General features: G+C 41.0%; 6 protein-coding genes across 7 annotated transcripts; 3 read left to right on the top strand and 3 right to left on the bottom strand.

Moving 5' to 3' along the window:
- Positions 1-66,995: 66,995 nt before the first annotated feature.
- APCDD1L (APC down-regulated 1 like) lies at positions 66,996-282,934 on the bottom strand. The gene is made up of 5 exons (XM_065754441.1): positions 282,868-282,934; positions 272,933-273,062; positions 272,187-272,745; positions 269,523-270,423; positions 66,996-67,005 (listed from the first exon to the last, which is right to left on the bottom strand). Exons 1-4 carry the CDS (start codon positions 282,902-282,904, stop codon positions 269,659-269,661), a joined length of 1,491 nt encoding a protein of 496 aa, XP_065610513.1. The 5' UTR covers positions 282,905-282,934; the 3' UTR covers positions 66,996-67,005; positions 269,523-269,658.
- On the top strand, positions 176,248-180,241 carry CIMIP1 (ciliary microtubule inner protein 1). Its single transcript, XM_065754068.1, has 4 exons — positions 176,248-176,324; positions 176,621-176,702; positions 177,677-177,775; positions 179,956-180,241. The coding sequence occupies exons 1-4, from the start codon at positions 176,284-176,286 to the stop codon at positions 180,109-180,111; spliced, it is 378 nt and encodes a 125-aa protein (XP_065610140.1). The 5' UTR covers positions 176,248-176,283; the 3' UTR covers positions 180,112-180,241.
- On the bottom strand, positions 194,635-196,051 carry ANKRD60 (ankyrin repeat domain 60). Its single transcript, XM_065754457.1, is given in 6 exon segments — positions 194,635-194,895; positions 194,897-194,977; positions 195,538-195,563; positions 195,566-195,637; positions 195,640-195,666; positions 195,804-196,051. Coding segments are annotated over 6 exon segments (489 nt in total). The 5' UTR covers positions 195,985-196,051; the 3' UTR covers positions 194,635-194,793.
- Positions 198,162-215,107, bottom strand: LOC136060128 (serine/threonine-protein phosphatase 4 regulatory subunit 1-like). Its single transcript, XM_065754439.1, has 19 exons — positions 214,999-215,107; positions 210,154-210,286; positions 209,687-209,793; positions 209,304-209,446; positions 208,687-208,833; positions 208,476-208,583; positions 207,403-207,468; positions 206,876-207,034; positions 206,200-206,393; positions 205,428-205,858; positions 204,523-204,752; positions 203,928-204,017; positions 203,272-203,457; positions 202,777-202,938; positions 202,244-202,344; positions 201,383-201,503; positions 201,036-201,170; positions 200,471-200,612; positions 198,162-199,503 (listed from the first exon to the last, which is right to left on the bottom strand). Exons 1-19 carry the CDS (start codon positions 215,066-215,068, stop codon positions 199,349-199,351), a joined length of 2,880 nt encoding a protein of 959 aa, XP_065610511.1. The 5' UTR covers positions 215,069-215,107; the 3' UTR covers positions 198,162-199,348.
- On the top strand, positions 215,230-228,134 carry RAB22A (RAB22A, member RAS oncogene family). Of its 2 annotated transcripts, none has more exons than XM_065754455.1 (7): positions 215,230-215,526; positions 217,134-217,213; positions 220,799-220,880; positions 224,528-224,599; positions 224,696-224,802; positions 226,664-226,789; positions 228,004-228,134. In XM_065754455.1, exons 1-7 carry the CDS (start codon positions 215,491-215,493, stop codon positions 228,008-228,010), a joined length of 510 nt encoding a protein of 169 aa, XP_065610527.1. In that variant the 5' UTR covers positions 215,230-215,490; the 3' UTR covers positions 228,011-228,134. The 2 variants fall into 2 exon arrangements, with proteins under 2 accessions (XP_065610527.1, XP_065610525.1); XM_065754453.1 differs by having other exon boundaries at positions 215,233-215,526; positions 226,664-226,773.
- Positions 237,319-262,225, top strand: VAPB (VAMP associated protein B and C). The gene is made up of 6 exons (XM_065754451.1): positions 237,319-237,483; positions 251,265-251,417; positions 257,431-257,534; positions 259,126-259,206; positions 260,201-260,377; positions 261,731-262,225. Exons 1-6 carry the CDS (start codon positions 237,426-237,428, stop codon positions 261,887-261,889), a joined length of 732 nt encoding a protein of 243 aa, XP_065610523.1. The 5' UTR covers positions 237,319-237,425; the 3' UTR covers positions 261,890-262,225.
- Positions 282,935-288,358: the final 5,424 nt, after the last annotated feature.

Raw genomic sequence — 288,358 nt, 5'->3', positions numbered from 1 at the left:
TAGTTAATTGGGGTGTGATTGTGTTGCTGAAAGAGAGAACAGACAAAGTGATTTTTAAAAGCTGTCACTTTAAGCTATCTCTACTGAAATGGACTTACTAAAAAAGCTAAGGGAAGATATAATTTTTTCTCCTTTAGGTCTTTGAACTTGGGGAGATCTTCATTTTCATGAGACCATTCTCTTTTGTATGACAGGTTTTCCAGCTTTATAACCCAGCTTAGAAAGAGATGATGTAATCCTTGGAAAGTTACTATTGATTTGAGCCTCATGAAGTTGGTGACAAAGCTTCATCAGGTCAGATGAGATCAGGTCTTCCCTGAAAACCCGTATGTCTGTAGACACAGCTCCATCACTTATTTCAACTTGGAAATTTTTTTTATGGTGGCCATGGTAAAGATGCACAGTTTCACAGAGATATTAGGGCTGTGCCTCAGAGCTGATTTCCTGCCCGCATCATGAATATCTTCAGGATAGGTTAATAGGAAGTATCTAGAAAAATCTAGATTTTTCTTGTGGGTTCATTCCTACTGTATATGACTGAGTTAGTTAGCTGAATGGCACCAAGACTGAGCAGGTTCATCGCAGCCCTCAGCCTGCCCTCAAGAGCCCAGCAGCCAGGACTGCTTTATTCTCAGGGAAATAAGACCAGATTCCCACTGCAAGAGAGAGAAGAAATTTCCCTTGGAGACCAGGTGGCAGAATGGATGCTTCTGTGGTTGTCCTAAAGAATTTCTCATGAAGGGGAAGGAGTTGTTTGCAAAACTGTACTAGAAAATGGTGGTTAAACCTCTCAGGGTAGATTCAGAGAGAGAGAGAGATTTTTTTTCTTTTTTTTTTTTCTTTCTTCTGTTTGTGTAATGAAAAATTAAATGAAAAATAAAGTTAGAACTGAATCATTTAGAGTGAGTAGAATATGTCACTTAGTTTGAAATAGAAAGCATCCTTTCACTTGTCAGCATTAAAAAAATAAATCCGGGTACATTTCAGAGTGGTGCACTGCTTAGTGTAAAAATGTTGAAAGAGAACATTTCGATTTGCTTGAATTTTAAGAATGAAACAACTTGTTAAGTTGGACATGAACTCATAAAACGTTCCAGGTGACCCAGATCAGCTTTCTTCAGAGCGTAACGTTTTATCCACATCTCCCCCAGCTCTAGCAGTTCATCTCAGAACTGTTCTGTACCGCAACAGTGTGGCCCCAGAATGTGTGCTTTGCTTAAGCACTGTGAGCCCTGCTCAGAGGCTTTGCTTTCTGTCACATGTCACATGTATGATACTGCGCAGTCAGTGGTGGACTTCTCATGGATTCACAAGTTTCAGATCAGCTTTTCTTTCACCACTCACAACGTGTGCAGCTTCACCAGCCTGTGATTCCCTACTAGCCTTGTTGGACGCTGAAAGGAAAGCCTGCAGACATTTTGGTGCTGCTAAAAGCCCTCAGGCCAGGCTGGCAGATAGCAGCCCTCATATTTATTTGTCTAAATAAGCACAGATCATGATGGGTGAGCTGTCAGGGGAAAATCAAATCAATGGGAACATAGCTTCCAGGGAATTACCACTTCTGATGCATGTCTTTTAAAAACATATAGAAATTAACATAGTTGGTGGCTAAGGCCAGAAACTGCATTCGGGACTAACAGTGGTATTTCCAATAGAACATTTCAACTGCAAAAGATCCTAAATTATAGCATACAAAGAGTATGTGGGTCATTCTAGAATGGTATTCAGCCCAGAAGTGAAAGCAGAGTGAAAGTGCAAGTGACTCCAGGTACGTGATTCAAAGGAACTGAAAGCAATGCAGTGGTTCTACCTTTTGAAAACTGAAATATATATACCTATTTTTGTGTGCTGTGCGTGCTTGAGAATACAGAGAACCTGAAAGCTTTTAGCAAACTCGTAAAACCAGACACTGTAGGAAATGAACTTGTTCCAAAAAAGAAAAGCTACTTTTAGAAATACAGCTCCATGTCTGGCCACAAAGTAATTAAGGTTCTTAAAGCTTTCCTGTCCAGATGAGTGACTGGCACAAAAATAACTGTACAGTAATAACAGCAGTGACTTGTCACTGTAGGGAACAGGTAGCAGTAAACAACTTCCAGTGGGAGGGTAAGAGCACAGGGGTAGGAGTGCGTATGGTGAAGGGTCGTGGTGTGCGTGCCTTGGTGAGGTATGGGAGAGGAGAACTGAGACAGCTTGCCAAAGCAATGCGAAACATCTCATCTTAGAGTTTGATTCATAAAAAGAATATAACTGAGTCATATTCTTTCCACTATTCAGTGTGTGTGACACAAGATGCAAATTCCACGTGTGATTCATAGAGAAAGATGTCAGTTTTTCAGAAGCATACTTGAGTTTGAGTGCTGCTTCAGGTCCAGACTCAGCTGCTGCAGGAAACTGGCTTTTCTTCTCTCTTGTCTCTCAGCATCCAAAGGCAGAACCCAGAGCCCGGGCTCAGGCAGCACTCACCCACCTCCTGCACTGTGATTACCACTTTCCATTCTTTCTAGCATGAGTGGAAGAAACTCATCATGTTACAGAACCGGGCCTGCGAAACTCATCCAGTTCAAGTGGAGTTTTCCATGAACGCCAATGGGCATTGAACCAAACCACAGAGGACAAAAAAAAAAAAAAAGGTTCAAATATGAGCAAAGCCCAGCAAATCACAGAGCATCTTTCCCCAGACATCTGCTGAATTTTGATACCTCCATTCAGTATGTACTTGTGCCATCTTAAAGTACAATACTAGAGAATATCAAGTCCCAGTGAGATGGCATCACCTGAAAGTCTGCAATGTGGAACTGGCAGTCCCTGGGATGGCTTTTTCCTGTGCTGATGCTGAGCTCAGGCTGATGTGCAGTACAGTTGCACTGCTTCCTTTTTGCGTTGGAGGTAAGTGAAAACCCAGAAACACTGACTGCTGTCCTTGGAAAATAACGTGGAGCATTCTGCTTGGCATTTCTGTCAGCATGTCCAGCTGAGCAGTCTGCCACACCACCATGCAATTCCGTGATTTAATACTTTCTTGGGCTGCCTTAGTGCAGAATGTCATAGTCCCACATGAACACCCATTTGTTTTGAAAACTAAGCAAGATCTCACACTTTTTTTTTTGTAATTTTAGGAAAATTCCACTGGTAGGAAGAGAGAAAACAGTGTTTTGTTTTGTTTTGTTTTGTTTTCCTCAGCAAAATACACTGTAGGGTATTCCTAACTTATAAAGCTGATCAGAAAATACATTTTCTCCTGAAAACTTCAATGGAAATATAAATCATTTTCCTTCCATTCATATTTTCCATGCAAATACTAGTCTTCAAAGTTAAGTAAGCACAAGTACTCATACACATGCTTGTTGATTTGAACATGTATTCTGTCATTCTCTCTTCTTTATAACCCAAACTTGGCGTGATATTCTGCAGCAGCCCTACTCTGCTGGCATGGGAAACGAGTTTCTCAAAATATTCAGTAAACAGCTACACTCTGTTACAGAGGAAATGGTAATGTCCCACAAAACCCATTGCTCTGGCAGTTTTATCCTTCTGAAAGATGCTTTTTAGGGAAGGTACTAATGAGGCCATATAGATTCATTCTGTGTAGAAACTGATTCAGAATAGAGAGATTCAGGAAACCCACACTGAGCACTCACAGTTCTAGCTCAGAGCCTTGAGTGGTGCTGCATATCTGAACATCCCTCCAAATATTCAGAGGCCGTGGATGTGGGCTTGGAAAGGCCTCTGAAGTCATCAAGCTCATCCGCTGCTGCTGTAAATGAGTACAAAAGGGTATGTTCAAGAAGCAGGGAGGGCACTGCTCTGAGGCTGTTCTCTTTGGAAAGCTTGAGTTCATCTGACTGGAATCACCAAGCAAATCTTCAGGAGTCCCTTTACTTCCCCCCTCTGCAAAGGAAACTATTTCAGGCTCATGGACTGCATTTATAAATGGCACCCTGCAGACTTCACACATCCTGGAGAAGCTGATCCAATGCATTACTTCTCTCCTTTTGTTTTTCAGTCTTACAGCCCTTGCCTGGTTATGATTCACTCTCTCAGGAGGAAATGAAAGTCAGCAGCTGTTGACTTTTTAGCCAGATAAAAATACAGTTTATGGAGCAAAAAATCCAACAGGAACAGAAGTGGGCTGAACAATAAACCAATTTCAGATGGAATAAACAAAGGAACAAAACCATCAGCAGCTGAGAGCAACAGGAACCCTGAGCTTCAGTTTGTTGTTTGTCCATTGCAGCGTTACAAGCCAAATGAGAGTTTATATGAGACTAAGAACATGGATTGTGATAAGAAAACAGCTCGGAAAATACTGCTGGTAAAAAATACATGTAATTGTGCTTCAGTTCAGTCTGTGTCTGGGCGCAAAAAGATCGTGTCCAAAAGTGAGAAAGAACTAAATAAAAATTACAGAATGGGCTCATGTACAGTCTGTGAATGAGCAGTAGGAATACAGCAAACTTCAGATAGGTGTGGGACTTCTACCAGTGCCCCAAAACACCTGTATATCTGTACAGACTTTTTTTTGCCCTATCAACTTCAACTGGAAGATAGAGAATCAAAGATTTCTTACTCTGTATTTCCCCTTTCTTAAGCCTTCAAGTCCTGGAATTGTTAACTCACTATATCCCCTCAGGTGTAAATGCCACCAAGGCACCACTACTGCTCTGAGATGCAAGAACAGCAGGCCACCTTCCTTCATGTAAGGGTTACCAGTTCAAAATAAGGTGAACAGAGATTAAAGGTGCTTTCTCCATATTGACTGTTTGGCATCAAGACTACCTATCCTCCAATGGGTAAGCTGCCTGTGTGTTCTAGTTAGACAGCAAGCTATAGGGAACCTGAGCAGACAAAACTGTGAAAGATGAATCAAAGAAAATTACCTACTGGTTTCGGATCAGTAGACTTTACAGCTCTAAAAACTACTGCTTCTGAGTGCTGAGATAAGGGAAGAGGAACTTCTTGGATGCCATCAATAAGATATTTTATTGTTAAAAAACAACATAATGTAGCTATCAAACTGAAAACTACCACACAGACCTACTGGAAATAAACTGCACACGTTTAAAGGCATCCAAAGCAAGAAGTGATGATTCCATGTCTAACCCTGTCCAATTTTAACACTGGTATCCAAGTGACAGCTGCCTTGTGGGCTTATTGAATGAGGAAATGTCACCTGTCCACAGTCTTGAATTGTCCAAGGCATCACAGACGGGCACTTGCTCTTAGCCTGTGAAAGCACAACCTCATATGTTATTGTTTGTAACCCAGTAACAGTGGCACTCTCCCAGTTTCCATCATCTCTAGGGATCAGGCTGAGCTCAGGGGTCAGCCTCCAGGTTAGTGCAACCAGCAGTGAGCGGGGCTCAACCTTCACACCTCTATACCAACACTGCAGGCAAGCTCTGCCTCACCTAAGGCTTCTGCTTTCTCATCACCCATTGGAGAAGCAAAACAGATTCCTTTGCCTTAGCACCTGATTTATAGAGAGAAAAGTCATTGAAATCATGACTGCAGTAGATCAGCCTTGAGAGCAGCAAGATGTATCTGACATGCAAGTCAGCCAGCCGCGGCCGCCCAGGCGGCTGCCACAGTAATGCTGAGCTGTGGCACTCTGCACAGTGTCAGGCAACACCAGATGCATATTTCAGCCTGGGTGGGGAAGGGAAAGAAAGACAGGATTTGGGAATAGGGCTGGGGGAGATGCCTGTAGCAGGAGACTTGTAAGTGATACAGCAGAAGGTTAGCGGTTTGTGTGGGCTGAAAACATACTAGGATTCTTAATTTTTCTTAGCATCCTTCCCACTTCCCACAGGTTCCTTTCCTTAGATCTCACTTCGTTCCCTGCCTCAGTGGGAGACACCACTCAGTCACTGTCTGCAGCTCCAGAGCTTTATGAGAAGCTCAGATGGTTTTCTTGAACCAACTCATTCAGAGTAGAAAGGATAGTGGCAAATCCTGTGGATCCACAAGCAGATCAGGCATAGTACCTCTATTCAGTTTGTAGTTTGGAAAGTGCTCTCAGTAGAATTACTGCATTGACTGTGGCTATTTCAGAAAACCTATGCAAATTTTATGAAAAAATATAGAATTAGTAATGGAAAAATACTAATAAAGGAACTCTTTCAGATCTAACTTGGCCTAAAATTCAGGCTTTGTAATAGCCAGCTCTAACAAAACATGTATTTCCATGACATTTTGTTTTAAATTCCAGTGCGGAGGAGGGAGAAAAGTTTGAACAAAGATTCTCTGTAGTCCTTGCTTTGTGAGGGAAGACGTAAAGCCTGAGAATCCCATAGAGTGACTTGAAGCTTATCTGGGTGAATGCTGTCAGGAATTTCTGTTCATCAGAACGTACACTGCTGCCACGCTCTCTTCAGCAGCACTGTGAGGACACTGCTTTAAGGCACTGATCGCTGCTGGCCCAGCAGAGCCTGGAGCCCAGCAGAGTTCCTCAGGGCTTGCTCTCACACTTCCTGGCCGCTGTCTGGGTGCACTTGCCTGAACCCCAGTCATCCGACAGCCTGCTTCTTGGGAGCACTCCAGGTGGCCAAGGGCCAGGGGTCAGGCAGAGCCTCACTGAAGTCAGTGGAGCCTGTATGAGTTCCACCTCGTACAGTGCCTGGGTTAGGGTCACGAGCTGCTTTCCCATAAGAGGACGGCCAGCAAAGAATCGCTTACTACTCAGTAAATAACCAGGTGTAGTGAGCAGATGTAAGAAAACTGGGGCCCATCTGCAAGATCTCAGCTGAAAGTTCTGGTGTAGGGAGCCTGCTTTGGCAGGGGAGTTGGACTCGATGATCTCTAGAGGTCCCTTCCAACCCCTCTGATTCTGTGATTCTGTGAATTCATCTTCAGACAGGACATCCCTTTCCTTTTGTGACAGAATTTTGCCAGCTCAGATCTGGTCTGCAGCCCCTCTGCAGAAAGCAGGCACTGCCCACAGGTAAACCAGAAGGAAGGGCTGGGAGGACTCTTTTTTTTTCCAGTGAGGTTGAGTGGATTTACTTTTCTTGAACTTTTCAAGTATTAAAAATATTTATGCATAAATGTGTATTTAAGATTAAAAAGAAAAAAGAAAAATGGAAAAGCTGTAGGTGTTCCTGCAGAACACACAGCAGTGCACATAAGAATCATCCCCTGTATCCCCTAGGTGCTCAAGCCAGGTTGCTCCCTGGGATGGGATACCTCTCCTAAGCTCTGGATTAAGGCATGAAGAAGTGGAGTGTTACATGGGGCACCAGGCTTTTATAAACCTTGAAAGATGAAGTCAGGCTGCTTGATACAATGAAATAGGAAGATGAAACATAAGAAGTGTGGCTTCCACCATGCAGTGCATGTAGCGTGCCTCAGACTGAGAGACTTGCTTTGTCATAAGACATACAAATGTTCTCCATAGTTATTGGAGTCCTTGATAGGTATTTCAGTTAACCCAAACCCCAATTTCCTGTCCCAAAAAGAGGGAGGGGAGAGGGAAGAGAAATTTTGGCAAGTTCCAGATAGGACATTATTCCTACAGTCTAGTATCATAGCAGGTACATTAGGAAATCAACACTGCTGTCAAAGATATAATGCAATACAACCTTATTTCATCATGGAAAGGAGTTTGGCTTTTCTGGAGCTTCTGGTTATCTCCTGCTGAGAACCTCATGGCAACAATTTGTATGAGGCAGTTGGATGATCTTTTCACATAGAAAACATCTCCACAGCTGAGTCCTCCAAATGGCAACAGCTTTACAAGTACTGCCATGAAATGTGTGGTCAGGGCTCCTGTTAGCACCATTTAAAAAGTATTCTCTATCATTTATTTGGCATCAACACAAAGGGCTTCCAATAAATGCCCACGTCTCTCTGTACTGGCACAGCACCTCACAGTGGAAGGCACCGGGGGGGCCCCCAGTCAGCACTTGGTTTAGTCTGAGGTTGGACCATCCAAAACATCCTTGAACCTCACAAGAGAACGTTTCAAGGACACTTTTAGCAGACTTGTAATCACAAGGGAAAAAAAAAAAAACCACCAAAAAAACAACCCACCAAAGTATTTGAATTATTTATCCCTGACAGTATTTTTAGAGAGAAGAGGTTGAAATAAACTTTATCTGTAGGAAGCCTCAGCCTGATTGAAAACCTCTCCGTATATTGGGAGTCCTGTTTAATAAGCCATCCGGACAGAGGGAGCATTCTTCTGTAAAGCCCGTTTGGCATAGAAGCCTGCAGCAAGAGCTGAGCAGGCAAATCCCACGGCAGGGGAGAGACAGCACTTTTTGACCCAAACAATGTCTAGACAGCCTGAAAACAGATAAATTAACAGGCAAGCAGCAGCAGCATCACACAGCAGCAAAGCGGTGGATATTTGTCACCTCAGTGATGGGTTAAATGAAGATTCAAGGCCCCGGTATAGTCTTTATGAAACACAATGTACTCCAGCTGTCTCCCTCCCTCCTCCTGAGCTATTTACTGTGTTAACAGCTCCATGCAGAAAGTTCACATTCACTGACATGGTAAACATTTCCCATCTTTTACAGGCTGCCCTAATGAGGCAGCGGGATCAGAACAAATTAGTGGCAGAATTCCCCCATCTCCGTGCACACGGTGTCGGAGCGAACGTCCTTTACATCTTGTGCACCCTGTAGAAGCTGCTCTTGGCTCCTAAGTCCGTGGCAGATGAGAAAGTGGCTGTTCGGCCTAATGCTGTAACAGTGTTTTTTAATGTGATCCCTGCTTGAGGATGCTGCGTTCGCTTTACAGTCTGGCTCCCCTGACTGGGAAAACATGGCTTGTATACATACTGTATATGGTGGGGTCTGAAAAATACATTTCGTTACTAAAAGAAGCACAGATCGTTTCAGATGACACTTCTGGTAGCAAAGAGATGTGATTTCATCCACTGTGTTTACTGAAAATTATACACACACAAATTACCTTAATGAGATGCAAACCTTGTCGTTTGCATTTAGTGCACCAGTAACAAAATTCTGGTAGCTGCAATGATAGTATATTTAGCATACAGAAAATAAATAACTTGTTACATCAATGCTGTCAAAATGAAACAAGCCAAACTGTGATTAAAGCAGTTATCATTAAACCAGAGGCTGACTTCCAGAGCTGTTGTGAAAACAGCAAAAGAAGCAATTTTCCTAAGTGCATTTCAAGTGATTGAGTAAAAATTGAACTTATGGTAGACTATGTTATAGAATACTACTTAAAGTGTTTGGATGATGATGCTTCATAACACAGAAGCCTTCGTGCAGTACAATTTAAGTCCTTTTTTTTGTAGCAGAGCTTGAAAGCATATTAAAGATTGAGAGACTTTCTGTCTGTGTGAATCAGCACTCCCATTCTCAAGTATGACAGCGAGGAAGTTTTGTCTGTGTGAGATTCCCTCTGTATGCAGAAGGATGTATGGGAGAGAGGCAGGACTTCCTATACCACGCCAGATGCATGTCCTCTCTCTTGCCAAGCAATATTCTGCACATCTTCAGTATGGCAGGAGTTGTAAACATGTTGTGTAATCACCTAACTGGGCTGTGACCCATTTGTAAGCAGCACAGGAAAAATACATCAAAGTCACAGATAGGCAGACAGGCCTCGACAGATACCCATCTGGTAATAACCTCGGACTGTGAAGGATGGGTGATTTATAAAGGTGTTAAGAAATAAAGGTCTGCTTTTTATACATACAAAAACCCTGGTGCAAGCTCCCTGCTGATTAACTATGAAGTACCAGAAGAAAAGGAAAAATCATGCATTGTTTTAGAAACAGCAGAGAACTGAATGATGGGCAGTGAGAGACTGCAACCACATTAGAGGCACTGGTATCCCAGAGATGTGCTGTCTGTTAAGCATACGTGAGGCTAAAGTGTAGCAGCCTCAGACAACAACCACCCTTAACTGCCATTTGCTCTCCTGTATTTAACTGTGGCTGTCATCACAAGTGCCAAGAAGGCAGTGACAAGCTGTGCTAGCAAGTCTGGGTACCCTCCTCCTTGCTAAAGTCCACCGGTGCAGATCTTGCCCTTTGAATTCATAGTGCTTGAAGAGCTTTGGTTCCTTACTGCTCTGGAGCTCTGCTTGCCACTGAAGGAGTTTGGGACTGAATGCACTAGTGTCCCTACAGCTAGGCAGAGACTGGAATAAGTGCATCACTTTCCAAATGTTTACACATTACAGAATGTATTATTAAAAGCAGAGGCAGTCCCATTCATAAAAGCCTGCAGTCTCAGTATCTTCTTAATAACAGGCAGGTCTGATCACTGAGTGCTGAGTGCATGCAAACACGCTTTCCTGTCATGGTCTTCTTCATGACAGTATTCTGTTTATATTCATCATTCTCCTTGGGGCCCTTTCCTTTCCCAGAGGTCTACTGGATTTGGGGAGGATGCATCATCGCTGGTAGACATCTTCTGTGGTCTAGACTTATAAGATCTCACTCTGTTGTTATATTGCTCCACCAGAAGGTTTATAAGTCACACTACTTGTCAAAGTTATGAGGATGCTGAATCACTTTTATTAGGCATCAAAGTCTCCCCCTCACCCTTTCATTTCTTTAACTGAAAGCTTCATTAGATTGCAAAATGGCACCTCTGTGCTCAGACAGGCCTGTGGGCAAATCAGTTTTTTTCCTTTGTTAAATCTGATTGATTTATTTCACATATAAAATGAGCAGTAAATGTTCAAGTTCTAAAAAGTTATTTAACAAGTGTCTGAGTAGAATGAAAATAGCTTTCTAAAATAGTGCAAATACTTATCATAAGCATATTAAAGAGACTCTTCATTTTTGGATGTTACCAATTGCTCATAAATTCTTAGATGTTCAAGTAGTCAGGCACCTGAGGGAGCTTGGGATAACAATTAATTATAAGACACGCTGCTTGACCCGAGTTCTGCAGCACTGAAGAGGAATGAGGTACCATTCTGCTTACTTAGTGGCAGAGAAACAAGAGGCAGATGTGGAGGACTGCAGTGAGGCAGGCTGTGATCTCAGGTCTCCTCTGCTCCAACCCAGTTGGCAAGCCATGCACCCCAGGCATCATTGTTCCTCCAGAGGACTCAGACAGGAATATATAGAACTGGAGTCTGGTAGTAAACCCTCAATCAGGCAATTTGTCAGAGGTATCACTCAGACAGTATTGTGTTCCTCTTATTTGGCCACTTGGCACTTAGTGACTCATAGAAGCTTAATGAGAGGAGACAGATGCTTCCCAAGGGCATCTCATCCCACCTGGAGAAACGTGTCTTCTGCAGGATGCTGTCTCTCTCTGCCTCCATTTGGAACAAGCTCTAGAAGTTCAGGCATATCTGTGCCTGACCTGGACAAAAGGTGAGACAGATCCTGGAGTACAGGAATGCCTCTTAAAAGGGAAGAAGATAGATGTGAACTTTGGGCTCAGCAGCAACCTAGAGGGGAGAACAAAACAGTGGTGGAGATGTAAGTCACAGCTTGTAGGCTGGCAGACTGCATCAGAGGCTTAGAGAAAAAACAACAAACCAGCATGAAGTTGCAGGTGAGCAAAGGCCAGTTCCCATTTCATGCTAATTTTGCTGCAGACAGTTTGTCCTGCTGCCCGGCTCCAGGGTTACTGCACTCAGAAGCTGTTAATTTTCTGATTTTCTTTGACCGTGTAATAAGAAGAAAGCAAAACCAAAAGGAGAGAGGTGTCTCAGAGGGGAGAACGGACTGAAGGAAAGAGAAAAAATCAGTTGAGGGAAAGTGACAGAGGAGATCTAGGGATTACACACTGTAAAAAAAGCTATGAGCATAGACTTTCATAGCAACTGAAGGGGAAAATATAAAAAGCACAACAAAAAGCCCTGTCTCCTGTGGTGAAACTTCAGTGAAATGCTATTAAGGATAAATCTTTTATTGTATTGTCCTGCAGGCAGTCTGGTAAAAACTGTATTCTCAGCATAAATGAACTCTCCCATTATAAAATAGGAAAAAAATGTCTGCTTTCAGGACTGGCTCTGTGTAATGGCTGCTGAGATATCCACTGGGGATATTTAGGAGCAGTAGCGAGTAGGAGTAGGCCCAGATATTTCCTGCTGAAATAAGAAGGTCTTCTGAATGAGCAGACACATCAGATGTGTTTGCAACCAGCTTCCCATGGGCTAGGAAAAGGCTGCAGTTCACATAAAGGATTTAGCCCAGGGAGAGCATTTAGTGAGGAAATAACTCCCTCTGCTCCGTGATTTGTCAGGATCTCTTTTAATTGGTTCTCTGGCTGAGAGATAGGGAAAAGCATGGGCCAGATTAGCCTTGGGGGAGTTACAGCAAGGATAGTTTTAACCCCAGAGTGAGAAAGGGTTTTCAAAAGGAAAGGGAAAAGTTTTTAAAAACACTGGTCTAGAGTAGGAAGTTTCTATTTCAGAGACAGCAACATAGTGTGCTTCTGATTGAGCAGCCCTTCTCCAACAGCCCTTACCTGGAACAGCCGGAGACCATCGAGTCACCGTCACTACTGGCAGGTATCGTAAGTGGGACATGGACGTGTGAATGAAGACTCAGACAGACAGCACATCCCGACATGCAGAGCCACTTCAGCCACAGAAGCTCGTTTTTTTTCCTTGTCTGAAGAGTCCTTACTGGTTTGTTCAATTTCTGATGTAGTGCTGCCCTCAGATTTAACACACGTCTTCTATCCTCAGCAAAGCTTTCACTGGTCAACTGGCTCGTCATTTTCACAGAGATTTGGAAGCCAGATCTTAAAGCAGTTTAGAGGTGCCATTATGTGCATAAGGTCTGTGTGTGGTGAAAAAGCTGACCATCAACTTGATAATGATACTGTTTGTACTCTGATAAGTAGCACCTATGGAGTATGGGGGTTGCGATGCTTTGCAAGTACAAAAATGCCACTTCTGCAGAGCCAGCTGCTGCTCTCTAGCCTTTCACAAACACCTGCCTGAACAGCAGCAGGCAAAATCCCTGCTAAGAACCCTTAAGAGCCAACAGAAAGAAAACAGTATCAAGAAATAACGCATTTTAGGTTGGGGGCAGGTATGTGCTTTTAAAGCAAATGTAAAAGAAGGATGCGAAACCTCATCTCAAAAGCATGCCCCACTCTTTGTGAGCATCCTGAAGTGGAGGAAGGCGCATCCTGGCGCCACGTTAATCATGCCAGACAGCCTCTACTTGGTATCTAACCAGTGTGGCATTGGTTAAAATTCCCCCCAGGGCAGTGTAATGCACTGGGAGTTATTTGTGCTCATGGACAGAACAGGGCTCGTGATGCAGTCCCCATGCGGTGGCACACAGATTGGAGAGAGTTTGTTAAGAGATCTCCTCTGCAGAGTGAGAAGGTCTGATTCTTTCCCATTTAAGCCCAAACAGCTTCAATTATTGAATGAAGCTGTTCATCCCTTGGATTTTTGAAACACTGGAAGGTCTGCTTTATGCCAAAGAAGCCTTTTACTAGAGCAAGGAAATAACAGTTTCTGAACATTTGTAGGCACAAAACTGGAGACAGCTCATTCTGTTCGTTGAAGACCCTTATCTTAGGCCATGGTCCTATATAAGGGGCCCTTAGACCCTTGTAAGCAGCATGTACATTTTTGTATGAGGCTCTGATAGCAGCCTAGCCTTGATAGCATCTAAGTATAGAGGTATAAAACTCTTCAGGTGTTTTCAAAACCCTGAGGATTTTAGACTAGTGCACACGTGCATTTCTGAATTTCTGACTGCTTTCTGAACTGTGGAGGGCTCAAAAGTGGGCCCGAGGAGGGAACTCATGTGGCTTAGAATAGAATGAAAGAGAACTGAATGCACAAGGCCAATGTGAGTGAGTCCCATGAAGAAGGCAGAGCTTGCATCCAGCCCTCCCATGGCAGATGGGTTACACTCCCAAGGCCACACTCACCCCAGCTGCGGTCAGGTGGCTGTGATTTCCAGCCTTTTCTTTCTCTCTCCTCACTGTGCCTCAGCTGAGCTTAGTATTAGCACTGATGGCTGTGATTCACCATGTGTCAGACACCCTGGGGAAAAGAGGGAGGGAAAAGAAAGCACCGCTAGTCAGAGTAGGAAGAAAACATCGCCTTCCCTTTGATTTTGAATTTTCATTCCCATCAATTCTTTGCAATTTTATCTCAATTCTGAAGTGGTAAAACACAATATTGCCCCAAAACTCAGAGTATATAATCTGTAGCGAGTTGTCAGTGGCAAGCAGAAGAAAGGATCACTAAGTTCCAGCAGCTGATGGTGTCAGAGAGGTGCAGTGGTCGGGTGACAATGGTGAGCTCGTAGGTCTTCCTAAGAGTCTGCATCTTCTGTGGATGTGACATGGGAGCTTCCGAGGGCATATAACCAAAAGACCTGGCTCACTCTCTCCATCTAGTTACAATACTGAGTCTTCCTTTCCCTGCTGGGCAACCTTTATGGAAAGCCTTTCCCAGATGACACAATTGAGCATCAGCAGCACTGCAGAGTACTTAGAGCGTGAACATGTTTTGCCCACTTTACTGTAACCATCCAGTAGAGAATTTTTTCTCAAATGACTTTTAGGAAGCAAAGACAGCCTTGCTATTGTGAGACAAACACAAACTTAGATCTGAGATCTCCAGGAAACTTAGATGGCTTTGAGTTCTCCCAAAATGTAGGGCTGAGCCGTAATTGTAAAATGTACAGGCTTTTGCTGGCTCAATTTCAAGCAGGGTTATTAGCAGCAGTTATAAAATACTGCTGCAGTTGTGTCTTTATGCCCAATAAAAATTATACAAAAATTCCATCCTTCTTTTCTGGTATGTTTTGAGATGCCATCTTCTCCTTGTTTGCTTCCATGTTTATTACAGAAGAGCTGTCTGAAGCACCAGCAATATCTGAGGCTTCAGTGTGGTCTGATAAAACTGCAGATTGCTGGGCTGAATTCATTATCAGTATATGGTTCACATATACCAGAGGTGCAGGCAGCACCAAGCATTATGGGATCATTTATTCCAGGCTACAGATAGGATTCAGCTAGTGAAATTACTGAGAATTTTTCTAGTGATACGGGTGGGAGAAGTTAAGTCCCAGGGTGCTGGAGGTATGATAGATTGGGAAATTATAGTAAAGCAAACTTCACGTCTGTAAGAACTTAAAGCACAGAAACTGAATTGGCAGCTTTCCTCTGACTTGGTCTGTTCTCAGGAAAACTTTCAGATACTTTGAGAGACACATTTGGTCCCTTTATGCTAAAGCAGTGCCAGAGCACACATTAGAATCTTGGATTTGCCCTGATGAAATCACTATTATGAAAAGATTCTTTTCAATTCCGTCAGAATGAATTCATTGGAAAAAAAACCTTGAGTTTAACTAGAGAAAACAGGCTTGGATAGGTGGAATATTCTTTGAAAGTTAAGCAAGGGTATTTTTTTTCCCCTCTACTTACATCTAAGATGGATTAACAGAGGCATATGGAGGAGATCAAATATACCTTGAAATAATGGATGTATAAATCTGCGGACTAAACCTCTTTTGAGTACTGGATAGGAGAGGAGGAGAGAATGTAAAAATGTGGAGATCATTTACTGAGGGGATATAATGCGGAGAAGCCACAGTGGTTCTGGGACCTTCAATATTTTATAAGAGGAAGCTTAAAGTTATTTTCATAAACCACTGAGGCCAGTTTTTCAAAAATGTAAATGTACAACTGTGCACAAAATCTGCATATGCAAATCACCACAATTGGGCAAGCAAATCAGATAATTGCATGCAAATATGCCTACTCACTCTGTGCCTGTGTCTACAATGGTAGTAACTGTGCATGCAAATTAGATACACATTTTGTACACATAAAGGTGCAGCTTAAGTGGCATATGGCATGCAAATATGGCATATAATGTAACAAAAGAGGGAGAAGGAAATAGCAAAGGACACAAAGTTAGCAGTAAATAATAATACGGAGCGTACACAAACACACACACATGGATCTATAAACATGGGATTAGAAAAAAGAAAATACATGGGTCTTTTGAGAGCTTAAGGAACTGGAATGGCACATGATGTGTAGAGTGGGCATCCATCCAAAGCTCATACAGCTTCCCAGGAGACCGAGCACCCATTCAAAGCACAGGCTGAGTAGGGCTTCACCAAGCCACTCCACATTCTTGCTTATTTGACCCAATGTCCTCTCCTTGAAGAGAAGGTGGAGCTCCATCTCTCAGGCTCACGCAGGCAGAAGCTTCAGCCACAGTGTCAGCAATAGTGCCAAGTGACCGTCAGATGTGGTGGTTGTTTCTTGTGACACACAGACAGATGTCGTCAAGGAAGAAGGCTTTGTAACTCTTTTGTCTTTCAAAAACATTGATTTTGCTTCAACTATCTTTCCTTCTGCTTTGGAACTAACCAATGTAACCTCATTGCCTTTTTTCATTGGGCTTATTTGGATTCAGACTGTGTTATAACAAGATTGCTGGCAGAAAGGATGGATGGATAGATGGATGGATGGATAGGATTCTAACCTCAACTGTATCCTTGAACTTAAAATCTGTGTTATATTTTTAAAGCACTTAGACCTTTAACTCAGTTGTTAGCAGATTAATGAGATGCACAGACTGACATTTTATTTGAAATTTTCCAGGCAGAGAAACATAAAGTGCTCAGCGTGAAGAGCAGACTGAGTAGCGATGACAGCATGCCCCCTCAATCACTCCAGGCTTCAGCATGCTCACAGATATGAAACAATGAGCAGAAGTTGGAGAACAGAATAAAAAATGTTGATTAAATTTTGATTCAGACCCTTTTATGCATGCAATTCCAAATTTGTGCCACACTCAGACACAACGTTGGAGATTACTGACCACTTGGAGCCTTTGGGATTGGGCTCGTGGTACTCATAGAGTACTCAAGGATCTGGATGAAGAAGGCACACAACACTAAAACATTTTAGTGATCCAGAGATGGCCACAAAAGTCAGACTTACGGATAACATCCTGATGGTTTACTGTTTTATTCAGATCAACACAACAAAGTTTTAAAGTTTTAAATTCAGCTTTGGACTAGATGCAAAGCATGTATTTTCCCTTACAGATCTGTATGACATGCTAGGACAACAAAAATTTGGAGCTAGTTCTCTCACTGAGTCTGGGTGCCCACACACACATTGAGGGCATTCATTTTTCAGTAAGTACCTAGGCTAAACTGTTTTGAGAAAGGAGGAAACTTAGCACTTAATGGATTTTGACCCAACTTCAAGGTAGTTTGGAAGTACATTCTGACATGCAGCATTAAAAACACTACTGGAGCTTCGTTGAGCTGCACTCAGAGGACTGGAAAATACATGCAAGCTCCAGTGCACAGACCAGGGCTTTTACTTCCCTTTTGACTGCAGCCTGAGCCTTTTGAGGCTTACTCTCATGCCCAGTAGAGTAGATGAGAGAATCTCCATTGGATTTAGGAGGAACTGGATGAATCAATACTTTAAATTTGCTCTTAGGAGCAGTTATATTGGTTAAAACAGATATTTCCAAACTAGAACAGGTCTATTTTAAACCTTCTCCTTCCCCTAACAAAAATATTTCTCAGCAGAACTGGTGAGGTGTGTCTCTTAGTGAAATCACACTCTGAAGCAGGGGAGGGACGGGTGGCTGCCTGGACAGAACCAGGATGTGACTCGGAAATAATTACTAAGAAACCTGATGAGCATCTTTGCCAGAGTGTGGGAGCTTTGTCCTCTAAGCTAAACAAGCTAAACTTATTCATTTCTGTCAAAAATAACACTCAGAGTTCAACTCATCTGAGCAAATATATGTGATGAAATTTCTGTTTTTACGAAAATTAAAGTAACATCAGGTAAACGGTGGACTGTATCCAGCTTGTTCCTTTCTCCCTGTCCTGGAGGAGGATCTGGGGACTTACTGGTTGACAAATGGATTTCAGCTTCTGGAAAGATGCTGAAATGAAAGAATGAAAGCATTTGTAAGCACACAGAAGATAACAAGAAAATGAGCATGAACAAATGTACACTTGCGGGGAACAGACCAAGTCAAACCAAGCTCATTTCTTTCCATGACAGGAAAACAGGCCCAGGCATAGAGGAGAAATGGATGTCATGGCTTGATTTAAGCAAGTCTTTTGACTCTGACTCACAAGACGTTTTTATAGGCAAGCAAAGAATCTCAGCCTTAATGAAGCAGCTCAGCAGTGGGTGCAGTCGGAGTTAGTGAGACACAGCTGCAGCTATGACAGCACCAACAATCTGGGATGGCAGCAAAGGCAACTGCTATCATAGGGGATAGATAAACAGTGAATCCCCTCAGCACACAATGGAAGTCTTCCACAGAAGTACAGTTTCCATGCACAAAGAGCAGTTTCTAGAAAGTAGAACTTTACAGATCTCTGTTAACTGTTCGGAGTTGGGCAACCACAGGAACTCTGAAAAACATTGCTGGATAAACTTTCCTATGGTCTTTGTAAACTGAAGAGATGATAACAATGATAATAATCATGATGATGATAATGATAATAATAATTAGTAGTAATAGAGTGCTGCAGTTAAGGTGCCAAAGTAGGGTTAAGCATTTGCACAGCACTGCTGCTGCCCAGGGGCCAGAAGAAGTTGGGGTCGACTAACATTCATCATGCACCAGCATCTCTTCGTTTGGATCTAAGCACGTGACAGACATCTGCAATGAAAAATGCATGTGCACAAGCTCCAGAAGTAGCTGGTGTACTCAGTGTCACCCAGTTATCATGGATTTAATGAAATCTAGGTTAAATCCCCTAAGAGATCAGGGAACAATGCCTTTTCTCTTCATCACAAATCTCAAGCTTGCTTGCACTGAGTGAAAGATGAAGAGTTGTGGGCTTTACAACCCATTCCAAGTCCTTGTGGGATTAGTTAATTATTCTTTGCAATAATTAAGGCACAAACAATTGATATAAGAATCTCCACTTGTTTATAGCATGAGGATTCCCTTCCCCCAAGGCTGGAGAAAAGCTACAAATATATTTATACTCCAAAGCTGCTGTTCTCCAAAGGGAGATTGTTCTGCTTGGCTGAGAATGAAAGCCATCTCGTCGCTGTGGCAGGTATAGCTATATTAAGGCAGCAGTTGGGGGCCCTCAGGAGTTACTTGATTACACGTTGGAACAGCTTCATTCTTCAAGGACTGGCATCAAGCCAATTAGTCCTATAGGAAGACTGATGTTTTAACTAGACACATCCATCTATGCTGCAGCTTTCTAAATACACTGTTTTCTGGGTATGCACTGCACGCACATTTCTATTTCCCATTTTCAACAGAGGTCAAGGGACACCTGCAATTTTTGTTCAAGGCTCTAGGAACCCGGAAAGCATGCGAGTGAAAATCAGACATTGTCTTTCCTGTATTAATTACCTACAGCATTCACTGAGGGACAAGTGAGATCTAAAATTATTCATTTAGCCTTTCACCCGATAATCTATCACAGATTTAAGGGACTAGAAGCAAAGTAACCCACATTTCGTAAGCATCCTGTGAGATCCTGCTCAGAAAGTCAGAGTAGCTCAAGAACCTGCAGGCACTGAGAGCAAAAAATGTACAGTGGCCAAAGTAATAAAAGCAGCCACCTACATAAAAGCCACATCCCTGAAGGCATGGCCCTGCACGTGTTTGTTCTGATGTGCTGGGGAAGGAAAGTCACCCAGCCGGACCTGCTTGCAGCCCACCTCCCTCCTTCCCCGTGCTGTGCCACTGTCACAGTGCACACAACCCAAGACAGGGTAAGAAAGCTGCCTCTGTTAGTCTGCACCGTAGTGAACAAATGGGAAGGAACAGCCCCAAGATCCTAAGTCCTTCCTGACATGCATTAGCTGTAAATGTGAGCCTCTGTATGTTCAAACACCAGGCAAAGTTACATTACAACGAACAAAGATGTTTAACAATCAGAGCATCACGCAGAGTTTTGGATCTACAGTATTAGGAAGAAGCTTTTAAAGGAGCCTAATTATATTATAAAAAATAGTCCCAGACTTAGTACTGAGCGCATAGAAGCTGTCTGCAGATTGTAACCAGGTTTCTGTAATACAAGTATGACAATAATTTTGTAAGCATTACGATAATTAAAGCAGCTACTCCCTAAGTGAAGTTCTCCATCTTCTCTTTGGTAATTAATTTCTCCACTAAACTGCAGCCTCTGATCCTTCAGAGAAGCACAAAGGTGATGGGGACACAGTTCTTGCTCCTGAAATACACCAAAGCCACTCTGCCAAAGCCAGGAGGAGGTTTCTGCCAACTGCATGTGCAGCCTCAGCACATGAAGCAGGGGTCAGGCAGGGCAGTGTGCCTGCCAGGCTCTGCAGGGTGAGAATGAAGGCAGCGCTGCGATTCCTCCCTCTAGGAGTAGTCTGAACCCTCTGAAATCCTAAAAGGCCAAATAACCCTGACTTTCACAGCTCTCTTTTGGAGGTACCAAACTCCAGACTGTCACGGTATATAACATCTAGTCCATCACATCTACACATCTCATCTGGTTTGATATTGAATGTTGAAAAAGAAAGGTCTTGTATGCACAGGCACCTAAGGAGGGTTAAATAGTACTGAACTTCAGATGTCTTCATCTGATCTGCTTGGCTGGACTTCCTTTATAGTCAGTGGGCAGTCACACATGCGGTGTGATTCATTCAACCTCTTTCAGTAGCCAGCTGCCAGTCAAGGTGACTATCACCTTTTAAATGTCTCTTTCTCTCACTGAGTACAAAAGAAGTTGAAAGGACCGTTTCACACAGAGATGCCTGCATTGTGGACATCTCCAAACAGGTGAGATGAATCCCAGCCAGAGTTTATATGAGCAAGGTGAAAATCACAAAGCTGAGAAATTGCCGCAAAGCATTTAGCAGCACCCTATGAATTTCTTATTGTTACGTGTCTGCCGTGGAACAATCAAACTGCAGTTCTGATGTAATCCTAACGTACTGCCTGTCCTCTGCTTTAAGTGCAGTTTTACATTCTCACAAAGCACTTTCTTCACACGATTACTCTTTACTGGATAAAATATTAAGGTAAAAAAAGAGGAGAGGGTATTATCAAACAAACTACTTTTTCGCAGTGTATGCAGTTAGATGGGAAAGCTAATTTGTATCATAATAGCATGTCTTGGAAGAAGAGATGGGAACGTTTATTCTAGTTTTGCACGAATGCAAAGTCCTCAGTCATCCTGCAGCAATGTCTGATTTTTAAATCATTTAAATGTTCTCCCTTTGTGTGTGGCACTCAGTTATAGGAATTGCAGAACCAGTGCTTATCCTCCGGATGTGCCATATGTTAGTTGGCTGCAAAAAATTAAAACAGCTACTTCTTGAGTGGCATTCTTTATCATCTCTTCGGTAATTAATTTCCCCATCAAATGTTGACCATGAGTTTACAATAAAAAAAGCAATTTGGAGAAGAGACAACCTGCAATGGTTGGATGAGCTTTTGAGCACTTTGTAATTGAAGGCCTTGCCACTTGCCAAAAGGTAGTCTGAGTGCCTTTCCAGACATGGTGTCAACAGAGCCTTCACTGAGGTGGCTGCTGTCAAGAAGAACAACCTCGTTAACCTTTAGTCCATCCCAGGGCTGTCTGCACTACTTGGCACAAAAAGCGATCAGAATTGTGCCAACCCATTTCCTACCCATCACATTTCAAATGACTCAAGCCCCACGAGGGCCATCTCTTTTAATTAGTCACTAGTTCCACTGTCAGATATTTCATTCACACAACTGTGTGGAGGAATGAGGATTAACTCGTTTCCCCCCAAATTACTGGCTAATGTCGGTTCTGCTCCTCCTCTTCTGTGTTGGCACAGTCTGCTCTCCTGGAGAAGTCCCTGTTTCCAGCAGCTTGAAGAAGCTCCTTTCTGGAATGGTGCCCACTACTAACCTTACTGCACACTTCTGGTGAAGATGTTCTCCTTTATAGGGGAATACGTCTGAGCTCAAGACTGTTCACACACGTTCCCAGTTGTCTTCCCCTGCTTTAAAGCACTTGCCTCTTGTTTACTCAGTGTTGTATCTCAACACAGGAAACTCCTAGGTTCAGAGCTTACCTTCTCTTATTTGTTTGCTGATATAAATACTTCTGATGTTTACTCAGCTTATGTAAGCTCTTATAATTATCTCAGCATTGCCTCACAAAGTACAAAAAAGACTTCTTGTCTGCTCACTTTTGGCTATACAAGTTCACGTGTGCTGGGCTGTGCTGCTGGCATCCATTCATCAGGGTGCACCCTGAGGAAGGTGGAAATTTGGACGCTGATAGAAAGATGTTTTCTTAGTGTTCTTAGTTCTTTAAAGTCGGTGCAGCTTACTCCAGGGATATTTTAATAACATGAGTTTCTTCAGCCTTCTAATCACTCTCCGATTTTACAGCACTCCGCATTCAATTGCAAGTCTCACAATATTTCACAGGTTTTCTTTTTTAAAGCCCCAGCTGCTGAATTCATGCATTGCAAAACACTCTCCTCTTTCATTTAAAAAAATTATTCTAGCTCTTATGGTTGTGCAAAGAAGCCTGCAAACGTGAAGACCCTGTACAGCTCCAAAGAGAGAAGGCCAATAAAAGGAATTCAAAGAATATTAATTTAAGCCGATCTCATGATTTCTTTTTCCCCAAGGCCTGGCTCATGATTTTTGAGAACTGGCATTTGGAAATGCTGGAAACATCAAACTCTTACTAAGGAACAGGGGGAGTTACTAAGAGGCATGAAAAGAGAGAGATTTATTCACTAAAATGTGAGCATTAAAGAATTGAAGAGGGAGCCTTGTTAAAGGCTAGCAAAATTCTATTACTCTCATACTCAGTAGTTCTCCTACACAGTCCCTGATGTCTTAAAGGTGCATCATTTTATTACCTTTAACTTCACCATTTTTTATTTCTTATTTATTTTTTAATTTCACCAAAATTTTTTAATTTGAAGATGATAAAGTCATTTGGCTCACTGGAGAAAGAAGAGGGCATTTGGGGGCTATACACGGCTTGATATCTTTTAACAAAAACAATCAGGTCAGAGGACATCGAGTAGAACATTGCTGGTCTGCTTTATTTCACCCGTACCACGAATCCCTGTGGCTTACCTTGCTGTCCAAAAGCATTTTTTCTCCAACATCAGGGGAAGTACATTTTTATGATTTAAACACAGTTATGAAATTCGTTTGTATACCAAATCTTCACCACAGTTAGACCCCAAGAAAAGGAGCAACTTTCTCTGTCCGTGTTGATGGATATGTTTTATGTATATGTCTTGAGATTGGTAGACCAAATGTTACATGTATAACAGAATCAGACTGTTCCCTGAGATTCAGTGAGATGTTTTCCATTCTTTGGAAACTGAAAACTCGCAGTGTATCTTACAATCTCCCACTAAGAAAAAATATTTCTATATTATCTCTTGCCCATTCATCAGCTGAAGTGGGGAAAATGTTTGCACTTACCTCAATGCAAACTCTAGACTCTAGGTAGTATATCCTGAGCAGGTGACACAGGAAAGCTAGTAGCTGCAAAGGAGCTGATGTTGAGTCAGAAACACAGAAAGCCTGGCTCACTTGCCCATGTCGGACTAAGGCAGAGACTCAAGTGCTTTCAAACTCAAGAATGAAAAATTACCAAGGCAATTGCTTGGGCCTCAATACAGCTACCAGAGGACTCAGAAAATGAAAAACGAATCCAAGATTTCTCTGCCCAAGATCTTTCAATAAAGTGGCAGGCATATGTATGCCTCAAATTGCCTACCTAGTCTTTTCAATTAAGCTATGAACAGAAAAGGACACATACGGAATAAAGCAGCTGGAAATACGAGAGATTGCTCGTATAGCTCTTGTGATCATACTGTGTTTTGTATGCACAGCTGCCCCAGCAGTTTCCCCATCAGATGTGCTGCTGCATTTGTGCATTTGTGCCAAAGACAACAAGCTGCAGAAGATTCAAAGGAAGATGCTTAAGAGGATTTAAGGGAAGTGCTGCAACACAAGTTGTGTTTGACTGCTTGAATTACATTTAATCTGGCTCCCCCAGCGATAATAATAATAACATAATAGGCTGTAAAAGGGAGTCTAAAAATCTTAAATTGAATCGGTATGTTTACTATCAAAGTGGCTGTGTGGAGCGCACGGTACGAAGTTTTAATACTTTCAGCAGGCAAGTCATACATCTTGTCTAGACACCGGGGAAATTTTCAGACACAAAATTATTTTAAATGCTAAAACAAATAATGCAGACTTTACCTCACATCCCTAGCAGATTGTGGAATGTCATTTACTTTAAATTTGCAGCCAGACATCACATAGCCAGAGAAATTGCCTGTATGAAAAATAGGCTGACACTTATCACTGCATTCCAGTGGGACCAGGCAGTGATGTCAGCTCTCTCTGTTTCTCCCAGACAATTGAGCTTCCTCCAAATCAATAAAAACAAGGTTTATTGGTATGTTTGCTTTATCACACTTGAGCCACTTTCATTGTCCCGGTGACAAAGTCTTCACAAATTGAATCATTAAAAGCAGTAATTGTGTTTCAAATACATTTTAGAGAGGAGGAAGGGAAGAGAGTATAAGAGATTATTCGCTACGGTATTTATGGCTGCAGAATGTAGATTTGTAACAGTTTGCCATACCTATATTCTATTTTTTTCAGTATGGAAAAGGAGCAGGGGTGGGGGCGGAGGAGGGACTCCAGTAAGTGGAACAAACAGTTGCACTCAGATTCAGACCAGCAACGCTTTTAATACTTCGCTGAGGGAACGTTATATAAGGAAGTTCTCAACAGATCCTTGCACAAAATGTCAAACTTATTTTAAAATTATTTCTTAAAAATAGATGGGCTTAGAAGAAAAAAAAAAAAAGAGAAGGCACCCTGGAGTCAGGATCTAAGGACTGTTACCATCCTTGTGGTTAAAATAATTCCTTCCTCGGTGTTGCTCAGTCCCTTACGCAAGCCTGTAAACTCATTTCGCCCCAGCACTCTTTAAATCTTCGTCGCTCTTTGCATATGTGGTTGCAATTTACATGCCACCCACATTTAAAGAGGTATTGACATTTTCAAGTCGGCTATTTTAGCCCCTGGATTTAAAATGGTATCAATCACACTTTATTTCCTCACTGCGGAGCTCAGGCCCGTGCTTGCCGTGCTCCCAGCTCTCCCTGCAGCCCGAGAGGCAGCTACAAGCCGTCTGCATCTGAGCATCCCTGCAGCTGGCTCATTGAACCCCGGTGGGGATGGGGCCGGGTGCCCCCAGCCATGGAGATTTTGGCCTCTGTGTTCTCATAGTTGCTATGCAAACTGTGTTCGTGGCTGTTTGGCGGACGGCCGAGCGAAGCGGGCACCGTTCACAAAACTATCCAGCATTATTCAGCAAAATCGGGTGTGACTGGCGGTCCGGGCACTGAAGAGGCCTTTGACGAAGCTGGCATGCAAATGGCATTGTTTAGTGCTGAATGGCGGTGACCTGTGCCGGGCAGGGTTAGGTCAGCGGCAGGCCAGGCCGAGAGCTCATAAAAGTCCCACATGCTCCAAGCCCGACTTGGGAATAAATCGGGGATTCCTCCAGACAATGGCATGTGTGCTTTTGTCTTAGGCAGCAGCCCACGAGAGCGGGAGGGGCGGGGAGCAGCCGTAGACATGGGCTTGTCTCCAGAGATGTGCGCAGGTCGGGCTGCGAACACCGGCATTCCCTTTTTATTAGGTTCCCTGGGTGAATCAGAGAGCATTTCTCCCTTCCCTCATCTTATCTTCTGCACTTTTCGTACTCAATTAGCCTGAAATGGAACATGATCAAGCTTCTAGCTGGAGTTTCCTCCCAGCACACTGGTATCAGACCTCTCCACACATTATACAAATTGTATTTTATCATCGAAAATTAAATCTAGAAGGCAATGATGTTCAAGTACAGAACACTTAAGAATGTACGAGCGCTTCTTCCGCTGCGCAGGACCTTCAGATGAATGGAGGAATGTCAGTGAGGAGCTGCTGCTCTTTGGCAGCTCTAAATCACTGCGAGCCTTCAGCACGCCGTGCTGAGGTGGCCGTGGAGCCAGCAGCAGGAGGCCCGCGGTGCTGGCAGTCCCTGAGCTCTTACACACCCTTCATTCCCTTGCACAGGAACACAGGAAGGCTGTTTGCTTTAATGCGTGGATAAGAACAAAACTCTAGTGCCTTTCAATGGCATTGTTTCTTGCACAGAAACCATCTTGTGTGTGTTCTGATGGAGATTTATTTCTCTAAAGGCATAAAATGATTAGAGATCCACTTTGATCCTGCAAATGAGGTGAGGACAGGATTGATGGCCTTCCCTGTTGACCCTTTCCCTTTCTGAGGTTGGTGTTGAGGCAGCAAAAAGTTCACAGCGTGTGCACGGCAGATATTCTACAGGGGCTCCTTAGCACTATTTCAAGAATCACGTGTGCCAGGAGGGTGTCCACCAGCCCTCTATGCTTTCATCAAAAGCAGCTGATGCAGCCAGCAAGTGCAGACCACCTCTGTACCTCTGTTCCTGAAGCTGGAGGAACAGCAATAGAGCTATTTTGTTGTCCGTCTGCTAATTCAAAACAAATGCTACCTATTCACACTAAGATGAAATCTTTGAACTGGGAGGAGAAGGATATTCATATATTGTTCGTGTGAGTGAAAAAGATATGAATATATAAAATAACCTCCATCTGGGTCATTTCCTTTCATCATATCGTGTAAAACAAATGTAGCAAGCATACAATCCAGACCCATGAGCCCGCTGACAATTAAACCTTGCATTTTAAAATGATCATGTTGCAAATTAATTCAGTCGGCTGTAGGGCTGCCCCAAAATAAGAGTCTGGGTTTGGTGAGTCTGTCAGTGACGGCTCGATTTCCCAGTATATATTTACACTCACATGAAACTTGGTGAGTGGGTTTGCTGTCGAACTTGCAAAGCACAAACTTGACAGTTTGGTTTGAAGTTCCCCACACGAGGGTCATACAGGAACACTGAATAGATGCATTTGCTATAGGTTATAGCAATCATGACAGTAGTGAATGAAAGACTGCTCCTAAAAAGTACATCTTGTTCTGACATTATCGCTTCGTTGCATTCTAAAAGTGGCTCAAACAGAGACAGTCTTCCTCGTCTTTCCCCAAACCTGCTGCCATTCAGTGTCTCTTCTGGTTCAGCAGTCTGTACTTTGAGACTGTTTCTAAAGGGGCTACGTATTTACATCAGTGGGACATGATGCACAGTCGTAGCATTTAAAGCATAATGATGGTCCATTTTTCCAGAGAAGTGCTTAGATTACTGAAGCAGCAAAGTATTTTCCCCTCCTGTGTGTCTAACTAATCAATCAATACTCTTATTTAAATAAATAAAGTTCCCATAATCTGTTCCACTGGAGTCTATTTCTATTATAATCATAGGCTGGAAACGTTGCTGCTGACTTCCGTGGGAGCAGCCTCAGGAGTAACAATAGGTTAAACACAATGTGCCAACCCCTGACTGAAACAAAACTCAAAGAGACATGCCCACCTAGGAAGCCACACTGCCTGTACTGAGGGACAGCTTGGCCAGAACAGCAGTAGTGACAAAAATAAAACAGTCTAAAACAGATATGAAAAATGATGAATTGACTTTGCATGACTATTTTTGCTTAGAATTAGGGCAGGCACTTGAGAACTTTGCTGAATCAGGGCCTTGATGATCGGTATCAGTAACGAATGCAGACATTTGGGAAGGTGAGTTTCATTGCTGCCATCATATTTTATTTTTGGAGATGTTAAAGAAAGATATAAAGAAGACATAAAACAAGTAATTAAATTCCTGCTTTGTGTAATGCAGAGCAAATATTTGCTTTGAGTTTTATGGCATCTCGCAAATCAAAATCATAAATGCAGGCGAGCTTTTGTTTAAAAAAGGCAATATGATGGATCAGCAGAAAAGAATAAGAGACTTTGTTTTTTGGAAGTGGTTTTGGAAGGCAAAAAGAGAACCCTGACATGAACATGAACATATTGGCTTTGGTGATACTAAAGGGAATTTGTTGAAGAGGGTAGGGGTTTTCAAGTGCCTTTGCAGCAGCAAACATCTCACTTCTCAAGCTGGTATGGAAGTCAAGAACACAGACTTACTTCAGATAAGATATTTTAAGGTATTTGTTTTATATTTGCTTGGGAAAGTGCTCTGACAGCTTAGCTAAGAGGAATTTGTATTGGAGTGAAACTTGGATTAGATAACAGTCAAGAGAATACCAGCGCTGGAATGGAACCAATATTAGACAATGGAAATGAATTGGTGAACAAGTTACTGGGGCATACTTGCTGAAGCACATTCTTTCTAGCATGAACCTTGCAGAAAATGTAATTTGAAATGCCAAAATGCCTGTTTTGGACACAGGAAAAGTTTGGTTTCCAAGGAGTCTAAATCCATTATTTTCTTTCTTCTTCCTTTTTTTCCTCTTATTTTTATTAACACTTTTACTCCTGTATATATTGCCCTGACCTTGACCTAGTCAGAAACCAAGGGAATACAAAATACTTGTTACAGTTTTCAACAGAATTCTGACGTTTAGAGGAGAAGGAAAAACTTGGGTCCAGAAAAGCCAGTGCAGTGATGAGATGCAGTGTTTGCAGGTTTCATAATTTCATCCTCCTCTCTCTGCTGAGCTCTCCGTGCTGTACCTTACAGTCACACCTTTCTAGGAGAAAAGGGGAGGGCAGACTGTGATAGAGCTGCACAGTTTTGAGGCATGCAGTAGTCCAGCCAGAGAACCGGGCCCACAGGGGATTCTGGAGGCTCAAATCAAGAGCATATAGTTTCACATCAGGCATTGTACAAAATAAGAGACTTATTGCAAAAAAAAAAAAAAAAAAAAAAAAAAGAAGGAAAGAAGGAAAGAAAGAAAGAAAAGAAAATGGTTTGAGATGGAAACTTTTTTACCTGCCCTGTTTTGAGTAATGTGCATATTAGTTTTTCATCCCTCTGCTGATATTCCTGAAGCAGAAACCCCAGCTGGTATCATTCTGTATTTAACATACAGGTAAGTGCACAAGAAGGATATGTTGAGCATCATATTCTTCCAGTTCTCAGACAAATTAACCCCTTTGTTTTTGCCTCTTAGTTTAGTATTGCATTTGACCCAGAGAAAAGGTAAGCTGTGTGAGAAGAAACAAATCTGTATTAATCAGAGCAGCTAATACAATGAAAAGTGGGCAAACAGACCAGATTAGCTCGGGTGTACATAAGCCCTTCCAATAGCAGAAAAAGGAGTTAAAAGTCCAAGTAACAAATCCTTCACTATCTTATCAGAAAGAAGAGGCAGATGATTGCTGCTTTGCTAACCAGAAAAGATCAGTCTTCCCTATGTTTACAGCAACTAACAGCAAAAATGCTAATGTATTTTCTGCTGTTTCATGAACAGCCAGGGTTTAAAAGATGAACTAGCATAAGTAATGTACAGAGCAGAGCGTATATTTATAGCTTAAGCACCATCTTTTACCTTGCTGCATGAACTGCACTGACATCATTGTCTTATGAACCTTCTCAGCTGCAGATCTCCTTCAATATATCAAGTCACAAACCTGGCCCATTAAGCATTCCTCTACTAGCACATGAAATACTCTTTTGACCCCACACTGTGCATAGGTAAGATTCTCCACTGTAATGTCTTTTAGCATATGGTCAATGGACAGAATCTGGGCGGATTCCAAAGAAATTTGTACTTCCCTGGCTTTTGTCATTTGTAATGCTGTACTACTGTGCCCGGGGGGTAAATAATCAGCCCCATTTTCCTAATGAGGAAATTCATTCAAGGTCACACGGTGAGTTAATGGAGCTGCAAGGAATGAAAAACAGGTCATGGGTGCGAGTCACCTACTCTTTGCTCTGTAATTTAATCACATTCCAGAAACAACATTTATTTAGTACAATAATAAGCCATCACCTGTTGTAACAAAATGATAACAGCCGAAAAGAGGCAGAAATATGTTGAAGAAATGTGGTAAGCAACAGTAACTAATAGAAACTATAGTAAGGCTAGGGAATTAGGCAGGAGCTAAGCATATTTCTGGAAAAGAGTATTATGGTAAAGTATTACTGATCAAAGCCTGTAGGCCCTAATCCTGCTAGTGCTTCCTTATATGTAGAATCATATTAGCTGAGTCCCATGAAATTCAGTTTGGTCACAAATTATAAGGTTTATATATAGTCCTTCTAAACTGCCATAGTTACAAACACAAAGTTACCTGAGGTCTCCAGGAGAGACAAGAATCATTTCTGTGGCCTCTAATTGGGTTCAATATTTTCTATATATACGATCAAGTTAAATGCAATCTGAAAACTAATCATGTCTAATTAGGTTGTCCTGTTGCAGAAGAACTAAGGAAGTTACAAAAAACTCACAGAAGTGGTCTACTTGAGTGCAGAAGTTTTGTGGTCAAGTCTAAATAAGTAAACTTTCTGAACCATGAATGATGCAGAAAACAATAGTTTCATATAGCAACCCTTCCTCCTGCTCCCAACCTTCCTATGCCCACCTGAAATAAACTCTTAATAGTCCCTTTTCCATGCAAATCTGTTTATTTCTTCTTTTTTTCCCTTCCCACTAATTTCTATACACTAGGTAATCTTCCTTAATATTTCCTTACAGTTTCAAGTGCTGCAGCACTGAAGACATTATTATGCAAGACAGTAGAAACAAACGAGGGACATTCATTTCCAGAGCAATGAGAAACTTTCTAGAGTATGAGTTAGATTTTTTATATATGTCATCGAGCCTAGTTTACTTAATATCCACTCCAATATTTTTCAGTAACTTGCTTAGGCATCATTAATCTAGTACAAATTTAGTTAACTTTCTGACACAGCTCTAAAGACGTTAAATCCACTCATATGAAAGAAAATCACAGCTCCCCAGCTACCTCCTTTAAAAACCTTCCCACTTTTAAGTGCACTAGATTTGCTGCTGTTTGTATTGACGTTCCTCAGCCCAATGTCTTTGAATTTACTCCTGGATTTATAATACGTTCTATTCTTGGTCTTAGATGTGTTGGCAATGAACACTGTGGAAAACAGAACTTGATTGTTGAAAAGCAAATGGAAAAGCACAATATAATAAGAATAAATGTAGGCATCCTTTGGAACTTCTGTTAGTATTTGTTCACAGGCAATCAACAGTTTTTGCAACTATTGATGGAGCCAACAGGATAGCCATCCACAATAGTTTCAGATGTATAGAAAAACAAGTCCTGGATGTTCTTTATTCTCCCAGATCAAAGGATATGAAACATTAGAGATGCTCTGACCATTTTGTTTTGCTCTCACAGAATCTAGTTACCTACTAATATGTCATTCTGTAGTCTCATTTGAAAGTCTGTGTGTCACCTATATTTTCTGGAATTAGTATTTCTATAACCTAACAGAGAAGCACACCTCCTCCATCCCCAAAAATGTAGCCAGTAATCCATATTCCTTGTGTCTAGCCATAAGTAGGTCATATTTATAAGCTTCCCATCACGTACTGGCTCTGGTGCCTGGGATGATCTTTCAGGCTGCAGGTAAAGCTACATTTAGCTCATGACCCCACTGTACTCAGAGCCTTAGTTTATTAATATAGCTATTATTCTCTTTCCCTCTGGCTTTATTGATTTCCCCTTACTGTGAAATACTGAGGTTATTTTCAAATCTGTCTCACACCAAAAAGCTTGATTTTTCCCACGTGAACTTTATGTTGACGGGATCAAAACAGTGATAGAATGAATGGAAAAGTGCAGGAAATACTGCTGATGTCAGCTGAGATGGTTCACACATGGGCATTTACACACTCGTCTGCATTAAGGCCTTCCTGACCTGAGACCACTCCGAGGGTTTCCTACAAACCCAGGGATATAAATACAGCCATGTACTTGAATGTGGATGAGGTGGCAGCCACACTGCAGAAGGTTTATGAACTGGCTGCTGAATGCTTACACTTTGTGGATAGGAAGCTTTGATCATCTCCAATGGAAAGATCATGACAGAAAAAGACAAAAGTCACGTCGACATTAGGGTGGCAGAAACGAGCAGTTCAGGATTTAAGGGTCGTCCTTGCGCTGGCATTAGAGGTCACATTCAAAATCCCTGTCTCAGGGAAGAGCGGTTGTCAGGCATTCAGGGACAACGTGCAGTTGGAAAACTATATGAAAGTTGCAGAATCTCACTGCCATCAAAGCAACTGATATATTCCTGGGGCCTTTGCCTTGGTAATATGGATCACTCCTGCAGGAGGCCTCTGAGATGAAATGCCATTGCAAGTTTTTATTGCCTGTTTTAAGCTTGGATTTCACAGAATTCTTTCTGTTCCGGTTGTATCCCACCTGCTGGTATATTTTTGTTCCTAATCATAAGAAAACTTGCAGCACATTAACCTTCCAGACAAAGAGTACTTCATCTTTCAGTATTGCATCAGCAATAAAACTTGTGACTTACATAACTTCTCTATCAAAAAGAACTATAAGCAGCAGTATGGATTTTAAAAGGTGGAATAATTGCAGTAGAGCCATTATTGTTACCGCCATGAGACATTTGTAGCAATAAAAGTCACTTGAATGGGGAGAGTTAATTGATTAATTATAATTAAATAAAAATTGTGCCATTCCCTGCAATACTCATGCTATTGCACGGGCTGCTCATCCGCCTCTGTCCTCAAAACCTATGGGCTCACAGCATGCTGCAGTGCTGAGCAACGATCAGATTTAGCCACGGATATCGGGGTATCCTCACTCTGATCTGTTCCCTGTGGCCCTTTGTGATCCAATGGCAGAGCCCTCTGTGCCCAGCAGCAGCATGGGCAGCCCTGGCAGAGCTCAGCACGGCCGCCCTGGGCACTGACTGCATCCCGCAGCAAGCGAAGGTTACTGCGGCACTTTTACAGCCGAAGCCCATTAAGCTGCTGAGGCGATTCAGCACTTTTATTCAATGCAGCATTTATTTGACTTTTTTTTTTTTTCCCCTTCATTTTCAGGGTTTCATTGTTTGGTGTTTTTTTTCCCCCGGTTGTTTTTGTGCCTGCAGTACTTCCCTGTGGTTCGGGAGGAGATGGGAAGCGCAGAGCCCGGGGTTCCCCCGCTGCGCTGTCTGCCCGGCTGCCTATTTATAGCCCTTCTCTCACTGATCTGCAGAAATGTCGAGTTTTGCAGCTACATTTTGGGGACTGAACGTTGAAGTGTTTACTGCCAGACAAAATTAAAGTGAGTTAGTGAGATTTTTGTCTCCTTAGGTCTATAGATGAAAATAAATCAAGCCTAAAATTCTTTTCATTAAGTTCTAAGGCACTTTTGCTTCGTTCCTGTCGGAAGCGTATTTTCAGAAGCAAACACTCGCTGTTCTCCTGCTGTGTAAGAGCAGTCACTAATCCTGTGTCTATGAGTTTAGGGGGACATGAGCCACAGGGTTTGCAACTGAAGATGGTAACTACATGCCCCTTTCCATATTGCTAAACAAGGAGAAGGTTCACAACAGAGGAGAAGCTGAAGGCAGCTGGCATTTAAAACTGTAATTCTGTATTATCCACACCTCCCATTGTAAATATTATATCCGTAACTGGAGAGTTTATTTTCCTTAGTTTCACTTTGATATTATTCAAATCCAAAGAAATATGCAGTTTTAAATAACTGGGAGGACAAGTTGTGCTTTCTGAGGAAGGGAGTTGGTACTCCTGCTTGAACAGATGTTAAGAATGTTTCTGAGTGTGCTAGACTCATTTACGAGTCTCTTTCACACATTTGAATCTTGGGGACATCAGCAGTTTGTTCAATATTTTCAGCCTCCTTCCTAAATGCCACATTGGGAAAATGAGAGGAGAGAAAAAAAAAAAAAAGAGAGAGAGAAAAAAAAGAAAAAAGGAAAAAATCCCACAGAGCTCAACTTCCATCAGTGTGACAGCATAAGCAAGAATCACAGCCAGACAATGAAGGCAAGGAAGGCCTGGCCAGATTGTTGGGAAGATAGGATCGGGCTGGAAAAATAGTGCAAGATGACAATTTTAACACACAATTGAACCTAGTTAGCTTCTGGACTCCTGAGACCTGGGGTGAGTCTGCAAACCATGGGGTTCTCCTAAGGAAGGGCTGAGCTGGCTGGCCCAGTGACAGTGGGTCTGTGTCTGGAGAAGACATGACACAAAAAAGCAGCCTAAGAAAGCAGCACCTTGAAGCTCTGATTTCTCCTAGCATGGTTTGGTGGTCTTTGGAGATGCTCTGAGCTTATCAGGGCTGGAAGGGAAAGCATCCTTTCCTACCGGGTTTGAACAATGCCCAGAAGCACAGGGCTCAGCTGTGTCTGCCACACTGACTGCTTCAAGAAAATGACCAATGCATCAGTTCTGAAAGAAACGGACGATTGCTCCTGGCAGATAATGAAGCTCAGCCACTTCAGCCTCACCAAAGCACGGTGATAGGCATATCTCTTGGATGAGCTAGAAAAGCATAAGATTTTCCTCTTGTTAAAAATACCAAAAGGAAGTTAAAGAGACTCTGGTTTTGCTGGACATACTGTCCTTCCTGTTCTGCCTTTTTTGTCTTTTGCTGATGCAAGTAGATAGACTCATAAAGAAGGTTTAATATTAGCAGTTGTTATGGAATTCCTCATCAGATTACTATAGATCCCTAAAGACTAGCTGCACTTTGTTATTTCAGTTTGCATTATCAGCTGAGTAGACCACAAGGCATCAGCACTATCAAAGCTCTGTGCTTGCTTTGAACAGTTCTCTGGAATCAGAAAAGCTTCTTACTCCTCCTGGGTAGCTACTGGCCTGCCACACGGTTTTGGAAAAGTCACTTCACTTTTCCTTGCTTTCTTTTCTCATTTTTGCTGCCTCTTCTTTCTATATGATAAGTTCTGTGGGGCAATTATCATTTCTCCACTCATGTCCTTATAGAACTGACGAAATACAAACCCAGTTTTATTTGTGTGTAATTTCCTATTTTCAGATGGAAGCATTTCATACACCAAAAAACTTTTCAGCAAATGTTTTAGTCTAGGTAGGAGCTTTCTTGTTCCTGGTGATTTTCCATCAAACTTGGAAGGCCATCCCCTGAGTGCTGTGTTATCAGTGACAATGCAGACAGAGCTGTTGTGGATAATGGGGCCAATTTTGCTCTCAGGCAACCCCAGTGACTTCATTGTCTGGTTTATCTGATGATAGGGTATAAGCTGGTAGGATGACTCATCAAGAAAGAAAAAGAAATAGGAAAAAAAAAAAAAGAAAAAAAAAGCAAAGGCAGCCAAGCAAAGACACAAGGCTGTCTCCTAGGGATAATTTTAATGGCGAAGGCAGAGAGCAAGCTTCAAAATGCAGAAAGTGAACCAGAAGCCTCTGCAGTGTGGGGTCAGCTCGGAGCTGTGACACAGAGGGGCTTGGGGGCTTTTTGGTTGTTAGCTGGTGGGGAGTGGGCTTGTGGGTTGTTTTTTTTTTTTTATTTCCTTTCTTTCTACCCTCCCCACCCCCCAACAGCCTCTTAATCCTCTTTCCTCTGAGTTTACAGACCAGGAAAAGATTGCTAAAGTTAGCATACACAAAGGGAAAAGAGGGCTAACTTGGAGCAGTGGTCGCTCTTCATAATCACTGAGTATGTCAGATACAAGGTTTTTAAAATGTTGCCGCAATGTATAAGGAGTCTGTTATATTATTACTTCACTCTCAGGAGCACAGAAAGCCCCATGCAAGGTCAGGATCCCTCCTACAATGCCCTGGAGAACCCCCTGCTGAGAAAGAGCCCCGCTTCTTGCGGCATTTAAATAGATACATCAATCAAAGGGAGGAATAAAATGGCTGACAGCCAAATTAGATGAGCAGGAGATTTAAATTCCCAGGGCTCCTAATCTCCTGCCCAAAGCACTCGGTTCCAGTCCCTCTCCTTCCACAGAGGTACAGGGCAACCAGGAGAAGCCCTCTGGGCATTTCTCTGCCAGTCTCTGAAAAACAGATGTCTTGGAGCAAAGCGGGCTGGAAGACTTCGGGTGACTAAAATCAGCAGAAAACTTTGGGAGAAAAGTTGCATCATTTGTCCCTGTGACCGGGAGAAGTTTTGCAAGTCTTAGGTTTTCTCGGCAGATCCCACTGCATCTGTTCACTCAGTTCATGAAAAATTTGAGGGAATTTGCGTAAAGGACAGGAAAATTACACCGAGGAAAAAAAGAAAGGATTCAGACCAATTAAGGGCCAGGGAGCCAACACCACAAGAAAACAAAACAAAACAAAGACTTGTGGGATCTCCGAATGGTACTAATTAATTTTTCATTTTATGAAAAATGTTCCTAAGCTAAAACATCATCAAGACACCTCAAGCCCACTTAGAGTGTTGATGGTACCTTTATAAAACTCTCCATCTGAAGAATTTTAATGGGGTTAGAGGTCAGAACACAGACAAAAGTGCTCAGAAATCGACAACATAGTCGGGTAGTGGGTAAAGCCTTGTCTCAAAGTATTTGAGGAGTCGTGCTCTAATGTACTAGATGCTTGAGAACATACTGAGGAAATTCTGGAGTTATTTAGATGATGTCCTGATTGTCATTTGAAGTCAGTAATAACAAGCCATATGTTGCCTTTTTCTGAAGAAACATTATTTATTAATTCTGTTGCAGTTATGAATTCTCAGGCAAAAAAGCACATAAAATGTCCCTGTGCTATTTGGGTAAATTCTGTTTTACTTTAGAGGTCAGGTAATACTTTTTATTATGAAACTATCTGATACATCTCCAAACTTTGTTCCCTTTATGCACCAATAGCAGATACGTAAATCCTCCTTGATTTAACTTGAATAGAGATTTGCCTCCACAGAATCCTGCTCAAAAAGGAGACAAAAATATCTGAAATCCTCATCTCCTGCCAAACCAAATCCCTACTGGTAGGTGTTAATGGTGTATCTCAGCTGCTGGAACCAGGACTAAGCTGTCCACTGAATATAAACAGGAATCATTCTGTAGGAAGAGAATTTGTTATCATAACATCTGAGAACACGAGCACCTGAGTTTGGTTCAGTAGCACTGCCATCTTTAACTGTAAGGCTGCATACATTTCTGGCCATAGAAGAATGGTAGCCCACCTATGCAGATCTTCCTGTCTCTATTTGAGCCAGCAATTCACACCAAGAAAGGACCGTGTTAAATGGTTTTATATATTTAATCTCACCTCAAGAAAATAGAAATCTAGTACACTTTACTAAATTCAATTTGAAGATCTTTTGCTTCATAAATAGAAAAACAGCAGAAAAAAATAAAAAATAAAAATTAAAATTAAAAAAAGGAGCACTTTGCTATAATCCCTCTCTAATTAGCAAGGACACCTACTATTTGAGAAATCTTGCATGCCCAAATTAATGATCTGTGTGGGACAGAGACCCAGTGTTCTCAGTGCTGTGTAAGACAATGCTGAACAAATAATAATAGTTATTAGTAAGTCTTATGCACCATTGCACTTTGTAATACTGCCTTGAAATGAAAGCCACAAGAGGGTATGATAAGCAAAGCTGTTCCCAGGCTATCACCCTCTTCAGTAGGATCCCCAAAATCCAGAAATCTCAAACTAAAGCTCCTTTGGGGGATGTTCCATATTTGCTCCTCACTAAATTAATTTCAAATTGGTTTCAGCTATGTAACCCCAACATAAATATTGTTCACAAAGTACACAGTGCACGAAGCAGGATTGGATCAGCTTCCACATCTCAGATCCTGCTTTATTCTGAGTGTTCAGAGGCAAGGATGGTGAGAGTAAACAAGGGAACTGCAGCTTTGTTCACTGGCTGTTCTCTGATCACATTATAGCCCTTAAGCTATTTTAACATATATAAGTTGCTTTTGCTAAGATTGTATGAAATGTATGGTATGGTAAAACCAACACTGAGTTTGTGAACAGTCAAAACATACATAATGAAAAACGAGGATGAGGAGTTAGAACTGAGAATTCGTGGACTCAACTTGCTTTCCTATCTGGAGATGTCTGCAAGTGGTTGATTCCTCACAGGAAAATATGGATACCGTCACTTAGGCCAGAGCCTTCTGGAAGAAGATATAGAAGAATTCAGGAGGGAATAACTCCTTCCTCTTTTCCAGATGGAAAACAATGGCTGTCAGTAACACAACTACACTGTGGATGAAGGAACTGGGACAAGTGTCAGGAAGACTGCTCTACTAGTCAGCTGTATAAAGATTTGTGATGTGTGGACACTGAAATACAAGCCACCACTGTAAAATCAGTTTGAAAGTCCATATGAGCTCAGTATTTCCAAACAATTCTTCTCCCCTTCATTTGTAGTAGAAAAATAATTGCAGAAGTGCCCCTTAATTAGACGCCTTGAAGCTCCTGAAAGTGAAATATGGAATGTAGTAAAATATGCAATGCAAGAAGGCAAAGCTTTACCACTGCCCCTCCAAAAGAAAGGTAAGAAATTGATGTGCTTAACACCATTTTGCCAGTGGAAAATCAAGACACAGATTAATGATCTGGTAAACTAAAGACTGAGCTTTAAAACGATGACCTTCTCAGTCCTTCCTGAGTATCTGAGGCAGTTCTACGCCAAGATTTCTCCCAGAATGCCAGTTTAATTAGACTTGCTTCTCTCTAGCAAAAGGAAAATCCATCTTGGAAATTAATTTGAAATTTTATCCCACACAATCCGTAGTAAAATGACAGGCTACACACAGAACAGCACACGCTAGTATTACATTAAGAATCATTACGGCAGCCAGGTACCAACACGCACAACTGTTTGTTATTTACAGGACAGCAGAGATATTTTACTTTTTCCTTTTGAGAAAATGAAAATCCTCTCAGAGCACTCAGGATGCACCAAAACCAAACACATCTATTCTATCAGCTCAGGTTTATGGAACTATCTGGTGCCTTTCGTGGAAGGCAGATTGTGGGTGTATGGTTGTGAAATTTGTATCGACCACGTGTAAAACCATCGGACCCACACAGCGATTTAGCTTCTAGCAGCGAGTGTGTTATCTGGTTCCAAGGAACAGGATGCCTTTCGGTGTGTGCATCCTGCAGTCAGCTGTTTGACACCGTGTGTGCAGACGGAGATGGACAGGCAGCAGAGGGGCAGCAATTGGGTGCAAGCTCACCGCGGTGCGAGGGATCGGAGCGACACGGCGGCAGCCACGGAGAGATGGTGTGGGACACATCGTGCTGCAGAGTGACAATGATGGTAACGAGCGGTGAGTGCCAGTGGTGGAGATGGAAATCCAAACAGCCAGGCACTTGGCAGCTCACAGTAGCAGGGTGCAGATTAGCGTCAAGGTCAAATAAACATCATAAAACATTGCTTAAGCTGTCAATTAAAGAACAAACGAGCTCATCATAATTATACAAGATAATTGTTATCTGCTGGGTGTTAATTAGATACATTTTATCAGATCTGCTGTCACTGAATGGAGAGGAAAACTGGTCAAAAATGTTTTTATTGTAATGATTTCATAACTAGATTTATTCCCCCTTCAGACGAGAAGAGCAATGTCTTATTTTCCCTGGTTAGGTTTTCTTGACTTTATTCCTTCTGTTAATAGGTTTGAAGTCTTCAGAATGAAATTATCTTACTGTGTAACTAACCCTACCAAAGATAAGCATGTATGGAAAACGATCTAAAAATAAAATTTCTAAGAGGTATTTTCACTTTAAAGTGGAAATGAAAAAAAAAAAAAGACTTTTCCTTGTACAGGTTCAAAAAAATGAAGTGTTCAATTTTATTAATTCTGAATGAATTAAATGGAAATTTCAACCTCCTCTGAATCATAAATCAGTACTAAAATGCCTCAAAGAATGAAATTAGAGTGCATCTTTGGTAATGCAGAGCTGGTCAATTCCGTAAGGCAAGTACTTTTCTGAAAGGTTTCTCCCTCCATCTGGGAGGCTTTGAGTAGTGCCCCAGTGCGAGGGAGGAAGACAGGATGGTCTCAGTCCTGCAGGCAAAGGCTGCAGACACCACAACCAGTCCTGACCGTGAGAACAAGGACGCAGAACCATCTCAGAGGAGCACAAGGATGGAGTAAGTGCTAAAAAATGTAGTAATACCAATGTGATAGTCCTGGTCAGAATCTGGTGAATCAAGTAGCGTGCAGAAATGAAAACAAAAGGAATGGGAGAGAGTTACAGTCGCAGTCTTGCCTCCCCCTATTGGCCTTCCATTACTGCAGTCCAAGCTGGATTCCTTTCCACCCTCACAGCTCACTGTTTATCTGCCCAGGTAACAGTTTTCTTAATGTATTGCTTTCCAGCAAGAAAAGACAAATGTCTAGCATTTCTTCAATTGCTAGAAACATCTACACTTTCATCCTTTGGGGCAGGGACCTTTTGTTCTCTACTTGTTCATCACCAAAAATGTAACAGGAACTTCCTGACACAACAGCAATGAAAAGGAGAGGCTTGGAGGCCAGGAGAACTACCAGACTTCAAGCTTTATTTAAATTCAGGATTTTCTCATTAAAAAGATACCTAAGATTTGTTTCATGAGCTACAGAGCTTGTATAATTTCTACTGGTTTTAGCACAGAAAGAAAATATCTTTTTTTTTCTTAAATTATTATTTTGTGCGTGTGTGTGTGTGGAGAACAGTGGCACAAAGGTTTACCACACAGGGCCAAAAATAGTGTGAGAAAGGAACTGACTTCAGCTTGAATGACAGTCATTAAATCAAAACACTGGAAAATGCATTCCTTGTAAGAACATAGCCACTGGAGGTTTGCCCAGTCCTAAACAAAGAGTAGCAGTTCACAGCTGTAGGGGACACACTGTGGGCATGCACTAATCTAAGGTTTAAATATACTTGTGGTCTGCAGCAAACTTGGGGATTCCAGTGACTGTGCAAAAAGGTATCTCAGGTTTCTTTCATTTCTGTATTTGATAATAGCATTTGTCTTCCAAAATCCATTTATCTTCCCTTTCTACATTACTGGAAAAGTTACCTATATAGGATTTACCCTAAATATATAAATATATATATATCTCCAAAGTTATATGTACATAAACTGTAAATCCACTCTGAGATTATTTCAAGCAATAGGAGGTGTTTTCATGGCAAAAATGTTGTGGACATATTCCAAGAAGTACTCTTCAAATATAGAGACAAAGTTCAATGTGACTCATGTGTGCAGGTAATTGATATTATTAACACAAACAGAAAATTTGAGGTCACTACTGGCAAGCAATATAAAAATCGTGTTTGTTTTCTAAGAACATTGAAAAGGGATTACAAGAAAGGCAAACTGAACAAAGATCAAGTTAAATATTTAATACGTACATGTATATTTAATATTCATCTAACAATACCTCATTCATACCTCATGCAACCTAAATGGTTCACAGGTTGAAGATATTTCCTCTTGTTTCACAAGTTAAACATTATAATACAGTGTCCTTTTTTCCTTCCTTCCTGTAGTACATCTGTGTTACTGGTTGGTAGTAGATACAGTTGATACTCAGGTGAAGATCTGAGACCTTCCATATCTATCTATAGGCTATGGAGAACTGAGAAGAGCTGGATGAGGACTTGGAGGAGAGACTGTAAACCCTTGCAATGGTGCAGTTCAATCTTCATTTACCAAAGCTTAAATGAAGCTGAAGAAATAATCCAAAGACTATTGAAAACAGTAAGGACCCCTCTCTTGATGGATGTTAAGAGGTTTTACAGCAGCAAAATGAGAAGCAAACAGACACTCAGAATAAAAACCAATGATCTAGAGAGCAGAGGAAGAAATGAAGTGACAGTCAACAAAGCCTGTTAGCTTTTCATATGCTTTAGAAGTTTGGCCTAAGTTGGAAGAACTGTTCCCTTGCACTTGGGCTTCTTGCCAAAGTAGCTTTTCAGAGAGAAATCTGAGATAAGAGAAGGCAGGCATCTATCACAAGTCACCTTTATCAGTTCTAGGAGGCATGCTGGCTAACAAGGCCGAACACATTCATTTTCACAAAATGCCACCAAGAATGGAGCAGTCAAAGTGATGGGACTTGAGGGAGTGGCTTCATGTTGTGCCACGGGAGGCTCGGGTTGGATATAAAAAAAAGTTTATTCTCTGAAAGAGTGGTCGGGTGCTGGAATGGGCTGCCCAGGGAGGAGGCTGAGTCACTGTCCCTGGTGGTGTACAAGAACCGTACAGATGTTGTACTGAGGGACATGGTTTAGTGGGGTAATATTGCTGGGAGGTGGGTGGTTCAACTGGATGATCTGGAGGTCTTTTCCAACCTTGGTGATTCTATGATTCTATGTGATGCTACTTCTTGCTTGCTCTAGTAAAGGAATCTGTCACATGCGACCTAAAGGAGCAAAATGACTGCTTGTATTTCTACAAATCTCACATCTCTGGGAAAGAAACAAAACAGAAGTTAGCTAATATTAAAACATACAGAAACCTTGGAATCAACAGCATTTTAACCATCAAAGGCAGTCAGGCACAAACTTCTGTCCCACAGGTATCAGCACGGGGAGGGAGCGTCAAATTTCCAGACTCATCCCAAAATAGAGTCCAGAGGATACAAATATTAGAATAGCCAAGGGGCATAACCCAGCATCCTCAACAGCAGCATTTCTCACCCTGCCTGATAAGATCGTGTCAATATTGTCTGCACGTGCTGCAATCACTTAATTCTACGTTGATTATTTAACAGCAATAAACAGCTCATCCCCATCCAAATCCCATGTAAGAGCAAGAATCCAAGTCCCTCAAAATTAGCAGCTTGAGGGGCACGCACTACGGGCTCTGACCACACCTGCGGCCGTGCCCTGACAGACAGGAGCTGACAGGCAGAGCACTTTGCCTCCGAGCACTGCTCAGCACTGCGGTTACATCCCGGCTCCCAAAGCCGAGCTCGCGTGCGTGTTCCTCGCACCCACAGCAGACCTTAACAATCATCTATCTGACCCAGTTTTAGTGTCATATGTAGGGCAAGCAAGGGAATTTGTTTTCATATCTGGAACAATTCAGATTTTGTTTTCTTTTGTCTCCAGAGGAGATATGTACCGAAGGGCATATTTCTCAGAACTGTTTCTGTGCATGTCAAGCAATGCACGTACCTCACTACTGCTTTCCATGATGGCAACTGTGTTCCTATTAATTCCTGTGACAGTTTTCCTCTTCTTGTGCATAAGAAAAGAGAAGAAAATCAAGCAAATTAAATTGATTTGATTACAAATCTCCGTTTTGATATTATGATTTCCTTATATTGGATATTACACCGCAGGAGTCTGCGAGGGTGCAACTTTTCATCTTAAACTGACTGGAGTTCACAAGAGCAGGCTGAAGACGACTAGAATTGGAAAGCAGATTTGCAAAACAAACGGCTGATTCAACTTTCTACTTTCCTCCTAAACAATGAGGTTAGGCAAAGCAATTCCCACCCCTGCCATGAGGAAAAGCCAGCTGTGGTTCTGGAATATCTCAGGTAGATCTCCCAGTGTCAGGCAATGCTCTTCCACGGAGACTCATCATGATATGCAGAAGGCAGCTAACAAGTTTGCTTGTCTTCTTTACAAAGTAGTGTGGTCTGGGGAGATGAATACATTCTCTCAGGAGAATACTTTGTATGAAAAAGAAAAAATAACTTAGGGCCAATGTGAAAGATATATTACATATTTTGTATTTTTGTATTAGTTCAGATAGTCCAGGCAACAGAATTAATTTCTTCATTGTAGGGTACATTCACCTTTTTTTTCGGTGACAATTTATTCACTCTTCTTCCACTGTAAAATTCCTGATTGCCATTAAATGCCTTCTTTTTGATGCACTCAAGAAAAAGTCAGCTGTCCTGCTGTCATGAAAATGCATGTGTGGTAGATTTCAACAAATTCTGCAGTGCTGCAGTAATGGAAAAGAGTCACGAGGAAGAAGAAGGTGCAGACAGAGAGAAACAATCCTATGTGTTCCAGAACTCACCACGGGACACTGCGGTTTATAAAATGGAGGGAAGATACAGCTGTAATCACTGGTTTCATAAAAGGTATCAGGGGAATCAATAGCAGGCGTAAGATGTCATCTTAGCACTGCATACACTCCAACAATGAAAAATTATCTATTCAGAAATGATTGAAGTCTTTGCAACCCCTGAATAGTATAAATATTGATGTGGTTTTCATACCTGGTATAATAATATCTAATTTTTCAGATATGTGCAATACATACTACTGGAAAATGGCACAGAATATCAAAGCTTTCCTGGACATGCCGAAGAGTGGAAATCCAAGTCTGATTTATCATCTGCTTGAGTAGCTCCACTGGGCCTGGAGCACCTCCTCCAGCCTGCTGCTCCCTTTGGATTTCTCCTTATTTCTCAGTGACCAATGAACTCTCTCAAAGCAACTGCAGTGCTACACTTTGTGAAGATAAATATAGAGGGATCATTGTAGAACACAACCATGCTGTTACAAATTATAGAGCGCCTCAAAGACAGCACAGAGCACAGATCCTGGTGCATCATATGCAGCACACACAGGAGGATATACCTTGTTTTCCTAGTTGGTGAGTAAACTCATAACTGGCTTAACTTCTTAAAACAGGTGAACTAAAGTAAGGCTAATTCTTGTTGCGTATTAAGTTATACATATGCCACTTTATTCAACCTGCACATTAATATTTCTGTTCATTTGATGTTTGACATAACACCTGCTTCACAGTGTACTGATCATGATTTGATTCATACTACCGCCTTCATATTAAATCATCATTTGTGCCTATTAATGTAACCTTTAACATGATCAAAACAGTAATTAGGTAATTGCTATTATTCTTGAATGCTACTAAAAGATTTTCCCAAAAAGGTGGTGATGATGACAGTGATCCACAGAAAGACTGGCTGATGAGAAGCTGAATAAACCAGTCTCTTGGTACCCCCAGAATTCTACCCATGTTATTAACATCATGATGTAATGTTATTTGTATGAATACATTCTCACAGAATCTCTGACCACACAATTTATATTGTTGCACTCTGATGAAAACCATGTGCCTTACATCCTAGAAAGAACACACTGCCCGTTTTCTACTAAGACACCTATTGAGTCATTTACATATTTGGGGTTTTGTTTGTTTGGCTTTTTAACTGTAGCTTTGTCAAGCGTACAGACTTAATTGAACATTTATACAAACCAGAAGAATTCAGGGCCCTTTACAATAGGTATTGTTTAGTCTAGTACACTGAGTTATGCTCAAGTGGGATAAAAACCTACGTTTTGTCTTTCCTCTTACAGCCTACTGAATACTGCCAAGAACTACTTCTTGGAATAAAAAGCAACATTTCTTCTCATGGTTGCAATTGTTTTGATTCCTTTGACTAACAAATCATCTAAAAACTTCCATTTATTTTTATTTTTTTTCTATTTTTAGGAACACTGACAGAAAATCCAAATAATGTAAATGTTTTTCCAATGTATCTCTGCATTTCCCTCATTATGTTTGCTTTGGGAATGATTTGTCTTATTGTCACTATGACTTTCCACATTTCTGCATAAAAGCTGCAGTTCACCAGGCACAGAATAATAATTCTGAAAAAGGAAAAAGAAAAAAAACACCAAAAACTCATCAGCAACAAAAAGGAAAAAAAAAATTAAAAAACGTACCCAACTATATGGCCAGGATAGTTAACTAAACATCATAAAACATTCAAATGTGGAAGGGCTCCTGACCCAGTACTTAAGCATATATGCCAAGTGTATGCCAAACAATACAAAAGAGAGAAACTAGGAACATTTGGTCGTGGGAAATCCAAAAGAAGCAGAAAAAGGATAAAGCATTTGAATAAAGTATTTAATATATCCAGTTCATCCAGTTCTGCTCCTTCTGCCTTATCCAGAAGGAAAGCTTATTAATATATTCTGAATATGAAATGTTCTTTGTGTAACATTCAACATATTACATTATTTTTATGTTATTATTATTTTTAAAATATTTACATTGAGAAGAAGATGGCTTTCCTCCTCCATATTAGCGCATGCACTGTGGAATGCAGGTTTTAATTGGAGACAGTTGTAGAAAGGCTAGGTCATTTTAAGTCTCCAGAGGAGATGTGGCTCAATCTGGAGGCAAAACAATACATGAGAGGTTAAAATAGACTCAGATTTGGCCCTTTCATTCTCTCACACCTCTGGCTGTTATTTGCATAGGAAGCTGAATTAACAGATTTGTATGCTGCTCCAGAATTGAGAGATTTTTATATTGTTCTTACAGATTTATCTGTAGATTCAAGATCAACAGATCTTACAGATTAATCAGTGAATTTTCTGAATCCAATCCCTGAGACAGTATCTAAATACGCCAGCAGCAACTTTTGGATGATCCACTGTTATAGAGATGGACTCTTATTGTATTTGGATCTACACTTCTAAAAAGTACCTCTTGGACACTCAAAGCTTTGGGATGATGTAGGGTATCCCAGTTGTGAACAAACCCAAATTTAAATCTGAGCTACTGCACCAGTAGATCAGTACTTTTATTCTAGTAAGGTGCATGCATGGATCTTCCTTGTCACAACCCATAATTATGAGAGGAAAGCCAGTTTCATCTATCAGTTTTGTACAGATTCAAGAGATTGTCCTTGTCCTTATTCAGTCTTGTTTGGTCCAAAATGAAGGGGGTGTTCTTGAAATTATAGCCAAATATCCTTCCCACGGGAGAGGAAAACAGAGGGGTTTCTCATCACTTCCTGGGGTGAATTACAAGAACTTCGTGAATAGATGGGGAATTTCTTTTTGAAGAAGACCCACTTTCTCCATTCCTCCTGAAGGAACAAAGACATGCAAGGGCATATTTCTTTGTGCTGTTGCCAAATAGTGGATATTTATCATCATAATTAAAGAAACAAATTGCCAAAAACAAATATTATTTGCAGATGGACTCCTCTGTCTTCTGTGAAAATTCTCTGTTTACATTTCAAATAAGTGGAAAAATAAGATTATACACTTGAAAAAGCCCCAGGCCAGCCATTAGGAGAGATAGAGGAGCTCTGAACTTTCTCCTGCAAAACACACCTGAAAGACTTTCTAATTTCTCAGCATGTTGACATTATTTAAATTCCTGTCTTCCTGAAATATAGCCAAAGCTGAAGCTCTAGCCTCCAGAAAATAAACTCTTGTTTAATAATGTGATGGGTAAACGTATCCAGGAAATGTCACAAAATAAATCTGAGATAAATTAAACAAAACTGACTTCCTTTCTTATGTCAGATGCCTCTAATTTTGGCAGCTTGGAGTAACAAAGGAAAGCAAGCAAGCACTTAGAAATGAAAATGTCTGTTTAGCATCAGTGCTGTAAAGAAAAAGGAGCACATTTCCAAATCTGTAACAGAATATATGACATATGACCTGGGTCCTCTACGCTGTACATAAACTTCTCACTGGTTTCAGTAGGAAGAACATTTCTCTTTCTTTGCAACGTTGGCTAATCTTTAGGAATTTGGGCTCAGCAGGGCTATGCTTCAGGGGATGCTGATAGTTCTCCTCCTGTATAATGCTAGATAAGCTCCCACTCCTTGACCTTTGAGGTGAGAATTTCCTACAAACCATCTGCTAAAATAACAAAGTGTTAGGATAGAAGTCAAACTGCCACCACCAACAGATCTGTGGAATTACAGATCATGGAAGTCATTTATTGACAGTAACCACTGTTTCTTCATTGATGGTGGACATGGAGATTTGGCAGTCAAGGTTTACATGGGTTGTTGATAAAGAACCTCATAAAAAAATAATATATGAAGAAAACTGCATGCATTTGGTATGAAGGAAGGGTATTTAGGGTAAAAGCAAAACATGAAAAACAAACACCGCAGTCTTCCTCTGTGATAATGAAACTTCATCTTCTTAGTTCATTAAGCACCTGGCACAGCTTTCCACTTCCTTCTCAGCAGAACTTCATTCTCTTTTGCTCCCTCCAATACAGGGCGATGCACAGACTTCTGTGAGGGCTGAATGCCATGAAGCACAAGAGGAAGGATTTGCGGGCTGCTACCTGAGCTTGTCACCCTTTGCAGATGAGCTACCCAGCTGGCTGAGCAGATGCTGGTTGAAATAAGGAAACAATTATCTTTGCACCTGGCTGAGTCGTTTAGATCTTGCTAAAATGTAGATGACCAACCATGAAAATATGCCAAATAGTGGCCAAGAATATTTAAGAGATTAAAAATGATATTTGCCTAAGACTTGTGAGTAGAGGTGATTTATTTTTTTATTATTATTTTTTGTTGTTGTTGTTAAACTTAGCCAGATTCTCCCTGAATACCGTAAGGATGCCTACTCATGTGCCATTCTAACCTTACTCATTGCTCTGGGTTAAGGTTTCATTTCTCTAAAGCACCAGATGCTTCTCAGATTACAAAGTCACATGCCCTTGTGAGTAAGCCACCCTTACCAATATATTTTGAACAGAAGTGGAAAAAAATCTGTCAAAAGTAAAGATAAGCAGGAATTAAAGAACAGAGCTTCCCTTGAAACAAACCAGGGTAAAAAGAAAAAGGTTTGTTGGCCAAGTTTTGCCCCTCTAGAGACATTAAGAATACATTTCATACATCCAAAAGCAGCCAGCTGACAGGCACTCCATCTGGCACGAGGGTGATTCTAGTTGTTCAACCATTGGTGATTCAGTGGGCAGTCTAGAGGTAGACCACTTAGAGGTAGGCTGTGTGTAAGCAGCCATATCTAATGGAGATAATGATACAAGCAGTAGAACAGCAATGGCAAATGAAAGAAAGGCCTTTGCAGCAGATAATTCAGAGGGGAAAAAGTTCTCTAATACAGCATCAGCTTTCCTCCAAAAGAAATGAGTTATATCAAACAATTTGTTCTCCCACAGAGCCCTCCATCTGGCTGGGGACTCACAGAAACTAAACATTTCCACAGCAGCCGTTGAGAAAGGAAATATCCTTCTCTTCACATGGATGTTGAAAACAAGGGGCAAAGAACGATATCCTCAGGATTATACAGAATGGAACAAAGACCAAAGAAAAACACCCAGAACGTGCTTGTTCAGCTCTGGAAGAGTTCTTGGAAGCATGAGACAGTTCCATATATTATGATCACAGAGCATCACATGGTATAAAAGAGGGGATGGGAAAGTCTCACTGCTTCCCACAGGAAACCCCACAGTAATAAGCCTGGGGAAGGAGTATTCCCAGAAGACTTCTTCCCACATCACTTATTTGAGGGGGTGGGACTTCAAACCTCAAAATATGCAGCTTGACCTGACATTCTTGTTTTTGCACAGTAAGTTTCAGGCAGACAAAGCAGCTACCCACTGAAAGCATCCTATTACTGCTGTGCAGTTCCAGAAGTTTATTTGGAGTGTATTCTGAGGCAGCTATCTCCATACCAATCTTCCCGTGTCTTGTTACAGGAGAACTAAGGCAAGCGAGCTTTCCAAGGGAGAAAGAACCCTGAAGGTCTGATTAGTGGGAGACACTGCATGGTTCCTTCCTCTGTGGGAAGAGAGGAATGCAGCCTGCATTACACTCCAAAAGTAGAGTCCCGAGGGCCAGGTATTCTTGAGTGTTTATCCTACACTTGACACTACCTGACATCCTATTGTGGTACACAGATCATGATCCACTGTGCCTCACTTTCCTCCTTGTCACCTCAGTGATATTGCTTCATAGCAGTGAAGCAGCTAAGAATGAAAATGGTAGAACTGATTTACAATAATAAAAAAACCACAACACTGTTCATTTTTCTGCAGTTTCTGTACAGCTTTGCAGTTACCCTAGGTAGGTCACTTAATGCCTGCTTTTCAAAGCAACTGAAATAAGGAAATTCCTCATTTCTTTCCTGAGTAATGATACCAATAAATGTTACACCACTTTGTACTAAATCAGCATAAAACTTCATGGCTCATATGTCTTGAAAGTGTTTATTCAACTTGTTTTTAACTGAAAGGACTGCAGCACGCTAGTGAAAAAAGGGGGAGAAAAGGAGACAGACACTGAACAAGCTGGACTTATTGTTTCAAATGACTACTGTAATCTCATAACGATGGGAAATTTCTGAAGATACTTATTTTCTTGCACATTACTGAGAATCGTAGAGACTCCCAATAAGAGCCAGAAACTTTGAAAGGAAGGGGTGTTTATATGAATGCATGAATTTAAAAGTCCAGCCAAGCACGGAACGAAAGCAAGGCGACTTCAGCCTCCAGAGAAATAACCTTCAAATCACAATTTGACAAACAATATCAACAACTATCAGAAAAGCAAGCGATCCAGCTGACTGCGGTGTTTTCATTCCCTTCTCAGCAGTGTGACCTCATCACATTCGCACTCGCACAGAATCCTATTACTGCTGCCTCAGCTGCAGAGCTGCAAGACAAAGGAAGGTTACAGACATCACTCCCCTCTGTGCCTTGCTAATCAATAGTTTTTATCTAATTTCTTTGCTTCAAGATACAGGAAAACAAGGTGCTGCATCTGAAATGAAAGGCTGGGAATAACCGAGCTTTGAGAGAATCAATAGAAAATAGAATAGCTGACAATGTCAGTCACTGAAACACTATGAAGAAATAGCTGAAGCTCCTTTAATTATCTACATGTTTGTATTTTTAACACTGACTTAGTGTCTGCAGAAATAATGGCATTATGTAAAAGCCATTCTGGTTTCAGCATTTTTTGAGCTACTGGTTAGTCTGCACTGTTTCCTTGTATTTCTATTCTGGGTGGACATTTCCCTTTTGGTGTTAGTTTAGAGCTCAGAATGAAGCATCTGATAGCTTGCTACACTCAGGTGGATAACTTACACATGACAATGCAGTGTCTGAACCCTGGCTAGCAGGATCACTGTAACTCTGCTGTTGGACAGTTAATGCAATGGACATACTCAGTGAACATACTTTTTTTCCCTAAAGTCCTAGATAATTTTTAGGAGCACCAAGTTATGTGATTTCCTTAAACGCACTAATAAAAAACATAGGAGTCCAGCATTACTTAAACAAGAACCAAGAGACTTCTTTCCCTTTCTTAAGGGAAAGAAGTAGTCCACAGTTCTCTGACTCAGAAGAGAACAATACATCAGAATTAAGAGATGTAAAATGGAAGTGCCAACTTTAAGCGTACTCTGTCTCCTCCGGAGCACTGAAGGGCTTCTCTCAACTAAAGCATGCAGAGAAAAGCTGATAAGAAGGCTACACAGCCCACTCCAATTGCCTCAGTGGCTCTCCAGAGAGTCTTCCACATGGACTATCAACAGCAGCACAAACCCACTCCTTTCCCCCATCTCAAACTCTAATAGTGTTCCTGTGGGAAGTCATTAATTCCTTACAGCTGGTGGATCTCTGCACTCCTGACAGGCAGCTGTGTTACTGCGTCCTCCCCTGCTCCCCCAAGGGTGAATTAATACTTTCCCAACAGCCCCTTCGCCAAACCAGCGTGCACTGCTACACATGCTCTTGCTTTGCTCTGGCATTTTGTGTCCTAGGCAGCAGGAGGGACTTTGGAATGGAACACACCCATCCAGACCACGCTCACCAGAACCCCTCTTTGAATGCTTTACACCTAAGGGACTTCAAGGTCACAAAGATAGAACTTACCAAGCATTTACAATGTTCCTGGGGTATGTGTGCATCAGTCTATGCAAGACTGAGAAACAGGGCACCTATCATACATCCATGCTGTTCAGGGATCCTGAACTGAGCCATTCTCGTACCTGCTTCCCCTAGGTTTTCTCAGTCAGTTCCTGCCATGTTGCAAGGTGCAGCAGCAGCCAGTTCTTTCTGCTAAAAACAAGGGCAGAGAAATCCCCTTTATCCAACTGGTTAAGGTTTAGCTTGGTCAGGGTGCAGACAGACTTTTCTTTTTTGTTTGGAGGGATTCAAACTCACTTTTCCACGTTCCTGGCCGCCATCCTGAGGCTCCTTGCTCAGGGCTGGGCATCCCACGAAGGGGGCAGGCAATGAGGGCTCACTGTTTTGGCATCCACAGAAGACTTTGGGCCTGGGTCTGAGGAGGGCTTGTTGCCCCATTGTCAGCTCATGCTGCTTTTAGAACAGCATCTTAATGCTTATGCTGGAGAAATTGTGAAATCAAGGGAATGCCGAATTTCTTCTGTCACTAAAAGCAGCTCTTGCATATAAACTGTAACTGCTTCACAGCTGAGACTTCTCAGCCAGAGTAAAACATTGTTTTTCAGTAAACCATGAGATTTAATTTTTGTATAATTATGTATAATTAATATGGTTAGCATATAGCATCTACAACCTCCCAAAAATGCAGTGCAAGCGCCAGCTACTTCAAGACTCTTACTTCACAGCAGCTTGCAATCCTATTTTGGATTGCTGTGAGTTTGCTCTAGAAGGGATTGCTTTAATTTAAGATTTTAACTGTAACAGTCTATAAAACTCATTTAGAATGATGGACGTTTAATGGATAAACCATTTTTTCCTGGATTGACCTTTCATAAATCTGTCACTAGCCAGGATTTTAAATAAAAATACCCCTTTAATATAACAGAAAACTATTCATGTTAAACAGTAATCAGTTTTCTTATTCTTTCTTTCTTTGCGGGCCATAGAACTGCTTGCAGTATTGGTAACTGGACACAGTAAAGTGCAAGAGTGAAGACAGATGGATAACCACTAACAACTCCAAAGCTGAGGTGCAGTAAAGGCAAGAACTGCTCTACAGCATACATTTGTACAGTTGCTTGGCTGATGCTTTAATGCTAACCTGGCACAAAGATCAGCTGCTTACCCAGGGAAAACTACCAACACAAGCAATTCTTGATTTCCAGACTTATAGTAAATTCAATTTAATTTTGGTAAAGTTTCAGGGTTTTTTTTAAGAAAAAAGGAGACATTTTTCAAAATGTCAAAACATTTCATGTTGACATTTTTAATGTGAAATGTTTGTCTCAGAAATGCCAAAAAGAATCATTTTGACATTTTCCTAATTGAAAGATTTTTTAAATTGGCATTTTTTATTCAAAAGTTCAGGTAATATTTTTTAAAAATCACCTTCTTAATTGAAAGCTAAATAGCTCAAAAATGAAATACTTCATTTCAGATCAAATAAAATATTTCCCATTGATCAAATACTACTTTAGTATTTCTCCAAAAAGCTCAGTTTTGTTGGAACTCACAACAGTTTTTGTATTGGTTTTTATTAATTAAAAGAAAGAGAGGGAGAGAGAGAAGTATTTTCTAAATTAAGAATTGGTGCTTAGTAGATTTCTTGTTCTGTTTTCTCTTAGTCGGGTTCATAAATGTGTTCTTGCATCTTAATAAATGATTGTCCATCATCTGAATGACATTAGATAACGAGTAGTTTTTACTCCACCTCAAATGTGAGATCAAATATTTAACTTAAGCTTCTTTAGCTGATGGATTTTATTTTGCATTCGCGACAGTGTGTTTTTTGTTAAAGTTTATTCACCACCAGAGGGTTCAGTTCACACATACATCTGTGGCTTGGTTTCAGTTGGGGAATGGCCACAGTTTTATATTTATAAAGCTATATTAGAACTTGGGAGAGAAGCCTAAATATTTTTCCTGAAATAACATCAGCCAACGAAGTTATGAACTTGAAATCTGGAGATAAATTAAATTAATTAGTGGATGAGCTGGGCCAATGCATTGTTTTATTCCTTAATGGTGAAATCTCAGGCTACAGAAAGTTAGAAATCCATTGAAATTTCATGCCCACTGTCTGATTTATTTTTTGCTAGGTTTCATTCAGAGGTGTCTAAAGCTATCTGAAAGCTGTGAGTTGGTTTCATGGAGATATTGCCCTCTATGGAGAGTGGATTGAGTTGCAGATGTTTGAAAATGATCAGTTCTAAAATCTGGACTTCAAAGAGGGCTAGGGTAGGGGACCAGGGTAAGAGGAAGAAAATAAGAAAGAAGCCACACATCTTGAATTGCCAGAGAAGTATCACAGTAATCTAGCAATCTGTAAGTTTCTAAGTGGATAAAGAAGTGTAAAATTTAACCTGACCCAGAGATTTGTTAGCATCAAAGGAGGAGATCCTAACTTTTCCTCCCTCTGTTGCATTTCTACTGGTTATTTTATACGTGGTCAATCTCTAACTGATGTAGGAAGTCTGCTCCAGATAAGAAAAAAGGAGTAGATTCCACACTGACATTAGTAACATAAATGTTTCATATGGTTCTCAAAACTAGATGGGGAAAACATAGTCAAGGTCTATAAAGGGGATGAAATACTGGTTGTAATATCTTCTGCGGGTAGTAATGATCCGCAGTTCACTGGAAGGATATAGGATGTAGGGTAAAATCCTTCATCTTTTACCAGACAATATTTTCACTGTATATTTTGGTGGTAGAATACAGTATATACATACTCAATTTACTGATGAGACCACTGTAGAAGAATATCAAGTGTATTGGATAAAGGTGTGAAAGAATGAATGAAAAAATAAGCTCAGTAAGGAGACATACAAGACTTTAGAGTTAAGCAAGAACAGCAAGTTACCCACAGAACACTCAAGAGATCAAAGAAGAATCTAGATGTTACCACAGATCACAGGCTGAGAAAAATCAAATAACTTCCTATGAATTTTTGGAAAGTGGCATCACTTCCAGGGCATGGGAAGCCATCTTTAAGGTCAACTGATCACTCCCAAGGCCTTGCCTTGAGCCCTGTGTTCAGTATGGTACTTCCAGAAGGCTGCAGACCACTGGGAGTGAATCCAAAGGAGTGCTATAAAAGAAATTCAAGTAAGGAAGTCTTAGTGGAACATACGTTGCTTAGGGTAGAGAGGAAGAGATGGGAGGAAGATAGGAGAACACTCCGCACAAAAGTAAATCTGTAGGCAATAAACTGTTCTTCATGTCCACTTTTATCTGGACAAGAAATAAGGAAGTTAAATGGCATCAAGGAATGTGTCACATGAATGAAAACTATTATTAATTAATTATCATTATTAATTTATTCATACTATACAGTAGGCCTGCCAACATGGTGCATAACATTGCCAGGTTGTGGGCACTTACGGTTAGTTACCACTAATAAAGTTCACCCCAGGGACCAATTCTGAACATCAGCCAGCTGCTGTAGTCTTTCTTTTATTTTAAAAAGTTGCCTTACTTGCTCAGACCTATGAATGAAAGCATTCTACATGTCCAGTGTTGAACCAGTAGTCTTATGTCCTTTTAGTTATTTGCTGATGGAAGTGAGTAGACATGACAGCTGTTTTGTTCCATTGTTTGGGTACAACTTGGCTGAGAGAAGCAGCACAACAGGGCTGGTGATTTGGGCTCTGCTGAAGCACTAGAGCACTGACTACTCTTTTCGATTGCAATTTGATTAAAGCTAGCAGATATTCATTATGATTAATAGGGAATCTCAATAGTTACATTTGATTTTACCAAAGCCCACTACTTACATAAATTTGTTTATAAATTTTTATCTCAGTGTCACCTCCAAAAGATTTTCAAAGGAGAGAGAGAAAGGAGGAATACATGTTTGAGTCCCGTTCAGTACTAGAGTCTGGGAACATAGAGCATCAGAAGTCTACTTAAGACTCGGTACAATTTCATTTGTATTTCCAAATCTCGGGGAAAATAAAATAAAAAAATTAAAAAAAAAGGAAAATTCAGGAGTTGAATTGATGCTTTGTCAGACAATTAACTTGAGGCATAGTTGGACTTGAGAAGACAAGGGGTTAAGATCCTAGGCAGAGTAACAGTGAATTACAGAGTTAAATGGATGGCACAAACATCAGCCAGGATCAACATCTATAATGAATATCTATTCTCTACACTGATTCCTTGTACCCTTTTCCTAAGCACCATTCCATCTAGAAACATGCAGAGTAGGAAAGATCTGCATGTCTGGTCTTTTTTTCTGTTAAAAGGAAGAATTTAGCAGCAATTAAACTCTGAATTTTAACAATTATTTCATTTTAAACAAAACTTAGAAATTCAAAAAGATTCATTATAAATTTCTAAATTAAACATCCCTCTTTTCTGTTTGAGGTCAGTTTTTGTTTCAGAGTTTTTAAACATTTGTTTAAAATGCACATTTTACAGCGCTAAGCAGAATAACAGTGCTCTCCAAAGAACTGAAAGCTTAAGAAATTTCATGTCAGTGAAAATTTGAAAAAAAAATAAAATAAAATATCACAGAATTTCATTTCATTCATTTCCCATCCAAGTTCTGCCAGGAAACTAGCAGTGCTGGATTTCCACCATCTCTAAAAATACTGGAGAAAACTCCATGGTTGTGATTCATTAAGGCAATACCCACATAGCTGTGGGTAGGTCTTGTCTCACCTAGTCTGAGACAACTACAGTGTTGAAATCCCTGTCTGAGCTCGTCATCACAGCTTCCTTTAATGTCAGCATGCTTGTGTGATGCATTATTTTATGGCAGGCATCTTAAATAGGTCACATGCATCCTATTTTTCTCTACTGGCAATGAAGGGAATCTAGTTCAGGTGGTGACTTTGCCTTGCTGATGTCTTATGCTAAGCATTCAAGCATTCATATTTCTATATAAATGAAACTGTGATAACATTAGGAGTCAGACTCAAAAGGTAACACTCAGCATATGGTAAGACAAGCACAATGAAAGCAATGTCTACAGGAGGTGTAATTCACTGAAGACTGGACTCTCTTCACCACCTACTAAATGGGACCTGGAGAATCTTCTCCAGGGCACATTCCTGTCCATCTGCTTTCTTTAATGTTGTGTCAGCTTTTCATTTGTTGCTAAAGGCAGGGATATGTAGGTTCTTTGATAGTTTTGCTTTCTGTAGCCCCGAGGGTTTCAGCACAAAAATGAGATTTCATTTGGACACTGAAAAGACAGAAAATGTGTAAAAAATTGTAGGGAAGTCCTCAAGGTTGCTGGATTAACTTCCTGTTGCTACAACTGACAATGATTTATCCTGGTTGTTAAAATTCTGCTGGTAACTGTTACACAGTGAAGGCAACTATGCTCTCACTGCCATGACAGAATTTTCCAAAGCCAAGCATGAATCTCTTTCTCTTGGCATTCTTCAGATTATGTTTCTAGTAACATGCACGAGGGAAATAAAATCTTTAGCCTTGCTATCTTGACATCTTCATGTAGGTCATTTACTCTTTCACCTGGTGAAATTCTGTGAGCTCCTTAAAAATCACAATTGACAGAAATCACTCAGTGCCTATGAAGTAGTATCTCCACTCAATAGATGGAAACAAATGACACGGCATTGCTTGCATTCTTTCACCTCAACCTCATTTACCCAACGGAATGTCAGTGTTCTGGCTTTCCAAGCAATTCCTCTGAATTTAGAAGCTAGTAACATAAAATATGTGAAGCCACTACTTAGAATGTACGAACAAACCCTTTAGACTAAATGAGGAGTATTTCTTTTTCTCTCATGTGGTGGATGGTGTTGGATAAAGCAAAAGGCACAGTGAACTGATCTATAAAAATATACCATAGGGATGTATTGGAGGAAAGAATATGGTCAGTGACGGAGTGCTGAAAGCCATGAGTTAGCAGTGGAGCAGACAGTGGTTCCACACAGTGGGATTCCATACAAATGTGGTTATTTTGCTGCAGATGTGCACTGGCTCAGATGGAGCCAGACTGACCACAACTCCTCCTGAAATACAGTCAACCCACCCCCATAATGAAGATTGATTAACCTGAGGCCTAAACTCTATACTCATCATTATTATCATCAACAACAATAAGTTAAAAATCCTTCTGAAGCCTTTTGATGGTGATTGTCCACAGTCTCAGAGGAGTTATCGACAGAAAAACTCACTGTTAAATTACTGATGTGATAAGGGGCAAGTGATTAAAATTTCATCAAAATAATTCAAAACAGGATACCTTTTTTTTAAAAGAAGTGTATGAACTGAAGTTTTTTTAACATCTTCCTATCTTTGTACCACTTCTCACACAGACTACAGTCAGTGGCAAATGACAATTGCCCTCTTCAGAAAAACAGAGCCCTTTCTCCAATGACTAGTACTTAATTAACTCTGGCACATGGGTAGTGACAAAGAATCTGAGGGACAGGTCAGAGCGTGTGCACTATAAAGGCACAGACCAAAATGACAAACATGCTCCAGAAGATAGGAAAGTTCTGAAAGGCTTCTCTGCTGAAGTATTCATCTTCTGTTCAAGTCAAATGGTTTATCTAGGTCTCAAAGACTATTTATTTGATATGCATTATTCCACTTCAGGTTCACTGTAGGAGCTATTGGTGCCTTAGAAAATGAGCTCCTAACTACAGAACAGTTCTGGGACTCTCCTTCCTGATCCCTGAAAAGATAACAGAATCCTGTCTTTCTTTGACTGTGGTTCTTGTTTGCTGCATGGAGCACCTGCGCAGTCCCTGTAAGCACAGAGACAGAGACTGGCTCACCTCCAGTTGTGCCCTTTCCTGTAAGATATTACAGTGAGGAATTCATCTGTGAAGAAGACACGCTGTATTTGCTCCTTCTCCCACCTTGCTGCTCAGCTCATGGATCAGCTCAGGAGTTGTTTCAATGAAGACAACCAAGAGTGATGAAACAAGGAGGAAATCTTCGCCACAAAAAAGGGGAAAGTGTGGCAAACCAGCCAACTTATAAAGATGTGAATTAGACTTCCAAGGCTTGGGAAGACAAAAGAAAGAGAAAAGCTGCCTCAGAATCCAGGAAGGATCTTTACCTCTTTGTTTGGTGAATTATAAAGGATGTCTGAACATCACTCAGAGCAGTAACAAGTCTAATACATACATAACTTCAGCCAAATCTGCCAGCCATCACGTCCCATGAATTTGCATTGAAGCTTAGTTGCCTGGGATTTTTTTTTAATGGTGAGCATATTCAGTTCACTATATATTCTCATTGTGTAACCATCTATCCATCATCTAGTATATGCACAGCTATAAAAGCACAAACCAGATCGTCATTGTTATTTTTTGAGAAAACATTCCTTTGTTCAAGTGCAAAGCTTTGTCTCCTTCAGTTGTACTGGGTTTTAGTTATTCTAAAATCTGACTTTATAAAAACCTTCTGCAAAAGCAGATAAAATGAAGGCTCTCTCTGTGTAGGAGTGATTAGTATTCCATAGTGTTGCAGTACATTTTCATACAGATTTTTTGTGTGTTTTTCCCCCTTCAGAATAGTACATTTGTGGGCTCTATGTATCTTAAAATAGATTGACGATAACATTTTTTTAAATCTACACTTGGGCCCCTTAATTATGCACATTTTCTGCAACTTTTGAAGGAGGATTATTCACACTGGGGAGACAAAATGTCGGCAACTAAATTTCTGGGGCCAAAATAAAGTAACATTCTTTGGAAAGAAAGCTGAAAATATTCAGCTCCTATGTGCTTTTTCTTCCTAGGAATGTAAACACAGCAAATATTAGCAGTTTAATTATTTCTGCAATATGTTTGTGGAAAATAGATATTTCCAGATGACATAATTGTCATAATGACAAGGACATGGCTTTGCAGCAAGCTCAGTATCTCCTGAGAAGCGCTGAGCACTCAGTGCGATTCTCATTGCAGTTGGTGGCAGTTGCAGTTGCTCAGCACACTGGAGAATCAGGCTTTGATTACCTTGCAGTTCATAAAAAATTTCAAAAAAATATATGAGACTGTTGCAAAGCCTGGGCCTCATATGCGTCACTGGAGCACTCAAGTGAGATATGGCATTGAGACCTGAGCAAATATTTAAAACAGAAGCAACTCAAGGTGCGCAAGCCAACCAAGGTGATGCTGGAGTTGATCCAGTGCCTAACATCAGGTTAAAAAATGTAAAAAGAAAACAAGGCCAAAAAGCCAAAAACTATTGTATTGACCCTTGCTTTTGGATAGAGCCCCTCTAAAAAAAAAATCAATTTTTTCTCTTCTGTTCACATATGTTTTATTTATAATTTAAAATATATATATTTTAAATTCTTGTTGGCCATGAGCAGCATTTTCCTTTCCTTTTTCTTCATGGACATTATATACATAAGCAATTGCCTTTAACCCCAGGATCATTTCATTGACTTCAACAGTATTTACTAATATGTTTAGAGTTAGGCACATGCTTAATTATCCAGTAAAAAAAAGGGACCTTAAATAGTTCTCCGATACGGGAAGGCTGTTTTAGGTTAACTATAAATATGATTTGCCTTGTGGGAACCTTTGTCTCACTTCCATGATTGAGGGCAAACCATAATGGAGTAATGGACAGATAATGCACTTAACTCCACTTTTTACAACAATATTTTATTGATTTAACTGAAAATCTCAAGTCTGTGGATTTGCTCTCTATAATGCCAGCCAATAACTGTGCTAAAGGAAAATGAAGGAAGGGAGAGTGGCAGGGAATACCAACATTTCACTCTAAAATTTTAACCCTTTCAGGTCTTTATTCTTTTTCAAACTCTTTTGTTTCAAAAGATGGAATGAAACAAAGCCTGAAGCATTTCTTTGGCAGACCAATTGGAAACACAGATAGAGAAGAAAGGCAAACAGAGACAGCCCAATTTATGTCACAGCTCACTACATTAGAGAATGTCTAAGCCCTGAATTTTTTCTCTGTTCGTGCCAGCACTCCTTTGATGATTACTTTATCTGAAAAAGATAAGACATTATGAATTTGATTATGGCATCACTCCATGTGGTTTGACAGAGCCTCAAGCACATTGGCAAATTGCTGTCTGAGCAGTTCCATTATTATTGCATAGCATGGCTCAGAGTTAAGGACTAAGCTGTAATAAATATAGAATTAAAAAAAAAACACACAAAAACAACCACCACAACAGTCACTCTTTGCCTTTAAAGAAATTACTCTTTTAAAGTTACAGTGTCTTCCCATTACTTGCAATGTCATTCAGTAAAACATTAATAATTGCTGTCCTGAGTATTACCTGTAAACTCAAAGCAATCCCAGAGCCCAGCTCTGCAATGCTGAAATGTCATTTCTGACCACCTTTGAAGAGTTTAATCAGTACTTAAATTGCATGGGACTGACAAGGAGAACTGTTGACAGCAGTTGCTTTGAGGCTGATCATACAATTTTCAAGCTGAATGTTAGGACTGTGAAGTATTTTAAGTAGAACAGTACAGTAACTGTAATTTTAACAAGAAGAACATTTTATGTGTTTGGGTTTTTTTCTGTGCATTAGTCTGGAATTTAGGCACTTAATAGTCTCTTAGTTTAAGGACTTCAGCCTCAGTACAAAGAAAACCAACATACATTACGATTCAGGGTAGGTCATTGGAAGAGCAAACGCATACATCACTGCCACTAGAAGTTCAGAAAACTGATTATGTATCATTATTATGCCTTGAAAACACAGGGCTATAGTCAGAGAGAAGTTGAAGGAATTCTGAACCAGGACCATTTAAATTTACTTCTGATCCTTCCTTCTGTAGAGACCTAAAAGCAAAGAGCAACAAAGTTTGTGGAAGACCTTACATGTAAGTCAAAGACATCCCACCCAAAGCAGGAAGCTCTGTGTACACAGTTAATTTGACTTGTCAGTATGCAGTAATCTGTTTGGAAAACAGTGGTTTGTAGCCCTTCAGCTAGGATATGGCCATAACAGAAGCTTTGTTTTCAGCCACATCTGGGAGAGCACAAACTTCCAGGATGGAGTAGGAGCTGAGAGGAGTGGAGGAGGACGATTTTAAATAAGAGGGAAATGACTTCTTCTTCTTTTTTTTTTTTTTTAAGTTTCTTTCAGAAAAGCAGTCACTGCCTTCAGCTACCATGTTCAGTGCAAGTGCTGGTAGAAATCCAAGACTGGACACGGCCAAAGCAAGGGGGCACATCGGGGAGAGCAGCTTCATCAGTGGGAAGCAGAAAATTTAACTCATGAGTACAGGAACAACATGAAGTGAGACAGGGAAAGAGTAACTGCTCACTTCTGTTCCATGTGTGTGTAACCCAAAGGTGAAATCCTTTGTTAACTGGCAAGTAACCTTCTTATTTTGCTTCATTAAAGGCAAAGCAGAAATCTCCCACGGTATCTTGAAAGATGCCAAAATATGGTCATATATCTCAAATGGACTGGTACTCATAGACTCAGCTGATCTGAGAAGCAGTTAACAAGTAAAGCAAGAGAAGTAAGGCCAAACAAAGGAGGGAAAGAACTTATCTACTGATGGAGTGGAGATAAGCACTGCAGATGGCAGTTGCAGAGCAACCAGAAGCACATGCCTGTGTATCTATGTGTGAGACATGTGGTTACACGTATGTCCTTCACTTCTCAGGACTTAGACATGCTACTATTTCCTAAGAAGGTTCCTCCTGATTGATCCAGGTGCAAAAATGTTACAAGTGATAACAGGTCTTGGTCTGATTGTTTCCCAAAGCTTAGAGCTCATTGCATGAGACACAGGTACTGCAGCAGCCTGCGTGCAGGGTTCTGTTCCTGTTCAGTGAAGGCCTCCTCCTAGAAATCCCTTGTACCTGTGCAGCTTTCCTGGGCCTGCTTTGGCATTTCAGGGTTGCATGCCCCAAGCTCGGGCTGTCTGCAGAGCTCGCTTCCTTCTCAGCTGACATGGTGTGCATGAAGCCAAGGCAAAGAGGCCCCTCAGCTTTGATGTGCCTCACTAGGAGCCAAGAAAAGTGTATAGAGAGTATTTTAATAATTAAGAATTATGGATATGAAAGCAAAGCTATTAGCATTGCCAAGTTTGGCGATGGTCTTTGAAACAAACTCTGTCAAAATGCGTTTCTAAGAAGAAATTATGTTATAAATTATTTTTATGGAATGTTCCAAAGTTAAATGAATATTTAGGTTGCAGTTCATGAAAACCTCCCTCTTTTGAAAAAAAAAAATGTTTTCATTTTTTAGATTTCTCTTTGTCAGCATTTCTAACAGTAAAAATGACAAACTTTCATGGGTAGGTGCCAATGGAGACAGCTGTATTTTATTATTGAATACTTCTGGTGCTTAGTTTGGCACCAGTCCTGTTTATATTGCTAGTAAGATTTCATGCAAGCCTTTGCAAGGTCTTGTGTTTAAACTTAAATGTCTGATATGGTTTGTAATTGATTCCACCCAGTTCCTTCCCTCCTCCTTCTCAGTCCATTTTGTAGAAGAGAATTTATCACTGTGTGGGGAACACAGACCTTCCAGTTCTGCAAATTCAAAGAGAAAAATTCCATAGCAAGATCCTAGAAACCTCCGTTATGATTCTCTTTAGCTGCTAAGGGAATGTAACCATCCCCACTGTTCCTGCCCTTGGATTCTTATTTTTGATGTGTTTTGAATAACTAACTTTTCTCAAAAGTTAAATCAAACAAATCTATCTGCTTCCCAACTTAAAGCAAAAATCTAGCTATTGGTCTATCCCCTGTTCCCTGATTTTTTTTTCTCTTCTGCCATAAACTCTATGCTCACTATGGCTAAACCATGCTTGCATGGGTGGCAGTGAAAATGAAAAAACAACTTCATAAATATGCCTTACATAGGAAGATGGTTTGCTTTGGTGCCTTTCTGCAAAACACCGTAGGGGTGAACTTCACTTCTCTCAGGGCTCATGCAGCACAAGTCATTAAGGTCAGAGGATTTGTTTTATGGAGTGAACTTCGGAAGGGAGAAGAGGAAAGAGGGTTTGTTAAAACCCATCCACTAAAGCTCCAGCATGGTAAACAAGACATATTTGTTTGTCTTGGTCTGGTCTAAACATAACCAAATATAAACCAGAAATAAAATACTCACTGGCCGATTTAGCATGTAGCGAGCTACTCCTGATGAGTAGTTAGTCAGTGAACTGCATTTGGCCTTGCTTGCCTGTGACACAACCTCTGTGACTGCCAGCCTGATCACACCCCTTCTACCATGGCCGTGTTGTGTCGCAGAACTGCTGGCCTGAAATGCTCTTATTGGCATTTGCCAGTACAGTAAGTATTGCAACATTCATGTTTCTGGCTGGGATTTTTAGCATTTCTGCACTACAAGAGCTGACAGTGTGCCATATTTTGCAGTGTTCTGATCTTGTTCCTATCAGATCAAGCACAGAATTTCATAATATTTAAAATTAGGTATTGCTTTTGCCTTGTTTTATATCAAAACAGCTTCCATGCCTCTCAAAAACTCCTTAAAATGGGTTATTCAGCTCAGATCCCCATGTTACACTGCATTCTGTGGTGGGCCCACGTTAAAACTAAAAACTTCCTTACTTTAAATCTTGTTAGATTGAGCTGCAAGTATAGCTTAACAAATGTCTGTATAGCCATAGCTGGGATGACAATGTGTTTCTGCAGAGGAAGAAAAACTATACGGGGCTTTAAAAGTCAGTGTTTCTCTCCCACCCACCATAAAATCTGTCTAGAAACTTCTTGTAGCCATAAAACTATGAAGATAATTGCACATGGTATGTTTGTCCTTCAAGGGAAATGGAAGAATATTATATAGATCTCAATACAGAAAGGAGGTTATAATTGCATGCTACGCAGATATCATTCGTGACAGAATTACAACAAATATCATATGCCAGTAACTCAGACTAAGAGCTGCAGTGTTTAGCTAATCTCTCTCTCACGGGGTGAACAGAAGATGGTGCATCAGTAAATTGGCACCAGAGTCTAATTAGTGTTCTCATTCAGCCTACTAAGTAGGAAGAGATGGCAGAAGAAGTAGATAATATTCGACAAGCAGATCTGGATTAATATAAATTGCAGACCCAAGGATCTCTGGAGTGCAAAACAGAAGCTAAAATTTTATCCAGCTTCATCACACTAGAAGGCAAAACAGAAGTCTTAGTCTTAAAACATCTTTTGCCATCATGGGTATGTAGCTAAACGAGCCCATGTTTCCTCTAAGTGTTTATTTCACCTTCTGCTATGCAGGAAGGGGGGAAGTAAGGCTAGGGCTGGGATAATAACTTGCCCAGAAACATTTTTTTGAGCTAAAGGTCAGGTAAAGATCCAGGAGAAGCAGTTTTCAGAGGAATGCAGCTCTGAGTAAGAATTCCCACATCCAGCTCCCACTCCCATCTTGAAGGGGATGATTAGCTGAAGATTCCTGATGAGTGTAGGTGTTTGTAACAAGTCAGAGAGAGAGAGAGAAGTGATTTATTAGGTCATTTAGCCCAGTCTAGCACCACTGCGTGGATAGGTCAATACTTCAGATTTCACACAGGTCTCTTAGGCAGTGTGAAGAATACAACAGAAGCATAATGAAGTTCTCTTCCCTTGGAAGGTGGACAGCTTTGCTGTGATTCAGCATTTGTCCAACTTGCTGGACAGCATTCAAGATTCCTGCCTGTTATAAAAGCTTCTCTACAGGCCTGCCTCAAAGCAGATAAGCCTTTTGATTTTAACATTTAAGGAAAGGAATAACATGCCAATTCCTGACTGGGGGAAGATAAAACAACCATTTTGTTGGACCAAGGTATCATTTCAGACTCCTAGACTGAAGGTGCATCCAGTAGGGCCTTGACATGATACACAATTTGACAAGAAGCAGGTTTATTGATTGAACATCTGCCAGGTAAGTAGGCTTTGCTGAGAAATAACTCTGGTAAAGAGAGCTTACTTCAGTGCTAGGCAAGTCCATGCTATAATCAATTTGATTTTATGATGATCATCATTTGCATTGGATTTAGCATTCACTTAAATTGGACTTCAACTGTGATTTCGAATTTCTTCTTTAAGGGAAAAGCTGTGAGAACTGTAAAATCAGAATGTACTGAGATAAAATCTCCAGTTGGAGAAACTATAGCAAAAATCACAATTTTTCTCGCTCACAGAAAGCAGAGACCTTTTCATCATCACTCTATTGGCTGAATCCTACTGACAGTACCTCAAAGTAGAAGAAATTAGATACCACTTAATAAGAGCCTTCAAGAAAGGCTGGAAACATGTATTTGGGGCTGCTACCATATCAAGGCTATTTCTATTACTTAAAGTGAGCTGACTGGCTGCTGGTGGCAGGTGGGCACAATATGATATTTTAGTTTTTCAACAACAGAGTTTTCATAAGCCGTCAGACATACCACTTCAGTTAATAAGTCTGGCAGAGTTTTCATTAGCTTTCATCTGAATATACAAAAGGAAAAGCATTAAACTTTGATAATAAAGTCAATATCAGAAGATTGGATTGGACTAATGACTGGAAACTGGAGTACAAAAACAGAAAATAAGTATCAGCATTAAAGGCCAGATCTAAATTTCATTGATATGTGAGCACGTGGATCTACGTCTTTAAAAAAAGGAAACAGAAGTTATTTGTTTCAGCTCAGAAGCTGAACTATTACTGAAGAGGTTCAAATCACCTCCACTTGTTTCGTCTCTCACTTTCTCACTTATCTTTTTTTTCCCAGGTATTTATTTTTTAATTTGTAGGGAAAAAAAAAATGAATTAAAAGAAAAGAAAAAATACATCCACTGCAAAACTGACCTTCTGGATCAGTCTAGGTCCAGCTATTGGTAGGATTACAGAACCTTGGAAAAATAAGTCTTCTAATTATAAGACTTGTGCAATGCTGCATTTCAACGAGCCTCTGGAAGAAAATCCTGAGTTGCACATTTCAGCAGAAATGCATCTGTTGTCAGACTACCAAATGTAAGGGGTGCCATCCTTCATTCTGCATATTTAAGAAAGAGATTGCAAGAGAGAAAGACATAACAACTTTAATATCTCCCACAGAGAATACTCAGTGTCAACAAATGCTATCAGTCCAGTTCTTATTTACCCCAATGGGAAATGAAAGCAGAAGCCTTTCCCTTGGTCTTTTGGCCTTAAGATAAGGATACAGCTTTTAACAATCACTGGAGTAGCACAGCTTCAGAAGCACAAGGAAAAATAATATCTGATTTGCTTTGGGGCTTTAGCAGTTCAAAAGATTCCCAAACTGATTGTTGGGTTGTTTTTTGCTCTTTTTTATTATTATTATCCAACTTTCTTATCTCTGATTCATACAGTTCCCCACCAAAATGGCTTCTGGTAATTTTCACTTGGGTAAATGTGACAGGCGTTTCACCTTTTGTGTTATTTTCCTCACCACCTCCCCTTGTTTTCAAGAGATTTACTGCTCTACTGACATAAGTTTTCAAAATCCATGGCACACAGCACAAAAGCTATAAGGGCCCTTCATTCATTTGGCAAAACCCATTAAGATTTTGTGAGTGTTGTAGAAGTTTAACAACCCTCCCAAGGGAGGCGTTCCGCAGCAGTGATGACTCAGAAGACAACAGACGCGTTGGTTTGTTGGTAAAGATGAACGCTGTTCTTTGCTGCACAGAGGAGAAGCTCTGAAAATGCATGCTAGACTGGTTTGTTTCTTGATTTTCCCACAGACTTTCTGTGTGTCCATGAGCAAGACATGCAGCTCATTTCTGCCATTTAGTGAGACTGAGGGCAGGTAGTGCCCAGTAGATCAGAGCTGTGGCTGACAACGGCCTCATCATTCACAGCTGTGTATAGGATGTTCTACATACCTAAAAACACCAAAAGCTGATACAACTCTGACAGATGCAGCTCTGCTATGAGTGAACATCTTCAATCTGTATGCAAACTCTAGGCTAAGTTCAGCATCAACTCTGCATAGAGGAAAAATTGCTATGGAATCTAGGCCAACGAAACAGCCAGAAAAGATCCCAGCTGGAGAGCAATCCCAGCCCAGCTAACAGGGCACTGCCATTTACATCACGAGTTGAGATGTTTGGCTCAGCTCAGGTTTTCCTGTCCACAAACACAGTGGTCACATCAGCTGTGCAGGTTCAAATGAGATGTCCTGTGCTGTCAGTGTTCACCCTAGGACTTCAAACAACTTCTATTTAATAGACATTTGCAAGACAGAAAAGGCCTTGCTCAGTTTTTTCATAAAGAGCAAGAAACTAACAGCACAAAGGTAACTTTAACTTTCCTGAAGCCAGGCATTTCTGCAAAGCTGTGTTCAGCTATGTTCAGTGCCTGTATAGCTACATACTGGATTGCATGCAGAGACATTTAAACATTCCAAAGCCTCAGTGCAAGAGGCAAAATTCACTACCACCCCTAATCTTACATTTTTCTAAGACATAAGGAATACTCTCACCCTGATTTAGATGTATGGTATTTTTTTTTTAGATATCTGTCTTCTAAGTGTTTATAGAAGAATTGGTAATCTATTGGAAAGTTCCCCCAGCTATGTCCTTAGTTAAACATATAATAGGTGTTCCACCTATTAGACAGAAGACCACGTCACATTCTACTTTGAATAATCCTGCCATTAAAATGGCAAATCATGTTTTCATAGTAGTGATGGAGACTGTTTACCAGTGAGACACCCTCACCAGGTGGCCTCCCAAAGTCACCCACAGGACACAGCAGATGAGTGTGCTTTGAGGCTTTGCATCAGAGAAAGACACCACCCATGAGTGCTGAAAAGGAAAGCCCACAAGTAAACAGAACATTCAGTCCCTCACTATTGCCAGTTCTTTGGACTCTGCAAGCACAAAGATCCACTGCGAGAGAGAAGTGTGTGAAAGAGGTTCTGTGGGCTGCTGGGAGTTATTGCTTCCATGCCACCCACTGTACTAACTCATAAAAACAGAAAAGATGCATTTCCTATATGTAATGGTGGTTGTTCTCTATGCATTTCCTTTATGTAATGGTGGTTGAATACTGGTACCCAAATGTCCATCCCTCTTCCATGGCGTTCTGTCTTAAATTATAGCCATTTGATGTAAATTTCCAGCCCCAGCAATTGCTGGATAATTTCTGTGTTTAATAGAAAGTGTGGTAGGAATATTCCTCTTGGGGTGAATCAATATCAACTTATGCCAAGAAAGAGGGGATTTTACAGTACACAGTTACTCTGGGTTTTGTATTTTTGTTTGCCTAATAGAGAGTCATTAATTCTGTGGGCGATACAAATATTAAGTGCAGATGCATGTGGTAGGTGGGTGGCAGAGACAGTCACTGATTATAACGTGGACATTATGATGAAATTTGAAATCCATTGCAGTGAACACTGGACTGTGCACATAGCTTAATAACAGTCTTTGGAATAGTTTCTTATAATGAGTGTAGCAGAACAGGTAAGTGTGGGGAATGAAGATCTCCACTCAGACAAGGTTGGTGTGTAGGACAACCAGAGGCTGACCAATCCAGTGCATTATTCCACGCAGGTATGAAATGCACAAATTCTGCTTATTTGTTTACAGAGAACTGCTAAAAACTTTGCAGGGCAGTAGAAGACTGCCACCCAACATATGCTTCTGGAGTAATGGCCTACAAAGATTAGGGGGTGAATAAAAATTGTGACAGTTTCTCTCCACTTGACTGCTCTCAAGATATTTATCTTTTTGTGATGGCCACTTGAACTAAAGTGCACTGAAACTCTGCTGAACTCAGAAGAAAGATCTTCAGTATGATGGACATTAACATCTGATCCAGAGATAATTTGATGACATCACATCTTGAGACCACTTGTGGTTCTGAAGTCCCCATTTTGCTGTTTTGTTACAAGTTTCTAAGCTTGCCTGTCTTCTATTTATTTATTTTTTTACTGTCGGGTCATTCAGGGCTTTGTTGCTGCAATAGTAGAATCAGGGAAGCATCATTAAAAAAAAAAAAAAAAAAGCTCAAGAAAGAACTGTTTTGCCATTCCTGGAATTCAGCAGTACGTTTTCTGACCTGAACTCCAGATCTATACCATCTTCGAATGGTAAGGTGAAGACAAGCATGAAGTGCATGCACTGAGTCGTGTGAACGATTGAAGTCACTTGGACAGCAGCATGGAGAATGGCAATTTTAAGAATTTCTCCTTTGGAAACCAAAAATGAGACGAAGCCATCTGTTCCAGAGAGAACATTTCTGTGGAATGTGGAACGCTCCTATGGAAGTTTCTGTTGCACGGAAAACCCAAATGTTGCTAACCCTTCTGAGAACCACTAATTAACTCCAATTTCTACTACTTTTGGCAGATGTTCAGGGTGCTCAGCAACTCTCGAGGATTTTACCGTGAATCTCACCAGAACGGAGCATCTAATTTAACCCAAACAAAATTAATTTGCTGTGTTGAATCTGTGGCAGCAACCGTCTCACGAGAGAGAATCAAACCCATAGAAGAATAGCTACAGTGCAGAACTTGGGTATCCTCAGGACACAACGACCAAATGAGGATACAGAGTGCAGGATCTGCAGATTAAAATGTTTAATTTTTCAGTAAGTACTCAGGTACGTGCAGTACCTGTGAACCTCATATTGGAAGTTTTAATTCATTCTGAATCGGAATTTGAGTGACTGCTTCAATACAGTTGTTGAAGATACTGACAAAAGGCTAAAGCTGGCACCAGTGGCATTTGCAATGGATCACAGTTATTGATTTCTGTAACTCAAACGCTGGATTATTTTGTAAATCCAGATGACTTTCTGTAGGAAAAATTTTGAAGTGGGACACCTGCTCTGCTATATCTTCTTCCTAAACCTGTAGCATTTGTGTCTGAGAACAGTAAATTCTATTTGTCTCTGCCACCTGCAAAGGAGGCTCTGTTACCCAACACACAGCATTGATGTGAGGCTCCAAGAGCACATAAAAGCACAACTTGATGTGTGCTAGAGAAATCTTCAGAAATCCATAGAGACAGAACCATATCCTGATACTCTTTTCCTTGTTCTGTGTACAGAGGGCCTTGAGTGTGAGCAGGACCAGGATTGTCTAGCAGAAAGTTACAAATGGCTGCATGAGCACTTGTAATTAATGAACTGGTGGCCTGACAATGGAAATACCAGCTGCTAAAACTCTGTACAACAAAATGAAGCTAAGCAACTGGAAAATCACTACCAGCACAGTGCCTTTATGTGGCATCCCAGCTAAAGAAATGCATACAATTTAAGAAGAAACACAAAATGAAATATGTAAATAAAAAGTGTGTTATATACATTTTTGCTATCAGTATTTCTCGTGTAGTAAATGTTGTTTAATTACTACGCTAAGTTTAATTGTGTTAGTAACAGTGTAAGAAATGGCTTCAAAGCAGTGAAGAACAATAATGTGTTAAGGCTGATCAAACTCTTTCCAGAGAAGAAAGTCCAAAGACTGAACTCTATGCCAATGTTAATATCAGAACTCCATATTTCCCAGTCTTCCATTTCTGTTATTTCTGAATAGATCAATTTGAAATGTGAGTTTAATATTTTAGCTAAATTAAAGTTAGAAGTTTTAGTTATTAAAATTACTTCTATTAGCTTTATGCACTATGGTTCCAGTTTAAGCAAATGAATTAAGTGTGTGCTTAAGCCCATTTCTGTTGCACTGAGCTGTTAAGCACTTTCCCTGAAGGCCTTGAGAAGCCGTAAGAATGTCAGCATATGCAAAATCTGGGGATACACTTAACTGCATAGTGGTACAACACCAAATTTGAGAATAATTTTGGACCCAGACTCCACTTTGTAGGAACAAACAAGCGACTTCATGGCTTGTTGTGATTTTTCTCTCTATCACATAGAAAAAAATATAGTTGGTAAAGAAAAGAATAATTACAAGTCCTTTCCAAGTATTTATGGAAAGGTAAATTCTAGGGATGATTAATGAGGTGGTAGCAGAAGCAAACAGACTCCAGAGCAAGGCAGAGAAAAACCCCCACAAGCACTAGATCAATCCATCCTCTGTCAGTGCATAATAAACACTGTGGTCTTCCAGCCTATAATTCACCAGATTCAATATTAGGTCATTTAAGAATCCCTGTGTGACACAAATAGAAAAGCAAGTTAGCAGCAGAAATATAATGATTAATTTTACATGTAGCAGAGAGATGTGCATGCCTGTTCAGCTCCTCAGACGCCCCCTGACAGATGATTTTTTCTTTTTGTTTTGGTTTTTTTTTCTTTTTAGTCTACAATTGACACAGTGTTCCTGATTACTTGAAATGAGGTTGTCAGGGTGAATGAATATCACTTATGAGGAGGCTTGACTGCCAGTGGACATTAAAGCAGCAGCAATGCTGTCCTGCAAAAATGAATGAAATTAGCAGCTCCCTTTGTATTGGTGCAGGGCAATATATATATAAACAAATGGGAAAACATGAAGCTAAATGATCACTGATAGCAGCACAAAGACTGCTACCATCCCAGCATCTACATATTTATTAGTTGCTGTGATATAGCCAAATACTAGAACCTAAATTAAAATGAGATTTGAGACACAATTGAGAATAGGTAGGCTGAATTAAATGCATGTGCTGCTGGTTGCTCCCCTTCAGCTGGAAGAATGATAATTGAGTACACACGTTTCGATAAATACGTAGTGATGGTACAATTAGGAATTGAAATAGCTGTCGAGTCATAGGACTAATTAGCAGCTTTATGACTGATAAGTGAAAGAAAATGTTATATAACTTATGGAACTGCTTTATCTAATCACATAATCTCCATGAGCATCTTCAGAAACAACTTGGGAATAGCAGCAGTAGACCCAGTCCTGCACCTAGTCACAGAGAACAGGGAACATTTTAACAATTGGTAATATAAGATCCTCACATTTTTTAAACAAGCCAATATTCAAATGTCCTCTTTGTCCTAAGAATTATTTGTAACAACTGTGGTGTAAGCTGACCACAACCAAATGAGGAAATACTTCCATCAGACTGTTTGAATAATGTAAATGTTCATGTGAATGACATCTTTGCAGTGATTCCTGCGAGGTTCCTAATTAGTTCTTTCCAGACTGGTATTTATGAGAAATGATTTGGAGCAGTGAACGTTTAAGTTCACAAAAGAAAATGGAATTTTGTAATCTTAACTTTATGGGGAGCATCCAGCACATCCAATATCCTTATTTCACTGCTCAGGATGGGGGGACTGGATAGCTTAAAAGGAGACCCCATGTCTGATGGGGTGCCTTATAGCACTGGGTCGGTTAGGGGTGTTGGAGCCTGGCAAAAAGAGGAACCTTCCTCTGGAACTTGTGGTGCTGCGCAAACTGCTTACAGCTTTCTGCCCCTTCCTGCAGAGATTTCTGCAGACTCGTTGGCCTCAGGGAGCTTTTCCCAGTGATGGAGCAGGGCTCTGGGCTGTGAGTTCACTCGGCACCTGCTCTCTGGCAGAGAAAATGGTTTCTGGGCAGAAGTTCAGACAGGTTCCTATGTGACTGAACTGCATTCAATTCTTGAAAAGGCTTGAAAGACAGAAAAGCACACGTCCTAATCTATCAAAGCTACTGATTAGCCAGATGAAAATATGTGGCAAAAGGACATTTTCTTTTAAGGAAGTAATTGCATAGCTTTGGAGAAATGGCTGCCATTCACTGTGGAAGACAATGAGCAAAGGGTCACCAAGACACAGCATCAGAGAGCACACCATGTGGACTTTCAGGCAAGCTACTCACTAGCAACTGCTCCACATAGTCTTAAACCAAGCTATCATGACTAATAATGCAATAATTTGAACTGCAGTAACTGCAGCATCATTGTCAATAGTGGAGCAGCCTCTAATAATGTTCTGTAATTCCAGGGGGAGAACTGTCTGGTTCTTGCCTGCAGTTTTGTTCTGCAGGGAAAAGACATGGAGCAGCAGAAAGCTACCCACAGAATCACATCACCAGGGTGAACAATTCTCTGTGGTGCTGAGCAGGTTCACCTCATGTTAAACATGGCTGTTATTTTGCTTGTTGTCATCTCATCCTGTGACAGGTTATTCATTATTGAGCTGGGTGTGCTGGCAACTCTTTAAAATGCCATTGTGTTCCCTTTGCTTTGGACTTAAATTAGAGGAAGTTTAAAGCAGACTGCTATCTCTGAAAGTTATATCTTCTGTAAGTGCAGCATCTCAATGCCTTCCAAAAGAGCTGAGATCTATGGGAAAACAGAAAGAGCTGAAGAGACTGGAAGGTGTGAGACCATGGGGGGCATGGGGAAACAACAGCAGCAAATGGAAAGAAGGATGGGCTGGGCATCCCTGAACCCTAAATAGGAACGCCTCTACAGACTCTCACTAGTAAAAAAGGTCTCAAAGATTTCTAAGTACTGCTGTGAAGGAGAGAATGGTAAAACAAGCTCTCACACATCCTCCCTGTGGGGTCAGTGGAAGCCACGACCTTCTTTGTGAACAGATAACTGGTGAACTGCTTCAGCTTCCCAGCTGACAGGATTCTGTCTTCTTTGGGTCACATTCTTGCGTTTTAAATGGACAACAAAATCTTTGCCTGATGAAGCAATACAGTATATGCAATTAATACTGTAATTACTACTACTGTGTACTAAGGGTAGATAATTTATCTCAGAAAACATAAAGGAAGCATAAGGAGCCTGAATAGTCTTTCTCTTTTGACTCAATGTTATTCCTCTCTCTGATCAGAAAACCTTTCACTGAGGTTGTGTCAGATAGGTATCCATCTGGTTTTAAGACTTTTATGAAGGTGGAGAACCTGATTCCAATTTAAATCTGAGCTTATCATTTCCAGAGGAGCCCTACATTCCCCCAAAGCATGCTTGCTTTAATTTATAATCTTTACCTTGCATTATAAAATAAATGCCAGAATGATGGAGAGTGGCCTTTCTAGGTCAAACAATTGTAGAGAAGTCAGGGAGAGGCTGGAGGGGAAATGCCTTTTCAATCAGGCAAGTTCACTAATGATTTATAAAATGTCTTAATTTCTTCAGCACAGTCTACAAGCATCCTTTCATGAATCAGACAGGGCAAATAACTCAGTATAATACTTCAGAATTAGCAACTTGCTGAAATAACCAGACTATAATCTTCCTAGTCATGGGTTAGAATTTTTGAGGTCTCATCAGCACACCACAGCTTCTTTCTTTAAGTGTTTTGTGTAACTGCAGGCTTATCTTCAAAGAGCAGATGTATGAACTATCATTTTTGATTAAAGCTATCCAGTTGGAATAAAAAAAAAAATTCATCTGTTCACTGCAGTTAGAATCATCTATTTTAAATGCATTTACATATTCCCTTAGCTGTCCAACTATTTTTTCCCCACTTTCTCTTCTTTTTGCAGCTTGGATTCTTGCCACATTTATATTTTGCACTAACTACTCAGGGTCCTAATTAGCAGAAATGGGATGTCAGCAGGGTACCAGCCAGCAAGGGAGGCTTTTTTGTTTCATTGGGAAGAAGATGTGCAGCATGCGGCGTGGATCAAAATCTTTGCATCCCATGCAGAGAACAGCATGACACGAATTGAAGAGCAAGGTAAATGGGAGAATTTGGGCATCTCGGAAATTTGTGAATTGGCAAAAGCTGCTGATTCACACGCTTCAGCTATAGGCAAAACGAAGGAGCAATACTGTAAATTAATCCAACATTTAGTATTTGAGTATGTGATGATACTCAAAAAGAATCTGCAGTTCTGGTTTCTGAGCCCATGGCTGTTTCAATGTAAGGCTTGAGATGTACAAGTGACAGCAGGTATTGTGAAGTCTCACATCAGGTACCTGGCCCCCAAGAGAACTCCAGAGCCCTTCAAAACATATAGGCTGTCTACAGAGCACAAGGAGAACTAAATGCCTCAGATAAAGGCCAAAATGAGAGAAGAGAGCTGAGCTAGCACAAGCATTAGCAAGTGGCAACAAGAGATGTGTCTCATACCACTCCCCTTTCAAAGACTGTCCCCTTCTCAGAGTCGCCATACACCTCCACCACCCAGAAACCACAGCTCATGCAAAGATGGAGGCAAGCTCAATCTCCCCTACTGTGGATGTCTCTAGAAGATAACTGGGAGCCAATGGTTTAATGGAAAGAAATAGACATAGACAGCAGAATAGAAATAGACAATTGAACTCACAGTGCTTATTCCAATGTCTATTTCTTGGCTTTTTTCTGCAAGTGTTTCTGTCATCCAGCCAACCTGGGGCTTTCCTGCTTCTTGTTTATGACATTCTATTTTTTAAGACAGTTGAAGAATTAACAAGTAGGTCATGCAGAATTCTGAAATATCAGACTACAGATCCTTGGTCATGGGAGTAGAAGTTGCTTTTTCAGTGGTATAAGTGGAAGGTATTTGTCAAAATCATCCATACTCAGTGGATAATTTCTTTAGCAGAGACTGTTGTCACAGGACAAGAAGAAATGGTTTCAAACTAAAAGAGAGGAGATTTAGACTGGATAGAAGGAAAGAGCTTTCTACAGTACGGGCAGTGAAGCTCTGGCACAGGCTGCCCAGAGAGGTGGTGGTGCCCCATCCCAGAGATGCTCGAGGTCAGGGGATGTGGCTCTGCGCACTGCTGGAGCTGTGGGTGTCCTTGTGCACTGCAGGGGACTGAGAGCAGATGGCCTTAAAAGTCCCTTCCAACACAAACCACTCTGTGATCCTATGAAAACAGAATGGCTTTAACCATTGGTGGTTTTAGTGGAATTTGCTCACATACTGTCAAAGGGAAATCTGATCCCTAGAATTACAAAACGGTCCTTTGAAGTCACAAATGTGGTACAGTCAATGATTTTCCAAAGGAATGTTCAGTGCTGTTCACTAATGAAACATGAGTTATGATAATGGCTGATAATGATAATTATTAATATGCTAACTATACATCCAGTATTAAAATCTTATCTAAGCACTGTAAGGCACTAAAAGGTGTCAGACTGTGTGGATGAGGCTTTAATCTGTGGTGAACGATTTTTACCATAGATCCAAGAGTAAAGGAAGAGAAGGCAGGGCTCTGCTGACAATAAATACAGTGAAAATGGAGAACATTATTTCTTCGCTTTTAAATAGTTTCACTTGTGCTTCAAATTCTCTCGTATTCACTTTTTTTATTGTTTAACTTCAGAGCTTATGAAGTTACACGTTTCCTCTGTCTTTTGCTGTTAGACAAACTGCATCTGTTTGGAAGGTGACATAGAAAGTCTAAAGGAATGGCAACACACTTTGCACTCACTCTTCATGTATGTGCAGAGATAAATATGTGAAAAGAATGAAAAATGAAAAAAAAAGTTAAAAAGATACTCAAACCCCGAGGTTTCTGAGTCTGAAAGAAAACCTGGAAATTAAAAAAATGAAAAAGGAGATGCCCTAGTTTTGAAAATGTGGCCTTTTTCCAGTTCCATGGGTAGAACTGCCACAAGTGCTGTTCCACCTTTGTAAGCTGGTCTGCCCTTTGAGTCAGGACAACGCAACACAGGAGGCAGCTCTGCCTGTACCCTGTGCAAGGGTAACAGTTACACAGAGCACAGAAGAGTGGAGAATCAGCAGTGTGGGTCAAAACTACAAAACAATTTAATATGGAAGCCACAAAGATTTAACTAAGTACTGTAAAGGACTTTAAAGCCAAGGTTTACCTGGAAGGTGCTACTAGGCCCAGATTCTGCGCTCTCTTTATGACTTTCCTCACTGTGACTCTGGTTGAGAATTTTTCTTCTAATTAATAAGCATTAATATTCTGATCAACTCAGAACTCTTAGGCAGTTGTCTTTATCTGCCTGTGGAATGTGGTGATTTGTTCACAGCACTGAATAATCTCAGCCAACCTCCCTGTTTTCTGAGTGCTTGGTAGGAGGTTAGATACTATTATGCTGTCATTACTCTGCATTACAGCAAAGCTGAAATCTCTTGTGACTTTCTTCATGGAAAAGTTAGTGTTTGGCAGGGGAAGCATCTTTGGCAGTGTGAGATAATCCTATGAATGAGTGACGAGCTAGGCAGAGTGAAGACAAAGCCAAACAGAGACTGCAGACTCTACTCACCTCTAAGCTAGAGAATAAATATTAAAATCAACACTTAGAAAAATGAAATGATGAAATAATTCATTATTTTGTGACTTGAAATGATGGCAGCTTCTGAAAGGCCACCTATGGAAAGGTACAGTGGAACCCGTGGAGGTGAAATATGGGCTGCAATGCTGTAGGGGTAGCTTTGACCAGAAAGAGAGCAAGAAGAAGTTGCTATGGATAAACAACTGCTATTTTCCTTGGTCATGATAGTTTCTTCCAGGAAGAAGAAATCACTGGACACAATGAATCAAGAGCACTGACACTTCATTCTGCCTACTGCTATTCCTGAGCAAAGAGTTATTTCAGTTAGTGTCCCCCTGTAGGCAAACTGCATAGCTCGAGAAAGAGAAGACAGTCCTGTGTCCCATTTTTTTAATTTATTTTTGGTAGAAGTAAAGCCCATCCACCACAATTCTGCAAGGTGCTTTGTACTCCCCACCCTGACTTGTACCAGAACAACTTAAATCAATATTTTAAAAGTATTTCTGGTCTCTGCAGTGCTGTTCTCCCCCAAAGGCCTTTGTCTCCTGCTCCAGGGTATGCATAACTTCTATCAGCATCACTGTACTTTTATCTTGCAGCAGGAAGACGGGGCCCTGCAGCATCACAAGCACTGGGCCTATGGAATGACGTGACCAAAGCAAAGACTGAGTCTGGAAGCTGCTGTTCCCCTTATCCATTGCACAAATCTTGGGTGCCAAGAGGTTGTATACAGAATTATCTGTACGTTTTAACTTTCTACCTCAAGAATTCATCTAATTAGCCCGACACGATGTTAGCACATTAACCACACTCCAGCAGACTGAGAGTATTTATTACCGAGAGAACTCCTACTAGAAACCTTGGAATTTTTACAATACATTTTTGTCTTTACTTTTTGGAGCAACAATAATGTAATACCACACTCCCTCCCCAGATAGCTGCAGGGTCCCTTTTAATGAATAGGAACAAACAAACTATCCAGCTAAGCCCAGAAAAATGACCCCTATCAAAAACAGAATCAAACAATACCCTGAAAAGATCTACATATACAAAGAACAAACTTTTCTTGTTCTTCCAAAGATTAGCACAGTAGGTATTTGGCATTCAACAACTTCTGCACAACATAAATTATTTTGTGTTTGAAGAGGTTTTCTTTAGCATTATTGTTGCAGTTATTTTACAAAAATGAAAGAGAAAAGAAAGTTTTAGAAAACAACTCGGAAATATTATTCTAGGTACATTCTCTACAGCCAGGACTCCTCTACTCTGCTCCAATGACAATTTGGGAAGTCTGCTGTGTTTTAAACATAGAACATTTTTTTCAAATCTCCTGACCAGCAACTACCAGCTCCTGTTCAGCATTCACAGCTCAAGCAACAACAGTGGTATTTTCCAGCTCTCCACAGAACAGTATCTGTGACTGCAGTGCTGCACTGGGCATGGAAGATACTTATCCTGAGCTCACAGAGAATGGACACAGATGTACAAAAATGATGGGTCCAAGTGGAGACACAAAAGTGCTTATCTCACACTGAATGCCATAACTTTGGGATCTTCTATTAAGCCTAGAGAGGGGAATGACTCAGAAAACGGCTCCATCTCCCTCGTGGTCCAGTGGGACCTTTCTACTGGTCCACTTCTTTCACAGGAGGGAAGACTGTAAAGGAAACTGAGCATCTGGCAACAAGGCATTCCAGCGGTGCCCTCCAACTCCTACCTCTCCTGCTGGCAGGGTCCACCTTGCACTGACCCACCCCACTCCAGCAGTCAGGCTGCCCAAATCAAAGCAGCCTGAGATGAAGTGATTCTCTGTGCTTTGCATCCATAAAACACTTCCAGCAAAAGCCATGAAAGCAGGCAGAGCCACTGGGCTGCACTTCTTTCTCAGTTAAATTGGAATTACTTATTAAGATTATCTGTTTCCTATGGCAGGTATTGCCTGATACTGGGGCACAGCACTGACCTTCTTTAGGGTATCAGTGTACTGCAACAAGTCAAGACCAGCCATGCATGCATGACTGAGTGTATAGATCCCAGTGCTGCTGTCACTGATTATAACCTTTAGGTCTAGTAGCACATTGATTTCTGAGTACTGGCTACCTCTCAGGGAAAATGTCAGGTCTTCTAGGCACCTGTGCTTTTAAGCACACATTTAAAAGCATAAAAAGCAGTGGGCCTTCGCAGTTGTGCGTCAGAAACTAGAAGAGTATGAAGACGCCAGCACTGCCTGTGCAGGCTGTCCATGATGGTGCTTCTTCTGCAAAGTGTAACGTTCCTTCAGTCAGAATGATGGGATGTGAAGTGAAAATGCTGCTCATCCTCTTCGAGGATGGAGCTTCAAAGCAACTATCAGGAGTTATCCAAGTACTTGTTAATGGGAAGTGCAGTCTCCCCATCAGCCGCTTCCAACAGAAGGGTTTGATTTTGCTTTGTTTTACTTATTATTATTTTCAATAGGAAATGTGAAATGACACTACTCTCAGCTTGGATCCAAACGATCCCAGCACTTCCTGTGAGGGCACCTTCCTCTGTACATGGGTCGTATCACAGCAGTCCGTCTTGAAGCAGCTGCTCCCATTCCGGTCACCACTTTGATCCATCAGAGCCTGGGATTTTTAATCACGTCGTGAAGATTACATTGCTCATGGGTGTTCCAAAAATGAAAATGAGTAATGGGATGAGTGTGTCTCGGGACTGAGGTGGGGGGTTATTCTGTAGAGGGTTTATTGATTTGAAGCAAGTCCAAATATGAGTCATTATGTAGAAAAGTTACGTGCAGATTCTTATTTGCAATCTTGCAACGTGCCAAGGTCCCCAGAGTGCTGCAAATAAAATTGTAGCGAGTTCATTCTGCACAGCTCTGATAAGAAATCACCATGGGGTTGTACAGATGTTGAGGGCACGGCCCCTGGCTGAGCAGTTGGGAAGCTACGGCAGTGACCCAAGGAGCCTGCGGGCAGCATGGGCAGGGATCAGAGAGCAGGGGCAGAGTGTGGGGGACAATGGGCTGGGAGCAGGGAGCTGGGGGCAATGGGCAGAGGCAGTTCGGGGTGAGTTAAGGGGCAGCGGGCAGAGAAGCAGTGCCGCCTCCTGACAGCTCGGGTCACTGCAGGGAGAGCCTGGGAAGGAGTGCTGGCTGCGTCGGGAGAGATGAGAGAGACGGGTGGGAGGAAGGCCTAACCTGAGGTCATCCTTAGACAGTCTACGGAGATAACTGAAGAGTGGTAATAAGAGCCAGTTAATTATCCTAAGTGTTTTTATTGTTTACTCCCTGCCTCTGTGCTAAGAGTAACTCAATGGTTTTTTATTCTCTGTCAGCATTTTTCCCTCTTTACTCCCTCCAAGACATGAGGCAAACTAAGTCGTGGCAACCCCTCCCTGGTCAGTGCAAACAAATTGCCAAAGCAAGTTAGTTTAGAGGAACCGTTAAGCACTTTCCCATGTCCATCCTGCCACGACTAATGGTACTGCGGCATAGAATCTAACTTCCTACTTTTGAGGTTCAACCCATGCCCATGGGTTCGAAGCTTCTCCTCTTGGGATTTCCTTAGCACAGAACATATGCCTACACACACACACACACACACACACACACACACACACACACACACACAGCTCACTCTGTGACTCGACATTCTGTCCAAACCCTCTGTCTGAACACGGCTGAAGCAAGGAGGGAAGGAGCTCCATGCCTTTGTCTGGCTTGAATCTGGTTGCCGATACACAAAGGCCTACAGTTCCTGAAGACTGAAAGCCAAAAGTGAGAGAGTAAAAATTTGTTCCTGGCTTATTTTTATTCACTTTCCAGCCTATTAATTATTTCTCTGCCTCAGCTACTGTCAGGCTCCAAGTCATAAGGTTGTTGGAAAGAGAAATTATGAGAAAGAGATGCGTGTGAGGCGGCATCTTGCTTTGAAATCTGCAGATGCCGCATTTTCTTCTTAATGCTGCAGTGGTGCATAGACTGCTGTTGCTTTGCAGTCAGCTGCAAAGACCCTTTTGGATGTTGAAAATACTCTGCATCTGTTTCAGTAATGCTTCAGCTTTTTTTTTTTTTTTTTTGCTTAGTTACCAGAGCACATTTCTCAACGTATGTCTTTTTCTTATTAACACGAGGAACTTTCATGTGAGTTTTAGTGCCCAATTGTCCAATGCAATTAGAACTGCCAAAAACAATAACCCAGGAAATGTCATTCTCCACAACGTTTTAGTACTGGCTGACTTGGTGGAATCCCAGCAGTGAGCTGTGAGCAATGATATATGAAGTGAAAAATGATTGCCCTCCCTCGCAAGCCTCTCCACACACTGCACTGACTTCCTGCTTGCAATCCGTACTGAGGTCATGGGTTTTGCTGTCAGACCGAGCTTGGAAATAGATGATGGCTGCATGTCTGCCAGGTGTTTTTGCTACCACTGTGGTCAGATAGATAGCAGTTTACCATCTCAGAAGTTCTCCTCATTGCAGTTTTACTTTCAACTCAAAACTTCCATTGACTACTACAAAAAGACTGGCTGGAGGCCCACGTTCCAGGATAACTTGCCCTGCATTTGTGTTTCCTACGCTCATGCTGTAAGGAAATAGTTATGTACCTAGTCACAGCATATCATGTAGAGCAACCCTGAAAACAGTCTCAAAGGCCATATTCCAGGGGAGGTAGATGGACTATAACAAAGTTTTTCTGACGGTTGGAAAGTTTGTGAGTAACATGAAAGTGTGCTTGGAACAGAAAATAATGCATTTTGCTGTAGTATGGATATGTAGTAAGTGGTCCTCATGAAAGTTATTCATGTGGAAAAAATAAAGAATGATTGCAAGGTAGGCAAGTAGAGTTCATAACAAGCCATAGCAGGCTTTCAGCAATGGCTTTTACAGCTTTTCACTACTTTGATGCCATTTTTGCATTCAGAGGTTAGAATATAATGGGATGTGCAGATGCATAGATATTTTCCCTTCTTTTGACTGACTGATTTGAAGAATAGGAACCACAGGCTCTGTGCCACAATTGGGAAAGGCAATTCTAGCTTTCATGAGAAGTTGCTTAAATTATTAGTTTCAGCAGTAAAATGTTGGCTATATTTATGTTTATAGAAGAGAAAGTTGGGTATAAACTTTCCAGCAACTGCACAGACTCTCCAAAGTTTTTTTCTTTCCTCTAACACGGCTATAATATTTGCTAGATGTGCAGAGGGTTTATTTTTCACTCTTAAAATTGCACAAGAAGGTCACCAGTTGAGCTAGTCTTTCCATATGGAATTAAGCAGAAGCAGATTAGTAGTTAGAGAAAGAAATTCTCATGGGAGTCTTCTCTGGATCTCTATGTTTTGTTATTTTAATATTTGAAGCTCACTCTGAGTATCCAGTTTAGCTGGAAAGAAGTCACATACATGATGGCATTTTCAAGTTTGTGCCTTTTATTTCACTTGTTTTTGGATACCATAATCATGTTTTTTCAAAGGTCACTGTGATGAAAGCTGTATCTGTAGGTCACAAGAAATACTGAAGACACAGTCACACAGGGTAGAAAAATATGACTTGCATAACCCTTCACCTCTATTTCTTTTTGGTGTTTCTATTGGTTTTGCAGAAGAAAACAAAGGAAATTCTATTGTCTTGAGTTTGCCTGTGCAAAATAAATCAACTTTAAGTCATGGTTCCCTCCCTCTCTAATAAGAACCAACTAGGTCCTGCAGCAGCAAGAAGGCTTTGGTGCTGTTAACCCTTCTGTGGCTCATGCATGCTCAGTCCTCTAAGTCTCCATTTCCTAGTCACATAAATATTTCCAATATTGACACATCAGAAATGGAAGCTGGTTAGCATTGCATGGTAGGAAGAAATGTCATCTAAGGGTATAATAAAGAAGTAAATTTATACCCTCTCAAATGCTGTGATTAGATTAAAATTCAAGGTAAGATTTGAGTCTACGAAAACCACTGATATATTAAAAAAATATATTCTAAACTATGTTCTATGGCAAACATTTTCGGGCATGGCTGAAGCAGGAAACCTAAGACACCACAGCCACAGACTCTGCTCAAGATGATTCCAGGTAACACCTAATGCCACAATGATATTGTTATACAGGACCACATGAATTTGACAACTTGTTCGCTGTAGACATCACAACTTTCTCAGAGAAGTATCACCCATAGTACAATGGCACAGCTGATAATGTAGAATTCAGTACTCTTGGTAACCTGCAAATTTCCAATGGAAGCCAAAATCTCATATATGGAACTTCAGCAGAACACCAGGCATTCTACTGACAGGAAACATATGCACAGACCATAACCTGCACCCACCATATGAGATAGCCTTTTTTCTTTTTGGTGTAGCATATTTATTGACAGTAAATCCAACTGCAAAAGTGAGACCAGTGGAAATTTGAGCCCATTTGTATTTGGGGCAGGAGATCTGGAGGCAGATGACATGGAAAACATCAAGGTATTCAATGCCTTAATTTCCTCTGTCTTTAGTGGTAAAGTTTGCATCAGGCCTCTGTGGCCAGTGGAAAAATCCTGAGCAGAGAAGATTTACCCTGGTTAGAGGAGGATCGAGTTAGGCTACATTTATTCATGCACTTGTGCATACACAAGTCCAGGGAACCTAATGGCACACAGCAATAAGAGCCAGGGAAGCTGGTTGATGTCATTGCCAGGTCACACTTAATTATGGCTGAAAGGTAATAGCAATCAGGGGGTATTCCTCAGGACAGGGAAAAATAAAAATCAGATTTCAATTCAGCCTCCAAAGAAAGGCAAGAAGGAGAATCCTGAGAACTACAGGCCTCACCTTGGTCTTGGGAAAGTGATGGAGCAAATAATCCTGGAAACAATTTCCAATGCTATGAGGGACATGAAAGTGATTAGATACAGTCAGTGTAGATTTATGAAGGGGAAATCATGCCTGACCAACATAATAGCCTTCTATGATGAGAAGACTGGCCAGGTGGATGAGAGGAGAGCAGTGGATGTTATTTATCTCAACAATAGTAAGGCTTTCAGTGCTGTTTCCCATGACAACCTCATAGAGAAAGAGATGAAATACAGGCTATATTCACCATACTTATAGAAGAATGCCATGAAGAAAAGGTATTAGTACTATCTGCACCTTCTTTTTAGTAGCTGGGAGAAGATACGAAAATTTTGTAAAATTCTTGCATAGGGCAAGTAACTTGTTGACATGGCTGAATGAAAATATAACTTGTTATTATTACTTCATCATTATTAACATAATAGCAAAATGCAGTGAATTAGAGTGGGTGTCTAAGATGATGGTTTTGGAAGAGTTCAGTATGGGTAGTCACATAATTTACCCAGCATTTCAGATGATGTAGGCACGCACTTATTGTCAGTACTGACATTAGTCTGCAAGCTCATCTCCATCTCTTGCCTCTCTGGCTTCCCAGTCCAGTTTGCACAGGGAAGGGGAAGATACTTGAGAATGAGCCTGACTTCAGAAGCGGCTGATGTCTGTCTACCTGAGAGCAGGAGCAGCAGGCTGAAAATAGCAGATAGCTTAGGAGTGACTGGGCCTGAATCCTGTAAGGAGAAAAGCCAAGATCTTGCCAGGACTGAATACTGACAGTGATAGCTACATAAGAAGATAGGGCTGAGTCCCTCAGAAAGACATTATATTGCCTTCCAAACTCTAGGATGAGTTTGCCCTGGGGCTGTGAAGTGAGTGTAATACTTATATGGGCTGCATCCGCTAAAGGCATTGTGCATAATATGCTGCTGCCTATTATTCCTGGGGAGGTAATCATTCTTCATGTAGACATCTAGAGAATTTTGAAAAAAAGGGTGAGAGCAGTTCTCCCCATGCCTTGGCAGCACAGGCAGGTTTCTTACTGGCACTTCATCAACCACAACAAAACGAAACTTCCTATTATGCCCCTCAGAGAAAGACAAATGACCAAATATATATTCTCTCTGGTCCAAATTGTGAGACCATTTAACATGGATTGCATGCAGGCTGAGCAGAGAGCTGCAAAGCAAACCAGATACTTCCACCACCTCTCCCATAAGCAATCAGACCTGCAGTTCCCAGATGCCCCCTCCTATTCTGCCCTTTGAAAGGGAGGCTTGCAGCAGAAGAGTAACATTTTTAATCAGAGACTTTCAAGAATCCTTCTGGTATCTCTGCCAAAGCCCTGTCTGTTTTTTTTTCTTTTGCTTGCTGTCTCCTTCCCTCTTTCTTCCTTTTCCCACTCACATATTGTTTACTCAGAATATGACCTGATTACAGTTTGTGTTTATCTGAAGGACCACCAGTCCACCAGTTCAGTTGGAATTAGGATGGACAAAACACCTCGTTAGAGAGAAAGAGATTGCCAGTGCTGTTACAGATATCAGCAGAATCCACTGGGGAAGGTAACAGAGAAAAGGCAGCACCTCCTTGAGCCTTGAATCTAAATGGTGTCATTGCAGGCCTGGAGTATGGGTAATGTTTTAGCCAAAGTTAGTCTCTCCTTTAACTATTAAACTCAGGGCTGTTTTATTTTCCTGGTCTGATCTTGCTCACACTGAAGGAAGTGGTGATTTTGCTGGAAGCGATGCTGTGCCCTTTGCTGCTAACCATAATGATGGTGTTTGCTGTGCTTCTAGCCAAGATCCTGATGAGGCTCCAGAGAAATACTTTCTTCTCCCCGAAGCCTCACAGGAATAGTTTTACTTATTATTTTTTTTTAAAGACAGTGTGAAACTGGATGAAGAAAAACAAGCTTTGCCTTTGAAAGAAGTACTTTGCTTGTGAATCTCTGGATCTCTGGCACGCATGAACAAAAGAGAGGAAATGGGAGGTCAAGGTCAGAGCATCTGCTCACGCTGTGATTGCTGTCTCCTTGCAAACATCAAGCTTTAAAAGGCCAGTCCTTAAAAAATCTAGTCCTGACTACAGATATCTTGGCTTGCACCAGGTGCTCTTCCTGCACCCATTGATTTCAGCTGGAGTTTTGCCACTGACTTCCTTGGAACTAGTAACCTGTCATCTAATCACCATCATGTACCAAAATCTGCACTGGTTTAGTCTTCATATTTAAGGATGAATACAAATGATGTAGGGATCTGTTGGAGCAATAGATCTGAGTAGAACTTGAGCACGATGTGCTGGCTAGCATCTTTTCCAGCAGCTAGCCTACAGCAAGCAGCTACAGGTCTTATCCCCTCCTTGAGAGTATTCAGGGCTTCTGCTGCAGTGAGAAGTCTTGGCCATCATTGAATCCTGCAGCAGGTTGGTTGACAGTCATCTGGTATCCCTGCCAGATGGGAAATACCTACATTTGCCCAAGGGCTGATCTGTATCAATCAGATACACACACAAATAACCAGGTAAGCAATGTCTGTACTGCATTCCTCTTGTTGATTACTCCCCTCATACAGACCTCTGCACATCTGGGATTGAGTTATCACCACATTTGAAATATTCCTCAATTCAAGAATCCCCAGTGCTTTTTACCCTATGGAAATGGAAGGAAATGTGAACTGCCCAGAGGAATTCAATGTGGAGTTCTATGGTGCACCAGAAAGCTGACTGCACAGAGCTGGAAAATGTTAAATAATTGGAGAGGATACAACTGAAATCCATACCAACAGGAAAAATGGCAAGAGAGGCCAATGGGAATAAGTGGGGATAGGAAGATTAGCATCAGCAAAATGTGGAAGTCTTTCAAACACAAACAGTCTGGGAAGGAAGCAGATTGGGGAGAGCTAGTGTTAAAAAAAACACAACCCAAAGCTGGAGCAAGTTAAAAGAAAAGCTGAAGAAGGAAAAGAAAACCAGAACAGCTAATAACAGTTATACATTGTTCAAAGGCTTTTTTTTTTTTTTTTTGCTAAAAAATGCAAAATGGTTTCTCTGAAAAATAAAAGGTCAGAAAGGAAAATTTGGAAAAAAATTGTTAAATATTTCCTTCAGGAGCACAGGAGACCCCTGATTGCATAAGCAGGAGTCACCTAGGGAGGCCTCCAATGAAAGACAGCAGATTAATTTTGTTTCTGTCTTTACAAATGGGGAGGTTAGAGATCACTAATGTATTTCCCCTTGGAACAGCAGAAATACAGTGACAAAATGCATAAAATATTTGCAGAAGGAAAGGCTGCACCATGAGCCCAACAGTATGTTCCAAAGAGGGAAAGGGCAAGTGAGCCTCTTGCCTGAGCACCCAACTTATTCCTAAAGACTCGGGAAACATCTGCATTGTGGATGGCTGTTTATAGGGATACACGTGCAGCAGTAATCTGAGATTTATTTAACGTTGTTTGCAAGATTTAGTCTGAAAAGTCTAATCTATTACATGAGTCAGTATAGTTTTATTGTTGAAGGATTATTTAGATGCAGAGATCTTCAGAGTTTCCCTACACAGCTGCCATGAAAAAATGAAAGAAATGTTATAGACAGGAAATAATAAGGACTCAGTTCTGCCTTCACTTACATTTACGCACTGAGCTCAGATCAGCAGGCTCACTTGACTCATAAAATGATTCCTTCCCAGCAGATTTTCACTAGCCTTAAGTGGAGTTACCTCCCCTTTACCAATGGAGGTGAAAGGAGAATTTTTTCGCTGATCTGTTATGAACCTATAAACAAAGGAAGAATTTAGCTGCTGGCCTTTTTGATAGCACTTTATTAGAAGGAGTCATGAGTTGAAGTGAATAATTCTGCCTGAGGGAGATAAATCTTTCAGCACACAGCTGTTGTCCAAGAAAGTGAAATTAGCTGCACCCCAACGCCTTTCTGGTCAAAAGGAGTAATTCCTGGGTATCCTCCATTAATCAGTTACAGAACTGACACTGGTGCTTTATGTACTTTTAAAGTCTGTCAGAAGGTCCCCGTTAACATCACTGTGCTTTGGTTCACTTCCAGCAGGCTTCTTGCATTTTACCATTCCAGCTAGGTAACATCTTGAAAGGTTTTCATTCCATACATTCCCACAGATTTCATAAAGGAACATCATAAAGCCATAGACAACCTCATCTATTATCAAAGACTATTGAGAGGGTTGCAAAGATACCCATTCTCGATGGTTTAAACAGGAATTTCAAATGCAAGGAGTTTGTAAGGAAACTACAAACATGCAGGGAACAATGCCAAAACTGCAGGTGTAGAGACAGAAGACTGAGAAGGAAGAGTGCATTAGAAAGCTTCTAGAATGAGGCAGAAAACAGAAAGCAGTGCCTGCAACAGGTCTTGGAGCAATGAATGAATTAAAAAAAGGCTTATTGTATTTATCAGCTACGCAATATAACGGTCAAGAAAGGAAGATTTAGAGGGCTATAATATAAAAATCTTTGAAGCTGTCTGTCAGGTGTATGGCTGTTATAAAATCAAGGAATAAGAAGGATCTGGTAAGAATGAGACAGAAAAGAAGTCAAGGAAACGATATATACAAATGCCATATACAAAGCTCTGATTCACTCTTCTGGAGAATACTGAACAAAACTCAGTTCCAAGTCACACTGGCACCACTTCTGTGCTTTCAGTACTGTTAACAACTAGAGAATTTGTTATATTTATTAGTTTGGGCAATTTTATTTTATTTTATTTTATTTTTCAGAAAGGTTATTCTATTTGTGCAGAAGATGCCATATAAAACAAATAGGACAAACCCATGAATTGTGAGAAAATTTACGAATATGCAGATAGGAATTTTTCTAATAGATGTGAGGCAGAACTAATTGCAAAGAGATTATGTTGATTTCTTGAGACAAAACAACCGCTAGGGAAACATAAATAATGCACCAATCTGCAAATGCTCACAAAGCACTTGCTTCCATTGGCTTCTCTGCTAATACAAACCTGGAAAAGTGAAGAGGTCTGCAGTAAAATTGAAATGTGAAACTCACAGCAAGGTTTGTTGAAGTTTCCAGTCAGTCTGTTAGTTCATAGCACAGTGGGAATAAACGTAACAGCACTATCAGGAAAGCCTGCAGTGCCAGGTGGCACACAGCAGTGTAAATCTCAGGCAGTGATGCTCTGCACAGTTCACTCCTGACCGTGTCAGTTCCTTAATGCAAAGCCTTCATCATTTCTGCCTGGCTTCTAGAAGGGAGTAACAAGTCAATGCATATCATTTTCCACTCTATAACAAGTAATCTGTATTACCTACTTGATGCTGAATTGCAACAAATGGTTCTAATGACAATTACAGTGTTTTTTTCGTTCACAGAATATTTGGGTACATATAGTATGTAGACATCAGCCTAGTTCTGCATTGGTAGATGCACATAAATCTAGCGACCTGAATTTGCTGAAAATTCACAAACTGATCAGGACCAATGGCACCATCTTATTTATTAAATGAAAAGAAGAGCACAACTCCATAATCTTGCTGTGCTGGATCCATTCAGATTCTCTACTGCATGGCATGTAAAGCCATGCTTTGAGGAGGGAAGGCAAAGTAAACCACAGAGCTTCAGAGAAACCAGATATACATGTAAAGCAAGAAGTGGAGGACATGAGAAAAAGCCAAAATTTTGTGAAGGAAGAAGAAAGAATGTTGTGCCAGCCATGGCCAACCACAGGAAAAAAAAATGGAAGGGAGAAAAAAGGAATGGGATTAAATACAAACCCTTGCTAAGACTACTGGAATATGGACTTCAGTAACAAGAGTTTCATTTAGAACAGAGATGGCTCATAAAACAACAGCATCTACTGAGTAATCCGCCAGTGTGTAGAGTCATCCCTCTGTTCACCTTCAGGCACTCCTCAAGGCAAGCTGTCTTCTGACAGCGAAAGCCACCTCCCTGTCTTTGCACCTCTTAAGCCCTCAAATCAGCACTGGAGTGCCTCAGAAGTTTCATGCAGGCTTCCTGCAGCCTGGTGCTAGTCAGTCCAGGCTACAAGGCAAATGCTCTTTTCAGCAATACCAGTTCTCCACAGCAGGACCGTTCAGGCAGGAACAAACTGGATGAGAGCATGAGTCACTTTGAGTTGGGATTGTCATGTTCTTTCAAAGAAGGAGGGTCTGTTCTCTATGCGAAAACATTCAGTGGCTGGATATATAACCTCTCTGCACAGGGACACAGTCCAACTAGATACTCCCTCTGTGCTGTCATGTGCCCTTAATAGAGTAGAGATGATGATGGTTAAATGCTAGCACATGGAATCGCTTTTCATAACCTGAATAAATAATTTTTAAAGCAAGCTTGCTCTTCCACTTTTCGACACTTTGGCTGGCAGTGGAGAGGTGTTTTAAATATAAAAGAAAGTACAGGGAACAGTATGACTTTATGACTTTCCTCAGTGTCAGGAAGGAAGCAGAAGGTGCCGCATTAAACAAACATCTGCCCTGGCAAATAGCAAACAATGTGTTTGTCTAGTAAACTGAACAAACAGGACTTGGAAGTCTGAGAGTGGGGAGGATGAGACAGAGGAAGCCAAGATGACCATTTTGCCAAATGACATTTTTTCATGTGCCAGCAGTCACTGTTGTAATTATGAGAAACTCTGAGGAACTAAGGAGTCTGAATCTTCATTGCTTTAGAGCATTGCCAGTAAGATATAAAAATTGCTAACGTAGTGATAGCATTCATCTGCAGTGGAGTTTGGTATGCCTTTAACCAGAAGAATGTCTATTATGCAAAAGAAAAATTCATTATGGAGTCTTTCATCACACCAATTTCATGCTCATCAAAAGGCCTGGATTAACAATGGCAGGAATTGACGTCTGGTGTTTGTGTACAGACAAGGCAGAGGCATTCATAGAGCATGCTTTCCTGCTAACACGTCTCGACCTGCCATGAAAAGGCAGCCTGAAGGTCAGAAGGTTAGTCACTGTTCATGGGCTTGTAGAAGATTGTAGCCAGGGTGACAATAAGAGGAAGGATTAGACAAAGGAAGCAAATTAGACATGAGGCTGTGAGGAGCACTGAGAACGCCTCATTATAGTTGCATAGATAACTTCTACATTTGCTGCAAGGAGCCTCCAGATGTGGGACACGTAGCTGCATATCTTATGCTCATATGGGGCACATGGTCTATGACACTCTACAGACCACAAAAACTGCATGGTCTCCCATGAGCAACGTGACCTCTATGCACTTCCCTGTGTGTGGATGTGACTGGCAGTGAGAGCAGGCTGGAAAGAGGGCTCCTTACCCTCCGCACTGACTCCTTTGACTCTTAATGGATTCAGAGTGAGCACAGCTCAGTACCAACCTTCACACCCACATACTCTGGTTAGATCTTTACGCTGCAGCTGGCAGTAAGGGACCCTGCACTTGGCAGGGCAGGCCTTTCACTATTGTTGAACCTAATCACCCCAAGACTTTTTGTTTTTCCTTTTCAAAACTGCATCTATGCTGCTTGATGATTTTTTTTCCCTTATATCTTCAACTTCGGTGAGAATTTGTACCTTACTTTGTACTTAGGAGCTCCAAATGTGAATGTTAGAATAATTTTTCAGCCCGGACCCTCAGCTGTCAATAAATGATGGTGAGTGCTAACCATACTGCTCCCATATGCAATGTTTTCTGGTCCCTGAAGAGATTCATATAAGGTGCAGCTTGAGACAGTGCATTCATTTGGTGGTGGTTGGAAGCAGCCACCAGCCCCACAGATCCTGAATGGAAGAGACTAAGCTTGTAATTTCCTGCATTGATTAAATTTTCTCTCCCATTTTTCCCTAACAACCATTTTTCCACCAGTTTTATATTAGAACATCCTTTTTCTTTATGTTAAAAGCAAAGCAGGAGCATCAGCCACTGATCTTGCTCTTGTCTGTCAGCAGACAGGAAAGTGTGGATTTTATTGACACAATGAAATCAATTATCTGTCGAAGCGTGCACATTTTCCAAATACTGTAAATGCTAATCACTGTAGTAACCTTTACTAGCAATTGGCAATAACTCAACGGTTATTTCCTTTACCTTGATGACTACAATAGCTTTTGTGATCTTTTTGTTGGTATGCTTCACTGATCTATGCTTATGATATGGAGTATTTCACGGCTCCCCTCTTTCAGGAAACTTCTGCAAGCACAGAGAAGAGAACAGAGTTTGAGAACTGGAGAAAGGAGAGACAGCAGAAGAAACTGGTGGCTGATGCAAGAGGTGCTAGTCACACAGCCTTTGGTGGAGCACACCCAATCATACTAAAGGAACTAAAGGAGAATTTCATTTGGTTTTTGAAATGCTGTTATTACATTCAGGAAATTCGCAAAGGCACCTTGACAGAAAATGATCAAATATCTGAACTTCTAGTGCAACAACATTTACTTAGTAAATGACATTTTAATGCAGAAAGTCAAATTTGCATACTAATTAAAATTTTTATTTAAAACATTTAGACTTTTTGGCCTTCCCATCTATGCACAGTGACAGAGATTAAGAGATTTTTTTCATTAAGTCCTGTCAAACAAAACACTCTTTTGTAAAGTGCTACAGTACAAAGTAGCACTTTTAACCTATTTCCTCATCATTCAGAATTCAGGCAGTTCACGTTTCCATGTGCTTCTTGATCTCAGAAAGGCAGCTGATGGCAGAGCGACAGGGAAGACTGCTTCCTCCCTCCCTCTCTACATTCACACATTGTGGGAAAACCGTTTCATGTACTGGATGCCGGGTAATAAAATAAAAACACATCACACTTGTAAAACTACACCAGCTCCTTATGAAGAGAATGAGATTTATAGAGGTGCTGCAAGTTATAGTAACACTTCAGCTGTCTTCACCTTTCTCGACTTCCAGGCAGAGATAGAGGGTGATATGGGTAAAGTAGGCAATAAATAGTCTGAGGTGGCAGAATGAGGATATTAGCATCCCAGGGGAGAAGGAGGGTCATAGCCAGCAGCTCCTCGGGCTCTGCTGTTCCTGAGCAGCAAAGGACTTCCAGCCCAAGGCTCCTCAGCCTGGCATCACGAGCACCCAGCACTGGGGCACACAGCAGGGCACGAGGGGGTGGGGGGGAGGAGGGGAGGAATGCAGCCAGCCTGCAGCTTTGCTTTGAGGTTGTTTTTTCTTTTAAATCAGCCATTGAAGCAAAATTCCTCCTATAATAATTTCCTGGCCAGGCACAGTTTCTTACTGTGAAATGACCATTTTTGTATATTTTAATGGAAACAAAAATATTTCAGGAGGATCAAGACAAACTCGTTACACCATTTTTTCCAGTCTTCTCTTTGTATGTGCTTGTTACCAGCAGTAACTTCCTAAGATGTGGCCTTCCCACAAACCACAAGGATCACTACAAACAGGCAAGCAACGCTGTTAAGCTTCGGTTGTTTTTTGCTCTTTTGTTAGGCCAAGAACTGAAAGCTTTGCCTCTGTTTTGCTTGTCAGGGAAAACTTCAGCACTCTTCAAAGGTTGTTTTCGCCAAGTGAAATTTATATTCGTTTTTGTGTGTGATCAGATTTGCCTAGTCCCCACTATGTACTGTGTGTGTGAAAGCACGTTCACACTGAGCTGCTGTGGGGAACAGCTGCAGTGCTGCAGGAGCAGTGCTAGCACTGAGCCCGGGGTGCTCCACAACAGCTTTCTTTTTGTCCCTTCATTGGACATCTTGAAAACTGCACTGGAACCCTGATAGGACCATCTCAAAGATACCTGAGAGTTTGATCCTACAAACACTGGCAGGCTGCAAACCCTAATACTTCCTAATGTGAAGTATTACCCTAACCTCACCTGGGACCAACTCAGATCAGTGTGGATATTAGAAGTGCTAGAACACTCACATCCCTTTACCTTAAGGACAGAATTCCATTCCTGCTCTTCTTTACATGGACATTTAAATCATGTTTTACTGCTCTGCCAGATGGCCTTAAGTGAAGATGAATTGCTTTAAGGTTAAATGCCAGCTTAGGGTTTCCCTATACAATACTATTTTGTGGTGGAACAAGCAGGGTAGCTCCCATCGCTTGGAGTTAATTATATCATTTTGAAGAGCACAGCTACCTAGACATTTATCATCCGTCCAGTGAACACTTAAAGTTCTCTTTGTCCATTGTCTCATACCTGGGTTATCCACAGGAACCTGAGTTATCCACAGAAACTGCTCTGGACTAGAATAAGAGCAGGTTCCAACGCCCATCCCTACCAAAGCATCCTGGCCTCTACATCACTCTCCCTAAATGTCATAAACAGCTGTTGTCAGAGAAAGAAAAAATTTCTGCATGCCATAAGGCACTTTAGAACACGTATATGGACTCAACAAACAATAAACAATAATCTCTTTTTTATCTATAATGATAAGTACTCAGTGGCTTTCATTAACTTCAGTTTTTCACAAAGATCTGAGTATTCAAGTTAAAGGCACTAATAATCTTCAAATCCTGAAAAGTATTCGAGTAGTTTGGTCTGAAAGCCCTACCCTGCCCCAGCTCTGTTCTTAATGATGATGATGGTAATTCAGGGCTCTGAAAGGACACTACAAACACAAACACCTCTTCTGTTTTTCGCTTTATGGGCGGTTCAGAAGCCCACAGTATAGTTACCGCCCCCCTTCCCCCCTCCTCTCTCCCCTCATTTACCTGCTTACAAATTTAACAAAGCCATATTGTCTGCTCTTTGGGAACAGCTACACTGTCTGCAGGGTATTGTAATGACTAATTTAATTTAACCCTTGGAAAAATATGTCCACGCGATGCTCTTATACATCTTCAGCTGCAAGGAGAGCATGCACACCAATGGAAGCACACAGGGGGTTTCTGTCTTTTAAAAAGAGCCCTCTTTGTCTTTCAGACAGAGTCAGAGAAACTTTGCAAACACTCTTAATATACAGACATTGTATTTCCATGTAGGGTAATGTTTGTAACTTTGCTGTCTCTATAGGGGTGTCCAACATCTAGATCAGTGTCTGATGTCAGTTGCAGCTAGGCATTTACAACCCTTGGGCCTCAAATCTTAATTATATCTGCTACTGTTTACGGCTTATAATTATTGATGTTAATTTACTGAGTGATGCTATACTTCTAGCCCCAAGTTATGTTTTTGGCATGTTAATCCATTTGCGCACAGACAATTGCATCTGATTGTACAGGCTGCAATTAAGGGCGATTTTTCATTTTAATTTTCATTGGATTTTGTCACGTTCTACATGATTTTATAAAAATGCAAGATGACTTTTTCAAGCATATTATAAAAAACGTTTAAATTATGCATGATGCTTGGACTCGACGGCAAGAAAATGAAGTGCTGCCCACCTGCGCAGCAGCAAGCCATACCTGTCTGCTTTTAGCAGGCGGCTGCAGCCGCCAGAGGGCGGAGTGGAAAGCCCAGCGGGTCTCCGTGCAGCTCTGTCCCGTCTATGGCACGCCGCTGAGCGAGTGGCATAACGCTGGAGGCGAAGTGCAAACAGCACAGGAGTGTGCACCCGGCTGGCTGGGTTTCATTTCAAGTGACTGGGCAACAAGCCCCAGTAGTGTGTCACCCATCGCCGTGTATAGGCTGGATGGCAATGTCTGCAGCAAACGTGCACGTGACATCCTAATGTCATGCGTGTGACTGGGCTGGACAGACACGTGCTTCAGGGTAAGAGCTTGCTTAAAAACAATTCAAGACTTAGTTGCGTGGGGCTTTCTAAGGACTGCAGACAAGCATTTCAAGGTTTTGTTTTGTTTTGTTTTGTTACACTGGGCTTTTAAGAAATTGGTTTTGAATTAAAGGATTATTGCTGTTGCTGACTTACTCCTTCCTAATTGTTCTGATTTCTATGAAGACTAGACATGATGTCCTCTTAAGGAAGAGAAACTTGTTTCAGTGTTGGAAGGCTCTGGTTCCACTGCACCTTCGGGCATGGGAGTAAGTATAAACTTCAGTGTCCTCTCAGCTTCCCATGAGCTTCATGCTGCCCAAGAGCAGCAGGATGACAGAGGCACTTTCCATGGGAATTAGGTGAATATCTGCCATTTACACCTTTCAAAATCTCTCCCCAAGTGCCAAGAAAGAAGAGTGATCATGAAATTACATCCCTTTAAAAAGCACAATAAAAAGGTGCAGACTTTTGACAGAAGCTGACCCTGGAAAAAGAAAGTTACTGTATAATACAGTATAGAGACTAACACCTTGATTTACCATTTCTTTTCCTCTCAAGGTGCCATCCAGGAGTGGTTGGAAAAATGAGAGTCGAGTCATCTGTCCTCTCACTTTGTTTACTACCAAATTGATGGTCTCGACAGAGAAATAAGAAAACACAAATAATAAATAAAGAATCTAAAGAGACAAACAAAATAAAAATTATGGCCCACTAACATACAAATTAAATGCATTATCTAAGACATGGTAAAACACTCAGCTCACTTCTGTGGACGTTAGCTTTTCCAGCTGGCTGAAGGGCCATTGTGCTTACAGCCTCCCAGATTAGAAAGCATCTCCAGCTTGCTGAAGTCTCAGTGCTGCAGGCCCTCAGACAATAATTCCTATTTATTCTCATTATTACTAATTATTATGGATGCAACTAACCTTCCTTAATTTCATTAGGACACAAATTTATTCAATGAATAATTTTAGAATTGGTGTGTTCCATTTAAATGTGTTCTTAACTCTCATTCTAAAAACAGTTTACAACTGCATGGAGAGCACATACTTCCCTCTGTCAGAGAATATTTTCCTCTCCTCATCTTGAGACTTTGAACAAGCAGTTCCCTTCTTCCACAAACATATATCACAATTTGGGATGCATCAACTGAACAACTGCTCTCACTAAACTCTGGTCTTTTGGGACCAGAATTTTATGATCATCCAGGGGCCATGCTTTTCTCCATTCCCTGCTTCCAGCTAGCATGGCAGAGGAATCTGTGACAAGGAGGAAGAAATAGCCTTCCTGTAAGGCATTCTAATTTATCGGGATCTCTGGAAGACCACGAGGTGATTGGATTGCTTTCAGCTGGTATCGCATCTCCATACAGGCTGAAGAATAATATTACTGATGGCAATGTGGCTACCAAATATCATAACAAAACCTACATACAGATCATACTCCTATATCACAGCAATGCTTCTTTGTGGTAAAACAGGCTACTAGGAACAACTGTAGCATTCATAAACCAAGTCAAAGGAAATGTTCTTGCTTCACAGAAGTAGAGGACACACATTTATTGTACTTTTATCAGCTTATTCTAAGCTGACACCACAGTAACACAAGGTACAGGAGAGGACAGATAATGATAGGGGGACTGAAGATTTTTTTGTCTTCTCCAGGGGATTAGAGAACCTGAGAGCAATCTCTTTTGGCCTGGGCATACTTACAACTGAAGACATATGCCTACAGTAGGCAAAAAAAAAAGTGCTTCTTAAAAATATGGTACTGAGCATTTTCATTCTACAGCAGCAGACAGGACTAGATGTGTTTCATTAATGTGGTGACTGGGAGAGGATTGTGAAAAACAACAACAAAAACAACTTTGAATCAAAGTTGTTAGAGCAGCAGATTAGTTTATTCTATGCTCCTTCTTTTTTGTCTTCATTGTGACAAATTCAGTAGCAAAGCCACTTTGAAAGGGAAAATCAACAATAGATTGTCATTAAATTCTTTGTGATTTTGCTTGCTAGGGAAGTTCTTGGTCGTTACAAACAGTGTCATCCAGAACAGTTCACTAACATGGTGCCCAGGTGAAGAGATGTCTAGACTGCATCAGCTGCATCTATATTACTCCTCACAACACTATAGGGACCATTCGTTCATGACATATACTTGGCACTTGTTTCAGCAGCACTTTTGCCATTCCCAGGGGTTGGTGAACTGTAAAGCCCTCTGAGATAGAGATTTTACACTTCACTTAGATGTAAACTGAGGCATAAAATAGTTTTGTGATTTAACCTGTATTCATTAGAAAGCATAGGAAGTTAATCCAGGACTCATATCTGTCATGCTTTTATCTTCCTTACTAGAAACCTTGCCACATAAGAATAGGACTATGGGAGGGAAGGAGAATGCAGAGAAATGGAGCCTGGCTGCAAAACCAGCAGTGAAGGTGGATTCTGTACCATTCAGCACTGGGATTGCTACGACTGATTCCAACAAGAAAAGCATTTGGCCCAGTGCTGAGTGCTTTTGAAAATGCTGCTTTGACATTTTAGGCCTGAAACCAGACATTTTCCCTGACATTATGAAACACAGCGAGGTAATATTACAAATAAGTATAAAAAATAAATCCAGCTTGAAAAACATACATGACCTTTCAAAGCCTGAAATCATGTAATAATAACTGGCCTGATCCATTGCTGAGGTTTTATTGTTTGGGCTTCACTCATGCTTTTGCCTTTCTCCCTTGGACAAAGCAAACAGTTAGGGACTAAAATCCCAGAACAAGTGCATGATTATTTACAAACAAAATGAAAAACGTCTTGAAGTAGTTCAAAATGCTTAATCTGCTGGTGGGGAAATCATATAAAGGATAAAACAACACCTTCTCTCTCTGTTTTCTCCAGGGTATGCTTATATTGTTTCCTTCAGACAGCCCATTTTTAATGAATCCAATAATCAGTTGGAACTTGAACCTGCACTGCCATCTCTCACTGTTCTTTCAGTTCCAGGAAAATTGAAGTAAAAAATATTTTTCTTTCTCAGCATTGAAGAAGCCATAATAATACTCATGTTTACATCTGATTCCAAAGCCAGTTTTGAGCTTCAGTCAAAACAAAGATGAAATTTAATGCACAAAGTTCAACTTTTTGGGAACACATAATGTTTTCTTAGTTGGCTTTCAAATCTTTTTATTTTTTATTTTTTAAAGAGTGCTTCTTTTCCCAGATTTGGAGCTAGCTTATCTAGATTGGGATCAGTAAAACAGTGTGGTTCTCTGGGTGTTGAGTCAACACTGCATTTTTATAGCTCTCTAAATGCACCAGTGCTAGATGTAAGTCCACTGCTAAAAAGGTTCATAGAGAAATATTTTGTTACACTTCTGATAAAAGCGCAAGGATCAGGGTTCAGCTCTTTTCAAAGAGGCAATGGCAAAGTTCCCTGGATGCAACAAGTACCATACTTTCTTTCTTTCTATGTACCTAACACCTTGTCCTCTGCAGGCAGTTCTCCAGTCTACTCCCACATCCCCCACTGATGTGACTTCCAATCTGGGAATGGCAAGAGATTGCTCTACCTGTGTTTTCCTCCACAGTGGCACTCTGGGCTGTATTCTCTCCCAGTTGCCATATTCAGTTAATGTTGCTGGAATTCTGTATTTTTGAAAACCCTCTCCCCTTCAGTCATTTTTTCTTCATAACGACACACAGATTCGTAAATCAGTGGGAGAGGATAGTCACTGACAGACAGAAAGAAAGACAGGAAACGAGCCTAAAAAATGAACAAAATCCCTAGAGATTTTGGCTGCAGTGACTTTGGTGTAATTGCACAGAACTACCTTTAAATGGATACTGTTGGATTATGTACCATTTTTCCTCTTGTCCTGACCTGCTCATTGAGTAAATAGAGCCATCTGCCAAAGCAATGGCTCCTGAATTAGAGAAACGTACCTTTCCCCTGGGAGAGCAAAGTAGGCCAGCAACTCACCAGGGCTTTCTGCAGCTGAAATTATTATTCAGGTTTCCACCCCGGTGGAGCAAGGGATCTGTATCTAAATGAATAATCTGGAAGCAAATGTAGCTAAGTCACAAAAACATATTGTCTGCGAAACGTAACTTCTATAGAGAATTTAAAGTGGCATTTTCAGATAAAAGTTTGTCATTCTTCCCAGTCCTGACCGGTTTTCTATTCACTACATGTACTTCTCACCTTATATAGCAACAAATTGTTTGTATTGGGTCCATAGCCAAAGTCAGGATGCTAAAAGCCCTTAGCCATAGACACCAAAGTGCTGCCATAGACGCCAAAGACTGTTATTTGAGCTCTAGATGATCAGGAAAACAATTTCTACCATGGAAAACTTGGGGCTTTTTTTTTCTTTTGTCAGTAAGATTTCTTCAACCACTGTCTCTAACAAAAAAAGCTTCTATTTCTAATGATGTGGCTTTTTCATGGGTTTTGTTTGTTTGTTTGTTTGTTTGTTTTGCAAAATATAACAAAATGTTGGAGGAATGAAGTCCCTTCATGTCCTCCAGTCTTTTCTCTGACAGTCTAGAGGGCTCATAGGAAGGCAAGAACAGCCTTAATCCCAGAAACTGGGACAGAACAGGGTGTTGCATCCAAGTGGACAAGTCTCATGCAGGTCATTGACAGGGGCAGGGACAAGGCCAATGTCCTGTTCAATTAGTCCATACCTCCTAGAAAGGACAATAGCCAGAGTGAGAGAACCAATTCCTTAACTCCATTTTATCTCTGAGGTGAACCAATAGAAAATAACGGATTATATCAAGACAGTCTGAACTTTTCTGTCTACCCATCTCACCCTCTTTTTATTTCATTTCAATTAGTTATTCTTCAGTAAAAAATAAAGCAAGTAATTTTATTTACCCCGAGGAAATATTCCCTTGACATAACGAGGAGCCTCCTCACTCTGTGTTCTCCTACAATTGCATAAGTTTGTGGCAGGCACTGGCAAAGATCTGGTAGAGGAGTGCAGAGAAAAACCATCTTTTAAAGAGCCTTTGCAAAATCCCTTGGATGATGCATAACCCACACAGACTGGCCCATGCATGCTCAAATCTGCCTTTTTAGAATTACTGTGCCCTCAATGACTGTTACCAATGCTACCACGGGGACTGTCTGGGCATCTTCTCTCTTCACAATGACCTTTCAGTATCATTACAGGATGCAGTGGGAGCATCTGGGAAATTATCCCAGCTTTCTTCTTGGATGGACTCTCTGCCCACATGTATGGGAGGTTCATATCCAGAACATTCATCCAGAGGAGGTGCTCGTATTATTTGTTGTCTGTGACTTTCACAGCGTACTTTGGGCAGCTGGTAAATCCACCAGCGTGGAGACCTGCAGGCAGTTCAGCCCAATGGCAACACTACCAGAAGCATAGTTGCTGTTTTTGTAACCCAGGATTCTTAAAGGCTTAAATGAAGGTTCTGCTACATATCAGTTCTGCTAAACCAGCACAAAGGGCTGTAGGAACACCATTAAACAGATCTAAAATGAGAGTATATCTATTTCAGTTGAATTTATTGGAACAAACCAATGGTAGCCTAAAATAAGCCTTTGTTAAACCACTCTATGACATCAAACTAATTTAACATATGGTTGTGGCACATGTAAAAAATGAATCTGTAAATATCTCTGACATCTGAGGAGCACTTACTATGGGACTGTAAAGGCAGATACTTTTGAAAATTAGGTGTGTTCATATAGGCTTTACATTCTGAATTTTGGTTTTAACCCAAATGCAAAAGGACCACTTTAATATTGCTCTGAACAAATCTATCACTTTTTACATTATTTCTACAAGTTTTCTGGAAATTTTATTCAGTAAGTTGTTCCAAGACAAAAACAAAATAATTTTACTTGAATAGTAAAATTGTACTATGCAGATCGGGATCAAAGCAAGGACAAGTAGGTCATAAAGAAAAGAGTTTAAAGCAGAATGAGATATCAGTCACCAAGGCTACAGGCTCAAATGTGAGGGACTGCCCAGCTCCAGGCTTCAGTCTGCCCTCAAGAATCTCAGAGAGGGGATGGAAAACTATAGCAAGAATATCAGAAAGCAAATCATTTAGGCAGTGAAATCTGAAACTGTAACGAACATGAATATTAAAAGTCTTGAACGTGAGGAGCTGTTGTCTTCCTTGTCTGAGGCAGCTAAGCACCTAACGGTGCGCGATAAAAGCGAACTTAGGCAATTATTTTCCCCTGTTCTGCAATCTGTGTAAAAGTGTGTGGGTAAACGTCATGTCTGGTTGCAAGTATCATGCTTTAAGGTCTGGAGATTTGCATTCTTAGAGCCCAGACAGACATGAATTGACAAGCACTAGCCATTCCTGGAGCAAATGTCAGATTCAGAGAACCCTTCTCTTCAGATAAGTGCCCCAGTTTTCCATGCACATGCGCAATCCAAATCTTGATGCTTAACAAGACAAAAATCAAAGCATCTAAGGAATCTTGAAAGATTATTCTTTCCTCTTTCTGGCTGCTAGTCTGGAAAGCCAGCTAAGGCAAGTTTTTAAAAAAATTCAGAATTGAATCGCGTATCAGTATCTTAGGTTTCACGACAAGCAAACCAAAAACCCGACCTATCATAAAATCAGCCTACAGTAATATCACTCAGTCTTACAAGAACAACATACTAAAACACAGGAGTGATTTATGTGAGAGTGTCATTATTTTCTCCAGATAATATTTACTTGCTGAATTTGGTTGTAGCATGAGTTAACTTGCCCTTTTTCACCTCTCATCAATCCAGAATTATGGTCCAGTCCTCAAAGGCAGAAGACAAAAAATGAAAAATAAAACAAAACATACAATTAAGGGCAGAAAAAACGGAATCTTTTTTTTAATTATTATTATTGCTGTAAATCCTTTTAACCAAGTGGATAAGAAAATCTAAAATATTAATTATAATCAGAATTACTTCCAGTATTTTGAAATATTTTGAAAGTTAAATTTAAATACTGAGGGTTTTTGGTTATGAAATCTCAAATTAGTTTAACTTTCTTCTCAGGATCTGTTTGCATTGTACCCAGGACAATCTTATCTCTCTAACCGTATTCAGTGTATCTTTTTTTTTACCTCTACTAACCAGGTAATTATCTTCCACAGTCTTGTTTCTGAGAACTAATAAAATAAAAGGTTTGCTTCCTACTAACCCACCCACTCAGAAGCAATGTCTTCTCATGTTTTGCTTGAGAAAGCAATGTGGTCCTTTCAAACAGTCTGATTTGACAGTTCAAGTAGATTAAAAGTCGTATCAGAAAGATATCTGTTGAGTGACAACATAAGTACTTATTTAATAAGTGTATTAAATACATATGCATGGCTATATACTGTACATGCAGGGTTTTAAATATATACCCTAGTTAACTGCCATATGGATATGTTGTTGTGGAAAAAAATATTTATAAAATGTTTTTTCCAAATGTTTAATCTACAGCAGATGCGCCTTGCGTTCATCTGTTTGGCTTGGCATTCACTACAGGGAGATCTTATTAATCATACAGACCTCCTGTAGCAGAGGAAACAGAGGCTATTATAGGATTCATCTGTTTATGACTAAACAGAAAAAAGGATCTTCATCAAATGAGAGATCCCTCCCTGAAAGGGGGTATGTAGAAGGCTGTGAGTAAGCCACATGCTGTTTTTCATCTCCCAGCATTGTACCCTTACTCCTCCTCTTTATATTGAAATAACACAGTGAAACAGGCTGTGTGTATCTGGGGGAGGAGAGGGAAACAGAAAAGTTGCAACTATGAGGATGGATCTGGAGCAATCCAGATTTCATTTGCCCCCTTTCCACACTAAGGGGTTGTGGAAGCTTTGCTCCTGAGCCATTTGTTCTTCCATTATGCTGTAATGTTTGGAAAAACATACAGAAGGATTTATGGAAAGTGCTTCTAAGTCATTTGAAGCACGGTTCGTTTTCCTCTCAAAATCTCTAGCAGATATCTCTCTGAACTCTACTTCACATGGTGAGTCAGTGCCAATGTTAACAAAAAATCTCTTTTGATTTTATTGTCTCCCATAATTGTATTATTCATCAGTCTCAATAATTGTCTGTCCTGACAGAGGAGTAGCTGCAGATGACCTCCTGAACTAGGCAAGGAAGAAACAGAGAAAGCCAGTAAGGAAAAAGAATTAGGTCTATAGAGTAGAGAAGCTCATCTACCCTGAGTACATCAGCTGAGTGGAAAAAAAAACAGGAGACAGCAGAACTCAGGGACTGCTTTGAAACAAAGCAAAACATCTTATGGCCCCTCTCTACCTGACGTACTTCATAAATTGTGAGTCCTAACGATGAAAAACATGTTCACGTTTCCTTTTCCTTTTTGTTTCTTTTAACCTTCACTGTTTTGCAGACATGCTATTGGAATTATGCATCTGATCTGATCATGTGTAGAACAAATTGCCTCTTGTCCTGTTTCCAAAACGGGCACCAACAGATCACCGTTTAGCAGTTGTGATTGCTGGGCCATCTAAAGACCAAGTTAATCAGGCTCACAAGCTTGTGCACATCTGGGACTGACATCTTCATTGCAAAGATGGAACTAAAATGAATTCAGAGGAAAAAAGACTTAGATATTTAATTTCCAATGATAGTGTCCATATCAGTAGATGTACTGTGGTGGTCCTTCTTTTGTGAGTGTGATGAGCATTATCCGCTCTTAAAATAACGCTGGCTCAAGATCTTTGTCACAGTTTGTAACAGCTGGATTTCTAACTGCAGCAATGGATCATCCCATCATTAACTGACCTGATGTCTCCACCTCACAGGATAATGATTTTATAGAAGAGTTATTTTGCAGACTCTATTCACTCTTTAAATTTAGTGCAAGTTATCTTGCCCTGTTTTGCCAATTGACCATGAAAGCCACATGTTATGAATTTCATTTCCTGACTGGATAAAAATATGACAGATTGAGGATGACATGTGCTCACATCAGCTCTTCAGAGTGGAAAATAAAATGTCTGCTTACAAACTTTTTGAACAGGAAAAGGGTTAGACTTGATTTGGAAGCTAAGCAAACCCTTATCTGTTCTTTTGTTTCACAAGTAGAGAGATCAGGTTTGCCAGGGCTGTGGGAGCTCTCTGTGTTCCAACAGGTTATTACAGTTGAACTGCCTTATTTTTCCACTTAAAAAGGAGAGGGTTGTGAACATGACTGACTCTTAAGGACATCTGTTCAGCACCTTCTTCATTTTACAAAGCCCCATGTCCTCAATGCACTTACCCTGTCCCCGTTATAGAATCCCTCTCTGTTGTGCCTGGGCCTTGGAATCACTCAAGGCAACTACTGCAAAATGTTACGTATCCTGAGGAGCTCCCCCAGTCTTTTTGCACAGGTGACATAAAAGCAATGCTAAGTGCAACTTTGGGTTGGTGATGCTATGCAGGCCAACCCAAAGGCAACAGTATCTGACTCATTTTCTTTACGTTACCCTATTGACCCTTTAAAGATCAGTCTTTATAACCAATAAAATTGATTGTGTGTGCCTTCAGTGCTCAGACTTGCTGTGTATTGACCAGCTGTTTTCTAACTTACAGTATCTCTTGAGTTTTGACCCTGAATTCCATGCAGTCTGTGAATCCCATATGGACAAACCTGTCTGTCCTTGATATGATTTGATGGTTTGCAAGATTACATGACAGCATGCTTTAAAATGGATAACCAGAAGCTGCAACCAACCAGAATATTCTGCATCACTTTCCACTACTGTAGTCACTTTGACACTAATAGCAGAGAGTTTTTAATAACTCTCTGTATTTGCCTGCATGTTTTTGAGGTGTGAGCTGCCTCATGGTGATAGTATCCACCGAGGACTAGAAAGCCATAAACAGTACTGTAAACTCAAAGATGTGTATACAGCACCAGAGGTAAAGCATTTCCATACTGAGTGGGAATCTAATTCCAGCCAAGGATTTGCAGCATTCATGAACCTAACCTGGAAGAAGTCAGGAAAGCAGTCGTGTGAAGGAAATGAGCTTTGTCTCCCCGGAGCCTTCTCTCCCAAAACGATTTCCTTATTAATGCACTCTTGCCTGAATTCTACTTTAGCTGTCATTTGCATGTTTCAGTTATTAAGGTTGTTTTCAAATGTATTAGATACATGCCAAATACCCTGTAAATGCAGGCTCTACATGGAGCTCAGTGAACTTCAGCCAATTTATTTTAGCTGAGTAATTGTCCAGGTGAATCCAGATTTCTTTACTCATTTTTTCAGTGATACAAACTGTAATCAGCCTCTCTGTAAATATGCGTCCTATATTCCCAATATTAACTAGATCTAATCAGCTTAATTATGTGGTTAGTATTAATTCAAGTTCATGCAGCATCATCTATTTAAAGAGGGTACAATATTTTAGAGTATCTGAAAAATGGCTCAGCTTAATAAACTGATGGATGAAAAATATATTTAAAAAGAGAATTCAAGGACAGTTCTTGAATGCAGATTGCAGCATTGCCCGAAGAGCATCCACAGGCAAATCCTTCTTCAAGTGAAGTGCTGCACAACAGGCGCTGACCAACAAAAGAATTCCAGTAGTATTTGAAATCCTGTTCTGGCTTCTACCATGCAAATCTGCCTTCTCATCTCCAGGAGAGCTCAAAAACAGCACAGTTGTGTTCCACTGTGCAAGTGCCAACCCTGTGGCAGTGCCAGTTCTGTACTGTGTAAACCATTTGGCATCTCTGTTTCTACCTGCTATCTCTTTTGCCTCACCGGTACAAACAAATGTTCTTTTGGTGCAAGGCACATCAAAATGAGTCTGGATGCATGTGGCATACTTTTGAGTCTCATAATTAATAGCTTTTTTCAGATACTTAATATATGCATTTCACTAAACGAGGTTATATCCTACACCCATGTTTTGCCCACTTTTGCTTTATAATTATCCTTTTCTAATTCTTCCATATTTACCTGTTATAACTCTATATATCATATACAGCATTTCATGCTATATTTTAAACTGCAGACAGCAAATCAGAATGGTTCAGCTCTGTTTTTCATGGTTCAGACATGTCTGAAATATAATGAGAGCAGGGATTTGTCTGCCCTGATTTAATTACTACAATTCAGATAACTCTGTCAATCAATTTTTCTCCTTGTGACTCCTGGCAGGGTGAAAAATGCCTTCATTATAAGGACTGATCATTAGTGGATGTGAAGTTGAGAAGATGATGAAGATGAGTTGTTGGCTCTGGCAGAGAATTGACCCATCAGTGTCATTAAGTGAACTGCGGCAAGCCCAGCAATTCCCATGGGGCAAATCATCGAATTCCTCAGGAGCAAAGGTCTGTGCCTGTCTACAGCAAAGCACTCTGAAAAGTACACACATGCAGTTTGCAAGTAACCTGATGGATAACTAAACAATTACACGGGAGTAACTGATTTGTCCTCTTTTTAGGTACTGTATTTCAGTTTCCTTTCTAGGTGACAGTTTAAATAACATTTATATCCACAGCTCTTTCAACTCTGTATTACTGAAGTTCAGCTCCAAGCTGCATCCACCTCCGAAAGCACTAAAGCTCTTTATTAAAAATGTAAATTGCAAATCGGAGTTCTTTTCCTTCTAAATATTGAATGACAAGACTGAGTCTCTCCAAGCTCTAAGGATTCTGTGATCGATGTTTTTCACCTAGCAGTAAAAACACCTTCCTGTGTATCCACTTCAGTGTCAAGCAATTTCATGAAAAATGAGCATTACGTGTTCAACGTTTTTTCCTAAATTATATTTTAATCGCAAAAGGTGATTTTACGTAATTGACTGATTAATCATAAAATAAAATTTAAAAAAGAAAATCGTTGCAAACCAAAATATTACTAATAGAATAGAGCCAGAGGGAACACTGTTGGAATCAAGGACAGACTCAGGAGATCTGCAGTCAGTTTTGGGGACCAAAATACGGGAGGCAGGGAGGCTGCGTGGGTTACTGTCACTGTGCTGCTTCTGGAATAAGTTGTAGAGGACATTCGGAGGGAATTCGGGGCTGTGTGCCTACTGGCCCCCAGCTACCCCAGCTACCTCAGCTTCAGCTTTGAGGCTGCAGTTGGGCAGTTCCTGCAGTGCCCATTTCAGCTCCTCTGGCTGTGTTTAACCGATCTCCACAGCAGCATCAGTCTAATCCCGAGGGTTACTGTTACCAAACGTCCCTGTGCTGCTTTTTCTCTGGTGGACTACAAATATTAACTGAGCAGGTTTAATCATAAGGTCTTTGATTGCTAGCACAGGATCCAAACTCCAGATTGAAGGGAATTTAAACATGTGAGTGTGCAAGCAGGGAGATGCAAAGCATGCAGCCACCTTTGGCAGGAGTACAGAGAGAATACCGCTTTATATAATTCTGTTATTGAAGTTATTGAATTAAGTCTTAAAACTGAGCAAAAAAGGAAGGTGTTACTTTGATGGGAAGGATGCTCACTGAGCTAATTGATTCAGCAGTGAGACTGGAGCAGTGTTATGAGTCAGAAAATCTCAGCATTAACTTTGCTAAATAGTTGGAACTTTTCCTACTGCTTACAAAATCTCTGAAGTATTTTTCCATCTTGTTGCCCCAGCTATGCTCAAGCACCAAGAAGGCTCTCTCAGGAGCTATAGTGACACTGCTAGTGCTTAAGCTCCTGTCTTCCATAGCCCACAGCTCAGTTTGAGAACGGCATACCCTCTTCCCTGCTAATTCCTGGATAGTCATTATTTAGAATAAATTATCTTTTCCACTGCAGTTTTTCACAGTCAGAATCACAGAAGTTATCCATAGTCAAAACTTACACAAAACAGCATCCAGGATCTGCTAGCCTGCCCAATTATTAATAGCATTCACTGAAATAGCAAGGAGGAAGTCCAGTTAGGCATCTAGGGTCTTCATATCAAATGGCATTTTAAGAAACAAACCCTTTGACAAATGTCTTTCAAAGCATAAGGAAAATGAAGAAAGGAGGAGATAAGGAAGAGTTAGACCTTTGTCATTTCACTTAAATCCTCATCATGACTGGAATTGGGCTTTCTACAGCAGCACTGAATAAGCTGTACTTTATGTTTGCTATGGTGAATATTTCTAAAGTGGAATTCTCTTTTACTCCTGACCACTCCTTCCATAACATAGGGCAAGATGGAAAAACTCTTTAAAAGGTCAATTTCATTTAACTTCCTTCCTTCCTTAACTCATGCAAGTTCTTAACAACAACTTTTCTTCAAACTTTCCAAAGCAAGTAATATTTTTGCTGAAGGTACATGTGAAAAGATTTGCCCCTACTTTTTTTTTTTTCCAGAAAGTCTAAAAGCATGAAAAGTTCCTTCCATACATGAACCCAAGATGTGGTCCCATGACCTGTCACTTTCAGCACCTTTCTGTGAATGGAAAATTGCAGAAAAAAAGTAACCTGAGGGTGAAATGAAAAACTGGCTTTCCAAATGGACCTGATGATGAAAACTGAAAATGAATTTGTGGTTCTGACAACATCCAGTGAGGCCAAGTGCTTCATAACTGGGGGCAGAATTTAACATCAGCATCCCAAGGGACTGATTCGGTGCATAGCTTGGGAGACTGCTGAGAATATCAGGAAGGGGAGAGTGTGGAGCAACAATATGGTTGAGGTGTTACATTTTGTAGAATGCCTTAAGGAAAGGAAAGCACCTTCATCTGGCCAATGTCACTGCTCTTTCACTGTTGGTCCAAACAGAGGCTCCTTCCCAATTGCTGCCTGTTGAAAAAGCTTGTACACCCAAGCTTGTGGCTGCAGTCTGAGATGGTATGATAGAAAGCTGTTCACTGAATCACTCATACAATGGAAAAATCAGAACTAAGAGGTTTTTAACACAAACCAATAATCTTCAATAATGATGAAATCTAAATATAATTCAATATGTTTACATTAAACAAGTCAACCAAGAGACATCCATTGTGCCCAAAATGCATGATTATACTTCAGGAAGCACTTAACAAGTTTCCTTCAACTGTGGTGATGGGTAAGATTTACCAGTGGTGCCATTCCATCTGTTTCATTGAAGTTATAGTGGTGGTGAATGTGGCCCATTTCTGAAGGAATAAAGGCAGTAAATAGTCTGCAGTGGGATTCTGATAAATGCTGCCATCTGCAATATGTTATATCCAGTGCAGGGCAGAAACAGATGGAAAAGCTTTTCAATCCAGAGTAGCAACTTAAAATAAACATCCTTAAATGTAGCTGTTTCCTCAGTGCGTATTGAAGAACAGACAAAAAATAAATGAATGCAATGAGGGAGGCTTATACAATCTTTTTTCACAGTGACCAAAGTAAATCCTCTTGAGTTCACACATATCTTTGTTAGGCAGGAATGAAAAAAATTCTTGTTTTCAGGACAAAATGAGCATGTAAGTCTCAGTGGTTTCTAAAGATAAAACCTGTGTGCTTCCATTCTGTATTTTTCTGATAAGTACTCCCATTTCTCATCTAGTTATCTTCACCTCAACTTCTTTCCAAAGACCCAAGTCACAATCCTCTTTACAGCAGCTGCAGAATTTCCTTCCTGAGCCCAACACTGTGATCTCAATAGATGGCCGAAGTGGGTCTGTAAGGTCTAGGAAGGGCCTCTTTCTTTCCCTCATGGTGCCCTGAGCACGCTGCCTCTATAAAGCAAAAGTCCAGCTTTAACAGTAGAGTTTCTGCTGGTTACTGCAGATATTAGCTTTTGAGCATGGGAAACAGCATAAGATGTAAGCCTCGGCTCAATATGCTCTTTCAACAAAATGAGACAAAATATGCTGCCAAATGGGAAATGGCTCAGCTTTTGTCCTTTGTGTCAAATGCACAGAAGACTTTGCATTAATGTGTGCTAGTTTCAAGCCCAGGAGAGCAAGCAAGCAAAGGTAATACTATCCCTGGTTTCCAAAGCAAACTAAGTTTGGTTGTCCTTCATTATAAGACATCACTTTGCCTGCAAATTCAGGATGGTTTTAAGGGAGCCACATGTCTCAGAGTGCAAAATAAACTGCTATAGTAAAAATGCTGAAAGGATTTACTTGGAAAATTGCAAATTGAATGAGGGGAATTACTCTGGCTAGACACACACATCATTAGGAATTATTGGCATATGGATTTCAACAGCACTGCATACTTGAATGAGAAAATTTCAAGTTTAGAGGAGACAGATTTAAAATGCTTTTTGATAAACCAAAAGGGTTGCAGACTGCTTTATGTGGCAGCTCCGTGCCACAGAAACATGCAATACACAATGAAACATATGGAACTGAAACCTAATTTTATGGAAGCATTAGAGTTGGTCACTTGGACATGCTTTCAAAGATGTGCAACCGAACTGAAGAACAGATGCGTTTTTTATCTACCAAATGGTATCCTCAGGATTCAGGAGATAAAATATTGATGGTTGACATTTGAGTCTCCCGTAAGAAAACAGGATGTTTTTCTCAGCTCTCTCCAGCAAACTTCTCCCTGTGCCGTCTGTAAAAAAGAAACTTCAGGGACAAATCTTCAGCTAGTGCAAAACTGGTGTTTCTCCAATATAGTGAAATGATCTCTGATTTGAACCTGGTCTGGCTCATGAAGAACCTTGAGGCTTTTGCTGTTACGGCTGCGTTTTGTAGCTGTCTTTGTGCAGGCCGGGCAGTGGGACAGCACGGAGAATTCTGGTCATAATGGAGCTGCTGAGAAAAAAAAACTGCACTGGAAACTGCTTTCAGATTATGACACAGAGGCATCCAGACCTGATCCCTGAGTCAGTGGAAACACATTTGAGATGCAGGAAAGAAAGCAGTAACAGCCTCAGTGAATATCTCCAGAGGTTACTTATATTCTGAGTCTCCTTAGAGGCAGTAACTTTTCCTTCTCTGCACATTTTCAGTTCTGACTTCATTCTGGCATAAACAGAAACCAGTGGTAACATCTGCTACCACGTGACACGTGAATTCAATATGCCAGGACAGAAAGAACCAGAAGTAAGTATAAGAAGTGAGGGGAAAATGCAGGTTTGGGGAAGTGGCATATTTGCAAGTTTCTCCCCCCGTTTCTCTGCTGGACTCGTATTCAGAAGTCACTCAGTGCAAAACATCAGGCATACATCAGTAAGAGGCTGCAACTTTCTGACCCCTCTCTGCTCCTCTTCCTAAAAATACTCAAAGCCATTCACTAATTTCCTTCTTTCCTTCCCCAAAATATAGAATATCTCCCCATCACTTTATGTCTTTCTCCATAGGGCTTAACTTCTGATTTATTGCCATACGTCAGAGATGCTCTTTAGTACTAACTGAACTAATGGGAAAAACAGTCCTGCTGGAGGAAAATAATGCGGGCCAAACTTTGCTTTCTGTTACACCACCATTGCTCAATCTTTTCCAACCTGAAACTGTTCCCTCCATCTTGGGATTTAATATGCCTCTTCCTTTAAAAAAATGTCAGAAAGGAGGGTGGAAATGGCCCCTTGGACACGTGTTCATGACAGTCCATGGCAGCCAAGCATCTGCTCAGACCAAAAACTGTTGTGCATCTGCAATGCAAATGCAGAATAACACATTATTCTGGTGTAACTGAAAACCGGAAGCTGGCGCTGCAGATTCCTCCCACTCCTCCTGGTGCTTGTTTCCATCCATAACCTTTTTTCCAGTAAGCACCTGCCTGACGCCTATTTAATACATCCACAGCTGCAGTTTCCATAGCGGCCTTTTGACAGCACAGTCCAAAATGAATCATCTGCTCTGTAAGGAAATTTCTCCAGAATGCTTTCTCTTTCTCATCTCTTCCTTCATCATCTCTGGATTCCCATTATTTCTATAAGTTATATGATTAAATTCCTATTAGAAGATCACTCTTCCCTCAGCCCTTTGCAGCCACCCACTCAGAGTCAAATAGGCTGCTATAGCACTAAGTCGTCTGGCCTATTTTAATAGGCTGGCTCTTATAACTCTTCATATTGCCATCTATCATGAGACATCACTGACAGTTCTGCTAAAGCCCTTATATGGATAAAATATATTCTGTCAAAAAATGCTTAGGACAAACTATATTTTGTCAAGCACCTTCATCTATTCAGCGTAGAATATTAATCCTGCCAAGTATCTTAAAACATTCTGCTGACAAATCTCCATCTTTTCAATATGGGAAAGCAGTGCACAGCAACATTTCTTGTGATTAAATTTATTTTTGATCTGTCTAGCCACCAGCTCATCCTCGGTACTGATGATCTCTCCCCCTAGCTATGTTTTTGAGATACCCTATATTAAAATTTGTTCAGATATTCCAGAGTAGGAATTCCTCCCTATTGACTAGTCTTGCATTAGTCTTCCATTCTCATCTGCTCAAACTCTCATCTTCTCAGTCAAGCTCTAGGCCAGAATTTGCCATAGATTCATAGTGACACAGCAGAGAAAAAGGACTAAAAGAGAATTCAAAATTAATCCCATCCATCTGTTTATCCCAAGGCTAGAAATGCCATCTACATCAGCATTGGCAAGTATGTGCTGAACTTCTTTAACAAGTAGCTACCTGGTTTTTGTATACCAAGTGAGCAACCAGGCCAGAAGTGGCCATCCAGACCTACTCATACTTCAGGGGGTCCCTGATTTAACTCCAGTTTGAACAGTGTCTTTTTTAAAAACACAGATTGTACTAAATTCAAGGTTAGGTGACTAAGAATCCAAAGGCCAACCACACTCCCAGCTCAGTGACTTGCTTCTGGCAGCATAGCCAAGCATTCACAGCAGTCCTGCCAGTTCTTTTCTAGAGGCTTCTCTTACCCAAAACCAACAGTTTGCTTCCATTGCAGGTGACTGATTCATTTTATTTAACAGCAATTACTGACACAGTCCTGAAAACAACAACACAGACTTTCTGGTGCAAGCAGAAAAGCTCTTGGAGCATGATTTAACTTCGTTTTATCCACATTAGTTAACAGTAACCCAGATGCAACCCCAAAGGGACAGGTTCAGAGATATGGCAAAAATAAAGCAGCTCAAAAGGAAGTACTTGGCACAGAGCTTTATCCAAATCAGCAGTACCCAGATCTGATACATGCCATTCTATGATTCTGTGAACTTCTGTGGTCTTGTAGATTTGCTGCTTTTTATTTCCTGTTCTTGGGTTCCAGTGGCAAACACAAGAACTAGATGGTGCGGAGGGGAGGAGAAAAATAAATAAAGGATGAGTTTTATATGTATCCCCAAAAGAGTTATCAGTTAAAGTCAGATAACTCGTATAAAAATCAAGCTGAAAAAATAAGCAGGATGCATTGAAAATGAACCGGTTGAATTTAAAGGGACAGGTGGAATCTATTTAAAAAACAGCAACAATGAAAAATGAATGAATGAAGGATAAGATGGTTAAAGCAAGAAAATTCTTACAGAAAACTCAGCAAAAGCAGGGACGTGTCTCTAGAGAGGAAAAAATAGCAGTACAGAAATAATACAGCTAAAGCAGATATGGCCTTAAATTCAGAGGTTCAAGGTTCCCTTGGAAGAGAAGTGGAAAAACATTCCAAAGAGCAGAATGGTGTTAGAGTTTTCACAAATTCCTGATTCAGCATTGGGTGATTTCTGTTTCTCACAATTTATTTTAGTCTTCTAAATGTCCAAAACCATCTGCATTGCCAAATTTATTTGACAAGGTGTGTATATATGGCAGCTTCTCTGGCTTGCTGAATATCAGGAAGAGCTATTTCCCCAGGAGACCTTTTACAAGAACTAGAAGTGTTTGAAGAAATACATCAGTTTGGACAAAAATGTTTCTTCATGTGACATGGAGATAGCTGAAGAAACTGCAATTAAAAAACTAAAATAACAGGACACGGTGGCTAAGCCTCACACCCTCCTATCCTCGATAAAAGATGCAGTCTGTTGTCTGCTCTGGGCCATGTGTCTGTCTGTCTCTGCCTCTGAGAATTTTAAAAGCTCTTGCTGTCATTTCCTATTGGAAAATAAATACACTTCAAAACCTCAACATCTTTTGCTAAATGGAACAGTTGTTTCCCTTGTCCAAGAGCAATATTCCTCTCTGGTAAATTCTGCTCTGCGCTGGAACCCCATGGCTTGTTCTCTGAATGTTGATTTTAAACCAGCTATCATGGGTAGCTGCAGTAAATAAACCCTTCAGACAGTTTTTTCTGCTGCAGGGGTGGGAAGTGATAGGGTCAGATGACGTTCTGCAGTGATCCTGCTCCAGCAGAGTTAAACATTCAGAACTGCACGTGAACTAATCAGATCTCTGTTTAACAGCATGCCACCAGATCACGCCCTGAAAACTTTTGTATGTTTGTACAAGATTATTTTCTTTAATTTATGACACACCGTAACCAGGGCAGATGATGAGTGTATAATGAGGTAAGGAGGCACTGAGATAGGAGAAAGGCATCTCACTCTCTGCATAAAGCTAAACACGAGCAGTAGGTACAATCAGAGGGAGAGAAAAAGGTTCTGCACTTCCCACGTTATTAGCATAAAGCTTGAGTTTAATAAACTACACCTATTAGACCATGGCAGTTATACGGCTATGGTGGCAATCATGCTGAGTTCTAGTTTAATGTTAACATCTGAATAATTTGTATATGTCTAACATAAAACTGTAGTTCAGCTGAGGCTTTATTGCAAAATTGTTACTTCCAGATAGTTGTTTTTTTTAGCTTCAGACTTTATTTGCAGGCTGCAAAATAATAAAACCTTTGGAGAGCATAAATAAATAATGATTCCGTAAAATCTCCATGTCTTTAAAATGTATTTGTTTGAAGTAACAAAAAAGTAAAAGGCCAAAATGCAACATGCCCATGAAGACACAGAAAGTTAATGCATGAGGAAAGGCAGTAATTTCTCTCTATGTGGCACAGAGACAGAGATAAGGAGGAGTGTGGAACATCCTCTGTATTGCAGACATGAGATTACCGAACTCATCCCAAAAAACAGATTCTACTTTAACAGCTCTGACAGCTCAAGCAGACAAAAAAGACCCTTCATTTAGGGTCATTAGCCTTTTCACTCACACTCCTATTTTGAAGGATTAGAATTCTTTGCTGGAACAATCTCTCTTATTTTTCATTAACTGCTTTTAGCCATCTAAGTCAGCCATTATTGTTTCAGAAGCCCAGGTCATTCTCGTATTCCTCCAAAATCTCCTGTAACTACATTTGAATCAATTGAAAATAATATCTGAAAAAAGATTCAGAACCAGTAGGGGAAAAAGTGAACCCTGTACTGGGGAGAAAGGAAAACTAACATTGTCCAAGCAGAACAGGAATGTCAGGCTCTCCCCCTGTAAAAATAGAGGGGAGTAGGAAGTGTGATAGTGCTGATGAGAGGTTGAAAAGCTGAGATTAATCACATGTAACCAGGCTGCATTTCAGCCACGAGGCTCTTCAGTGCATTGCAGGTGTTTACTGCTGCCTTTTTATGCAAGCATCTGTTTTGTGTAAATAAAGGTCCACTTGCAGGAAGCCCTGATCTAACAAGCTCACTTGAAGAGGCTGAGCTGCGGGAATGAAGCATTTCATTGTGTGAGAGTGATCGTGGTCCTCTATCAATTTGATTAACCATTCTACGTAGAAGAAATGCCTGACTTAGAGCACCTGTGGAGTTTGGTTAGACAACTCCATTGAAGCTCCTGTGGAAACGAACCTATCTGTCTTCCAAAGATGCCCTAGTCCTGCTGCTAAAGGCAGGGTGCAGGAGCACCACCTCTGTGCTGTTTAGGTAGAGATATCTATCATCCAGCAGAGCCAACGATTTTTAACTGACTGATGGTGGATGTTGTCCATAATTCATACACAGCAGAGTGGTACATTATAGAAGGAAAAACATGATATTAAAGTTAAAATCTAATGTTACATGTTGCATTTGGTAGAGAAGGGATCTCAAAGGGACACAATGGTCAGAGGACAGGAACAACAGAAATGCACAACGCTTTTCCTTTCTTATCATTTCACTGAGTAAAAATAATCAGTCTAACATAAATCAGTGGTCTGAATCATGCTCTGAAATAATTCCTTAATGCACCCCAGTGCAGAGTTGTTAGCCTAAAAGGTGCACATTTCTGGTGATTTGAAATACGTTTTCAAGTTACTCAAATTAGCTGAGATATCATTTATAAAGTTTCTGTCGTCATGCTATGCAATCATCAGTATTCAGAAATTCAGAGGAGAGTTGGAGATGTAAGCTCTGCATCTTCCTTTCCAATATGCCCTGCTTGTGGGGCCTAATTTATATAAATACTGATATAATTAGATATTTGGAAACAGCAAAGACAGTTCGTTTGTCACAGAAATTCATGAAAAATAAGAAGGCTTTTTTTAATATATAATTCAGTTTGGGATTTTAAATTGGATTCTTCATTGTCTGAAGTCTGTTAGTCATTATTCCCTGGGTGCAGAGCTTGAACTGATGTCTGCAGGGGTTTGTGTATGAATGTGCCTCTCAGAAAACATTCCGAACAGTGACATTCCCCAGGGAGTGCTGACACAAATAACGGACACAACATATTTTATCTATTAAAAACACTTCAGGCTTTCAAGTAATGCCAAAACCCACAATTAAATCAATATTAGGCACATCGAAAGAGATGATTCAGAGAAAGTTCTTCACAGTAATGCACAGGTGGATATTTGCATGTAGGAGTGAGCCAGATTGAAACCGTATTAACTCTGCACATACAGAACATTTCTGGGCAATGACAACGATCCAGAGCTATCTTACTCCAGAATTTGGAGCACAGTTCCAGAAACTCACACGTGAACATGTTCACAGCAGAGCCAGTGACACTGACCACATTTTTATTTTAGGAATGCATGTTCTAAGTGTTATTTTGAAGACAAGTAAATGGACAGCTCAGTCCCCAAGAAATCAGAAATCAGGCAACAGTTTCCTGGGAAGCTCACTTTGCTTTGCCCTTTGGTTTGGTAAAATAAATAAATAAATAAATAAAAATAAAAAATAGAAAATAAAACCATTTCTCTGGTTGTAGGAGTGCCATACGCCACTTAGTTATGTTTTAAGTTAATTGTGTCCTGCCATGGCTTGCCTTATGCCAGAACTATCAGATACCAATTGACACATACTCCTTCCCTTTTGACTTGGTTATTTCAACACCAAAATCAAGTATACACAAATGTTTGCAGACTGAAAGCTTTGGAAATATTGGCTGCTTCTAAAGCATGTATCCCCTCCCAACCTGTCATTTTAGTCTCCATTCAACACGCATTTGGTAACATTTTCCTCGTATTTATTTAGCGAAAAAATATTTATAATAGAGATTCACAGGAGTCAGACTCTGGAAATAGTTATTTATACAGAGGAATGACTCCTCTGCTGCTCTCAGCATCTTCCTTCCTCACTTAGACTTTTCTGGTGGGGAGAGGTTTTGATATACACTGTGCTCAGATATTGAGCTGACACATACCATGACCGAACATTGCCTTACTGTTCCATATGATTATTCATGTTTGTCTTAATTTTATTTCTTCCTTATTGTAGTCAGAAATTTACTAAGTAATGAGTAATAAGTCAGTGAGACTCAAATGTGAAATCAGAATACTAGATTTGTAGCCTTATAGGAACAGAATAAAAGCTATGGTAAAGACAGCATGAGAGCGTTTAGCTTAAGAGTGGAAAAACTGAGTCTGTGGTGAGTTTTATTTTGCTCTCTGCTTTTTAGCTATACCCATGCAGTCTCTGGTGAAAATGATTTTTTCCAAGGGTAGAAGAAGAAAGGGCTTCATCTGCATTGTTTGAAATACAGCACCTTTTAGAGGAGTCAACACCACCTCAGCTATGCTTCTCATCTTGTACTGTAGGCAACACTGGTCTTCAGACATTTCTACAGCTATGCTTGCCTGTGTTAAAGGGCAGATGAGTTCACCCTTTTGTTGAAAGAACTGTGTCACTGATAACCGAGGCTCCCTTTGCATTAGCATCTGAAAGCAGGAGGTTTTGTTCTTTCCTACACATGCAGTGACTGGAAAAAAATATTTTGCAAGTTTTTCCCATTAGACAAATCCTGGTCCTTGCAAAGAACTGAAAGAAGTTATTTGTACACAGAGATACTATGGAAGGAGTTGAAAAAATTCCTTTCTGTTAGCAAGACTTGGTATAGATCAGTCTTGGCTTTGTTCTGCAAATTTGCAGTGTTATTCCTAGACCTGAGATGTCCTCTGTTACAGATGTCTACATATGTCCCTTATCTGTAACTCGTTCTTCCAGTCATCTGACACAGAACCTTCCAAGATGCTGTGATCTCTGGTTGAAAGACTTCTGCAGTGCCAAATGGGAGCACTACAGATCAGCAGCTCCCCATTCACTCAGATGTATGTTTTGCCTTCCAATTTTGTTTTCTCATTGTCTCGCTGCATACTGAGAAGTGAGATTTCCAGGTGCCACTTGCTGCCTGCCTATGAAAGCACAGCCAGCAGAGACCATATATTCATTATCATACACACAAGAGCAGTGGATATGACTATGAGACTCAGTATGAAACATGATTTCATCATCTTCCCTGAATCAGAAAGAAGAAAATGTAAATCAAACAAATCTTGCTTTGACCTCCATAATTGCATTAATGTGCCTGTTCACAGAGATTGTTTGCATTTATTCTTTAAACTGTTTTTAATCAATATTTAGTTTTGAAATGTTTGCACAGAAGACATCTGGAAGAAAGAGAAGGCCAAGAACAGGGTTCTGCAAATGTCATGGTAGTTGTGTATGGATTGGTCTATCATAAAATGTTGTGAAATCATAGTTTATGTTTCATTAAAAGGAGGTGGGGATAATTAAAAGCAAAAGAACAGAGGAACAAACAGTGGAGGCAGATGTTTTCCAGATTTCCATGATAAATCAGTGAAATATTTAAGAACATATATTCTCCTTTTCTCTTTGTCACTGAACTTTTTTGTCCCTTAGTTATCCCACATTGAAAAAAAATACAAACATTTCACAAAGGTCGTGTTTCCCAGCAGTTTGGGCAAATCAGGTCCTATAAATATAAAAGCGCTAGTAAAAAGGGTGAAGCATCCTGAGCTGACTCAGGTACAGCCCCAGGAGCCTCAGAGGAGGCAAAGGCACCTACCAGATGAAAAAATAAGAAAACGTTGTCTTGTATTCACTTTTCCTTCCATCCTAGCATTCCTTCTGCTCACAAATTCCAACATTAAATGAACATTATAGGCACACAAAAAAATCTCCCAACTTAAAAATAGATTTGAGATCAATCCCCTTAGCTTCAACATCCTTTAAATGTAAACCAGGTTCTTGTTTCTATGCATCTGACATTTTAAATGAGGTTAGGGGTAAGACTCCATGGGTTTCATTAATTAAGTCCACTTTAAAAAACATACATAGACAAATAATACTATGCTTGTCATCTGTTTGGCATTCTCAATGAAGAGACAAACAAGATTGCCTTGGAAAACATAATTACTTCCTTTCTTTAATTTAAAGCTTTCCCTTACATAGAGAATTGAGGTTATGGTGCAAGAGAAGTTTAGAGGCTGCATGTAGAAGTCCAAAGTGTCAGTTTAGCTGAACAAGTATATTTTAGCATTCCTCTCCTCATCCTTTATTTTCAGCTGGGCACACTGGAAAATCCAGGTCTTGGATTCCTCTCTCATCCAGGTCCGCTTTGGATCAGCCACCATCCTTACTGGTCTGCCGTGTTAAGCTAAGTAGCAAAATGACAGAGATCTCTGAAAACCAAGCTGAACCATATGGATGTGTAAGGCTAAGTAGCAAGTTAAGGCAAGCCTTAAGAGTGCCTCAAAAGAATCATAGTTAATCGCGGTCTGTGAAATATGATGAGATGATGAAAGGCAGGATGAACAATTAAGCCTGATAGACAACATATGACAACCATAAATGGCTGTGCATTGTGGCTTAATCTAAAGCAGCAAAGAAGAGATGGCACAAAAGGCAGACAGGAAATGTGAGCAATGCATGAAAACATATGGAACGCAGCAGACTCCTCTGTACTAGTTCTATCACCAATTTATTCCAAATATACAAACTAAAAATAAAGGAGAAGATCAAATACATAAACTAGAATACATTTGGGTTTTGTTGGGGGTCTATTTCATTTCTTTGTTTATTTAATTTGCATTTGAGAACAAATTGCAAAAAAAATAAAAAATAAAGGGGTTATGTGACTGTGGTTTAGACTGGAGTCTAAATACAAATCAGGCACAAAACAGGGATAAACAAAACCTGCAAGTTCATGAAAATTTCTTGAATCAGATTCTACACTATTTCTTTGCCAGCAGAGGAGGAGCTTGTATTTCACTTGACATTCTCCCCTTCCTCAGCATCTTGGGGGTACTTTTTCTATTTGAGCACCTTTTCTATTTGACACTCTAGAGAATCCTGCAATGGGAACATTCCACTTCACATTAGTAGGGCTTGCTACCTCACAGTTTTGCAAGATTTGCCAGGTCAAGATCACTCACAACTCTGTCAACTGAAAATCTAAGTCGTATCATCAATACTTCACACAGGTATTTCTTTAGGAATGAGCTGCCACAAAGGCACTGAGAGTATCAAGTTACTGCATGTATGGTTTTCCATAATGACTAATATTAGACTGTGAAATGGCCTATATATATATGTGTGTGTGTGTGTTTGTGTGTGTGAGAGAGAGAGAGAGAGAGAGAGAGAGAGAGAGCACTTGTGCATTTATATGTAGATGAGGTCTAGGTTGAGAAGTTGATTAGCAGGAAGATTTCTGCAGATGAGTGGTGCGTTTTTCCTGTGTGTCATCCATGTCTGGAGATGCCAGTGATGTCACTGGAAATTCTAAACAAAGATCAGATTCTAGCGCCAGGTTTAAAGGTACAAGAAGAAAAAGATTAGTCGTTACATTACATTACATCTCTTCCTCATATTGGTAAACATTATGTATTCAGATGCAGATAAAATATCCCAAGCAAAGGTGAAAAAGCAGCAGCATGTGCAGAAGAAAGAAGGTTTCCCTCACTGTCCTGTTTTCCTTTCTTCAGCTTTGCTTTGTAGTTTTAACAACAGCCCCAAATAGGCCTCAAGGTATTGTAGGACCTTAATATACAACCTTAGAAACAAACCTTAGAAATACAATTCTAAAACAAAATCAACCTTGCAGGTGTTTTGTGTTTTGGTATCTGAAGAAGGAAAAGAGCTGTGTGATACTCAACTTCCAGTGCCCAGAAACAGAGTGACTCAACAGGAAACTTTCCAAGTACCCCGTGTTACACCTCACCATAAATGTTTAATTCCTAATGGTGAACAGTTTCACTTGTGTGCTTTCTCACAGCTCTCTCACGACAATGTAAAACAGACGGTCATTAATTTACAAAGTGACACCCAAGATGTCTCCGTAGTACTTAGTGAGAAATACATCCAAATACACATTTGGTATAAAATAAATAATACAAATATTGTCAGATTTTTTTAATTTCCTATAAAAATACCGAATTAATTTTTTAAGTGACTCACAGTTTATTTCTGAGTATATAATTTGGGGTGAGTTGAGAGTCCCTCCTTTTCACAAAATGCCCAATTTTTGTTTTCAGAAAATCATGCCTAGAGAAAGTGTGGCAAAATGAGCATACACAAATGGAAGCATATCAAAACAACAGTAACTTCTGAACATGTTGGCCACTGGATAGTCAATACTGTAACAGTCCTGATAATTCTGCTCATTGGAACACTGCTTCCAAATGTAAAAGGAAGATGCTGCTCACATACTATTCAGGACAGGATCTTCTGGATAGCATAGGTATGGGAACAACTTGTGTTTGGTTGCAAGCACCCACTGTTGAAATCTAATGTTCCATCAGATTGAGTGAAAGCCACCCAGCAAATAACAGCAGTGTGTGTCAACAACAGCAGAACTGTGGCTTGTGTTTTTCCTCCTTATTCCTGTTTCTCCTGATGTGGGGTGGGTAGCTAATGGCTTTCTAAAACCTTTATATAATGAAACATTCAGTTTTTCTTTGTAGCGCTCAGTTTTGTCTGCACATAGCACAGCTTGTTTTTCATAACTCTCTCACTGGAGATTAGGATGCTGAAAAATACACGTCAATAAAATGACCTACATTTTGTAAGAAAGAAATTCCTATGGGTGAAATGCAAAACTCCACTTTAATTAGCAGACTCACACAGCTTTGTCAAAAGGCTCCGAAGGGATGAGAAAAGGAAGCCCTTGTTTCTTGCCTCTGCCTAGACAGAAGCATTGAATCTCTTCCACAAGCCTGATCCATAGCAGCCCCTTCACCAACATTTAGTTGAACAAGCAATTCACCATGGCCCTGTCAGTTTTTCCCCTGAGATGTAAGAATTATAAAAAAAGGTGTTTGTTCAACATGCTGCACAAGGCATATGGCTTAGATGTGGATAAAAGCTCCAACACAGAACACTGCCCCATAGATCAGCACTCCCCAGTTTACAGTTACACCTGCATGTTAAATGTGCAAACACACACACACACAAAAACCAAAACGAGATCCAAATCTTAAAACTAAATACTACTATACTACTCCAAATAGCATATTAAAAAAATGGCCTTCCTTCTTTAAATATTCATGAAACCATTGGGAAATGTCATGTTTTTTCATATGGTTGTCTGGAAGTCTCAGGATCCACCAGTGCTTGTATCTTGAGCAAGGCAGACAGCCACATGACACTCACGAACATGCATTCCAAGTGTGGAGCTAAGCTGAAGAATGTGCTGCTGTTCTCAGCAGCTATAATTATCACAGTTGCAGTTCTTGTCATCACCCACACAGGTGTATTATCATGTAATACAAAGTTTAAAGAACCTTAACTCTTACTAAAGAACTGGAGCAGCACGCGACAGAAGACCCTAAGCTGTTGTTCCCGACAGCAGTGAGCAAGGAATCTCCAATTCCACCCATTCCTGGTGTGCTCCAAGTCTCTCCGGGGTGTAATTCATGATACAGAGTCTCTCTTTGTTTTGGTACTTTCCTCGTCTGTAAAAGTTCTGATTTATATAATTCACATAATCAAAATACTTTGAAACACACAATTCCCCCAGCACTAGTGAGGGTGAATGGCTTAGTCAAACATATTAATTTGTATATTTATTTGTAGTTTTACCTCCTGGCTGTTCCTGGACACTGAACAGGATCAAATTGAGATACTGAGCTAGAATAAAAGGTTTTTCCATTTTCATTTTTACCCACTTTTCTCACATTTATGAACTGAGGGTCTTAGAAAAGACACATTCAAAATATAAATTAAAGACTACAGAGCAGGAAAGAAAATTTGTACTATTATTATTATCTTTGTACTGCATTGGTAACCAAGAAAGTGGGCCTCACTTTAGGCACAAAGCTCTAAAATGTTTAGGGAAGTTTACTACGTGAAATAGAACAAGGATGCGACCTGGAAGAAAAATTTCAATGTTTTTTGTGGATATAAGCATAAAGCAGTCAAATTGTGTAATTCAATGGTTACTGTGTCTCCCAGGGCAGGCATCAGGTCTGATATTCTACCGACAAAATTAGCCTTTGCAAGTCCCTGACCTTTGAAATCCAAATCAGACAGTTGCAGTAGAAAATAGTTTTCCATGCTACTAATTACAAAAAGTATTCTACTCATACCAGAGCAAACAAAATACTCATCTGAACAGGCTGAGAATACTTATATTAGTGCCTGTTCAGTTCCAGTGCTCTGCAGCAGATGTAAAGCAGCTGTGCTTTTCTGCCTCCGTGCCAAGAACGTGACTAGAATGGTTTAACCAGAGAAACCCAGCTTCCCTCCTCCATATTTTCCCTTCCTCTTGGCATCGCCTTCTCATTCTTCTGCTCAATTGTTCCTTTAATCCATGAAAGCAGTGCAGTGATGGAGGCTCTTTCATGTAGATTTCATTCACATTAGCAGTGCTCTTGATCCCCTCTCCTTCCTGAAGCACACCACAGTTGTGGCTTTTGCTCTTTCACTGTTGATCTTAAGGGTGGTACATGCTGCTGGGAAGTGTTTTGTGGGCTGAGATGCGGTACATAAAGAAGAGGAAGTCTGAGGACTCTTACAGTCTGCTTGGGACTGGAAAAGACAGAAAGAGATATATCTAGAGTGCTGCTTTTCTCTATCTATAGCTGTATTAAAATGTGCCTGGGTGGAATTTACTGTGTAGATCCAGAAGTTGTTGAGAGAACGAAGCCCAGTTAGTGCCTTATGCTTCTAATCCTTAGTAGACCAGTGTCTGGCAGAGCAATTCAAGTTAAACTGCCTGTAGACCAGTTTACCCAAGACCATCTCTGAACCTTGTACTGCCTTCTACAGGAGTTTCCCTTCTCTCCATTCTTCTCTCCATCCCAAGCTTAATCTCAAAGTCACCCAGTGCACCCTAGTTCTCGTGCTTTGAGAGTCTATTTCATAACTATTATCTGTTTATCTGTTTGCCTGCATTTCTGTTGCCTGTTTAAACTCAGCAAGGAGGTCTCACTCATTCAGTAGGTCAAAGCCTCCTTTAAAAAGGCAGTCCACATACAATCTCTTCATACTTTTGAGAATGTACGACAGTGTTTCCTGTGGAGTAACTAACATCAGTGCTGATGTCCACAGCTCCTCCCGTTCTCTGCTTTCCTCTTTCCTGTTCCCATTAATGCAATAATTTGTTTAAATTTCAATAAATGCAAAACAATTAATTATTTGAATTAATACAGTCAGTGGTGTTGTTGTAAAATACTTGGATGCCCAGCCAGGCTGTCAGTCCAGTGACAGTTCTTTCACCTTCAAGGCAGAAGTGTTTGAGTGACGTACTGGGTTCGGTGGAAGAGCATATAGGGATTTATGGCTAACCCCACTGATAAGAATGTTCTTGGTTCCATCAGTTTTTACAATAATTATCCCATACTTTTAATCAGTTCTAGTTCTGTTTTATGTGTGTGTTTTTCAGACCACTGTGGATGTTGTACCTTGTGTATTGTTTTGGAAGTACAATACACTCTAATGCATGATTTGCATATGCAAATGCTATGTTTCCGTGTGCAAATGACAATGATTCCAAGAACTGTAAGCATAAATGATTGTGCTGATAGAACTATTCTCCTGTTAATCAGAAGCTAAATTTGATTCTTTATGAAAACATGGCTCAGTGATGCTTGCCAGAAATTTGCCATTTCATCTCCAGCACCACAGCTGAAAACTTTTGGCAAATATGAATAAATTTGAAAAGAAAAAGAGTGAAGCCAAGCATAATCACTTCTTTGTTCTCTGAAGTTCTCCCAGTGTTATGTTATAAACAGTTGTAAAAATCCCACTATTTACTTCTTTCTCTTTGGGGGTGGCATCAGAAATGAAACTGTGTGGAATTTAAAACTAAGAGTGTCAACTAAAAATTATTAAAAAAAAAAAGAAGAAAAACATCAATATCTCAACTGTAAATCCATGAGACTCTTCTGTGAAAGATGAAGTCAATCATAAAGAGGTTTGACAAGCCCTAATTTCAGAACTGTTCAAACCAGACCCACACTTAGGAAGCAACTGCGAATATAGCTCATCGTTCTATAGTTCTACTGAGGCAATTTTCAAGCCACTGTTTTGGTAAATTGTAAAAGAGAATTCTTGGTTTTGTTAGAAGTCAAATTCAGTTTTGTAACCATTTCTCCATTATGTGGGAATATCCCCACTGAACAAACAAAACCTGAAATGTCCATAGGTTCAATTTCACTCAGCAAAGGAAAATATCCAATACACTGTATTTAGATGAATCTCCCTGCAGAGAAACCCCCAAATGTCACTTACAGCTAGCATCCATGTCATCGTTTTTCCTCATTTTTTCTCCAGCTTTAAGGTCTTTTTTTTCTCATATCCCTTGAATGAAGATTTTAAGCATATTTTAAACAAGTTCAGTTCATATTTAATACCAGAAAAACTTCCCTCTTCAACAGCCAGGCATTTCATCAATAAAAGTTGTGACACCTTTGACTGAGGCTTTTTCCAACTACTGTGAAAAGGGACAAGAGAAACCAAGGCAGCAAGCAAGGCACTGAATAAACTCACCTGGGGCACATTCAAAGAATTCACCCATTTCTTAAGACTTGGTCTCTTTTTGCTTATGTATAGATGTTGCCAGGTAGAAGATTTTTATCTACAATATGGATTGGATTTTAATAGCATAATTTCAAGAAAGGGAGAAGCTAATTATTTTACCATTTTGGTTACTTTTAGAGCACCTCGGTTATTTTGAGATAGTATCACCTGCAAAATGCTAATATAAAATATATGGTTTTTTGCAAAGCTATGAATGTAAATAAAAATAGCTATAGTCTTAGAACAGTCTCAGTTGCAAAATGAATTCTGCTATGATCATTTGCAGGTACAAATGTGGCCTGTTTTAGCAGAGGCCAAAATTAGCCCTTTGTGGAAGTCTGGTATTTTGCACGGTAGTTCTTCACAGTTTCATCCTGCCTAGTTTTTAGTGCTGTTAGAAAATAGGTGAGATTTTTGTGGAACAGCCTCTAATTTTCAAACTACTACTCATTTCAAATGTGGAAATGGAAGTCTGCAGCCATTAATGTGTGCTTAACTGCTTAATTACTACTAATAATTCTATTATTTGAGTGTTTTGGAATGCCTTTTAAAAGGAAAGGCATATTAAAAGAAAATCTGAAGTTCTTGCCACAGAATATTTTAGTTAGATTAGGTTGTATATCCACATAAAATACATGGATCAAAAGAAACAGAAGGAAGCACACCAGGTGTTTTGAATATTGACAGTTTTCATTTAAACACTAAACCAGCAGAAGCCAAGTGTGATTAGGCTCTTTACAGTATGCAAAAGCACCAGTTTTCCTTAAAAATGAAGTTTATTACTTGAGTTTGTCTCTAAATGCTTAAAAGCGCCTCCATGGAAACACAGGGAGCCCTCTAAGGCAGATTTAAAGAAAGGTAGGAGGAGTCCTAGAAGAAACTGTTTGAGAATATTGATTTTACAAGTGCTGAAAAAAAAGGTGGAATATGTGCTGGGAAAGTATGTGGAATTTAAATGAATCCTATAAATAACGTTTACAGCATACACATCTGTACAAAGGCAAAAGGAACAGGGAGAAATAGATCTTTCTAATTCCCATTAGTTGCCATAGTGTTACTAGGTAAAGTCATCATTCAACCGCAGTGCATCGGTTTGGATTTCTCTACCCTTATTTCCAAATAATTACATATTTCCTAAAAGATTACATGTGAGACCAAAGTTTGTAGTTACAGGGGCCCTGCTCAACCACAGTCTGTATTGTGGTTTAATCTGACACTGAGTTTCTCTATATGAAAGTTGTTGTATACTTTGCAAAACAGGGTATTTTGAGAAGGAGTACTCTGATTTCACAGTGAAGCATTCATTTCTTTCTAGAAATGAGCACAGGCTGTCTGTGGTGGATGGGGCTCTGTTTGCAGAACATATGCCTATCTTGCAGTGCAGGGAACCTTGAAGCAGGATGATCGGGTGCCATTTCCTAACTTACTGCTCTTCTTTGGCTTGAATTCCTCCTTTTTACATATTCATTTTGTTTCCATCACTTTTCGTCTTCCTCCATCTTCCACTGTAACACAAATGCAGAACCCAACAACCACTGCATGTAAACAACGTCCATCTGATGCAGCCACAAGGGTGCAGCTGTTTACAAAATGGAATAGCGAACTCCATACTTCTCCGTATAAATTCACATCAGCAAATCTGCCTTTTGCTCAGTAATTTTACTTTTCTATACTCATTTGTTGTCATGTTGATGACAACAGTTTCAGAAGTACAGTATGTTTATCAGAAAGATGCATATTCAATTAATATTGCTTTAGGCAATTTTCGCTAAAAATCAAAGCTTGCAAATCTCTCCACAATTCACACATGTAGTAAGGCCCTTCAGAAGGATATTACAGCAGTATTTCTGTTCCCCTAGAAGACCTTGCCTTGCTCATTTAGAACTTGACTAGAACTTTATTTACAATCAGTCTAAACTAAATACATCAGGAATGGAATGCTACGAAGCTGATCCTTTGATCTGTCATCACAGTTTTCCCAACATTCATAATCAAGCAATTTGTTACCACTGTATGAGCCACCTTAAATGAGTCTGTCACTGAAAAAGCCGTTATATGCTTACGATTGGTGTCTACACGAACACACATACAGACAAATCCTATAATAGGAGTATAGGCATTTGAGAGTTCACATTTGAGAGACCTCTTTCCATTATTCTTGAATTGTAAAATTCAGAAAAAAAGAGATGAGTTGTTTTCATTAAAATCTTCATTACACCGTGTTTTTGGTTTTAGTACTAAACGGCATCTTGATGGGCCATGCCAGGAGTGCAAACACAAGCAGATGCATATTCATTTATGTCCAGATCTTCATTAATATCTCATTTTTCTTGTTACTATGTAGCAGAGCATCTTTGCTGCAACCAGATGCCACTGGGTTAATTGAGAGCACAAACATCTTTTAAGTGGAGCTCTCTTCTTGAAGGCCACATATCCGTTGCCGATAATGTGTCCAACTGACCACAGCAATTACCCTCTGCAGAGGAGTGAATATTTCTGAATATCTGTTGCAGTGCAGTAGAAACTAAACATGTCAAATCAATTTTCTTTGGTATTTCAGAAAAGTGTAAATGTCTCTCTAAATCATTTGAAGAAGCCTCTCCTGTGACTTACAGCCATCATTAAATACATTTAGTGGGAAAATAAATTTGGTTTCATGTTTTATGAGCTCCTTTTCAAGGTATTATACTGGAATTCTGCCATTTGTTTAATTGAGAATTGATTAAGGGTTTTTTTTCCTTCTAATTTTAAGAATACTCATTCTCCAACCTCAGATGTTCTCAGCATCTGAAGTCTTTTCCCTCTTTTTCATAGCATTAGTAGCATTTCCTAAACACAAGAGGACTTACCCAGAGCAGATTCTGTTCTCTGTGTGCAACACAGTGCTGCCACTGGAGACAACAGACATTTTAGCTGCAGAAGTAGCATGGAGAAAACTTCTGATGCATACTATCAATGCTCTGGAAAACTGAAATACAAATACAAAAAAAAATCTTCCCTGGGAGTCCCACATTATTCCAATTAATCCATTAATACATAGAAAATGAAAATTATATAATATAGCCTATGTGTTTGCTAAGTGACTCACTAATACATGAGTAAAATCTTGTCTTTCCTAAAAGTAGTTGGGAATTCTGCCACTGAATTCAACAGAATGCAATTTAATTTACTGTATCTGATTCTCCAGCTAGAAATAGATTTGACTAAAATATTCAGATGCATTTGAATGATGGACCTTTGCCCTGTAATGAGTCAAGGCATCTTACTGAGCTAAGATAAACTTCTGTGTGTCTTGTTTAAGAATGCCAGCTTGCATGTCCTATCCTGTGGCACTTCAAACTTACATGTACCCATGTGTAACAGCCTGTACATTCACACAGTCCCATTTGAAAATGAACAGTGGTTAGAGGTGTAAAGGACTTGGCAGAACACAAGGCAAGGCTCGTGATAGCTCACAAGCAAGCATTCTTCCCTCATGCTGGATTGCCAGCTTGAACCAAAATGGACACCAGCCAGAGCCACAAAAGAAAAGTGTCTCACAGTTAGGAAATTCAGATACACACCGGTTTTCAAACTCTGCTGTAAGTTTCTCTTGACCTGTTTTAAAACAAGTCTGTTTTTGCACCTTCATTTCTTAGTCTACAGAGACTACAGAGGCTGTTCTTGTACGACAGGTTAAATATCAGTCTTGAACTAATAATCTCCTGGGTTTGCCAAACACATGAGCATAGTCTAGGATCCCAGTGTGTTAGGCAGGGAAACAATGTTTTGGGCAAACAGCCATGCTGGTTTCATCTATACTGAGGTGTCATGATAAGGATTCTTAATTTAATGAAACTCCTGCAAATAAACAAGCTTAATGAAGATTACTCCCTTCCTGGAATTCATCTTGTTGCTCCTATTTAATGCTATCACTTGCATAAGCAGCTATGACAAAGTCTCTGAAAAAATTATAAAATATGCAAATTCAGACACTTCAAAGGCTTTCATTTTAATTGTACAGAATGCAGAGCAGAACAAGAGCAATTCCACTAAAAAATGGAAAGAAAAAAAAAAACATGAGAGGAAACTGAAACATTTGCATCATTATTTACAGTATTACTGTCAAGCACAAGAGTTCAGCCTACCAGTTCCTTTGAATGAGTGTGGCTGCCACAAGAGGTTTGTAGAACTGCATGAAGTGCCCACAGGAAAAAAATGAAGACCTCACAAATGTCTCTCAAGTCAGTTTTCTTGCAAATGTTGAATTCTGCATAGAATTTCTGAAGTTTGAAAATGCTGCAATTCAACTTTGGATCACATTCAACTGAACCCATGACCAGACTGAGGATGAGGTTGGGCTGAGTTGTGGCTTGGTATTCCAACAACCTAAGATTAGTGGTTTTGACAGAATTTGGGGTTCTTTTGAATCAGAGATGAGCTCAAAATGAAAAATTGAGATCTGGACCAGGAGTTGGGGGTATTTATATCCAAAGTTGTGGTTCTGGCCCAGTTCTAAGCAAAATCATAACCACAGCTCAAATCAAATCTGAAAAAAGAGCACGTATAAAGCCAGTCAACAAAGAAAAACAAATTTTGTACAATTCCTCTTGTTTAATATTTTGTCTTAGGGCTTAGTTTACCTCTGCTTTCTAGATAGATAGATTCTGCTCTTTAATGCTCAAGTGTAGTTCACAATGAATAGGACTGCAACTGTAAAAAGGAAACCGATCTCCTTTCTGGATTCAAAAGCACTTTTAGGTTCTTAACTTCCTCAGTGGTTAATATTTATCAAACAGTTCAGAAAAACATCATCACAAAGAAGGAGAGATATTTCCCTGTAGGGCTTCAGACTCTAAATTATCTCATTTTACGGTGCATGCTTGTATAAATATTTATTTATTTTTAATGAATGCTATTATTGAATGAAAAAACAATAATCAAGAAAACCCATGTTTTCAAAAAACATCTTATAAAATCATGATATTGTTTTGTTTGGTATGAAAACTCAGCCATTGGACCTAGCATGATGAAAAACAGCCCGAACTCCATTGCTTTTAATTTATAGATGCTTTCATGAGGAATAGGCCTTAGTTATTCCATCTATTCTGTGTAGTTTGTCATGATGAATTAGAAATGAAATGGTAAGCAGTAGTATCAGTATCCCTTAATCTGTCAAGCTAGCTCCTCTACAGTATTTTAACAACACGCTTGAACATAATCCTTATGGAGTGGAGGAGATTGCAGTTCAAAATAATTAAGTGTGATTATGAAAAAGATTCATGAGAATCCATAATCAAAGCCACATGCAGGAGAACTATGTTCTTGTGCTTCCCTTCAATAATAGTTATAACCTTAAGGATATTACCACAGTCAGAGGTATGTTGAGCTATTTCATGGAGAGAGAAAACACAGCTGACCCAAAAAGCCCATAGCAGCTTCAGCAGGTCTGATGTAATAAGGAAGCTTTGCATACGGACAAAATATCACTCCTCCAGAAGGACCTTTGTACAACCTCAAGTTCCTTCATAAAACTCAGGCTTTTTGAAGACACCAAGCAAGGGCACTCTCCCATGCAAGCAATGGTCTCACATATCTGCCAAGAATGCCACCACGTGGACAGTGAATGACTGCTCCCCTAATTAGCCCAGGCTGCGTTTTGAGATACAGCAGTTTTCAGTTGAACTGAGTGACACACACTTTGAGCACAGTATTTTACAGCTTAGGTAGCTGAAGTTGAAATTACTTTAATGGTCAATCTTTTGATTCTTTCTCAGCATTGCAACCTACAATTTCACAACAGATTAGTGGAGAAGTGTAGATTTTATGTACAATGGCCAAATTCAATATCTTTTCTATCTCAGCAGAGGTAATCTTAGAGAGGATAAGACAGACCATGAGTAAGGTTTATTTAAGATGTGAGTTCATTCCTCTACTCTGGGCAAATCACATATGTTCTCTGGTTCAGGCTAAGATGAGGACAGAAACACTCCATCCTACTGCCTTTCTATGTGAGAATAAAAGTTTTCTCTGATGCTATTTCAATATAGATCATGTCAGTGATGGAGAGATATGAAGAGTCATAGTGTAAAAGAAGAGTAAATGTGTAAGTAAGAGAAAATAACATGCAGTTCAACTAGCCTAGTATCCACTCAACTATATTTGCAAAGGAGTTGTGCCCCTTATCTCCAACAGGATAAGGAAAAAAGAAAGAAAAGTAGAAATGCTGGAGAAATAATAATAGAGCCATCTGAAACACCTGACTTGAGTGCAGTGAGGGAAAACACTAAGCATGAATTTCTCAATCTAGAGTTCCGGTTTGAGGACTGCATGCCATTTGCCTTGTGTCCATGGGGAACTATAGTTGCTGTTCCTCCCACCTGCACTGTGAAGGAGTTCAAGCCTTCAGAAGAAGTCTTCTGTGACAGAAAGTGGTATCACTGGGGGAGGGTGGGGGGTAGTGTCAATAGCTTCACTCAAGGAAGACAGAATTAGCAGAGTAAAAGGCAGTAGCTAGAAAACTTCTGCAGGGAAATGGCATCCCATAGTTTGCAGATGCCTTCTTGATGCTTACAATTGAGGATTCAAAGTGGTCTTAAGGCAGCATAAAAAAAACTTTGGTATTATTAGTCTGAAAAACTTTGACCAGTTACGTGTAGAAAAAGCTTGTTGTAATAATTGTTTATGTGCTTTGTGTTTTTTTTTTTTTAAACCTCCTCTCCCTTCTGAACACCTGTAGGAGATTGGTATTTTCATAAAGACTTCATGCCATCTGATGAAACCAGCATTTACTGATGTGCCCTCTTAAAAATATGAACATTTATGTGGATTAGTAAACAGAATACAGCACAGCTATCCATCTCTTCAGCATTCTATTTCTTGTGCAAAAGGAATGTGCCCTTGTTTCTTCAGAGTTGTGTTTAAATGGACCTAATGTACATATTCTGAATTGTGCAATTTCCATTTGGAACTGGATCGTGTCATCAAAACTCCAAATATCATGCTTTTATGTTCGCCCAGGCCTTATGTTACCAATAGAACGACACGGTGAATATTTAGCTGCATCGATGTTTTCCATTCCTGCTTTTCCCGTGTAGAATGGAGATATTTATTGGACAAGGACAAAGGATTCTTATTCACAAATCTGGCAAGCTCAAGAATTTGAACTACAAAGAGAAATACAGCTCTGTACATTCAAAAAATGAATTGAAAAAGTACCCTGACTTCCTTTCCAATTCTAAAACTCCCTTTGTTTCATTATCTCTATTCCTTTATCATCGGAAGTTCATGACCTATCAATCAAGCAAATATGAGGAGTAACTATTAAGGACATACTTATGTGAGAACCATGTGTAGTTCTTGGCATCATGTGCACCCTCAGCCTCGCTTTGAGCCCACTCACTTCTCTTTTGAGCACTTTATTCTTGAAAGAATGGTCTACTGTCAGATAAGTCATTTAACCATTGACAAAATGCCTGCTTCTCTGATTTTAAATTTGTAATCTGTGTAGGAATAATTATTTGATTCAGGAACTTACGTGGGCAGATGGCTTTATCCAATGAATCGTTAATGGAGACTAAATTTTAAGCACAAACGTCAGCAGAGACGCACCAGAGTTTGGTGTAATGTTTATTCCCAAAATACGTGATCAATTCTTTGGCTCTACAGCAGACTTACTCATAGGACAAGGGACTCCTACTTCTCATAGTTTTATTCAAGGTTACCACTCTTTCCACAAGAAATGCCAAGCGATATACTAGAATTAAAGCAAGTTTGGGCATTAATTTGATGAAGGGTCTGTTTTTAACGATGGGTGTATGATTATCTGATGCTTTAGCTTGTAAGAGAATGGAAGGAGAAAAGTTTGACACAAAATTTCAGACCTCAATCGGAAGGAAAGAAGTAACTAAAATATTGGAAAGGGATTCAGAAGACCCCATTTATGATTTCCTGAATAAGCTTAAGAAATCTAATTTGCATTTTCCCTTTCTTAATCTCTCAACTCCCCATTCCATGCTTTGTCTGTTTTACTTATAAAATTTAATTAGATCACAAAAGCAGTAATTTTTTACTACAAAGGGGCACAGCACAACCAGCCCTCATTCCCACTCAAAAATGTTAGCAGATTGCAGTGGAGATGTAAAACTAGCTCCCTCTTTCCTCTCATGTTTGAATATTCTGAACTTTGGTATGCTTTATTTCTGGAAATATGCTTTTTCATTCCTGCCCAGCTTTTAACTACTGCAGTTTGGTGACTTCTCATTCCATAAGAACAGAGAAAAGAAATGCAGCAGTAACTGAAACAGATGATCCATAACATAAAGATAAGACATAGAATGGAGAACAAAAGTGAAAATTAAGAGTTCAGGTAAGCTGCTGATGGAAAATAAAAAAAGAGAAGAAAATTGCAGATTAGAAAAAATAAGAATGGAAACAAACAATGAACAAACAGATAGTAGAAAGAAATAATCAGAACCAAAGGATAGATCTGGAAAAAAACTAAAAATATATGGAAGCAATATGTTTGTTTTGTTTTTGTTTTTTTCCATAGGAACTTAAACAGGTGTGGAACACTTTCCAACATCTTCAGTATTTTGCTGTTTCCCTCTGCAAAACGAAATACAAGAGGAAAACCTGGGTAAGCACAGCATTCCTTATCTCAAATATCATCATAACCCACAATCTTTAAATCAAGAATTCTGAATTTCTACTGTTGAGCTAAGCAGCTGCGAGCCAGATCTGCAGATATACACTTGTTTTTCTTAAGATTCAGGTAAGTATTTAGCCATGGTATCAAAAATACCTCTGTATTTCAAACATTTAGTACATTTCAAAATGCAGCTAGTTGTTTATCTGTTTCTGTAAGCATCCGGATATGACCCTAAATTTCTGTACAAAGAGGGCAAATAGATAAATTTCCTCTGCTAATCAGGCATGGGTGTGGATCATTCACACCAGCCAGAGGTTTACTAAGGACGGTACAAACTGTGTCACTGTATACAGTTCCTACCTCAGCTTCACTTAGTCTTGTTCTCTTGAATACAGGGGAGGAAAGCGTTTTGTTCTTTCAATTCTTAATGTTCTTGTTCCTTTCAGCCCCAAATTATCCTTCGCTCCCAGTGCCAAGCAGCTTTGCATTCCTCAGTCAGTTGCTGATGGCATAGTGCCTTGCACAAAGCACTAAATGCAGCACACGTAACTTGCAATGTCCATGTCCTAGTAGATTTTATAGACTTTACATAATTTGTAAATCCTATCTTTTAAAGAATGACAATAAATTTCTTCTATAAGTAATAGGTTAAGAATACGAAGATAAATATTCCTTATTTTTTTCTCCATGTCTCTAGTTGTTCAGCTCCACATTCTGCAGCTTTGAAATTTACTCAGATTGTAACAATCAGTTACAAGAATTTAACAATGCAATATATTAGGAATGAGAGAAGAGGGGAAAATTGGGAAATTGACACCAGCAACAGAGCCATTTCGTCTCCTGTGATTACAAGAGGCAGAAGACCAACTATTAATTTTAACAGTAGCAGTATCGGGACCAGACTTAATAGTTGCAAACTGTGGGATATGCTCAGCACACCAATGTGCAGCAACATACAGAAATTAATCCAAAAAAAAGCTGCTAAAAGTGGAGGGGAGCCCACCAGAGCGATAATTCATTGTGGAGAGCTGTCACAATAAATGAAAGTACCGGAGCAATTAGCAGACACAGTACTAAGCACTGTGCTGCTTTCCCCATTTTAATTGTACTTCAGCTTATTCAGAAGCTAAACTCAAACTGAACTCAGTTGGATACGGCAGAACTGACTCATTTTGGAGAACACAATGGTCTAACAGTTAACTTCTACTTCTCTAACAAAATAAGGAGTAGGAGTTTGAGGAAAGAAACATGGGGAGAAAGAACTGATGGCCTGGAAGATTTTGCTCAGAACAGTATTCATTTTCTAACTGCAATCTCTTTAAAAAAATATATAAAAAATGCTTCACATTAATCTGGGTACTGAATCACCACTATTTTAATGTTATTATTTCCTTGCTGGCTGGCAAAGCACATATCCTCTTGTCCCTCACCGAGTGCCTGGAGAGCAAACTGCTTGGAGAGCAAGGCATGGACCTGACGACACCACCACTGGGGCTAGAGCAGATTCTCTGCGAGGTCCATAGATTGACAGGGGTGTTTTTCTGTCATGAATGCAGCAGCACAAACAAATTATTTGGAGCTCAGTGGGCAAGTAACAGAATGCTCTATCCTTGCATCTTTGCTTTGTTGAGGACATGCAATGAAAGGAATTGTAATCTCCAAGAAATGGTTGCTCAAGTACTCAGCTATGAAAATGCAGGAATCAGAATGCAGACACTACAACCAAGCAGCTAGGGAAACAAACAAAACAAAAAACAGAGAGAGGGAAGAGAGAAAGAGAGGGTTCATTGCAACAGATGGATGAAATGTTCTGTAATAAAACATCGCATTGTTTTTAAGGCTGTAAATGTTGTGAGACAGAATTGCTGTCTTCATTGTACCTACAACTGAGCATGCTGGTATTTTGTGCTGCCTGTGGGTTTCTTCAGATGAGTGGATGTGATGTGCAAACTAAACTGAATTGTTCCGAGGAACAAAATTCAGTTCCATATACTTAGAGGAGTTCCTCAGCAAAGTGTTGTTCCCAAAAGGTATCATTTTGATGAGGGGATAGTTTTTACTCTTGTCGTGTGACACTGATTTGTTGCAATTTTTTAATCAAAGATTAACAATTATTCTTCTTGGCACTACATTCTACTTTTTTAAGTTTTCAATGAGCTTTAATAATAGAGGAGCAAAGAGAAAAGAAAGAGTTTTTGGCACTCTTTCATTTCTCACACAAAACAATAATTGTTTTGGCATCCAGAGATGTCAGCTCCACGCTCTAAGAAGATTTCACTTATATTTGCACAAAGGTAGCAGAACTACCATTATCTCCAGAAGGTTATTTTTTTTTTTTTTAAGAAAAAAGTACCAATACAAGACCTTCCACTGAAGAGCTACTAAGTATATCATTAATATTAAATAATTACATACACATCAATCATGACATTTGCTCAGGACTACCTCAAATGAGAGCAACCAAGTATGTAGAGCCAGAACTTGGCATGGCTGATATGAAGTCCTATAAGCTTATATATTCTGGTTATTTAACTCTTCTTGCTGTCTTTGTCTTCATATATCTTCGTAATTAACAGAGCTCATTTTGTAACCAGCCCAATCATCTCATCATATTCATAGCTGAGCAATCTAGGTTGAAATAGCTGAGCAATCTAGGTTGAAATAGCATGGCTACCACTCACCTAGCTCAGTATATGAAACAGTGGTGCTATACAGGATCAGAGGTAGCTTTCTAACGGTAAGCCTTGGAACTAGCTTTAGAGGTGGGTTTTTTCCCCATCACTCTGCATGCTGATAATAAGGAGTCTTTGGTAGTTATGCAACTAGGCTAAGAGCAGACATCTTCTGTAATTTTATAGTGAGAACCACTCAGCTCAGCACAAATACTAGTGCAATGAATGCAGAAGGGATTAGAAAAAGTACAGCTTTCTGTCTGTATGTTAAAAGGACATGGGAAACCATCATATCTACCATAGCACACAGCCAACAAAGAGAACACCTCTACTTAAGAAGTTTCTGCCCACTGGAGACACATAACTCTGGGGCCGAGCGTTCTGAGTCATTCCCTGGCACAAACCTCTCATCTCCTGGCTGGGTGGAACATTCCTGTCTAACAACTGCATATCTATGTATGAAGAACAGCTGTGTTTCAGCTTTGCAAAGACTTTGCACTGCCTGAGTACCCTTGGGTGCTGCCAGGCTGCTAGAGGAGACGGTGCTTCTGTTAATACACATTGTCCCTGCAGAATAAAGAAACTGCAGCACCAACCAACAAAGACCAAAGTGCTGTAGAAAAACAATGTGGCTAGAACTCGTCAACACAGCTGTATTCCAATCTTCTGCCTGCCATCAGTCCTCCGTATAATTATTGGAACACTACTTCATCCTCGTGCACTATTTAGAAAGCAAATTCTTCAGGACCTACTTCCATTCTACATTTCACAACTCCTGGTGGCAGGGGCCGTTTAAGGTCTCCAGATCTTGTACCACAGAAACAGTAACTGTATAGCTCCTATACAAAGCTTCAGAGCTATAAGGCAGAAGAAAAGATAGAAATGTCTCATTTTACATCTACACATTGATCACTTAATACAGATTTCACTATTCAGAGGAAGACATATTTCTCAGTTTACCTTACCGTACCTTATGAATCAATTCAAACACAATCCTCCTATATAAGCTTTCACCTTAAGAACAGTGGGATATCTAGAATCCAAATATATCCCACTGTTCTTAAGGTGAAAGTAGATCATTTCTCCTTGCTCTCCCTGCAATCTGAAGAATAAATGTTCTGCTCTTAGCAGTGAGCTATGTTGGGGTTCACAGCCACAGGCTGCCTGCCTTCATTAATCATTATCATCCCGCTGCTTAGGGCCTTAAGAAGCCTTGTGGATTTCATAAATAGATTACTTAATGAAACCACACCGTTTTAAAACATACCACAGACATAATTAGAATGTATAAATTCCACTTAATGTTACAGGTCATAATGCACAAACTACACCTTATGAGACCTGCTGCATGTACTTGGCTCTGTCTGGTCAGTGAAGGAAACCAAGAGATTTTGCAAGCAAACCACCCCAGATTTTTATTTACTTCTGCCTACAGAATTCTTTCTTCTGTGTTGCAAATATCAATTAGACTTAACAAAATGCAATGTGACCTTTAAGTTGTGGATCTGACTGTGCTCACATAGGATATAAGAAGCAACCATTGTATCTGTATTAAAGATGTGTTACAGCCTTCCTATTTGTGTACATATGACCTTCTGGTACTGAATTTTCTGCTGTAACAAGAAAATAAAAGATGAGTGTGTGTCACACGCCTATGCTTCAGTGGGGAAGAATGAATTACAAAAAATGTCTCTGCTATAATGTAGTTATGCTGGAAATGATGTATTATAGTGATAAGGGGGCAGTAAACTTAAGAGATAACCAACCATGAGTGCTGCAACATAAGAAAATAGAAGGAGTCAAACTTGATGCAAATATGAACATGATCATAAACATATGAAAATCTCAAGGAGCAGTAAAAACAAAATTCATTATGGGACCAGAGGATCAGGATGGAAGGATTAACTTCGCTTTTGAATCCACGCTACAAATCCTGATACAGTTCCTTCCACTGATGAAGAAATGTTGTCTTGACAGAAGGAGACTAAGTTTTCCATAACAAACACCAGTAGGTCATACTCTTCTCAAAGGCAAGAAGTGCCATATAATGTTTGAATTCTTTGAGGTTTTTGAAAGAAAGGACTCTCCTAGAGCAGAGCATGAGCGCTGAATTCACACATTAGAAGGGCAGATTGTGATAAACTACAAGACAAACCACAGAAAGGGATCATTAATCATTAATCCAACAATTCATCCTCACTTTTGCACACCTAATCAATTACTGTGTTTGTCTTTTGCAAATGCAAGTATAGTTTTAAAAACACAAGCAAGAGGACACTGACTAATTTCCATTATTTTAGAAGTGTTGATTTTCTGTTTTCCATTTTCCTGACCCAACAGACTGCATGAATGGTACATGAAATAAAGCAAGCTCCACTAGGTTTTGAATGCTCACTCTAATCTGGGAAAAATTTCCTTTCTTTTACAAAATACAATGTTAATCTGGCAATAATTTTAAATGCACATAAATTTATTGCTGTGAATTGAAGTCAACATAGTTATTCATGTGTGTAAATTTAAGCATGTGCAATGCCAGGGGTAGATTTTGTGTTACAAGCAAAGAAAATTGATTATATCTATTTAAAAAGTAAATTTCTGGCCAATGTATAAATACAATGACATGTTTCCATTATGTGCATACAGATATTTGTACCTGACAGTAAGGAATATTAATTAGTGTTAACATACTATTTAGAAAAGAAGGTTGATCAAATAGTGATTTTTGCATAGTCTGATGTATCTGTAATCCAGAACCATGCCACTCCTAAAATAACAGTATGATCTTGTTGAGTTCTTATGTACAGATACCAGGGACACAAACAACAGTGTTCCCTATTGATGTCAATGCCAATGTGTTTAAAACAAATGTTGAAAACTGAGTAATTTCTTCTATGAGATTTCTGTTGTCCAGAGGAATGCAGAATTAGACAATACGAATCATTCAAAGCCTGTCATTCTCTCAGCATTCTAATTGCCAAGGGCATCACAACAAAGAGGTACTCAGTCTTCCTAATAACCATTCAGAACCCGGTTTGATGGACACAAAGTTTTATCCCTGAATCATATAATTTTTACTATCATTATTTCCATACCAGCACAAACATAAGATATCAGCAAAGATAAGAACACTTTTAAAAAGAGAATAAATAATGATTCAGAGTAGAGGGGTGCAAGGGGTGTTATACTGGGCCTACTCAGGGCCTGGAGAGCAATCATGTTAGTAACATGAAGAACTGTTAAAGGTCAGGTTGATCATCAAATGTCAGTCCCTCTAATTCCACTGGACCAATTCCTGAGGTTCCTGACTCATTTTTTATTTGGCAAAACCAAAGTCCCATGAGGAAGGAAAAAATTTCTTTGCAGCATAAATGTTAGAGTAAGAATGAAGATCTGGTTTCAGCTCAGCCTTTCACAAACAGAATTCCTGCTTGTTTCATGAGAATCAGCTCAATTTTCTTGCAACCGATCTCCATTAACAAAGAGGAATGATACTCTGTCTTCTCCTGACTGCGTTCACATAAAGTACCGATGCAGCTGAAGCCTTGCCCTCAATGGAGGCTGTCAATGGAAAGTAATACAGAAAATCCTAGTATTCATGGTGAAGTTATCCATGCAGGAGGCATACTAACGAAGTACCACTGCCTTGGCATCCATTACTGCCATTGGCAGAGAGTGGTGGTGGGATCGATGGACATTTGAGCTGACACAGTACAGTCATTCCTATGTTTCTACAAGGTCTTAAAAACATGTTCTATTTTTGCTTTCCAATTCTCATCTTTGACCTGACAATCCACTCAGCCACTTCAACACGTAGCTGAGTTTACCTCCCAGCAAATGTACTGAGACCTGAAGGCTTTTCATGTCCTCTACGAATTGTTTCCAAATTAATCACATAATTAATTGCAATCACAGTGAGAAAACAGAAAAGGACAGAAAAAACAACCATGTCCTGGAAAAGGCGATGGTGACTTCAGGGAAATTCACCAAAACTCACTTTCTATCAGGAAAGCATAGGAAGATCTGATAGTGAAATTACTGTGATTGTGTTTCCCATGGAAAAAAATCAAAGTAAGAAACAGATGTCTCCTTGTTTTCTGTAAATTCAAACCCCACTGATGTGACAGCTGAATGGCAGTAAAGGCAGTATTCTGAGAACTCTCACGTGCAGTCTATGGAAAGCATTTCCTTTGTTTGCAGGTGTTTGGATGGCTTTCTCACATGGACTATGACTAGTAATTGTGCCAACAGAGAAAAAGGATGAACACACAACATTCACCATCTCAAAATAAAATTTTAATGTGAAGAAAACCTTTTATTACAGATGTGTCCATGGGTCCTGTGTTGATGTCACAGCCCAAATCGAATTAGTGATTCAAGGAAAAGATAGGTGGGGATTGGTCATTATGTATAAACTCGTTAAGAAAATGCGCAACAACAGCAAAAAAGAGTTTAAGAAATTATATATCCTCTGGTAACTGTGCACATCCTCAGAGAGGGGGCTTTGTAAATAGAAAAATATGTAACCTTAGGAGTAAATCGTTTTTTTTTTTTTGATTTTGTAGTTATTCTAAGCACTTATGATTAAGAGTTTGTTGTCCCCCAAATCCTTGTTTGTATAGCAGATTAAAGGCACCCAGATGTCACCAAAAATATATATCTTCCCTATTCTGCAGTCTGTACTGTACGTCACTCTTTCATATGCTGTTCAGTTCGACACTGATTCAAGAATCCAGCAACAGATGGCTGAGTTCTATACTTCCCCTGTGTTAGTTCAGGGTTTGGGGTTGGTTTTTTATCTGTATTTAGGAGGTAATGGTGCAATCCTTCAGTGCATTTTCTTTATTCTAGGAAGTGCACTCTTTCACTGCAGAAATATTTAAAATACAGAGGATGGGATAGATTGGTAATAAGATTTTTTTTTTTATCTCAAAATTTCATAGTTTTTCTTTTCTGTGGAAGCCTAGTGTCCAAAATTCATTATGGTACATCCAGTTCAGAGACTAGATTTTATTTTTAGAATGCAAAGCAACCTGCAAATTAATGGGTGCTATGTAAATAAATAATTCAGTATTATTTTTGTAACTCTACGGCACGTGGGCTTTTTCAAATCTGCATGATGAATCTGGACTTGGGCCCAGGATTTTTGCAACCACTAACATTGTTGCATTAATACAAGATAATTCTATGGATACAAATACTTTCTTTGGCCTTTCTTTCCTTAATCTTCATCTCAAATAATTTTCTTCATGCTGTTGCACAATTTAGCCTTTATTAAACTTATTAAAGCTTCTTGTAATGGAAGGTCAAATTTTCATTTTATCTTGACTCATCAGAGTTCAGTTGTTATTTCAGAAAACCTCCTAGCACATAAGTGCACATTTAGACTCCTACCAAAAGCATCCGTTTTCCACGTGCAAGTTTATCTCTAACAAAGCACAATAAGGAATTACCTTAACATAATAGGTATTCCTCACCATGACACACTCTTTGCAGTACATTAATCACTGTCAGAAAAGATCTGAGGTGGAGAAGGTAGCTCATGCACATCAGACACAATCAGGAGCAAAACAAGAGGCTTACAGAATAAAACACAGACAACTCACCCAAAGCCAGGACGAAGTGCTACCATTGCAGAAGAGAACAAACACTAATGGGGAAGGAAAACGAGATTTCTTGACAAATTTAAATCCCTCCAGAATTCCAAAATGCATTATAAGAATCTAAAGTTAGAAAGGGTTAACGCCAGATCAAGATTTTGGAAGCCTCAGTCCTTGCAAAACCAGCTGTGACTCATGCATCTCCATTGGTCATTACAATAATTTAATTTCACCACAGTGAAGCCATTATATACTCCTTTCTTCTTCTCTGATCTTTGGGATATCCCTAAGAACCATTTTAAAACAATTTTATCTTTTAAGAACTATTCTGCTGGACTGATCCATATCGGTACCAATGGATTTATATAGAAGTAAGCATCTAGATTTCTCTCCTTCATTAATTTCACTAATGAAATGGAAAATCTTACTTCATATAGCTACTCAGAGGCTAAAAGGATTGACACTGATGCCAATTTTGCCCAGTAAATGTTGAGAATCTGATTCCTTTATAACTTAAAATTGTGTAAACCAGGGCTGAATGCAATAAAGTTTCAGTGATATTAAATTATTCCTGCTATTTTTACAAGAACTGTTATCTGAAAAACTACATGTGAACAAATGAGACAATTGCCAGCACTGTAAGAGACCTTCTGAGTCTTCTTCCTCATTGGAAATGCAAAATGCTGAGTTTGTTTTAATTATTTGAATGTTTGCTTTCAAGAGCACACAGCTGAAGGACCAAGATTGCTTTCTGCTAAGCTATCAATTTCTCACAAATTAACTTACTCTTTATCAATGTTCACTGACCAAATGAGAAGACTGACCAAGTTTTCAATGACAGGTAATGATTTTAAGCACTGGAATTCAGCATTCTTGTGCAGGGTTACTACAGTAACATACTTAACTAAAGTATTTGCCAAATTCTTGCTATGATTCTACCCAGTTATTCTAAGGAAAAACACCTATCAGCAGTTTTGTAACAGTAGGAATTCAGACTCAACAGAAATTCAGGACTTAATCCTACAAATTGTACTCACATTAATAATCATACTGGCTTCAAAGGGAGTGCTTATACGGGTAAGTCCCAATAAGCTGAGAATTATAGTGCTTCACACTTGTCATTTTGAGTGTTTAAAAAACCTAAGATCCAAATCCCCATTTTACCATTGATTGCCTCTGGGACTGAAATACATCTGATGGCCAGCTAGACTAAATACTGTGGTATTTAAACAGAGACTAAAGGATTAAGTCTTCCTCTTAACTAGTTCCACCTAAAAGCCAGTGCCCACTGAGCAGTCTTTCTACAGACAAAGAACAGAAATCCCTGTTTTTTGTGTAGTTACTGTTACTTCTGGCTCAATGTCATACTGTCTTACTCAAAAGTAGAGTTGGATGGGAAAAACAACTCAGTAATTAACATGCAATTTGTAGAAGAGGTAAAATATCTTCGCAGTAGGGGTATAATGGAATCATTATTGAAAGCTGCCTAAAAGCACTACATGAAAATAGAGAGAAAGATGTTTGACCTCAACCACACCAATTGCACAAATAAACCCTTAATAATAGCTTGCAATCACACTTGGCTGGGCATTATTTCCCAGACACGCAAGGTCTGCATTACAGGGCCAGAAGCAATGACTCACTCTGCCAGCTGCTGTGAAGGCACAGGGCAGCTTGTTATTCTGTCATAAGTTGTTTAGTGCATGCTGTAAAAGCTTCTATACATCTGATCCCTCGAAAAAAAAAAAAACATTCACTGTCTGTAAGCAAGGAAGCAGGTAGTTTGCCCATTTCTGAAACATCACTTGAAGTTAATTGCTGAAGGTGAAAAAAAATAGTGTTTATTCAAGGAAAAGGAAGACTCAAAGCATACTATTAAAAACATTAAAAAGAAAAAAGAAGAGCTGAACACTTTACACCTAAATGCAACGTAAATGCGTGCATTCAGTACTATAAGTGCATCTGCACCCATTAGCACTGCAGGCTGTGTATCACTAAGCAGCTCTAAACTTCAAAAGCAGTCAAGGCTAAAAGCCTGTAGGTATTTCCTATACCAGTTCTTGCCTAGAACATCAGCTGTTCACGTTTTCACAAGCCAAAAGTGGAAACCAAAATGCCAGTCTTCCATTTCTATAATCAAATGCTGCTCTAAGACAGCCTGTTATTTCTGTCATTTGTGTCAGTAAAAGATTTAAGGTCAACATGACTGTTTAAAGCCTTTGTTAGTCCAACCATATGATCATTTCATGTTTTAGAGCTTGTTTTTTTCTTGTGTTTATGCCTCCTTACCCTCACATAATATCTGTTATTTTCTCTTATCTGTTTGAGAGGCATGATACTGATAAAAATTCTAGCAGTAGGTACAACTTTATCTGCAATGGCTCTCCAAAGGCCTGGAAATGAACAGTCATAATTTAGCAACTGTCTGAAACTTTACTCAGCTTCTCTGAACATCTTCATTTTTGACAGTTCATCCGAGTTTCTCCAAGAGTGGCTTACTGAATGAAATTCTGAGGATTCCTTGTTTCTGCACTGCCTGGAGATCAGCTTGCCTTTTAACAAGTTGACAGTGTGGAGTCTGATCATGGATAGCAACCAGGGTTTTAGATGAGCAGACTATGCTGTAAATACATCGTAATAGCTTCGTAAACGTTCAGAGAGAAATCAGCAATACATTGTGCTGAAAAGCATAAGATAAGGGTCTTGGTTTTTCTAACGTAACATCTGACTCTTCAGCCTGCTCCTTTCATTGAGCAAGTAAAGCAGTACTCAGCTCTTCAGAGAAGCTGCTGCTGCTTTCCGTAGTCCAGAAAATTTCTGATTTTCTACTGACCTTCTCAGATCACAAACTGTGTTCACACCTCTTCAATACCTTAAAAAAAAATGGGGTAAGACCTAATGAAGTTCAAAAGCTCATATATTAGTCTGACAAAAGAGATAAAATCACAGACAAAATTTCTTGCTTGAGGGTATAAACTAGCTACTACATGGATGAAATTAGGAAATATGATTGCTTTTGAGCATATAATTTCAGTATCCTATTCTTGCAATGTTGTAACATGGGTCTGACCACTGTCAGGAATGTTTTGGAGTAGATGGTCCATAGTTATCCCAACATAACAGCACACTTCTAGCCTTAGCATCATAATTGGTTTATTTGTAGCTTCATCTGATGTGCCATCCTATCATGTTATAATGAACATTAAAGCTTCAACAGGAAAAGTAAGTTTGCTCCCTAGAACTATCAATTGAGGATGAAGCATCTTTTAACACCAGTTATTCTACTGCCACAGAAAATAACACATCACTGATGAATCATATCTGAACTTTGAAGCTTACGTTTCTGCTTAACTTCTCCAGAATCAAAAAACTTATCAATAATTTTGCAGATTTTGGCAAAAGTAATATGAGTGCTCTATCCTGAAATTCAGAGCATTTTCTTTTTATAGTCTTCAGGCTGAAGATGCAGAGGAAGCAAGCTGTGGATGGATGGCTCTCACATAAAACAACTATTGTGCCACTGCAAAACTGCATGTAACCCAACTCAGAGTAAAATGCATCAGGAAAGTGCAAAGACAGCTGAGATGGCAAATTCACACCCACAAAACTTCAGGGATATTCCTGAAGGAAAATAAGACATGGGTAAATGAAAAAGACAATGAAAATACCCTGCAACCATTTATGGCTGAATTGTGACAATAAAGCATTGAGTTCAATTCTTTTGAATTCAGAAAGGCTAGACAGAAAGATGAGTCCTAAACATTCCCCCAGATGCAATACCATCTTACAGCATCAGAATTGCAATGCTGTGAGCAGTACTCTGTGGCCTATGTGGTATTTGCAAAGAAAACCACAAAACTTGTAACATTTGTACTCTTGTTCATTCAGATACTTGCTCGTCTCGGTCTCCCTTACTCACACACATCTCTGACCAGCTGCTAAGAAGCTCCTGTCATATGCATTATGGGGAAACTGACCATTCCTATTTCCACTAACACTGGCCAAAGTGCAGTTTCAAATATATCAGGTGCGTAATCATTCACATCATTTACAAACACCAGTACACACTTTGTTCATTCTCTTTCCAAACTCTGCCTCTCACCTTTTTTTGCCCTCTGCTTCCTATGCTCCTGTGATGCTGTCTCCATAACAAGGTGAGCTTTCCCTCTACATACCAAGAACATCCTAACACAAAAGCGGAGGCTTCTACCCAAGGTCTCACCCATTCTTTTGCCTTTAATGTTATGGCAGATTCACACATTTTCCAAAATGAATTGCAGCCAAAAATCTGTTTCTGTTTTCAACTGTCACTATGTCAGGTGGATGTGGTAAAATACGGTATACTGCAAGTTGTAGGCACACTCTACTACGTAGTTTTACAACCGCAGTAAGATTTCAGATAAAACAAATCGTGAGGGCATTCTGGATTTTTAATCATTTACCACTGAATATCCCTGCTAACCTCAAATTTATAAATTAAGTATCAAAATCAAAAGTTTCATTTTTACATTTCTAAGGATGATTGAGTTTATCTATGGTGTGAACTTTGTTTGCTCTCCCCTTTTTGTACAGAGGTCACATCCTCTTCAGTTTCTCAAACTCTCCCACGAAGACACTCAGTACTTCACAGCCAGAAGGACAAGTGCTTCAGAACGCTGTGCCCAGACAGCAGATAGCTCACATACATGCAGTCCCTCACTGCTAAAATTCAAGCCAAAAATTAAGATAATTCTGTTATGCCTTAGGCCAACAGTGCAAGAAATGGCAGTTTTGTGCTAACAAAATCTCAACGGATATTCAAAATCATTTTGCAGGAAGTTTGATTCTTAAGAAATAATTGTCTCCTATCCCTATTTTGATTTCAATTATAGATAACAGCTACTAGTTCATATACCATGGTGTTAGTTCTCAGACCTTTAGACCAGAAACACAGTAAACTGTTAGTCAATGAAAAAGGGAATGTACAGAAACATAAGTCTATGTGCATGCTATTAAGTCTCTCAGTTCTCCATGTGACCTCTACCTTCTCTGCACTAGAACTGTGAAGCTCAGAATAGCTGCAGATGGACCAGAAAGTCTCTTAAATATACCTTGGATGTTTAGAAGTGCTTGCTTCCCTTTCTTTTGGTTTCAGAAAGCTGAAATTGTTGGGCATTTCTTCCTCATCTCATTACTAATGAAACACTTCTGTGGCTGCCTTGCTGCTTCCAGCGGTATTGGCTTTTTTCTTCTTTTGTTTTGTCTCCTTCTCAAATGCACTGTCCTTTGCCACACTGTTGTTTCATAATTTTCAGATGAACTCATGGAACTGAAAACAAAGTGATTCATAAGATCTTCCCAAGGTCACAGCTAAAACCAGCTACTTCAGGACCCACATGCAGCTACCTGTATCTCAGCTGTCAGAAGCAGAGAGCAAAGCAAATTTTTCTACTTCACAACAGTTGAAGGTTGCTTCAAAATTTTCTCATTCTGTTATTCCAACAAAGACAGCCAAACCTAAGCATAGTATTTCTGTTCAGAACCAGTTTTCGCTGTCCCAGCTCAAGCTGAATGGCACATTAAGCCCTAAAAACCAAGTGGATCTTTGTGAAATAAATCGTGGAGGCAGCATACAACACAACTAACCGTGTCAGAGTTTGTCTGTGTTGCACAAGGAGCAGAGGTGAAGAATGGGATCTCTTTCCCAAGCCATGAAATTTCTGTATATGAGGATTTTCCCAGGCAACCTGTTGCTGTTCTACCAACAGAATTATGTTTCCATTTCTTTTTTAAAAAAGGAGCTGTGTCAATGATGTCAGTGACCTGACGGGATCTCTCACATCTCCATTTGAGCACATAACATTGGCACAGTTTCTCCTGTGAGGAAAGCATAGTCTGAATTACCTTGTGCATGTTTATTGAAACAGAATAAAGAAGAGAAATAAATAAAAATTAGGCAAACACTATTGTGGACTGATTTTCTACATTACTCTCAACTGCGTTGAGGAGAATGAATATTGAAGAAGGCACAGGGGAGGAATTTAAAACTCCAAAACAGAAATAAGCTCCAATGCAGCACATACTGCAGCTAACACGGATCAGCTGTTGTGAATTTCTGTGAGACAGAATTATCTTTATTTCAAACATTATCTTGTTCTCTCTTGAAGACAACCCTCTTCATGGCATTTCCTTCACACAAAAGTGCCTCGTATTGATAATGAAATTCAGTGACAAACCTGCAGGTTCTCCAAAGACAGATTGCACCTTTTGTTGAATTATTGCATCTCCTAAATGTGAGCACAGACCATTTTGCTCAACAATTCAAACAGATGTCAAGAACATGGTAAGTTTATGCATACTATTTCTTTTGCTTAACACAGACTTCAGTAACATGCAGAAAAATGTCTCTTTTCACAATTTATTCTTTTTGCTATTAATTTTTCAACACCATAATTCAAATAATATAAAAGATACAGAGCTCTGAAATTGCACAAAGAACTCCAATAACCTGCTATTACACATTGAAATTTATGAGATCCTTATACTACTCTTTGCATTATGGAAACAATTTTACCAAGATTGCATACAAAGTTTGATATTTAAGTCTAACTGTGTTCTATTATTCTCTGTTAGAACACTATGTTTGGATATTTTTCTTCAGCATTAAAATAAATGTGACAGAATTCAGTAATGCATAGAGTCAAATAATCATCCTTTTTCCTTCAAAGAGTCTTCAATCTGACCCCCAAGTCTGCATTTCTGACAGGGGAAGTGAAAGGGTAGAACATATCCCAGTGGTGACAATGAAAGGAAATTGATTGTTAATATGAAATAGGTCACCTTTATGACTATGTGTCAACAGCAAGTGAGTGATAAATGCCTAGAAGCAATGTTTCGCCCTACAGATGTATGAGTGATACATGAAAATTCTCAAGCAGAAGCTGCTTGCATAAAAGCCAAAGAACATAATGGAAAGGAAGTGGTATCTGACATTTGGAGGACAGAAAAACAGGCAGGGATTGTGTAGCTGACTGATACTTTTGTAAAAACAAACATTAGAAGTTTCAAGCTGTACTAGACACATACTGGGGCATGTTCTTTTTCTTGCACAAATAACTATTTTACCCGTCCCTTCCACAGTAACATTAGTCAATGCGCTGAGTACAGAAAGGGTGGAGAAAGCTATAGACATGCCTTTGTCCTTCCACTTTTTTTCTTAAATCATGACAGTGTATGCACTGACATGTATCTATATAAACAATGAACAAAGGTAAGTCTATTTCCTCCCGCATTGCTCATCTTACTTAACTACATCCTAATATGGGTGTCTCCTACAGTCTACACACAGTACATACAAATAATTCCTTCCTATAGGCTACTGAAAGAGAGGTGAGGTCCATCTCTGAATTTGTGAGATATTCAGCAAAGGGACATGATTTAGTGGTGGGCTGTTAAAGTTAGGGTAGTATGGTTAGGTTGCGGTTGGACTTGATGATCTTAAAGATCTTTTCCAGCCTGAATAGTTCTGTGATCTGTTAGAAACAGAGCTTTCAGGAAACAGAAAATATGCCACATGCAAACAGACTTGTAAAATGTTTCATGGTACTTGATCATAACCTGAAAAATGTATTGATTCAATTCAAAATATAAAGAAAAAAAAAACAACAAAACATTAAGGACATAGCAAAGCTGCTGAAACATCAATATTTAAGAGCACTTTGCTGAGTTGAATACTTCTTTTCATCTGTCCAGGATGGCTCTTGCATATTTTTTGTATTCTAAAATACAGGATTAACTGCATCTGTTGGATGAATACCATAAAGTAGCAGTACTATCTTCCATAAACACCCAGTCCATTTTATGAACCAGATTATTAGTAGTTAAATATTTAAAGATGCTTGCCCTTTGGATCTCACTTTCATGCTCACAGCCAGAAAACACTGTCTTCCAACCCCGCTTCCAAGCTCCTCAACGTGGGAGGAAGATTTTGAACCAGTTCAAGAGCAAAAGTAATTTTCCATCCTTCTAGACATAACAAGAGAAACAAGAATGTGTTCAAAAAATACTGCACATTTAGGCTCATTCGATTGTTTTCAAGGAATGATGCTGAACAAACCACATGAGAATGAGCGTGAGGACAGAGCGTAAGGATTTGGTTATTGCCTAGATAGTCAAGTACACAAAGTAACAGCCCAGTGCAAGGGAATCAACCACCTCTATTTCCTTTCCTAGGGTCACTTTTTTTGTCTCATGACTTTCTCTTTCCTCTGCAGTGTCTGACATCATCAAACTTCCTCTACATTTTAAATACGCTACGTCTCCATCTTCCCAATGTTCCTCTCATTTCCCCTCCCTTCTCACTCTTCTTCTCTCTCCAGTTTTGGAAATTTGAAAATAAATGTGAATTAGTAAAGGTGGCTTTCCCTGTCAGAGACCATCCACTGCAAGGAATAGTTTTGAAAAGTGTTTCAATGAAATTAAAGTCACTGGATGTCCACAAAAAGGGAGAGCTTAGGCAGCAGCAAGAACAGAGGAGTTTATCAAAAGAGTTCCACGAGGTGATCCCCAGATCTTGGGTAAGCCTATGGGTGAGAGGCAGTGAGGAGTAGAAGGCTAATGCCAACATAATGCTTTTGCTTCTCTGAGAATTATCCATCAAATTATTTCAATTTAAACATAGTACATTTTTTTCCCTCAAAAGAAAAAAAAAAAGTAAAGAAAAAGAATTGGTCCTTTTGTCACTCTGAATCGTATTATCTCACAAGTATAATTCACATAAAACAAATTAAGAAGCTGATCAAATGCTCTGTTAATGTGATTCTTTAATAATAATATCACTTAGATCTTAAACTGTTTAATTAGATTTTAGTCATTGCAATCAACAGCCTCATTGAAACTGTTCATTTATAATTTATACTCTGCATTTTGCAGTTCATTCTAAAAAACATTAGAAATAGAAACCAACAATAAGTAGAAAAATAAGAAACAGTAAACAATAGCGATAACAAAAACCAAGGTGGTTTGTAGAGATGTTGCCCCAGTTTGGTTTGGGGATGAAATTATTTCCTGGATCAATAAACATCAATGGAAATATTTCAATTGAATTGAATGGGTTCAAGATTTTCCCTCAGGAAAAATTTGTTTGGATTTTGAACAGAATTTTAGGTCCAGCATTTTGCATTTGCCCACAAATCTGAATAAAATAACATAAAATGAAATAAAATAAGCCGTGTTTTTATTTAGAAAGTTGGAAAATGAAATTGATCTTTCGAGATGTTTAATGCTTAAGTATTCACCTCAACTTCCATTGATCAATTAAGATTGTTATAAACAATGAAGTCATAAAGTCTAGGCCTAGCCAATGCAACATTTGCTGTTATGAATTATACATTCAAAGAAAAAGGCATTTACTTAAAACAATTAAAACTGCCTTATATATAGAAGGCACTTGTGCATTTATGCACACTTGAGAACAACCATATTCACAGGTAACATCTTCTTCTGACTGCAGAGAGTAATAGGCCATCCAGGGTCAGCAGAAATACTTTCTTTGAATATATTATAATTCTGTCTACAACAGCACAGTGACACTTCTGGGGCTGGCCTGCAGGAAACAGAGCTCCGTATTTGATTCTGCTCACACCATAGAGTGAGTGGAATATTACAGCTCCAGGGCTTTAGATAAGCTTTATGATAATTGTGATTCCTCTTTGAACATTAAGATGTTAGCTGTTTAATGAGACAGACATTTTGCTTTTATTTGTATTATTTTAATAGCCAAATCTTTATTTTCCTGATATTGCAAGTCTGTGTCTTTATAATTATACTCCATTTAAAGAAGCTCTGATTAACATGCTGATGACCCTTCAACTAGTTCAACTATGTAAGCTGAACACTTCCACTAGCTTCTTCCTAGCACTGTCCAAATCAGACCCCAGCAGAATTTTAACACCCATCCCTCTAGAGCAGTCTGTTGATCTGCTCAAAATAGCAGGCATCTGCTAAGCTACCAGTGAAGTATCCAGTAAGTAAATAAATGCATCTGGGTGCAGTCACTAAGATTTATAGCACTTCTTCTTGATTTCCTTTTTCACACTACAGTAAATACTGTAATGGTGCTGGCTAATAAAGAGCCATAAATCTGCCTTCCTGTTTTTATGATGTTTGCTGATTGAAAAGTAATGCTGTGAAACTGATGAAGTCAGTGACTATGAATGCAGGAAGGCTTTGTGGGATTTCAGGGGTATGTTTTTAGTACATTTGAAGCAGTTCATTTTGCAGGACTTTTCTACTCCCACATAAGTAAGTTGGGGTTTTCTCATAACCTTCACCCTCTCTATTTTCCATATGCTGTAAGCTAGATTTTTACTCCTAATAAATTCAGCAGATCCACTACAGATGTGGGATAGAACACGAGGCCTGGAGATTTTTTGAACATTACCTCTCACCAACAAACTAATTCAGTTCCCATTAAGTCAATGGAAAAAGTTCTTGTAGACATTCATGAGAGTTCGCTTGGGCTTCTGTTGCTTCCTTCCTTTCTCATCATTTCCTTCATACCCTCATTTTCATCCCTGGATAACCAAGACAGTTTAGGAACAATAATACACAACGCATCCGTTCTTACAACTCAGTTAACAGAGCAGTGCAGGAAACTTTGAATTAGGAATTTCTGCAGGAAGGCAAAGAATGGCAGAAGCATGCAAGAGATCGTCCTTACAGGAAAATTCATTCTGTTTCTGTCAACATTTCAAATTTTGCCAAGACTAATGGGACTGTCCATAAAAGTCAGATATTTCTTTTTAAGCTATTTCACTTTTGAGAAAGATGTAGAAATTCCATGGGTTTTTTTTCCCCTCAGACTTTTCTGAGTGAGACAGAATGGGAAGCAAACAGAATAGGTGGAATAATTTTGCAATTTCATCTTTAGTAGCTCAGGAAATACCTTATTTTATCAATTGGCCTGTCACTTCTGAACACTGAAAGTACTATATACTTGTGAGAACTAGCTTAAACGTTAAAGCAGTTTGCAAGATGTCAAATGATGTTCACAGGAATTAGCTGTATTTAAACTTCTAAAGAGGAGAAATATTTTTCTTTTCTACCACAAAGAAGATAGACAGACTGTTGGTATCAGTCTGTAGAATCAGTTACTTGGCATCTTATCTAGTCTTACCTATTCCCTCCTTCCTTCTTTCCAGAGGCACTAATTTCAGGAAAGTTAAAAGCAAGTTCCATCACATAAACTAGTTAAGAGAAGCCTACCTGTGCTAACCTGTGAGATTTCCACTTAGAAGTGTTTTTATTTTGACAACCTTTATCCACTCCAGCACTAATGGCTACCAGCTTTGCAGACTGACAAAACCTGCAGGTCTGTAGGAACCTTGATACAAAGGCAGAGATGAGACCTCCTGGTCAAATAAACAAGAAATCCTATTGGCTTACATTCATAAGAGAACATACCAAACAGTCTTACTCAGTACCTGTTTTATTTTGAGGATATAATGACAAAGGATGAAAACTTCAAACACAGATGCACGGTGACAGCGTCCACAGAGATTGCAGAAGGTTCTCTATTCCGGCTGATATTATCTCCTCAAAGCTGCACAAACTCAGTGGCTTCTACATCCATAAGACAGGATAATTGGCATGGATCCATCACAGAGTTCACAGAAATTAGAACATTCTTTTTTTCCTTTTTTTTTTTGGGGGGGGGGGAGGATGTTTGAGAAAAGAAAACACCAAAGACAGGCAGCTGTAAGAATGATGCAGGTGAGAAAAGTCTTTAGAACATGGGAATTTCTACATCTTTAGTAACCAAATTTATTTTGCTCAATATTATTTAAAACAGAATTTAAACTGTACATCAGTACTTCCATTGGTTTTATTCATATTTTTCAGGAAGAGAAAACTGTAAATTTCAAATGGAAAAGAAAAACCACCAGTGCATAGCTTTGTAACTCTGAAAGGTCACTGCTTGTCTCACTTTTTCCCCAGCTCTCCAAGTTTCTAATTTCTCTGCTGTACATGGATCTCAAGTCCCATTTTTATTAGTGCTAAAATAGACTGTTCTCCCACTGTCACACCATCTGTCTTTTTCCTCCTGCACGCCAGTATACAGAACATCTAGGAGTTGTTCTGAAAGGAGAAATAAAAGGAAAAAAGAGAACGATATTGTTTTGGTCACACACACTGTTGGCAGCAGTGTGCTTCCAGCAGTGACTGTCTTCACTATTCAGCCTTTGCCAGCACATGATACACACTTAGTCAAAAAACAAAACAAAATCCTTGCTGGTTTGGAATAAGGAGGAATGCGATTTCCTTTCTGCTCTCCCACTGTGTGATGTCAGGGAAGGGCAGCTCCTCCCAGTATCAACTGCTGCCTTGCTGACATTTCAGGTTCTGTATCAGAATTGTTTCCTGAAAAATTTTCTGGTTCAGCCTGAGCCTGAATCAGCAGCAACAAGGCCTGTTCACAGCACACACCAAAAAGGGGCTTCTCAGAAAGTGACAGAAAACACAATATGGGCTGTTGCTGCCTTTTTAAAATGTACTTCGACTTTAAATCTACATTAATTTTTTTTTTTTTGCTTTTTTAATAGAGACATCAAATTCCCCTTTCTCTAATGATCCTCTGTATGAGTAGCACTCTTAGAAACTGAAAATTCTGCCATACAGTTGGGAGAAGTCAGAGATATAGAAGTACTAAGTATCATAAACAGGCCAGAAGCCTGTTATCACAAGGAACGTCTTTGTGTATAACTTCATACCTGGCTAACATAGAAATAGCAGTAGATAATCTATTTTAAAGGGGAATATACTGAAAAGATTAGTTAGCAGGAAAAAAAGGAACAGAGAAAGAATGCATTGCTGAGAAATAATTATCATGCTAAGTATCACCCAAGTCCTGGAACGTAGGACGAGATGAGTGAAAAGCAATGAGCACCCACAGCACTCCTGAAGTTGTCAGTATAGAAGCTCTGTCTGCTATATTTAATGCATAAAAGCTGTCTCTCAAGAGAACATTAATACCTGTTTAGTTCTCAGGTTGGTGAATGAACACTACATGTACCACCTATAACTCTCCTGCTTTGCCTATAACATGTTCAAGTGCAATTAAAAATGATCAACAGAGGAAGAAGGAATGGATAAAATATATATACATATATGGTTTTGGATCTATATTCTGGAAGATATATTTTCCACTTGCTCGTAAGTGTACACTCTCACCAGTGTAACTCAGTTTAAATCACAATAGCTCAGATTGTGCAAAATGAAGAGGAACAGTTTTGAGGAGTTTACTGGGAAGCGCCTATTGATTTTCATCCACTTCCAGAGCAATACTGTTTCATATTTTGTTTAATAGCCTTTGCAACTCTTTGTTGTTTTTCTTTCCTGTGGACTGAAAATGAATTTGCACTGACGATATTTGACTTTCAAACTTTTAAGACTTTTCCTGTGAAAATAGCACCATCTGTAGGAGAAAACAGACCCAATTTCACTAAAACACACTTCTATTTTCAAGCCATCAAGCAGATATTCCTAATTCCCAAGAGAATAAATGCACTAATTTTCAAAGTAGGCTCAAGTTCACTACTCCATCTTGCTACTCAGCTACCTCCAGTACAGCTCATCAGAGCAGCAACAAACCCACATTCTCTCTCTGCAGTGCAGCTGAGCATTTACACAATTCAAAATGGGTCCTGACCATTTTGGTCCTGACAGTACTCCACTAATGACAGCAGTCTGCTATGATTAAGTCCGGAGTCAGAGTTTTGCAGACACACTTGCCTCCAAAAAAAAAAAAAAAGAAAGTCTTCATTTTTCTGAGGACTTTGGATGATATTATGTGACACAGACTGCAGTGCCAGAGCCAGATCCTCTGCTGGGAGAATACTCCTGTACCCAAGGAACTATATTGACTAGCATCAGCCAAGAATCTGGTTTAGTATTTATCAGAATAAGCAGTTTCCAAATACTGGAAATATTCTAGACTTAATAATTCAGCACATACATTTTCCTAGCCATTTAAAAATGACGATACGTCCAAAAATATATATATTGCATACCTTCCTCTTGTCTATTTCAGGCTCTGGCCTTGGGACTTCAGCGTCTTACATCATTAGCAGGATAGATAATAGCAGCAAGGCAATCCATTGCTATTAGAGATAAGGACAGAATAACAATAACATGGGTGGGCTAGCTAGGCTTCTGTATTTCATCACTCTAACCAATAAACACACTTGCAAACCAAAACTGCAGTGAGAAAAATACCATGAGGTGCAGTAACTCTGATAGCCAACATACTTCTCCCTGAGGACACTAACTTCCAGCCTGGCCTGGATCTCCTCCAGGGAGGAAGCATCCACAGTCCCTCTGGACAACCTGTTCCAGAATCTCACCACCCTCACAGGAAAGAATTTCTTCCTAATATTTAAGCTAAATCTCCCCTCTTCCAGTTTAAAGCCGTTTCCCCTGGTCCTGTCACCTCATGCCCTTATTTAAGTCCATCCCCAATGAACAAGACTACACATTCCTATAGCAAAAGTGAGACACACAAAGGAAGCATAAGGGAACATAAAGGAGTGTTTTTAATTTTCAATACGTCACAGAGAGCAGTATATGGGGCAGTGATAATTTATACAACTGCTTGAAATGTGTTACTGTTCTTTTAAAGAGTTACAGATGAGAAATTACAATTTGGAGTGGGATAGAGTAAGAACAGAAATGAACTTATAATTGTTGTAAAAGAATTATTGGATATCTGAATGCAACTGACAAAAGAAAAAAAAAGGATTGGGTAAAAAGACAAAGAAACCAATTCAAGCTTCACCCACTGTTCACTGAAATCAGTGAGAGGCTCTGCACTTAACACACTGGAGCTGAGTCTTGAAGATCCTGTACAACAAGGACAAGTTTATATCAGGCTATTGTTAGCAATATTTTTCAATTATTGCTTAGAAGAATCAGCCCCTTCAGTCAAGTTCCCTGACTGCGGGCCGAATTTAGTTGCAACATATGCATCCATTATCTTTCAATACAGCATACATATGCACTAGAGAATTTGGCAATTTGGCTGCTTGGTGTGAATGATTAAAACATTCAACAAGAGAGGGAGCTGCATAGAGATTTAATAGATTATTAGTTCCATGTTCTCATTCAAAGAGAAGACAAAACAGTATCTCAATTGACTAGAATATACTAGCAGTGAAAGCAACTATTCTGTGAGCCATTTGCTTTCTAAAAAGGAGAATGGAATTCCCATTGCTAAAATCTTCCCACAAAAATGTCACTGCTCTGGGACTCAGTCCCACTTATACCCTCATCCTGCCAGGCAACATCATAAAACTATTAAAATATTCTGTTTAAAATACAAAGAAATTCTGTTAGATGTGGAAACATCTACAGTTTAGATCACACACTGGTTGGAGTGTTAATATGTGTACGGTACCTGATTTCCCAGTAAGAATTTCATATCATTTCTGAAAAGGCTTTAAGCACGTACCATAGCATTTTACTGCTTTTAAACATACAAGCAGCATTTCAATTAGGCTAATAATGGTTTCCTAGGAGAACTGAAGATTCACTTAGAAACACTGCACAGATAAAAAAGCAAGTCTTCAAGCTGATGTGTGCATGAAGGCATGCTTCTGTCTTTCCTCATCAGGTAACCAGAACGGTAATGTTGTTTGTCCATAGACCTTTCTCAATTTAGCTTTGACATTTCACTCATTTCTCTTTTATTCCTTGATGGCAGTTGGGCTGTGACTGAAGGCAGAACTTAAGACCCACCACTGTTCACATGGATGTTTGGAAAATGGCTGCAACACAGCAGCAGGAACTCCTAATTCAGTAGACATACCACTCCCTGTTGAACAGTTAACGTTGGATCAGATAAAATTGCTAATGTCATTTATTTGCTCAGCCTTCAGGTGAGACCTGAAAGGCCATGTATGTTATCTAAACACCATCAGCTCATTCCAGTGACACAGCTGTTACATATGATAACAGAAGATGACACCCAGCTGAACACATTCGTTTGGCCATGGAGAATAGGAAGCAATCATATGGTAAAAGGGCTCTTGGAAAAAAATCATCTAACAAGCCAAAAAAGCAAAATAGCTCAATTAGAAGAAGCACATGGTGTGTTTACCCCCTAGTCCCAGCTGCTACCTCAGGAAAAGATCATTTTTGTAGATGAAGCCAAACCTGTAATGCAACACCAACCACAACTGTTTTCAGAACAACACCAGCTCTGCCCTGGAGAATCAGAAGGGTACGTAAAATCACTCTCTCCCAAATACTGTTTTTGATGCTACAGAACAGGAAAGGAAAAGGGAGGGAAAAAATAAAAAAGAGAGAGAGGAAACCTCTAGGTTCTGCTTCTTCCAAGATCCCACTGAGGGCCATTCTCTCAGGAAAAGCCATCCCATTCCTTCTGAAAGCACCACTTTCTGCAGTTCACGATGAGATTTGATAGAATCAGTTTACAAACTGAGAATCCTGGGAAAGGGCCACTGCAGTAGCAGCTGCAAAATCAAGCCTTGAATGACTTGAACAAGAAAAGCTTCAAGACAGCATCTATGCCAGGTGGTACTGACTTTCAGTGAGATCTGGGCATAAAAATAAAATACATGCTGTTCTCATCGATGAAGCACTGGGAGTCTGCGCTTAGTCAAAACTGTAAAATTATTTAAGCAGCTCAGGAGATATTAATCATAGGCTGTGATTTGCAGCTATCTGCCATTCCCTCATCTGTCCTTTTCTGTTTAGAAGATGGAGAAGAGTGTCTGAGTCTCTGAAGTTGCTTTCCATTTTATGACATAAATAACAACAGCAGCTGTTTCTTCTACCCTGAGATAACGACCAGATGAGGTTAAACTCACTCTTGAGCAGACAGATAGGTCAAGGCCTCTGCTCTATTTACATGCCCATTCAAGCACTCACGCTGATATGCTGATACAGATACATTCTGCACAATGTCCACAAACTTTCTGAATCTGAAGAACTCCATAAACAAAGTAATGTTTCTCTGTTTACTTGGAATTTCAAGCTTTTTTCAGTAGCCAGATTTGCTAGAAACTTAGTTAGGAGGGAAGCTAGAACTACTGTACAGTCACAAGGAATTCAAGAAGTTGAAATTTGAGAAAAATATAAAGTATAAAAGTATCAAGTATATCACGTATACAAAAAAAATCACAAAGACTTTACGGTACATTGATACCAATTTGGTATCTAAATAGGAAGTGTACAGTTTTGACTTGTCCACAGCACAGTTTCCAATCAAGTAGGAATCTAGGAACTGACACGATTTCATTTCTATATTCTAAATTTGATGTGATAAAATGGTTCCACAGGCTATATCCAAATACAACCAGCTTGTTATGCCTACAGCTGCTGTAAATTCCTTAGAACGTGAGCTGGCACATGTTTTGTGTTCAGCAGGCATCTAGAAAAATAAAATCCCAATCCACTGCTAGAAGGTTGCTGTACATTACAGCAACATAAGTAAAAGCAAGTTTAAAAATGCTGCTGAAAATGTTTTAGTAGAAAAAGAGCTTACATTTGCTCATTAAAGAGTGCATGTGTAGAGAAGTTCAAAGTTAACAATGAAATGGAAAGCAGCACCAGCAAAGCCAGTGAAGAGAAAACAAAAGAAAAGCCCAACACAGTTTAAGGACTCGATTTTAATTTGCATTAAGAACTTTCAGCTTCACTCTATCCCTCACCATCAAGCAGATTCATTAAAAGTGAATTCTAAATGTTTTCTCTTGTATTCATTTCATGCTCATCTTTTGCAGCACCCCGAGATCTGAACAAACTCTGTTAGACCAGGAAGCTTCCAGTTTGCATGGCAACTTTTTCTCCCAGGTGAAAACTTATGAAACATGTTTTCTTCTAGCTTTTTTATCCTTGTAGACTATAGTCAGATGTAGACCTAGCCTCCTCACCAAACCATTTCAAGCAGAAACAGAATAAATAGGTCAGGGTCCAAGAGATGTCTCACTTATGGTGATATTTGAGGCTCAGGAATGCAAACTGGCAAGCAAGCTGTCATGGGAGGAACACAGGAAGATCTCTTGGCATATTAAGTAAAAGTTTCCCAACCACAATTCTTTCTGCTGCCTTCCTGTGATTCACCTGCTGCTAAGGAAATGCACTGAATTATAGTAATCGTGGCAGTTTCGTGTCATTAAACTTCCAAATGAGATGACAAACTCAGAATAAAAAGACTTTTCTAAATCCTGCTGAGCTTTGTGCAAACAAGAGGCCCAGGTATGTAAACTTCAAGGCCTTATGGTTTTGTGCTGAGTTTGTAAAAATCACATGTATATATGCCCTTGGTGCAGAACCAGATGAAAACTTCTCCAGTTGAATTCTATTGTACGCCTGCATCTGCTGAAATCTCCAGTTGATAGGAAAACTCACCAGATAAGAAGTGAGGCGAAAGGAATTGATTTACATGTCAAAAACTGAAGGGCAACATTTGCACAAGCTTCTCTGAAGTTCAAATCCCAGTGTCACACAGCAATAGTCTGTGCTGAGAAAACACAAAATATTAAGGACGCTATGACAAAGCTGATACATTTCATCTTAGGAACAGGCCTCCTACAGTTTGTATTTCATCTGTGAAAAGGAAGAGCACATATCACAGATGTTGGGATTTCTGCTGCTCTGGTTTGGCTTGGAAAGGCACAATACAAACTGATAGATGAACACCCTGAGAGTGACTGTCCCACAGAGACACATTTTCATTTTTCAAGATCTATCCCTTCATGGTATTGCATCTTGTAGCATAACAATGTGATGTGTCTGAATAACAAATCACTGATTTCCTGCTGAACATGTGAAGAAATAATAAACATACTTTGCTTTCCTTTTTCTTTTGTACACATTCTTCTGAGTGAAAACTATATGACAGTGTCTGCAGTCAAAGGACTGAGAAACAAGGCCACTTTGACAGCATCCATATTACCAAGGATGCAAAAGTTCCATTTGTCTCTGTTCAAAACAGGGCGGGCTGTTTTGTTTTCTAAAGCCAGCATAAACCTAGTTCCCTGCAACTCTCTCAACAAGGCTCACCAGATGTAGGCATGCTCTACTTACTTCTGATATCTAATATTAATGCATCTGCAGACTGCTTTCATTGGAGCAATTAGAAAACAATAAAAAACTCTCAATTTACAGCAAAAGGAGGCTGAGAGTATGCATACATGTAATCTTGTGAAATGAGCTGAGGTAAATGTCAACTGAAACTCTGGAATATCAACAGTGGATCCTATAAGCAAAGTACAAGCTCGTCTGTATCAGAGTATAGGAAAATTCAGAGGTCAAATGAGGCAGAGTTGAAGGATTTACCAACAGCGTGCTCTCAGCACTACTTCTCAGCAGTGTTTCTAGTTGCGGAGCTGCACAAAATCAGGTCAGCTATCTCTGAAAGCTAAACTACGTCTTGCTTTGGATTTATTACTCGTGAATATTTAATTTGTGATTCATCTTTCACTCTTGGTTATCACCTTCTTGACAATAGTGGACAATTTCCTGCTTTTCTGTATTTAAAAAGAAGCAACACAACCACAAAAATAGAAAACCAAACCAATGACATCTCACTTAAATGAACTTACTTTCAAATCTTATTGTTAAAGAGGAGAGAACAAAGGTCCTCAGAGCTCAACACATTTAGCAAAATAAAACAATTAGCATAATTTCAATATATCACATTATTCCTTCAGTTCAGAATACTCCTGCATGTAAGCGATCACATACTTCCTATAGGATTGCACTGATTAAATCTACTTCAAAGTCAGGCCAAACCTCTAAGCTCTGCCCTCCATTCTGCCCTTCTTCCAAGCCTGTCTTCAACAGGTCATCTGCCTGAAATGTATTGACTCACTCTTTCAGCTTGCCATTTGTTGTTTTGTTTCTCCACAGCTTTTTTGTTTGTTTACGTAGGGACCACAGAATCACCTCATTTGTGCCCAGAAATACATTGCTGAGGAAGCTCCCTATTGTCTATAATACAAACAAGTCATGGAGAGATAAGCAACCTGTGGACCTAGATGTGACTGGGTGTCATTTCCTAACATCACAAGGAAATCTAGCAAAGAAGCTACCGTTTAAAAAAGCAGTATACAGTCAAACTGATTCTGTTTTCTCTTGCTCAGATTATAAAGGCCACAGCTAGCCTTTAGAAACACTAGCAGTTAGACCAGTGACTTATTTTAAACGACAGCAACAGGATTAAAGACATTCAAAACAGAATTATGAAAACAATACTGAGAGTGTCATAAAACTATTAACTTTTTATTTTTACAACAACCACTGCTTTAAAGATTCACCAGTCATCACCATCTGATATCACATAGTTCATCGGGGTACTGTTACTGTGCTAAAATATTAACTTCTATTTCAAAAAAAAAAATCCTAAAAAGGACACTCATTGCAGAGAACGCTTAAAAAAACAACATTATCAGACAGAGTACATAAAAGTCAGGAATCTGCCACTTACACCATCAGCTATGATATTTCTCCAGTCGTCTGACCTTCATTAAAAATATTTCTACCCAGTCCAGTGATTAAAGTGATGAAAGGTCATTTAGCACTTTCTGTTCCTTAAAGGCACTCAGTCACACTTCGTGCTGCAGAGAGTATTTGTCTCCTCTCAGAGAGTTTAGTCCAACAGAGATGGCAGCCAACACTGTCATTAAGAATGAGTTGTTCATTTGTCTTACTTCAGTTATACTTTATTACTACAGCTTCTGTTAGCTGAATCTACTCTTTTGTTTGTTGATTACAGTAAAAGACAAATCTTACTCAGTTTATTGATGAGAGACTTCATAGCTTGGGTCAGCCTGACCCTCATGTTTCTCCACTAGCATCTTACATGAGCTGGTGCAGTTCATATTGTCTGCAATTTAGTACACCTTTACAAATACTGATATTTTGCACTGGTGTGATTACTTTTCTTTCAGGATTACCATCAGAAATTGCCATTCGATAGACTAAGATTAGTTCTATGATGAATTCAAAACTGAAAATAAGAAAATTCATTTAGAACTATTTTTCCTTTCTGATATTTCCTGTTTGAACAATTTTTATTACTTTTTACATTCTCATTCTTGGATCAAAATTAATTTTCAGCTGATTTAAGCTATTAAAAAAAGCAGTAAAACATGTGGGCTATATATGGGGCATAATCTAATTCACTTTAAGCTTGGTTTTGCCAAGTCATCATTCTAATTGGTTTGTTAAATAACTGATGGATAATAAAATCACAGTAACCTTTTCTTTTCCTGCACAAAATGTTCTATTCCCTGGAAAAAAAATAATAAACAGATTACTAAAAAAAATCTAAATCCATGCTTGAGTACAAACAGTTTCTCAACAACAACCACCACCACCATATGCACATATACACTGATACAGAATCACAGAACTGCAGGATCACAGAATCACAAGGGTTGGAAGGGACCTCTGGAGGTCATCCAGTCCAAGCCCTGCTATAGCAGCTTCACAGTCTCTCAGTCTCCTACAGTTTGCACAAGTAAACTGGAAGAGAAAAAATGTGCAAAGAAATTTGGCAGAAAAAACCAACAATAATTACAATCGCCAGTACTGAAATAGCCTCAGGATTTTTTGGATTTCTGTTACTTTCGATGCAAACTTCCATTTAGTTTCTAAAAGTTAATGGCACTTAGCACAACAGTGTTCACTTATCATGTTTATAAGTTCAAAACATAACACTAAGCTGGAGTTATTAGGCAGTGTTCAATGCAATTTTTAACTCCGTTTATTTCTGGAATACCTAGGCATTCCACATGAAGAGTGAGAGAAAAGTCTGCCCTGCAACATGACACACATTAGCTCCTTAACATCATAACAGAAACATATGATAGGAGATCAAAACACCTGGTGTCTAAGACAAGGTGCATATTCAGTAACCAGCCCTGCAACTGTTCAGCAACCAGAGGGCTTTCAGCTAGTTTGGTACAGAATGGACATCAAACGAGAATTACTTTAAAGGAAAACAAATTTAATCTCTCTCTCTCAATCTGTCACCAAAGAAAAATTAAATCCGAACTATGCTACTTATTGTCCAGAAGAAAAATAATGGAAGAAGGAAAGAAAAGCTCATAAAAAATCCTGAATGTGAAAAAGAAAAGAAAAACACAAGCAGGAAGGAAAGAATTTATTATATAGTCAGAATAGGGAGTGCTGTGTTGGATTTTGTTTGCTTTTAGATATATTTTACCAATATTTTCTACTTATTGGTTGACTTGGGCTGCAACATGAAAAGCTTTGGAAGTAGAGAGAAGTGCAAGAGAAATGATACCAGATTGCTGCTGATACCCTGTGTGCCACACCTCACAAACACTGAGAATCTCATCCAGATGAAGTGCAGTCGCCACAGCCAACAACAAGAAAAGAGCCACATCACTCTTTCAAATGAAATTTTGTTGGAATAGTAGCAGAGAAGAGCAGTGTAAAGGCATATTTTTGTTTTGCTAATTTAAAGAATGCTTCATCATTTCAGCTAGAACCCGTATGTCTCCCATGCCGAGGGATATCAGTAACACGTGTTCTTCTGAAGAAAGAACACAATGAACTGATTAATCAAACCTTAAAACTGTGAAGCCATTTGTTAAAATCCACGAGGGTACTAAAACAAACAGTTCTTGTGAAATTTGCTATAGTTAATGCAATGATATTTTCAATGTCCTGTACTTGCAGAAAATTGGCACTGTCTTCTTTCTGAGACTCCAGTGCTTCTAGTTTCTCAGCACTCTGAATCACAAAAATAAACGAGGAGACACATACCACATTATCTATTCAGGGCAGCGTCCACAATATCATTTGCTGAATGGCATAAACAGCATGTGATCAAAAAACAAAGTTGGAGGTAGAAAGCCAGTGACAATTGCTGAGCTTGCGTATTTCAACAGTGAAAAATCACTGTTCTACTTTTCAAAAAAATCAGTTAAAGTTGGATGTGCAAGTAGTCCAGTGTGCTATTTCACTCATCGTGTAGTAGCTGGTCTTTGGACTATCGGGTGGTGACAATACAGCAGGGCTGCTGGAGCATACTACTAGCAAGAATACAGAGGAAAGCTGCAAAGGACCATTTCAAGTACTTTACATTTTAATTGCAAAGATTTACCAGTTCCAAACAGTAACTCTGTTCTGAATTACTTGCTGGCAACTAGATTAAACTAGACTTCGAATTCTATTGAAATCCATAGTAAATGTCAAAACTATAATGATGACATAACTATGACATGCCATTCTCTTTACTTTAGGACAAAAGTTCCTAAAACAATGTAAACCTTCCTTCCTTTCGTATTAAACACGTGCATTTAAGGTTCAGAAAGTTGTAAGTTCATGTGTTCAACCCGTGCTCATAATCAAATAGCTTCTCTTGAATATGGACTACAAGGTCTGTGCTATGCTGAGCTATTTACAGTGTGAATCCCAAGAAAGACACACTGAAGAGTCTCCAGCTAGAAGATTTTTTAAAAGCTATATTTTTTCTAACTACAAGAGAATTTCATTCCGTTCTTATGGCGTCAATCAATGCACTAACGTCCGTGGTCTTCAAATGAAGGCATGAAAACTGCTGAATCGTTCAGCTTTTGACAAAAGAAATCCCTATATATGCACAAAAAATAAATGACATAAGAATCGCAACACCGTTAAATCCATCATAGATTAATTATTCTCACTGTAGGCAAAAAAAAATTGTATGTTGCATTCATAAATCCACAACCAAAATATCTGCTGTGAAAAATGTACAGTAAGGATAAATCAGACATTTTTTTTTACAGTTCTTTACTTTTTTAATCCCAACTTTTTCAAAGTTTTAAAAAAATCATCAAATATGTCTTTAGACAGGAAAATTTTCCTTATTACCTTTCATACTGACAGTAAGTTGCCTGAGAATTCAGAAGTCTGATTACTGTTCACCAGAACTGCTTGATGAATGGTTTCAATAAGGCCAAATCTTCTGACTTTACTGCCCTAGAAACCAGAATCTGTCATTTCTCAATTTCACCTAAAGCTGTTAGTGAAAGTCATTGTCACTTCAGCAAGTACTGTCTCTGGAAGAAGTGCAATGTCAGTGCTTAAAATTTCAGCCTTAGCAAGAAGCAAGCTACCTGCTTCACACTGGGGCTAGACAAGACACAGAAGGTTTCCTTTGCGTTTGATTTACTGTGGTTTGCAGATGCATAAACCATATGGTAGGATAATGTAACTTCTTATTATTGCATCTTTCGTTTGAGCCAAACTCAACTGAATTCAAAAGGCTTTTGTCCTGTTCTGCACATTTGTCTAAAAACAGTGACTGATATTTTGAGGTGCCTTGTCACTGTCAGTGCTCACAGCATTAAACACTTGGAATATTTGGAAAGGGCAGAAACAGGCAGTTCAACAGATTATTACTTGTCTGTGATAAAAAAGCAACGACTACATTTCACCACAGCACTTGTACTTAGAAACAGAATGAAAATCCCTTCCATATCCTATAGTATCCTAGAATATCCTGAATTGAAAGGGATCCACAAGGACCATAGAGCCTAATCCCTGGTTCCTCAAAGGACTGCCCAAAATCCAACCCTGTGTCTGAGAGCCTTGTCCAAATACTCCTCGAAATCCAGCAGGTCAGGGCTGTGACCATGGGGTGCTTGTTCCACGGCCCAAGCATCCCCTGGTGAAGAATCTTTTCCTAACAACCAGACTGACCCCCCCTGACACAGCTACACGCCATTCCCTCAACTCCAGCACCTCTGCTATGAGCCCTTCTCTCATGTTCTTGTCCTCTAGACACATCACCATCTTTCTTGCCTTCCTTTGGACACACTGTCTCCAGTAGTAGTGTAATCATCTGGACAGCTTACTAAGTGCTATCTGAACACTGTGACAGATCAGGTCCTTGGACAATGGTTTCCTTAGAAGTGAGAGGTTCTCACTGAGGTGTGTGCAGAAGTACTATGGCAGATTGGCAATTTTAGTCAACTCCTACACACAACTGAAGTATTTAACCCACAGTCTCCAGGTTTTTTACACAAGTAGCCACACTTTCCACTTCAGGCTGGGTGAGTGTGTTAAGAAATATGCCCTAAAATAAAGAAATTCATATTAGGGCCCTTGTTCAAAGAGTTACAGCACTTTCGTATCTGAATCCCTGCTTGAATGAGCAGTACAAGTGGTTAAATGAGATTGCTAAATATGAAGTTATACCTTTGCAGAAACCAATAGAAAACAAATCAAAATTAGATTCGAAGCACAACACTAAATCACGGCCATTTAAATTGCAAAGGACACAACACTAATGGTTCTTAGTATCCTTTTAAAAGTTGCTTACTTATTTAGAGCAAGTAATTAACTGAACTGATATCACAGATGAGGGTGCCCGAGTTGACTCTGTTTCCACACCATACACACACAAAATTCATCAAAGTGAGAGGTTTAAAAGCCTACCACAGTGAAGACAGAAGATATTAAACTTTTCAAAACCTCATTTCTCTGGCCTTTTCCTCACCCCAGTCTCCTATCACTTTTTTTTCTTAAAAGACATTATGTGTTAGGAGAGCAAAGCAGCCTGGGGAGGTGATATTTTACCATCGTCTGTGTGTGCTATTAATGCAGTTAAAAAATCCTCAGACTGGAAAAATCAGACAGATGCATCTTCCAGGTTCACATGTGCCAACTCCATCTGTTAAATCATTAAAGCACAGGCTTGGCAGATTCTGGAGAAAAACACATTTGCTTTCACTATGAAGAGGAAGAGTAAACTTTCTTTCTGTTCTTGTAATTCCCCCTCCTCCACAATTACTTTAATGTGAAATCCTGCATGAGTGGGTTCTATTTAACGTGTTACTCAAAATTAAGCTACTTTCCTCTATTCGGGGTACACGTGTTAAATTGCATCTCATAACCTGGGTTACTCAAAGGTCTGTCAAACCAAAGCTTACAGTTACATGAAGATCCTTCATCATCTGCCTTTTAGTCGCACCAATCTCGTTACAGCACCTACTTTGAGATTCATTATCCTAACAGGATAACATAACCCATTCAGGTTACGTTCCAGGTTCAGTTTACATAAGGAGCAGAAAATCTGACCAAAGAAAGTTGACAAATTATAGGTAAAATAAAATTAAAAAAACTTAAAAAATGATTGTTAGCAATAATGACTTCTACAAATTCATAAAGAAAAACATTACTTAGTGTTAGGCAGCAAAATCCTACCCTAAATTCAGTACCAACATCCTGTTTATTCCCCTTAATCAATAATAAATTGATTTATGCATTAGTTTTTCTACCAGTCACTGTACAATCATTCTTCACTATGGCAACATAACTTACAGAGAATATGTCTAAATATTGAGTCTTCTGAATGCAGCTAAGTATGTCTAGGATCACTGGATTTCCTAAGTATGACAGTGTAAATATTTTAAATCCCGTGACCTCACACGGCTACTAAAAAAAATAATAATAATAACATCCCAGATAGCTGCAGAATGCATTCCTTTTCCTCTGTATTCTGTTGAGGAACTGGATTCATTCTCCAGGCAGGGACTTAATCTTAGAGCCTTCCAGACATTAATATCAATAATATTTTTTGAAAGGATAATCATCTTTTCAATGACGATCGCCAAGTTATTTTACATCTGACTAAGATGTACACATCTTACCAGGGATACAGTAAACTATTCATATAAACAGAAGATCCAAAGCAGTGTAACCAATAGAAGCAAATTTATCCACTGCTATTATTTAGTGAGCCCAAAGCAAATGAAACTTAGCTCCAATATCATTAATACACATTGCAATCCATCAGCTATGAGAGTAGAGAAATTACTGTATTCTTTGTTCTTTAAAAAAATCACAGAAGAATTCTAGAATACTTCTAGAATGAGTTTCTATTAATATTTAAATGCGTGTCAAAATTTTACATTTACAACTTCAATCGATAAAAAATGCATTAGTGGTTTAAAAAATTCAGTGGTAGTGTTATGTGAATGATCTTTAAATTTGAATTGGATTTTTGTTCATTTTTAACTTTAAATAAAACATATTCTATTTAAACTCAGCAGTTCCTCTCAGAAATGTGATGAGATGCTCCTGTTAGCTTACAGTTCTGCAGCTGGTTTACAGCATCAGATTAACTGTTGTTTCTCCTTTAGCATTCTTAACAACAGAGAGGAGAAAGGAGCAGCTATTTCACAAGATATCTCCTTATGCAGAATAAATACTGCTGCATAAAGAAAATTCCATGGCACTGCCTTAAAGTTTTAGCAAGTCATTTTCCTATGCAGTGTTCTGCATCGAGGCTCATAGGACAGGTTTTGGCCTTGAAACACTGATCTTAATATGCTCTGAACTGCAATCGTTGTTACGCTGACAGACCCCACAAAACGGCTGTGGGAGATGGAGTCCCGTCCCAAGGAAGGGGTTGGAACACTGCGTTGGCCATAACTGGTACATTTACTTCTGGTCCTGTAACAGATCAACCGTACTCCCACCTCTCCACCACCACCATCCTCCCAATTCCACACTCCTCCCCCTAAAAAAACAACTGGTGACACATTATGCATTCCACTACCAAAAATAAGAATTATTCTTGTATTTTTGCTGTCCTGGAGGCACTCTGACAACCTGGGGAAACAGCAGAACCATTACAGTGAGTCACTTCTTTCCCCAAAAATATTTCAGAATATACAAGAACAGAGCACAGTGCGAGCACGTTAAGCAGAAAAACAAAACATCGGCATATTGCAGAAACAAAGTGCATTTCAAACGCTTCCAACACCAACAAAAAGTTATTCTAAATATACACTTTCTTCTGAGCAAGAATTCTGATGCATGTGCACAGAGAAAGAGTGGTAAAACATATCTAGTAGAGACAACTTCTCCACGTTAGAGCTGCAAATAGAGAATTCTGAGCTAAAAACAAATATCTTCTTAAACTGGAAGACAATGAGATGCTCATAGCCATCATTGCCTCCAGTCATCCTCAAGGGAAACAGAATTGCATGGGACTAACAAAATTTACACTTGTTTGCAGAACTTACAGAAGGCTCAGAAAAGTTTTACATGCGTATCATCAGAAATAATGTGCTACTTATTCATCCTAGCAATGATATTTTACATAGCATTCTGGGATCAAAATGTAATTTCAACAATAATATTCTTTCTTCTGTTCTCCAAGGAAAAATTGCTAGTTTCTTCTCTCTAAAAGGATTTAAATGGAATAACATCTGTGTTGAGATTATTGTGAATATGTTAAACTGACAGTATGTCTCTAAGGGGCACTGCTCATTAATGTTCTGTGCATAAAATTAAAACTTGAAATATATTTTTCAATCCATTTTGAATAATTTAAGCAATTCTCATGCAAAGAAACTATTGTGCTGCAATAATATATTTGTGGAGTTGAATATGAAAGCTATTAAAATGTCCCAGACCCCCTGCCTTCCATGCAAAATGAAAAAAGGCAACTCTTCTGATTTGAAACATGCACTCTGTTGAGAGAAAGAAATACTTTCAAAGACCGTGAAGTGTTTGATTTCAGTTTATATAGTGCAACAAAATTCAGAATTATGTCTTCTTTGCTTCATCTGTAATTGACGTAACGTTGAGATACTCCAGCACATATCTGGGGAGAATTCCAGCACGTGTTGCACTTCAGCATTTACAAGAACTGTTTACTCAGGGAAGGGTAGAATTGGTGGTCACATTCTCTGATGTTTGAAATTGTAACCAGGCAGCATTCTGCAAAGTCCTCTGCAGCTGGAGCTGTGCAGCAGCGCTCAGAGGTAGGGCCTCCAAACAAAGAATTTCGGTGCAGAAAAGCCCTCCAACTTGACAAAGAGAAACCCTCCATGACACCAGTAGAAATAACTTTGTTTGGGGAGCACTTATACCAAACTCCATCGACTACAGCACAAACATGCATGTATCCATCCAGGATAAGGGAAGGAGGTATCCCATGCAGATCCGTTGTTTGAGCAAAAAGCAACACACCTCAAAACCAAATCTAACTCCAGAAATTATTGACAAGTATCTAAATTCAGTTAAGACTGACCATACCTCTCAAGCACAGAGATCTGCAAAGAGCTGTAGCTGTGACATTTTATGGAGGGAAAACATTTTTTAATTAAGATAACAGAAACATCAGCCATCATTCAAAAAGCCACGGGATAATTACAGCCACTATCAGATCATGACCATTCTAAATTTGGCTACAAAATACAGTCATTCTAAGCACACCACGGATGCCTCTAATACATGGTAATCCAGGAACTCTAATTAACATATTCCTTGATTTGACAGACTCCAGCAGGGCTCTTTTTCATTTTGTTTTTAATCATTGTTTCATTGCTGTTTGGGGCTCTTTTGTTTGGTTGGTTCGGATTTGTTTTTGGATGAAGCCAGAGTCCATAGACTCAGTGGGACTTAGCTCAGTTAAAAGCAATCACAGTGACCCTAACAAAGCAGTCTACCACTCATGCAGCCCACATCTGAGCTGTTACTCAGAAACATTGTAAAAATAGCTAGTATTTTGCTAATCCCTTCTATTCAGCTCTACAGTGTTGTAAAAAGCAACATGGAGCTAAAAGAGCAGAACTACCAGTACTAATCAACATTTTACCATTTTCAATGCAAGTGCATAAGTATAGATTTGTGTATGGATTCGTATACACCAGCAGTAGTCATACCACATCAGGATTGCATGGGACTCACTGGTCACATACAAGTTAGCAGCACAGCCCTGAGGCAATTCCTCAAACCCCTAACACACGTTTCTCGTTGAACATGTTATTATATTGCACTGTCTGAATTTCTCAGATAGAAAAACAGTTGTAAACTTTGATTCTAGCAGGATACAATGAGACAGAAGTTCCAGAGCCCCCTATGCCATAGCTGTCCCATGCAGAGATTCACATCAGTAATGCCCACCTCTTCCCAAGAAACCTTTCTGGTTTACTCCATCTTTGCAGTTTTCAGTTTATTTCATAAGCGTTCAGAAAACAAGCACTCTCCTCAAAGCCTCGTTCTGCGGCAAGTACTCCTCAACTCATAAGCTTTCAGATCACAAAGGGGAAAGAAAGTCTTAATTCATCATCCATATTGTTTCTTTCATAGTGACAGTTACTGCAGTTCATGATGAAGTACAGTGTTGGAAAAGCACAGGAGGAGGACAGGGTTGGAAGAATCTCTGAGCACTTTCATGTTGCTGCGTGCCTGAGTCTACCAAAAACTGAGAGTCCTTAAATTGCTAAGACCTCCTCAAAGAGAACCCAAGCAGACTGGTTTCTCAGGGCCTGCCCTGTGAGCCACGTTACGTGCTGCTGATCCCCAAGCCACCTGTGCCCACACTTACCTTGCATGTACATACAGGAATAAAATAGTCTGTAGTCTGCGTAGTAGAAAATATAAAAACACTCAAAAGACCCTTTACAACAACAACAAAAATAATGTTTCTTTTGTTTTCCACCCTGAGTCTGATGAAAAGCAGAGGATTCTTATCTTTACTGGCAAGAATATCAAGCACAATAAAAACTCAGTGGTTGATAATGTAATGCTGGAATTAGGCCCCAGATCTACATCTGGCCTTGTAACTGGAACTGAAAACCACAGAAGAGCTGTTTTAGAGTACTGTCAAACATGAGGTACTTTATAAGTGCATCTTTAGACTGAGTGTTAAGTATGATCTATAATCACTCTCAGCTCATTCCGTGGAAGTTGAGGTGCTCATAAATAACACTTGCAAAACCCTACATAGAGCCTGAGAGAGATCAGGTTTGCTCCTTCCAAGCAGTTTCAAAAATTAGCAGAGCTATTGTACGTAGGCATTTCTCTGTTAATAACCAATAAAAACACCTTTAACATTTTCATATCAGTGCAGACATATGAAATTCCCAGAAAAAAAAAAAAACTCCTTTTGAAGACCAATAACAACATAAGAAAATCCACCATTGCTTTATACAAAGTCTTGTGTGATAATTCAAGTGTAAGAGGTCCACCTACCCTTGGTTGCTCATCTCGGCTCAGGCATCACCTTCTCCCATCTCCATTCTGTTCGTTGTTTTGATTGCAGAAGCACAACTGTTTGTGGAAATGCTTTGTGAAATGGAGCATGTCCATGAAACGGAGAAGATCCATGAAATGGAGAAGATCCATGATCTGATTTTCCCTTACTGTTGAGTCCATTTATGTCACTTCAGTTCTCTAATCTATTTCAGAGAGCAGTATCATCTCCACCTGTACCAACACAACACTCCAAGGCTTGTGTTGTAACCTAGCATAACATCCAGTGCATCCACTGAGCCCTCTTCTGCCCCATCTTGTGCTGCTGGCAGCATTCGTAGAGAAGAGAGCTGGACAAATCTTGTTTCCTCGGTAGACTTGACAGTATTTAAACACGCATCTTAAACACATAGCTACCTATTATTTACTTCAACATTTGCCACATGCTGACAAATGCTGTTGTTCATAACTATGAGAGGTGGTCTTTCTGTAAATGACCTTTGAATCTCAGTGGAAATGCAGCCTTAAAACTTTTCATACATCTAGAGGTCCATTAAAATCCTATTTCATTTTTCTCCCCCATACTGTAAGCTTTCTAATATTGCCCTGTGCTCAGAAGAACCTAATACATAAAGCTGACAGCTCTCCTTTTTGCATCCCCTCGTCTGAACAACTATTGGTTAAGTACCAAAAGAAAAACACTGAATGTGATTAGGTCCTATTTTCACTAAATTAAAGTTTCATCCCCTCTAACAAATGCTACTGCAGATTAAGCCCAGATACAAAATTATATATATATATACGAATTTGATTGCTTTCATTAATGGATTATTTATTCTCACAGAAAACATCCAGACTGTTATAAGAGGGCTCCAGAGATAACTGTGACTAAGCAGCAGGGGTTAGTTAAATAGGACAATGAGTAAGCACTCACGGGTGTGATAGCAGACCCAGCTGATCTAATTACCAGTCTAATTATCAAATAGAGAATCAAGAAATGGCACATAAGTGAAATATTGCATTTGTCAATAGTTTACTGATTTTTACAGAGCTGTATCAGCTGTTTCAGGACTAAGGAGCGACTTCTTTAACTTGAACAGAAGTTCTTGGTGTACCTAAATGACAGCTGAAGACATTTACAGCCTTCTCACGTTCCAGTGTGTAACACCTTTAGATAAATTGTTCTCTACTGAAGGAACAAATATCAACGAAGCGTTCAAACACACTCCCAGTAAACCACCCAGCTGAGGTCAAAACGTTCCTGCGTCCACTTTGACACAAAGCGTCCAACAGCGTGAAAATCGCTCTGCAGCGTTAGCACAAACCAGCTCCCACGGAGGGGCGGGGAATCATTTCGACCCAACGGAGCCCAAAAACGGCACTCGGCCGTTTTCATCGCTGAAACGGTTCATATCGTGAACGGAGCAGCGCTCGCTCCCGCGCTCCGGTAACGGCCACGCGCTCCTGTCACAGCCGCCCCGTAACGGCCGCAGCGCGCGGCCCCGCCCGGCGGGAACATGGCACAGCCGCGCAGCGCGGTGGCTGAGGACAACAGCTGGTAGCGGCCCCCGCGCCTTTCCCGCTTCCCTCTGTGCCCCTTCGCACCGAGCTCTGCTCTCGTGCTCTCATTTCACGAGCACGAGGGTACCGAGAGCGTCATGTCACAGACGGGGCCATTATCTCCCGTGGAAGCAGTTCCTGTGACTTCTGAGTCCGAACTGTGAGCGCAGCCATAGCTGCGCTGCTCTGAGGGCTGCGGGCTCACGCTCAGCACTGTGCTTTTCATCACTCGTCGCTGGGTTTGTTGTTTTGTATTTTAGAATATGGCTCTCAACGTCTTCTCACACATTTCAGGAAACGACGCGTCGAAAACGAGCTGGAAAACGCAAGAAGGTGGTCTCAAAAATGGGGATTCTTGAAAACAGCTCTTGAGGAGGTAAAAAGGGAACGAGGTGTGAAACGGGATGCCACACGGGGCTGTCCGGGCACGGCACCACGAGCGTGCCTTGCTGAGCCAGGTTCACAGTTTGCAAAGGCAATACCTTTAAAGACGGGCTCAAGGTTCCTGCTTTCCTCTGAATAAAGCACAGCGAGTGGTAATTGAAATGCCACGCACACCCTGATGTATTTCTCCTGAGAAACACGGCTCCCAGCAGTGCTAACAAGTACGAGATGCACGCTGACAGGAAAACGTTTCCCCTTTGTCTGTCCATATGGTACTTAAAAAACCAAGGGGAAAAGGTTCTGGCTAATTAAAATTTCAGTGGAGAAATTTACAGGGAACTAAAATATTTGGAGAGGTGTCTATTCTCACTGATGTTTAGATATGAGAATACAGTATCGCCCATGCTATGTTTGGCATCACGATATTTCAGGATCAGGGCAGCCCATGAATGCAGCCAGACACTGACCTTCCGTGCAGCTGGAAGTACTGCATCCGTTCCAGGATGTTCTGAACATTCCTCTAGGCATCCACGTCAGCACCTCTGAAACATTTCATCCTCTAAACCTCAACATCCATCCGTGACAACCACTGTCTGTCACAAACACCACCCCTGTGCAGTGCTGATAGGCGGACAGCTGAGAAGCTGACAAGCTCAGTGTGCTCTTTTTGGCAAACTTAATCCTTGTCTTGTGGTCATACGAGGTACGTGAGATGTATTTCTGTACTACTGATGCAATTAAGAGAGTTGAATCACTCAGCAGCATCTTGCCTTTCACCTGAAACTCAGTTTATATCACTTTCTGAATAAAAGAAGAAAAAAAGAAGAGTGCATGACAACAATTTCCAAAACACTACGATATGTGCTCCTGTTTTAGGTGGAAAGAGCAGGGAGAGCAGATGCAACAACCAGGGAAATGGGATAGATAGCAGAGCCCATTTTTCTAATGCTGACGTTTTTATTTCAGCTGATTGAAGATGAAAAGAAAGAAGAAACAAAGCCCAAGATACAGCTCCCAGAGCATCTGCGCATTCGGCCTGTGACACCTGTGGAAAAATATATTAAGGTTAGAAATTAGATTTTAAGATTGCAGTACAGCAATACCTTTGTGAAGAAACCACCCAAGCCCTAAAATCAATTGACTTGTAGAGGCAGGCCTTTAGCTAAAGTTCAGAGTAAATTGTATTTGTGACCCAAGCAACGCTTTAAAAGCACTCGTTCAAAACAAGGAATTGCCCTTTGGATATGGTTGTTAGTTCACAGAGCTTTCACTGTATATAATCATCTTCCTCTAAAGCACCTTCCCGTTCTCTGTGACATCTAGTAACAGAGCAGTCAGCTGTGTGGTTTATTATAGAAGAATGCCTGCAGACCCATTTACAACTGCTGACCAGTCATTGTTCAAATATACACGCACACGCCATACTTCAAGGCTTAGCACAGCCTCATCTCTCACTTTTAACTATTGCTTAAGACGACACCATTTATTTCTAGCTTTATGTAAGTATTATTTTTGGCAGAGACAATGCCTCTGTCCTCTTTAGTGGCACAAATTGGATTGGCTGGGAGAAGTCAGTGCTAATGGGTCGGTGTGTTTGATTTATAAATGTACAGAGTCCAAATCACCACCAAACAGAACAACCATAGAGCTAGATCACTAAGAACGGGAGAGGAACACAGCCAGAAAAGGAGAGGCAGAGCGTGCCAACAAAAAGCAAGGCGAGTTCACTTTGAGAAGATTAAGGAGACAGAAGAGATTGAAAATCCCTAGCTGTTGACCTAACTTTCAAGGCATTCCAGAGGTTGTGAGATAAGGACTTCTACTGAGGCAAAATTGCATCAGAGTATAAGAGCAAGTGCTGAGTGTGACAGAAATGAAATGGCAGCACTTCTCCCATTAGAGCTACTTGTTCCACAGCTTTGTCCCAAGCATCCCATTCCAGTCAGTCAGCTTTGCCTCTGCTGCACCCTGAGGGTATGTGTGTGTTACAAACCACACAGCCATCAGCTGCTGAAGTAGTGTGTGTAGCCTGACAAAGACTGAAACAGGGATCAGAGTTCAATCTCGCCTCCGAATCCTTTCTTTGCCAAGGAAGACAAGTGTTATCTGTGATTTAGGTCACTTTTTACATTTTCCTAAATGCTTATGCAGAGCAATATGTCATTCTGCACATTCACCTTTATGGTAACAGACCTCATATCTGTTCTTCTCTCTAGGTTGGATTCATAATTGCTTCTTCATAGTCCCTTCCTCCAGATCATAAGTAGGAAATGATTTCCTTTATTATCCTGCTCAGTGGGTGGCACTTCTGGCCATAAAAATTATCTTCTCAGAGGAACTGCTCCACCTAAATATCATAAACATTTCTAGCCTTGGCCAAAGAACAAAGTGGAGTAACTCTGGCAAGAGAACTGAAACATTGTTCTCTTATTGCGTGTTTCAGTACTAAGTCCCCAGATGCTAAAAGGATATGAAGTGCCCAACTGAGATGATTCAGCCAAAGTAAGCGCAGCAGTCACTGAACAGAGGCTGCTGGCTTTTGCTTTGTTTCCTTTTTAGCAAGATTAGTTGCAGATTAACCTGACGCTCACCCATCTTTTAAAGTGGAAAGTGGAATGGATGAGTACTTCTTGCTCAGTAACATCTTTAGCATTTGGCCACAGAACTGTTACTCCGTGGCAGAACTGATACCAAATACACTGCAGCAAGTATAAAGTGCTGCTTTTCCTGTTTAGAGAAGGCAGCTAGCTTGAAGAGTACTGTTAAAGCTAAAGCTTAAATCCTTCTAATAACTTAGAGCCCTTAGAAATATACTGAACAAAACTGTATATATGAAGAAACTGTATGCTAATATATACTACTAAATGATGAGTTTTGCTTTCCTGTTATACATACCAGTTGAGACTCTAAATGACCTTCTTAAAGGATGATAAATGGAAGTTAGTTACTTCACTAGAATTTGGCCATTTAACTTCTCTCTTCCCCAGTGCCTTGCTATAGAATGGAACCTAAATCACCCCAGTAACTTTTTACATTATAAACTTGCATGCAACCAGGCAGTCCACTGAAGTTCTTATTTCCTTCCACGAATATCAATGTGCGTTCAGGATATTAATTCATCAGATTGGAAACCCACTATTTTTATACGTTCTCATTTCCATCCACACCAGAGCACAAAGGAGGATGTTTCATGACAGAAATTACCATCAAAAATCATTGAGTTCTGTGTGTTACTTTTATTCTAGGTGAATCCATCTCCTCCAGTTCCAAAGACCACCCAGGGCTTTATCGGCTGGAGATCAGCTGTTCCAGAGCTCCAACTTGAATACTGTTTTCAAATCCGGAGCTGCAAAGGCGCATTCTTCAAGGACCTGAACTGGCCCCGTGAGCCCTCGGACTGACAGTGAGAAATGGCAAGTAGGCACACAGAACTCACATTCCAAAGTTAACATAGTGAAACCCCTATATAAGCATCCCCAATCCCTGTGGCAATGTGTGAACATCACAGTGCAGCATTTTGCTTGTTGCAGATTTTTTAGAGCTGCCTGACTGGTTTAAGGAATGCTTACAAAGGCCATTCAGCAAAATGAAGTCACTTTCTAAAAGCAGTTTTGGTATCAAGTGTTTTTTGTTGTTCAGAATGTAAGTTTCTAAGCATAAGTTGCAAAGTAAAAATATGTTACGAAGTATTTATGTTGCTGCAGATTTTTTATACCAGTGTTTATATCAACCGAGGCTGGTAGGAACTCAGAAACAGACTGCTGAAGTCTAAGGAACTTCATTAAAAAAAAGAGAGAGAGAGCGAAGCTAAGTCAGCCTGCTGCAAGTATTTTCTTGCACTGAAAATTTCTAAATGCATCCATCTTCATACATCATTTAACACGTTTTGTATAAAAAAGACAATGTGTTATCAAATCACTTCTTATGGCAAGCCTATTTTCAGAAATATTTGTGTAGAAATAAAAATAAACACATGAACAACACAGCAGCTTCTTGAATAATCTACCAGGCATTCCTCAGTTTATCAAATACTCACTCTTGGGTTGGAAGCTTTCTCACACAGCACTTAGCTCTGGCAGCTTGTGGAATCTCACCTGTATCCTGTTTACCAAACACAGCAGCGTAACAACCACGTAGCACAATGGTTGGATTGAGCACTGGGGCACTCCTGTCTCACTGTATGAATTGGTTCCTCCTGTAAGCAGTGAGGAAACCAAGAAGTTTGGTGTTCCCTTGGAAGCTATTCAATGCTTATGGCTATGTTAGCAAAGCAAATGGAGATAAGAGGAACGTGCTAACAGCAAAGCACACGAATACCTGGTTATGTGCAATGGATTACTTCTGAATCTGTAGGATTTGTTCTCTCACGTGTTTCAGTGTTGCAAACTACCTTTTACGTGTACCCCTTAACAGGGGATTGCACTGGGAGCTCTTGCAGCTATCTCAGTGCCAGAGGGCTCAGCCTCACACTTCAGTACCTACCACAAACTTTCCAGGACTTCTGCAAACTCAGAAGGAGCCTCATTTAGCTGTGGCAATTGTTTGCAGATTCTAGTTCTAGTTAACTAACATTTAATATCTAAAATACAAGACTATTGAAACAAATAACAGACCCCACGAGAGGAAAGACTTCCCTCTTGAATCCTGCTGCAAGACCTCCATTGTTTTCTGCAGCAACCAATTTGTACTTGAGTCAGCACTAAGTCCTTGGCTTCCACAGCAGCAGGTCAGCGTTTCTTCTTTCCTCCTTCCCAAGAAATGACTCAGAGTGATCAGCAGCCCACCTACTTTTTTTTACATCCAGTTTCAAGTGCCCACAAAATAACTATGTTTTACTTTTTCCATATTCTTTACAAATAATGGAGAAGTGAATCATATCCTTTGGAAAGATTACTGAGGAATGAGAATACATAGCTGAACTACTTCAGACTTAAAAAACAGAATCAAGAATTACTTGGAATCAGACACTGGAAATTAAGACTAAATTGCACTTTAGCTACTAAGTATAACATGTAAACTGTTTGATGAAAAAGCAAGATAATTATATTTTACACCATTTTTCAATCTTAAATGCTTTCTTCTTATTGCTAGGTTTCTATATTTATGTAAGTGTGTGTCTATATGTATATTTATAACATGGTTCCTCAGCTTGTTTTAAGGTCATGTATAGATCCTTTTGTTCTTGTTTGATTTAGATAAACAGGTACTGTAACATTAATATGCAGTTTGGTAGCAACAAAATTACATGCATTCCAGCTGAATGAAAGGGGAGCTTCACAACCACTGCTTTAAAACGTTACATTAAAGGTCCAGAGCCGGCATCTAATATCTGGTAGATGTGAAAACCAAGTACATATGAGTCACTGACTGATTCTGAAAACCCAAATATTCCCCTTGTCCACCACCTATCGTTGGGCACTTCTGAATCTTATTCCTGATGACTGAACATTAACTCTGTACTAACAATTAAGTTGTTGGTTTTTTACTATACTTTCCGTCATTTAATATACTTTTCCTTCCAGAAATACCTTGATAATGTAATGGATGTGCAAAGATTATTGCCAATAAACTTTACCTTCTAATGGGGTAAGTCTGTGAACTGCTGATCCATACATTTAGGATTTTGGTATTCAAGAATACACAAAACTAGAAACCTATTTCTTTTCCCAGCACGTGTAATTTGTACCTGAAAAATGTGTGAAGTAGTTTTAGATTTGCAACTGACAATGTACTGCCCAGTCATGAACCCAAATTGCTGACACAGGATTATTAAATCATCTTGTATGGTTTCAAACCTAGTATCTCATTTGTGGAAATTAACCTATTTTTTGAGCCAAGTTGCACACTAAATGTCACTGCATACTGTGAAATATCACACAGTTTCCAAGGGTGGGACAGTGTTAGTAAAATCAGTGCACGTACTGAGGAAAAGCTTCATCACAAAATTAAATCACTTCAAAAATGCAGCAAAAGTTGGGAGGAACGTAACTCTATACAAATGCCTTAAGCCTGCACTGCTATGCAAGTCAGAGCAGGAAGGGATGTTTCTAAACATACACAAAATGTTACGTGGACTATTTTTAACCAAAATTTGAAAACAGGATGATATTTATATGTCTTCTACACGTCAGTGTAAGCTTCATTTAATGCAGACACTCATCACACTTTTGGTGGCCTAAGGCTCACGTTAGCAAAGTGAAACAACTCCTCCTCGTTTCTGGCTGACATTCTGCAGAGAGCTGAAGCCATCTTGTCTCCTGACTGCCGTTTTCAGTTGAACTAGCTCCTTGCTAACAAACTGTGCTTAAAGAGAGACTGCAGAGTACACGTTCAGAATTCCATAGCAAAAAATACTTGTGTATTTTGTACACAATCACAGCAATGCATGAAAAGAAATCAGCCACACATCTTCTGTGACTGCGGATGTGTGATCAAATAATAGTGGGGACTTCAGTTACGATTGTATTTAAGTTGAACTATGAAATCTCATAAGCACTCGCTTCCTTCATCAACCACATCTATGGGTGGCAAAAAAAAACCCAACAGTGCCATTTCCTTCACAGTGCATTCTTCTCTGCATTGCCAGAGCTGGTGTACAACTGGCTCTTGCTATTTATAATTTAATTATATACAAGATATTTTACAGGGAGCTCAAATTTGAAAGATTCTTATTTATTTAAAATGCATTTTGCATTAGAGGGTGAAGATTTTTGATTAGATGATAGTGAAATAGCAGTTCTGTGTAAGCAGCACTAATCAAATTGCAGTCACCACGCTGAGAGAAGCCAAATGAAAAGCAAGCACAGCATGTGGACAGCCAATTGATTTTGCTGCTGCAAAGGGTGGTCACTGGAGAGAATAACTCTGATTGCTCTTCTACATGGGACATTTGTACCAGGCCCCAATGCCCCGACCTTCCCCATGGACAACCACTCCAGTCCTAAGTTTGCACAGAAGTCACTGTCCCAGTTCCTGCTGCTGGCTGCTCTGTCAGCATGCATTTCATTCTGAAATTGCTTGCCTTACAAAACTGGGGACTTGGATTTTTTATTTTCTTTTTTTCCTTTTTGGAGATCTAAGGATCCCCACTCACATATATCATTTCCTCCAGAGAAGGATTCTTTGTGGTTTCTTCCACATTCTACAAAGCCCCAAAGCAACAAACACCAGTCACTGTCAACCAGACCAAAACCTCTGCTCCCATGTTCAGGTCACTCCCTGCATTAGGTTCCTCAATGCGAAACCCTAAGTGTCATTGCAGCAGGACAGATAAGCCTGCTCACAGACCTTTATCTCCTTCCTGGCTCCCGTGGCTTTCAGATCCCATCAGACTGTTATCTAACTGGTTGAAAGCTTGTCAGACCATAGGTTCATAGGTTCATGGGACTACAGTGCAATCAACTGAACTGTGCTGAAAAATGACAACACAGTGCTGTGAAACCGATCGTGTTCAGTGTAAAAAAATGTTACCCCTCTGATCTGCTCTATCAGACATGGGAAGGAGCAGCCATAAAGGTACTCAAAACGAAACCAGAACTAACAGGAATTCTTAACATCTGATTCACGTTACACCAGCGAAACACAACTCCAGAAGGACTTGTTTTGGTCAGACGACCTGGAAATAAACACACAAAGCTCTTACTGGATGCACGAGCCAAACTACTCTCTGTGACATTGCCACTTGCAAAGGTTGTAACGCAGGTTGGCAAACAGCATCACCATTTCTGATCCCCAGGGTAAGATTTCTCCAGCCTTTGGTGCTTTATTTATTCTTAAATCAGTACACTGATCTCAAAAGTTACACAACACAGCCTTAGTAAACCTTCTGCAAGTACAAAAAATTCACCATGTTTAGCAACAGCACAGGAAATTGTAGACCAAAGCCTGGTTGTTGCTGTTGGTTGTTCCTGATTTGCAATGGTAACAAAAAGCTGAGGATTTTGAGGACTACTGAGAAAAAAATCATTTTCCACCCAGATGTGGTGAATTTCTTTTCAGTAGAAATTTCCTAAAAGTTCTACGTTTCCTGTTATTTCATTTCCTAAGTTATACATTTCCTGTTCTCAAACTGAGAAAACTCTCCAAGTTTTTCACACATTTCTCCACAGTTGAGATCTGGCACAAGGAACAGCTAAGTTTACCCAGCTCAAGTTCCTAGAGCTCGGTCTGAATTCCTTTTGCATCAAAGGATCTTCAAACCCACGGCCATAGCTCACTTAGTACAATAATGAATCAAACTACAACATTAAGGAGTTACCAGTGTCACTTAACTGATTTGGAATGGAGGGAAGAGATTGCATTAGTAAGCTGGGAAATTATAATAATGGATATATATTTTAATGGATTTTATTGTGAGCCAGCAGGCCAGGTCTCTATTCTACTGTTTCATGCGATAAGGTTCAATATGTTCCTGTGACATGCTCCTGCAGATACACAACTATATGGAAATCTGCCTGAAATCCTGAAGTGCTGAGTCAGTACAGTATGTTGTTATGAATAGAAATGGCATCTCCCCATCTCAGGTGTGCGTGCTACCAAAGTTCGACCCAACTTTGAATTTGGCAATTTCCCTCATATTTTCCCCCTCCACGCTCTGTGTGATTCACTAAAGAAGCTGTAATTGAAATAAATCTGAGAACTTCTAAATGTAAAAATCGATCCAACCATGTAGAAATCAACAGAACAGAGAGGATCCTTTCTTCCCCCCAGCCCTTTTCAGTTCTGTAGTTACATGGCTCCTCTGACACCAGCTTCACTGGGTGCAGCTGATCACAGGATCAGCCCTCATAGGCACCAGACCAGGATCACAGCCGGGCAGGCATCCTGACAAGCACTGCTTGTAACATCTCAGACAACAGCATCATACATCGTTCCAACACAGGGAGTGTGGAAACAGCCATTTCTCTTTCAGCTCTCTATTCAATCCATCTTTCTGAGACTGCTTTCCAGAGGGATCGTTGTCGGAGCAAACAGCCTCACACCAAAAGAAGGCACGGCAGCCCTCACCCCACACCCTGCACACACTCACACACACTGCTGGCTGTGGCTCCTGAGGCTGCTGTGTGCACACAGCTGTCGGCACGGCACGCAGCCCTGCCTGACCCAAACCTGACAAAGCCTTCTCACTTCTTGCAGGCTGAAAACAGCCCCCCCTTCTCCTCCCGAAGTGAGAGACGGTTAATGCTTTTTATTCATCACAGGGGAGCAAGACGAACCCAGCCATGCTAGTAAATCTCCTCTGCTTGCTGACATGCGTCAGACACAACATTCTCATCCTTAAAAGCTGGAGCAAAAACTAAAACAAAACAAAGAGCCCCCAAAAAACCCAGCGAGCCATAGTCCTTGTCTGGAAAACCCAAGCAGCCATTATGCTCCTATTGCCAGAACACAGTCATATCCTTTGTTTAAATAAAATGCACAGCCATTCCTTGTGCTATGATGTGCGGAGCAGCCTCCATCTCAGCAGAACACTGAAGGAACAAACCCCACACGCTCACAGCAGAAGTCAAGGTACAGTTATTGAGTAGTGCCCGTGCCCCAGGGCTCACAGGCTGGAGAGAAAGCAGGAAGGGGCACTGCTTATCCATTCACCTGAGCAGAGGGGCACTGTCTACCCCTTACATCTTCCCCTGCTGTAGTCAGTTCTCTGGTGACACAGTCAGAGGAACCAAATTGGCCTTTCTTGCTTAAGCCCAAGCCCCGAGCATGGGGCAGGCTGTGTGCCCCTGTCACAGTGCACAGACTGCAGCAGTTGTGCTGCTGGGTCAGGGACTGCAAGGAGGGAGAGCTCCAGCACCTCCTGCTCTTTCCCTGCAGCACAGAACACCAGGAGATGGTAGCACCTCCTGCACTTCGGATGGCCAGCAGCTGGCTCTGACCACAGCACGGAGCCAGGATAAAGGTAACACGCGGCAGTGCCAATCAGACAACCACTCTGCTTGCAGGGAGCACTGCTGATGTTTGTTCTCCTGGAAGCCATGCCATTAATCATCTAAGTTAACTTGTATGCAAATAGGAAAAGACTGATTTCAACAGCTCTCACCATGGTTCAAAGCAAAATATTTCACCATATTTGTTTGCCCTTCTATTTGTTTAAGGCACAGCACTAAGAAAATAAGCATTTTTATTGCCTAGCTATAAGCAACAGAGAGCTTAGGACTAACTCCTTCACCTGGGGTCAGTGCTATTTAACTTCAGAAGAAACAATCCTCTTCAAACTCAGCAAATCACAGTTAAGATGTCCCTGATGTATTTATGCAGTATTATACACTTAAGACTCAAGAAGGAAAAAAAGATTCCCTAAATCTGCTATTATTTCTCCTTTCATTCATACCCTTGGAGTCACTGCTAATCAGTCACTGTCGATAGGGACAGGCATTATGGCCAGACTGCTCAGCACTGCACCTACTGCCTTACTGGTTCTGCTTCAGCAAACCATCTGTTGAGATTTCGTGAAACACAGAAAACTCAAAAACACATAAATACTAAAACTATTCAGAATGCTTCTTATACTCCTTTCATTGTGCATTTGGCAGTATCGCTATAGTTGTTTTGGAGCTGAATGATGCACATGCAGACAGAACTCATGGTATAACAAAAGCATCCAAACATGAGAAAGGATCATCGTACCCAGCGAGCCAAAATCTCATGCTGTTTGGAGGAAGGGCTCTGTGGTGGCTATTTTCCCTTTTTTTTTTTAATATGAAGTAGGAGACAAGTACAGACTATTTCCCCAAAACCTATGGCATCTGTTAATTAATGTTTTACATGCAAACCATTAATCAATATCTGGCGTGCAGACAATAGAGGAGTCAGACAATCAGCCTCGCAGCCCATTACCCACTGGCCTGGCATGCCTTTTCCTGACCTCACAGAGAGGCTCAAGTTGGTTAAAACACCAGTTCCACCTCAAGCCCACAAGAGGACGTCTCAGCAGCTGAAAGCCAGTGCTGCTTTGTATTCCTTGGGATCAGTCCACCCATGACAGCACTCTATCAGTGTAAGTTTGTTTCATGTCCCTAAGGTCAGAATTTGGCTAAACATATGTAGAACATGTTTATCACAATACACATGTGCGTACTTAATCTAGATTGAGCAGCGAGGGAACAGAGAGGCAATACATGATAAAGATACTGAAATGGGACTTCAAAGATCAGGATGCAGTTCTGTGGACTCCCAGGGTGACTTCGGCCACAACAGCCACGCTCTCCTGCTTCAGTTCCCATCTGTAAGAAGCAAAATAACCATCCCTCATTTTCACTTCATCCATCTTTTCAATTTAGACTCTGAGTCCTTTGTAGTGGTGTCTCTTTCTCAAAATACATCCAGCTCCCAGCACACAATGTTCTCCTCAGAACAGCTTTATGGAAATGGATCAAAAAAAACCCAACAACCCAACAACCAAAAAAACAACACAGAAAATATCCACTGATGAGATAAGACCACCAGCACAACAATGCAAAGAACAGCTGTAATCTGTGGGAGGATTATTTCTCTTTGCCATAAATGCCATCTATTTTTCAAGATGCAAGTTATTTCCTTTCACAGAACAGTGAACTCAATAACTGCAGACAAGCTGCCTCCAAACCAGCACACTTCTCAAAGGGCAGTAGCCGTGTGACATCACATAGAAGGTGTCACATCTTAATGACTAATTTTAGTACGAGCCTGCTTGATTAACATAATTTGTTTCTTCCTTGGATCTTTTATTCCAGATGAGCTGCTTTTCATCCATACTTTCCAGAGGAAAAAATATGCATTCTGACATGCAATGCTGATATGCCCTCTGCAATAACCCCTTATTTCTAACTTTTCACTCTCACCTCCCATTCTCCTCAGCACACGAAATGAGCTCGAGCAGTAGCTACTGGTCAAGGGGCTCGTGCATTGGATCCCTGCCAGGCCTTCTGGGGTGTTTAGCAGAGACAAAAAGTCTATTCCTATGACACACACATTTAAACTTAGCACTAAAATGGAGAAGAAGAAAAAAAAAAGAGAGAGAAAAATATGTAAAATGTCACTTTCTGACAAGCAGAAAATTAGAATTCATTCCCCTGAGAATTAAATGGACTTTTCTGCTTCCAGTCACTAACTATGACAAGGTTAACATTTTTCAGTCTAATGACTAAGGACATTAAGTGTGCATGTGAATAAGAAAATTACTAGAGGGTATTAGCTAAGTGTGTGACAACAGCTCAAACCGACAAAGGAACTCCAAGGATGCAGACTCTACTGCTGCCCATGTGCTGTGGAGAGACAATGGATAACAGAAACAAGGGGCAAAGTACATAGAAGTCACCTTCCTTTCATCATTGTCATTACGGAAGTATAAACAATCACAGGAAGAGGTGCTCTGCTGGATGGGGGTTGAATCCACATCAGAGCTCATCATGCCTGCTTCCAGCATCCCCAGAGGTGACACGGAATGGCACAGCATGTCAAACAAAAGCCACAAAACCCAAAGAGACTCAAGAAAAGGAAAAGATCCAAGTGCATCTCTTATTTTCCCAAGTAGTCTTTTCCCATTTTACATTCATGGCTCAGGTGTGACATAAGCATTGGGATTACTCATGACTTGCCTTGGCTTCTGCCCTTCCCAGTTCAGGTTTCCCTGTAGCTCCTCACTGCCCTCACAACCACTGCAAACAACCAATTCAGCCATGGCTTATAGGCAATAATGGATTTCCACCTAATACAGCAGCCAGGAAAAGGACAAGTCTTTGTACTACTGATGCAGTGTTACAATACTAGAAAAAACATCAACCATTGGGAATCTCTTCCTGGAGGTAAATTAAATTGGGTCAATAACAGATAGAACAAAAATTGTATTTTTAAATATATTCTTTCAAAACAATGTAAAAGATATGGGCCAACTTTGAGACAGCACTTTTGAACAGGAGGGGTTAATATGTTATCTAACAAAGAAACTTGGGGGGGCATCAATAGATTTCAATGCAGAGAGCCCCCCTCCCATTCTTGTTCCTGCCTTGAAGTGAGTTTCAAAAGCTATTTAGCCACAAGTGAGAAAAGTTCACTCTTCCATCAAAAGCAGGATCTCCTCTCTTTGTCTGCAATAAGCAGGCTCCCATCTCGTAGGTCTTGGAAGACTTCTGCCTAGAGAAACCAGCATGAAAGGGCTCCTGGCCATCTTTACAGCAGCAGACCAGACCTCACACTGTCACCCTTCTTTGTGTCGACACTGCCACAATCCCTCCAACTCCTCTCCACTTTAGTTTGCACGCAGAACAAGGTACAATTGCATCTGGAAATCCTCGAGGAGAAAGATCATTTCAAACCCATCTCATTTACAGGGAGCTTATGCACTGGCAGTGCTGAACAGAAGCCCCTTCAGCAGGGCCAGCAGCTCCTCAGCCGTGCAGCAAACACAGCTGTACAGCAGATCTCTGTCAGAAAAGAAGCACCAAGACAGCAATTCACCTTACAAACTATTCCCCCAATGCTGCGTGTGCCCTTGTTGCCGTGCTCTGATCTGCATCACACACTGCTCTCACTCCAACCAGAGTCTGACTGCCTCTGGTCCCCAACCTTGCACTTCCCTACCATAAACCACACAAGCCATTTATCAGCCTGTAGTCCTGGTAAAACCAAGTCATTCCAAGCGAGTTTGTTTTGTCCCTCTGCCTGCTATCCTTCTGCCCTTCCAGCTTCCTCAGCCTTATTTTATGTCATCATCATAATTAAGGCACTTTTGAAATTACATCCTGCTCAAGGTCACAGCACTGAATCGAATCCCACACCATTCCACAAACACATCAATGCTTTTACTTTCATCTGATTTATTTATCCTGTTTATTATCATAGACCAATTCAATCAATACAGGCTGGAATTCAAACACATGTACACTTGAATGATGCATACAAACAATCATCAAGAGATATAAGAGCTGCTCATTCCTTTAACATATGGCCCAGCTTATAAGTAAGGAAGCTTACAGTGATTAATTTTTATACCTTGACTTCTGCTTGACCCCAATGGTTTTTTGGTTACTGGAAACCAAAGGAATTGAAATAGCCCCACAAATTCCACAGAAGAGGCTTGGACAAGGAATCTCTGCGTTTCTCATCCCAAGCCAGTAAGGCCACATTTTAAGGCAGGCCATTGGGTTGACAGTTCCTTTATTAGCTTCTGAACACACAGGAATCCTAACAAAACACCATCGAACCACACCAGACAGTTACATCAAGCAAATCTTGCTAGCAGAACAGCATATGGAGAACTGGAAGGAAAAGCAAAGCACTAACCTCAATTGCAGTGTAGGTCAGGCATTAAACCAACCTAAACGGGATGCTGGAAGCGTAACAGATTAACTGTTGGATGCCTTCTAGAAAGTGTATAGCTTTTGGCTTCCCTCTGCAAACCACCATCCTTTCTAAATATTAATGGTCAGCACGACCCTCAGAAGGAGTTCACAACCAAATTCTGGATGGCTTTGAACACAGCTGGTGGTTACAATGCAAAAACACTGCACATTTAAAAACTGGTGGCAGAGAAGGCATTCATGTATTGGTCCTGATACAGAAAGATCCTTAGCAACCATTTTTTATAACCAATCACTTTTCTAACGACTCTTCCAAAATATTCTGGCTTTTTTTTTCTCTTTGTAACAGTAAAGACAAGGTCTCCCATTGTACCAGTGCTGCCTAGTTCCTACCTAGTAGTGCTACCAGTTCCTACCATACCCATTCACGACCTCAGGTGTCAGGGATTAATTCATGACCTGATTGATCTCCTGCTGACTTCAGTAGTGTCAAACTTCACCTTTGCATCTTCTCTGCCCTGCAGTTACACACTTTTCAGGAGTCTCTTTGAGATTTTGTTTTAATATTTCACCATTTACTCGCAGAGAATATTTTGGCTTCTCTATCAATACATTTTCACTTGGTAACATACAGTTTGAATGCTGATTGTGTTCAGCATAAAATTAACTAAATTGCAGCCCTTCTATTTCATTGGAATTTTTTGTCTGCTTCCTCCACGAACAATGTTGAGGAGATTGCAAGCTGACTACAATTCTGTTTCCCAAGCAAGAGGAAAACGGCATCTAAGAGTCCAATCAGTGCAACTTTCCTGATGTCTGTTGGGTTTTATATGCTGTATTGTACTCTAGCATTTAACAATTTCTATTCATTTGATTCACTTTGAGAAATGAATGTCATGATTGCCACAGCATTCTGCACTACAGATAAATATGGAACAGGTATCACAACAAGATGGCTCTGCTTCAAAAAAACCACTGAGCTAACAAGTTATTTGCACAATGCCCAAGGAGTGGTGGTTCTTTGCTCTCAAGTTTCAGTCTCCAAGTTCCACAGGGAGGTTTGCTATAGACTGAATCTCACAAGTACGAGCTGTGGCATTTGGCTTTCCAGGAGTGTCAACATTGCACATCAGCATGCAAACTCCAGGAGGTTTCGGGTTTCAGGGTTATGAACTGGGGGCAGAAGGAGATGTGATGACAGCTCTCGTCCGAGTGAGCGGGACCCACCCACTGCAAGGGGAAAGCTGTCATTCACACAGAGCCTTGGGATACAAAGCAACAAAATGCCTGAAAACCACTGCTCCAACACAGACCCTGCAACACTGCTCCTTCATAGATGCATCCATTCACCAGTGGGCATGTCCTGAGAGCACGTCACTTTTGGCACAGCACAGGACTCTTCTGCAACAGCCATCTCAGAGGAGCTCCCAGGAACAAAGCAAGCATTTAGGATGTAACTCAGTTCAACATAGAGATGCATCTAGAGGAAGTGGAAATGTTTGGGGTATGTATTATCAAAGGTGACAGTCTATAGACATCCAGGGCTGTCCCTGGCTACAGTAACTACTTCTAAGTAGCAGCAGCCAGAGTCAGGCTTGCTGAGCACTGGCTTTCTCAAGGCTCTGAGGAAGCAGCAGTCATTGTGATGGGTCTGAGCAACAGAAGGGGTTCTCTGTCCAGGCAAGGAAAGGGGTGAACTAAAACAACTAGAAAGAGTGATGAACTATTGCTGTGTTTGTCATCTTTATTTAACTTACTGCTCTTTGCATCCAGGGGAGTCACAATCCTTCCCAAAGAGTCGCTTTGGATTTCCTAACATTAGGAGACAGCTGTGACATTTGTCCTGCCCTGGGCCAAATTAAACCCCAACTATTTTATTATCTTTTCTTCATAATAATAATCAGCCTCTTCCTTTATCTGAGAATCCCAAAGCTCATTAATAAGTTCTCACTAAAGTCTTCTGAAGACTGATTCTTTCCCTGTACTGTAGCACAGAGAAGAGAAAGTAATGACTGCAGCACAAGATGCCTCATATTCCTGGTCCTTTCCTGAGGACAAACTCTCTCCTTTCCTCTAGTTAATCTGGGGATCTCTTTTTAGCTTGGTTTCTTCTTTCTTGACTAAGAACAGCACACACTATTCTAGTGCTGGCCTTGTCCAGATGTTAATTCTCTTCTAATTTGTCCCATGACAATTTTGGATCATTGTGTACTCATTTCCCAGCCACAATGCATCGGTGATTTCTGTTTTCTACTTCCCAGAGGGTGAGTTTCCAGCTACCAGCAAACAATATTTCCTATCTTCCCTACACGACTGTATATTAATTAATTTTCTACCATTTCAGGCACCCTCATCCTGAGGTCATTCAATTCTCTGGGTACGACATCCCCCCTGTTATCCTGAGTTATGCTGCATAATGGCTAAAAGCAACTGCAAATCCTCTCCTCCTTTCTCGAAGCCTAAGCACAGATCAGACTGTCTAGACAGACAATACAAAGAAAGAATAAAGGATTTCTGAAGATTTCTCTGCATAATCCTGCTTGCAATATCCAACTGCTCAGCGAGACACCAAACACCATTTTATATCTTGTCTATTGATCACTTTGATAGAACGTGATCTTGTCATTCTCCTAAGCATTTACCAAACATCTATAGGTTTGAGAACATAGGTTTCATAACCAACAGGAAGCTAGTGAGCGAGCTTAAACAATACTGCTAATAAAGGCACTGTTACAGCAGGAATTCTGCACTTGCTCAGATCACTGCCAGCACATATAAGGTTTGCTCTCCCACCATAACTAGCTTCAATAGCCTAACGCTTTGAACCTTGCTTTAGTATCTGCTTCACGTGGAAGTCGGGGATGTTTATCACCTGACACTGGAGACAGACGGAGCTCCACAGCCGGGGAGAACGCAGCGCTGCCGCCGCCGCAGCTGAGCGCGGTGCTGGGACACCCCCTGCCGGCCCCTGCGACCTCCCGACCTCAGCATCCACTGGCGTTTCCCTGTGGGCTGCAACCTTAAACTCGAGGAAATTAAAGCAGTGCTGCCAAAAAGCTGAAATTACAAATAAAGCACACGTTCAAGGGCCGTGTGACCGAGCTAGCTGTCACCTTCGCTGCAGCATCATCAGAATATGACATTATTTCGTAGCGAAACCCTACAAGCAGTGCTCAGTGACCTCTGTTTAAAGATCTGCCAGAACGAGGTCAGGGTTTCAGGCCGGCCATGGGTCTGCTGCACAGTTCTGCTGGACTGAACCTGCACTGGAAGGAGCACTGCTGGACAAGGTGGGATTTCTTCCTCGGCACTCAATTTCAATTATAGAAAGCAATTAAGGGCAATGTGCTCCTTTCTCCAAGATCAGTGACCTGAGCTGACCTGACAGGCTGTCCCTCATTCAAAGGCATATTTCTCAGTACAAGCAAAGAGCCCAAATGTCAGAGCCATGGAAGCAGAACTTGCAACTCTGCTTGTACTTCAGGGACTGGTAAAGCACTGCACCAGATCAATAAAAGCTGAATATTTTTAGATAACAATAAAATATCAAGAAATAACTGAAGCTCAAAAGCAAGGAAGTGAAACATTCTAATTCCTGTTTTCCAGTCTGAATTCACATACTTTAATATCAAAGTCATTACACTTAGCAAAAGTGGTTCTGATTGTTTTCAAGACTACAGCAGAGCGGATATGCTGAATGCTTCCTACACCTCAAATACAAAAGATGCAAGATAATTCAGGTAAAACTCTATAGCTTTGTAAGCAGGAAGGTGGTATGCTGTGCTGGTACAGAACAGAATAATTCTATCTAATAACATTACCATGACTCAGGAGAAACTTGGCAGTGTTAACATGTCCCCTGGGGCTGGCAACAAACAGTGCCACAAAAGCAGAGTGTGCTTCCCATCTCCTTTTTCTGCTCTGGTCTCAGTGTCTTTGCATATGGAGAGGTGTCAGCATGCTCCTCTGTACCTCCCAGCTGGACCAGCTGCAGAATGAACAGAAACATTCTCGTCTCATTTTCATAATGATGCCCTTATTCTTTAAAAGTAACCACAGTCTCTATCTGTTGACGTAGAGCATAAATCCTTCTATGTTAAGTAGCACATGCTTGTTTTATATTGCTCTGCCCTACCATGATTTGCCACTACATAATGACATTTACTCATAGCCATCCCTTAGAGCGAACATTAAGTTGGATTTTCTTTCTGTGTGTAGTTACTGAGCTCCACAAAATCTTAAATACCTCCGTCCCTCTTTTAAGTTCTCTGGGGACTGACCAGGTTCCATGCTGTCCACTAATAACAGCAAACATTATTTCTGAGCTGAACACTAAGTGGGTTAACCCACCTTAACCACTAAGGACTGACTTCTCTTGCTTTTGGATTGCCAGCTCCCTCCAAATTACACTGTTCACTGTGGCAGGAAATACAACTAACCTACTTAACATTCGTCTCTTTCATGAAGGACTTCCCTACTCTTTTTCAACACACGTGCAGCATGCCTACACACAGTTCCCCACACACTCACAGCAGCAATGGGATCAACCTTCATCGTGTCTCCTTCTGCAGCAGTGCCACGAGGAGCCCCCAGCCATCCTGCCTCCAGATGCACACAGTAATGGTTCCACCAGGGACAGCATCATTGGCATAAACGTAGAATCGTCTGGCAGATCTACTGAAGGGAATGATAAAGTAAAAGCAAGTCAGCATACCCTTAGAAATTATGACAACTATAATAAATAGCTGGTGAGTGAACAAGCAGCTAAAGAGACACTGAATAATCTTCAAGAACCAGAGGTTACGGGTTCTCACTTTCATCCAGGTAGTGAAGCCACTGGAAATGAAAGGGAATCCCAGTCAGTAACTCTAAGTCAGACCTGAGCTTCTTCAGAGTCAAGTCATTACAGCACTAACGTAGTGAAAATATCTCGTTAGTTTCAGCTAGCCTGAGCTGGATGCTAAGGGGCTGCAGAGGAGAGGAAGATCTGGGCATGCAGTTGTTACTGACTGGGAAAGTTTGAGGCTTTCCTTTTAATAATGGTTGGCATCATTATCAGGACAGGGGCCTACAACCAGGAGCAATTCCTCCCTCCCCAACACTCCCCATCATCGGGACAGATGTCACTAAGGACAGACTTCCCTGTGTATCACCAGCACCTTACAGTATCCAAGCAGCATGAAGTGACACCACAGCAGTACAACGTGCTTGTACGATGGAACAGCCTGCATGAACAAATCAAGAGAGCATTACAGAAAGTAACACACCGAGATTTGATAACAGAAGGATTTCTTTGCTCTTTACTGTCTTTTGATTTTCACTGGGATGACAAACTTACTTGGAAGATGAGCAGTAGAGAAACAAATTACCCAAGAAAACATCTATGCCGCCCAGAGATGTTTCAGTAACCAAAGGAATAATTCTTACCGCACTGATGACAAAAGCCAGTTACTACAAGTTGATTTATAAAACAGTCACAGATTTTATTGAGATAAATACAAATAGAAAGTTACATAGATTCTCTATTCTGACAAATGACACTTCCAGAGTGCCTCCGTTTAACTGGGTTCTAAACAACACTGTGTACAGTCACAACTGCCACTAGGGCAGCATCCCCACAGATGCCAAGTGTACATCACACGTAACACAGCAGTGAGTTGGAATCCAAGCAACGTGACTAACATGCTTTGGATTACAAGTGCTTGATAATTCCCTGTGACACTCAAGCAATATTGCACCCACTAACATTATTTCCATGTTCCTTAGCTAGAAACGCTTTGAAGTGATATTCTTACTGCTTCTGTGGAAATGGATCAACTATCTTTGTTTCATCTGGCTTTTAAAATACATAGTTTTTTGCATAATTTAAACCCAGAGAATTGTATGTTAACACACAGCTTTACTCATCATTGCATACACTTGTCTAGGACAAGACATAAAGTGCGGTCTTTAGTCATGCTGAAATCATTTCTAGTATAAAACTGCAACAAAAAGGCAAACCTTGCAGAGGGTAAACCTGCATTAACAGACCTGCACAGTGTCTACACAAAAAAGACACACCCAAAAGCTGTGGTGTCCTCCATCAGTGCATGCAACCGTAGAGTTCCAAGTTTTAAACGCTCTGCTGAAATCTTGTTTGAAGCAGACATGATTTCCAGAGCTGCAGAGGTATTAAATACTGTCAAAAACAAAACCTTTATTTAGTTTTTAGTGAACTTCTACAGATGGTGGCTTATGGTTTACATATAGTCTAACTAAAAATTCTCAGTGAACACTAACCAAACATGCCAAAACATGAAAGCTTGTGTGTTTTCCAGTGGATTATTGCAAAGTGACAGAAGATTATCTAACAAACAGAGACCTGGTCTGTGTTAATGTCCAACTTTATGTACATTACAAACATACTTACATATTCACACACAAAAATTTTCATCAGTGTTGAGAAATTTAATGAGCTGACAGTAGAAAAACAGAAGTAAAACCTTATCTGAAAGGCCTTAGAAAATCTGAACTGTTATAAAATACCAATATAATGCCAGCATTAGAAAAAGATATTAGAACTAGAAAAAATTAACTGGAAGAATCTTTGTTAAGAAATTACAATCGTAAAAAAGTCTGTAGTGGAGAACCATTTAAAATTATTAAAAAAAACTGTAAAAAATTAAATGCAGAATGTTGCAGAATTTACAGTTTGTACTGTTTCCTTTTGTGCAGTGATGGCAATGGTACATTTCTGCCTTTACCTTCCAAAAGTACTGTGAGCTCACAAGAAAACAATTTATTACAAATACTGTACATTATAATACAAGACCAGTTAGACAAACTTGTACAAAACTGTACCCTTAAGAAAATAGAGCAAGCAGGTTCCTCAGCTGGACTCCTCATCTTAGACATGCCATGTTTTAAAAAATAATTTAAAGAAGTGAAATAAAGGGAAAGAAATATTTCCACAGGTCTACTGACAACAAATCAGTGGGTCCACAAAGTAACTTAGTACATTAAACCATTTTTTCTTTTCTTTTTCTTTTTTTTTTTTTTTAAAACAGACAACCAACCAAACCAAACCAAAGACTTCCAGCTTCAGACCCTACGTTACCTGCAGCTTTGGAGCATGATAGAAGATAGCAGCCACCAAAAACTACCAGCTTCATTATTTTGCAAACTAGTCAGAAGCTATCAGATCAATGGAATTTTGTTCCATCTGGGTATTCTGTCTTCTGAAACACCCCTCTAAATCAACAAAAGGCACGTCCTGCTCAAGCTTGAGGATCTCTATAGGCTGCATTTGTTGTCTGCCTCAACACTTACCATACAATAAACAAAAGTTCTAGAGCAAACTGAATAAATACCTTTACCCTCAACGCTTACTTAGATGCCCTCTATATCTTACAAAAATATAACAGGCTGATGGGGATCTGAATGTCCTCCCACTTAACAGTGCTGTACAAATGAAGTGGGCAAGAAACAGACCTGCAGAAAAGCTTAAGTCTGTAAAATTCTCTAATACCCTTCTAAAGATATTACACACGTAGTAAGAACTGAATCCTTTAGCTGAAGGGAACTTTGTTATGGTAGAATAAGTCATTCTCAGTTTGGGAATTAACAGTCTCTCCACAGCTACAAGCACCAGCAGTAACAGAAACAGTGGTAACACCTGGAAGAGTATAGTTCAGAAATAAAGTAACACAACAGTCACAAAAAAAGTGTCAGAGCTCTGTGCTTTGAAAAACATCACATTATTTTAAGTAAAAATGAACCGTGCTTTATCCTCCAGCAGAATAACTACTTTATAAAATGAAATGATTGAGCTTTTTTCCACTGATACAGAATTCAATTTTTCATCCTTTGTTAAAATTTAAGAGATATTCACATATATACAATTCCTCCAGTTAAAATAAAATGCAAGACTTGAAAAAATACAAAAGCTACAATAAAAACAAGGAAATAATATTTTCAGGAAATTTTCCTATAAACAAGTTGTAAGATTTAGAAAATATCATAAGCTTATAGCAAGCAGAATACTACTGGAGCTGTTTTGTTAAAAAAAAAAAGAAATATGATTTCCAATGACACTGAAAACGTGTGTAAGAACATACATACAACACCTAACTGTGGTCTAGCCTGCAGTCATCACTCATATTTATGAAGAAACAATTCAAAACCCAATTGCTCAAAAACAAAGGTAGAAAAACAGTTGTAGATGAAAGATGGTCATGGAATGAAGATTACAGCAATTCTCAAGAGGCCCTTTTTAGCTCAGGAAGGCAATAAGTTTTTGTTTGTCCTCTTTAATCATACTAACCAGCAATGCTGTGCAAATAATCATTTTGATGTTCAGAGCTTACTAGAGAAGAACAAGCTAGTTTTGTTTTTCAATGGGAGTATTGTCCATGTTGTTTTGGTTTAGTTTAATGGTAGCAAAGAAGGACACATCTTGATCTCTGTCAGACTGCAAAGCTAGAATAGTCTCCTCTGCAGCTTCTAGATGAGGGTTGCCAACACTCTTAAAATAAGCTAGAAAAAGGGGAGAAAATGAGAATTTTAATGACAGCCAAAAAGAAACTTTTAAACCACAGGGCATACACAGCACAGAAATACAGAGGATGCTGAGAATATGTGGGGTATCTCCTCTCATGTATGGGCTCCGTAGAGACGTTACAGCAAGGTAATGAGACTGATAGAAATATGCAGGTTTTTTATTCATTTTACTAAGTGCATAAAGTATTTCTAATGCCTGAACAGAAGCATAACAGCAAGGAGAAAGAGGCATACAATGTTTCACAAAACACTCCATAATATGAAATGAGAAAAAACAGGAAATTTTGGTCCCTTCCTCTGCAGAGAAAACAAAAAAATGGCTGATCTAAGGAATAATAATACAAGAAATCATAGCAGCACAGAAAATGACATTATTTCCTTCTACAATTGTTAGCTTGAGACAAAAACAAAGCAAAATGCTCCAGAAAGAGGTATAAAGTTTCATTTCAAGTATCGAAATAAATTATACTTAATTCAAAATAAATGTTTGAAATAAAGCAAGAGTATCTAAGATGATGCTTAAAATTTTGAAATAAAAATATTTTTGCCATAAGCATTTTAGACACCAAAAATAAACCCATGAAGCAGAAGGGAGGAATTGCATTACTTGCTGCTATAAGCAAGTATGTAACTGCCCCCTAGTGGATGAAGTACTGCATTTGATGATTACCCCTGCCAGCTTACAGCCCTTTACGGATGATAATAATGAACAATTACTCCATGACAAAAAAGTCACTGTATTATACATGTCTAAATCTATATTCCTAAATCTGAATTTAAATGCAATATCCCAGATTACAATGTATGATTGTGTTTGCAGTACAAAGCAGAACCAAACAGCTTTTTACCAGTCATGCAAGCTCATTTATGAGTAACTGAACTGGCAGATGAAGGAGAACATTCCTGAGAAGTCTGTTCTTTCAGGGGAAGCCAGTGACCATACCTTTCTCCAGCAACGTCTGCCTTAATGCCTTGGCAAGCAGAACCCTTACATTTGGTACAGGATCTGAAGCAAGACTTAAAAGACTGGGGAGTAAATGTTCAACAAACTGTTCAACAGGCATACATTCTTCTTCTACCACAGCCTACAAGATAAAAGCAAAAAACAAGAGAGCAAGATTTGTGTTAAAAAGACCATTTTTGTTGTTCCTTCCTATCTTGTCCTTAAATTTGCCATTCAAAAATAAACAAATAAAATCAATGTCATAAGCTCCTGTTCTAAGCATGTCAAAGCGGGGATTACAAAATGTTTATCACAGGACTTACTTCCTTTCTTGGCTACAAGGATGCTAGAAGGGACAAGGATCATTTTTTCCAGCAGGAGATATAGCACAAAAGCAGCAATGACTTCAAAGCTAGACAGCCATTCACTACTGCCAAGACCAGACCAACCCAGAGAATTAAAAAAAAACCTGGACTCCAGATTTCAGCTTTGACTACGGTATTGGAAAGCCTCAAACTGCCTCCAAATTTAGTTTACATGCAACCACAGAAAAAGAAATTCCAACCTGACAAATGAAGGCAAAAGCTTGTCTTCCAACCCACTTGGAGCAGTGGCGAAACCTCACTACAAGTTCATTAATGAAATTCAATCCCAGTGCATTTGCACTGTTTGCATAGAACTTCTGCAGTATTGCTACAACCTGTAAAGCAAAGCAAGGGGAGAAGAAGAAAAAAAGAAATGAGACTTGTGTTGTAGCCTTCAGGAAGAGGGGGCCATAGTATTTGAATCTTACAAAGAGAAAACAAGCATATACAGCGTAATCAGCTCTGCTTACAGAATAAATTATTACATTTATTCAGGAGAAAAAACGTCTGCAGAGAAAGCATAAAGTTAAGCTAAGCAAAAACTAACCAGTTTGAAGGAGATCCACCGAACTTCTGAAACTTTATCAGAGCAGAGAGTTAATGCAATATGTCTTAAGTAGTCATAGACATCATTGGGATTGTAGAGTTCCAGTATCAGGATTAGCTGCCTGAAACAAAGCAGTTGAGTCACACAAGTGCAACACTAACCTGCTTCAACACTGACTATTAGAGGGATCATTTGGAGCCTTGAAATCACCATGGCTATTATGAAGCACTTAAGAACAGATCCTTTCTTTAGGAAGGTACACACACATATCAAAAGAAGTACCTGCTTTCTAATACAAAGCAGTGCAAGAGAAACATTTACCCAAACAGCTGTACAAATGCATCAAAATAACAAAAACTACAAATGGAAGTACAATTAGAAGTTTCTTTGCAACTTCAGATCAGTATCATTTACCTTACAGCAAAGTAAAAACGACAGCCTTAATTTTCCATAGAAATCCTCGTTACAGAAAATGATTTAAATCTAGGAAACTGCACTGAGCTCATTTCAGTCACAAGAACCACAGTACATTACCAGCAGCCATCAACAAACCAATCACAAAGTAACAGAAGCCTCCACTAGATGTCAGAGGACTGCTTTACAAGAGAGCTGCACCACAGTGAGGTTTAGTTTCATGAGTCAAGACACAAAGGGAGAGCAGATCCTCCATATCACAAACAAAGCAATGAGATAAATAGAAAGGCCATTTTTTAAACACAAACGGTGTCTACAAACATTCTTTGGATACTTCAGTTATCAATAGCTTGCAAGAACTGGGAGATGTCACTATCTCAACTATACTCCCAGTCGTATGGAAATAACAAATGAATAAGTCAGAAATGTATGTGAGAAGTCCCATACTCTGCCAGCTCGTAACGAAACCTCCAGTTCCTGCTGTTATCAGTCACCACAAATTCCTGAAGTTGGTAAAGATATTCTCGTCTTTTGTCTGCATGAAGTAACTGAAAGAAAAGCAATACCATGAAGCAACCTAAGTTAAAAAACACTCTGGTGGATTTCTCCATTAACATCTGTGTGCCTTTCCCCACTTGAAAGCAAGATATTCCCCAAGATATTTACTGAAAATTGTGCATGACCAGTCGAGTACGTGGACACGCCAGACAATTACATCCAAAAAAACCCCAGGTCTTCCCTTCTACAAGGATACGTGCCAAAGCATCATCTCTAGGCCAAAGAATTACCTACCAAAAACTACAGATGTTTGCTTATTATGCAGTAGCCCACAAAAATTTGCTCTCATCTCTCCCAGCCCCAAATACAATTTGCTAATGGTCCAACAATTACACATTGACGCTGTGTCTTATACATGCAGACATTTTCTTACTCAGTTATAGATTCTTGAGAAATTACATTATACTTCCATGTTTTTGTACCTTTAGAAAGTCATAGAGATGTTTAAGAACACCGATGCGCACTTCATCTAGATCTTTCAGGAAACCATTGAAAATTGGCACCAGGTCAGCAGCTGTTAGCTGATCCCCCAGAATAACTGCCAGCTCGTGTATAGAGAAAGCCAGTGTTCGACGTACTTTCCACTGCAAACAGTGTAAGGAGGGATTTAGATCAGGCACAATCATCAGAAAACAAACCAAGACAGCTTTTAAACTACACGCAGGTGAGCAGAAGAAACAGAGCAAAGTATATAGCAGTAGGAAGTGTCAATTGCATGTATGGTCTGATTTAAATCATGATTTTTTTAATTTTTAGTCTACATTTAATCACGTCCAAGAAAGCCTATTATAACTTAGCACAGGAAACCAACAAAAAAACTACTCAAAACTCTGGTTTATCATGATAAGCCTTTTTTTTTTTCCCCATTTGTTTGGTTTTCCTTGGTTGTGCTTTTTTTGTTTTGTTTTCTTCTTTACCTGTACATCTGAGGCCAGTGTCTCATAGGTATCTTTCAAGCAGTGCCAGTTCTGCCTACCCAGTGTTAAGGCCACTCCTGGAAGACTGTATGCACAGTGCTTGGCTATTTCAGTATCAACTGTCTGGGCTCGAGCAGGGTCAGTCATGGACAAGTACTGATCAAGTAAAGGTTGAGGTATGATATCCTGTAGAAGGAGAAAGCACATGAAACACACACCTTCCTTTAATTTAAAATGAGTAAAAAACATTCCTGTTGTCCTACAGTATTCTCTTGCTAACAACGAGTTGGCATCTAAATTAAAATAACAGCAACTCCATTTTGTGGGTTATTTTGACAAAGTGTAAATGACTAATTATTTGTCTTCCCATTAAATCAAACAGAAAATGCATGTTTTACTGAAGACAAACAATAAGTCCAGTGAAAAGAAGTACAGCTAACTGCTAACTTAATTGCAGACTGCCTCTACCTAATAGGCTGCAGGTAAGCTTCTTTACCAGAAACAATTTTCCAGTTTTCAGATTTACAACAGATTTCTCCTTAAATGCTCAGAGCATTTCTTCACATTCTACAACTGATCAATTGCAAAAGCTAACACTGTATTAAGATGAACTGTACTCATACTCAGATAAAGCAGTTAGATGCTATTTCAGTCACCTGTAACTTGGACTTGTCATCTTCAAACGGCGGGTTATTTTCTTGCTCTTTCTTCAAGAACACACTGGTTCCTCTGTGTTCTTCTGAGTCCTGTAGGATATACTAGCTAGTGAAATCAGTCAGACTGAGCACCATTTGCAATATTTCAAAGCACCTATTAAGAACAATGCAATTCAGATACAAAATAGCCTTTTATAAACAAAAACTTCGTACAGGCAAGGCCTTCCTCAGTGTGTTTACACAAGTGCAAAAAAGATAATAATTGAACACTAAAGACAAACACTATTAAGACTACAACAACAAAAAGAGGAATGGTAGTTAGATTTACTTATAAAAACAAAGATATTTCCCTGCAATAAAATCAACATTCATTCAGATTTTGAATGGCTTTTACTATAAATATTTTTTTATTATTGGAGTGAAATGAAATATTAAACACATAGAAATAATAACCCTTGATATTTTAAAACCAGAATAAAACTAAGTAGCAATACTCAAGGTCTTTAGGCCAGAAGTGGGTCGATGTCACTGACTACATAAACACATTTATTTCAGCTGGAATTCCTATCAGCTACAGAGCACAGTGCATACTTACTGTGCTTCTCAGTACACTGGTAGTGGGCTGGCCACTAATGCCATCTCGGGGCATAGAGGATGAAAGGGCATCTTCCACCTGGTTGCAGGTAGCATCTGAAACAGCTGTTTGATCTGCAACTGTTTTGTTCTGAAGTTCATCACTACTCTCTTCCATTTTTTTGGTCTCACAATCCGCAACAGAATCAAACTGAGCAGCTCTGAGAGCAGCAGACAACACTTGGACCTGAGCTGTATAAGGCAAAAAGAGATCATTCAGTCTCTTCTTTGACCTTAAAAGAATTTGACTTGTAATTACTTAATCTGAAGGGATAAGGCATTCCTGAAAATCCCTCATGAAGTATCACAGCACACCATTTCATATCTCACTCCTCACCACATCAAACATATTAACACAAATTCTTTTTTAAATATTCTTGAATTTGAATGCCTTTTCCAGGCAGCTGAACATACATTTAGAACATTTCTAAAAAAATTGTAGATAGGGAAGGAAATAGTCAAACCACTTCTAAACTGGTCAGCAGAAATAGAAAATAAAATGTCAGGTTTACTACTGACCAGTATCACCAGTTAACTTTGGACAAACTGTATTGTTACGGTGCACTGCTGCTACAAACAGGAAGTTACTGTCTGTTCAGAATGCAAGAACCTTGCAGTGGATATATTTCCACATGCCTACAGCAAGCATAGTCTCGACACAACAGAGCATAACTTAAAGGTGAATACTAGAATATTTTGGAAATTAAGGAAACAACAGAACTGAAAAGAGGCATATCTACAGACTAATTCACTGCAATAGCAAAGAGACTCAGTGGAATGAGAAACGTGGCTGATTAAGGATGACTGACTTGTCATGCATATCTCACCACCACCAAAAAGCAGGCGAGGATCTGCTGTTAGTCTCACCTTGAACATCTGGATCATCTATGTGCTCCTGTAAGCTTTCCAGAACTTTTTTTATTTCACTACTAGCAACACAGTTATTACATGGCACAGAGCAGCTGTCTTTGTGCTTCTCAGACTTGAACTGAAGCAACTCCAGATCCTGACTTATATCAGGCAGCGGAGGACGCCAGTATAGAAAATTATTAAATACATCCTCAGAACACTGCAGCCTTGAGGTAATTCCTGGGAAATTGATGTCCTTAGTGACTTGTACACCAGCAACAACTTGGCCATCCTCAAACCTAGACAGATCTTCTCCAGAACTCATAGAGCTATCTGAACTTGCTTCCCATGTGTCCTTGTTGAGGTTCTCAACGGAGAGCGGCCCATTAACTTCAGTTGAAGTGTCCTCAGTTGATGACTCTGGTTTGATTTCCATTGGCTGCTCTGAACTGATAACAGACACACAGTCATCCATATAAAATATCCGTAACAACACTTTCTCAGTAAAATACTTCAGAAAAGATCAATTCAACTACAGATGCTTATCTTCACAGAAAGTATGTTAGTACTATGCTGTATTTCACCAGTTTTCACTTTACCTTCCTTTGAAGCCATCAAAGTAAATTACGCTTCAATAACATGGCTATACTCAAATAGACATACATACACAACATCATTTTTCATATCTTTCCTGGAACTACTTTCAAGGTTTTAAACCCTAAGCAGCAACTAAAGGAATTACCTTCTCATGTCTCCCTTCCCCTATAGCACATCTTTCCCATGATTTTACCTGCAGGATGCAGCATTTGTACTAGAGGCAATTACAGTTCTATTGTTGCTTGGTTGACAGGAATTGGAATTTACATCTTGTGCTGATGGTCGGATACTCAGGGTCCCATCTTCTCGAATGTAGAGACCAGCACTCGAAGGATTTGCAAAAGTAGAAATAAAAGGACCAAGAGACTGAAAAGCTGCCTGACGAACCTAGCATAGGAAAAAGACAATATTCAGGATTCGTGCAACTACTGTAGAGTTAATGCTGAAAATATAATTAGGTTTGCAGTGGTTTCTTACTATAACAACATAATACCAAATATTACCAATTAACAAATAAGTGGCATCTACACAATGAATGTTAAAACATTAAACACGCATCTACAAACACAGTAAGGATTTCTAAGTCACAAACTTGAAGGGCTTCATTGCATACTTCAATTAATACATTCAACAAAAGCTATCTATTCTCTGAAGACTACACTTAGAATTTCCATCAATTTTCTTTTGTAAGTAACAAAAGAGAGGTAAAGCAAGCTAAAATCTTCTTAGAGAAGCTTAGATTTATTTTACTTGACTAGAATCTAATCCCAGCAAGCTCTGTGTGGAGAACTTACAGCGTGCTTCTGACTTACCCATTATTTGTGTATGATCTGCCTGGGGAGACACATCAGTGACGGAGAGTTACTTACCCATCTGCAAGTGTCACTAATAAGACTGATGAAGAGTGGGGACAGTTTGCTTCTGCGGACCTCTGGGGATGTGGTGTAAGACACTGCCATAAAGCATTCAGCACAAGCTTTTCTCATTCCCCAAACACTATCAGAACAAAGCTCAAAGAACTTGGGAATCTGCCAAAAACGAGCAAAACCAAGATAAACACTAAGCAAAGACTGCAGCAACATACTATCAAGGTATTTCTTTAGAACTGGAGACAATGAAAACTTACAGAACAAATGAGTGAATGAGGACAGGTTAAAAACAGTTTTTCCCAGTTTCTATATATGAGCCATCAATTATATTTAAAAACATTTTGCAAAACAAAAACTGTTCATTTCTGCTCAATTTTAGTTTTGATATATAATTGCAATCAAGCCTTATACAAAACCATTTCAAAAAAGCATCTCCATAGATTACAGGAAAAGATCTCATTAATAAACTTTTTGAACTGATAAATATATGTGTTGTAAATGGATTTTGATTTTTTTTTTAAACATACCAGAAGTCTTTCTGTGGCTTCTTGCCCAACTGCATTACAAATGTCACCAAAATTAGCTGCACAAATCTGAAGAAAAAAACCAACAAAACACGTCAGTAACATTTGGGACTTTTCAAGTGCTTTAGTTTCATCGTGAACTTTACCGTGCATTACTTACACCCAGTAACAACTGCACATTTGACTATTCAAATTTCATCCATGTAACTACATCCTGTAACATTAACTCACCCAAAATAAAGACTTAATAGGGCAGGCCTTAGTAAACCACATGTCTCTGAAATCAGTAGTGAAAAGTCTTCTGCATTGTGAAGAGTTTCATCTGCTTCAGTAATAATTAAAAGGGGGTAACAAGCCTACTTAAAGTTTTAATGACTTTGAACACCTGCTGTCAAAAATAAAGCAGACTAAAATATGATATGAGGATCAGGACTTAGGTGTACTGACAGAACTATCTTTGCTGGCTTAAGTGCTTTGCTGAAGCAAAGTTTAATCAAGGTCTCAAGTTAGTGCCATTTACAGTGTGTTATATTACAAACTCTATATTTAAGGTAAGAAAGGACACTCATTTATGCTGGAAAAAAAAAGTAGCTGAAATCTAAATTAAAGTAGCAGGGGACTGCCTTAACGTATGATTGATTTAATAGAAATCAGAATTCTAATGCTCTAAGAGGGGTCACATTCCAACAACCACAGCTTACATTAGGTAGGGTCCAAGCTGAAGTTATAAATGACCCTTAATTCTACTGAACTACTTTAAGACTTCATGCTATGAGTTTCCTTTGTAATTGATCATGACTTGGAATAATTCTGAGACTTCTCTGTTCAATAATACCAAGTTTTCAAGAAGGACGAATGTCTCAAATACCTACTAATTCTGAATGTCTGGTTTTGAAATGTGACAAAAGAGATCAAGCAATTGGTTGGCATCATAGAACTGACCACGGTGGCTTAAATATTGATTGTAAGAAACTATTAAAGGGCACCATCAGCAAAAGCTGTAATTTAATTCTTCAAGGAAGCATTTGAATGACTACACATACGCAAATTCTGTTTTCAGTTGAAAATACACCAACCTTTCGGACCTGAAACAATTTCCCATCACTACAAAGTTCACAGAAACGAGGAAGTAGCATGTGCTCAACTGTTGTTCTGCTCAACATAGAAGCCATTTTACAGATTATCTGAAATCAAGAAGATATATGGAAGGACAGGAAAATTAATTTTAAAGTAATTTTAAAAAGCCTAACAATGTAAAGATACAAGCTTTCTTTCTACTTCACTTACATTCACAGCTTCCACTTTGTACTCATCATCACTGTCAGGAGCAGAGAGGTCCAACAGAATTGGACAGACCTTGTTTTCAATATCACTCTGAGAAACCAGATCTTGTTCCAGCAGTATGAGCAGAGCTTCTTGACCTGCCTTTCTAACCTGTTAATGTGAATGAACGAATGTACAGCTGTAAAAACAACTTTTACTGATACAAAAGGTATGCTTCCATTGAATAGAAAGGTACAAGTTAAAGAAACAAAAAAAAATTCAGTTTAATACTGAAAATAATTGGTAATAAATACTAAATGCTACTATAACTGTAATATGTCCTTGTATCACATTCTGAGGAGAAGCCAAGTGTCAGCAGGGATTTGAAAGCCATGACTCCAGTGACAAAATGTCAATATGCCATCACATAAATCCTACCAGTACCCCTCTAAGAGAAGTAGGAAAAAATACATAAATTCAGACTTCCTCAGCAAATTGTGCTGCAATCAATAAACACAAAGCACTGCAGAAGAGCTAGATATCAATTAACAGGAAATTTCTTATCTTTTTCTTTTGTCTCAAGATTACCAAACCACAGCAAGATTTCCAGATTTTTCACTCATGCAGCCTTTTTTTCCTACCTGATTGTTCACATCTGTAAGATATCTCACTACTATAGGCATTAGGTATTCAAAAAATGCTGCTGGGAATTTTGGTCGACTTTCTTGTAGAAAAATGGCAATTGGAGGTATCTGTTCCATCAGCTCTGTACGTACAGTCGGTTCTACCAACAAAAAAAAAAAAAGGTAAAAACTGAATTAGTAAATTCAAAATTAAAACTCTCAAGAAAAAGGTAGAATTTTGTTTTGGTTTAATGTTTTAAAAATGGGCAAAAATGAAAAGACTCAAAACATATGGAAATACTACCACTAAGAATGTTGGTTTCTAATGGAAATAAAATAGAATAACCTCCCACAGAACACCATAGTTCAGATTACAAAAATTAAAATAAATACATTCAAACCTGCATCTTCAGAGAGCCTGACCACTATTTCCATTACAGTCAGAAAATCTTCCTCATTATTGCTGAAATCTCGAAAGACATCCAGAAGACCTCTGGCAATAATCTGCCTGTGAAGAGACAACATATTAGCTGACTTAATATCTTGTCAACAACATGGGGGGAACACAGGAGGATCTCTGCAAAACCAAATAGGCACCTTAAAAAAAACAAGACCAAGATCCACTCCGACCATGCAGACATTCAAGTTACACAACTTTGCCACGCTCCAATGAAATGAAGATGAGTCCAAAAATATTATTCAGATGATCAACAAATTAAACTACTTTTTATGGAAAGTATTTTATAACAGTTTGTTTTTCAAACAGAAATTTCCCATTTAGAAAAATAACGAAAGAAGTAGTGATTCTCTAACATTCACAATGCTGTCAGACTCAGACTGGCATCCAGAGTAATTGTTGAACCCTTACCTGTTAAACACATTTTCACTAAAGGCGTATTTTTCTAGGCGAGCCAGTGGAGTCAAATTATCCTGTCCTGGAATGTCTAAGAATGCCGTTATCCTCATGCTATCACAGTCTGGTCCATAATCTTCAAATCCAACTTGAAAGACAAGTATAACAGAACAACAAAACAAAATGAAAAATTAAACAAAAAAATCACCTGAGAGTCAGCAAGAGATGCTGGAGTATAAAATATCCTGTACCAATATTTCTTTTCAGAGCTATCCTTCAAAGCAAAGCTATCTGTGTAGCACTGAAAACTGCTTACAAAAATCTTTAAGTTGTGCCTAATTAAGTAAAGAGCAACACTTGCATACAGAATTGTAAAGTCAAGCCTTGAAATGAATTCTATTTCAGCTGCTACAGTACTTTTGCCTTTTAACATATTTTACTTTGCACCTTAATAACTATGTGCACTTTAATGAGGGATCAGCTTACAGAACTGCATGCCACGAAACAACAAATTCAGGAAAAGAATCAGTCTCATTAAAAAAAAAAAAAAAGTAATTTTAGCAGTGACAAAAAATCCAAAACCACATTGCTATGAATCTACAAATTCTTGTGTTTGCTTCAAAGCTACCGAGAATCGTTTTTCTCACTGAAGTTACTGAGTCTTGATCATCTAAATCATACCTGGTAGCTTTGGAAAATACCTCAACTTTACCTCATTTGTAAGGGAGCCTTTTACTGCAGACATTATTAACTAAAAAGTTTCCCTCATTTCATACAGGAACACATACAGCAACCAAACTGGCAGAAAATACTCCACTGGAGTAGCTGATATTTCTGCGTTTAAAACTTTCTCAGCAAAGCACACTTAACAATTATTTGCACTTTGTTCACACAAATAAAGCAAACGTGATACTCCTTAAGCATAAATCACACCAGTACTGCTGCTCAGATGCAAGAAATAGTCTCTCTCAGAACAGCACATGCACCACAAGTGACAACCACTGCAGAACAGAGGCCAGTTTCTGACTTGGCAGGACATTACACTAGGTATTTAGATTGGTAAAGAAAATAAAACTGGTAATAATTTGAAAGCACAATGACATGTCAAATGGCCTATGTTTGAAACTGCCTATAAAAATAAAATCCAGACAATCCAGGTTACTCCTCTACAGACAGAGACCTCCTGTCTGCAGTGAGGGGAAGTTAAAACATAAAACAAACAAAGCAAAAGCACCACCAAAAAACCAGCTGACCACTGGCTAAACAAATAAATAAATCACATACTGTTTCAGTTATAGAAACAATGTGAAGACGTATGTAACCCTCATCTTCAGTATTCTGGTTAAACAAAAAAAACTGAAGTCCTTTCAGATACATCATCTCAATGAGTACAAAGCCCTGGGGCATCCTAAGGAGAAGTCTTTATGTTTTCACAGTACGCTCTCAAATTGCCAGGAGGTTTAATGGTGCATATATATAACCACATGGTCCCTGACACAACAATTTCTTCAGGATTGAACTGGTTGAACCTTTATCAGGATAATTAAGTTCTAACTCTATCCATCCTTTACCACCAGTTTTCTATTATCAACACATCTCTAAAGGACCCCTTGATCTAAGACCAGGTGCGATGAACTTTGGCTCTAAACTGCATGAATAACCACTACAAATTTGTCTGCATACAAATAATAACTTGTTACTAAGAGGTACTAAGCCTCAGCTTTTTTCCTACAAGGAGAAAGTCCAATTTATGATTGTTTTCCCATTATTTAATACTCAGGTTTTAATTTACATGCTTAAATGGACTGAATCTTTAGAAGACAGTGCTTTCACACTCACAGAAGTTAATCCATTACTTTAACCAGGAAATGGTTTCCTAGCATCAGACACAAACTGAAGCCAAAACATTCCCAACAGAAATAGAGGTCATTTTAAAAAAAGAAATCATCTGGACATACTCAGGACTGCAGCCCTCTGGGGAATAAATAAGTAAAATAAAAGCAGACTGGATTTCTGAAAGCAGTTTCTAAGGAACCTACCTGAAGGATAAGAGCAGCTTTTCTCTAATTCTTGGAGCCAACTAGCTCTCACCAACAAGCACAGTGGGACTCAGAAACAACTCCAGGATTAGACTAATTGTTCCCATTTAAAGTGTATATACAAACAAGTGTCAGCTGCTCATTCCTGGGCACTCTTATGGCACCCTTAGTTTCATCAAGTGTCTATTAAGAGTACATAAACAACAACCAGTGAAGCTGTCAGGTTCAAAACACATATTTGTGCGAGTATAGACGGTTTACACTACACACACTAATAGGGATTGATCTATCCACCTGCTGGGCTCCCTCCAAGCACAGTATCTGAACTTACGCAGCACTTCCTGCTTCAAACAAACCCTCCATGAGACAGAGGGCTGGCAGGAAGCTGCAGGCTGTAGGTGAGGGTGCACGTTTCCTTTCGGAGGTTGCAATGCTCTCCCAATCTCCTAAACCAATTCCTGCCCATCCCTACACCTACACAATTGCATCTGACATACACATGCAGACACTGTTGCTCTAGGTGATTTCTGAGGGTAGCCGCCTGCTGTGCAAGGATGTATTGAGGCTTATCAAAAAAGCAACACAAACAGTAAGAAACCAACATGCCTCCCGTTAACTTCATCTAGTTCCCACTTGTTACTGCACTGCCAAACAATTAATAAACGACAGCACTCAGCAGTCCATTTTAACATTGGCCCCTTCAAATATTCTGAGCAGAATTCCCACCAAGTCAAATGACAGTGAAACAAACCTCAATTATTGTAACGCCTGGCTATAGCATCACATCTAGGATTAGCTTTACTACCTGAGCAGTTTTACTGTTCATTTAAATTAGCTAAGCACACATTAGTGCTTCTGGGACCTGAGAGAAAACAGAGAAAACCACTTTTGCTAAGGATGAGCAGAGTTAAATGAACTTTTTGCACACACTCTCAGTACACAGAAGTTAAGAACATTTACAGCAGAACCCATTTCCATCTCTCTCACAATTTGTTTCCCCTTAAAATAAGTAGTTATAGGCACATCCAGGTTTCAGAGTACAACATACTAGTAACTAAATTACAAAAAAATAATGACTTACTAATACTAAAGTATATAATATTTGTTCACAGACAGATGAAGTATTCAGCTTTCTCCTTCCAGTGACACAAAACAAGAACATCTAACCCAAAGGACTAGATCCACAGAACACTATGAGGAATTTGCACTTATTTCTGCTCTTTGTGCTTTACGCTCAGCAATGAGGACTCAGATGACATACTAGTATCTTTGTTTTACTGCACAGAGAAAAAAGAGAAAGGGAACTGGGAACAATTCAGAAAGATCTAATCAATTCACACAGCTAAGCATTTGTTAGCACTATGAAAAGGATTTTTGTTTTGTTTTGTTTTTGTAATTAGCATAGGAAGAATAAAAGATTTCCCAGTCTTAAATAAGGTGCTGCACCAGCTGTTGCTGCTCTCTGGCTGTCAGGGAAACCCAGGTGAGATAGCTGTGCCCTACAGAACAGCCTCTAGATAAGCTAAAGCACGCTGAAATATATCACCTCATTTTAATTCTTACCTAAACCCTATTCAAAACTCACACACTTGGTCATTTAAGGTCTTCACATGCTTTTCATTTACCAACTGCAGTAAGCAGCAGCCTTCAATACATACTTTTAAGCAACTCCTTATAGCATTAAAAAGGCTTCAAATCCTTACGTACTAAAAAAAAAAAATCCAACAAACCATGTACTTCAAGTATTACCCTCCAAGGTTTCCTCATTTTTAATTATAGTTTAAAATTCACTAAGACTCAGTTACAATTTAATTCTCCGCATAAATACCAAAGACATTCTGCAATACACTTAAACATAAAATGAAACAAGAACCATCTTGCATGCAGTTAATCCCACCATTTATCCATTATTTTCATCTCGAAGAATCCCAGCGTTTTCTAAATGCTGACAAAATACAAACGGCACACTTTTCCTCCTACTACCAAAGGCGTGAAGCCTCGAGCACTGAAAGCAAAACCAGCCAGTAGCACCAGACAACAGCGTCCCTAGAACCGCAGAGGCCACATCCCAGCACACACTGCCAGGGGAACACTTCAGCTCTTTAACACCCAATGTTCCCCCCGCTGCTCCTCGAGATCGCTTTCCTCCTGGCTTTAAATACTAATGACAGATTCGGAAAAAATAAACCTTCCGTCGCGCATTTTCAAGTACTATTACAGATGACATTTATGTGTCAAATCAGTCTGCACACTCAGCGAAAACAAATCCTGCATCACTTCTCATTTTTTTTGTTTTGTATGGAAAACTCTACCCAGGATCCCAACCACCCTACACACCAGCTTTCTTGTCCAAACAATGAGCGGCCAAAGCCTTACCTGCAAGCAGCAGCCCTCTCCAAGCTGCCTGACACTCCCTCAGCCCTAACCCCGCAACGCAACACCGGAATTGGGGCACCCGAGGAAGCAAACTTAACCTAAAAACGGGCTCGTGTCAGCCAACCTCAGCACGGAGGCGGATTTTCCTTCACGCCGCGCTCCGGCAGCACGGGCAGTGCCGTCTGCGTCTCAGTGATGCTCCAAAAGCAAAACACGGCGCCTTTAGCAGCGCCTAAAGCGCTCAGAGGCCTCACCCGTTGGAATTACCGCACAAAAAAATCCCCGGCCACAGCGGCGGAGCCAAACCCTTCAGACACCGCTGGACGGATCCCGTCCCCCCCGCCCCTCCCCCCGCAGCTCGGCGGGCCCGGCCTGCCCCCCAAAGCACGGCTGCTGGAGGGCTTGAGCAGGGAGGCAGAAAAAAAAATAAAAAACAGTTACTCACAATCATCTAAGTCATCCTGCAAATCCACAAAATACAAAGGGATCCCTACAAGCAAAAACAAAAGAGACATCGAGGGGTTGGTTCGGGGGGGCGGCGGTGCCCGGTGCCGCCCCCCCCCGCCCGCGCCCACTTACCGGCCATCTTGGATCGGACATGGGTGAAGAGAAGGAGGACGGGAGGGCGCGGGGAGGAGCCACCCACACTTCCTGCCCCCGGTTCAGCCTCCAAACGTGACCGGTTTCACAGCCGGCCGCTCCCCGCGGGCGGATCGCCCCTCGGCGGCCGCCGTCCCTTCCTCTGAGGGAGGAGAGCTGCGGGCGGCGGCGGCGGCCGCGCGGGGGGTGTGGTCAGCTGATCCGCCCAAGATGGCGTCGGGTCCGCGGCGCCTGAGGAGAGAGGCGCGGTGGTAGCGGGTGGCGGCGGCGGCGAGGAGGGCTATGAGCGTTCTGGGCCGCGTCTGTGGCGTTCGCTGAAGGCGCAGCCTGCCCGGCCATGGCTCTGAGGGAGCTGAAAGTTTGTCTACTGGGGGTGAGTGCTCTGCGCGGGGCACGGCGGCGGGAGGGAGGCGGCCGTCCGAGCCGAGTCCTGCGCTGTGCACATCGCCGGGCACGGCCTTCTGGCGGCTCTGAGAGCCGGGCCCTGCCCTGCTGAGCGCTGGGCCGCGGCCCCGATGGGGTTGGTCCCGGTCCTGGCTGTCGGCCCCGGCGGCTGAGGGTCGGGGCTGCTCGCGGGGAGAAACCGCCGCTTTATTTCGGTGTTACCGTCCATAAAGGAGCGGGAGGTACGGGTGCCCGGCGGGCGCTTCCCGGCTCCTCGCACGCTCGGGCTTTGGAGGTGGGAAATATCCGAAATCCTGCTTGAAAGGTAGGAGGAGGAGCCGAATTTCATCTCTTTAACGGTATATTTAGCTTTTGGAAGAGCTTTAAGCGAAGCAGTGGGGAAGGAGGAGATGTGACAAAGTGGAGCAAAGTGACGTCGAAGTTTCCTAAACCTTTGGAAGTGGGGCTGCGCCGCGGGACGAGGAGTGCCCTGAGTCTGTGCTGTGTAGGTCACAGGCAGCGCTGGCATGGCTCCTGAACGGCCCCGCTGCCCTTCAGAGTGAAAGCCGTGTGCTCCTTGTGATGCGAAACAACCTGGGGCCGTGCAGCACTCCTGTCTGCTCAGCTTCCTTTAAGAAGAGGAGAGGAAGCACCCAAGAAAACTGATTCCTGAACTCTGAGAGCCAGGAGCTGCGTCTGCTTTTCTCTTCAAACAATTGCTTTGTTGGTTGAGATTGCACATGTTACAGAGCACAAAACCGAAGGTTGTATGCTGCCACTGAGAGGGAGACAATTTGAGAAGATGTATGAAAACTTCATTTTCAGTCACATGCCTTTGTTTGTTTCCTTAATGCTTTGCTTTTGGAAATGTAAAGCAAAAGCTTGTTGTTACCTGCCTGGTTAAGTGAACATCCTGAATGCCTAGCTGCTATTGAGAATGGTGTTTGTAGTGTTATCATTTCAATCCTAAGTATACCTACTGTTGCATTTTTTTTAAACAATCAAATTGATGGTACAAATAGGAATATGACCTGAAATTTTTGTGACATTTTCTCCTCTTCCATTTACAACCCTGTGCAGTTGTATTTGAAACATGTCAGGTGTGTCATAGAAGACATCTCAGGCCTCTTATTAAGCAGGGTGGGACAGCATTAGTCAGAAGTTGAGAAGTATGTGTCACGTTTGTATAGATTCATATGCTCAAATGGCTTACGAAGGTGGAGTACAGAATTCAGTTTCTGTATTTGCTACTTAATATCGTAGAAGTCCTTTCCCTGCTCTAGCTCATATGTGGTTTCTGTACACCTTTAGGAGGCTGGGGGAAGGTTGAATGACTGATAATAAGAAGGAATGCTGTGGGTTTTTTTATACTCCTTGATAACAACTTTGTTTTGAAAGTTATAACTTATGAGAGAAACTTTTCATTTTTCTAGTTAACAGATAAATTAAAACCCGAAATATTTCAGACTGTCTAACTTCCCTGAGATTCTCTGAAGGAATGTGTTAATTCCTGCAAAATATTGCAAGGTGGGAGGACAAGAAGAATTGATTGTTTACAGCAAGTAATATCTCTTTCATGTTTCTGTTCTTTTTTAGGACACTGGTGTGGGTAAATCAAGTATCGTCTGGAGATTTGTGGAAGATAGCTTTGATCCCAACATAAATCCAACAATAGGGTAAGAAACTAAATAAAGTAAATGAAGTTTTCACTTGTAAGATCTGGACCCATATTGTGCTGGTAATGTCAGCTAATAAAATCCTGTTAGGAGTATTCTACTTTAGGTGTTTCTGTTAAATGAACAGCATCTGTTTCTCATACGCTTTTCTTAAATTTCAGAGTGATTATAATGCGACTGTGACCTCTTTTTTAATGCCTTGAGTCACTTACAATATCTATTCTCCTAGGCTTTTGCAGCTATTAATATTTTAAATCAGGTTGTTATTCTTTTCATTAATTCAGTCTAATGTTATACATTGATATGCTATACCTAACTGGAGAAATTGCTATTGCAGCTGGTCTCACAGATAAGGATTTTGTAAAGGTAAGCCTCAGAGGAGCAATGTTAGTGAGCTCAAATCTTGAAATAGATAAGAGGGAGGAATCAGGAATTCCTGGAGTGGTTGGAAGATTTTCTGTTTCTTTTGCTATTTTTTTTTTGTTTTCAAAATGTCTTATGAGCTGTTTTGCTCAGAAGCAATTCTTTGCTTACAGGAGAACATGACTTGATGTTGAGAAGTGTGGGGGGCAGTGCATCTTCCTGTCTCAGGTGCCACAACGCCTCTACTACAGCTTTGATCAAAAAGATTCTGCTGATTAAATACCAGCTACTTCTCATCCTGTCTAATGAATGTGGTTTCCTTGATCTTTCTCTCTTTCACTCTCTTCCCTGCTGCTCTCTTCCTTTTCTGTTTTCAGTATTAATACTGGTATCAAAGTGCAAGATATTCTGTAGAAATTTTTTTATTTAACTTTTCCTGTTAACAAAAGTAGCCCTTAAGATAGATTGCTAGATTATTTTGTTATGCCTTCAAGGGTTCAGCATTCTTAGGTAACTCTCGGGGTGATACAGTAACGTTCTTTTTTTGGGTGATAGTGAAACTGGTGTGGGGATAGGAGTTGTAGTGCTGTTTGCTGAAGCTGGGGGCCAGTCTGTTCTGAACATTTAGGTCTAGTGTGTGCAGAAAGTTGAGACCTTCTGCTCACAATGACATCATCAGCAAGGAAGAGTCCTTGTTGAGACAGGCACTGTTGAAAGATCAGTCTACTTCTTGTATTACCTGAGGTTTTCTGAGAAATTTGGCACCTGACTTCATTCCTAAATGTTCAGGTATGTTAAAAAACAAACATTTTTTTAATATAATTTAGTCTGTTAAATAGCTGGCTAATACGACTGGTATCTGCAAAGGCCCAAAGCTGACATTCATGCATGCTGATCCTGTTTGTTTGGATGTTCTGGTTTTTTTTCATTGTTTTTGATTTATCAATTTAAATAATAATAAATCTATTTAACTAGTAGGTGTCCAGGTGTGGTAACAGAATCTTAGGCTTTGCAAAGGTGGGAAGTGCTTATTTATTTTTGTGGGTTGCTCTGCTCTATAGTTAGATGTGTGTGACCACATATTTAAATTACCTGAGTTAAACCTTGGAGTAATGTAGTACAGATATCTATTCCCCTCAGTTTGTCACTCAAGTTATTAATTCTAAAAATGAAAAACTGATGGCTTAGACTCCACAAATCTGCTGGACTGTATAAAGCTGCAGAGCAAAGACCTGTGTGATCTGTGATGTTTCTGTCATGGCAAAGATTTTCTATGTTCAGAAGAAAACTCAGTTTTCTTTGTAGGCTGATCAGCTTTGTTTTGTCCCTTCTGAAGAGAAGGGCTGAGAAGACCTTGTGGTGCTTTTGGAAGGTGCTCGCTATTGTGGTAGTGAGGATGCTTTCCTGGATGTTATTTGTTCTCATTGATTTAGTGACAGTTTCAGGATTTTTAAGTGTCAGACGACAAATCTGCATCTTTTGGCAATCTTGATGAATTAAATGGTCCAAGGATTTGGTATTTTAGTAATTTGCAATAATAGTGTATTTGGTCAAAACTTTCCATGTGCCAGACTTTGTGAAGTTGCAAAAATGAAATAACTTTTTGGATCTTTTGCTAGACCTTGCTTTTATTTCCTGATTGAGACCAGGAGCTAGTAGGAATAAAGTGAGGTGTAGAGAGAGTTTTAGAGCATCTTACAAAGCCAAAGGTGAGAACTAAAGCTGAATTTCCTCCTGGGTATTTGAGTCATGAGATATGATCTAATGTTTCCTGTGCTGTTTCCACTCTTCTAAGAATATGTGGGCAATCATACCTCACCATGATTAGTTCATGCTTCAAGTTTGAATACAAGCAGCCTGTAGAAACCCTGTTAGAATGTTGGAAGTTGTGTGCTGTCAGTGCTAGGGGCACTTTATACTGCTGCTGCGGAATTTGCATCTTTATGTCATTACATATTTACTCTGAATGAACATGATGCAGGTTGCAGGTTCATTTTGTTCATGTAGTTATGATGTGTGCTGGGAGAAACAGTTATGAAACTTGGGGAGACACTGCTGGTTTTCTTAGAACAAGTCAAGGATAACTCTAGTCTGGATGCTCCTGGAGTGGTTTGTCTTTGAGTTGCACTCTTGGATGCTGACATTTAATGTTGTTAGTCATGCTGAATGACTCCCACTCTCTGCTTTGAGTTTACACCAAGTTTAACGTAGTTTATGAAACTCCAGCAAAAGATGCCTCCAGGTTGCTGTCTACCATCCTATCCAAAGCTGTCAGTAGCACACATCTGGAAATCTGCAATACTTTAAGTGGTGGAAATTAAACATACAAAACCTGTTTAAGATCACAATGCATGATCTCATGTGTGAAGTAACGATGGCATCTGGGGATCCTTGGACACGAGAATCTGGACTCAGACATGTTTTTATAATCAAAATTGGCTGCAGGTTACAGACCTTTAAAGCAAAGGACTTTCTCTTTTAGAATATTAGGTCTTTGAATTTCCTGGTCTTGCGGGATATGCGCTGATTCACATTGAGCAGGTCAAGTAAAACACAGAAGTACTTTAAAATGTTACTGTAATACACTGGAAGCTGGCAGGCAGGGGCATTTGAAGAAGAGATTTTTCACTTGTCTTCTAGATCTGCAAGAGCCTCTGCAGGCTAAAATATATAATGACAGGTTATGGGAGCTGTGCAGAGTGCAGACAGCAAGTGAGTTACTGTTGATGTCTGTCCCCTTAACACCTACAAATGGCAATAAGACACTCCTGTGCTGTACTCCCAAGTGTGGAATGATGAGGAGTTCATTTGAATTTTAGTACTGAGATGTTAAAGAAAAAAAAAAAAGCTGATGCCAGGGCTGAGGCTTTGATCTCTTAACCTCCAAAAGCTTCCTGTATACATTTAGATAATATGTGGTAATGATTCCTCCTTTTAAGAAAAGCATTGTTGAGAAAGCTGACCTTTCTGACTTTTTTTTTTGTTGTCATACATCCTTTATTTTTATCAAAAGGCTTACAGCCTGCATTCTTGTTTCTTCTGGTTTGTTAGGTGAAATTCATCTTCTGAATAGGGCCCTTTGCCTCAGTTTCAACATATATATATATAGGAACATTTTAATCGGTTACATCTAGGGAGGAAAAGTAGTTTAATTGAAATAGAAGTCTGTTTAGCTGTTCATGGTGGCAGTGCTCTAAGATGATGCTTTGATATATTTTCCAGAGCCTCATTTATGACCAAGACTGTACAGTATCAAAATGAGCTGCATAAATTCCTAATTTGGGATACAGCTGGACAGGAACGGGTAAGTAGCATCAGTATCTTTCATCCTGTCTGCAAATACAGTTGTGGCTGGAGTTTGGGATGTTTTTCAACTGCTACTGCTGAAAGTCCCAATGTGATCTTGTTTTATGCACGTCTTTTAGCATGGTTCTTTCTGTGCCTGTTTCTGTTAAGGTGGGGCTGATGGAAATACATTTATTATTTTTCATTGTTGGTATCGTGACTAAAGAACGAAGTTAAGGATGATTATCTCAAAGCAACTTTGAAAATGAAAGATTGGAATTGGATTCTGTGAATGAAAGTGGCATTTTGGATGTTAAAAACTCAACTTGGATTCTTCTAAATTCAACTTTTACCAGCAGAACAACTGCTAATGTGAGAATTAAAGTGAAATAAATCTTGTTTCACTGTACAATGCCCTGATTCTGTAAAAATAAAAATAAAAATAAAATAAATGCACAGCTAGCACATTCGATTAGTTGAAGTATTCAGATTATTAGCATGACTAATAAAGGTGGTTGTAGGATGTGGGTGATCAAAAATCATTTTGGATGAGAACTCATGTCTTACCAATTTGTAGGCTGTCTTCTCAGAACTGATAATTATAGAAGTTATGTCAGGAAATGTAGTTTTGAAATTCAGATTTCTTGGACTTATAACACCTATGTTAACACTGCTTATCCTTGTGGTTCAAATTTTACTGACACTGCTGATTACTCATGATGAATTTACCTGGGATGTGAGGTAACTACAACACAGATGGAGACCAGACCTTTCCCCATGAAAAGTCCGTTTGATCAGGATGGGTTACTTTAGGATAATAGCTAGTGCAGCTGTACCATTTCCAGTATTGTCTCAAGAAGCAGTGAGCCTGTTCTAGGTCACTGAGAACCCAAGCCATAGAGGGGAAAGAAATAGGAGTAATCTGGTAATTCTTGTGCAGTCATTTGACCTTGTGGAGTCCTGGTGGAACTAACAGCTGAATTTTCAGTGTGGTATCTTTCTTGATGTCTAGAAAGTCACTCTAGTATATTTGTATTGCATTTGGAACACCAGATTCTGAATGACTACTGATTTCCTCCCAGCAGCATGATATAGAGCCAATTTTTGTCATCAGGAATGTGTCCCAAGGATATGTCATACATGTGCATGTTATCAGAAATGTACCAGTCCTTGTATTTGCAGAAGACAGTCAGCATTTACTGTTAATAGTTTGCCTTACATGAACATTGTAGTGCACTCTGAAATGGTAGTGTTTGCATGCGAGTCTTCTGAGCAGTAAAACAAAACTTTTGAGAGAGTGGTACTCTTAAACAGAAAGCTTTTCAAATGTGCCTGCAACAACTTGGCAGGAAGCATCCATTACGTATGAGCATTCCATCCTGTTTGGCTTCAGCATGCTACAATCTGAGGAAGCTATCTGTACATGACTAGTACGTTCCATGTCTTTCTGTTTTTAGACTGAGTGACATCTATTCAAGCTGGGTGGTGGTGGTGTGTTTTTTGTTTTTTAATCAAAAAAGGAAGGATGACTTAACTGGCCCCTGACCTGAGATCTGTGACATCTCTAAAGCTTTTATTCTACACCTGAGGGAAATCACTGTGAGGCCCACATGTTTCCAAGGAAGCCAGTACTGTTGCTTACTGCTGGTCACTGCTGATCTGTGTACTTGCCTTGTGCTGAAATCTGCTTTGTGGTTTTCTGGCCATGCAACACCTCTGACAGTGTATTGTGGAAAGAATCCCATTTCTGGTGGTCTGGAACACCAAGAATGTCCAAACCATTCATGGAATTGCAATCTCTAAGAAGTTGTGATACTTATAAACACAGTTCTTAGTCCTGGCTGTTGGAGGAGTGCTTGCTATTTTTTACTTCTAAAGCCCACCCACAAACTAGATGGGGCATCCTCTTGTTCTAAATGGTTTCAGGGAGTGGCAATCTAACGTAGCTCTGTGCTGGAGATGTGCACTCATCACTGGACATACAGCTACATGCGTATGCCATATTTGTTCTTTCATTTCTTTTGCACTGACTGAAGTTGGTAGAAGAATGTTGAAAGGAGTCAGGATTCTTGTGTTCATTTCTAAGAGCTGTAGAAGTTACCTTACGTCTTAGATCTGTCAAAATGCAGATCAGCCTGAATGGCAAGCTGAAGTCTTTGAAGGAAAAGAACAGCAAAAGGAAAATTCAGTGTTTCTGGTAACATCTGTTTTGTTAATGTAGTTTATCTGCTGACTGTTCTTAAGTGGAAAAATGTATCTAGGTGTTAGCAGGCAGGAAATGAGAGTACTACAAAATCAGTGAGTGAAAGTTGGTTTGTTCCCAATGTAAATAGTCAAATAATCAAAAAGCCAAGTTGCAACTAGTCCAAGTGGGGGTTTACCAAATGTGTTTCCCTTTTACATTTTAGTATTTGTGGAGGGGAGGGATTATGCCCCAATGTGATCTGAATGTCTACCTATGTTTCTCTTTTCCACTATTAAATATTTTTCTATTCTGAACTTTGTGATCAAATCCTCATTTTCAAAACAGAATTTCAGAGCCACGTGTAAATGGTCTTCTCCGTTATACCAAAACTTTCATGAATTACAATATTGCTCTTAGTTGAACTGTACTAAGCAAAAGGAAATTGAGATTTTATAAGAACCAAGTAGAGCTTTATGAAACTCTGTTTTCTATTAACAATTTTTTTCCTTTGGTAGCAAGATGCACAGAAGAACAAAGTTGCATATGATTGCATATCAAAACAGTACGTGTAGCTTATTCTTCCATGTTTCCGTGAGGGTTTTGTTTCTTAGAGTAGTTGTCTCCTTTTTTCAATGAGCTGAATATCACACTGTTTTTTTTAGGTAACTGAGGAAATACATTTGATCACATCCATTTTTTTTCTTACCATGATGCATTTATAACATTCTGTGTATGTGAAGGTACAGACCTGCTTTAAACCCTGCAAACTCACAACCAGCTGAATATATCTTAAGTAGATTTAATTTTGAATGTTGCAATGACATCATTGCAGGCTTTTATTATCCAGAATGTTCCTCAAATGTCTGCAGTGGATTGTGCAGCTTTAGGTTTTTGCCATTTTTGGTTCTAAATGTGCTTCAAGTTTCTGAGCTTTGAGGAAGAACTTGAGAAAAATCCCTAAAGCCTTAAGTTAGAAATGCTCTTTTCTTCTTAATCTAGCCTTTAATGAGTGGCAAGACTTAATCACAATTCAGCAAGGCTGGAAATTGACACTATCCTCTGAACATTTCAGATCGGCAGCGATACATGCTAGCTCTCTTAAATTACTTTTTGTCCAAAAGCACTAGTAAAAGTAAAAAAGTTCAGTGTTGGCTTCCTTCACGAGTCTTCAAAGTTGAGTGTATATCCTATGGGCTTGTCTGTTTGTAACTGGCCTATTAAAGGAGGGATTTTAGTCAAAGTCAAGTCAGGCTGCTTGTTTTTGATGGTGAATGTGTTACTGATCCCCAAACTACTTATTGGTTGGCCTTCATATAGTAATACTATTATGGAAGTTTACATATTCTGTTGTGCTGGTTCTCTGCAAAGAAAAGCTTTATGCTAATGCTAAATTTAAAGTAATTTTCTCATTAAAATATTAATGCTCAAATTCTGGAAGTCAGTGAAAAGCAGATTCATAATGTTCTTTTTTTTTTTCCTAGTTTCGTGCTTTAGCTCCAATGTACTATAGAGGGTCAGCAGCTGCAATTATAGTTTATGACATCACAAAAGAGGTAAGAGTTGTTTTTTTTGATTCAGCATTACCAATTCTCTTTTTTGTGTTATGAAGCAGTTCTTATTCCCAATTCATTGTTTTTTCTCCACATCAGGAAACTTTCTCAACATTAAAGAACTGGGTTAAAGAGCTTCGGCAGCACGGACCTCCAAACATTGTTGTAGCTATTGCAGGAAATAAATGTGACCTTAACGACGTAAGGTAAATAACTATTGACAGTTTGGAGCCTTCATTTCAGGAGGTAATGCTCATAGTGCTAAATGCTATTAAGATTTCAAAGCTGGTAAAAGATTCAGAGCTATTTAAGTTTGATTTTTTTTTATTTTATTTTTTTTGCACTGCCATTACAGTTTCACAAGGACACTGAGCCATTTCTACTGCCAGAAAATTTGATTACCGTCTGCCTTTGTTTTTCTTGCCCACATCCTTCTCTTTGCTGGTGTGAATACATGTGTGATTCAGCAGTAAATCAGACTGTAAAACCGATCTAGTTTAAGACTAACCAATTTAAAAAAGGAAAACTTATCCACGTGTATGTACCTTGCTCACAACATGATAACTTGGTAGCATGGCAGAGGAGGGGTAGCAGGATTAGGAATGAGCAGTTTACAGGGGGACAGGATTGCCTTTTCTGGTGGCTGTGCCAAGTTACACAAGCTTAAAACTGCCTATGAAACTTCAGCTGTTTACCTCCTTTTAACAGAAGTACTCCTGTCAGTCTGTAGCACCTCATTTTGTTATGAAAAACATTGAGCCTGTTGGAAAGCATTGTGTAGGCTTTTCCTGACTTGCTTGTTCAGGTGCCTTCCCTTGCTGCTTAAGTGTTACAGTGGAGTTGGCTGTGGTTGAATGGCTGCAGGGAGTGGGAAAAGCTTTTGAGAAACTTTATGGACAGCCAAACTTTCATGTAGGCATGTATTAAAAAGAAAAGAAGCCCTTTATTTTTCATATCCTGGTTAAATTACCCAGAATTCAGAACGAGGGTACATCCAAACTCCTTGTTTTTAGCTTTCACTGGAAAGGTTACTGCAGCTGCTGTCTCAGGGGAGACAGATGGTTGTGTGTTTAAAGAACCACTGCAATGTTGGTATAGTTTTATGAATCATTCCTATATTTTAGTTACCTGGTGTGCTCTAATAACTTCTGTCAGAAGTAGCATGTCCCTTGGAGTGCATACAGAATAAAATTATTTTATTTTCCAATTGTAAGGCATGCAGTATTAAGTCTTACACTTGTGATTATTCTGTGGTACTTCAGTGGAACTGTAAATCGTGTAAACATTGCTACTGAGGCTCATCAGCAAGATTCCTTGTGATGAGTAAGATTCCTTTCCTTGTGAGGGTCGGTTTGAGACACTGACCGAAAGACTGTGTTTTTGTGTCTTCAAGTCTGTTGTTACTGAGTGTTGTGTTTTAGAAACTTTCTGTGAAGCCACACAGAATAGAGTCTTCCCTTTACTTGCTGGTGCTTGGGTTTGATTTTTTTTCTTCTGTTGTTGAAGGAAATACTGCGTTAGCAACTTGCCTGCTTAAGGGTGTAAAATATTTATCTTCACTTCTTGGCTCTGTAGTTGTGTGCATGGTCTCAGAAAGTTCCTTTTCACAGCTATGTCTTCATTGCTTCGTGTAAACTTAATGCTCTACTCATGATCTGTGCAGCATTGAGAGATGTCTGGTTTTCTAAGCAGCTGTAGGAAATCACTGGATTAGGGAAATGAACACTCAAGTCTTTTCAGTGCATCTAAAACTTGTACATGTGAGAAAAATAAACTACTCCCAATGATTGATTGCAGACCTATGCTTAGGGTAGTCAAGAAAGAAACCCCATTGTCATGTCAGATGGCTTGAGGCCTTGTTTAGTTTGATTATGCTTTAGTGATGCTCCTGCCCCCTAAGCAAGGAGACAGCGCAGAGTGAGAAATGAGTATCAATTTCAGGATGAGGGAGCAGGGTGATAAAAGGTAATACAAAATATTCAAGACACTAAAAAGCCTAATCAGTCCCTTAAATTTCTGAATTATGTATTTTTCCTACATACAGGTTTTTTTTTTGCTTCTTTTCAGAGAAGTCATGGAAAAAGATGCTAAAGACTATGCAGATTCCATTCATGCAATATTTGTAGAGACAAGTGCGAAAAATGCAATAAACATTAATGAACTCTTTATAGAAATTAGTAAGTATTTAAACAGGTAATGTGTTTTACTTCTGAAAGAAGCTCAAGTAGAAATTGAATACTGTGGGGTTTTTTGTGCAATTTGATGGGAGTATGCAGATTTAAATGTGTTACATCCAAATATGAATACTAACTGCAAAATGAGCTGCGTACATTTTTCATCATCTAATGACTTCTGAAGGTTCCATGTGGGGACTTTATGTGTACTCTGGTACACAAATAGCAGTCAGTGTCATCTTACTGTGTGTGTTATTGAATGATTGTTAGTACTTTCAAGGTTATGGAAGGGACAGTAAATGGTGTGGGTAATATCCAAACTTCGTACAGCTGAGAGAATAAATTTAATTGTTTTAGTTCTTGTACTTAGTCTGGTTTAATGCATTTTCAGAAACATAAGAATTGAAAATAGTAGATTACTGCCTAGGAAATCTAGTATCTGAGCACCTGGTGTGTGGATTTTCCACCAGTATTTTTGTGATACCTCACTTTTCAATTAAATGGCAAATCTTTTCTGTCTTATTTGTGGCAGAGGCTGATGGCAAACACTTTATTTCCCCTGTGTGTGAATGAAAACCAAACAGTATTCCTAAGTGAACACAATATTGTGTTTAGGGTACATTTCAGGCAGCAGCACCAGTGTATGTATATCAGGCAGTTTCTCAAATAAAAACAGATGTTCCTTGTTCTTGTATGCAGTTCAGTATTGAAGCTGATATCAAAGTGCTGTATATAAGCTTCATGGTTTACTGACTTAATAGTTGCTCTCTAAACTCTAAAAACTTATGTTGAGTACACTGTAGAGTAATTTCTTAAATCCCTCTCAAGAATGCTCAACCAGGAATGGTGATCTTCAAACACTTACTGTCTGACTGAAGCAGCTATTCTTAGAAGCATTTTGGTGCTAAGCCTGATGCAGGTGGTCTGCTGGGAAAAGTCAGATCAAGAGCAGAGAGATTCCAGAAGGTATTGCATCCTGCAGAGCATATTCTCTGGGTGCTTCTATACTTTAGATCTCTAAATCTCTAAGACAAGATTAGCCTGAAATGTAATGTTAGCTTAATGCTGCCTCTGCTTTTTTTTCTCTTGGATCCGTACCTCTTAACTGACAGTACAGACTATTAACTGTCATTCTTCTGTATGTGTTATTGACATAAGATCTAACGTACACTGAACGAATAGAATTAGTTTCAAATATGTTTGCCATAAATGTCTTTTTCTGCCTCCTTGTAGGTCGTAGAATTCCATCAACTGACACCAACCCCCCATCCAGTGGTAAGGGCTTCAAACTTAGAAGACAGCCGTCGGTGACAAAGCGCAGCTGCTGTTGACTGATCTGTTTAAAAATCAGACTTGTTTATACAGTAGGTGGTCTTGGAAGTTAATAGTTCACGTTGGATTTATATTATCAGTCTTAGATCTCTATCTGCTGGTGTTCATATGCCCACGGTCCAGTAAAAATGGACCAGTTTGTCTGACATCCGTACGCTCGCAGAAAGGACTGCCATGTAGGCCAGCCTGTTTACTTAACAAAATGTTGTAGTATCTCTTGCATTCAAAGGGAATCCATCATCACTTCTTTGGCCTTGCTTAAAAGGAAGCTGACTATGAATGGTTGAACTGAAATGTTTAGTAGTTTTGTAATTGAGATCATGTGTTTTTTGTAAAAAGGGAAGCGAGCACTTTTGTGGGACTTGGGGGTTGGTGGAAGGAGTCTGGAATTTGAAGGTTAGTGAGAAGTTGTTTCTTCCTTTTCTTCAGTGAGCCTTATTTGAAATGTAAGTGTAGCTAATCCAAAGTACAATGGGACAGTTGGTTTTGAGATGGCTACAGAATAAGCAAATGAAAGCAGATAACAGTCAAATCAGTCCGTCCACTCCCCAGAACCCATTTGCACTTTTTATTTAAAGATAAGCAGCGGGGGTGGGGACACAAGCAACAGATCTTAAACCACAGACAATCTTTTTTTTTCCTATGCTGACTTAATCACTTTGAGGCAAACTGATATGCTTATAGGCATCTTCTTGTTCTTACAAGTTCTTGACATTAAGTTGTTGGTCAGAGATGCAGTTCTGACTAAATGAAGTGATTACTGACCAAAAGCAGATGCTGTGAACAGATGCTTCCAGTAGTTCTGATAAGACTTAAAAGATTTGGGGAAAAGCCTTTAATTGCTTAGCATGTGTAAAGTGTTCGTATTATATTTATGAGACCAGTGTTTAAAATATTATAAATTATGTAAAAAACATCTTTAAAAAATTGCAGTCTTATTCACTCCTTCCATTCCACACCTACAGATACACTCCTGGGGTTCTCCCATAAGGTTTTTTTTCTCTAGCATCTTTAGGTATTGTTGCTGTCATTTCATCCAGAGACAGACTGAAATTCATTCTCTTTAAATCACATTTGAAAGGTCCAATAGAGGCTGCTGTTGGTACAGTGTGAGGTCTGTTGAACAGGTTTTCATCTGTGGTGCACCCAGTCTTCCTTGTTCTAGGCACAAAAGAACAAATAAAAAGTAACCTTGAGACACGTGGTAATGTAGATCATTACCTCTTAGTTCCTGGGCTTTTTTACCTACTACATTTGTTTGTTTCCTTTATTGTTTCGGTGGTTGCTTTTCTTTTTTTTTTTTTTTGCAAGTTTAATGTTTAGCATATATTGTTGGTTTTAGTATACTTGCAATTAAACCACAGGTTGACCATACCTTTTTGTGCTCTTTTAATTTATTTTCACTTTTTTGTTTCCTAGTGGCACTATTGAGGTTCTTAAAAGTCTCAAGTACTCAGTTACAAACTAATATGTAGTTAAGCTTCAGTGTGAGAACGAGGTTTGTTCTCTGTTTGCAGTCTGGCTTTTTGTCATTTCAACTATTTTTTCTGAAGGAAACTGCTCAGGCTTCATGCTGGTAGTGCCCAAGAAGTCTTTATTTGCATCGAAGGCTGCTTGAAAGCTTTCTGAAATGTAGGGCCTTAAAGTTTCTGATGGTAGAGGCAAAACTCAGGTCAGTACTTGGCCTGATGTTTGGTATGTGGTGTGTCATTGAAAGTTAACGGGCTATGAACAGGAAAAAAAAATGTACTCCTGCAAAGTAACTGATGGAAGCCTACAAAATATGTAATGGAAGTAGAATCAGTGAAGAAAGAGCAGACCAAGCCTGCTTTTAGACATATTTCTTATTTTAAAAGGGTAAACTTGCAATTGATTGTTGAATTTGCACCAGTGGCAGTCATGAAAATCCCTTATTTCTTTGAAATATTTCAATTATTCTTCCTGGAAAACTTCTAAAATGTAAGTTGTGGATCTCTGATCTAATTAGATTTTTAAAACACTTGGTGTTCATGGTGCTTTAGGAGTCTCTACTACAATACTGCAGACGCTGTGGTGTCTTAGCTGTGATGTAAAATACTGCATTTATTTAATAATGCATCTGGAAATTTCCTTGAAGTGAGAAAGGAAAAAAGAGAACCTTGCTTATCAGGATATCTTCCATGCAGACTAGTAGAAAAGGGTTTTGAAACTTGCCAAATTACTGTTACTGGTTTTTAGCACAGAATAAGTTTAAATCTGCTTTTCAATGAAATAATAAAAATGATTAAATCATATTTTTCCAATATTTATTGACTTGAGCATAAAATATTGGGTTCTAGGCTAGACTGAGAGCTGTGTTCATACAGAGGTTACTGTAGCTATAATTCCAGTCAGGTCTCACTGATACTATGAATATTACTGTTTCCACTTCTAAACAGCCAACTCTTTCCTACAGAAGTATAGATCTGTACAAAAATGTCATTTGACAAATAGTTCCTTCTCCAGTTTTGGAGCCACTTCAATGTGCTGCCTAAGTTTTGGAGCGTTTCTTCATCGTTCCCTATAAATTCTAAGTCTTGAAAAGGACCTGTAATGCTCTTGATCTGTTCTGTGAGTAATTTTGTAGTAAGTTTTATATACGTGTTGAAAGCTGGCATGCTAAGTGCCTAGACAGGTGAAATGTGGAAGCTTGTGCTTAACAAAACACAGAAGCATTTGGTAGCCAAACTACTGAAAATTGTAATAGGTGCTTTGAAAAGTTCTAGGAGAATTCTGATGTTGACAGAGAGGTAGAGATGTTTTATACTATTAGATACATGAAGCAACACAAATCATTGCACTTTAAATCCCTCCTGATTTCAGTGGGAGACCTTTTCTCTAAGTGCCACAGTATCAGGCAGTTAACAGCTCAGAGGGGTGTTCAGCTTAGACTTGGTTTCGATATGTTGTTGTATGTAATGCCAATTTAATGTTAGCAGCCTGCACAGGAAAGAATATCTGTGTGCTTGGGAGAGTAAGAGGAGAGGAGCCAATGCCTTCTTACTGATCTGGAATTGTGTTCCTTTAGCCAGGCCAAGAGATGTGGGGTTCACTGGAAATTGTTGTCTTGATTAAAGCCTCATTTTAATCATTAAAATTCATTTTTAATCTCGAATGGCTTAAAAACTAACAAGCTTTTCATTTAGGTGCTAATCTGGAGTTGTTCCTTAACGTTAGTGTTCACTTTCAGTGTAACCTACTGAGTATTAGTTGGGAAAGGATGCTTCATTGATGATGATTGACTGAATTCCTTGTGAAACTCTTTTGTTTGGTAACAGTGGGGTAGTCTTTGTGGTGTGCAGTGTCAATAATCTGCTAAGACTGCCTTGGGAATTGAGGATTTACAGGACAGAGTCTTAACTATGTGGCAGGTGACCCTATAGGTAGCCTCACTTGTAAGTAGCCATAACTACATGAAAGTGGAAAAAATATCACAGGCATGGGGAGAGTCTGAACACCCAAATAATTTAAACTTTTCTACTGCCTATTCCTTTTCTAAGAAATGCTTCAAGTATCTCTTAAACACTTGAAATTTCTAAAAAGAGGCTCATGTTTTTGTGGACTAGAGATAGGGATAAGCTTTCTTAGCAGGAAGTTGTTTTGTAGTGACCTGAGTCTATGCAGTGAGACAGTTTCTTAAACCATGACAGTTCTGTGCTTGAAAATAAGCTTTTCAAAGATCTGCATGAAATTCTCCAGAGAAAACTCTTAATATCTGGACCCTACTCAACAATTTACCAAGTACTGGGGACATTCCTGCAGCCTGGGAGTTAGTCAGTGTTATATCCTTCTCCAAGAAGGATGTGAGGGAAGACCCCGGAAGCTACATACCTGCGGTCTTTCTTGGCTTTTAAAGACAAAAAAAAAGTTATCAGGTGTAGACAGCATGAGCTCACAAAGGGAAAGCCTTGCCCCAGTGCTTTGATCTCCTCCAATGACAAGCTGCTTGCTTGGTCTGTGAGGGGAAGGCAGTAGATACAGTCCTTCTGGATCTTGATGCTTCCTATTTTGAATGGAAAATCAAGGCACTAGGAGAAATTTGTCCCTCTAAAAATTGGTACAGCATTTACTTGAAACTGCTTTTATTCTAAAACAGAAAATTATTAGAAGAAACATTTCTACTTGTCCCACTGCATCATCCTTGAAGTTAGGAGCTTTACATTTTTGCTTAAACACTAAGATTTTATTCAAGAAAGTTGGGTTTTCTTTGTTTCATTCCTGTTAATGTTTTCAAACACAGATTACTGAAGAATCTAACTTCTCCAGTTCTAATGCTGAAGGATACAAGCTTTTCTGCCATTCTTTTCATTTGTATGGATAGAAATTGTTTCACTTCTCAAACCCATACATAAATTCAGTGCTGCTTTCTTGTCTCATTTTCGCTCTTGTTACAGCATGAATTTGCTATTGTTGACTCCATTATGTTTTCTTGACTGTTTGCCCTTTGTTTCCTTCTGGGATTCAGCCAGGAACCAGTGACAGGTATCTTTTTCTCCTTGAAAGATTGAGAAGTATCTGTCACAGCAGCAAATATTTGTGAACAAAAATGGTCATTCTTTAGTGCAGCTTTATGAAATTAAGAAATCATAGCAGCTGTGTACCACTGCTACTAGATAGGTGGGCAAAGAGCACTTCCATCTGGAGGAGGTAACTTATTGTAATGCCCTCATAGCATCCTGTGAAGTATAGAAGCAATTAACTTTTGTACTCCATATTTCTGAATATAGAGCATCCAGCATTGGAGTTGTGGCACAGTGAACTGATACAAACACAGAATTGGATGTTATTTCTGTAGCTGTAAGACACCTAAGACTTCTTGGCAATCTTCCCCCTTGTACCCTCTCATCCCCCAGTAAGATGAAGAAAAAAGGAAATCATTTTGGAAGCATATAAGCAAAACCTTTACGTTTTCATTTGTGTACCCAGGGCACAGGAATAACCTGATGGGCATATAGCTCTTGTGCTGTAGTAAATGTATGCCTGTAAAATGAAGCATGGAGGGTAAACTGAATCAGCAGTTGTTGTCCCTCGTAAGAACATTCTGCCTTTTGGTGATAGTGCTGGGTTAACCTGTGGAAAAGATAGGAGGGTCTGTGCCTTCTTACTGTAGTGTCTCTTACAGAAACGAACTGAAGCCGCTCAGAGTTACAGAGCATTTGCAGCACTGTAAACAGCACAAATTGACTACCATTGCTTCACTGCATGAAATGCAATCGGGGCACGAGTGATGAAGTATTACCGTGGTGAGTTCCCAAGCTAATGAATGTTCTGAGACTTTTCTAGTTTTCTCTTGGGCTGGTCCCGAGGGCGTGTACAGGTCTGTCTGTATTGTTGGTTTGTAGATGCTAATGAGGAAAACCAGACTTTTGTTTCCTTTCTGATTGTATTGTTATACTCCCATGTAGTGCATAGAAGGAAAATTAGGAAATGTTGGTTTGGCATAATGTAAACGGCATTTTCAGCTTATGCATTCATGATAAACTTTTATAGTGTAATAACATGCTAAATCACTACCAGTCCGGTGTATTGTGCAAAAAAGGTGTAAACATTTTATTAATAAAAAGCTTTGTTTATAAATGCTCTGGCCTTGTGTGAGTGGTTCCAAAATCTCTGGATCCTCAGAAGTAGTCTCTGTAGTGATAGAATTGTGGAAGGGAAACGTCAAGCAATGCCACAGCAAAGTGAATGGAAGTGGTAGCTCTAATAGCTGTTTTCCAAAAGCAGTCACTAGTGATCATTTAGAAACTGAAGCTTTTCCATGGTTTATGTATACGCAGACAGACAAAAGACAAGCTCGTACAGAAAGGGATGGAGAGAAAATGGCAGAGAATGCAGCTTTTGTCTCGTGCTTCCTTTCTTTGCTGCATGATGTCTGAGAAACTGCAGGCCACACACAGCCACGTCAACTTGTGCAAGGCCTGACAAATTCTAATGGGATCAAGTTATTTAATACATTGCATTTAGCTTGGGCTGCATCAAAAGTTGAATTCTTGACTGCTTAGGCCAGGTTTCTGTCAGTCAGAGCTGTAAAGTGCTTTTAATATCTGCACAGTGTTCTGGGGCTGTCATGCTGGAAAGGGTTCTCTTCTTACTTGCAGCTGGTTGCTTGCTTCCTTTTTGTGGTTGCTTCAAACTGCTTTGGTTATGTACAGCACAAAAATACAGACTTGACCATTGTTACCTCCATTGTCTCGTGTGGTGCACAGTTAATGTGTTTAACAGCATTCTTCTAAAGCACAAGCCCCAAAAAATCCTGTTCCTAATGCTTCTCCCTCACCTGAAATTCCTGTATGCAGGCTTCTGCTAAGCAACTGACAGCAGTTCATGTGCAGAAATAAGCATTAAAATCTCTCTACAACAATCTTGGAATAACTGACACGTATTGTGAGGGGTCTGCTATTTGTAGGCTGTCCTTTCAGATGATTGCAGGCTGCTTTGAAGAGCATCAATTAGATTTGTGTAAAAGGTATGAGGGTGCTTTGCAGAGTGCCTAAGAAAGGCAAAAACAAGGAATGCACTGGAGTGGAGAAACGTGCACCTGTGTACCTGTTTGTATAGGGAAGGTATATAAATGAGCACAAGCTATATAATGTTGTGTGCAGAATGAAGGAATAACATTTAATGTGGAAGGAGACTGTCATAGCTTTTAAAGGAGAAGGTGGAAGAATTCATTAAAACTGCTTCAGTCCAAAGCTTTCTTGTGCCCTTCAGTTTCCCAGAGGTGTTCACCCTGATCTGCTCCTGCTGGTAATCAGAAATGTGTGTTGGCAACAAGTGCCTGCTAGCCTTGGAGTGCCTGAGCTGTTAATGAAGAGGGGGTTATTTTTTGGAACTGAGAAAGGTGTGGCATTGCAGGTGGTTTTCTGATGCATATCCCTTTTAATTACTCTGATCTGAACAATGCTGACTGTGTGCACATTGCATACAATGAAAAAGACCTTAATTAGACTTGGTAAGTTTTCAGCTTAGCATATAAAAGCTGCTGTGTTCTGTATGTGTTTCAGCATGTATGAAAACATAGGGGAATCCTTGCTGTCCAGGCTGGTAAGCTCAGAGCTGCTCAGTGCAGTCTGCTTTTGTAAGGTGATCCAAGTTGGCATGCCCTTTATCATCCAGCACTCAAGGCTGTACTTTATACTCTCAGAAAGAGCAGAGCGTGGAAAGGTGTGGGCAGCAGTGCTGAGCTGCTGTTTACTTTGGGGAATTTTATTATGTATGACTGTATGTTGTATAAGGTTTCCTCTGTCTTATTTCTCATTATGTTCCAATTAACTTGCAGATGTATATATAAAGCTTATCTCTTTCTACCAATTACTTGGACCGTTTATAGACAGCAATGTTTTATGTCACAGTGAGAGAATCTGTTTATAAAAATAAAACAATCTGAGACTACACAGAAGAAGATAACATTTCCAGAATATCAGCCAAAAAAAAACCAACCCTCTACTCCAAAGTGTAAGTGAACTGAATTACTTATTTATTTGAGATCTAATAAAATGTTGCGACATAATTTGTAGTTTATACTATAAATTACACCCCTCAAAATAGCAAAAGTAATAAATAAAAAATGAGGACATCCTGGGCTCCAAATCTATTGAAGTAGAATAGCACAGATTTTGAAAACAAACAAAGCGAAAAATAAACCCCAACCCCTGCTTTTATGACATTGTGACCATCTTTTCTCCAACCCAGAGAGGGAAGTTAAGGAAGAACAGCAGTACATTTATGTTACGGCGTTGCTACCCGTGGCTGAAGCTTCTAACAACTAGTCCTGATGTATTTCTGGCCTAGAAAGTGTTACCAAGTTTCACTTACATTGTGTACAATGAAGAGTTGCACCAAATACGTACAGGGGTTTCTATTGTTTGGTGTGGGATGAAAGCAGTTGCATCAACCACGAAAGATGAAACGTGTTTGTAGATCACACTAGATGAAAAACACTGATTCTCATGGACAAGAGCAGCTGAAGTGTTGATGTGGTATAAATACTGCAGGCATACTTGTGCAGACTTCCTTACAGCGTTGAATGTCATCGTCCCATTTAGTGCTGTTAATTTTAAAGTGTCCATCAGTCATTTGCCACCGCTTGCATTGCCAGCAGTGCCAATGACCCTTTTATTCCAGATCTTATTAACTATTTTATGGCTTTTTCTGGCAAATTAGTTGCTGGTGGGACTCACTCTGTTGTAACTGTGTACTGTAACAGTTGTTATCCTTTGAAAGTTTTTCTGTCAATAGGATTGCTTTTAGTCCCTGTGAATGTGGCATCTCCTCTCCAGTCCCACGTGTCCCAAGTCTAATAAACATATTTTGGTGTATATGAGCTGTTTTAACCTGTATCTGAGCAATCCGGTTTTGGAGCCTTGGTCATCCCGACTGTGGGGACACCGTGGTCACACCCCGTTCCATGTGATGAGTTACAGAAATGGTTTATGGACTCTTAGAACTTTGGGGATGTTTAAAACGAGTGGGTGCGGTGGACCCGAGCATTGCAGCTGTGCCTGCGGCCGTCAGTAAAGCAGTACTAAAGACCGAGCTGTAAATCTAAGTCATTTTATAGAGTAGAAAATAAATAAAGTTATTTTTTAGCGTTTACTGCTGGGGAGCCTTAAAACCACTACGCTGACTTGAAGTATGCTTTATGCGTGAACACGTTAGCTTTTGCTAGAGCCCGATGCCAGCACCGGCTCGCGGCAGCGTTCCCCGCTCCCGTCACGGTCCCCCTTCGGCCCCGCGCTCGTGCCCTCTCCGCCTTCGGATCTCTGCGTGCAGAGCCGCTCGCACCGCCGACGTTCCCTTCCCCGACTGCGGAGCAGCTGAGTCACGGGCGGTCCCGCAGCGCCGCTCCGGGCACTGCCACGCCCGGGGGTCCGAACGGAAGGCTGAAACAGCGGCCCGGTAACCCGCACCCACTGGAAAAGATCCTCGCTCCTCCGACCTCGCCCCGTACGGCCGCCGGGCGCAGGAGCGGCTCCGTCCCGGGCCCGGCCCTCCGCCCCCATCCCCGCGGCGGTGCACGCGCCGCTCCGCGCTGCGCCATCCCCGCCCCTCCCCGCCCCCTCCGGAGCGCCGCGTGCCGTCCTCCGCCCGCTCCGCTCCGCCGCCCTCAGCGCCGCTCCCTTCGTCGCTCCGGAGCCGCTCGGCGGGGGCTGAACACAGCGGCCGGGCGCGCCGCCCTGCCCGCCCTCCTTTCCTCCCTCCCCCTTTCCTTCCTTCCTTCCTTCCCCTCCCTCCCCGGCCCTTCCTCTCTCCGCCTGGTGCCGCCACCGCCGAGGAGGAGGAGGAGGAGGCGGAGGAGGAGGAACATGGCGAAAGCGGAGCAGGTCCTCAGCCTCGAACCGCAGCACGAGCTCAAATTCAAAGGTACGCGGCCGCCGCCCTCCGCCGCTCCCCCGCTCCGGCCCCGCGTTGCCGCCGCCCGCAGGCCCCGCTCCGGCGGCGGCCATTTTCCGGGGGCCGGGGCTGGGCGCCGCCGCGAAAATGTCCTTCAGCGCCGCGGCCTCTCCCGCATCCCCGGGAGGCGGCCACCAACGCGCGGGGTCCCCGCCGCCGCCCCGGGCCTCTGCCCCCGCCCCCACCCCGCGCTGCGGGGCCGAGGGGAAACCGCGCGGGAGAGGGGGGGAGCTGGGGGGGGAGCGGCCGCCGCCTGCAGGGCCCGGCTCCCGGCGGCGGAGCCACGCTGTTCCCCCGGGCTGACCTTCCCCGCAGGGCGTGGGCCGCTCCCGAAGGAGCGGGAGGGGGGGAGAAGGGAACCGCGGGCGTCGGGAGGGGCCTCGGCCTCCGCGGAGGTGTGGTGGAAGGAGAAGGTTTTGCAGCTGACGTAGCGCGGGGCCGCTGCCCGGAGGGATCCGGCCCCGGGGCCGTCGGGGAGCGCGGGGCTGTGCCGTCTCCCTCCGGGAAACCCGCGGCTGTTTTCTTTGTGGTCAGCGCCGTAACGACGCCCTGAGCCCCCATCGCTGTGCACCGTCTGCCTGCGCAGAGCTCCGTTCTGCCCGCAAATAAAGATTTTTGAATGGGTTTTGAGTTACAGCTGGCGTTGAAATGCCAGGGTTGTAACCCGACTGATAGTGCTGCTGTAATACAACGCTCAGGGATTACCAGTAAGCATTCGGCGAGTTTATTTATGCTCCCGGTGTTAGAGGTACTTCACAGCTTCGTATGAATACGTGGCCAAGAGTCTTTATTTAAAAAGAGTGATTTATTTGCTGGCGCCTGGTTAAACTACTCATTATGTAAAAGGCTTTCGTGTAATGTTTTACGCTTAGGGGAAGGCTCTACCCGGTTCTAGCAATAAATGCAGCAGGACTAAGAGTGCGGGGTGGGCTTATCAAAAAAGCCTGCTAATAAATGCAGGCGGGAATGAAGTGGCCTTGTAAGCTGAAGTGCTCGCGTGTCCTTACGGCAGCGCAGTCAGACGCGCTTAGAAGTAAACTGTTGTTCAGTACCGTTTATGTGAAGAGCTGATTTTCATCTTGTTCTGGGTACCGATAGCATTGCTTCCAACCAGCAGACAGGTCCGAACTCAGGTGGGCACAGTGCGTGTCCTGAGTTGGTGCTGACCAACCGGTGGGACCTGGTTGTGGTCTGGGGCTTTGCTTCGAGCCTTGGTGGGTACAGAACAGTGCTACCACTGCCTCTTGGTGGGGTACTGCTGCCAGCCTGCCTGCCTCTGCCATAGGGAGCCACTGCTGTTAAACCCAGCAGCCACAGAGGTTTTGTGTCCGACCTGCAGCCAGCAACGTGTTGTAAAGCACAGCGTGACTAGAGGCGAGTAGCAAATGGCTCAGTTTTAATGTCTGCTTAAATATTAATGTTCAGATAGGCCTAATGCTGCCGATAGCCTTCATCTGCCTTGGCGATAAATTCTGCCCTCCCGTCCTTCCTGACAGGAGTGCTGACCGCTGTCCTTCATTCAGGAAAGGCCCATTTGAACCGTGACTTGTGCCCTGAGAAATGCCTGTCCTGCGCTTTGCGATGGCACGCCGCCTGCCGCTGTGGCAGCGGTGATTTTCTCACCTTCGGGAGGTGGTGGTGTTTATTTGCAAGGCACCGCTCTGAGCAGAGCGAGCAGATGCGCGGCGGCAGCACCGCTGCTCCTGCTGTGCTCCTGCCACGAGTGGAAAGCTCGGGGCAGGGGCGTGGGCCAGGCGAGGCCGTGGGCCGTTCCACAGCACTGGCAGTGGGGAGGAGCCTTGGTCAAAATGCGGTGGGTAGGAAAAGCGGAGAGAGTGTTGGCAGCGCTGCTGTTGTCACTGTGTGATTCTTAAGATGGTGAGGGAGGTGTGGCATTGACAGCAGGAATAAGATACGTGAGTGAGGGTTTATTCTGTGATGTGTCCCAGTGCCGGACTGCAGCAGTTAGCCAGCGCTTGCACTTGGAAAAGGATTTGAAGGCATTTTTGGAGAAGGTTCAGTTACCCCTTGGTGTGCAGCACTCCTGAGCATGTTTGGAGCTCTTTAAAAACAGCGCCTTTGAGTCTTTTTGCAGAAACATCGAAGAGGGTATTTGTGCCAGAATATCTTTTCCACAGCATGTGAAGGTGAACAGGGGTTGTCTTTCCTCCTCGCCTCCTACACCCGTGGCCGTGTGCAGCTGCGTGCTGCAGGATGCGTGCGTTGGTGCTCTTAATGCCGGGTGGAGCTTGCTCAGCGTTGTCCTGCAGCCTGGGTGAGAGAAAGCATTGAACCACAGGGTTATCATTCAGGCTTTGTTGGTGATGAGTGGCGAAAAAGACCACATTTGTTCCACACAACGTTTGCATTTATGTTTCTTTTTTTTTGTTAATCTAGGACTAGAGAGCATCCAACGACCTGCCCAGGGTTGTAAGATGGCAGTAGTCAGTGGCCTGACTGAAGGAGGCAGTGCCTCCACCTAGGGGTTAGGGGTGCACCTAGGGGTTAGGGGTGTGGCACCATGGGCCCACCTGAGCAGGTTTAGTTCTGGCTGGTAGGACCCCGTTATGTTGTAACCCACTTCAGAACTAGCTGGATCTTCAGCTGATTGAAGTTCTGTGCTCTTCGCAGTGCCGTGGCCGAGGTTGGCCGAGGGCTGTCACGCCTGGGGTGGTGCGGGCAGAGGATGCTCCGTGCACGCAGGGCTTTGCTCCAGGTGAGCCGGGACTAATGACTCAGCACTCGCTGTTGCAGTGCTCCCCAAGTGGCAGATAGCAGTACTGCCCAGCGCTGGATTCGTTCGTCCCTCACCATCATAAATTGCTGCCTGTTGGAAATGCTGCTTCCTGTTTCCAGAGTGTGTTCTTCCACCTGCGTGTGTGTGATGCTCCTCTGACTGCGCAGAAAAGGGCACAGCAAAGGAGCAGGACAGGCGGTGCTCTCCATGCAGTGCTGGCTGCGGGCCCAGCAGTGCTGCTTCCCTTGCACGGAGAGCTGTGCTGGGCCATGGTGCCTTCGCTGGAGCAGCCTGCATGGCACAGGCAGGTGGCTGCCAGTTTGAGCTCCCCCTTGTACCTGTAAGCTGTATCCAGGCAGTGTGGGTGTGCAGGCCTCCTGTCTGAGGCGAATGTCCACCACTTAGCGGGTGCAGAGCTGAGGCTGCTGGGCCCAGCAATGTGTGGAGTGTGGTTGGCCTGGTGTGAACAGTGCTGTTGGTGGTCTCAGAAGAGTGGCTCAGTGCTTTGCAGGCGTTGTGACCGGACTGTGCAGCTCCAGCTGCCGCCCTGCTGCCGCCTGTGCGAAGTGTGCAGGGGGATCTGACTCTGTGCTCATCCTGTGTTGGATAAATAGGGATTTCTCATCGCTGCCACCGGAGCAGGCTTTGTTTAAGAACATGAAATACTGGCAGTGTTGTGAGAAGTTGCCTTCTTAGTGTCGTTCATATGCATCTTTTAAGCTGAGAATTTATGCGGTGTTTCCTTTAAGCACTTGGAGCCCTTCTGGTGCTCGCAGCGTGATGGCAGTCAGCACTTGGGTTTCCTTGCTCTCGTGGCTGCACTGATGGCTATCTGCTCTTCTGCTGGAAAGCCTGCTGCCGTCTTCTCTGCCTGATTCCTTATGAAGTCACTGCTAGATCAAATATGAGAAATCCCTCACATCCTTCTGAATATTTGAATTTAATTACCAAGTTTTACACTTAAAAGGAGAACATCATATTTCAGTAACAGTCTCCATAAATCTGTGTGAATCTATATTTCATTAGTCATTTTCTGGCGACGTTTAAATATTTGCAGTTCATGTTACACTAGCTATTACTGCAACACTGGTGAAATTAATAGCTTATTCTAACTATTAAGCATTCATTACAGTTGGACAGGCTTGCAGCATCTCACTGTATTATTCCAATTTCACATGTATTAATTTTATAATTACTTCATCACTTTCCACAGGCTCTTCACTTTAAAGGAGCAGTGCTTGGGGCTGTCTTGTGGTGCATCTCAGTTTTGGAAGGGTGGAATAAGTTGGAGATGGTGCTTCTCTTTGCTTCCTTAGTTGGCTGTTGCCCTGTGCATGGAAGCAGGATGCTGTCAGCTCCACGGGACAGGGAGAGGAGCTGCACAGGAGCGGGCTAGCAAAAATGTGAGCCTTAAAATAGGATATGTCTTTGGTTAGAGACTCAAGATTGCTTTAGATGTGTGGAGCAGATGAAGTTTAACCACATTTTCTATTAAATTTAATTCACGTATTTAGGTCTCCTAAGACTGCTTTGATTTCTCACAGCTGACTTGAAGGGTTCAGCTAGTGTGGTGTATGGGTTAAGGTCTTCTGAACTGTTTTGTACTGTGTTGATTCTGAGAATTGCAGGTGAAGGAATAAGCATTAATGGGATCAAAATAGGACTGTTTCTAGGAAGATCCTTGCGTGGCGATAGTCTTAGCATGCACATTTTTAATTTGGAGGATACTTTGCAAGTGAACAAACACTGCTTTAGGAGAAGCATCATTTGTTGTACACACCCGGCTCAGGGAGCTATGGATTGTGTCCAGTGAGCTTTGGATCAAGTGAGCAGCTTCACTTCTGCAGATGTTATGATGCACTTTTTAAAGAAAACTGAGTAGTCCGAGGGTCGGTCTTGTCTCTTGCTTTCCGTGTGCCCATGAACATAGCTTTTCACCTAGCTGGACACGATGCAGGAGTCCAGTGACCCTTGCTCAGTCTGCCCACGTCTTGCAGTTACATTTGTTTTCTACTGTCCTGTTGCCATATTGGTCCATGTGCTTGCTCCCTGCTGGAAGGACTAATAACTGCTGAGAGCAGTTTGTAGCTGGTACAGAAACAGCCTTATTGTGTTTTTTGCCAGTGAAGTTGGTTGGCTTTGAGAGCTTTATTGATGGTGTTTGCAACAGTTTTGCTTGCGGTAACAGCTGTTGCTTCAGACTTAAATTTCATCTTTTTTTTGGGGGGGGGGAATGTGATCTTTCACATTATCATCACGCTACTGTGAGCCCTTTTTTCCATCCAAATAAATCCTCGCTGATTGAAGTGAGGATTTGGTTATGCCAGGAGCCCTTCCCAATGAGAGCTCTGCTCTGCTGCCCTCCAAGGACGGTGGGTACCCCAGCAGTGCTGCCATGCACAGCACTGTGTGGTCAGCATCTATCTTCCTTATGTATATCAATATTGAAGTACCAATTTATCTGAATTAACGACCAGATTTGTGCCAAATCTCTTCTGTCTTTTGATTCAGTATTTATTCAATGTATAAATCCTTCTGTACCTGCTTTGTAGACTGAGATCTTTACAGAAGGCAAACAGAATATTTTTTAACATGTCTGGGCTGTTGCTGAGTTGGAAGATGTGGCCTGCTAGGCCTCCTTTCATAGAGAGGGATTTGTGGTGTCAGTCTGGAGCAGCCGTCACAATCCTGCATTGAAAATGTATGCAAAGCAAATCACCATTTCCATGTTTAATTCAGTGCAGGATTGAAGCACACGTGGATAGAAGTGATGGAGTGTTTATCCTAGCCATGAGATCCAGACTGAGAGTGGACTGGATCTGTCCTTTCTGCATTCTAGCCCTTCTGAAGATTGCTTACCTCCACTGTAATTCTTCTGGCCTCCAAAGCATTCATACAAATTAGGTGCCTCTGCTGCCTGCAGGACTTTATCCCACGTCATTATAAATACTTTATGAAAATAATCTCTTTGCTAAACTCCTTCAGTGTCTAGTTTTCTGAGCTGTAACCGAAGTCCTTCACACCACAGTGCTGTGGATTAAAGATTTCATCGTTCTAAATTTAATCCTGTTTTCTTGGTTGGTCGCCACGAGGGGTGCAGAACAGAGGAGGGGGAGGTTTGCCTGGAGATCCATTTACTTTCAGTGCAGAATGTAAAATCGTGAATGTGTGGGACTCACTATGCAGCCAGATCTTGTGCTTTCACAAACACTTCTAGAGACTTAGTTTGAGTTGGTTGTGCTTTAGAAGGCATGTAAAATGACTGTGTAATTCTTTAATTAAAAAAAGAAGTAAGACAGAACAACCACTGAATGATTTGTTTTCCCTCTGACTGTTCTTTTCCTCTAACCAGTTATTTCATCCTCTTGGTGCTGCTGCTGTTCCTCACTCGCAGGAGCCCAGCCCTGCAGCTCTGCCTTTGGACTGCCCCTCCTCTGCTTGAGTTTGCAGCTGTTGTGATCTCTGACTTCCAACACGTTGTATGTTTTCAGAATGCTGGCGTGCATAACGTTCACTGTTTTGCAGTGGCTGCTCCTGTGGCCTTCCTGCATACTCACCAGACCAGGAACAAAGGTTTAATGACAGTAATGTCAGTGTTTTTATAGCTGCACTTCTTGATATCACTCATGCAGTGACGCTTAGGGGAGCTAGGTTTGCAGAATGCAGTTTCACACATATATTGCTCTGTGCCAATCAGTATAAACTGTGGGTATATTTTCTCTTTTTTTAAGTTCTTTCTAATTTTTTACTCTAACCTTTTAAGTTAATGGGCTTGATTTCACATGGTTCTTCAGAATAGCATCTTGCTAAATTCACAATTCCTTCTCATTTGTGGATGCAATTAGTATCTCACTGCCTATTGAATTTCTGTGGGCTTGGGTTTTTTTTAACTTAGAAAAACAGCTACACATTGTGCATCCCAAAATCTCTAATTTTGCTCTTTTCTTTTGGTATTTGCAGTTCAGGCATAATTCTGCACTTAAAATATTTGCACAGTTGCTATTTAAGTTGCACCTCAGATGTGTCTGTTTGGAGAGGATTTATGAGCATGAAATTGGAGCGGTGTTACGTTGCTCCTTCCCCACCATTTGCGTGTGCATCTGCGATAGAGATTTAGTGATTAAATTAGACTAGGCAAAACTGCTTGACGAGAAGTATAAGGAAAAGGGAAGTTTGTGGTGGGGCATGGGGGGGGAGATAAAATTATGCTGCCTCTTGCTGGGAGATGCTTCCCCAGTGCCTTCAGTCGTCAGGCTGCACAGCAAACCATCGTGCTGCACTCTGCTGCTGTGTCCTCGTGTCTCCCCAGGGGCCCGTGCTTTGTTTCAGTGTCCTTTTGATGCTGGCTATGAATGAGGCTCCTAGCTATGCAGAATAACTAGGTGTCCTATTATGCACAGGTCTTAGTGTTTCATGCTTACTGAAAGAGATGTGGCTGCTGTTCCATCAGGAGTGCAGCCTTGTTTCCTGAGCTGTTTTCATACCTGGAGAGAGCTGTTTTGTGTGGTGTTGGTGAGTGTAATGAACAAAGTAACACGAGATGTTTGGCACTCAGTTCTAAAGGAGTATGAAAGCGCATCTGAAACAGATACACCTCTAACAGCTAGCCAGCTGCTGTCCGTCTTTTGGTTCTTTAACTGCTTTATGTTGTAAGTATTTCTTTGGGTATGGCGTTGTTGCCAGAGATTTCTGTAAACAACGTTTGGGTCCAACAAAGATCTGAAGAGATCAGGTGGGGGAAGAAAACCCCTAGATGACACTGGTAGCAATATTATAGGAAGGACATATTCTTCCATTTTGCTTGGGACCTCATGTGTGGTCTGACAGATCTTAGAGCTGCGAAGTCAAACTGTTAATGATACTCTGAGGAATAGCAGATGACAAACGTTACACAGGAACAGCTATTCTGAAAATAGTTTTCAGTCTTGTATTTGTTTTTTGACCTTTTTTTTTTCCCTCTTGAATGTGAGGCATGCTGTGGCAAAAGTAGCATCAGAATGGGCCAGGGAAGGACACTGATTAATCCATCCAAGCGGAGTAATTTACTGCCAGACCTGACCTGACTTTGGCACCTTGATCATGTAATTTTGCTGGTGTTCTGTGTGCCCTTTTTTTTTTTTCCTCCTCTTAGATCATTTTATTGATTACATGTTATAAAAAAAATGAAATTCACAGCATGAATTACTGCATGGAGAGTGATTTGGATGGCCCTTAAAACAATCTTTTCAGCATGGCTTATACAGCTTAGCGAAGCAGAAGTGGCCACTTGTCTCTCTTCGCTTTGCTTCGAGGGCTCTTTCCTGAGGATGGTCATAGTAAGGCACAGAAGTGATCCCACAAGGGCACAACTTTCTAGTAGCTTCTATATAAAGTCCAAGCGAGGACTGAAAAGTTTGAGCAATTTACACAAGTGTAAAGAGCTGCCTGAGTTCTGTCTTAAAAATAATGACCAGATTTGGGTTAGCTCTGTCCTTCCAGTGAGTGACTTGTGAAATAAAGATGTTTATGTAACACAGGCGCTTCTTGTTTCTTTCTTCAACTTCTTTGATTTCAAAAGTTGCTGATGCTCACTTAATTATGAATGTCTCCAGAGCCAGATGGCGGTGGTGATTAAAACTTGGCATCCATTGCTTTCTAAAACACTAATCTTCACAAGATTTTATGTAATTAGGTAAGTATTTTCCTGACTTCACAGAGAGGGAAACTTTAAGGGTCCAAACCTGCTTCTGTTTTGGAATTGCTGTCAACCCTTAAGGCTTTTAATAGCAAAAGATCAAGCCCTCGAGTGATTTGACTAAAGATGAGTAAGGGTGGTGGGAGACTTTGATTGGATCTTTGGACTCCTTGATTCACAGGCACCTGGCTGATAGCTCAGAAAGGCATTGCTTGACATTTCAGCTTTATACATGTCGGTGTTTATCTTCAAAGGTCATCGACTTCATATGTAAGTTTTAAAATAAATATATAGTAAGGCAGTGCTACACCTGTTACCAAGCCCTCCTGCTCATGTTTAGTTTTGCCACTGGTGTTGCTGGCCTGCAAGCACTTTGTGCTGTGAGCAGGTGTGGGAAGGGGGGAGCTTGCAGCATGCTGCACAGCCCCCACCGTCTGCAGAGCACATGGCTGTGTCAGTAAATGAATTATTGCTCCATGTGGGCATCATCTTGTTAGGTCACATAGGGTAAGACTTGGGCTCTTGAGAGTAGCACAAAACAGTCTAGATTTCCTCTACTTTCCTCTTCACTGTCTTGCTTCTTAAAGATTCCTTGGTTACCGTTCTGTGGTTGATTAATCTGTCTGGTGATTAATGACTTTCCTCTGACACATCAATGGGATTAAAGCATGGTGAAATATGTCCTTCTCTCCCATTGTTGCATAGGGACTCCAGTTTTATTTCTGCCTGCATCTGGGTACCATGTCTGCCAATACGTGTCTGTGGTGCTGAGTTGGAGTGGTGAAAACTTATTTAGGGACAGGTGATGAAAGTGCATCTATGATGTTCTGAGAATAACTTGTGCAGGCTGGTGGGGCTTTATTTGCAGTCCTCTTAGTGATTGACAGTTTCATCAGTGATTGTATCATGATACTTCAGTGCATTTGCTCTGAAAAATACTAGTTCAGTAACGTCATACTTTTTTAGGGGGATGTCCAGCATTAAGCAGATAAGAATTTGCACTTAGATTGAAGTACAAAACAAAAAACTAGGCATGTGCCTTCATTGCTTCAAACAACAATGCCAGCACTTCAAGAGGATGCATGACTGCATAGTGTGTGCCTAAATGTGCTAGCTTTAACCTGCTAAGTAGGAGACCTTGTTACCTTAATTCAGCAGAAGTCTGCTGTGCAGGAAGGTGCAGGTTGCTGATGCTGATGTCTGAGCACTGCTTGGTCTGGCTGAAAACTGATTTTCTTTTCTCCCTTCCCCACTGCCCCCTCTCTCACTCCCTATCTTCTAAGTGGATTAATTTCCAGCCTAAGAAGCTCCTGGCTCAGTTGTCGGTGCAGCAGATGAACACTGCTCAAGCAGTTGGTGGAAATGAGAGGTCAGGCCACCTCCCTTTGCAGCAGTGAGACAGACTGGTGCACAAATAAACTGACCATGGGACTGTGGCCCAACTAATGCTTGCAGTTAACGATAAAAAGGTATTGGTAGCATTGTTTGTACATGCAGATCTGCAGAGGACTGTATCTGTTTAGTTTGAAATCTCCTGCCAAGCGTGTGCCATCCAAGCTCTGCCTCCAATTCTTATGCTCACTTCTTTCACACACCAAATCGTGCTGCAGCAGTAGTCTTGCTGCACTGGAAGTACATGTATATGAGGATGGTTTATTTGCCAGAATGAAGCTAGAAATTTTGGTTGAGAACAGTTGTGATACGGATCTGCTCAAGGAGTGTAGCTGTGTAATGTGGTTACTGCTAGCATGGTGGTAAGAAACTTAGCATGCACTGTGCTGACCAAAGAGTTATCAGCTGGGGTTTGCTGTTTCAATTACATGCACTTCTTTTTATTGCAGTGAGACTTATTTAAAATTTAAATAGCATTGACATCATGTTCTTTTGACCTAATTCTCAGACTTTTGTACGGTTACTAAAATGATCTGGGGTATTATAATGCAGTTTACTGCAGAATGACAGTCTTAGGAAAGATTGATACAGCTCTGGTGTTTGAATCAGAAATGGAGCATGGCAAATTCTGAGATAGCGCAGTGATCTTCAAACGTGAAAGCTTGTATATGTGACTTCTGGGTGCAAAGCTAAAGCTGTAGCTTGAAACTAGCCCTGATAAAGAGTCACCCCATGAGAAATGGTTATACTTGTTGTTTGTCATGAATAAGCCATCTGTGGTGGGTTGGGGTTTGTTGTGTTTTTGTTTTTATTTTAGTGCCTGCTGTTTAGTAGACGCTCGGTCCTTCATTAAGATAAGTTGACTTCATTCTAATTGCAGGATGAAGTTGGTCCCTCATGGAATATTCCAAATTTTAACCACCAAATTCAGTTTGTTACACTCTTCCTTCTGGGCTGCTCCCTCCCATGACAGCCCCGTGCCAGGTGATGCACATACAGCCCGAGTTTCCCATCGCTTTGTCCTCTCATTGGCACCAGTGGCATTTTTTTTCATGATCTATATAAACAGGAGTAATTGCCTTTAAGCCTGCTGGATTAGTTTTACAGAAATAGAAGTTTCACTTTTCTAGAAATAATGAAAACAATTGCAAAAGGATTCTTTTGTTCTGAGTTGATTCCAGAAGACCCAATGCCCTGCATTGACAGGCTTTGCTCTGAGATAGGTGTGTGACCCTACCTAAAAAAACCACCCTGCTCAAACCCAGACGCAGCATCGTGGGGTCCAACCCCTGGCTCCACACAGAGCCACCCAAAATCCAAACCCAGTGTCTGACAGTGGTGTCCCAGTGCCCCCTGAGCTCCGGCAGCTCAGGACTGTGCCCACCACCCTCTGTGGCAGAGCCTTTCTCCAGCCCACACCTTTCTGTCCCCTGACGGCCCCATGCCGTTCTCTTGGGCCTGCTGCTGTCACCAGAGAGCAGAGCTGCAGCCGCCCTGAGGCCTGTCCTCTGCCTCCTCTGGGCTGAGCCAAGTGACCTCAGCTGCTGTTCATACATCTTGTAGGAAGCAAAGGCCAATCCCCCAGTTCCCACAGCAGGCTCCCCTGGCAGGCTGAGCCAGGCCTCAGTCCGTGAGCAGCAGGTGCTCGGGGTTCGCCTCGGCCGGAGCTGGCAGGCCGTGGTGCTCGCTCCTGGAAGGCAGGCCAAGCAGGCCGATAGTGTTGCATCGCTGTGCCCCGATTACCCCGCTTATACTCTGTACTTTATTTCTCCTTCTCTTATGTACTTCAAAACACCTGTAATGGCACTTTAATCCTGCGCTTGTCTGTTCCTATTTGCTTCGCTCTGCTATTCGAATAGCAGCGCTGTGCTGGGTACGGGTTTGCTGAAAGCAGACGTCAGCCCCGTGGTGCAGTTGTGCTGGCTGACCTGTAAAACCTGTAATTTGGGGAAAATGTATCTAAAAAACATTCTGTAGCCTAGCAGAGGGAAAGTCGAGCAGACAAGAAGAAATTATTTCAGTCTGTTGGAAGGTTTTGCTGCCAAGTATTTTGGTATGGTCTATGTTAGCAATAAGTAAATCCATTTGGCAATTATTTGACACACAGAATTATTGTTGTATTACTATTACAAACAGCAGCTCTGTGCTGGGGCACACAAATCTCACATGCATTTGTGGATCAGCCAAGTAAAAACATGGTATTTCCCACAGGAAATCTGTCCCAGCGTGCAGACTAGTAAAGCTCTGTTGAGGATGCAGCTGCACACGCAGGGCTGTGTGCAGATGAGCTTCCCTCTCTGCTGGAGTAGCTCACACTAATTTTTGTAAATGGACATTCATAATGTTAAGGCATCAAGTAATTTCTTCTGAAATGTTGGACCCAATTAGGTCTACCTTAAAGATCTGCTACTGTCTTTACATACCTTTGCTGGGTTTTTCTGAGAGCTGGGCTTGTTTAACTCCTTTAACAGCTCTTGGCTTCTGCTCAGTTGTTTTCCATCAGAGGACTGCATGCAGAACGCAGACAAAACTTTTGACAGCTTTATTTCATTCTTGTTCTCTCTTTGTGTTTCACCAGGCATGGGTTTGGATCTTTATCATTGGATCTGAATGTCTTATTGCTTCAGTTATTTTGCTGCCAGGTTGTATTGTGAATGCAGAGAGCAGGCAGAATGCTGCCATGCTGCTGGCTGAGCAGAGTGGTGGTATGATGGTTTCGCTTTGTTTGGTTGATTTGTGTTTTTAAATTAATATTTTAAATAATTTGTTTTGTGGGTGAAGGCTGCAGGACAGCAATGCTTTGTCATTTGTGCTCAGTGACATCTTAGGAGATGAATTTGTGTGTTAAATTTGTGGAAAAGAAAACAGGTGATTTTCAGCCATCCCTGCTGCAATTGAGAACCCATCTTGTTTGCACAAGTGAGCCAGTTGAGAACCATGCGTGTATTTTTTTGTTGTTTTCTTTTTCAAGTTTACTTTTATTCCTGAGGATAGGTGAATGTATTTTATTCAGTTATCAAACAACGACTTTTGTGCAGAAGACAGCTGATCAAAGAGTGTTTACATTTCCTTAATTTTATTTCTCTGCAGTCTGAACAAGGAGTGCAGTCACACATCACCTGCCTAATTTGTCTGTGTCTTGTAGAAAATCAGTAATTAGCCTTTCCCCTGACCCAAGGGATTTTGATGGTTCCAACTAGGTAGTGAGCCTGTGAGAAATTACCACGTGTTGTTGCTGAACTTGACAGCGGTCTGATTCTGACTGTGCTAAAGCAGAACTCAGTGCCACGCTGTCAGCACCCAAGAATTTCCCCGTTTCCACGTGGTTATTTCCTGTCTCAGTGAGGCTGGATTTTTTAATGAAGATCTCTTCTGATGTACCATTTCTCATAGCCAGAAGGTTTACTTAAAAACAAGCACATGTGTACAGTGGACGCTCACGTTGCTGGTTTTGGCACAACCTTTCTAAATGCCAGGTAGAAAGCTTCATGGAGGCACAGCTTCCATGTGCAGTTTACAAATGCAAGGTCCAGTTTATGTACTGATATTTGTAGACTCGAGTCATCTCCCCTGCTCACTGTCTGTACATAGGTATGCATGGTATCTCTGGGAGCCTGAGTGACTCGGTGGTTAGGATGGAATAACCAGTACAGCAGAGAATTTGGCTTCATTTGAATGCCATGTTGTTGTGTTGGCAGCACATATAAATGGTTCCCTGCTTTTTGTTTGCTATTAATGATGAGCTGTTGTGCTGTGAGCATACAGTCATGCTCAGCAGCCTCACTACATCCTGGACTTAGCGTGCATGGTTATCTGTATGTGCCATAGATGGGAATTGAACATCTAATTACTTTATAAGATTTGGGAGCAGAGATTTGTAACCTGCTTAGCCTCTGCTTGACAAGTGCTTTCTGTTGCAATCTAAAATCTGCTTTTGCTCTTCCTTAGGTCCTTTCACAGATGTCGTCACCACAAACCTGAAACTCGGCAACCCTACAGACAGAAACGTGTGCTTCAAAGTTAAGACCACGGCACCACGTAGATACTGTGTAAGGCCTAACAGTGGAATTATTGATGCAGGAACATCAATTAATGTTTCTGGTAAGTCATACAAGCAATTCTTTGGTAATTGAAAATGACTTCATTGAATGAATTGTTTTTTGGAGTGTTTTGCAATACAAAAGTATTGTGTGGAACACTTGTAAAAGCAGGAGGTTACCGTTCCATGGAGAAGCAGCCATCTCATGGATCTTTACTTCCCTTATTTCTGCTCTAGCCATAATGGGTTTGTTTTGACATCTTGTTTTGAGGGAGGTAGGAAGAGCATATAAATAATTTATATGGTTCCATAGCAGTCTCCAACAGCCTGTCCAAGGCGGTACTGCTGCAGCCCTACCCTCCCACTGGGATTATTTTTGTAGAGTTAGCTTTTTGCCAGTTTAACTTCCTGAACCAGCTCAGTGCAGGATCAAACGAGTGCTTGGACAGGCACATCGAGGGAGGGATAAAACTGGGTGGACTCCAGCCACGCCAATTTAGGCTGATAGTTGGTTGCCAGACTACCTAATATAACCAACTATTAAAGAAAACATTTATTTTGAAACCATGCTTGTTTTGTGTTCCTTGGAGATATAATATGCTTTGGTGCTAGAAACATCAAGTGACTTTGCTATTTCATACGAAAGGTTAATGATTTTCTCTAATGAGTCAGTAGCTCTTCACTTGCCAAAGTTTGGTAATGGAAAAACAAAGGAGTGGGTTACATTGAAAGCATAAAGGACTGAGTATTTTTATAATCTAAAGGACTCTTTCAAAGCGTTTCATAGTGGTAGGCTGCAGAAATAAGGTCTGGTTTCTGAGTTACAGGAATGATTTCTGAAGACTCATTCTCTCTATTTCAGTTAATTTTTAACATTGCATAATAGAAGCAGATGAGCGACTGGCCTATGGGAGGATGGTCACAACAAAAATCACCTATAACAAAACGTATAACCTATCAATTAGTCTTTTACCAAGCTTTTTTGACATGGAATAAATTATTTGTGAGGTATAAATACTGCTTCTACTTGCAAAACAAATATATCAAAAAGTTAAAAACTAGAACTTCAGCTTTTAATGAACAAAGTATAAAATTTATAAATACCTTGTTCTTGAAGATGTTGCTTGAACAAAATAAAAACTGATAGTATCTGTAATATGAAAGACTGTAGTCCTCTAACTCCTCTTGACGTACCTGCATTTACACATTCATTGATCTCTTCTCTTTGGATATTCCACTGTGTCACATTCATTGTGCAAATGATTGCAGAACTGAGCCTCACTTGCACTTAATTTCTGGAGCATGAGGTGCCAAGCTGTGTACTTCAGCGAGGGGAAGGCGGAGCAGTTCTGCTTCAGGAGGAGGATAGCACGTATGCAGTGAGCTCTGAAATGACTTAATATGTAAATGGGAAACGTCCCTAGAGAGGAATTGAAATTTTTAAAACTGGGGAAAATTCCCAAGTAAAGCTGTCTGTCATCTATGCTAGCTACAGGCAGCATGTTAAATGCATTGAAGTCAGTGAAGCGTTAATGAAAATTAGCATGGTTTCTAGCTACATGTTATCTTATACTATAAAGATGGGAATTCTTTTCATCTCTCAGATGAACTTTGAAAATTAAAAGCTCTTTTCCTTTGCTAGCAAATAGCATGCTTTTTAAAATGTCTTCATGATCTCAACCTTGAGTTTTTTCTTAAACTTCTGCTTACGGTGACCCTTCACTCTGCCTCGAGCAGAATGTAGGATAGGCAAGTGCTGTGTGAACCCACATCTTATGTGCTTTTCCAACCCCATTCTTCCCAGCAGCATGCCACACAGAATATGGAGCCAGTCCAAGATGTGACCTAAAATTTCCCATTTTGAATTCTGGAGAATTCTAGAGTTATTTCAAACCCATTCTAAATAGAAGCTGCCATCATCTCGTTTTGTGGTTGAATTTCTATTTAGTAAAGTCACATATGTTGCAGTCTTGGTAGCTTCCTTGGACCATGTGTGGGACTTAATTTTGGTACTGAAGGTATCAGCATCATTGATTGTGATCAGCAGGTGGGATCTTCTGGATGTTGGCAAACGAAAGGGGAGCTTTCATTAACTTTCATAATCTTGGAAATGAAGGAGGTGTGTTTAACCCTCTCCCTTGGAGAAATGCTGCTTAAGGACAGAGGAATGATTTGGGATTTAATAAACTGAAATATAAATAGAACATTTTTCTTTGCATCAGCTATTGTTCAGTCAGATAATTCATGTCTCACACAAGGCATTAAAATAGGGTTTGAATTCTTCTAAACCTAGTGAAAATACTACTCATGAGAAGTTATTAGAAGATAGCTAATTCAATTATAACTTCCAGACACCCAAACTGATTGGGCTGTGTTTTCTGTATGTAGTCTGTTCTCTTGAGAATTTCTGACTGACTTCAACACAGTAGCACTGCGTTGACAGTGCACCTCCTGCCTGCAGAATGTCTCAGTGCCAAGTACAGTGATGTGAAGCTTTATTAGTTTCTTAGAACATCACAGATGGTTGGGATCGGGGCAGTGACCTGAGTGCCTTTCTCACATACAGCTCCACGGGAGTGTCCTGTTTTGGTGGAAGTTCACAAGGAGGTATTCTGGCCTTAGGTAGAGGCAGCTAGCACATCATTCTTTCATGCTAGTGTGTTGGCTCATTTCACACACATAAAGCATTAGAAAAGCAAACTGAAGTGTTGGGTACTGCTTCTTTTGCCCTATCACAACTGCTCCTAAATACCAGCATTTAGGGCCCTGTCAGCATGCACTGCTTGCTGCAGTGTCAGGTTTGTAGTCCATGTTTTCACCTGTTACGTAATGGCGTGTAGTTTTAACAGCTGAGTTTATATAACTGTCAGGATGTGTATGTGTGCTGTCACCCTGTTTGATTGCGTTTGGTTGTAAGTACTTGGAAAAGAAGGCTACCTGCACCTGTTCTGTTTTTGTTAAATGTGTCTTATTTGAATAAAGGCAGCTGATTTTGTGGCTTCGGAGGGGTTGAAATCTAAATAAAAGATATAAACGGATTCCAGAGGAAGAGTGAGAAACTGGAAGCAGGTGCTGATGTCTGCAGCTAGGTGTACAGTGGAAGAGGTGAAGGGTGCATGATGCTGTCTGAGCTCAGCCCGTGGCACTGGTGGCACTGCTGTGTAAAGGTGAGGTCTGTGGAAGGTCTGATCTTGCCAGACTGTAAGAATTCCATACAACACCGTGTAGGAAACCTGTCAATAAAACCAGAGTAGGCTCACAGACCAGAGTAAACAGTGCTGCAGTGGATGTATGGTTTTCAAGTGATAATAGAAATTGCTGGTGATGTTTGGTATTAATCTTGTTAAATGCTTTTGTAAGCAATTCTGGCTCAAAAAGAGGACACCAAAAACCCTTACAGTGATGTAAAATTCAAAGGCCAAAGATATACAGCAGGAGATGGGTGTCCTTGAAGGCTTCAATAAGAGAAACAGGATGAGTTTTGTCATAAAAACTGCAGAATCGTGTACTTGGATTTCTTCTGTAATTGCAAGCTTTCTGAGCTAGATGAGTGATACTGGGGCGTCGTAACTCATCAGAGATGACCAAGTTGCTGACATAATGTGGCTGTGAATAGGGCAAATGCAGTATGTGCTAACAAACTAGGGAGTGGAAGAGGTTAGAGTGTAAATGTTGTTGTCTGAGGCACTAATAAAATTTCATGGTTATATGTAGAGTAACTCAATTCAAGCCAGAACAGGTGCAGAGAATGAATGGGGGCCTGACCCTGAGAGGGTAGACAAGTCTGGCTTGTTTAGTTTACCAGGAGGCCAACAGTTACTGTGATTGATGTCCTGGGATGCCTGCAAGTAAAGGACTCTTCCCCTTCTTTTATATTTAAGTGTAAGGGCAGTGTTGGTCCAAGACCAAGCAAACAAGCCATTAATAAATTTAGATGGAAACCAGAGGGAGGCTGCTGACGGTCTGAGCAGGGAAGCTTTTCCTTTCCTTCTGCTCTTGGAAGGGAAGGTCGGAGTTTTGCTTGACATCTTCCTGGGCTCAGGTTTCCTTGGCTGTTGATATTGTTATTAATTTCACCATGAAGCCGTTTGGCAGAAAAAGAAGCATATCAGCTGGTCACCAACTCTCCTTTGCTGTCTGCAGATCCTTGTGTATCAGATGTGGGCAATGTAGAGGGAATGCGTGAGGTTTTGATGGGAGCTGGTCAGGAACTTTGAGCCAGCTAAGATTTGAAAAGATGTTTTGTAGAAACTTACCCTTTTCATGTAGTTGTCATGGAAGGTATGGAATTTCCAGTCGAAGCAAAGGAGCCATACTCGTAGTAGTAAATTGTGTTGCAATTAGGGCACTTCATGGGGCTGCTCTTTCACAGAAACCCCCAGCAGTACAAGAGTATGTGCAGAATGGTTTTGAATGGTTTGGTTTCCTCTTGAACAAAGGAAATATTTCTGAGCTTCCCATCTGGCTTACAAGACATTTGCTGAATAATTCGTGTCGATGTGGCTTTCGTGTATTGATCTAAAAATACAAGTGCTAACAACGCTGATACTGTCAAGCCCTCTCTAGCTGCTTGCTGTTCTGATTCAGTGAGTGGAATTCAGAGCAGCAGTTCAGTGTTCAAGAGCAGCACAATCACAGGGGAAATAGTGGTTTTCAAACGAGCTTGTGCTTACACTCAGCAAAGCCAAGTGATAGAGCTGCAGATCTGGAGAAGTTCCCTGAACAGGGGATAGCTTCAAGTACCCACTGATTCTTGTGTGTCATGTAGACTTGATCTGAATGCTAGGTGTCTGTTAAGGGGACAGAAGCATGGCTCTGCTGCTTTTCAGTCACGTGTGGTGCAATGTTGAAATGCACGTGTTTTCACAGTTCAGTCACTTCTGTTCAGAAAAATAGTTTTAAATGGAGCCTGTTGAAACAAAAATGTTTATTTTGGGCTAATAGTTGATTATTGTAAGGCAAGTTAAAGTGTATCATAATTTTTACAGCACGTTTGAGGCTATTTGCTGTCTCCTTTTTCCTGCAGCTTTCAAAGGCGTGTGGTTGTCGATGGCCACAGACTGTATGTGTAAAAATGGCACAGGCGTAACATGTTCTGCTCCTTGAAGGAGACAGATTGGTCTGGCTCTTCTTCATTTGCAGTAAATGGGACCTTTGGATGATACTTGTATGCTACAGATCCCTGCAATTAGTGTGTGTGTTTCAGTGCATGTTAATAACTCCAGCACTTGGAAGTAATCCCGAGTCTTGAACTGTGTGTGTTCATAGTGATTGAATGGAGAGCCTGAAGTGGTTGCACAGGTCATGAGATGTGAAGTTTTGTTGAAGTTTGTGCCAGTTTCATTTTAAATCTCTCAGAAGGATTTTTGCAGTAAGTCTTTGCCTCTCAAACACACTTGTTTTCCGCATTAAAAAATCCATAATTCCTGTGGTTTCTGGATGGAGATAATTTCTCTACACCCTTTAACCATAACCTTTTGGCTGTGTATTGATAACAAACTTTCAGCAACTTATTTTTGAAGGAGAAATAGTACTCGATGAAATAAATACCATGAGATATTCAAACTTTGTAGAGGAAATTTCCATCCTGAATTTTGAGACTCAGGATTTAAAGTGTTTGACTTTACCAGGCTCTGTAGCCTTCCTCAGGATCCATCAGCCGTGCTCTGTACAGCTAATCATGGTGCTGGCATGTTACTTGTATCTCAAGGATGGAGAAAAATCTTAATTCTTTCATTGAGACGTTGTCCTGTTGCCTTTGAAGATCCATACGTTGCCCTGCTTGCTATAAATTGCTATTAGATGACCATACTTGTGTACACAACACTGTATTGTGCTCAGCAGTTCCAAACTGCTCAGGCAGAAATTAGTGCAGACTGAAGAATTATTTCTTTTAACTTTTATATATATATTTTTTTTTAGTGAGACTCTGGATCTCAGCTGCTCCTTTGTCACAGGGATGTACTACTTGAAATCCTGTTGATGTTTGTATTTCTCAAGTCTTGTAACGAGTCATCAGTGTGTGACAGTGCATCACAATGACATTAACGTAATGTTCTGGGGTTTTTCTTGCAGTGATGCTACAGCCTTTTGACTATGACCCCAATGAGAAGAGTAAACACAAGTTTATGGTTCAGTCTATGTTTGCTCCAGCTGATACTTCAGATATGGAAGCAGTAGTAAGTATTGAAAGTAAATAAAAAGGATTTATTTCTGTTTCTGTAATTTTTAAGACCTTTTACATCATTGCTTCAGGGCTCTTTTGAAACCAGGGTGGAACTTGCCTTGAGATTGCTAGCAGATTGCCATTGCAGCTGTGCTTGCTTCTGTAGAGGACTGCTGTTGGTAGTGGCACACCAAGCCAAGGAACATGTTAACTTGTTGTAATGTTTTTTAGACATGTGTGTTATTTTAAAGGCAAACTGGAACAATGTGTTCTAATTATACAGTCTGTGGTATCTTCTGTATTTTACACCTTTGTACTCTGTCTTGACTCTTCCCTTGAGCAGCAACTTTGCCCAGCAGGAACCAGGAAGATGGCTTACAAGTATTGAATTTTTCTTTATCCCTTCTGTTGTTGCTTAAATGAATAAGCTGCTGATATAGACCTTGTATGATGGATTACAAGTGAGAGTAACAGAAGCATGTGGTTTTGCTACTGCTGCAGGAAGGCAAAAGGAAGCTTACTCTGGTCAAACTTCTGTTGGTTTGAGAGAACATTTTGATAACTATTGAGGACACAGTAACTAAGAAGAATTGTTTATTACTGTATAACACCTGGGGCTGTGTGTATATTTGAATGTATGTGTATTACTTCATTTAAAAAATCAAGACCACCACCTTAGGATACACAGCATGGTTTTTGGTGTTTTTGTTATTGCTGCTGTTAAATTTTGTTTTTTCAGCAGTCTTTACACGTCCTCTGAACAGCTCTTCAGAGCTGAGGCACTTTGGTAGAGTTGAAAATTTCCCTTTTCGAAAGAGATTTATGGAACTGTGTTTGTTTAGTGGCCCTAAAATCAGATCCAGTGAGAGAAACAGCAATAGTAATGAAATGTCTGCATCACTAGGTGAATAACCCCGTCTGCATCTCTTTCTAACTCTTTTAATTTTATGAGTTACTTCGTACCATATAAAATATTATTCTGCTAGCAAAGAATGTTTTTAAGGATCTAGATGGTCTTTTGAGTTTCCTGGAGCTCTCCAGGCCAATACCATTTCTTTTCCTGTAACATTTGATCACTTCTCAGTTTCGTTACCACTCTCCAAATATCTCCCTATTCTGGATAAACAGGTGAGACAAATTACTGGGGTACTATAAAGCTTTCAGCGCTTCTCAGGCAGCCAACAAGCTTAAAATAGAACTCTGACTTCAGCCACAGAGAAACACTGAAGTACGATTCGGCTGTTCAGGATGAGTCAGGTTCTTCTTCAGGTTACAGAGGTTAGCCATAATTTGACACCTACTTGAGATATGCTCAGCGATACTGTGCTACCAGAAGTGTGGTCAGAGTGAGGAGAAGCATGAGGACTCCCTTTTCTCTCATAAGTTACCTGTCTGAGTTTCAGTCTATTAAGAGTGATAGTGTCTGCTCTTCTGAGCTACCCTCGGCTGTGCATTTGCTTTTCATTTTTGGTTCTGTGTATGCTTAATGGTAATGTGATAAACACTTGTGGAGTTTCCCTAAGATGGTGCCATTTGTTTATATGATACGTTACCTTTTCGATGTCTCTTATTATACTCTTCTCTTTAATATTAAATTATTCCAGTGGAAAGAGGCAAAGCCAGAGGAACTCATGGATTCAAAACTTAGGTGTGTGTTTGAGCTACCGACGGAAAATGATAAGCCTGTGAGTATTTTTAGCTGCATATCGAGTGACTTAATGCCTCAGTACATCATGTAAAATGGCATGTGTGTCCAGACAGCCACGAAGCAGAGCCTAGACCACATCGTTCTTTTAAAACATGAAATTAAACCATTTTAAATCTTAGCAGTGCTTAACATTGCTAGCAGCTAATTTGAACAGTGTGAGCGCACTGCAAGCACAGGGAGATATCTGAGCTGATTTTTTTCTTCGTTGAGTGAATGATCACAAGGGGTAAAAATGCCATTAAAAAAAAAAAAGAGAAAAAGAAAAGCACTGATTGATATTAATAAAGCTGAGAGCTTTCCTGTTGAGAGATGTGATGAGGAAAAAGTTCCTGATACCTTATGAATAAAAGCTTCATTTTAAGAGGTTGGTGGAAATGCGGGTGGGGAAAGAGCACTTTGCTTTTGTTAGAGCACAGGCCTTTTGCAGAGCAGAGGGGGGATCCAAAGCCAGGAGGAGTGGGCTTTGGAACTGTGCAGCTTCTGTTTCCTGACTTGGACTGGAAGTCCCTGTGTCACCACAGAAGAACAGAAGGATGGAGAGGTGATAGCCAGCAGTGGGAGGGCAAGGGTGAGAGATCTGCAGCAGAGCAGCTGGGTGGTTCCTGACAACACGCTGCTTCTTGGAACAGCTGCTTGTGTTGTGCTTGGAGAGGGAAAGGTGAGGAGAGCACCATGAGTCCAAGCAGAATTCAGCAAATAAGTCTCATTTCCATTATTGTGAGGCGTGGTCTGATGGTATTTCCTTTTACATATGTGCAGGGACTGAAAACTGGGGGTCCTTCAGTCTGCAGTTACTGCTGCTGATCTGGAGTTCAGGTCAGGAAGGGGAAATCAAGGTTGAAGAAGAAAAAATGTTGCTTGCTTCTTTTGATAAAGGCACATTTTGAGTACAAACAGGAAATGTTACTTGATTCTTCTCCTGAGTATGGTGTTAATAACTAACCAGAAATCACTCTGTCCTTTTTTTACAGCATGGCATAGAAATAAATAAAATTGTATCCACAACTGCAACAAAGACAGATTCCTCTGTAATGTCTAAATCAATAAGTTCTTCTTTGGATGACACTGAAGTTAAGAAAGTAATGGAAGAATATAAGAGGCTTCAAGTAGAAGTTCAGAGGTTACGAGAGGAGAATAAACAGTTTAAGGTAAAGATTCTTTCTTTTCTCTCCTGACATAAGAGATTCAGACTGAAAGGTTTGGTTGCCTCTCATTGGCATGATATTTTAATGTCATCAATCAATGAAAGGATGGTTTAAGTTTCTCTCTATAAAGCCAGAAAAAAAGTGTGAAAATTGATGGTTCTTCTTAAAGGAACACACCACTCATGCGATCAGAGAAAGCTGATGGATAGCAACCCAAAGGAGTGAATCCCCACTCAATTTTATTTCTTTTTTCCCACCTAATTTCCTGAGTCTGAATTAAGCATTCACTGTTGGATTTGGCCCTGTGCAGCATGGGGATTTGGGACTGATGGGAGCTTGAGCACTGTGCCAGTGCTGCATGTTAGTCATACACCTGTAGCATGCCCTTGACTTGGCTGAAGTAACACAAGAAATGTGCTTCTGTTCATGCTCATCACATCACTGTGAGAACAGACAGATGAGAAACCATTATCACCCCGCTGAAGACCTGTTTTGGTTTCAGGTATTATAGATGTCTTTTGTCACAGGTATCAGCACCTGTGGAAAATGTGGCCCCAATGAAAGGAACTCTGTCCTGTCAGCTCTGGTGCTGCAAGGCTGGCTGCAAGCCAGAAGCAGCCAGCCTTGCAGAAACAGCCTGAAGAAATTCCTTATAAACACTTGTGAAACATTTGTGTTTTGTTCACAGAAGTAATGTGTATATAGCTGAGACACGAGCTTAACTTCCTTTGTTGTGGTTCTCGTGTCTCCCAGTACAATAAATGCTCTATGATTGTGTTTTGTTTCTTTTTTTTCAAGTTAGTTGTCCTGGTTTCAGCTGGGGCAGAATAAAGGCACTGTAAGGGGGCAGAATTGAGCAGACATCCTGTGGTAATGGCACAGAGCTGTCAGCTGCTCGTTTCTTTTTGCAAAGTGTTAGAAACAGCTGTAAAATCTCAGCAAGCTGTAAAATTCCTGCCAGCCACCGGGTGCTGGCAGTGCCAGACGAGATAGAGGAAGTGGAATATTTAAATGAGAAGTTTGTTCTCTAGCAGTAATTATTTGCAGTAATCATTGTTTACAGAGTCAGTTATCCCCCATCCAGGTTTATAGCAGCAGTGAGGTGTCATGTAGTTGGTGACTTTTAAAGTGTTCCTGGAGAAAATGAGTTGCCTCTCTGAATTCAGAAGTGGAAAAACACTGCTTGGGTGCTTTGAATTTCTCATCTGTCAGATTTTAAGGCTGCAGTAACTTTTATTACAGTTCTGTTTCTTGAGTACTTTTTAGTGTATAAACCGACAGCTCTTGCTTCCATTTCTTAAACTTTTCAATCCCCCTTTTTCTCTCAGTAGAAGTAATTAATCTGTCTTCCTTTAGGAAGAAGATGGGCTTCGGATGAGGAAGGCACCCCAGACAAACAACCCAATATCTGCTTCTGCAGCTGCTGTCAAGGACGAGGGGCACAGCTCCAGACTACTTGCTTTGGTGGTTTTGTTCTTTGTCATTGGTGTAATTATAGGAAAAATAGCCTTGTAGAGGCAGCATGCTGGAAATTGTAAATTGGTTTGATGGTTCTGCCATATCATTGGATTAAATTTATTCATAACAGTGTTTAAAAAAAAATTAATGTATGACATCTCACAGGTCTTGCCTTTAAATTACCCCTGCACAAATACTATGTAACATAATCTAGAAAGTTTAAAGTACAATGAGGGAATGAATGCAAGAATATTCTTCAGAGACGAAGGGGGAAGAAAATAATGATTTAACACTACAATGAAATATTGTATATGTCATTTTAAACATTCTTAGTCCCTGGTACATGTTGCTGGATTACCTCTTTTTAAAAAAAAAAAAAAAAAAAAGGAAAAATAGAAAAACAGAATGATTCCTCCACTGCTGGAGCTGGCCCTATCGGATGTTGGAGCTGGGTTAGGCAGGAGGTGTTGATAACTTCTGTAAAATAGATTAATCCACCATTCTGCTCATAAATTTAACAGTTTTTCTGTCGGTGTCTTCAACTCTGTGCAAGTTACCAATTTCTTGACACTTCAGTGAATAGTGAGAAGCTGGAGAGAGCTGAATGTGCATCGTCAGGAGGCGAGCACTGCCCGGCATGGGGCTCGTTTGGAGTACAAGTCCATGCCTTGTTCGTATGGAGGGACCAAGCTACACTGCTGTTGGTTCATATAGTTGAATTAAAATGTTATTCAGAGATGTTTAATGCATATTTAACTTATTTAATGTATTTCATCTCATGTTTCCTTCCTGTCACAAAATTGACTAATGCTTTATGGTATGAAAAGGCACCTGTTCTAAAGCCAGTGACTAGAACTAAAATTCTGCTGCTGTAGTGATGCAAGATTCTTCTGCCTCCTGTAGTTTTGGGCACTACACAATTGTGGGGAGTTTTGATCATCTGAGCATTGGGGAAACAGTGGTCAGGAAACTGTTTTTGTATGTAAATAAGTCTATCTAGGGGAAAAAATATTAGTAGTAAACTAGTCCTATGCCGTAAAAAGACCAATCCTGTTTGATGATGTAGCATCTAAAAAAAAAAAAAGAAAAAAAAGAAATTAAATAAAGCCCCCAAATTAATGTTTCTTTTGTTACTGTTGTCATGCTCTGATAGCTTTGGAGGGGAGGGAGCAGCATCATCTGTCAACTTTGTTTATGGCATAGGGGCAGCAGGAGCTGGAAGACGTTTCCCTGCTGCGTTTTTAAATGCATGTGGGAGCCCTGCTCGGCGTGCTTGCACAGGAGCTGAGCTGAGTGCTGCGTAACTTCACGTTTCTCAGTGCACTTGGATTCATGAGTTAAGATGTGCTAACGTGTTGGAAGTGAAGCAAAGGTAATTCAACACGCACCATCTCTGTGTGCTTTAACGTGTTGGACTTGGTAGACGAAGAAGCTTTTGAGCATGTAAACTTCATCTAGCTTCATCTCAGAAGCTAGGCCCAGAAACCATCGCTGACAAAATCTTTGTACCACCATTCAGGGTCAAGAAACATCTAAAAAGGGGCTTCTTTCCTTCCTTTTTCACTCCTGGGGTTCTTGAGGAAGCTGTTTGGGCAGCCATTCTCTACTGTGCTCTTCCTCCTTCGCTGACTTCGGTACCATTTGTTTCTCAAGCATAAACAAGTGAAATTTCATGTGAGACCTAAGAATAAAATGGTTTGGGGAGGTGGAAAACTGTTGGTTGTGTTCCCTTATGAACACAACTGTGGAAGTAGCAATGCTTTGTTACTTTAAAGTGTTAATGCCTTCTTGTCTGCTCAGGATGGAAGGGACAAGGAGCTGAAGTACGGCTGCAGTGGGCAGCAGTGCACCAGGAGAGCAAAGCACGGAGGTCAGTGTGACAGAACAGGATGAGGGACCGACACAGAGCTGCTCTGAGGGCTGTGTGAGTTAATGGAAACCTCTGCAGGAAACAGCTGAGAGAACCTTTGCAGAAAAAAACAAAGTTGTAAATAATGAAAAGGTGATAATTCTTGGCTTTGAAGAATGTATTTGAGAAATTGTCCTCCAAAGGGAGGCTGAATTACCCAGTGTCTTCGAAGAGGCTGTGAATATCTTGATCTCTTCTAAAAATGTTATCAGAAGAGCTGAAATCCTCATTGGTTTCACAATCTACAGTATGAGCTTTCTTGAGAGCCGTGAAAAACAGCCTCAGAAAGTATTAAACCAAACAAAAACAGCCTTTGCAGGGCTGCATCGAAGCTTTGCACACAGATCTCTTGTGGGTGTGTCTGTGATGATGCTCCAGGCTGATGCTGCGTGCAGTTGGCCACCACTGTTGGCACAGCAGCTCTGAATGGAGCACAGTGCCCGTCCTCACGGCGTTCCCTGCTCACGCTGTGCTGCTTGGAGCTTCCCGTCACTGTCAGCAAAGTTGTTGGGGTGCTTTGCACTCAGGTTTGTAAAGAAGTCCCACAAAGAAAAGAGCTCCGTGCGCTGCTCAGTGCCTCACAGAGGCACAGAGAGAGCGACACGTGGGACCGAGCTGAGGATGTGCCCCTAACAGTGCAGTCTGTGAGAGACCCACACCTCCAGCCCTAAACACAACTGCTAAATTAACTTTGTATGTTTGCCAACTTCCACAAACAGTAATAATTGAGGTCTTTCCTAAGTTCTGCATGGCAGCCTGGCCAGTAGCTTTGCTTTTGCTGGACTAAAGATGACTGCTGAGGAGAATCCTTATTCCCTGTCCTTTAGCCAGACCTTTCTTTCATATGCTGTACAATGAGAAGTGAAGGTATTTTTTCTTGCAGAGTTCCTAAAAGGCCTTTCTGTGGAGGTGCTGCAAAAATAATCCATCCTTTATAAACCATCCCTTAGATGCTGCTGCTGTGAGTGCTTTCGTTCCATATTCATAGGAGGTGAATATTCTGGAGGGCACTGTGCATCTTAGGAAGTTAGGCATGGAGATTGGAGTTCATGAATAACGTTCTCATCCGGTGCCTTCACACAGCACCAGCTGTAGGCACGGTAGTAGAAACGAGTTCCTGTCCTGACTGTCCTTTTAAGGTACATTCACTGTTCATTTCTCCAAGAGGCAGCAGGGGCTGCTTCAGCAGTGCTCTCCTCATGGAGATGACTGCTGCCTCAGCCCTTGGGGCCCCCTTGCAAACAGAAACATCTCAGAGCCAAACTGTGCTGAGAAGTGAATGCGAAATGGTTTCTGCTCTTTTCCCATTTTTCCCACCTTAGAGCGCTGCTCTGTGTGAGCGATGCTGTTATTGTGCGCTGCGCTGTGAGTGCACCTCAACAGCAATTGTGTGTGCAGGATGGGCACCGGTTCTGGGTTCCTGTCGAGATGCTGTAGGGCCCACAGAGTAAGTTAATGCCACGTGTGTCGTGTTGAGAGGGATTGGTGTATCTGAACTACAGCTGTAGGACTGCAGTGGCTTGGTGATGGTATTCCGTGCTACCTTTCTTCTGCTGAATTGCTGTCAGTGGGATAACGTTGGAAACTCACTTTGCAAATTGCTGGACTTGCTTCTCACCAATAAACCATGAAGGGTTTCTGGTTGCACTTGTGAACTTGCTCTTCTTCTTATAACCTTGACTTGGTAGTCAGCATCTTTATGTGGCTTTATCTCACATCCTGTTTTCTATCTAAAGCCACTGAGGAAAAAGCACAACCAACGAGCAGTGTGTGTGGAATGGAACGGCGCACAGGAGCAGCCCTGTGGGTTGGGGCTCCTTCTCAGTTCTGTTTGCAGATGGGTCAGTGCCCGTTGCTCAAATCCTCGCGTGAGCCAAGTGAGACAGGACGGGTGGTGAGTGAATGTCAGTGTGCACATCTGCACAGGGGCTTTTTGTGTTGTCTTTATTATTATTAGTCAGAAACAAATACGAAAAAAGGTGACTGTGTAGGAGTGGGATTAGTTACGTGCCACACGTGGGTGTTACTCTTCTTTTTACAAGTCTGATTTACTGCTGAGGGAATGCTTTACATAAATCAGTGCGAGGGCATTTTAGAAAGAAAAGCGACTGCTGCACGAGTCCTGCCCCTCCTGGGGGGGTTCACTCGGTGAAGAGCTGAAGTGGGCGCAGTGCTGTGTCTGCAGTGCTGCTGTCAGCCATCAGAGGCAGTTGGGCACACAGAGGGGTTTGTGCTGGAGCAGCACACGTCCCCCAGCAGTGTGCACGCTGCCTCGAGTTGGGATGAGCTCCCGAGGGAAGAGGAGTTGTGTTTCTGCTGCTCAAACCTGCTGAACTGTTCTATTAATTGATTGACTTTTGGTTTGATTTTATATCCCTGGATAAATGGAGGCTGTTCTTTGAAATAACACAAGTGAGAGCTGCTCAGAAGCCTCTTCCATGAAACACTCTCACATGCACTTCCAAAGCAACATCTGCTTGTCGCTTGCTCCCCGTTCCTGGGGTTTCATCTCCTTTACAGAATTGCTTTCACATTTTTACTTTGGAGGGTAAAAGTTTGAGAACTGTCCTAAACTTCCACGGAGACGTTTTCCCCCCGTCCAGGCCCAAGGTTGTCCTCAAGCGTCTGCATGAATCCCTCAAGTCTATGAGTGTAGAAACAAGGCTGTGTTTCCCTGAAGCAGACTGGAACCTTGGATCTTTCTGCTATGCTCTGTCATTGAGAAAGGCCTTTTCCAGATGGCAATGCAAAAGATAAGAAAACAAACGAATTAAGGGAATTAATTGAAGCTGCGTATTACAAGTTGACATTACACATCTGGCATTTCTGTTTATGTTTCTCCATTGGTACACCTCATTCTCATTTAATAAGTTCCTAATTCTGTTGTCCAGCTTCGGAAGTGCCCACGAGGAGCTGCGGAGCGGCCTGCAGGGAAGGACTGTCCCCGCTTTCACTGTACTTCATTTTTTTTTTAATCATTTTTCTTTTTTCTTCAGCGGAGAAACTCCCAAGACCAGAAGGGCCTCCTGAACTCCCTCGTGTTTGAGTTGGCACAGCTCCCACGTGTAATTATCCACACACAGCTCCTTCTAGAAGGACTTCATTATGGCTGTACAAAGCCGGGAGCTGAGAGATGGCAGTGCTGCGTGTTTGGAGGGGGGTGGGAAGCGGCTGTGGTGCCCACTGAGCACTGGGCTGACCAGAGGGTGCCCCCAGCAACAGCACTGCCTGGCACTGCATCTGCTTAAGACCTCAAGATCTGCGTAATTTGATTTTTGGAAGGTCACCTTAATCAATGTGGCACAACGCAGAACCCGCTGCATAGGCCTACGGGGTGCTGGGGAACCAACACGGTGCTTCCAAAGGGCACAGCTCAGTGTGTTCAGCACTAAATCTGCTGCTGAAGAAGGAATGAGACCACGAGCAGAATCAGAAGTGGCAGTTTCGTGCCAGAAAGGAAGGAAATGGCCCAACCCCAACAGTTTTGCAATTAAGGAAGAGAACAACTTTGGCAAAAAGCCCATCCTATTTCAGCGATGAATGAGGGGAAAAATAGATGTAATATAAAACAAGAAGGGAAACTGACAGCAATCAACACAAAGTAAGAGTTATGAAGTGTAGAAAATTAATAAGGAAAGCAATAGGCAAAGGAAAAGCAAAATGTATGGGCTGGAGAGCTTGGGGGGGCACCGGGGAAATCTTGGCAGCAGATAAGGGCTGTTCCTGGATGCAGGTGGTGAGACTGCAGGTGACAAGCCAGGAGAACTGAAAGCTGATGTCATCCATTAGCAGTGCTTAATATTCAAAGAACGCTTTTAAATTCTAAAAACCTTCTGTCCATAGTTGTAAGGGAGGGGACTGAGGCCATCTCTGCCAAGGAGGGCAGCAAACAACGCGGGGTGAGCGAGTACGGAAGGGATGGGAAAGGAGATGAACACGGATGGAGGAGCATCACGTAAAGCCGCTTATTTCATCCTGTCCTTATTTTTCTCTTTCCTTCGGGATTGATGTGGGCTGAGCGTGCCCAGACAGCAACAAAGCGTGGTGCTCAGTGCTAACCACACAGTTCAGAAGTGGTCCTTCCAAGAGAACCGCAGTGAAACGGGGATGTGCACAGAAGAGCTCTGCTGGGATCCGATACAGTTCAGTGCTGCCAGATCTCTGGTGAAAACACACATCAATCACTACCTAGAAAATGGTAACATGATGTACACCTCCGTGCCCAGAACCACAGAGAACAGCAGCTCCACTGAGCAGTCCCAGCTCACTGACAGACAAGGCCGTGTTGTTTTAACTGTCCCCAGCAGTGATCGTACTTCTGTACGTCTCAGCTATGAGAGATGGGAATTTCGGATGCAATTTGGCTATCTGCATGTAGAGAGAGAAGCTGGGCCATCGGAACGGCTGCAAAGAGAGATTCAGAAGTTCCTGAATTACTACTGGAGTGTGAAGTGCCATGGAGGGAGAGAGAAGCTGGTTGGGTGAGTTTATCTGAGAATGTCACCGCTGCAGTGCTGCTGAGCTAAACCCTGGAGAAGTCTCCTCCACTAAGTGGAGTGGAACTGAATGCAGATCGTGGCTGCTGTGTATCAGAAGAACGGCTGCTGCGTGGGCCTGGAGCATGTGAACATGCTGACAACATTTATGGCATAATTGTATGCATTTAATAAGCATCTCATTTGAATTATTAATGTACAGTTCCCCCAAAAGTATTTTAATGCTATAAAACCCATAAATTATTTAAGTACAAGCTGCAAGTTTGTAAGAACAGCATTAAGAAGGTAGCTATTGCATAGATGGTTTAACAGAAATACCCTTTGTAAGATACATAGGCTTATTTGGAGGGGATTTAGCTACTGGGAAGAGGTCTTCCCCAGGTAAGTTACACACTTCTTGGCTGCAGCAGACAAGGGAATGTACTTTCTTGCTTTGTCCTTCTCACCAGCAGAGCTCTGGACATCCTGACGGCGCTGCTCACTCATCTCCTCAGCCCATCATTCACTGCAGGCAGATTTATAAACCAACTTCACATGACCAGGGCTGGCAGTGACAGTCTGACCAATACGACAGCTGGATTAACAGCCAATGCACTCAAAGAGGACAGAGTGAAAACACACAGCCTGAGAAGACCTGTGAGTGATCTTCTGCTCTGTTCACTGCCTGGGAGTGGGAGCTGTGATTGGCAATGCCAGAACAGCACAGCAAGGATGCAGCATCCGCAGCCACGTACTGCTGGGAGTTGGCACTGCTGTGCACAGCAGCCTCTTCCATTTACTGTATCTGTTCTTGCAACCAGAGCTGGGCATGGCAGGCTGTCAGGTGATGCTCTGGGGTTGCTGCTTTGCATCTCCACATGTACATACATGTGAAAACTGCAGAAACCATCTATAAACTGAGAGGTGTGATTAGCTGAGTCCTTAGTGAGAGCACTTGCTGACACCATATCTGGTGCTGACAGACACTGCAGATCCAATGTGCACAAACAGCATTAAGGACAATGGTGGAGGGAGCTTAACCTCAGAGACACTCAGCAGCTGACACCCCGGATGTTTGAATTACATCTGAACTAAGCCCTTGATTAAATCTTAGCAGTGCCAAGAGCTCAAAGCATCACGTGCAATCGATATTGCTCTTTTTCCCCTCACATTGCTGAAGTACTTATTGCAGTGTGCAGTGCATCCATGTCACTGCATTACATTGGTATGCGAAGACGAGGGGAGATGAGGCAATAAAGCCACTGGACAGACAGGACGTGGTCAGGCACTTCTTGGCTTTGTCCACTGTTCTTTGTTTTTTTGCATTTTTTAAGTGTTTCCAAGTCTAAGTAAAACTGGTTCCAGATGTGCTCACTTGGAGGTTACAAAAATCATGCTAGCACCAAGACAATCTGCGTTCTGTGCTGTACCTGAACAGAGAGCTAGTCCCACCTTAACAACTGCACTGCTATCAAGAGGAAGAGGGCCACAGGCAAAGGTTTTAGTTCTTCACTGCCATTAGCGCCCTCTTTCCCCACGTATTTCAGACTCAGGTAGTTAGGGAACTCCTCGGATGCAGCCGCGCACTGAACCAGGGGCGCCTGGTAGGACGTGGGCCGTTTGTCGGGGCGGTCGGGGCTGGATCCATCCGTGGGCCTCTCCCCGATGTACAGCAGGCGGCGCTCCTTGGGGTCGTGCTCCGTTCTGAAGAGCTCGTACTCCGTGTGGGGCAGCCTGATGCCCAAAGCCGAGCAGCCGTCGGTCGGCGTTATATCCTGCTCCACGCCGGCGCTCCAGGAGCTCGCCAGCCCACAGCTCCCCGGCTCAGAGGAGTTCAGCATCATCACTGTCACCTGGTCCATGGGCGTCACCCGTGCCTGTGTGACTTTGAAAGCCAGCTCCATGCCCCCTCTCACCTTGGAGGAGGGGACGCCCCGGGTGTAACGCCCAGAGGCGTAAATGGTGAAAGTGGGCTGCTTGCAGAGCGGGTCGGAGTAGTGGTAGTAGTAGCCCTGCCAGGTGTGGTTGCTGCCGTGGAAGATGAAGTAGCGAGTGAGGAAGAGCACTGCAGGGCGCACCTCACAGCGGGTGCTCACCCAGCTGCCGCTCAGCTGCACCGGCAGCTCGGCCTGGGCGGGCAGGATGGGAGGGTGGTGCTCATCAGCTCTGTAGATGGCCCCGCAGGCCGGGCAGGGGTGTGCGTGGTGCTGCAGGAGACAGAAAATACTCATGTCAACTCAAATGCAAAAACAAGAAAAAAGAAAAAAAAATCCTTTTCAGAGATTTTAAGAATCCCTCGCTCCCCACTCCCACACCAGCACGTCTGACTGCAGCAAACTCAACCAGAGCTCAGAGCGGGGCCCTGTACCTCTGCCACCCTTCATCAAACACCAGAGGGTTTGGGGCAGCCTGGAAGACCTCCTGGCACTCTGCATCACAACTGCTTTACTTCTCACGAAGCAGGGTTGGAATGTTGTGTCATTTTCCAGAACACGAGCTAATCTTTGCTGAACCGCTGTATACGGCGAGGTTAAATAACTCAGTAGTTAACTGCAGAGTGGGTAATTTACATGTGAGTTGATTGGAGCCTACTGTAATTTAGTCATTTTCAGCTTGTTTTACTGCTACTGTCACATTAATGAGTGCTGACAGTACACAGTACATTATGGCTAAATAATCCCAGAAGTTGGCAAACGTATCTGCTCTCCTCAGACAGGAAATTCTTTGATAATGAAAGGTAATTTGGGGAGAATGGGTTTCTTTAAAAGAGGTATAAATTCAAGGAAAAAAGAGTGATATTTTCATCAAGAGGGTTAAAAAATAATTCCTAGCATAGCTGCGCTGCTCTCACTGGCACAGGCAAAAGGATGCAAGTCCAGTGGCAAAGAGAGGAAAAAAAAAAGCCATGCCCCCATGAACTGATCACTACAGACACAAAGCCACCCCTCGGACTCCCTCAGCCCTCATCTGCAGTGTGAAGAATTCCCAATGTATGGCAGCTTCTGATGATCGCCAAGTGGTGACATCATGCGTGGGTGCACTGGGGAGCTGTGAGCTGATTAATTACAGTGCTGCACTCAGAGAGTGGATTTCAGTATCTTTAAGTTTAGGTTTAAATTAACTTTTAGAAGTGTTTATGTTTACCATCTGGTTTTGCTCATATATATGGGTTTGGCCCAAGATAACACAGTTTTAACCAATTTGGGAAGGTTGCTTTGGAGGAGGAGGGGAGTGCTGCTCTGTAGCTTTCTTTTTCCAGGCTCAGCTGCTGTCATTTGGGGCATGGGGAAATAATGCCCCCCACAATCCGCACCCAAAAGAATATATTTTTTTTTGTAAATTCAGTTCCATCTGGCAAAATGTGGAGAGGTTTCCCCCCCATCTCATTTCTCAGTCACTTCTGAATGGGTGAGCCATGATTCAGATGAAAATGTGCTTTCCTGGAGATAAAGCAACCTGCTATAACACATGAAGCAAAACAAGAAGCAAGCAGGGCTCCTGTTCAGCTCTATTTCTGTCACAGAGAACGCTTGGTTTCAATGTAATAGCATTTCTCAGAGCAACTTCCTCCTCTAATGGCATTACACGGAGCAGTACCAATTTAATGGCAGGCACTGGCTTCCTCGCTCTGAAACTGAAGGACATGGCAAAGAGAGCTACGGAGGCAAACAGCAGAGTGGGCAGCAACGTGCAGCCCGAAGCCTTCACTGCCTGTGGGGCAGGAAACCAGGAAACTGCATTTCCAAGGAGAACACGGAGCCAAAGAAAAGCCATTACCTGCAGCCCCACGCCAAGGCAGCCCTACTTCTTGAGCTTGCTGAGCGCCCACCCATCCCACTCCAGGAAGAGATGGAAGAGCCCATATCTCCTCCTGCGGTCAGTGGGGCTCTACGTGCAGGCAGTTGCTCTTTCAACAGCACAAAACTAAGGAGTGCTTCACAAAGCCCATGAGCTGGGCACCCTCACTTACCACGGCGCTCTGCAGCGGGCGCTGGTATCCCGTTGGGCGGTAGTGCAGCCTCTCCAGCCAGTCCGTGTGGATGTCCCCCAGGTACAGCTCTTCCACCAGGCTGCTGCCGCTCTGCTGCGGCCCTGGCAGGGGCTGCTGGTGCCTCTCCACCCGCACCAGGCTCAGCTCGTGCATGGCGAAGCCCAGGGCCGCCGTGCAGTCACGCTCGGTCTTTGCACTCAGCAGTTCGTAGAGGGCTCCGGGGGCCCAGGCCCGGCCCGGCGGCAGGAACCCGCTGCAGCCCTCAGCCGAGCTTTGGTTGATCCGGGAAGCCACCCACAGCATGGACTGCTGGCTGTGGAAGACGATGCCGACCTTGTGCAGGTGGTAGTCGGCCTCGGTGGCCCCGCGGGTGATCCACGACGCCTGGCGCAGCCGCAGCTTGCCCTTGATGACCAGCGAGTAGGACGGCTCACGGCACGCCGGGTCCCAGTAGTAGAACTGGAGGGCCTTGAAGAGGCGGTTGGCGTAGAAAAGGTAGGAACGGGTGAGGAACTCCGGCCCCGGCCGCACCTCGCACCTGGGGACGGAGCAGCGCTGAGCACCGGGAACGGCAACGGGAGATGAAGTGCGGGGCAGAACGGGCGGGCGGTGCCGGACACTGAGTGTACCCACGGGGGCAAAGGATGGAGGGGCTCCGCAGCCCAAGGAGGAGGGAGGCTGGGGATGCGGGAGCGCCGGGGTGAGGGGGGGTCGGGGCACCTTACCCGGTGGAGACCCAGTGTCCCTCCAGGCGGGGCGGGAGCCGTGCCGCGATCCTCGCGCCGTCCTGCAGGTGGCGGAGCTGCTGCCGGCACCGCGGCTCCCAGCGCAGCGAGCGCTCCGCGGCCGCGCACACTGCGCGGTGGGGAGAGAACGTGGAGAGACGGTCAGCACACGCGCACACACACACACACACACACACACACACACACACACACACACTCACACACACACTCACACACACACACACACACGCGCGCGCCCGCCGCTGCCGCCCGCCGTAAGGACAGTGCTTCTGTCACTTACCTCATCTCCCATAACAACGGATGCTGTTGGCTATGGGAACGTGTGAGCACTCGCTGTAATCCTGAAGACCTCTGCCATAAATGTATATTCCTATGCATTACTCGCTCTCGGGCAAAGTGCTGCTGCCCTCCCGGTGGGTTCTGCCCCCGGAGGAAGGTGGGATTTGCCTCTTTGCAGCAATCTGAAACCCGGGCCTGGCGAAGCTCCCACGTGGCCAGCACTGCTCCTGCCCCACACGTGCCCACAGCTTAAGACTCTGTCTGATGCACAAATGCAGAATCACCTCTGTACAGAGCGAAGGTTTCACGCATCGCAGGAACTGCACCGTCCGAATGAGTGCGGATGTTACAGCACACAGACCCTGCCAGCACTGAACACCACGGCCCAGCGCAGCAGGGGAGCAGTAAGAGCAGCAGCCGACTTCCCCAAAGGCACTGAGAGCACTGCGGATGCTGTGTTAGCTCACCATGCTCTGGAGAGCAGGGAAAAGCTGGAAGGACGGGGTATGGGTGCGGAGGGCTCTTTCTGGAGCAGACTCACAATTGTTCTGTTTTGATCACTTGAAAGGGCCCAACGGGGCGAGCAGGGATAGCCTGCTCCTTCTCAACTGCTTGCACTGCATTGTGCTTCCTAAGAAGCAGTTTGTGTGAGCCCTCACACGAAAACGAGATGACCCGAGTGACAAAGCCCTGGCAGTGGTGAAGATGGCAGCCTGGTACCTCCATGGGAACCCGTCAGGTGGCACTGCCTGGTTCTGCACAGCTCTGCTCCGAGCCCCACGGCCACTGCTCTCAGCTGCAGAACACACCAAGCTCGAGCCAGGCCTGGTGACAGGCAAAGCTCATAGGTTCATAGGTTCATAAGGTTGGAAAGGACCTACAAGATCATCTAGTCCGACCATCCTCCTATCACTATCCCTACCCAACTACTAAATCAAATCCCTAGCTTTGGGAGATCTTTCACTTCAAGGACACAGACTGAATTACGCTTAAAATACATATGAAATACTTATCTTAGAGAAAACTGTAAACTACACAAATTTAGACTGGAGGTGAAAGACCATACAAGGCCACATCTGCTCTTGCTTACAACCACAGAAGGGCTGTGGAGGTGCTGATGCAGTGTACAGTTATACTGAAATAACAGCAGTGAATGCAGCCCCGTGCTGAACCTGCTGACTGCTGCGTGTGCTCACTGTGAGGCAGAGCTGCTGCTGCTGGCAGACACTGGGAGTCTGCGCTACTCGAGAGCACAGGCACTGTGGCAACATGATCACAAGACTTCGATGCGTTCAATAGGAGACGGAATTTTTATAATCAGGATCAAACTCCATGGGGAAAAAATAAAAATAAAAAAAAGAGAGAAAAAAGTAAAAATAAAAAAAAACCTCCAGAATGTAAATATTTGACATGATGGGAATTCCTAGGGATTTTATCTTACTTAACTGTATACAACACTCCAAGCTGAATGCATCCTCAAACCAAAAGCTGCAGGCCTGTATCCAAATTTTGTGGCTGTTTGTCTCTCTCAAATACTCCAGCCCAGCCCCACCAGATCCAAACGGTGTTTCAACGTGGAAACATTCAGTTCCAGACCTAAAATCTGTAATTAGGGCACATTTTGATTCCAAGAGCAGCATAAAGTGGCTGTCACTCATGTGTCACTCTGTAACTCAGGCCCCAGGGACGCACGTCACAGCAGCTCCTCTGTCCATCTTAAGAAAGACACAAGCTGACTGCTTTATAAGGTTCTTGGGCAGGGGGGGAAGAACTAATGACAATACATCTTCGAGACAAAAATACTCATTCATAGGAAAATCTAAAAGAAAAAATCCCCAACTGTGATCTCTTCCACTCTCTCGTTATCCTGTCTGTCTGTATTGATTAACCACAAGCGTTTCCAGAGGGCTCCTCAGTGCAGCAGCTAGACAAAACAGGATCTCTTTCCAGCTTTCTGGTGCGTGCTGCATCCAGAGCACTGCCCCAAGGTCTCCAGGCAAGAGGGCTGCACAAGTACTCAGGCAGTTAGGTACGCCAGGCTGATCCCTGGAATCAGCAGAAACTGGACCAAGTCTTGAGACAACTGCAGTAGCAAATACTCATCAGCTATTCCATACACTCATTTGTATAAGCAACTTTTAGAAAAATCAGACCCTCGGCATCAAATGATAGAAAGGCAGAACTGGAAATTCCTACGCAAAGTAAATTCTTGGTAAAATTAGGACGAAAAATTCCTAGACAATGGCCAAGCCTGAAATGAGAACCTGCCACAGGAGCTGTGCTACAGAAGTACTCTGTGCTGCAGATTCAGATCCATTTCTCCATTCTGAAGGAAAAAAAAAATCTGTCCAGGAGGGAAATACTGCAATATGCCCTGTTGGAAACAAACCTTGTTTGTGCTCCTCCATGCAGATTGACTTTGGAAAAAAGCAAAGTTGAGTCACACATCTGTTCCTTTATAAATGGAGGAGAAAATGCATACCTTAGAGTTTGCACCAAATTAGTTACTGAAGATGAACTCTTCTCCAGAGCTAGATTGCTTAATCTGTTATGTTATTGCCTCCTATGGCCAGAATTTATTATTTCCATTTATAAGTCTAATGTTTCAGTTAGTCACCCATTCTCAGGGATAAGATCAGTGCCTGAAGTCATGGAGCATTACACATTTCTTCATTTAGAGATGACCTAAAACCTTTGATATTTTCTGAGGAATGTTCAGACTGAAATGAAATGGATGATAAGAAACTTATCAATATATTCTGCTTAAGTAAATTCTATTATCCACACAGACTTCGTTAACAGAGCAAAACAATGTTTCCTTAGCATTTTTCTCTCCTGAGAGCATGCAGAATGGATTTTGGGTTAGCCACCAAAGGAATAAGCATTCTTTCAAAAGCAAAGATGTCTGTATTGAGCAAATCAATTTCTTTTGCATCTGTGTGGAGATTAAGGCAGTGGTGCTTTTTATTCACTCAGAGTAAGGCACTCCCAAGAGAACAACTCTGTGGGAAGAGATATATTTTATTTTATGATAGTATAAATTTATACAACTTAAATATAAGCCACTGGGGGTGGAATACTGTATCTCTGCACAACTTTGCATTCTGCTTACCTTCAAATTGAATCCAGTTCTGGACAGGACTTAAGCACATGCTTAAGCCTAATTGGTTTCAGTGAAACTTAAGCATGAGCTCCAAATTAAGGCAGTTCATGAACATTTTTCCTGATTAGTAATGCCTCCCTGAATTAAAGCCAGAATGTGGTCAAGTGGTTGAGGGATGATGCCAGTGCTTTCACTGGAGTTCTGTTCGGCTTCTGGAAAAGTATTTCTATTATTCATCCCCTATTTTTTGGTACAAGGGGCACATATAGAGCGGTTTCTCTAGTCTGTGCTACTCACAGAATGCTTCAAATTCACTAGATGTTTCTTCATGTTCTTTGAAGAGTGGTACAGTAAGCGTGTTAGAGATGTTAGCTATCACTGCAGAGCATCCCCTTGTGCAGAACACAGCATAACCACAAATGACATTCTGCAGATCCTAAAATCCACTCAAAAGCCCCAAGCAGCTCAGGATTTTAGAGAAGAACTTTTCGAGACATAAGTTCACCGCATAACTTTAAGCATAGTGGAAAACAAGTTCAGACACCATGTTGTATGGCTTCAGCCTAACTGTCTTCTGTGGCTGTGATCGTTGTCTGATTTGTCTCACGTCCACAATTAAAATAGTGGAGCACTTGTGGTGAGCTGCTGAGAGGTTTTTAAGGCACTAGAGAAGTAAATATTTTGCTCTTGGAATCATGGAACCATTTATTTCTCCTGTAAGTGTCACGTCCAGGGATAGATGACAAGACAGATGGAATTTGTAGGAGGGAAACAGAGGAGGGAGAAGATATTCTCTCCTGAATGTCAAAGATCTTCTTCAGTATAAACTACATTTAAATAAAAAGGCTCTTAAAACTGCTCTCTCTGGCTGTTTATGCTGAAGAAAAAAACCAGACCTGACACTGTAAATAGGATTGCAGGACTCGATCCCACTTTCATTGGAGTCATAAATAGGAAAGATCCCATGACTGCAACAACACAGCATCAGGACCTTACTCGGAAAGTGCCCTTCCCATAAAGCAGAGCGAATTCTCCACTGACGGAGGGAATACAGAGGAGAAATGGGATCCGGTGTGTTCTCTCCCAGATGGAGCCAACAAAGCAAGGCACACCACAGCTGGCATAGAGGACTATGGCAGCATGAGAAATCAAAGCTCTGGTGGCAGTTGTGAGTACACATTCCCAAGAGATCTCCCACAGTTAACGCTGATCACGATGCCACGCTTTTCAGTTACAGCAGAGCCCTTCCTGCTCACCGTCCTGACAGATGCCCTGCTGCCCCACACCACTTCTCACTCCTTCCTCCTGCTGAGATGGCATCGGGCAGCCTCAGGAAGAGGAGACTCATGCTACTCCTCACCTGCACCAGCCAGTGTCAAAAGACTTACTCAAAAATAGCAGAGCAGCACCACATGGCCCCTGTGGGCAGCAGCAGCCTGAATGCATCCAGGAGCCTGCATGCTGCCAGCTCTGTGCCAGCCCACACCACGGGAACTGACAGCAAGAGCACAAGGGTTAATGAGCAGAGGTACAAACTAATGGGATAACTGCTATATGCCTTCTTTTTTTGGTAAGTCACAGAAAAAGCAAATGGATTCAGGCAGCATGAACACGCTGTGACCCTGAGCAGTACTGCCACAGGTGTCTGGCACAGAGAAATGTAGAGGAAAACGCTTGATTTTTTTCTTCCTTGAACAACGAGAACTTCAGTTTGGTTTTGGTGATATGCTTGAGATCACAGTGAGACACCTGGACAGTGAGAGATGGGTGAGAGCAGATGGAGAAACAAAAGCAAACCAGCTCAGCCCCATGCTGAACAATACCCCAGGGGTGAAACCATGACACAGTTAAATTCTAACCAGAATTCATGTTCTAACCAAATGGGAAATAGGACATCTATCTTCCTTAAGTTAGATGAGCTGGAAACGCATTAGAGAATACAGTGCATGCTTTTGAAATTAATGGCACGTCATCATTTTGAATCCACGGTGCAACCATGAAGCTTTGGCAATGCCCTGGAACCTCTGCACAGACACTTTAGCAGCAGCTATTGTGGACATGTTTAATAGTGATGGCTAAGCATATTTTCTCCCAGAGTGCTTTGAAGAGTGGAACTGGCAATCAGGCAATGGCTTGGCTATAAAATGCCAACCTCATTTTAAACATCTAAATCACTCACATGGACCATAAGCACAGAGAGGACCACCCACCATATAATATTAACATAAATATAGCATTTCCCCCAAGCAAAATGAGCAACTGGAACTGGCGGGAGCTGAGAGCAGAACAACAGAAGACGATTAAGGGGTGGGAGAGATAGAGTTACGAAGCAAGAATTAAAAGAGCAGAGCACATGCAGCCTGGCTGAGTGACAACTGGGGAGAGAGATGGACATGATAACAGCCTATAAATATTCACAAAGCATAAACACCAAGGAAGGGAAGGAATTCCTTACAACAAATAAAGAGGTTCTGTTGGGAGTGAATGAAGAGAGAAAAAAAAAACGTGCCTTGTGTATCAGTGTGAACTTTTTGGGGCACAATCTAGTAGGCAGCACAAGTCCACTTGCTTGGCAGGATTTTGAGGGATTGAACAAAGCTTTAGTACAGCAGGGAATAACCCGCTGCTGGCAGAGAGCTGCGGGGTGCTGAGAGCGGCCTTTCAGTCTCCCACTGCCATGGAGTGCTCCCAGTCCCCAGCTCCCACGGGAGACAGCTGCTCTCCTGTGTAAGCTCATTGTTCACCCTCCTCCTCCTCAAGATCGCCTCCGTGGGTTCAGAAGTTCATGCCAGAGGTACCAAAGCATCTAGGCACAACAACAGCAGTAGGTTCTAACTGGTGGACACAGCTGGGAATCCCAGCATGTCCCTGCAACTCACTGTTGGAAACCTAAATCCAGGAAATTAGATTATAAACCCTCTAAAGCAAGAGCGATCCTTTTGTTCTCTCCTTATTTAGCACCTAACACAATAGGAGCCTTGGCACTGCTGCAAGGATACTGTTTATAGTAATAAAAGCAGGATCTGATGGGATCTAATAGTCCGAGGCCACTTGGCCCACGCAAAACCAAGAATGAGAAGGGCATTCAAAAGCACTCATGGCAGAAAGCATCCTCAGAAAAAAAACCCCGTGCACAAAGGTGGGGTGCAGATGCACATCCCACACCAGAAACACACTCACGTTTATCTCAGAGTCACAAGTGACCACAGAAAAAAAGTTACTTGTTCAGCTGAAGCGAAGTTACTTCTAACATGTGTTTTGGGGTCTGGGTGTGGTTTCTACATAGCCTGAAATTTCAGTCTTCTGTTTTGCCTGTCAACATCAGCCAAGTTTTGATGTGTTCCAGGTCCCCCAAACACAGCCGACAGATGCTGAAATCAAAGTTGACATTCAGCCTACACACTGCATAATCTAATAACAGGACTTGTGCTACTCCAAATTAACAAAACTTCGCTTATTTTTTACAGCAAAACTAACTAGGAAAGCTGAGCTGTTCTCTGAAAAGCTTTAAAAAGTGTCATTGTGATTTTGTACTAACACTTAAAAGCCATAACCTGCCAATGTCCAGCACCTGTGGCTTCAGTAAGAGCACGACCCAGGGAAGTGCTTTCACTCAGTGGGGAGCTGGGTGTATCTTCTGATCCCAGAGTACCGGGGCAAGAAGCAATCTGATGTGGACAAGACCAGAATGGCACATGTTTGACAGTGCTTCACATCAGTGCAGAAGAAACCACGGGGAAGTTTTTCAGTGGTTGATCAAATGGTTGCACTCAAGTTTAAAGCTTTAATTTACAGGCTAGACTCAAGCAAATTTCTTGGAGCAGTCGGTGGTGACGTTTCCCCTGTTGATTTATGTACCAGCACACCAACTGTAAGTGGAGAGACATTACTGCACTGATGCACGTGTCTCTCCAGCAGGGCCGTGGGAGCTGAGCTTCACTGCAGCATTCCCAGGTTCGGATCAACTCAAACCATGATGATTTACAAAGCTATTTGATGAAAATGAGAAAGCATCAGCACAAAAGACCTTATCACACTATCACAGCACTAAAACCAATGATGATTTGAACCCTTTTATCACTTATCAATCTGGAGGTTTGGCATTTCAAACAGATTTTTTTTCCCAGTACACAGAAATAGAACTTTCCCAATTTTGCACTTTACAGTATGAGACCTTCTAACACTCTAAAGGGAACTAAAAGACACTGCAGATTCCTGACCCCTCAGGTGTCACACAGTTTAAACAGCGTAGAGAGGGAGCTGTCACATGAATCATATTTCCAGTTCCTGGAAGCAATCAGCCTACAGAAAAAGGGCTACACTTCAGAATTCCCACTTTCTCACCATCACTTTCTTGTTAATATTGTCTCTGAGATGCACTGCCTTGAAACAATGAAGTTAGGAATTCCTGTTTTCATGGCTTTATCCTCCTCAGCAAACAGGTAAGAAAACCAAAGGAACTGACTGAGAGTGTTGTGTAGGTACTTCCTAATTTTGAGGTTGATTGTAGCAGTGATTGCATCTCATCCATGAAAGCACTGTTTTCACAGATGACACATGCAACGCTGTGGGGAAACACAGGATCCCATTGAAAGCAAAATCTCTTTCCAAACTCAGTTCTGCCAGATGCAGCCTCCCCTAGCTCTGGGTTCCAGCTTTGGTTTTCTTCATAGCAATTTCTGGCTTTTGAAAATCTCCTTACTCAACAATTTGTGCTTGTGGGGAAAATATAGAAACCACACGCTATTTTTTTCACTTGTGCTTTTTTCACATCTCAGCCTTGTTTTTATCTATATCCACATACTTTGAACATGGCTAAGCTATAATTATGGAAGAACAAATAGAGTCAAATCGCACGACCCAGCATAATACATTAGTTGTTGATTTCTTGGCCAGCTTGAGAAATGGAGAAGAAAAAAAATTGCCAACTTGGAAAGATTAAATTAGTAAAGTAAATATTGCCCAAATAAATATTTGAACTAAAGACAATGATGTTAATTTAATAGCAGATATATACTTGTATAATACAAAAGCACACATCTATATTTAATTCAGTGCTACCACTTAGAGGATTCTTTTCCTGTCCTCACAACTCAATGCAACTGCTGATGTTACCTTACCCCAACACAGGCATTTTCAAACTTAAAAATAAACTCTGAAAGTGTTAAAACCTAGCAGGAGAAGCTGCACATGAAAAATACTGGTGTCGTGTTATTGGAATGTGAAGACTTTAATGAAAGCTTAGGTAAAAACTTTGCAAGTCTCTCCGGACATTTCTAAGTGATTCTTTGCTGGAAGTAACTCCAGAATCAGGTCCAGTTACCGAACTAAAGTATTTTTTCAACTAATTATGCACTGCTGTCATCCTGATGTTCAGTTTCATGCAAACTTCTCAATGCCAGTCTCACTCACGCTGAAATCCCTGGCAAACTTTGCTTTGGTTTTAATGAGCTCTGGATCCAACTTAGCTATTTAAACACAAGTTTTAGGGTCCAACTTCTGTTCTTAGTGAAATCAGAGGAAATTCTGTCGCTGACATTTGATGGAAAAGCACTGGATTTTAATTTGATTGGACTAAGATTGTAGGGCGATCTAAGAAGGCAGTATTCTATTTAGGCTTCAGTGAGTAATCTGACATAATGCAGTACAGCAGATCTCTGAGCAGAACAACTGGAGGTAATGAAATCTCTAGAGAGGCAGAATATGTATTTCTCAACCTGTGGAGTCTTATACCTGGGGAACCATGCAGGACAAAGATCCCAGATAAGGGAACAGACAAGTAACCCTATGTTACCATACAGTACCACGCTTAGAGACTTTCTGCAGTCTGTTCTGTTACTCTCAGTGCAGATAATTTCCAACAGCTGTCACTACACTATTCCTCTGCAGCGGTCACTAAACAGACCCTAGAGTTTCACAGGCAGTCAGCATGACACTCTGCTGCCCAGAGACTCAGATGAGCAAACCAAGTGACGGAAAAGGACAGAAAGAAAGGAAGCCAGCTTCCGCACAGGGGGCACGGGGGCACGCTCCCCCTTCCTTTCACCTGTTCAGCAGCGTGCAGTACCATCCAAGATTCTCCCAGCCATTTCCCAGGGCAACCTCCGGGTGAGGATGAGGAAGCCTTCCCCAGGCTCTGCCCTTCGTCACCGCCAGAAATCATTTTGCCTTTTTCACTGCTCACTTGCCTTTGTTCTCCCACACGGTCTCTCCAGCTTCTTCACTTCTGAAACCGCTCCAAGAACCGTGGGGCTGAGCGAAGCCCTTCTGAAAAGCAGAGGAGCAGCCCGCTCCGCTCCGAGGGTCCCACACAGACCGCTTCCGCAGCGCTCCCTTAACCGGGCAGGTGCCGGAGATCTGAAACCCACCGGCCCGGATCCATCCCCCGGGGCGCAGCGGGGCGGGGAGCGGGGCAGCTCCGGGCGGACCCCGCGCTGCAGCCCGTCCCGCCTCGCGGTTCCCGCGCCGGCGGGCAGCTCCCCACCGCCCTCCCGTCTCCCACCCTCACGCCGCTGTGGGGGATGCCACGTACCTACGAGCAGCCCGGCGAGCCACCAGCACCGGAGCATGGTGGACGATGCTCTGCTTCCTCGCCGGGAGGAGCGCGACCGCCGCCGGTGCCCGCGGAGCTCAGCGGGGCACAGCGCGCGGCGGTGCGGCCATGGGACGTTCCGGCGACCGCGGCTGCAGTGCGGGGCCGGGGCTCGGGAGCAGGCGTCTGAAGCTTTCGAAGGGGGGGGATAAAAAAAAAATATATATATATATATAAATAAAATGAACTTAAAAAAAAATAAAGCAACCTATCCCGCCTACGCTGCGAAGCTGCGCGTCCCCCCCGACTGCTGATAGCTTTAATGGAGCTTGGCAGCCACAGGTTCAAGTTGCCAGAGGAGGTGGAGACTCCGCCGCCCGCGCCCCACACGCGGCCGCGCATCGCACGCGCGGGGGAGCGCTGCTCCGCGATCCCCCCTCCCCCCCCCCCCGGCCGCCCCTCAGCCCCCCGCGGCCGTCGCTCCCACCTGAGGGCCGCTCTGCTCAGCGCGGCGATCCGGGGCTCGTCCCGCATCCCCTCGGGGCCGTCTGACCTCACTTCTCTTCTCCCGAGGTCCTCAAGAGCCGCCAGCGTGCACCCTGAAGAGCCAAGACACATTTAATGCCGTCTTAACATCCCACGTTTCTGTGGGTACCGGTTTCCAAGCTAGGCCCCCCAGGGTGGCCGCGATGGATGGATGGTGGGCCTATAACCAGCTCAGATCTGGATTTAAACGTGCCTAGGACACCGCACGCTTTCCCTCATCTGCACCGGCGGTCAGCAATGAGCAGGAAATGAGACGCTGGCTAGAGGTGACACCAGCCATTTGCTGCCCTTCAAACAGCAACGTAATGTGCGTCCCAGTAATGGACTGGGTTGCCTTGGGAAGCAGGGAGGAGAAGGGGCCAAGCTGTAATGACTCCAATGGTTTAATACTCACTCCAGTGCCTGTGTTAAAGGCTGAGGTTTAGCACTTGTTTCCGGACTGAAAAGCTAGACTCAGTTTTTGCAAATGTGAGAGGCACAAAACAAAGCGTGTGCACAATCCCTTGACTCTGCAGCCTCGCTTTCCCTGATGAAAGTGGCTGTTTCACTCCATAAACAGAAACATGAAGGTGAAAAAAGCTGGTCTCCAAGTTCACAGCAGCAGTGATGCAGATGGCGACGAGAAGAAGCAGAGGCCTGGTTCCCATGTTTGCTGAGCAGAGGCGTTGGAGCCCTGGAGTGAGGTCTCAGTGAGTGCAGCAACTTTATTACTTTGTCAAAAATAACACATAACATCTTTAACGCAAAGCGGGACAGACTTATCTGCCTTGGGTGCCTAAAGAATTAGAGTTTAATGATACTTGCCAAGATAAAAATAACAAAGTCCATTTGTAATGCAGGCACTCCTTTCTCTAGCTGATGTTTTTATCTCTTTTTCTTTCCCAAATTCCCCAGACCAGTCATTCTCGGTAATGTCCAAACTGCTGTGGTTTTATTATGTTTACAAATACATAAATTATCAAACGCACAGGCAAAATAAATAAATAAATAAAGTTATCCTTTATAATGATGTCAGGGAGAAATGAATCATTTTGCAATTAGTACCTTTACAAAGCACGACCCAGCCCCCTGAAGCACTGCCAGGTGATGGCACAGGCTTCACCAGAAGCAAACTTGTTTCTGGCTGTGTAATTCTCCTACGATGCTTCAATACATAGAAGCTTCTGACTTCTAATACCAATCTGCTTCACTTCTGCAAGAGTTTGAGTTTGGGGCTTTTTTTGAGCGAAGGAATAAAACCAAAGCAGTTTCAAAGCACCTTTTACCCAGGTGTAACTATCACGAGTTTTATCGTGTAGCAGGCAGACTAACGAGGCACGGTGATAGATTTCATTCATATAGCTCCTTTCATCCCTGCAGCTCCCAAAGGCCTTTATCAAAGCAACCAGGTTCCAGGCAGCTTTCCTTTGAAAGGATTCCTCCTGCCACTGTGGTGCTGCAGGGCTGCCTGCACCCCGTGCCACCCCACGAGGACGGGTGCCACAGCCTGTTAGAAATGCTGGAGGATTTAGATAGGTGATCAAGTCCTCCAGCCTGGAAGCCTGCCAGGACATCAGGCTTGAATTCTTAACTCGTGTAAAAATTGCTGGGTAATCTTCAGCTCCTGCAGAGGACCAGCAATGTAAAAATGCCTGTAATTTTTATTATCAAATAATTACTGACTACCTGCTGGGCAAAGCACGTGCAGGGAAACAAATGGCTGCGAATAGCCTGTAATGCCAACAGAACTATGTGGCCTGATTTAAGCATTTGAAGCGAATATAAATGGTTCCCATTCTGTTTCAGGAGCACTTTACTCACTGTGTTGTAAATACTAACACAGCTGTGGGGTAACTGGGAACCAGACCAAGGTGTTTTTGCATTAGCTATGCTTCACTTGCCTGGCACCTTGTGTAATATTCATTTCTGTGCAAAACAGGTACAGAATATTTGAACTCATAATCATGCACTCTTGACAGGAACACAGGGCAATGAGTTGCCTAGCCCCCGAAGGCCAAATATTTTCTCTTCTCCTTGCCAGACTAGCAGGGATAGGCAACCACACATTAAGGCAGAAGGCCAGGAAAGCAAAGATTAATAAGCTAACAGCCATGAAAATACTGTTTGTCTGAAGAAAGAGATCCTCTTGGTAGATACTTGGGTCCCCAAAAATCCATGGCCGTAAGCCATAGCAACTCCACTTTTGAAATTTGTTCTCTAAGAGATGGTACCAGGGAATTGAGAGTTTGCAGAGCTGAAAATGCTGGAAGTGCTGAGTATGTGCATTTACAGCTCGTGTTTACCCTGTAGAACCACTTGCAGTCTGTTTCAGTTTCAGGGGGAGCATTTTATGGGGCTATGGGAATTCATATGCCCTAGCTGCTTTCTAGGATAGCCTGTATATTTAGGCACAAGACTGCTACAGAGGTATGAGGGAAAGTACGATATTAAGTAGATATTTCTTAACATTCAGACTCTGTTTTCAACCAGATCATTTAATCTGCTATGAATGTTCACCTATAAAATGTTGTTCTTCTTCTGGATAGAGCTTAAAGGCACAGCCAACACCTTTCTCAGTGTCTGTGGATGACTTTCAAACTGTGGCTTCTTTTGTCAAGTCTCAGTCAGGAACAGTTGGAATTGAATAGCAGACTTGGGGCAGGGGGTGGCTTGTGGGAGAAGAGCAGAGCATCCCTCATGGCAAGAACTTCACCAAATCTCCCTGGGAAACTCTGGAGGGAGCTATATACATTTAACACTCTTTGACTCACCAACAGATGTACTGTAATGCAGTGTTGGCAGGTGGGTACAGAAAAAAAGCTAGAAAAAGCCATAAAAAATAAACAAGCCTGGAAAGGATTCCTGAATTTCTCAGAAGAAAATAATAAATAAAGGGTGCAAATTGTGTTTCTTACACTCTTAAATAAAAACGACTGATATGTCCAGAGGATTCTTCCATCTGAATATGAAGGCGTACAGAGTCTTTGCTCGTTAACTCTCACAACGTGGCCAAATGGAGCTAGTATTATCTTCCCCACGGGGACATTGCGTTCCAGGGATGATATAATTCTCCATACACACAGCTGGTGTCATCAGCATCAGTCCCAGGACATCTCTCAGCTACAATGTGCAGCAGAGAATGGTAGTTCTCCTGCTGTGCAATGTTATTGCCACTCTCTTCAACTTTAGCAGAGAAAACATAACATTGCCTTGATTGCCTCTATTCCTCCTGCCAACCTGATATCAGGCAGTTCTTTCCTCTTGCTCCTTTTGTGACTGGCAGCAGGCACTGCCATTTGTGGCTGTTTTGGTTGCCTTTGTCCACCGCCTTCAGATGGTGGAGCGGTGAAGGACATCACCATCCTTTAGCCCTAGCTTTGATCTGTTCACTGAGAAGAAGCTTTTAAAACAAATCTTGCAGAGTCATTTAGCAAATACCCAATGCACTTTAAAGAGTAACAATAGGAAAAAATGTGTATAAACTTTCCAGAATACCTGGCTCAGTATATGTATTTATATGCTAAAAAGCACTGGAGTATTATTTACATGCTTAGCTGGGGTTTGTCTTTTCTAGAGAAGTCTGGACCGCTACCTGTTATACTTGGCTCATGAAGATTTAAATAAGAATTTATAGACCCTAAACCATCTGCAAAATGTCCCAGTTCTTCAAGGCCAATGTAAATGCACTGGGGAGTGGGGGGGAAGGGTGGGAGGGGCAAACCACAGAAAGAAAAGGTTAACGAGGTTTCTTCTTGCCTCCCCCTTGGCACATTTTATAATTAACTTCATAATGTCTATGAGCAAAGGTTTGAACCAGATGAATCTCCCGCGTCCTTGGAGATAATTGCAACAGTTTGTGTAGCACATTACACCAGAAGCAACTTTGGTTTTATTTCACTGCAAGTTATTGAGAGTGCATGTTCTGCAGGGCACTGTGGAGAACTGGCTTTGCGTCTCCACATGAATGCAGCTTGCTGTGATTTATATAATCATGCTAATAGGGAATGCACATTAATTCAAGGTCTCTTTTTGGGCTGGGGAAAGAAGAAAGAACAAGCCAGTTTTCTATCTTGTGCAAGGTGCCACTGTTTTCCAAGGTGTAAGGAAATTGTGTTCTTAGTTATTAAAAGGCAGCTGGAGCAGAGCTCTCACTGCGTGCTGCATTGGGAGTCACAGGCAACTGAACCTTTCGCCCCCAGACTCTATCAGCAATAGGGAAATTTAAAATTAAAATAGATCTTGAAACTCTAGCCCAGGTTTTCTTATGAGTGACAGATCCTTCCTGCCCTCAGTCCACCACATTTCTCCAAGCTTGAAAACTGACGCTTCCTTCTTAAAAGCAAAAGTGGGGAAGACGTTTGTGGTCTGGTGGTTACACCATGGGGCTGGAAAGAAGTGTTGTTTCACATCTGTGCTGAGTTTCTTGTTCACCATGGACTTGATCCTGCCAGATACTGAGCACCCACTGATTTTTCAAGGCCACGTCCCCACATAATTCATGTGAGTCCAAGTTCTTATTCCAAAGCATAACCTGGGCCTATTCAAAAAACTGGTGTTGCTTCTGTGGTTATGCTGCTTCCTTCACATTCCCAGCAGCCCAACACTAATTTCCATCCTCCCCTTCTAGTGGCATGAGAACTGGGACAGTCATGCTCTCACACTTGACACTTCCAAAGCCCTGATCCCTCATTAAAGCTTCATTTTAATACTCTGAGGTTTGGTCTTTTCAGATCAGTGGGACATCCTGTTCTCTTCCATTTCTGCTCATGTACAGGAAGGGAGAAGAGTAACAATCTGGATAGAAATTGCTTTCATTCTTATGAATTGCAAAATCACCACCAACTCTGAGTCTTGCTAGAAGAGAGGATACGGTGTGCATACAGATGCAGGCTGTAGTGTCTTCATGGCAGCATGTGGCTTAGAAGGCAAAAGCAAGCACAATTATGTATCTAGTCCACTTACTAGG

This window comes from Cyrtonyx montezumae, unplaced genomic scaffold, assembly GCF_038088225.1.
Source record: "Cyrtonyx montezumae isolate F1298 unplaced genomic scaffold, pur_monq_1.0 scaffold_9, whole genome shotgun sequence".
Lineage (NCBI taxonomy): Eukaryota > Metazoa > Chordata > Aves > Galliformes > Odontophoridae > Cyrtonyx > Cyrtonyx montezumae.
The sequence above is the reverse complement of the archived record's forward strand: the minus strand, read 5'-3'. Positions and strand labels throughout refer to the sequence as shown.

Coding starts and splice junctions, on each gene's coding strand:
- CIMIP1 (XM_065754068.1), top strand. CDS start 176,284: ATGGCACAGCCGCGCAGCGCGGTGGCTGAGGACAACAGCTG. Junction 176,325..176,620: donor GTGGCTGAGGACAACAGCTG/GTAGCGGCCCCC, acceptor CACACATTTCAG/GAAACGACGCGTCGAAAACG. Junction 177,776..179,955: donor CTGTGGAAAAATATATTAAG/GTTAGAAATTAG, acceptor CTTTTATTCTAG/GTGAATCCATCTCCTCCAGT.
- LOC136060128 (XM_065754439.1), bottom strand. CDS start 215,068: ATGTCTCTTTTGTTTTTGCTTGTAGGGATCCCTTTGTATTTTGTGGAT. Junction 206,394..206,875: donor TTAGTGACACTTGCAGATGG/GTAAGTAACTCT, acceptor TTCCTATGCTAG/GTTCGTCAGGCAGCTTTTCA. Junction 204,018..204,522: donor CCAGTGTACTGAGAAGCACA/GTAAGTATGCAC, acceptor TATATCCTACAG/GACTCAGAAGAACACAGAGG.
- RAB22A (XM_065754453.1), top strand. CDS start 215,491: ATGGCTCTGAGGGAGCTGAAAGTTTGTCTACTGGGG. Junction 215,527..217,133: donor TGAAAGTTTGTCTACTGGGG/GTGAGTGCTCTG, acceptor GTTCTTTTTTAG/GACACTGGTGTGGGTAAATC. Junction 224,600..224,695: donor TTTATGACATCACAAAAGAG/GTAAGAGTTGTT, acceptor TCTCCACATCAG/GAAACTTTCTCAACATTAAA.
- VAPB (XM_065754451.1), top strand. CDS start 237,426: ATGGCGAAAGCGGAGCAGGTCCTCAGCCTCGAACCGCAGCACGAGCTC. Junction 251,418..257,430: donor AACATCAATTAATGTTTCTG/GTAAGTCATACA, acceptor TTTTTCTTGCAG/TGATGCTACAGCCTTTTGAC. Junction 260,378..261,730: donor AGGAGAATAAACAGTTTAAG/GTAAAGATTCTT, acceptor GTCTTCCTTTAG/GAAGAAGATGGGCTTCGGAT.
- APCDD1L (XM_065754441.1), bottom strand. CDS start 282,904: ATGCTCCGGTGCTGGTGGCTCGCCGGGCTGCTCGTAG. Junction 273,063..282,867: donor GCTCGCCGGGCTGCTCGTAG/GTACGTGGCATC, acceptor CCCACCGCGCAG/TGTGCGCGGCCGCGGAGCGC. Junction 272,746..272,932: donor GGACACTGGGTCTCCACCGG/GTAAGGTGCCCC, acceptor CTCCGTCCCCAG/GTGCGAGGTGCGGCCGGGGC.